At 38.9% G+C, this 288,358-nt stretch overlaps 1 protein-coding gene and 1 long non-coding RNA gene across 2 annotated transcripts; both read left to right on the forward strand.

The window, feature by feature from the left end:
- Window positions 1-7,615: 7,615 nt before the first annotated feature.
- ESRRG (estrogen related receptor gamma) lies at window positions 7,616-235,206 on the forward strand. The gene is given in 7 exon segments (XM_039249901.1): window positions 7,616-7,671; window positions 54,620-55,035; window positions 82,209-82,325; window positions 173,472-173,582; window positions 177,225-177,386; window positions 222,188-222,457; window positions 234,802-235,206. Coding segments are annotated over 7 exon segments (1,377 nt in total). The 3' UTR covers window positions 235,047-235,206.
- A 13,028-nt stretch (window positions 235,207-248,234) lies between these two features.
- On the forward strand, window positions 248,235-262,532 carry LOC120243663. Its single transcript, XR_005531368.1, has 3 exons — window positions 248,235-248,394; window positions 259,478-259,669; window positions 262,124-262,532. It is a non-coding gene; the product is annotated as an uncharacterized LOC120243663 (long non-coding RNA).
- Window positions 262,533-288,358: the final 25,826 nt, after the last annotated feature.

Here is a 288,358-nt window from a genome sequence, read left to right on the forward strand (position 1 = left end):
ATCGAGTACTTAGTATGAATATCTGGAAAACAGAAAGAGAAAACAAGGATGAACATGATCTCTCGGAAGACTAATTCGGGGAGGACAGGAGCACCATATATATATATATATAAGTCTTTTAAATTTTTCTATTATATTGCTCTACTAATTTAACCAAATTATAATCTTTGTATTTTCTATTATATTGCTCTACTAATTTAACCAAATTATAATCTTTGTATTTGGCAGCAGTAAACCAAGTAACAACATTCCTCATTCATTCTCACTCACTCATTCGAGACATCCTCAGGTGTTACTGAGTCCCCTTGCTGGCCCTTGGCGGGGGGGAGGGGGGGGTGTCCCTTAGAGTGCTGCAGCTTCACACCTGACAGCTGGGGAGGGGTTAAGGTGGGAAAGGAGTGGCCGTTTAATAAAACCTGGGTCCCTAAAGGAAGCATAGGCCAAATGGGTTCAGGAAAGGACTAGTAAATAACCTGGGGAGAAAAGAGAGATTTTATCTCTACCAGTTCATCCCCAAGGCTTTAAATATGTGACTATTTTGTCTTTCTAAGCTTTTGGAGAAAGTGAAAGACAATTTAGTACACACTTGGGTATGTATCTCTGGGGATGTGATGTCCCTTGGCTCTTACTTTGGACCTTTGTCACCCGAGGGCTCCTGTCTCAGCTGGAGTCCCTTGTACTGGTGTGTTGTCCATGACTATGAGGTGAATATTAGGAGCTTGTTATTAAGTATGCACTGGAAAGGGGAGACATGTAATCCTTTCTAATATGAGCTTTTCTACTACCTGGGTGTGCAACCTGGATTAAGACTCTTAGCCACTCTGGGCCTTATTTGTCTCATCTGTGAGGTAGCCAGGTTGCACTCAGAGTCCTTGCGTCTTCCCCTGCCTGTAAATCCCTGTTGCCCAGACTGTGTTCTGCCACAGATTAGTGGCCGTTCAGTGTAACAAGAGCAAAGCCTTGTGAAGAAATTGAGTTCTTGGGGTATCTGATCAAAGGAGCTCCTAGGTGAATGAGCTTGTGCTTGGGCTTGTAATAAAATCAACAGCATTATTGACTGATCTGCTAGGGTCGAGGGATGTGGAAGAATGTCTTAAAGGAAGAGAAGAGGAGGAGGCGCTTTCTGTCTCCCCTTCTTTCTGGGAAACGATGCACAACTGAACGCTGTGGCGAGTCAGCGGAATCACTTACCTTTCCCAAATCTGTCTTCTTCACACACATGCACAAAACACAGCAGTTAGCTTGAAGGGGGGCATGTTTCATCCCTCCTCGTTGTACTGCGCCGATCTTTGTGGGTACGCTAGCAAGCACTCATACCGTCTTATGGCAAACGTTACTGCTCTTTTCACTGTGGGAAAACTTTTCCTATTAAGCACCTTGAACTCCTAGGCAAGGATGGAGGCCACATGAGCTGACATTGGCATTTCTTTAGATCTCTTCTTTTACTTAGAGAGACTTAAAAATAACATGGCTAACATTTATGGGAGGCTCACTATGTGTAGGATGACAGTAAAAGTTACTCTCCAAACTGAGGCACTTCTGAGAGTGTAGGGAGGGAGTACTGTACGTTATTAAGCGAAGGCAGCTGGCACAAGTCACAGTGTCTTGGCCCATCGGGTCATATGGTCCCTCCCAAAGAGGACCAGACATGGTGCTCAATTACTTTAAACTCTGTTAATCCCCATAACAGTTTTACAAGATTGTTTTCAATGTTATTCCCATTTAATAGTGGAGGAAACTGAAAGTCAGATGGGTGGCATGACCCTAGGTCAAAGCCTCATCCCTCATATTTGGAATCCAAGCCCCAGGCCTGCCTTCAGAGTGGGCGCTGAAGCCGTCCACGGTCTCCAGACTTCTGCCAGAGATGACAGACACACACCCCTAATTAATTTGCCTTGCTTGGGGGAAGCAGATTTTTATCAAATGTGTTCATTAATAAAACAGAGCCTTAAAGAGTGTGTCAGACAGTTCTAACATCAAAGAAAGAAGGAAGGAAGGAAGGAAGGAAGGAAGGAAGGAAGGAAGGAAGGAAGGAAGGAAGGAAGGAAGGAAGGAAACCATAACTTAATAGCCTCTAAGCGTATTTATATGGATACCAGATGCTATATAGCTCACTTTTTTTTTCTTAGTGGTCGTTTGAAAATTTGGACAAAGGAGTTAAAGGAAGCAATAGGAAAGGAGAACTCTCACATAGTGTTGAACAGTCTTATTATAAGTCAGGAAAAAAATACTTTGTGCTTTTTTGATGTTTCATGGCTGTATACATTTTTAACTTCGAATAGATGTTGAATGGGGTGGTTAAGATAATTTGATCATTTTACTGGTATCAAAGCAAGTATTGCTTTATTCTAAAATCTGTCATAATTGTTCCACTTCTGCTTTGCTCTTGGTCTCCATGACTCCCCCTCCCCCCCTTCCTCTCAGAGTTAAGCTACCCTTTATTTTGGACAACACTATCACACACATGATTGAGTCAACAATTTATGGCTTTTAAAAATAGGGATTTTGTCCTCTCTTAGGTTTATTGTTTATCATAATCATCTTTCAAGTGAAAAGGCTAATTTACTCTTTCTATAGGAATATTTTAAGCTTGATTATCATAATATTACAGCCGCCTGAAAAGGTCTAAAACGGGACATTGACCTTGAATGTTTTCTGCATTTAGCTCATGGTGCTTAACATTCAGGAAAGAATATAACTGCAACTCATTTATTAATGTATAATCTGAAAATGTTAACTATTGCTCTGTAAATACATGCCGTGCAGATTACAGACGGCTCATAGAATACTATAAAATGCATTTGGTATTTTACCAGGGTACGTATGTTGGCAATACAGCCTAACTAAAGTCACTTTTCCTGTTGGAGCTACTGTACATTATAATTTAATTTTTCCTGATATTTTACCATGTATATTATGAGCTTGTCAAAATAAAAGTAAAATAATCCCAAATTAATTAAACAGCAACCAAATTGCCTCTATTAGTTTCTCTTCCTTTGATTCTTTTTTTTTTTTCTTTTCCCACTTTCACAAACACTGGGAAGAGTTTGGTGTGTTATGGAGGTGAGGTCATTGCTCCCCAGAGAATGGGCTTTTTACATGGACTTGGTAATTTGGGAAGGGGATGGATTTATAGGACAAGAGGTTTGTCAAAAGGAAAGATTTGTATTAGTGCTTCTGTGGAAGTGATCACTTTCCGTAGAAATGATTGCTTCTTGCCAATCGAGACAATAATTTAAATATCAAAGCCTGTGCCCTAGAAATGAAAGGCAACAGAAAATGAGGTATGATGAGTTGATAGCGGTGGGGCGGTGATATAGAGTAAAGTAGTCATGCTGACTCCGAAAAGGAGTCTTCTTGGGGGGGGGGGGGGGGGTAGGGGTGTACTGAAGCAGGCTTGCAGCATAAAAGAATTCCCAAAAGCACAGATGAGGAAACGAGGGAGAGACAAATGAGGTGGACCCGCTCAAGGCCACTCAAGTCCGGTGAGGGGCGGAAGGGATCCTTCCGTCTAAGCCTCATGCTTGTCCATCAGCGCTCTTTTCCTAGGCATGTTCGCTGTGAGTTTTCCTTTAGAGTTAAAGATAGCAGTTTTTAATAGTCTTGGCTTGCTTTTTGCAGGATGGTACATTATCCTATACATAGTCTATCAAAGACAGCAGGGAAGAGGGTTCAAAAAGTTAAGCAGCTCTTTAAAGGTTTTATGGTCTTGAGGAAAGATCCACAAAGGTAGATTGTAAGGCCATTTGCAAATCTAAATTTGTTAGGCCTTGTTTAGTTTTAAATGTTTGACAGATGACCAATGTTCAATCTAAAAGAAAATTTGCTTCAAAAATAGTGTGACAACTAGAGACGTTTTAATCCAGATTGGTCCTGTTACTTTTTGCAAAAGGAAGATGGGAACTAAAAATAGCTATTAATGTGCAATAATGGCAAGATTAAACATTTCTCCTCATCTTTTAGCAACATAAGGATTCATTCTTGGAATGTTTTAGGAAATGATTCTGACTAAAGCACGGTAAAGTTTCCAGTGTAGAAAACAGGAAGTTACCTTTGTTTGCAGCTGAGTTTTGCTTGTTGCCATTCTGGTGTTTTTTTTTTTTTTGAAATGGAAATGAAGTATATTTTCTGCTGGTGCCTGTGCAAGAGTTGGGGCCTAAGGATGAAGTTGTTTGGATATTTGTGACTGCACTGTTTAAGGAAAAAGAGATTGAAACTCTGCATGGACCCAGGGCCTGAGCAGAATAGATGGATGTTAACTAATTTATTAATACTCTGTGAAATAGTCCTAAGAGGTCCTTTTATTTAGTTCCATTTATCCTGCTTTGGGTGGACTCCTTGTGGTAAGATTGTGAAGTGTATTGCCTGATGAGCAATATGTGTTTATTCTAGGCTGTTTATCTATTTGTTTGTTTCATTTTTTCCTCATATCCTTTGTAGTTGAGATTCTAAAAGGTTTATGCTCGGTATTGCTTATGATGTGTTTGTTTCCTGTGATTATCCACTGTTTCCTCCCTCAAGGTGAGAAAATGGTGGCTAGGGAAGGTTCTTGAGATGACTAAGCTGTGTGTTTATAAAATATTCTGGAAGCCGTCTCACAAGTTTAGTGCAGTAGATATCATTTTAAATTTTAAATTGGTTAAACTGGAGTTAAGACAGTAGGTGTAATCTTAGGTCCTTGACTTGTAAAGGTGACACTTTATTCCCAAAGGGAAGTATACAAATCTGTGTGTGTATATATACCAGTATACTTCTGGTGATTCAGAAAGCAGCTAGCTCAGTGGACACTGTACCTTGCATTGATGAAATACAGATAGTGAAAGATCATTGGGGACTATACACTGTATGTTTGTACATGTTTCTCTGTGAGCACAGAAAAGACCTACACATGGAAGAGTCTAAATATGTTTAAAATATATACCAATCAAATCAAATGGTTCATAATGGGGCAAATAAGTACACAAAGGGAAATAAGAAAATTACAGGAAGTACAAGATGACTCCTATGAAATGTGGTGACTTTAGGGTCCATCAGTAAATAATCGACTACAAATCTTGTCTTTAAAAAGCCATTTCAAAGGAGTAATAAGTAGGTTCTCTCACAGCATGATAATGCAAAGAAACCAAACACAGTACAGGATTCTGCACAGGTGCAAAATCTGAATGTGTTAAGTATTTTAAGATGGGTTGAGTACATTAAATAACATTAAATAATCTTTATTAAAATAAAGTCTTCAGAGAAAATATGAGACTCTTTTCTTTGGGTATATATATATATATATATATATATAGTTTAAAAATGTGTACAATTGGATCTGTTAATTACCCTGGGAATTTTAGTTTGTTCAGAAATGAAGATCGTAATCTTTGAACCAAAGATGTTTTTCTTCCTTTCTAATGCAGCTTCCATATTTCTTTTATTGTATTTTAGAAAAATCATGTTTCTAGTTCAGATGGCTTTTTATTTATTTTTTTTAATTATAAAATGATTACATGTCTCATTTTAGATTGAATAGACAAATCTTTTTTTCTTTTTTTTTTTTTCCTCGGGTGTCTGCAGAATGCTTGGATTTTCTTCTACATCTGAAAGCTCTTTTAATTCACTGCTCACAACCAAATTTACATCTTAATTGCAGAGTTCACATTTAACAATATAGACAGCATAATGCTACTGGTAATTAAGCTTTTACTACCTGCTTTTATACAGTATTCTCAGCCACAGTTTTTGCTATGTGAGTTCTCATCTAAAAACTTGTATGAATTTAGACCACGAATGAAAGGAATCAGACCCATATCTTAGATATGGCTAAATGCATGGCAGGGAAATTGCTTTCTTCCGTGGGGGGACCAAATCATGTCTGTCATTTTTACATTCTGAATTTTAATGTGGCTGTTCTATTTTAGTGTTTTGTTTTTTTAAAGACGTAGAAAATTTGAAAAGGTTGAGAGAGAGTTGAGTTTTGATTTAGTGACTTCAACACACACTGAATATCTGGACTAATTTATATTTTGATCTCAAAGATTATACTATTTATATCATGCAGCACTTAAGATGCAAAAGGTTGGTAGCAGTAGAGCTGAATTTTATCAAAATTGTGGCCCTCCTATCTCCATAAGGCAGCAGTTTGTCATAAATAGCTGGTATCTATTCCAAAACATTTGCTAGTATAAAAGAGCCTGTAGTTTAAAATAGGACCGAAGAAAACTCTTTGTTATATAGAAACTAAAACACCTTACACCTTATTGAAGGAAAAATACCTTTCTCTTCTTATACTGCATTAAAAAAAAAAAAGAAAACAACACTTTTGATTGAGAATTCTTAGTTTCCTAAATTATTATCTGTAATGGCCAGACTGTGATGATTTACAAAATGTTTCTGGGTTGATTTTTTAAAGCCTTGAGAGTGTGTTCTGTATAGATACAAATATGTACACTGCATTTTATTTGGAAACTGATGTTTTGGGGTAAAATCATATATTTGTATATGCTTCCCAGTTTGGAAGCTTGTATTGAAATAAGTATAAGATTAAGAACACTTTTAGTGCACTGTGTAGTAATGCTCACCATACCCCGCCCCCCCCCCCCGCCCCCATGCAGTCTCTATTTTGTAAAACGCAGAGATGGATTTAATGTACTATTTCCCCTCCATCCCTGAGACCCTCACCCCTGGAACTGAAGAAGCCAATTTGTCCTGCAGTTGAAAAGCTCTGCATTGTGTATCTATATGTAGGGAGAGAGAGGTAAAGAAATGTTTACACTTATAATCTGCATGAGCGTTCCCTCAAATTCTGTTGATGCACTATCTCCTCTTCTGTAGTCGGGCAAAACTGCATCCCGCCTCAGACATGACGATCCCGGGGGTTCACATGCCCGAACCATTTAGAAGAAATGTCTTGGATTTTTAAAATGCCCAGTATGTATCAGGAAGCCGGGAAAAGACGCGATGACGGATAAATGGGCAAGTACGGCACTCAAGGAGAAGCCGCCCCCAGGGCTTGAAAACACAGACAACGGGCCGGACAAACTTAATTCTCTACCTTCCGCGGAATCCTTCCCCAAATTAACTGAGAGTGTGCGGGAGTCCTTCTTCTCACGGCAAAACAGGTCTTAGGCTAGAAACCAAAACAAATCCCTCCAGTGCTTAGAGAGTTAAGTTAGTTCTGTCTCTTTTGTCGCTTCCCAGAAAAAGAAAGACAGACGGACAGAAAGGAACAGGCACAGTTCTCTGCCGGGAGCGTCTGGATCGCTGGCGTCCCCGCCCGCGGTCGCCCGCCCACCGCCGGCTCCCAGGCCCCGCGGTTCTCTGCACGCTTCCTACCTGCCTGGCTCCGCTCGCGACGTGCAGCCTCCCGTCGCCTCCCTCCTGATTGGGCAGAGGCCCCCCAATCGGCTGCGCGGCTGGGCCGGTGGGACTGCATATGTAAAGCCCTACTTCATATTAATAAGCTCCAATCGGGGCTTTAAGTCCTTGATTAGGAGAGTGTGAGAGCTTTGGTCCCAACTGGCTGTGCCTATAGGCTTGTCACTAGGAGAACATTTGTGTTAATTGCACTGTGCTCTGTCAAGGAAACTTTGATTTATAGCTGGGGTGCACAAATAATGGTTGCCGGTCGCACATGGATTCGGTAGAACTTTGCCTTCCTGAATCTTTTTCCCTGCACTACGAGGAAGAGTAGGTACCTTTTTCTTTCCTTTTTTTAAACTCGTCGTGGGGGTGCGCGTGGGGGGTGGGGTGGGGGACGGAATGTATCTTTGCACACTGGTTCAGGTAATGCCCTGGGTATTTTGTGTGCACGAGTGCTTGTTTGTGTCTGTCTTGTGCCTTTTGTGTTGAGGGTGATCTCCTAATTCAGTAAGTCGAGAATTGTTCTCTGACTACAATGTTACCTTTGAGGCAAAGCTCAGTGACTGTCAGTAAAACAGCTGTGTGACAGTCACTTCTTATTCAGGTGCTAAGAATAGGCACTTGGCACAAATGCTTAGTGAACTGTTAAAATGCATCTTTTACTAGGACCCATTTTCCCAAGGAGAGATGTTTTAAAATACAATATTCAAAATGATTTATACTATTGAGTGCCTCTTATGTGTTTGCAGTTTGACAGATATTTGCAGCTCCCTGTCATTTCTTACGGCGCAGAGTTAGAGGCAAAATTGCACATTTACTAATTCTCCTTCAGAGAACAATTTAAAAACTAGCCCTATGCAATTCAGGGCTAGAATAATGTTATTTGCATGGTTAGCGTTAAGTCGGCACTTAACTGACAAATCAGTCCATTAAGTAACATGAGATTTTCACACATTATAAATATTTAAGGGGAGAAAAAACTAAAGAAGAAACACTAGTGACTTTTAAAATTTCCCCTTGAATAGACGATGTTGAGATTGTGGATTTGTGTCGTGCATCATGTCCAGAAAATATACAAAAGTACTTTTGTTCTTACATGCAGTTTAATTCGTATTTATGAATATCTTTATGCATATGGATATATATGTATGTATGTATGTATTTGGAACCTTAAAGGTGGGGGAGAAGCGAATGGGGGTAGGACAAGTAAATTAGGCATTCTTGTGTAAATGAGTAGGTCATAAACTTAATTTCAACCCACTGTTAAGATAAAATATTAGTATACCCCGGGAGCTGTCACTGGATCATCTTTCTGTTGAGTCAGTTATATTGCTTCGCTTTCACATTACAGTAATACCAACTGTTATAATTCTGAAAAGAGTGCTCTTGGCAAACATCTCTATAGATTGTGAAGAAAATATAAAACTCTCGAAGAGGAGGTAGTGCATTATAGGTAGATGTCCACTAGCTGTCCTTAGTGACTGCATATTGCATTGCTTTGTAATTAAGTAGGAGATGAAAAGTGACTTGCAGTCTCGGTGCCTGCTCATTACTGTAGGAGTGTGACTGTGTGCATAGATGTGTATGCACACTCGCACGTGCATGTACACACACACACACACACACACACTCACAGACACACTCGCGCAAGGTATATTCTCCAAGAGATGGACGTAGGGAGGACCTGAAAGATTTCAGGGTTGTGCCTGCTACAGTTTGAAACACGCGAAGCAAGAAACAACCTTAAATTGTGTGAAAAGAAAAATGAAAAACAAACAAAGGTAGGAATGCTCACTCAAGTGTAGTTTGAAGGTTAGTGCACCTGGGGCTGTAGAATCCGAGAGTCTGAATGTCTTCATGTCTGGAAGGAGGCGGTATCCAAGCTCACCCAGATTCTGAACTTTGTCCCGTAAATAAATAAACAAAACAAACTTTAAAAATCCCCCAGAGGCTCCTTTTTAAAGTAGTTTTCTTGAATTTAACTTCTTATAGCTAATTTGAATAATTAGTTTAGATAAGCCTCTTAAAGCAGATGCATTTAAATGAAATCAGGGCACATGTCCTTTTGGCTTTGGCGCAAGATTCAAACTAGCTTTCTTTTTGGCTCAATTAAAAGTCATCTTTAAAAAATACAGATTTATTGTCTGGATGCAGTTCTGATGGTTACGTGGTTCACTGGACAGACAGAAAGATCTAATGCTAAGCAACGCATCTGCCTCTCTGTCTCAATTAATAAACCACAGAATTTATACATGCTATTAATATTCATAGTAATTGTACTGGGTTAAACCCTAGTACACGTGTGTGTATACACAGAAATGAAACCAGAGTTATGCAGTTTCGGAGGAAAATATTAGACAATTTCTGTTTTGGAGGCTATTAAAAAGATTCATACAATTTATTGACCACCATTAGGAGAGCCTAAAATGTTAACCTATAACTATGTGTTTTTTATTTTAGGAATTGTGCCAGCACATTAAAGAGCATAATACTTGAAAGCTTGTTTCACATTTAATAGCAGTAATAACTGATAGCATAAATAGATGAAAATAATATATCTGCTCATTTTGACATATGTGTCGGTCTAATCATTCTAAATGAGTGTGCTCATCACACGAATCCCTTTCAACCTCTGATTAAAATGTAACATTGACTACAGGATTATAGAGCGGACTTAATTTTACTGACTGTTTTAACAGTTGTCACAGCTGTTGGAAGAAGGAAAGGCAATTGAAACACTCGAAAACAGGCAAGGCGAGGAGGGAACTGTTTAGTGAATTCAGCTTGATCATTGAAATCCAGGCATTGCAAATGAAACAGATTTGTGTTTTGAAATACCTGTTTGGAGCTATACAAGTTTTATTTTGTATGGTGCACTCTTTCTGTGTCTGGGTTTTGATTTTTTTTTTTCTCGGCCTCTTTTCTCCTTGTTAAAAGCTAATGTAGATTGAAACACAACTATCCAAAAGTAATACTCGCATGTCAAAATATAGGAGTTAAAAATAGGCAGGAAGGAAAAATGTATACAGTAACAACAACAACAAAAATCTGAAATCAGAGTGGGTACAATTTTTTTTTTTTTTTTAGAAAGAGGAGCTAGCCTAAGTCACTTTAGATATGGTATTATTTGAGAACTATATGAACACATACTTTATTTTTCTGAGAAAGAATACTTAAACTCCAGACTTGGAGCTCAAATGACTGTTCTTCCCGTTTCTATTCTGTAAATCTGTTGAAGACACCTGCATCCTTAAAGGTAGGTGGTATAGGTGGGGTTTTCAGATGATTTCTTTGTAAATTGCTGGGAAGTGACAACTAGCTTACACTTAGGGGTGAGTGTTCTTGAGCTGCAAGAGTCTTGTAACCTTGCCTATCACAGCACTAAAGAGAACAGATTTAATTCTATTTTTCTGAAAATATAATCACCACTGTACATGTCCCAGACTATATCCAGACAGTGGGTATTATGTAACATAGGATTTTTCTCCTTGGAATAAGCAAAAATAAGTGTTCCCGAGTTAATGGAATAAATATTGAATGGGAGTGGTGAGTAAATGATGGGCACCCCATGTTTCACCAGCCCTTTGTGTCAGTGCATTTATGTGTTACCTTATGTACATTTGGTGGTAAGTTTAGAAATCCTCCTTTTACGGAAAGGGCTGGAAAACAGCTTTCCCTTTCCTGGGCAGAGGCAAGGGTGATAGTGTTGGCTGATTCTTACAGTGATGGTTTCTCATCTTAATGTGTTTATGGCGCTGCTGCTTTATTTACTGAGCCTAGTGTGTTGCAGCGGTAATTAACCCATGTTATTAGCAAAGCCCTTGTGGATATCCATTAATTCTCTTGCATGGATGATCATTTTTCCAGTGTTTTCCCCCCAATAAGGTATCATTGTTCTTTTTTTTTAAATTCTAAATTGACGGCCTTTGATATATTTCTTTGATTTAATCTGACCTGTAATATATATTGACCATCTTTTAAAAAAGGATATTGTAACTCAGCTTTTAAAAATGCTAATAGAAGCTGAAGAAGAGATTTTTTTTTTTTTTTGGTTTTCTTTTCAAAGTGAAAAAGAAAAGAAATTAAGGTTTTAAAAGGAAATAATATAGGAAATCCAGCTTCCCTCCAGATTTTCCAGGTTTTAGAATTTACGATAATTTGTGTCTTTGAGGTCTTTTAATCAGATTTTTACTTAGTTAATAACACTTTAGGCATTTTTATAAAATATGGAGCCAGCAGAAAAATACTTGTGCTTCCTTTGCTGAGAAAAGATAAGGACCATCTCATTAGCTGGGCCATACTTTTGCAATTAATTTTAGATACATGGTGCTATTCATCAAAGAGGGCAGGTAACTTCTCTATGAGTCTATTTAACAATACTTTCACAATACCTTACTCCTCCTGCAAGAACTACAAAGAAGATACCCTTCTTTGGGAAGGTAGGCATGATTCCCAGGCTCAAGTCCGTATCACTCGTGACAAATTCCTCAACATTTGTTTTAGCCTAGTGACTAAAGAAAATATTTCTTTGTTTTACTTTTAAAGTGCTATGCAGCCCTGAAGGTTTTGCTTATATGATTTCGTAAAACAGATCAAGATCTGTGTTTGTGGTCGATACTTTGTCATACTAGTGGAAATTAACAGCAGTGATTTCTTTTAAACCGATGAATAGCAAATAAACTTTTTAGAACCACCTATTAAGCACTGAGATATAAGAGGAGAGCATTTGAGGTGTTCAGACAGAACTTTAAAGTCATTGCAGAATATGAGCTTAGCTTGAAATTTTCCTTCATAGCAAATTCATGGAAGAGAGAAACAATACAACGTTGATCTGTTATAAGTGCATATGAGCTCCGGCCCTAGCCAGCTCTCTGGAGAAAATCTTTGATTACACTGGCCCAGTGTTCAGTTTTTATCTCTTTTACATCCACTGGCCTTGTATTAAATTGTCATTGTCCTAAAGCACAGGAGATAGAAATGAATTGCTGTTCTCTACATTCTCTGACAGTGAAATATTTAGGTTCTCTTTCTCCAATCATACTTATGTGTATATTTGATAGTGCAGGGGTGACACTAGACATCTCTGCCGCTTGACATTCTTCTCATTGCCTTTTATGTGTTTTGCTATGGATTATTTTCATAGCCATGTGTGTATGCGTGTACATGGTCTATTCCATTAGAAATACACAAATACACATATGGGTCTTTAAAACCCAAAGCAGTCAGCATACACACACGTGTGTGTTTGCATGTATGGTACGCATGTGAAATACGTACCTTAATGGGAAGAGGTATATGTGTAGAATATAGCTGTGCTGCTAAGAGTGTGTCCATAATACATTTACATGATAAAGTGAATCTCAAGTATTTTTCTCACCAGTTAGTTGCCAGTTAAATTTTCCAGGCATGATTTTAACCTGGAGTTAGTATTTCAGGTATTTGCCCGGTCTGATTTTAAACTGAATTGGTTTAACCGTATAGAAACACAGGTAACAGGTAACCTAATAAGTAAATTTGTTTCTGATTTCATGAATTTTTAACAAGTATCATTCCTAAATTCAATGTCTAGTAATGATAAATAATTTGTGAAATAGGAAATAAGCTACTAATATTAAATGCATAATTTAATGGCGTGGGCCCATATCCAAGAAATAGTTTTGAATCAGCTCTTGGCTGCATTCTTTTTTTATACAAAGGCCTGACAAATATATCTGAATGTAAACATGATAGCTCTCAAATAAATGCAAAATAGAAAGTTTATTTATCTGCATTACATAAATATGTCACCTTCTTATTTTTTTCTTGCTGCAAGCGACTATAGAAAACTATTAAGCTTTAAATTTCTCTAAAGCACACCACAGATTTTAGCATTTTTAAATTTTACTCTAAGGGATAAGTTTAGAGGTCTGTGATTTTGCTTAGTAAATCAGAATGAGTGTTGAGAGAGAACACGTACCTAACTGCACTTTCTATTCTAATTCTTGTTCTTATTTATTATATTCTTGTTTAAATTCCTAGATTCATTTTCTACCTTTAGTTGTATGTCTAACCCTTGAGCACATTTAATGTTTGGTTGTTTTTATTTATTTATTGTTTAAATCTTGCTGTTTCTTTATGCCAATCCATCAGATCCAAGTTAGCTCCTTTATTATCTCAGGGTGATAAGTGGCAGGCTTTGCCTTTGCAAGGATATACCTGGCATCTTATTCTTGTTTCCAGTTCATTTTACACTTCTACTTTCTAAGATCCAGGAAACCTCAGCTGCTAAAAATAATTTCCATTCAGAGTTTTAGCAAACACATCTTTCGTCTCTAGTTTTTCTTTACAGAAGTCCCAGGTGTTTCTTTTGCCCTGATTTGGACAATATTTCTCAGTATTTTTCCAGATTCTAATCAATTATACAAAACCATCAAATTGAAAGGATTTTGATTTTGTGGTGTGTGTGTGTGTGTGTGTGTGTGTGTAAGTGGGGCACATGCATGTATCCATTCCCCTTTTTAATTAAAAATTTCTTTAAATGTTTGGAGGAAATGTGCTTTTTATGTTTTGATTCCTTCAAATGTTATGCCATCATAATTTATGGCAAAGAATGTGTATTTGGAAGATAGCTCACTAGGGCAAAGCATTAAAAGGTACAGTTTTAAAGAAATTGACTTCTCACTGGTCAATCAAAGTCCATTTCAATATCCTGGCATAGATGTATCTGTGCATTTGAACATAGATATGTAACATTCAGCATTGACCATTAGAAATGCAATGTATTGCCGTGTCTTTGGCACTTAAAAATCTGTTTAATACTTAACAGTGTTAAACTCATGGACAGCCTACCTAAGGTTAGATTACATTGTAAAAAAAAAAAAATGAACTTGAAAGTAAATTTATATTTTAATTATAAAAGGCGTTCTTTGTCATATACATTCTTCTGTGCATTCTCTTATTTCTTTGAGTGAAACAAAACTGCATATATACTTTTCATCATTTTGGTTGGAAGTACACATTATGTGTAATATGCTTTGGCAGAACTTACCTAGCCAAAGGAAACAAATTAATACTGGGCATACTGAAGGCTGTCAGGCATATCACAAACGTGTCCATTTAACTTTGCCTCCTCATACACCTTCTCTGCAAACAATTGGTTAAGATGGTACTAAATAAAAGGGCAGCTACCGATAAATTCTCATATATATCAGAGATTGATGGCTAATACAAGTGTATTGGAAACCAGTTTGCTTGCTTACTTCTCTTTGAAACTCTATAGGAATGCAGATAGCACTGATAATAGTGAGTTTTGCATACACACACACAAAAGGAGTATAACTTAAACTTGTTCGGATCTTTCTACTTTTGTGGAAGTAACAAAGGGATTTATTTTTTAAAAGTCTGAAGTGGCGGACCTCAGTTGCTCCTATGTGTGGAGTAAATAAAGACTTTAAGAAGTGGAGAATCAGAAGGAGCATGGGCAATCCATCTTTAACAAGGGACATCTCTTTTTGTTGCACTTTGCATACATTTTCTGAGAAAAAAAAAAATCTTGTGCTTTCTTTTCTTATGGCTAATCCAAAATGCAAAAAGTGAAATTTTAAAAAGAACTTACTCACAGAAAATAGAAGCATATTATTTTTTTTCTCCTCCATGACCAGAATATTTCCCTTATACATGAAAATTCCTTTTTCATTAATTCTAGGAAGAATTTTACTTATTGATAATGGATTTTGAGAATGTAAATAGAAGACACTTTAAATAAATATGTTTGCTTTCAATACAATGTGAGTTTAAATGTTTTAAAAGTTTTTATTTTCAAAGCAGTTATGATACTGTTGCATTTTATATTTATAAGAATTTATTTTGCTTTGAAAAGAGTGTCAAAAATTATATCTGGAGTTACCAGAAATAGCGAGTAATATGAAAAATTACAGAGACCAACGTACGTATTTAGAAAAAAATTCAAATGTGAGGTTGTTCAGTCAATCGCCTTTTGCCCTCTGTAATTCCAAATTATCATAGAACTTTAACTTCTCCAGAAATGTAAGGTAGCCCTGTTAAATTATGTTCATTTTCCCATAAGTGAAGGAATACTCTGACAATGCTTTCTTCATCATCACTAATCTATTAAACCAGATCAGATATTTTGAGGGGGAATATTATACCTGTAACCAACTGTTTATGGCCATAGAAAGGGAAAGATGAGAATTGCGTCTTTTTCCTATGAGAAAGTGACTGTATACAGTTGGTGCTGGGTCCAGTAAATGACAGAAGCATCCCTTTATCCATAGACTTAAATGAGACCTGCCTCATCAGTCATGGGATCATAGTGTCACAGATGGAAAAGCAACCATCAGCTGAATTGTACTGAACTACACACTTGGCTAATTCATCTTATTGCTCTACACGTCTAAGGAAAGGCTCATTCTATTCTTGGAGTCTAGACAGAATCAGGAGTTGGGCTCAGGTGGGAGCATGTGGCCACCTTTTTCTGTTCTTTCCTGGCCATTCAGCTAAGGGAGGTGAGGAACAAACGGACAATTTATGCACAGAAGCCCAAGCAGAGTTTCCTTCCCAGGGTCAGAAATTCATTATTCAGTTGTTCAAGTACCTTTTAGATTTCTCTTATGTTCTGTAAATGTCATTGTTGTCTTTCATGCTCCAAAGAACTACCCATAAATGATTAGGTATATCTCTCAGTTCGTATGAACCATGAACTGGTATAAGCATTTTTTAATAGATAGAAATGGAGAGCGGATCATCTCCTTATGTTAGCCTGGATGATGATTCCTTCCTCGTACCTTTATATGGAACTGTTCAGTTGGTTAAGTAAGTCTGAAGAATGAGAAAAATACTAAGAGGTTAAACACTCAAATTGTATTTTTTTTTTATTTTTTTATTTCCTTATAGTGAACAAAACTTTAATGTCTAGAGCATTTATGAGGGTTTTAATGGTTGGAAAATCTGTCCTGAGAATGTGGTCACCATATGTGACAGCCTTGCTTTCTATCTTGTCTCCAGTTTATGGGGTAAGTTTGGTGATATTGTCTATTGTCTTACTTTGCTTACATGATGGAACCTCTCTGCCTTCACACTGAGTTAACTAAACATGTGGGGGAAATGCCAGCTTAGTTCCAAAAAACTTCCCTCAACCCCCTCACTTGCAGCAATATTTTCTTTTGAAAATTTCTGTTTCTATTCATCTGTTGTGCTAGAGGGTCATTTACTTTGATAAAAGGTAAGTATATGATATTCATCCATATCTGCCTACACAGTATGTTTAACCCCCTCTCGAGTCCCAAAGAGATTGCCTCCAACTTTTCATATTTGTTTTCCTTCTATTTCTGTTTGTTGTACATTCTAGTTGAGTGCTTTTATGGTGTTTTCTTGATTGTTGTCAGTTTGGGGTGCTCACTGCTGACATTTTTGTTAAGTTAATGTCCCAGCACAAAAATCCATGGCACACTGGGATCTGGCTACAGGGCTTGGAAGACACAACTTATGTGTGATTGTGTGTAAATACAGTTAGTTAGTTGGGGGTTTATCAGATAGCTTGGAGAGGAGCAGTACAAACTGTTTCCAGTAACTGTGCTGTTCATACACCTGATAAGATTGAGAGAGCTTTTCGAAATGCTGATAGGCTTTGAATAAGAAAAGAATAATCACTGCCACTGGCACCAGCTTATCGGGAATGAAGTAAAATGCCAACACTTTTACATTAGCGAAAGTAAATGTTTTAGACGCTCCTTGCCTTTTTTCATTCAAGTTAAATAGTAGGGGTGCTTTTGAATGTGCTATAATGAATAGAAGGATTTATTACCTTGACTAAATTACAGGTGAATATGTTGATAAAGGAACCTTCAGCATCAACAGCAGCTTCTTTGATAAGCAGGTGCATCTATGCGCTTCATTCTCTGGAGAAATTAAGTATTCCTTTTTCCACTCCAATTCTATTAAACATCATTTCTGATGTTCGAAGATGCAGTTATGGCCTGTGTCAGTCGAGTCCCCTTGTTTTCCAGCAGATGGGAGACAGGCATTTGAAACTTAGCTTATCAGACTTGTAAAATGCTAGTGGGCTGCCATTCAATGAGTTGGGGCGTGTGTAAGTTTATGCCACTTGTGCGCAAACGGCAAAGCCCTGTGTAAGAAATCTTACATTTTCTCAGAAACGGAATGAGATTAATTATAGATTTAGGATGCTTTAATGAGAAGATAAATGCATTTGTCCAAGCCACAGCCCATTTAAAGCACCTCTCCTTAAAAAGAGAGAGGTATTGGTTTTGCTCTTAATAGAAACCATTAACTTGCCCAGCTCAACCATCTTCTCTTCTTTGTAATTTGACGCCTACAAATAATTTGGTGTATTCAGATTTGATAAATGATAGTGCAAGAGCAGATTGATTGATTTTGGATTACTATTGATTACTCTCAATGAGATCACTGTGACACACTCGAATCAATAGTATTCGATTAAGCAAGGCACCACCGTTCTATACATTCAGCAGCAGTGGGGAATTCAGGGACAGAATGTTCACAAGCTGATAAATTGACAAAGCGTTCAGCTTTAAATAGCCCTTTGTTCAGCACTAGTTCCTTAAAATATATTTCACTGGAAAGTTCGTTTTTGCAACTCTGGGCCTTTCTGCGGAAGAAAGGTCATCAGTTTAAGGTTTATTAAATTTTAACTAAAAACAACTGGGCTCCATTTAGGTGTAAAATAATTTAAGTACTTACTGCGGGCAACCTTCATGCTTTTGAGCTGTTGCTCAAAGGTTTCATTCTTTTAGGAAGATGTCAATTGTAAACATAAAAATGCATCACTGGAAATGTAATGGTTTAAGATTCAAGCCGAAATAAAAATCCCTGCCTGAGGAAAGCACTCTAATCAAAATAAGGTGGTCTTCCCGTGGCTCCGAAGTGGGCGTGCTCAGGAGCAGCGCTGCGAGGAGGCCGCAGCAGGTAGAGCCCCTTGATCAAGCCCACGGCTGCTCTGCCTTCTTAGCTGGGCGGATTCATCACGTCGCCAACACTACATGCAAAACACTGAACATCATTTGATCTGAGAGCCGCCGCTACTGCGGGTGCACTGGAATCTTTCTGTCCTGAGCAAACTTGCAAAGTTGCTGGGGAAAACAAAACAAAACAAAACAAAAACACTCATCCAAGGTTCAAGTACTCTGGTGAAGGCTCAAGACGAGATCTTCCATCATATTCCATTGGGGCACGCACGGTCTTGGCCCTTTGGGGCAAAGCATGTGTTCTTCCGTTTTAGGGGATCGCCTCTCAAAAGAGCAGAGCGGTCCACATTCCACTGCGTACGTGAACCCTCCTATGTGCTAAACTGGGTTTCCTGTGAACTTTGAGCCACTCCGGCCTGAGGACCCCAAATCCTAACAGGTTCAGGTTAAAAATATACTTAGGTAAACAGTCCCATTTGGTAATAAAACAGAACAAAAACAAAACTAGATGTAGCATTCTGAGGGCAAATCAGTAGAAAAGTCAAGTTTGGAATTGTGAAATTCCCCTGATGGAATTTCAGCCTCTTTTTGCACGAAAGTGAGGTAATGGGGTTCTAATTCTGTTGGGTGAAACCACATGAAGTTGCCTTTTTTTTAGGTCAAAAAATGGTCAAATATCAGCATTTTCATGTGATTCAGCATAATAATTGAATTTATTCCTATGCTGCTCATATTATGTAGACAAATTGAAAGCGACAACTGTTAGGTTTTTATTTTATTTTGTGATGCGCTGTGTCAGGTAACAGGAGACACATGAATTGTGTCTACAGTTATGGCGAGTATACTACAGTATCATTTTTAACAACTATTTTTTTTCTTTAACACTATCAGAGAGTTCCCAAGTCTACAGTATTATACACACTGAAAAAGTATGCATTTATCTGGCTTCTCACCTGTTGTTGCTAACCTGCCTCCGAGAATCCATGCGACTTTTTCCTCTGCCGAGGAAGAGCATGGTACCAACAAGGGAGGAGATTCCAGAACCGATCCTCCAAAAAGAGCATATTGCCAAGGGTCAATAGGAAGCAAATTGGGGAAAAGATGCCAACACTTCAAATATTTCATCCTCACTTTCATTCATTAACAGAACCTTGCTATGCTAATTAGCACTTTGCACGCACCACTGTGGGTTAGGCAGCCGCAGAGCTCCCTGAGCTGGCCGGGGAGCCCATGATGCTCTATGGGCTGTTGCAGGTAGAAAAGGGGCTTCGGCAGATGTGACAGAGTGGCCCCAGAGTCCCCATTTGACGCCACCAGAGGTGCAGCGCTATTGGAGCTGTGCGGTGCTGACCGGTCGGGGCTTTCTGTGCCCACCTGTGAGCAGAGTCTGGCTCCCAGGGAGGAGGGAGATGGGCTCTGTCCACGGGCAGGAGAGAGAGGGGTTCCAGGGCCGCCGCTGGGAATGTCAGCACAAAGTGGGGTCACATCAGGACCCGGTAAGTTTTTCTCCCTCTGGGCAAGCGGACGACAGCTTACATCTTGTTTCAGAGCAAAGGAGGGTGGGCATCGTTTACCAGAACTTGATTGAGCGAATGCCTCCAACTGGTCGTACTGTCAGCCTCAGAGTTTTCCTCCATAGTGCATTCCCCCTGCCCCCGTCTGTGGCACTGAATTTGATTTATCGCTGGTACTAAGATCAAAAAAGAAGTCATTCCTTTTGATGTTTGCTATTAGGCACACGCAGTGCGGGGTGGGAGGCTGGTGGCGAGCGGTGCTAGCATCCAAGTTACTGTCCTGGTCACACGGTGGCCCCTGATGGCAGAACATATATTTCAGATCTCTGTTCATTTTGAATGTAAAATTCTGTGAATAGAGAGGTTAGCTATAGGGCATTTAAAATTCATATTGAGGTTTGCGTCAAGTACAGATCGTTTCGGTCAGGACACAAAGAGTGGCTGGCATGTATACCTGATTAGAACACCCTTTTCATTTTAACTGTACTGGCATTGATTTTCACCAAAAGTCATACAAAGCTGAGGACCGTAAATAAGCCAATGGGGTTCATTCTTTCTTTCAAAAAGGAGCAATCGGTTGCATGTACTGTTGGGTGGTAAACTTGGGACATCGAGCCTTATTTGCAAATGAGAGGACAGATTCGTGGGGTCTGTGCGTCCTGTATTCTGGCCCCTGACCAGGCTTTGTTTGCTGCTCTGTACAAGTAGCTTTTGTCCAGCTTCTCAGTTAGTGCGATTTCTCTGAGCAGCGTGAGCCCCAGCCCATCAGCAGGCTGCTAGTCAGCAGCAGGTGTGAACAACATAAAACAGGATTAACACTGAACCAAAGTGTGTACTAAAAACAGAACCCCTGCCTTGCTTTTAAAAGGAAGGCAGGACTAGAAGATAGAAGCCACTGTGGTCCCCTACACTTCGTGTTTACTAAACAGTGTTCAATGAACTATGCAAATGGCCCTGTTTAGGTGCCCGCCTGCAAGGGATCATGCTCTCTCTCTCTTTAAACTATGAACTCAAAACTTATGTAGAAAATTCTTAGACCTTCAGAGGGGAAAAGCCAAAGAGAACAAAAGTAATCTGGATAAATCTTGAGTAACAGCTAAATATTACAAAGGTACTGTGCTTACTTAGTAATTCAGGTAATTCCTTGTGCTGTTATCTAGCCTTTAAAAGATAGTATTGGATAATATTTATCATAGTATTGGATAGTATTGGTTTATCCTTAGATTTTGTGTGTGTGTGTTTAATTATGTAACTTAATTTATATTTTTCACCTGGGTAGGTAAACTACAAAGAAGTAAAATAAGTGATTTCCTGAGAGATTGAACACGCTCCCCCCCGAAATTCTTTTTTTTTTTTTCAATCAGTGATGCCTATGTGTGAAGAAGAAAGCCAGCCAGCCCACACAAAAAATTCATAGTTAATGTAGGAGGCTGCATTTGTCTAAGAAATTGAGCATTGCATCAAATGTATGGTGTTTGAGTCACTTTGTCAGTATTTGTTTAGGAAAGAGGAAAGTGGCATTTAAAAATATATTTCTGTTTTTAAATTATGCTAATTATAGTAACTTTACATTTTGATAAAATTAAAAAGTTTTTAAATTTGGATATCTGTGTTTTATTAGGTTTAGACTAACTTGTAGAACATTAAGAGTTGGTCACATCAGAAAGGGGTCTGAAATAGGGAAATAATTCAGCCAATTAGAGAAAATGTGTTAGATACACACACACACACACACACACACACACACACGCATGAACTATTCTTTCAACACATGCAAAACAAATGTAGGGGTTTTTTTGCACGTATATGATATGTCATTACCCTGATTTCTGATTCTGCAAAACTATGTTTAACTGTGGATATTTATATCAGATGGATCTGTTTGAGAATGTCATATATACTTCACTAAAGAATAATTTTGAAATGTGAAAAATCACAATTATTATCGTTTCCTCTCAGTTACATTTGATAACATATATTACCTTTATTATTTTTTATATTCAGGCTTTAAATTGTAATTACCTATTTATTCCTTTACCCATTGCCTAAACTTCTGTTTTTTATTTTTAAAATGGCAATTTTTTTTTTAGTTGAGACTTTCCTGCTTTTTATTTTAGAAGGAATATTGCCTGCTGGTTTAATTGTGGCAGTCTTAACACACATTGAATACACTGAAAATATCCAAATAATTATGAAATGTATAGATTCTAAAATTATGTTTAATTCCACAGTTACTATCTTTAAGTGTTAACTTAGAACCATTTACCTTACAATGGGTTTCTTTCTAAGAAATGTCCATTCCCTTCTGTTTAGTGTTATTAAGTACCCTCAGTAGTGTACATTAATTAGGTTGTGGGCAAATAGTTTACTGATAGCTAATGAAATCAAGTTGAAAAGAGATCTGGTTAACATTGATTTTGGAAGTGTATTTTTCATAACCAGCTCTCTGGGGTCAAATTGATTGCTCACAGTAACTTTTCATGTTGCATCAAAAAGATAACATGCATTGTTTTGCAATTTTTTAAATCATTAAAGTAGTCAATTTAGTGCATTAAATTACATTTTCTTGATCATTCATTCAAAAATATTTGACTGTGTACAGGCACTGCCCTGGGCACGAAGATCTTGAAATAAATGATAAAAAATATAAAATGACCTTGAGTATATAAAAAACACTTAAAAAATGTGGCTTTTTATACCTACACCTCCAATTCAAACTCGAGTCAGTCTTCAGAAAATGATTTCAGGAATTTAGGTAGCAAGAATTTTAAAACTTAAGCACATGGAGGCATCCATCCTAATTTCCGAGTTTGGGCTTTTTTAGGACTGATCTGAAGCTAGCACCATGGACACAATTAGGAATTATACATTCAGATCCTGAATTTCTCAAGAGTGTGATTGGGAGTCTTGGAGCAGTCCAGTCTGGTCTGGCCAGTGGTCTCTCAAAAAGCCATTCTGACACTGCTTCCTTATGAAGCCTTTGAAGATTTGATCACCAAAGTTACCTTTACATCTTAAAGCGCTCTCAATTACTTATATATGGTTTGTTTCTCAGACTAGAAATGAAAGGAGAATAAATGCTTTAAAAGATCACGTAAGAAAAAAAAAATGTCCGGGGCGCCCGGGTGGCCTAGTCGGTTAAGCGTCCGACTTTCACTCAGGTCATGATCTCGCGGTTCGTGGGTTCGAGCCCCGCGTCGGGCTCTGTGCTGACTGCCAGCTCAGAGCCTGGAGCCTGTTTCAGAGTCTGTGTCTCCCTCTCTCTCTGACCCTCCCCTGCTCACGCTGTCTCTCTCTCTCCTAGAAATAAATAAAACATTAAAAAAAAAGAAAAAGAAAAAGAAAAAAAAAATGTCCTAGATCCCAAGGAAAACAGGGGGATATATTTGGACTCTGGAAGGTTTATATGTGGTTTGACTTTGAAGGAAACGTTTGACTTAGTAGACTCATTCTAATCAAAGTAAGTGACTCTTAAGGTAGTTTTTGTAAGAAACCCCTGCCCTTAATCTTGAGGTGATTTCACAGCTACCGTCTGTCCAGAATTTCTGCAAACCTGCCCCACAGGGTTCCCCAAAGCCTAGGATTTCGATTCGCCTGTCTCCACAGCATCAAGATGCGTTTCTATTAAAATGTTTTATTTATGTATGTATTTATTTTGAAGATACAGATTGGTTCACTTCAGGTCATTAAAATTGTTGTGGTTCGCATTTTTAGGTGTTTATAATTAGATGATTAGTGAGGTTAGGTAATAAGATTTATATTGGCATCAGTTAAGTTTATAGAAGGATTAAAATCATGGTATCCTGGTGCCATTGCCAGTCGGAATATGCCAGAAATATCTCCGGAGAATTTTTGTCAAGTGTTTATGCTCAATTAAAATTTATACTTCATGTTACCGAGTGACTGCCTCATGATCTTGGCATCGTGATGTTGCAGCCTTCTGACTGCAAGTGATAGGCAAGGCGATTTTTTGTGTGTTCTCGAACTATAAAGTTACAAACTTGGAGGGGAAATGCCACACATTTGGAAATGGCAGGGGAAATAGAAGACCGAGGGTTGTCCCCATGTGGGGATAGCTAGCATTTTCTGTAATGGCAAAAAGCTATAAAAATGTGGTTTTTCTCTCCTCCCCTCAATATATGCAAACGGCAGCTTACCTTTCTGTGAGACACTGCAGACGTGAGCTGAGTCATCACCTCACCTAGGTTTTCGCCTCATGTGTGGTTTTTGCAAAATATTTGTGAAAATACACATTCTCCCCCACAGTCTTCTTGACTTTTCCGCTGTCACTCTCTCTAATCCTTCTTTTTTTTTTTTCTAATTAAGCTGAGGTACAATTTTGAAATGGATGCGTCCTTCCTTACGCAGTGTGCCAAAATGCATTGCGGATCCTTCACCGTAGTCTTAAAAAAAATAAACAAGCAACAAAACCAAAAATCGCAACCCACTAACAAAGCAACAGCGTAAACCATCGGGGGTTGCCGGGGCTGGGGGGGGGGTGGGGGGCGGGGAGGAAGAGGGCAGCTGGTAATTTATGATTCCTCTAGTATTGCATGTAAAGGATTTGCCAGCGCCCCACTTCCACCACCCCCCCCCCCAAACTACACAGCGCTCAGTGTTCGGATGATGATAATGTACCTGGAAGGGAAACGCAGGCCATGCCGAAGCAAGCAGCATCAGACGGGGCGCTTTGCCATCTGCCCCACCTGCTGCTTTTCCGAGTCCATCTGGTGACTGCAATAGCTCATTGTAGGCCTCTTCTGAGGAACATTCGGGCTGAAAAGCAGGCAGTGTGAATTATTTAGGTAGCTAGGATAAATAAATAGAGGGAAAGGCGAAGAGTAACAGGGGAAGGGGTGGAAAGGGCCTCTCCCTCCTGCTCCCTTAGCTCTGGGTGATGTGGAATGCTCGAATGCACGAAAGCATTTGATTTGCATATAGATTTAGATGTATAGATCATCGTGCAGATTACAAACCAATGAGTCTTATCTAGATTTAGATAGCGCGAAGCCTGCTTTGCACTTAAAATATGGCCAGCTTCAGGTAGGGAACCTTTGGGGACGTTCAGCATAAGTGAAACTGATGAAATATAATATTTTTAGGCATTGATTCAGCAGCTATAAAACAACCGGGTGTCCTTTCTGAAACAGACGATTGTTTTTTGTATGTGTGGGGAAAGCACTTTTGACTTCTTAGTGAATTTTGATTTATAGATTTTGTAGCCTCTTTTTTTTTTTTTTTTCCTACCGGAAAGCAAAATCTAGAGTCTCTATGTTAATTTTGATTTGCATATGTGGCCAGTCAAAAATACTTTAGTTAGCTATTATCTACAAAACACGCTTGCTTACCAAATTCAACATACACATGAGTAGATGCTAAATATAAAATGAAAGACTTCTATCATAGAAAAATGTGTATGAATTTGTATTTTGGGGTCTGGATAAACCACATGGATAGGAATCACTTGATTAATGCAAAATGAACTACTTACGTTGTGAACTGGGGTCAAATAAGTCATTTATACTGAAATACAGTCTTTACTAAAGTAAGGAAAGTTTATCATTTGTATCTAACAAGATGGATCTTTAAAGCTGCCTGGGTGGCTCAGTCGGTTAAGCGTCCGACTTCGGCTTAGGTCATGATCTCACGGTTTGTAGGTTCGAGCCCCGTGTCGGGCTCTGTGCTGACAGCTAACTCAGAGCCTGGAGCCTGTCTTTGGATTCTGTGTCTCCCTCTCTCTCTGACCCTCCCCTGCTCACGCTGTCTCTCCTCTCTCTTAAAAATAAATTAAAAACATTAAAAAAAAAAAAAAAAAGGCTGTACTTGTCACTGAAGTCTAAGAATATCTAGTTTATAAAAAAAAATTCTAAGTTGTGGGGTGCCTGGCTGGCTCACTCGGTTGAGCATGCTACTCTTGGTCCCAGGGTTGTGAATTCAAACCCCACATTCGGCATAGATGACCTTAAAAAAAAAGAAAGAAAAGGAGTACACTTATTGTCATGAGCACTGTGTAACGTATAGAAGTGTTGAATCACTGTATTGTACGCCTGAAAGTAATATAATGCCGTATGTTAATTTTACTGGAATTAAAATTTAAAAAAATCCTCTAAATTGTAAATGAAGGTTTAGAACTATGAATGGAATTAGTAGTATCCAGACTTGAAACAAACTCTTCCTGTTTTCTTTCCTAAGACTCATTGAGAGGTTGATATAAATGTGGGAATGTGGACTTCACCTAAAGTAATTCATGATTCTTTATCCACATTTTTTCTTTTTTACTTTATAGATTAATACAGACATATGGATAAGGTGATGGGTGATATCTAGCCTGTTAATTTCTTAACTTCAAGTCTCAAAAGAGGCTTGATAGGGCATGAAAAAGAGAATGTTTTTGTGAATATTTTCTCCGGTTCTATTTGTATGGAAAGGAGTGTGACGTCTTGTGTTCTAGAATAGAGTCTTTAGGGTTTGTTCAGTCCGTCCCACTTGAATCAGTTCAACTGCAGAGTAGAGTTAATGGATCTGCTTTTTTGAGCCAGTAAAGCTCTAGCCTTCACTTAAATAAGCAACATCTATCTGGAGCAAAATATGCATGAAAATGAATCATAGTGTTAATTCAAAATAGAACCAGTAACCCACTTCATATTTGTTCAAGTAAAGTACTTTTTATTCAAGGAAATGTATTTATAACGTCTCTTTTCAAAAAGTATTTGCGAAGTCTCCTTTTTGTCTGCATCTGAGACCATTTTCGGATGCCAGATAAAATGAGCTATTTGTCTTAAGCCAAGTAACTCCGTAAAATTTAAGGGCATTAAATAAAATTCAGCAATGTGAGGCAACAGCTAGTTCAGTTGTTCTTCTCTGGCCTAACATTTCCTCCTTTGACCTCCTAGCTTTCTCTCTCCTCCACTGAATCACATGACCCCCTCCCCCGAGCTTTGAAAACATGCCCTTATAAAAATACTTCCCCCCCCCCCCCCCCCCGCCGGGGCACCTGGGTGGCTTAGTCAGTTAAGCGTCCGACTTTCGCTTAGGTCACGATCTCGCGGTTCGTGGGTTCGAGCCCCGCGTCGGGCTCTGTGCTGACTGCCAGCTCAGAGCCTGGAGCCTGTTTCAGTCTGTGACTCCCTCTCTCTCTGACCCTCCCCTGCTCACTCTGTCTCTCTCTCTCCTAGAAATAAATAAAAACACTTAAAAAAAAATACCCCCCCCAAGATCGTATTTTTCCACACTTAACAACAAGGACCTTTCCTTATTCTTCTTAAATTACGTTTTCCTGAAAAACAGTCTATTCCTCCTAGAGTCACTTGGAGACTGTTTGCTGCTGATTGAATGCCTACTCTTACCAGGCAGAGGACAAAGTTGACAGACACATGAATTAATTAGAAATAACACGTATGTGTTAGTGGTGGTGGTTAACTACAGGAATAGGAGTTGGCTCAGCATTTAGTGGGTAACTTCAGAGAACACCTACAGGTATTTTGAGCTCCATAAATGTACAAAGTAATGAAATGTTTTAGAAAAGATTTTAAACATATCTGTGCGAGCACACAAATTTTTTTGTTAAAGTGTGGGCTTAATTGCTGTTATTCACTGTGACTTGTAGTGCCCATTTTTAAAATGTTGCTTTTATTTAAGACTTACAGGCAAGAGTCCTCCTGAGCACTGTTTTATCTTTTTTTTTTTTTTTTTAATTCTGACAGTAGGTATAACAACATCTCTCTCATCTAATCTGGACAGGACTAGCTTTTTACTATCTTTGAATAACTCCCATGCATATAATTTTCAGATATATGCTCATGTCCGCTTTGCCTGGAACATGTGAAAACTTACTTTACCCTAAGATCATGATAAAAAAAAAAAAGTATATTCATTATGAGAAGAAGAGTTTAGAGTATGTTTATTTCCATAAATAACAGTGGAAACTTAGTATATGAACATGTATTGGCACTTTGTACTTGCTATAAGCATCACTTTTTAGCATTTTACAGATTCTTCTTTCATACTCTCTCATAAGACCAGAAAATCCATAATATGGATGTTTTTAAAAGAATTTTTTTTAATGTTTTATTTGTTTCTGAGAGAGAGATAGCATGAGCAGGGGATGGTCAGAGAGAGAGGGAGATGCAGCATCTGAAACAGGCTTCAGGCTCTGAGCTAGCGGCCAGGACAGAACCCGACGCGGGGCTCGAACCCACGAACCATGAGATCATGACCTGAGTCGAAGTCGGACACTTAAGTGACTGAGCCACCAGGCTCCCCATTATGGATGTTAATATTACTTTTATTTGCATGGCATTTTCATTGAAGTTGTTACTTAAAGATCTGAATATCAACTTTTAGAGAAAGCATTGTGCCCAAATCTTTGCAAGGAATTTTAAAAGAGAAATTTCATGAGCTATCAAGGAAATACCCAGAAGGAAATTAATTAATATTACTACCTGCTTTTTAAGAATGTTGACTTTATAATTATGTAGTTGGTTGATACGTCCAATGATTTCATTGGAACCAGAGAATAAATAAATAAAATAAATGTTAATAAAAGCCTTTGTGTAACATAGTATCTATTTCAAGAGTAAATGTCCTTTTTAGTGGTTCTTCTTGAAATCTGCCATTGACAGTTTAGTCAAATCAGCTGTATTTATGGAAGGCTAGCGGCTCTAACTACTGCACTCTAATAACAGTTATGGTGTTATTAATTATATGGGATAAGTAGCAAATAGTAACATCCATGTTGCTCCGTAATAGCCTCCCATAAAGAACTTCATTACCCCATTCATAGGGGAGAAGAGGATGTAATAATAAATCATGGGTATTTTTATGGGCTTGTAAGTGGGGAGGTAAGGTGACTACTTGGGATTTCCCCAAAGCAAGGCTAATAACAGAATAGTATTTACTTTCGCACAGAAGGCAGTCATCTTGACCTGGCCATCTTTTGTTTTGGGGTGCCACAAATGGCCCAAGCATGATGCCGGATTTCTTTGGTTAAAGTGTGCAGACTAAAACTTGGTTGTATTTGAAGGGACAGAGCCCAGGAGAAGAAAGGAGACAGGCCTGTTGATGAGTGCAAACAGAAGGAGCAGCATTGTGCACACACAGGGATAAAGCATTTAGGAGAAATCTCTCTCCGGGCCTTTCCGCTAGCATTTCCTGTCAAGACCTGGCAGAATGGCCTACTGTTAATATCAGGGTGATGGTTTGAGAATCATATTGGGTCCAGGTTGTAAAGATAATGCACCTTCTTTTGGGATGCAGGGTACTGTGGTACAAACCATGCATTTGGAAGCCAGAACAATTTATGCTGTTACTTAAAATATGTTAACTTTCCTGATGTAATAAAATAGCATGCAAAAATGGCGTGGCGAGAGTGGGCACTCAATAAATATTTGAAAACCCTCCTGCTTTGCTCTTAATAATGGGGTTGTTAGTAGCACTAGAAGGAAAGTACCAAACTGAGATTTCACTTCTCAAGGCCAAATTAGCTTCTTACCTCAACCGACAAATTCTGAAGTTGAAATGAGTCATAATAAGGATTAGTCAGGGAAGCTTGAATTGAACCTATTTCTCGTGCATGTGTGAGTCCTTATCAGTCTCCCACTACTTATAATTGCTGGATTCACTTTCTGAAATTAGCAAAGGGGAAAGCAAAGTAAAGACAGAAACCTAGCCACTTGCAATTTTCTTCCCTGCCTAGAACATTAGGGTAAGAATAGGACTATAAAAATATAAATACTTAATTATTATGATTAGAGACATGTGGAAATAAAACTATGAAGGAGAAAGTATAGAGTCTAGCAGAGTAGAAAATGTTCTCTTGTTTTCAGTTTCAGCTATCTTTATTACTTTTCAGCTGTATTTATTTAAATAATGTCTATACCAAATGTGGGGCTTGAACTCACAACTCCGAAGATCAAGAGTCCTGTGCTTTTCTGACTGAGCCAGCCAGGCACCTCCAGTCTCTCCTGTCTTTAAAAAGCATAGACATACCTCTCTTGTATACTAACCTAGTAAATATAGCAATCTGGTTTCTGAAGTTAGAAGTCCCTGTAAGCTTTCTTACCAGTAGAATGAGTGCCCAGTTCATATTTTTAAGAGTGTGAATGAGTGAGTGAGTGAGTGAGTGAGTGAGGGTGTGTGTGAGAGAGAGACACATAGACAGACAGACAGAGACAGAGGTAGAGAGAGAGGTGGTCCTAAATCTGTTTCTGGTGAATTTCCTGAAGGAAGGGTTAAATCAACTGGTTGAGCTGATTTTACTCTCCAGTGGTGATATTTTATTTATATGATAAAATGCTTGGAAAGTGATTAATTTGTCAGGGGAACATCTTGTTACTGTAAATTTGCTGAATATGTAATAAAATTGCCATAACATAGATAGGAAAATGAAGATTTTTAGAAACGGAAATAGCCAAAGGGTCTTCTGTATTCCCCTCAGTTTATTTTTACTCTCATACCTCCCTTTAAAAACAACAGCCTCGAAAGACCCCTAGGTTGCAGTTGAGGGCGGCTTTGGTGCCGGTGATGTAGGAAAGAGGGGAGTGTAATGGAAGAAGCAGAGATGGGTGGTAGATGTTGGTGCCTCGTTCTCTCTCCCCGGACCAACGATGACTGATACATCCATTAAATTTCAGCCCAGGCTGATTGACTGAGTGGATTTATATAAATTAAAAAATACAGGTCATATACCTTTTCTGATAGACTGTAAATGAGAAATAGGAATTCCTTTAAGCCTCAAAGGAGGAAGTCCATAGGCGAGGCTTTCTAGTCAATAAAGCACTATCGCATCAATGCTTCTTGCTGTGTTTGTACTATAAGTTTTAGTTAATGGACAAATATTATACCAGCCTTTGCCTGACTCTTTCTAGCAAGAGGTAATTTGTAAATGAATTCACCCAGTGTTGAAGATTTCCCAGCTTTGGTTGCAATTTGAACTTGTGCTTTCCAGACATGAAGGAGGCAGAAATCATTCCCTGCTCCATTTTTTTAGTGTAACAAGTGAAAATGGCATTAGTTAGGGAACAATGACTTTTATTCACACTCTTTCTCTCAGCTCCATGTCCATTTGTCCATTGGAATGAGCCACTTATCATGTTTCCAGGTTTTCCCTCTTTCAACATCAAGAGTTATGAAAGGAAAATTCCATTTTTTCCTGGCCCTCCATGACAGGCAGACTGAAGATTGTGGTCATTTGGATTAAAAACATATCCATCACCACCAGCCGGCAGGTTATTATGATGTCTTCTTTGAATATATGAATTTCATACAGTGCATGTTAGAAGTCTAAGAATGCCAACTTTTTAGATAAATAATTATCCCATTGGTGATGTACAGCATACTGTTGCCATATTTTCTCACTTTTACAGCATTCTTGCCCTTATCACCCATAACATAAATCTTTTGCTTTCATATTTAATAAAACTACGAGGGTAACAACCCCTTGTACTCAGTATAGTCAACCAATCACACACCATCATTTGACTATCATTATTTGTTTTCTTGCAACAGATATTTTAGTAGATCGTCTAGTTTAGACTTGACAGCATATTTGATACAGCAATGCAAGTAAATAAGTGGATGACCTTATTTATGTGCCGGCTGTGACCTCAGCATGCAGCCCTCAGCTTCGCGAGGTGCCGTGGATAGAAAGATGGATGAATGAATAAAGTTCCCAGCATCAGTCAGCATTATTATCTGAGCCTGCTTATCTGTCAGCTGAGTTTTGGAGAATAGGAAGAAATATGTACATATGGGGGAAGACTGGGACAGAAGTGACCATTTCTCAAGAGATTCATATTTTCAAAACATCCATTTCCTGACTCACAGCATCTTTGGTTTCTGAGGCATGGGAGAGAGGCGTCCCTCCATCTCTCACAGGGAGTTTCTGAAATAATGAAAGCAAACTCCTTATGCCATTTCCCGGTCCTTGCTCTGATCTGCCCCCCACCCCCTGCCCAAGTTTACTTCTCACCGTGGACCTTAGTGTCCTTATCTGTGAAATTCACTGTCTATACATGACCATCACTTACTGTGAGTTCTGTGATTCTTCGTTAAACAAACATTTATGTTTGCATGAGGACATTTATGCCCCAGAAGGAGCCCGAAATCTTACATATCTAACTAGTTAGCTACCGTGTAACATTGGTCAAGTGTTGAATGAGATAGATTGCACTAACTTTTCCCTTTTTCTGTTTTCCCTCAATATTCCCTCCTGGACTCTGGATAAGAACAAGAAGTATTCCTGCCCTGTCTGTTTGCCTTCTGGAAAACGGACAGATTGACTGTCACAGAAGAGCCTGGCACGGGGGGCAAGTGGAGGAGGCGGGGACGGAGGTCTCCGAGTGTGTGTGACCCAGCAGGTGCTGAGGCTGAGAACCATTATAACTAATACTGTGCCTTGTTGGAGTAACCAGTTTTCCATGCTTCTCGCATGAAGACTCTGCCTCCAGCCCAAGGAGTCACTTTTCCTCCACCCCCGGAAGTGGTAATAGGTTTATGCACACTGTCTTGTCTTGTTCCCCATGTGGTTAGTGGCTGAGATGGTTGAATGTAGTTAAGCGGTTTCAGAAGTTATCTCAAACTGTACTCCCCCAACCCCACCCCTGGACAGTGTTAAAGTAATTGTTATCCACAGGGAATGGGATGGAGGGCTCTAACCTCATCAGCTTCTTGCGTGACTCCCAGGCCACCTTAATTCTTGGCATGGAAATTTTGACCTTCTCTAGAACTCCCCACATTTTCCTTTGGTAAAAGATCCCATTATTCGTCACAGCCAGCACTCTTTCTTGCACTTAGTAGACACTCACTAAAAATTTGTGAACTGCTTTTAAAGCTCTACTAAAAACAACCTCTTAATCTCAGGTACTAAGAAGTGAAGGCACTCATTTTTTGTGACGTTGTGAGCTACTGTTGGTGAAAAATCAGTAAAATTCAGAATGTATTATCAAAGTATTTAAACAAATATAATTCACAAAAAATCTCAAGGTTGACCAATTTTTTGTGAGAACCCCAGGTAAGTATGGGTTTGAATTTCGAGACTAGGTGCAGATTTACTTTCAGATTTAATTATTACAGAGATTAAAAATTTTTGTCCTGCAAATTTACAGTAACACTTTAGATTTACATAACGCTTTAAGTTTTTCAAAGTTACATATTTGTTTCTCCCCTTTAAAAAAATATTTAATGTTTATTTATTTTTAAGAAAGAGAGAGCACAGGTGGGTGAGGGGCCGAAAGGGAGACACAGAATTCGAAGCAGGCTCCAGTCTGTGAGCATAGAGCCCGATGTGGGGCTTAAACCCACAAATTATGAGATCATGACCTGAGCCTGAGTCAGGTGCCCAATCGGACTCAGCCACCCAGGTGCCCCTGTTTTCACTTTTGAGCCTCAAAATTCCTGAGAAGTAAATAGTATAGGCATTAATTAATGCCCCCATTTTAATTAACAGATCATTGAGGCTTGGTGAGATAATTAATATACATTCACTGCACGTATTAATAGTTAATTAACTACAACAACTCATTGGCCAGGAAGTTCTACCTAATATCTCACCCTGGTTTTCCATGCTGTGAAATAAGTCTGCTTCTCCTATATTGAAAGGCTGTAATCCTGTAGCAATTAAATAATATTCATACTTTAGCCTTCTCCTTTCTATAATATAAATAATACAGTATATTCTAAGTTGCTCGGACATTTAAAATTTTTTATAATGTTTATTTATTTTGAAAGAAAGAGCAAGGGAGAGAGAGAGAGAGCAAGCAGCGGTGCAGAGAGAGAGGGGGAGAGAGTGACTCCCAAACAGGCTCAACACTTTCAGCGCAGAGCCTGACACAGGGCTTGATCTCAGTGATGTTGGGATTATGACCTGAGTCGAAATCAAGAGTCAGACAGTTAACCAACTGAGCCACCCAGGCACCCCGGTTGCTCAGTCCTTTGGACTTTTTAATACTATTATTCTTTGTTCTTGGTCATTTAAGAATGAAACTACTTTTTTTTTGTTTGTTTGATTTTGGTAACCTTGTTATTGTGGCTTCTAATAGTCATCGCAGATACATCGTAGTACTTTTTGAGTATACAGTTGACTAGGAAAATTAAAGCACTGAGAAACAAAATCTTGAGAAGATTAAAGTGTTATTGATTATAGATACGGCTACAATTGACATATTTAGTTGGCTCTTATAAAGCATGAAATCTTTGTGATGCAGCATTTTGTAATTTCGAGTACAGAATTTAGACGTAGAAAATTCAGGTTCAAGTTCTGGCTCTATCATGGTCTTCTTTCCTCATCTCTAAAGTGGAGATAAAATTTGTTCTACAAGGTTGTCTTGAGAACCAGTATGTGACTGTAACTTTTTTTTCTAATCGTTAAAGAGAAAATGAAAAAAAAAGTGTTTGCACATATCTTCCTGGAGCATGTGAAACCATGTCAATATTAATTAGCATTATCTTGAGAATTCACTATGCTCTTTGAGAAGTAGCAGAATAGAGGACCATCTGTACCATCATCTTCATGACCTTGACTAACAGGTATCTAGAATCATTGATCAAATGATTGTTTATTTTATTTTTGAGAGACAGTCTGACGAGCAGGTGGTAACAAAAAGAGAAGGGGACAGAGGATCTGAAGCGGGCTCTGCACTGACAACAGAGAGTGCGATGCGGGGCTCGAGCTTATGAACCGTGAGATCACGACCTCAGCCGAAGTCAAATGCTCAACCGACTGAACCACCCAGGCACCTCTTTCTGTCTTTCTTTTTCTTTTTTTCCTTTCTTTTCTTTTCTTTTCTTTTCTTTTCTTTTCTTTTCTTTTCTTTTCTTTTCTTTTCTTCCTTCTTTCCTTCCTTCCTTCCTTCCTTCCTTCCTTCCTTCCTTCCTTCCTTCCTTCTTTCCTTCCTTCCTTTCTTCCTTTCTTCCTTTCTTTATAATTTGAGAGAGAGAGAGCATGCAAGAAGGGGGAAAAGGGTGGAGGGAGAGAGAGAGAGAGAAAAAAAGAGAGAAAAACTTAAGCATGCTCCACTCTCAGCATGGAGCCTAACACTGGGCTCAATTTCATGACCCTGAGATCATGACGTGAGCTGAAATCAAGAGGTAGATGCTCAACTGACTGAGCCACCCAGGCGTCCCATAGTTTTGTTATGTAAGTAATGTCATAATGACATATGAACCAGACAAAGAAACCAATGTGATCAAGTTTATAGCAACATTAGTAAAAAATGATGATGCCTTAAATTGACATAATATCTTGGAGTTTATTTACTTATGCCTCCAACAAAAATCTATTACGTGACAAATTTTTTAGGTAACTCGTATTAATTCAGCATAATACAAAATGCTCAAGGTACAGCGTCCAATAAATAGGTGACTGTAGTCCATGCTTCCAAGGAGAATGTTAATTTAAAAAAGTATCTTTTGAGATTACTGTAGCCACATACAGTTGTATGAAATCTCCACACCCTTACCCCAGATTCCTTCAGTGGTAACATCTTGAACAATTATAGTGCATTGTCACAACCAGGAGACTGACACTGATACAGTCCGCAGACCTTACTCAGATTTTAGCAGTTTCACATGCGTGCCTATGTGTGCATGCACACGCATTTAGTTCTGTGTAATTTCATTGTATATGTAGATTCCTGTGACCATCACCACAGTCAAGATTAAGAACTGTTTCACCACATGGTTGTAATTTGCTTTTACATTATTGTTTATAAAAACATTCTAGTTTGTCAAAGAGATTTTGGCGTGATTGATACTACTTGTGGATCACTAAGAGTGCAAAAACCTCTTTTGATGACGCTTATAACATTTGTGTCCTTGTTTTCATTCCCTTTGCCACGATCTTCATTCAGGATTTCCTCATCATTTATCTGGATAGATATAATAGCTCCCTAATTGGGCTTTAAACACTGTGAGTAAAGAGATCTAGTCTATTTGTTTTATCAGGTTATATGCCTACAGTGTAACAGGGATAAATGAATGAATACAGGCATAGCGCTACAGCCACAACTGTGTTTAATAAAAAGGCAAATTGTCTGTTTTCTTCTTAGAATTCTTAAGCATCTTTCTAGCACCTGCAAAATGTCATCTGCTCTGCACAGAGGAGTATTTTGAACCTTGCACAGTCTGGTTGTAACCTACACTCTGAACCCCCAGCTGATTCTGGATCCCTGTCGTTATTCTTCAGAACCGTGGCCTCCTTCATTCTCTGAGCCTACTCTGTGCTCTCCCACTTCTGGGTCATCCTTCTTCATCCTAAGATGCTTCTCCTTTTTGCTTACTGATATCCTTCAAACTTCAGTGCTGCCTGTGAAAATAATTTTCATTTGATCTTCCCGTACACTCACTGTGAGATATACTTCCCATTAACTGATTCAGCGAATGAGGTTTGTAGATAACATGTCACAGCCCATGTGAATAGAGGACAGTGTTCATGAACTCAAAGTCAGGTCTTATAATTAAAAATCTTATAATCATTTACTACTCTGCCCTGCAGGAATTTTTGTTTTGTTTTGTTTCTTTGTTATGTTTTAAATCAAATCTCTTGACAGGTTTACTGTGACCTAAGGAGATATAAAAATAAAGCTTTTCTATACTTAATGCTTTATCTCACAGACTTTTTAAAATTTTTATTAATCTTTATTTGTTTTTGAGAAAGATAAAGACAGAGTGCGAGCAAGGGAGGGGTAGACGGAGAGGGAGACATAGAATCTGAAGCAGGCTCCAGGCTCTGGGCTGTCAGAACAGAGCCCGATGTGGGGCTTGAGCTCACGAGATGCGACTTCATGACCTGAGCTCAAGTCTGACGCTTAACTGACTGAGCCCCTCAGGTGCCCCTAACTCACAGATTCTTGAGATTATATGACCAACATCTTAGTTTAAGAAATGTGTGCTCTAAACTTCAAAGTTCACCACTTTTAGTGTGTATGTGAATTCATGATTTGTTCATTCATTCAACAAGCCAGCCACAGAGTGAAATTTTCGAGAAAATAATTGTAAAAGTTTTTAATGTTTATTTTTGAGAGAGAGAGCACGAGCAGGGGTAGAGCAGAGAAAGAAGGGGACAGAAGATCTGAAGCAGGCTCTATGCTGACAGCAGAGACCCTGACATGGGGCTTGAGCTCATGAACTGTGAGATCATAACCTGAGCTGAAGTTGGACACTTAACCAACAGAGCCACCCAGGCGCCCCTTTATAAAAAAAAAAAAAATTAACATATAGCCCTCCACGAGTGGAGAGACAGAAATGTAAGTATGTACCTTTGATCCTTGAACAACACAGGATTAGCAGCAGCAACACCCTGTGCAGGTGAAAATCTGCGTGTAACTTTTGACTCCCCTCAAAGCTTAACTGCTAACAGCCTACTGTTGACTGGAAGCCTTACAGACAACATCAACAGTCAATTAACACATATTTTATATGTTATATGTATGGTGTACTATATTCTTACAATAAAGTAAGCTAGAGAAAAGAAATGTTAAGACAAGAAAAGCATACTGTAGGGGAGCCTGAGTGACTCAGTTGATTAAGAGTTTGTCTCTTTGTTTTGGCTCAGGTCATGATTTCACAGTTTTGTGAATTCACATCCCTTGTCAGGCTTTGTGCTGGCAGCGCAGAGCTTGCTTGGGATTCTCTCTCTTCCTCTCTCTTTCTCTGCCCCTCCCCATCTCATGCTGTCTCTCTCTCTCTCTCTCTCTCTCAAATAAATAACTTAAAAAAAATTGGGGCGACTGGGTGGCTCAGTCTGTTGAATGTCCGACTTCAGCTCAAGTCATGATCTCACTGTTTGTGAGTTTGAACCCTGCATCGGGCTCCATGCTCACAGTCCAGAGCCTGGAACCTGTTTGGATTCAGTGTCTCCCTCTTTCTCTGCCCCTCCCCTGCTTGTGCTCTGTCTCTATCAAAATAAATAAACATTAAAAAATTAAAAAAAAAAAACAACAAAAAAGAAAAGCATAGAGACAGTACATTTAAAGTACTGTACTATAAAAAAAACCTTCATATAAGTGCATATGCACCATCTGAACCCCTGTTGTTCAAGGATCACCAGTACATTAAAAAGAGAGTGTGAAGTGCATATGCCAAAATAGGCTCATGGAATTCTGGGAACATCAGAGGGGAGGAGTGTCAAGAAAGACTTGTGGAGACTTAATAACTCAGTTGAATTTTTACTAATGAATAGGTGCTAGCCAGATGATAGGGCAAGAGACGAAGGAGTGGCATTCCAGAAAGAAGGGAAAGCTGGTTGGCATGGAAAATTACATGTTGTTAGGCACAACAACATTTGTAGGAAGTACAAGGTGGACAGAGGTGAGATTTGGGGCTGAAGAGGAAGGCTGGCCAGAGAAGGCAAGATCTAGACTCCCTGGTGGTAAAGATTGGCTGTCAACATGTAGAGAGCGTAGAGCCATTGGAAGGGATAGATCGTAAGCGTGTCCAGAATTGTCTTTAGGAATACACACCAATGTATTATTCTGCAGAATCCTCCTTTCAGCAAAATATGTATTAGCTATATAATCACATTGCTTTCCCTTGCTAGTACTAAATACTATAGCCTGTGTGTATGAAAGTTAAAAAGGGAAGAAATGCACTCTGTGATTTGTTTCCTTCTCTGCTAAGGAAAGTCATCCAGACAGTTTTACTTGGGAAGCATGTGGTAAATCTGTAAGGTTTCTTTCCTGGCAGCTTAGAAATCTCTTTTGAAATGCATAATTTTACCTACTCAGGTTTTATAGATTGTACCTTCTCCCCTAAGACTTTTTATTTTGTTTATACTTCTATCCAAACCATATTTTTAAAAAATCAGATGAAGCTCCTTCTTCTTATTTCCACTTCTTAAATTCTCATTTTTTCCCTTTATTTCATCTCCCATAACACCTGCTTCCTTGTTGCAAACACAAAACCAAACCAAAAGAACATTTTTTTCAAAGCCCACCTTGACTGACTTAACAAGGACATGTTAGCACATTAGCGCTCCTATATTGCATACTTGCTAAGGCCCTTTTATCACGAGCCATGTTTTGGGGGAAGACACCGAGGAATGAAGTCAGGTGTGTGACCTCATGAATGCACGGAATTATTTTGTGTTTACAGTGACAAATATTTTGCAAGCTTTTATTTATTTGGATTTTATTAAAAAAAAATTTTTTTTAACATTTGTTTATTTTTGAGACAGAGAGAGACAGAGTACAAGCTGGGGAGGGGCAGAGAATGAGGGAGACACAGAATCTGAAACAGGCTCCAGGTTCTGAGCTGTCAGCACAGAGCCCGATGCGGGGCTTTAACCCATGAGCTGTGAGATCATGACCTGAGCCGAAGTTGGACACTTAACCGACTGAGCCACCCAGGTGCCCCTGGTTTTTATTTTTTTAAGTAAGCTCTAGGCCCAACATAGAGCTTGGCCTCATGATCCCAAGATCAAGAGTCACATGTTGAACCAGTCACGCACCCCCAAATATTTTATAAGCTTTTAAAAACAGAATACAGGAAGGTGTCTGTAATTCTGATCATTAGAATAGTTTTCACTTTGGGTCGGATTTTGATTTCATCTTTAGCCTTATTGGAAAGTTAGAGAAAGATCTGGCCTAAGAGATAGAAATCTGGAATTTGGACTAGGTTCTATCTCTAACTTTGGGTGTCCTTGATTAAGTTACCTATCTCCCTTCCCTCATCCACTCTGTCCTTGTGTATAAATGAGAAATAGAACTAGGCATTGATGAAGAAATTTCTGGAGGTGGTGATTCAAGACCTGGTTTAGGACATGGGAATCAGTGGAAACTTCTGGAGTTACAAAGTTACCTAGTTTAATCTATCGTTTTAAATTTTTTTAGATTAGCTTTATAAGATAAAGCTTAACTACAACAGAATGGATATTTTCCATGCACAGTTAGATGAGTTTTGACAAATGTTACCCATCTAACACGTATGACCACTGGTTCCTTATGCCACCCTCCCATCAGTTATTCCCCATTCCTTTGCCCCAGATGAGCCTTGGTGGTTTCTGTCCTTCCAGATCAGTCCTGCCTAGAACTTCACACGAGCAAAATCTTAGATTGTATCCTGTTTTGTGTCTACCTTGATTTTGCTCACCAGGATGTCTTTCATATTTAGCCATGTTGCATTTATCATAGTTCATTTCTTTTTTTTTTTTAATTTTTTTAAATGTTTTATTTATTTCTAGGAGAGAGAGAGAGACAGTGTGAGCAGGGGAGGGTCAGAGAGAGAGGGAGTGACAGACTCTGAAATAGGCTCCAGGCTCTGAGCTGGCAGTCAGCACAGAGCCCGACGCGGGGCTCGAACCCACGAACCGCGAGATCATGACCTAAGCGAAAGTCGGCCGCTTGACCAACTAAGCCACCCAGGCGCCCCAGGTTGATCTTTAACCAAGTAACAATAAAATTTTATCTTATTAATTACTAAACTCTATCTATTCACTTAGATTTTTTGATATAACATGTATTTTCAAAAGGTACAGTTTTGACTCTACTGATTGATTTATCACTTATTCAACTATGCACTTACTTTGTCTCAAGGAGTTAACTATAATTTCTTGTATAATATTTTATCAGAATGATTCTAAGAAGCATTTTTGGTTTATTTTCCTGGAATCAGTGGTGATGTTAATATATTTTAGTAGGCTTTGACAAGTTCACTATATTCTTAAATAGCATTTACCTTTATTTTTAAATGTTTTTTATTTGTTTCTGAGAGAGAGGGTGAGAGAGAGAGAGAGAGAGAGAGAGAGACAGCGTGAGCAGAGGAGGGTCAGAGAGAGAGGGAGTCACAGACTCTGAAACAGCCTCCAGCCTCTGAGCTGGCAGTCAGCACAGAGCCCGACGCGGGGCTCGAACCCACGAACCACGAGATCATGACCTGAGCGAAAGTCGGACGCTTAACCGACTAAGCCACCCAGGCGCCCCAGTTCATTTCTTTTTTTACTGTTGAGCAGGATTCGGTTGCTTCTATCCTATTACAGTTTGCTTATCTATTCATCAATGACAGACATTTGATTTGTTTTCAACTCAGGGCCATAATGAATAAAGCTGTGATTACACATTCATGTGCAGTTCATTTTTGTGGACATATGTTTTCATTCTTAGCAAATATCTAGGAGTGAATTGTTGTGATATGGTGTCTGTTTAACTTCGTAAGAAACATCCAGATTTTTTTCCCCAAAAAAGTTGCACCATTTTATACCCTACCAGCAATGTGATGTGAGTTCCAATTACTCCACACCCTTCCGAGGTGGGAAGTTGGTGTCAGTTAGGAATTTTAGCCATTCTTGTGAGTGTGAAGAAAATAAAAATGCTTTTGTGAGTTATAGCTGTAATAATGTATAATTGTATAGCTTTAACTTATAGCTCTAAATCATACAATACAAATTGCTATGTATAACTTAGAAATATCAGAATTAGCATATTCTGTAATGAATATTGAGAACGTTAAAAGTGTTGTCTTATATTTTATCATCTTGGTAATCTTCAATCACTTATATTTGTTTATGACACATATTCATGTTTTTATAGATGATGTGTATATATGTTCGTGGGTGTATAGGCATATTTATTGTAGTCTTAAGATTTTTTTGTTTATTACAATGGCGTGAACAGTTTATCTTCTTTCATAGTCTCCCATATTGCTTAAAAATCAGGCTTTGCTTGTGGCTAGTGGTTGAAAATATCTGTATACCTAGTTAATTAGAAGATTCCATCAGTAAAATGAGAGATTCTTTCCTGAAAGTATTTATCTTTAAATAACAGACGTAGGATTTTTAAAAATTTATTTATTTGAGAGAGAGACAGAGACAGAGAGAGTGAGTGAGCAGAGAAGGGGCAGAGAGATTGGGAGAGAGAGAATCCCAAGCAGGCTCCACACTGTTGGCTCAGAGCCCGATGCAGGGCTTGAACTCAGAAACCCTGTGGTCATAGAGCTGAAACCAAGAATCCGACGCTTAAGTGACAAAGCCACCCAGGTGCCCCAAGCTTTTCTTAAATTAAGTATTAAGATAGTATCAGTTTAGTGGTTGACTTTACATATTAAAGTCTTCTCCATAAAATGTATTTATGGGTGATAATCAGGGCTATTATGAAAATAAATATTTTCATCACAGACTCTCCAGTTATTTATTAAACTGAGGAATTTGTATCATGGAACCTAGCTTGTGTTCCTACACTACTGACTTAGAGAACCAAAGGGTGTTTCTTGAAATGTTCATTGGAGTTAGGTAGTGAGCCAGTTGATTAAACGTGTAATCAAAACTTCTCACCCCGGTATTCAAACAATATCTCTTCTCATTTTGTAATGTTTGCCTGCGGATCTTTATGTACTATTGCCTTTAGAGATAACAAATTTTCATAGACTTAGAAAGCAATAAAATACATTTAACACTAAATCTTTACTGAGCATAGTTTAATCTTTCTCTGATGCAGAAAGCACTTTATAATTTTATAGCTCCACAACCTCATTATTGTGAATGCCAGTTATTATATTGGCTGAGAGTGAAAATGATGGTGAATCAAAAGTATGTGCTAATAGAATCTTAGATCGAGGGAGGTGAATGTGTATTTACCAACAGACATCTCTTTATTTTAAATTATATATGATTTTTTTTCCATTTCCATTTCTCGTAGGTGTTTCCCCTGCCCTGCTCTTCTCTTTCTGAATATATGTACATCACTCTCTCGAGTTTCCTTAACAAAAATACAATTTCAGGCTTTCTCTACGTGAAAACCATGACAAAGTGATTTTATAGCCAGTTCTGAAAGTGACTAAACTTGACAACAATTGTATTTTATGACAACCTCTGCTTTCATGTCCCCGGCCTACTTTTATATCAGCATTTTTTTTTACCCCAAATATGAACGATTTCATATCTCTGCATTGGCTGAAAACAAATCCCTTTACCAGGAATACATTTTAATGGAGAAGAGCATGCTTTGCTTAAGTCACTGGAGCCTTAACACCTTAACTCTATAATATTCAATTTCTCACTCACCAAGAACCAAAGCTTTTTTTTTTTTTTTTTTTAGTGGTTGTGTTCATAGGGGTTGGGGAAGAATTAGTATTATGGAACTAAACCAGATTAAGGGGGAATGTGAATTAGATTTGGTAACAGATGGTGCTGTGGAAATTAAAAGTTCTTTGCGAATGGAAGCGACAGCAGCTTGCCTCTGTTCTCTCTGTCTCTCCCGTTCGTGCACTTGATAGACGGGTATAAATCACAACAATCCTGTCTTGACAGCCAATTTCGAGAATTTGATCTGGTTAAAGACATGGCTTTCCTGCTCCACTCACCGAAACCTGCTTCTATTTTATTTTTACACAGCACCTTGTCATTTTTAGAAAAGCAGACTCACCTGCCTCCCCTTAATGAAAATTTTCTTAATTACAGTTTTAGCTCTTTAGTGTTAATTACTTTTCCATTCAGCCTGAATTTTCATAATATCTCTGAGGGATTTTTCTTGTTCTTTTTTTTTCCCCTACCCTAGTTACTCCTACGTATGCTTTTGTTGTTTCTAAAGATGCTTTTAATTGTCAGAAGTTGTTGTCAGAGGCACTATTTGAGAATCATAATTACATAAATCATTATTTTATTATTTTTAAGGGGAGAGGCTCTCATGTGCTAAAGTTACCAAATAAGAATAATTATAGAAATCATCAGAAGCAGTCACCAAAAATAGCAGTTATTTCAACAAAATTACATGAGAAGGTGGATGTCAACACTTTATTTTCTTTCTTTCTTTCTTTCTTTCTTTTTTTTTTTTGGTTAATAAAGGCTGTAGAAATTTCTGCTCCACCGGCTAAAATAAACCCCACCAAGTAAAAAGATGTGACCACAGTGTGGCAGAACAGGTATTGCTGTGTCTGTATTGACCTTGTGATGAGCTAGGAAATCAGAATTAAAATACAGACTCCAAATGAGAGACTAGAAATATTGAATAAATTGCACGGGCCCGTTCCATCCAGCTCCTCCCATCTCCAGCTCAGGAGACAAGTACTCAGGTTTTCCCTTAGAAATCCACGTGGCATTTGGGCTTACCGCATATCAAGGCAAAGAAAATCGAAGAGAGGGAAAAAATCACTCCAGAAATGAAGAGAAGATTCTTTGAGCTAGCAACTAACAGTTGGTAGAAATGAAGCTTCCTACTGGCAGTCAAATCAAATGTAGTAACAACTCTGCGGCGCCCTGCTGCTTGCTGACAGCGTGGTGTCACACACTGGGACAAACATTCACTTAAACACTGATTGCAGGGAATTGCCCCTTTCCGCCAACGCCTCCCACCAAAAATGTAATGAGCAAAAGAGAGAACCAATTCTGGGAAAAACCAAGAGTCCTGTTCCCCAGCTCCCCCCAAATTATCACCGCTCTATTTGACCTTTTAGAGCCCACTGGGAATGATTCCTCAGTTGAATGTTGCTGCTGCAGTTTCACTGTTATGTAGCAAGTTGTGTCTGGGATGATGGCTTCTCCTGCAACGCGCACGCGAGCCCACACGATGCCATGGCCTTGCGTGGCATCTGAGCGCAGCAGCGGCCAAAGAAAGGAAGTATAGGGAGCGTGCATTCGTTCGGTAGCCATCCTCTCAGCTCTAATCTGAGTTACGGGCCAGGGTGGTTTTTATTTGAGTAAAATACGAGTTTTACAAAATGGCGGAAGTTACTTAAGAAAACAGGTAGGCGAACACTCTTATTTAGCAAGTGAAGACACTGAAGGTCAGAGTGGAGCAGTGACTTGTCTCAGGTGACGCGGGTGCAGACCTGGAGCTGGAACCCAGGTTTCCTGCAGACGTCTTCAAGTGCCACATAAAGCACAGTTTCCTGAGAAAGGGGAAAGAAGACGCGCAAGCTGTGGGAACTCTGGTGTACTTTGAAAAAAAATGTTTAGAGGTGCCTGGGTGGCTCAGTTGGCTGAGCGTCCGACTTCAGCTAAGGTCATGATCTCAGGCTTGAGAGTTCGAGCCCCGCATCGGGCTCTGTGCTGACAGCTCGGAGCCTGCTTCGGATTCTGTGTCTCCCTCTCTCTCTGCCCCTCCTCCGCCCACACCCCGTCTCTCTGTCTCAAAAATGAATAAATGTTAAACAATTTTTAAAAAATTTTAAATCCATTTTTCAGAATTGCTAAGACAATTTAGGTATGTTTCTCTGCATGTTTGTATTTGGACCTGTGAATGACAGACACCCAGCAAGTCCTTCCTATCTGGGCTCTGGGCTTGCTGATAGATTTCCTCCGGCTTCGCCGAATGCCTCTCACTGCTGCATGATCCCTTTTTACAAAACCCATTCTGCCACAGAACAAAATCGGCATCATTTCCGTGGCTTGAATTAAATATATGTGTGTATGTATGTTATTGCCCCTTACCTGCGAACGGTGTCCTTGTTTTTAGCTTCACTGTCTCATCAAGCAGCTAGCTCATTGAAATGTTTAAAAAAGGAGGACCGAGGAAGATTTAGGATTAATAATTAGCGATTTCCGCGTCTCCCTGCCTCCCCCCACTCTCCCGCTTCAGCTAAACAACACCTGATACCAACGGAATATAATCACAACCTCTGCTGCTGTCATAGATTACCCAAGACCAGCTGCATTTGCATCCAGATGTTAACTCCTGTAGACTCAGCTGTTAAGTTAAAAGTATAAATATAGTTTAACCACTTGTCCAAGAGGGAATGGTGTAGTTTATTATCTCTGGTTGCGCTGTGAATCTCCCGCTAACGGAGACACGTTCATGGGCGCTCACAGCGACCTTTATTTCGACAATGATTCCTTCTCAGCATTTGAATTTTCTCACCATTGCGACTCACCCAGTTTTGGGTATGTTTTCGAGTTCCGCTGCAAGTGAACTGGCCTGTCTTCGTGGAGGCAGTGGGTTTATTGGTCATTGTAATTGCTTTTGCAAAACATTTTCGTAATGAGTAAATGATCTCAATATTTCTTGCATCAACTCCTGATAGCGTTCCTATTTCCTGTTTTAGTGTAGCAGAGAACAGCAAAGGGAAATTCAGTCAGGCTGAGCTTTCATTGACCTGGATTTGATTTGTGAACTCCATCACTGGAGTGTGTGTGTGTAAAGCATCTATATTCGATTGTAATTTGTAAACATCAGTGCATAGACTTTCTATGAGTTGAATGTCTGTTTATTTCTCCTCTAGTCGGGAGAAGGCCTCCATTTAGCTGTCAGTCCCCTCCTGTTTTGTCTGCTTTTTCTCTTCAGTGTGCTTCTTGACTGTTCGAAAACGGAATTGTCTGAACACAAGCAAACTTTATTGATCCATATTTCTGTTTGAAAGACCAGAGATTTGTAGAAGTAGGAGACTATTTCTTTCCTCTGGAAAGCTTACTGCAGAGGAGGTCTGCTCAGGGTGTAGTAAATCTCTAAGACCGAATAAATGTTATATTCAGCATATATCGTAAGCTTCATTTTGATGATTTATCTCATGTAGGTTTTACCCCATACTCACCTTTCTTTCTAGCAGTGGCCCTCACCTCCTGCCCAGAGCTCTTTCCCTGTGCCCTGGGATTAGTGACCTGGTCACCACTTGAGTGTTTGCTACCCAAGTGGGTTGACAGTAGGGGACACTATTCGAAGGCCCTTCTGGTCCTTAGGGCTTTTGGTCGCAGGAGTGTAAGTTGCGTAAGGTAAGGAGTATTCTCAGGGGTCCAAGTTGTCCTCGTTTGTGCTTCTGTTGTGCTTGTTGTACATTTGAATTTCTGACGAGGCATTTCTTGAGATTCTGTCTTAGCATCCATAGGTGGCGTGGAGTTGGGCAGTTGTGAGGATATAGTTAATTAAGCTGCATTAGGGTAAATATACACACTTGTTAAAACACTTAATTTGCCTCAATAATATTGATTACACGGCAGAAGTTTGTTTAAACTAAATGGTATTTTCCCCCTACGGTTACACTTCTTGAATGCAATCTGTATAATAGCTAATAGCCATCATCAGTTAAATATCATGTTAGTTATAAAGTAATGTCATAAGAATTGATTTGGACTTGGCAGTGGAGGAGAGCTCTCCCTTCAAAGCCGATGTAGATGATTAGCCTGAGTTTTAAGCAGAATCATGGTTCATATAAACTGTGTATATTTTATAGACTTATAGCTACTCTATATTACATGAGTGCCCATTATATTAAAGAAAAGCTCAGACAGTTAATTATGCAAAACATCATGTATGCAATTACCCAGCATTATTATGCATTTAACAGTTTTATTGATTTGCCTGTAGCTCACTTACTGTATTCAGAGCTATAAACAAGGGATGTTCACCCCTAGATTGAAATAGGTCCAAGAAAACAAGCTAAGGATAAATTACACTACTAAGCGCCTCTGCATCAGATCGAATCTTAAATACAGCAACTGTCAACAGTCATAATGTGCAACACATTGTGATATCACAGGACCATTTCTTTTCCCATTAATAAAGTTTATCAACCAGGAAGCACCAGAAATCACCTGGCAATACAAATTGAAGCTACTGCAATTTCCTACATCTAAAATAGTCCGGATAACTTAACAAGGTGATCTGCAGAGGCCTCCACCTTGCACGGGGCCCACTGAGATGGGATGCTGGTATATTTACAGTTATTTTCTAACACACGTGCCTACAACACCCCAGGCTTGTCAGGCTGCACACCCTTATTGGGGCATTTCCCTAACAGGCTTTCTCTGCCTTCATTGCTGAAGTTGAATTTTCTACATTTCCCTTCCCTTGTTTTCTGTAGAACACGGGTGGAGGTATAAGTTCTGTGGCCCTGTCTGACTGTGTGGCCAACCATCCTGGCTCACCTGGGACTGCGGGGTTCCCAGGATGTGGGGTGTCAGTGCTTAAACCAGGATGGCCAATCCAAGGTGATGTTACATCAAAATTGAATCAGAGAGGTCATGGAAGTCTAGCACCCCAAAAGCCAGTGGGATTTCAGTGAGATCCTTCTAGGTATTGGTTTTGTCACGAGGGATGCAGTTATTTTCACAGGCTTCTTTTTTCTTCTTTCCAAGATTTTATTTAATGGTGTGCTTTCTTTTCAATGAGTGTCCAGAAATGAATTAAAAGTCTCTCCTTTACTGTCTGAACCTCCGCCCCTTTTTTTCGTGGTGTTGTATACAGCCTTTTACAGAATTAGGAGGGCTTTCAGCTTCAAAGGAGGCCCTGATCGTATTTTAGGGAGCTGGCTTCCTGTCCCCACACTGCTCAGCCACACCTCTTATCAGTGTTTTAAGCACGGACTTCACAGTGAGCTATTTGCTTACTCTTGTTCTCGATGGAGTAAGTTCTTTCAGACTAAATGCACAAGTTATTTGTTCCAAGAATCACCATTACTAGATGATGTGATCCTGTTATGCAGAAATCTGTTTCATTAGATGGGTCTCAAGGTTTCTATTAAAGAAGGCCTAAAATTACAGAGGAGTGTGTGTGTGTGTGTGTGTGTGTGTGTGTGTGTGTTTTAATCTTTCTGAGGATTGTGGGTCAGGATTTACAATTCTTCCTTTCAGTTAATGATCTCTTTTCGTTAGGTTAACCAGGCGGACCTTAAGATATTTCTTATTAAAAGAAAAAATCCTTTCTTTTCCTTTCCCAACTAAGCCAGTGTACCTTAATGCAATGATGATATGTTAGACCCAGTAGTTGTCAAAGCATCGTATTACTGTGATGCCGTAATGACACCCTGTCTCTGTAAAGTAGTCATGTTTTCTCAAATCACACGTTGCACCGTTGATTTCTGACATGACACTTCATTCGCTTGCTTTCCCTTTCTTCAGCATCACCATTCTCTGACAATAGCAGCTGGTGCCCATTTTGTTACTAAGTGATTCACATTTTGCCACTTTACGAGAGTGCAATTAGTTGAAGCAGGAAAAGAAAAAATAAGCTCATTGTAAAGTAGGATGCTTGAAGTTGTAACTGGCTGCTAAGGGAGTTGCTGAGGTCATGAGCTCTGAAACTCAGGACTCTCGAGGAGGTTAGCAAAAGTCTTGGAAGTTTTCTTCTAAGTACATTAAAACAAAACAAAACAAAACAAAAAACATATAGTTTTATATTTTATTTTTTTAAATTTAAATAAAAATACTTAAATATTTAATCTGGTGTTTTCAGAAGGTAGAAAACTGACCAGTCCTCATAGATTCATGCCTATTTTGAATAGGTAGTGATTCGGTGTCAGGATTTGAAAACCTTCCTTTCCAACCCTGAAATTCTATGATTCAGTAAGAAAGCTCAGGACGCCATCTTATTTCTCTCTTGCATTTGTGAACTTGTATTGTGAGCTTGCTGGCTTCAGTGTGCTTACCTAAAATGTTTGGATATAAATTGATAAAGTGGACTTTATAATGAAGATGAGTACCTTTTGGGGCTCTTAAGGATGACGGGGAAGAAAATAAAATAGTGACTTCTTTAGTTGGCATTTATTCAGCTTATTAAAGTGTCTATCCTTGGTAGTGGTATAATAAAAGTTTTCCAAAAAATCTGGTCTTAGTATAACAGCCAGTAAATCCAGAGAAAACCTGCACAAAATATGTTCTTTATGAACACTTCACCCACCATTTTTATTTTAAAAAGTAAAATTTTTTAATGTTTTATTTATTTCTGAGAGAGAGAGAGAGGGGGACAGCGTGAGCAGGGGAGGTCAGAGAGAGAGAGAGATACAGAATCCGAAGCAGGCTCCAGTGTTTCAGCTAGCTGTCAGCACAGAGCCCGATGCGGGGCTTGAACCCACAAATTGTGAGATCATGACCTGAGCTGAAGTCAGACGCTTAACCGGCTGAGCCACCCAGGCGCCCCCCATTTTTTTTAAGTAGGGAAATAAATTATCAAATAATTCTGAGTTTGTGTAAAATTTAAAGGATGAAATACAGCTGTGTAAGAACTTATCTGTTGATGAAAGGTGTATATTGTATATGACTATGGGACATTATTGTTATACCAGCATGTAACAAAAGTATTCGCCAAGTTTCCGTGAATGCATGTGGAAATTCTAATTCATGGCAATTCACTCAAGGTTGCACATTTACCTGTATCTAGGTAGGATCTCTGAAAACAATTAAGCTCGATAATTATAATATAAATTGCATATTAACTTACAGATTATCTTCTTGTTTCCCCCTACAGCAACCAGTTTAATTGATTCTTTTTCTTTCTCTCTATACATGCACACATCTAACACAGTTAATTAACTTTCAAAAATTGCACTTTGAAATAGTCCAGCAAATAAGAAATTGCACTTGTCTGATCATTAGTATCTAGCACCAAAGGTAAATGGTACCCTTGCTGATTCTTGGGTATGGTGTGGCAGCAAGGTCCTTTTGGAGGAGTGTTCATCAGAATTATCGAGACTAGCGCCGCCTGGGTGGGTCAGTCTGTTAAGCATCCCACTCTTGATTTCAGCTCAGGTCATTATCTCACCGTTTGTGGGATCGAGCCCTGTGTCAGGCTCTGCACTAACAAGACAGAGCCTGCTTGGGATTCTCTCTTCCTCTCTCTCTGCCCCTCCCCTGCTTGCTCTCTCTCTCTTTTTCTCAAAATAAATAAATAAATAAACTAAAAAAATAAAAAAGAATTATTGAGACTATATCTCAAACCGTATTAAAAATGCCTTATAAAGGACTGGAATTACCCAGGCATCAGGAAGATTGTTAAATCTCTCAAATTTTAGTTTCTTACACAGAAACACAATGTTAGTCTTGACATAGCTATTTCTCCCTCCAGTTTATTCTCAGGGAATAAACTGGAAGCCTTTTGGAAAATCTCGTCTCGCTCCCTTGTGCTTCGCATCGTCTCTCTTAAAATAATAAAATAAAAGCAACTGCACTGAGGCTTTAAAATAAATATTTCCCACATTTTTCTATGCATGTTATTTCTATTCATAATTCTTAACTAAATTTAGATTTTTATTAATCCAATGTGACCTAAAATTCCTGCATTAACAGCACAGTGTGGAATTGGGCTTATTCTCTTTGGTTACAGATAAAGCCATCATCTTGAAAATGGCTCTTTCTGACAAAAAGGTGTTCTTTTGAAATAAAGTCTTATTCACTACTTTCCTCTTAGAGTTAATGTGAATTTTAGTGCCTCTAATTTTAGATTGAAGTCAAGTCTAGAATAAAACCCACCAGCTGACAATTGAATTTATAGATAGTTGTGAATATTTCAGGCTTGAATAATAGAGCTGTAGAATTTCAGAGACAGAGAGGAAGAGAATTAAGACCCGCTGTAGTTTTAGGGTATAATGTAATGGTGTCTAGGAAGCGTTTGGTGTAATGAGCTAAGTAGTAATTAGGAGACAACTGTGTTCTTTCAGAGATTCTGTTGAGGTGTCACTCCCAACACTGGAGATTGTGACTCGACTATGGCAGGCCTGCAGCTGGTGGGGTGGCCATCACAGCCGCATCCCCTCCTAGGTGAGCTGTGGGCATAGTAGGTCTCCATGTGCGCCACTTCCTACCCCTGCTTGCTTGGCTTTAAAAAAAAAAAAAATCAATGAACACCTTGAAGAATTACTCTCTGTTGGCTTTAAGACATTTCTTTGTCTTTATTTTTGTTCTTTATTTGTTAGAGAGGGACAGCAAGGGAGGGGCAGAGAGAGAGGGAGAGAAAGAATCTCAAGCAGCCTCCACGCTAAGCATGGAGCCCGATACAGGGCTTGATCCCACAACTCTGGGATCATGACCTGAGCCAAAATCAGAAGTCAGATGCTCAACCCAATGAGCCATCCAGTCTCCCCAACTTCAAGACATTTTTGCACTGAACTTTGGCATCAGACCAGAGTTCAAATCCTAGAATTTCTATTTCCTGGCTTCTGACTTTCAGGAAATTGTGTGGTATCGGAGGCTGTTTCCTGAAGATGTATATCTCCCTCATAAGGTTGTCCTGAGGCTTAAATGAGGTGATATTAGTAAGGTGCTTGGGCCAGTGCCTGCCACATAATAAGCACTTGATAAATGGCAGCTCTGACTTCCACTGGGCAAAAGGTATTAATTAAGGAAGGAGCTCATTGTCTGAAAAGAAACAGACCCAACCTAAGGCACAAATCCAGTTTGCTCAGTTTCATTCACAGCTGCAGTAGCCAGACGTTATGTGGGAGAAGATATTGCCACTGTCCAGAGACTTCCCTGGCAACTTAACTTCCTAATCTCCTTGCTTCCGCGCAGGTAATTGCAAAGTTATGGATTGAGATTTTGGACCAGACAGCTGGCTGGAGACTCCCTATTTTTCAGGGGCTTTAACAACATGCATTTGACACATAAACATTTGATGACGTAGCAAATAACTGTTCCATAAATGGGAAAGCAGTTCCTGGCCTTGTTTTTTTTTTTTTCTTCTTTTTTTTCCCTTAATGTTTGTTTATTTTTGAGAGAGAGAGGGCGCGCTCAACCTCGAGTGGGGAAGGGGCAGAGAGAGACGGAGAGAGGATCTAAACCAGGCTCTGTGCTGACGGCAGCAAGCCCGATGTGGGGCTCAAACTCACAAACTGTGAGATAATTACCTGAGCTGAGATCAGACGCTTAACTGGCTGAGCCACCCAGGTGCCTCTGGCCTTGTTTCTTAATCAAGCGTCTGCAGATTTCAGAAGTCCATGAGAAAGAGCCTGAGGGAAAGAAAATTGGGGTGAAATTAACCATAGGTGATACAAGAAAAAAGACCAAAAAGAGGGCCTGGAGAAGACTTGGTATATTCTGTAATCAAACTGCTCTCCTCTGGAAAACGGATGGGGGGAAGAGGGGGAGAAAAGAAATGGTGCCCTAAGGGCAGATGGTGAAAGAGTTAATTGTCATAGCTGTGAGAAATTCAGTGCCAGAGAGAGGAAAGGGGAGCAACCACGTTTTAGTACCCTAATAACTTCTAACTCTCGTCCCAGATCATAATGTATGTGCGAGCAGTCCAGTAATTATAAGGTAATAAGTGAAGTGGTGGGGTAAGTGCTCTAAATTAAAAGGAATTCACAGGGCTGCTGTAAGTCAGTGCCGACCCGCTTTCTTTCAAACGTTGACTCCAGGAAAAGCGCTTAGCCCAGAGTGCAAGCAGGGAGACAAGGAGAGCGATCAGTTAATTACAGCGCTCATTAACAGTGACGGGTACAAAGCAACAGATGCTGAAGGTAGAGGATGCCGTAGTTCAGGCTGGCGAGGGGGGTATTTTTTCTCTCGCTAGCTCTTGAGGAAAGGACAACACAGGTGGGTGGGCGAAAGCGAGAAGATATTTTTGTGGATTTCTTCTTCCTGTTTGCTTTCTTCACCTCCTGATACCGTTTTCCTTTAGAAAGCAGAACAGAATTTCCAGCGTGCAATGTACTTAAGAGGCAAATGTTTGCTCTTAATGCTCTGCTCTAAAAACTGACCTCTAGGAGCAGTGAAGATTTCCCGATAGGAGATTTTATATTTTTCTCTATTTTAAAGTAACACAACTGTGGGGGAAGGGGGGCCCAGAGAAGAACATGAAATTTAGGCAGTGATGAGATATCATTAGATTTATAGTGGAGGAGGTAATTGCATCCCTTTGGTTATACTGTGACTACTCCCCCAAATTCCAGTGAATGACCATTACCCTGTGGGATTCCTATAAATCAACTTTCCACTGGGAAGCAATTAGCTTAGTCCCTTCTCAACTGTCACCTCTTCTTTCTATAGCAGGCTCTCAAAACGTTCTTAGCGACTTTGCTAAAAGGGGTTTTGCACTATGGCTAATCGGAATGAAAATAGGACCAATTATATCTTCTCATCTAATTACCTTTTCAGAAATGTAATCCTTTATGGGTCCAACAAAGAACGAGGGGAAGTATCTTTCCTCTAGATAAGAGAGAGAATTTATCAGATTAGATGCCTCACCATATTTTCTTTTAGGAGATATGATGTTAAAAGACCAAAAGAAGGGGGTGGGGTGGGGAAGGGAACATCCCAAATCTCATTTTTCATGACAAAATTTGATACATTCCTAGTTTGCTGAATATAATACAAAGTATCAGATTTGTGGACTCACAGGTGTCCTGAAGGCTCAAATGGCTTTTCTTGATTCATCTTAAACAGTGGCAAATCGCACACAGAAACACCTGCACATATTTATTAATCCGTGTTGGTGATCATTTCACCAAGTTTTCTGGCCTCCAGGAAATCATCCTCACATCTTGGCTAGAATTTTATACTTGATGTCTTTCTCTCTTGCTAAATGGCTATGAAATAGAGCGATTTAAATAAAGAAGCAAAGTGATTGAGGATATATTCCCTATGTGTCTTAGATCAATAAAAAACACAGTTATGCTTATGGAAGCATGTTGACAAATTGTAATTACGGAGCTGAGGAATCATCTGTTCGGTCTTGAAAATAAAAGTTTGATTCTGCTCATAATAAAATGATTGCAGCATGGGAACATGGAAGCGAAAAGTAGAGTGAGGATAAATCCAATTTTGGAAATGATACAGACTTTTAAATCACTCCTCTTCCACAGCAAATTTAGAATCTAGAGTATTGACAGTGGTTCTCCAGGAGAAAGGTAAAATAAAAGGACTCGGACCCGTTAGAGGTTTTGTTTATGGCCTGTCTGGGCACTTTGATGTAACCCTGTCATGCCCTTATGCTGATTACCTGCTTGTAGAACAAGAGATATTGACTAGGGAATGAATGATGTGTAGTCCCAGCTCGTAGGCAGTGCTCTCAAAGAGCAATGTCTTTAACATATGAATTCTTCTATTTTTTTTCCTCCTTTCATCCTTCCCTTTTACTTTGTCTCTGTATTTTTTCATCTTCTCTTAGTTTCTACCTCTTATGGTTCCTGTGTTTAACATTCTCTTCTTTTTTTTCTCTCTCTCTCTCTCTCCATTTGTATCTCCCTACATCTCAGGCTTCTCTGCAGAATGTCAAACAAAGATCGACACATTGATTCCAGCTGTTCGTCCTTCATCAAGACGGAACCCTCCAGCCCGGCCTCCCTGACGGACAGCGTCAACCACCACAGCCCAGGTGGCTCCTCCGACGCCAGCGGGAGCTACAGTTCAACCATGAATGGCCATCAGAACGGACTTGACTCGCCACCTCTCTACCCCTCTGCTCCTATCCTTGGAGGTAGTGGGCCTGTCCGGAAACTGTATGATGACTGCTCCAGCACCATTGTTGAAGATCCCCAGACCAAGTGTGAATACATGCTCAACTCGATGCCCAAGAGACTGTGTTTAGTGTGTGGCGACATTGCTTCTGGGTACCACTACGGGGTAGCATCATGTGAAGCCTGCAAGGCGTTCTTCAAGAGGACGATTCAAGGTTAGTGTTGCACCTGGGAACACCCTACTCTCTTCCAGCCTCACGTGATGGTTGGTTGGCTGGTTTTTCTTAGTTCTTATCCTTATTAATCAAGTTTTACAGTCTCAATTCTGTCCTGAGTACAAAATAGAAATAGATTACAGTAGCTTGTGGAGGGTTCATAGAATAAACTCCCCCGAATAGGCCCCCTAAAAGTTCACTATTAAACTCTAATGATGGAATGATATTAAGCTATGGGTTGGGTTAAAAAGCATGGCTATTATCAGGGCAATGTGGGTCTGTGTAGCAAGTAAATAAGTACATCGTGGATCAGCAGTGTTTTTACCTCCTCGGTTCTTTCCCCGGATGGAAATAATAAAACTTGAGTATGCATAAAATCGCCTTGAGATTTTGTTAAAATGCCGATCACCAGTCCTACCCTCAGAATTTCTGACTAGTTACATCTGGAGTAGAAGCCCAAGAATTTCTATTTCATATTTTAAAAAAATTTTTAATGTTTTATTTATTTCTGAGAGAGAGAGAGAGAGAGAGAGATACAGCATGAGCAGGGGAGGGTCAGAGAGAGAGGGAGACACAGAATCTGAAGCAGGCTCCAGGCTCTAAGCTGGCAGTCAGCCCAGAGCCCGACGTGGGGCTTGAACCCATGAACCATGAGATCATGACCTGAGCCAAAGTCGGATGCTTAACCGACTGAGCCCCCCAGGCTCCTCCCAAGAATTTATATTTCTAACAAATTCCCAGGTGCTGCAGATGCTGCTGGTCCAGGATCCAGGCTTTGAGAACCACTAGTCTACACAAATTTGACTGTCTACTACCTTCCTTCTTTCCCTTTGGTTGGATATACTTTCCTTACCTTTTTAAGGAATTTGTAGACAAGTCTTCCAAATTATACCTAATTATAAAAGACACCTCCAACATATGTAAGAAACACCCAAACCGTCATAGATTTTTCAGGTTTATAAATAACAACATAATTGTAGGAAAATACGGCTGGAATTTGTATGTGCTCATTTAAACCAGTAATCCACAAATACAGAGCTCCACTCATGTTAAAAGCTATAGATATATATTCTTACAGGAAATTAGAATTTTCACTTTTTTAGGTCCACTTATGAAGAAAATAGGGGAAAGAAAGAATAATTGTTTTTTTTTTATTTTTTTAAATGTTTTATTTATTTTTGAGAGAGATAGAGAGTGCCTGAGCAGGGGAGGGTCAGCGAGAGAGGGAGACACAGAATCTGAAGCAGGCTCCAGGCTCTGAGCTAGCTGTCGGCACAGAGCCTGACACGGGGCTCGAACCCAAGAACTGTGAGATCATGACCTGAGCCGAAGTCGGACGCTTAACCGACTGAGCCACCCAGGCACCCCAAGAAAGAATAATTGTTGAGGATCCTTAGCTCATCAGTAATTCTATTCTCAGTGGTTTACAAAATATTTTATTTTTTAAATGTTTATTTATTTATTTTGAGAGAGAGAGAGAGAGAACAAGAGTGGGGAGGGGCACAGAGGAGGGAGAGAGAGAATCCCAAATAGGCCTCATGCTGTCAGCATGGAGCCCAGCACAGCTCTCAATCTCAGAAACTGTGAGATGGTGACCTGAGATGAAATCAGGAGTCAGATGCTTAACTGATCAAGCCACCCGGGTGCCCCCAAAATGTTAACAACCATTTTTTGGATATGTGTATGTTTTCCCATGTATCAGTGGTTCTCATCTTTGCCAGCTCACTGGAATCATCTGGAGACTGAAATCATATTGATGCCAGGGCTCATATCCCCAAATTCTGAATTAACTGACGTTGGGTGTGGCCAGGGCAAAGGAAGAATTTCTGAAAGTTTCCTACTTAATGTTTAAGTAAAGCCAGGGTTAGAAATCATTGCCCTCTCCTGCGCTGTGTTCTATAAATGAATGGTTTCTCAGAGCACAGCCAGTGGACCAGTGATATCACCACCTGGGAATTTATTTAAAAAGCTTTACCCTGGGGCGCCTGGGTGGCTCAGTTGGTTGGGCGTCCGACTTCGGCTCAGGTCATGATCTCACAGTTTGCGGGTTCGAGCCCCGCGTCGGGCTCTGTGCTGACTGCCAGCTCAGAGCCTGGAGGCTGCTTCAGATTCTGTGTCTCCCTCTCTCTCTGACTCTCCCCTGCTCACGCTGTCTCTCTCTCTCAGAAATGAATGAAACATTAAAAAAGAAAAAAGAAAGCTTTATCCCAGATTACCTCAATCGGAATCTCTGAGGGCGAGCCCAGGAATCTGCCAGGTGATTCTGATGCTCACCCGAGTTTAAGAACCACCGCTGTATACCATGTTGCTGCCGATTTGCCACCCATGACTGACCATTGTCTGTTAAGGGCCCTTTCTTGGACATAGGTGATACCTGTTTAGTAACTTTGTTATGTACTGATTTTTAAATTGCAAATGAGATTATATTTGTTAAATTCTAATCCTTCTAAATATTTTAACAAGAGGTGATCATAAAACCCTTTATGTGTACATAATCTCCCACCTTTTCTTTCTTTCTTTTTCTTTTTTTTTCCTCCTCGAGCAGCTGGGAGGGCAATCTTCTCTGTTAGTTGCTCTGAAGATTTCCATAAAGGTCCTTAGTGGGAAGGGTTGTACAACCTCCCTTACCTCTGTGTTGTCTGTTACATGGCTTCTTTAATTTCTGGCTGTTTGCAATTTTTCAAAACACCATAACTCTTAGATAATAGAGTAGATATTTAAGCCTAACTTTTTCATAACCTTTTATAGTTATAACTGAAGAACACAAGCCAGGTTAGTATGGAGTACATATGGATTACCTAAATAGTTTTTTTTTTTTTTAGATCAGGCATTTACAGTTTTAAAAATATTTATTTATTTTTGAGAGAAAGACAGAGAGTGAGTGGATGAGGAACAGAGGGAGAGGAAGACGCAGAATCTGAAGCAAGCTCCAGGTGCTGAGCCTTGAGCACGGAGCCCCACTCGGGGCTCAAACTCCTGATCTTCGAGATCACGACCTGAGCCGAAGTTGGAAGCTTAACCAGCCGAGCCATGCAGGCACCCTAAATTACCTAAATATTTTAATGGCTGTGTCTTCATATTTTAGGGGTCAACATTGCCATATCATATTAGCGTTTTCTTATAGAAATCCTTCACCGGATCTTTCTTTTCTTTTTTCACATCTATAAATTGAAGGCATTAATACCTACCTCATGGAATGTTTAAGGATAAAATGAAATGTGAAACCATAGGTAAAGTGAGGAAGTAAAAACAATGGTTTGCTTTCCACTTGGGCATCTGAAAAATATCTTCAACTAACTTACTAACATTATAAAACTTGAGAATGAAAACCCATTTCAAATCTTTAGGTTCTTATTAGCCATTGTCCAAAGGTGTTAGAATATTTATGTTACAGACTATCTAAAAATTCAAACTGGTAGTGATTTGATTTTGTTTATTCAGTTCATATAGCTCTGGAATCAACTACACAAAGATAAGCAAATATTTTGGGATAAATTAACAATGCTGTGTATGCTTCTATAAGCAAGAGGTTCTCACTATGAAAACCACTCCCCTTTACTCAACAAATATTTACTGAGAACCTACTGTGAGCAGGACACTAGCAAGCTGTCTGGAGTTTCATCTTATCAACGTTTTACTAAGCCTTAGTTCTCAAACATTTGTACCTTGAGGTGAATTCCTCTACAAATGTCTCCTGCCTGGAGGGAATAAGATATTCTTTAGGATGGGCTGGGGGAGGGGGTGGTGAGAGGCAGGTAGTGGTTAAACTCCTTGGTCCTTAGTATGTTTTCAAAAGATGAAACAACTATGAAACAATTTCCTGACAGTTGTTGTTGTTGTTGTTTTAATCATATAGCTTAAATATTAGTAGCTCTGCATTAGTTATTTACTGAGCAATAACTGGAATAGAGCACTCGGAATTCCATGCCTGATGATTCCTTAGGACGCTGAAATGCTACCAAAAGCTTAACAGAGCAAAGCACAGGGTGATTCTTGGCATTGATGTATAGTGCTCAGTTTTACTCCATATTGGAGAGAGCAACTTTCCAAGGATTTTGAGCAGAAGACAGAGATGTCACTGTCCAGATTAGCACTCTGGACTTGCCCACCTGGCTGTGTTTGTAGCTGGCAGCTGGGCGGCCCTCAGTAAGGCTACCCTGCTAGCTTCATCGGCAGGCATCTCACTGTGGTGCTGACTTAGCCCCACAAAGGCAGTGAGGCAAGTAAAGGGATTAAATTGTGAAAGTATAATGTAATAATTAGGGTGGTAATGGTAACAAGACTGGAACAGCCCCTCCTTTCTGTGGCCAAATAGTGAGAGCAGTTGAACTCCAAAGATATTGAAAGGGGCCCAATCTGTTGTTATTGTCACAGATTCTTGTTCTGATGCTGAAAGGGCCAAGAATCTATTCTCATGCCTTGAGGCAGCACTGCAGCCAAGTTCTCCTGCAGATAGTAGTCTTTCCCTTCCCTCCCCTGCAGCTCTTCAAGGAATGTGAAGAGATTATGCAACACTTAAGAGCAAGTCTTTCTACTGCTCACAACCCTTAAGATCAGAACATTTTGTAAGTGTGGCTTCTGCCTCACCAGCCCTTTCTGGTGCTCTTGTTACTTGACTAGGTGACAGGCTCACCCAAAGGCATATTCGTGGCGAATATGGTCTCTTTAGAATTTTTATTTCCTCTTATAATAACTTATTCTTAAGATTGGTTATACGATAGGTAATAAATATCAATTATAAAAGTTGGGGAAAATACTTCTTAAATTTAGAGCCAAGAGGACATATATCCAGAGCAGATCTTAAGAAAAGTAAAAAGGAGCTCCTGGGTGATTCAGTCGGTTAAGTGTCCAGCTTCAGTTCAGGTCATGATCTGATGGCTCATGAGTTCGAGCCCCTCATTGGGCTTCGTGCCGACAGCTAGGAGGCTGGAGCCTGCTTTGGATTTTATGTCTCCCTCTCTCTCTGCCCCTGCCCTACTCATGCTCTGACTCTCTCTCAAAAATAAATAAACATTAAAATATTTTTTGATTAAAAAATAATGAGAACTGTTCTTTTCAGAGATGAAGTTGGTATTCCAATTGTGAAAGGTAATTAATCATATATTTCAGGGAATGCCAGTCAGAAAAGCATATTTTATTTATTGACTATTTCCAAGTTATCATTGGAAAGCTATTGAATTAGGTCAGCACTTAGGGAAAAGTCAAGGTGTTTTTGTTTTGGTTTTGTTTTGTTTTCTGCTGACCAAAAAACCTTTTTAGAAGACTTTGACAGTCCTATCACCTGACCAGGTTAGGGCAGTAGTGATCTCATTGCCATTTTCTGGGCTCACTAGTGTGTGTGTGCTATCATTATTCTGATTTCTTTCCAATTCCAGTGTTAGTCCCAATTCATAAATCAGTGGGAAATGTGTATGTGTGTACCTTCCTGTTAAGAGTCTTCTGTGGACTCTAGTCAAGGAAGCAAGAGAAGAAAAATATCTTCATATGCCCCCAAAATGTCAATACATAGTTCATCATTGAACATACAAAGTTCTAATTCCCTCTTTGTTTCTCTATAAGAATATGGAAGATAAGATACATATATTTTTATATATATTTATATGGTTAATAAGGCCATTTCAGCTGCTCATTTCTGGGATAGGGATAAGACATTTTGTTTTCCCTACACTTTTATGAAGAGGAAATTTTATACTTAAAAATCAGGTTTTGGGTTGTTTTTTTTTTTTTTAAATATTCATTATAGCATAGGTCTTGGGTTCATATAAAACCAGGCCTAAGTCTTAGTCACTTAGTCCTGAGAGACCTTAATAGCACTGAGCCTCTGTTTCCCAGGTAGGAAGGGTTACAGGAAAGAATGTCTGTCAATTACCTGGCCCATACTAAGTGCTCAATAAATTATTAACTTTGATTGATACTGGCAGTGTGATTGGGATACTCAGAGACTGGCTGGTTCAGAGAGTCCAGCCCAGAGGTATCCTTGATGCTGAACTGGGATGTGCAGGCTTCTACCATATGCAGTGATAATAAGCCCTCTCTCCCTACAGCCGTTCTTCACAATGGTGCCCTTTTTCACCAGGAGTATTTGGGTGTGCTGACTGGAAATTCGATGAGTTTTATGGTAATCAATTCCACCCCCCCCCCCCCCCCCCCCCCCGCCCCGTGGCTATGGATGGGAAACTGGGTAAATTAGAACACGAGCCTGAGTCCTGGGACCTGTGTGAAATATCACATTCCCACTTAAACTTTGCATATGGGATTCAGGAATAAAGCAGTATGTCCTTGGAGCATGAGATGTAGGAGTGACTGTGATAAGAACTGAGTTCCCTCTGTTTGTGGGGCCTGAGGCAGAAGTACAGTGGCCAGGCACATAATGTATGTGTAAATGTTTAGAAGTTTAGAAATCAAGATAACAAACTGCTAAGTAATGTATGTTCTATTCTTCTATTGGACAGACATACCTTCATAATGGCCTGGGAGGCCAGCTTTGCATTTTGAATTCCTAGACTCATAAGAATTTTGGGTCAGAAAGAGGTTGTAGAAGGAGGGTCGGTCCTTAGCCTACAACCCACCCCATTTCTCTCTCCCTCTCTACCTCCCATTATGTCCTATGCACAGCGTGGACACCCTTGCTCGCATGTCCAAGGCATATTGACCCCTTCCAAACAGCTACCCCTTGACGGTGTATGGACATCATAATGTGCATGCCAACAGTCCAGTCCAGGTCACCTTCCAGAGAATGGACCCAGGGTAGTGGCCCATGCAGGCCCTGGAATGGGGGTTGTGGCAGTTTAGCCACAGAATTTGAGGGTACCAGGTCCTGGGGATCATGGGATACCAGGGGGTCGGCTCCAGCTGGTCTTGTCCTCTTTGCCTGTTGAAGGGCCTCTTGCACTGTAAAGTCTTCTAAAGCCCAGGTCGGGGGTTGTTTTTTGTCTGGGTCTACAGGTGACATGGTAAGAGCCTAAATACCACCTTAAACATGAGGCATTAAAGATCAGGCGTTTGCCTGCTAGCCATCTGCTAAATTGTGGACACAGCCTGTGGATCTGATGTGCTGACTTCTCTTCCACACGGAAATGCTGACTCTTTCCCGAAGCAGGCGGCGTAGTCCTTGAGGATCTTTCCTGGGTGTCATGTTTTCTTCGCCATTTGTGCTAATTTTGGTCTTAAAATAGAATATTTACAACACTGGAGGAAGAAGAAACTTACAAATTGAGTGTCTGAAAATCATCTGCACCTTACAAAAGAAAATAATAAAATACTATTTAACTTAAATAGTATTTAGAAAAAATAATTACCCCAGTTTATAAATGGCTGCTTTTTTTTTTATGGATTATAGATCTTTTTTTTTTTTTTTTTACAAATAGTTTATTGTCAAATTAGTTTCCACATAACACTCAGTGCTCATCCCCACAAGTGCCCTCCTCCATGCCCATCCCCCCCTCCCCCCCACATCCATCAGTCCTCAGTTTTTGTCAGCATTCAAGAGTCTCTCATGGTTTGCCTCTCTCCCTTTCCCCCACCATTTCCGCCCTTCTTCTCCCCCTTGTTCCTCCGTCAAGTTCCTCCTAATCCTCCTATACGTGCAAACATATGATATTTGTCCTTCTCTGCCTGACTTATTTCGCTCAGCATAACACCCTCAAGGTCCATCCATGTTGCTACACATGGCCAGATTTCATTGTTTCTCATTGCCATGTAGTATTCCATGGTATAGATAAACCACATCTTCTTGATCCATTCATCTGTTGATGGACACTTAGGCTCTTTCCATGTTTTAGCTATTGTGGAGAGTGCTGCTATGAACATTGGGGTACATGTGCTCCTATGCCTCAGCATTTCTGTATCCCTTGGGTAAATTCCTAGCAGTGCTATTGCTGGGTCATAAGGGAGTTCTATTGTTAGTTTCCTGAGGAACCTCCACACTGTTTTCCAGAGGGGCTGTACCAGTTTACATTCCCACCAACAGTGTAGGAGGGTGCCCGTTTCTCCACATCCTCGCCAGCATCTAGAGTTCTCTGATTTGCTCATTTTAGCCACTCTGACTGGCGTGAGGTGGTATCTCAGTGTGGTTTTGATTTGTATTTCCCTGATGAGGAGGGATGCTGAGCATCGTTTCATGTGTCTGTTGGCCATCTGGATGTCCTCTTTGGAGAAGTGTCTGTTCATGTCTTCTGCCCATTTCTTCACTGGGTTGTTTGTTTTTTGGGCGTGTAGTTTGGTGAGTTCCTTATAGATTCTGGATATTAACCCTTTATCTGATATGTCATTTGCAACTATCTTTTCCCATATAAATGGCTGCTTTAAAACTGTAACATGTTCTACGATTAAAACTCAAAATAATATAGAAATGTTAATTTGACTTGAAGAATCTCAGGGGTTGTCAGTTTGAATGTTGTATTAAATTAAATATTGATACTAATATTGCAAAAGCAATATTGTGTACAGTTCGTTTGCTTTAATTCAGTTTGCTTGTGTTAAAGTTCAGTTGACTTTTCCATCTTTTCTAGCATTTGATGCCAATTTTGTCTGGTTTTTGGAAATGCATTAATGTTGCCAAATTATAAATGAGAGGTATGATTATACTCCGGCTATTTTAATTATAACTTTCAGTGTTTATTTTAATAGTTGCAATTTATATTGCAAACTTTCTGTGTTGGTAGAGACTATGGATTATATGAATGGATCTTTTAAGAAAAAGCATAATTAACGGATTCATCTCTCTTAGTTTTGACTTAATGAACCCACTTCTTGGGAGAAATGAGTAGTGATTTCTTTTCTGTGGTTTGTTCTGACTTTTAGGGAAGGACCTAAATTGTCATCACTTCTCAAGTTGTTGTAGAGCCAGAGAGTAAATATTTTAAGATCTGTGGGTCACATGCCTTCTCTGCGTGGCTTTGTTTTATTTTTTAAGCTGTTTAAGAATATAAAAACCACTCTGAATTTGGGGCCATACAAAAACATGCCTAGGGCTCGATTTGACTGCCAGGTAACTGCCAGAATAAATCACCACAATTTATCTTCTTGTAGGCAACAGAGACTACCAGGATTTTCAACCCAGAGGACTACTTTAGGCAACTTTACATACATATTATTTGTTTAAACTGAAAGCAAGTTCTCTATCATGATGATCTTTAAGTGTACTCTCTCAGTTTTCAGAATGTTTTTATTTTTTTCAGGGGATCACTGTGCAGTATATCATATTCATGTGTGTTAGCAAATCGGAAAACAAAATCAATGTAAGTTAAAACAGTAACAGAGTGACTGACAAAAAGTTGGATCTTAAGTTGTATAAAATAAGACTGATCATTTTCAGAGATTAAATTACATGGTTGATCTTTGATCAAAAAAAAAGAAAATAGAAGACAATTTTACTATCCTTACTGTATTTTTGCCCTTCGGATATTAGGAACTCAAATTTGTGACACGACAATCTCTGGTGTCATTTACATGGTTTTTAAACACTTCTGTAGTTTGTGGAAGTCATTTAAAATTGACATATCATTTTAGCTGTTGATTCATAGGGGATGTTTACCGGTTGAGTGATAGTGGCTAAGAACCTGTGGAGGAAATGAATTTTTAGTGAAACTTTTTATGACATGGTCAAATGTCCAACTATAGTTTATTGTCAAATTAGTGAAATTTGTTAATTAGTCAAATTAGGCAGGCAAAATTCGCTTTCATAGCAATATATTTGCAAAATGAGTGATACTCTTTCCTACCATCTATGTAATTGCAGTGGTTGGGAAGTGATATAGTATGCATTTTATGTTCCTTTAGTAAGTTACATTATATTTATTTTTATTCATTTAAGAAAATTTGTAATAATAGTATCATTAATTTTTAAAAGTACAATAATTACAATTTATAGAAGGACAAACATTTTAGTAATTTTTAAAATTTAGCTGTATCTTCTGGGGTGCCTGGGTAGCTTAGTTAAGTGTCTGACTCTCGATCTCAGCTCAGGTCTTCATCACTGGGTTGTGAGTTCAGGCCCCGCATTGGGCTGCACGCTGGACTTGAAAGCCTACTTAAAAACAAACAAACAAACAAATAAATAAACAAAAGCTTAGCTCTGTCTTCATACTTTGAAGTGTGCTGATGTATCTGTAATATTAGTATATTCTCCATTGATTCTACTTGACATGGCCTAAATGATAGACTCAGAAAAAATAAGGAGGTAATTCTGGATTATCTCTGCATGTACATGCATACATAAGAGGCCATGGTCTCCTTTATTTATTTTTCTAAACTTCTTTTTTCTTGACTGAAGCCCTCTGCTCTCAGGTAATACGATCAATTTCCCATGGTTCACCTGGGCTGGGGTCCTTGGTAGGGAGGGTGCTGGCTGTGGCCTGAGACTTGGTGCTGTCTCCGGTGCCAGCGTGGTGATGTCTCACACGGCAGCCCACCTGGGCCACCCTAACCTGCTCCTGATTCAGTCCCTCTCGGGGACAGGAAGCATGTGCATTGCCATTTCTTCTAGGCATTCTGTTGGTGAGTAATTTTCTTTTCTTAGCCTGCTCCAGCCTACCACTTGTCAACTCTAAAACGCCTCCGGCACTCCACACCAGCGCTCCTCTAGGCAAGTCGTGGCTGAGAAGGACTTTGTGTAGTTTACACACTCAGACCTGAGGCACTTCAAGAATCAGTTCCAATTAATTCTTTAAAACTGCCATTCGCTCTCCTGTCTTTTAGCCTGGTCAAATTTTACACTTGTGATGGACTTCGTAGGAAGTGGGGTGTGGCTGATCCTTTGCCAATAGACCAATGGGCAAAGATTGGTCTTTCTTCTGAAAGATCTGCCACTCTAGAATTATCTGGTGACTATTTTGATGAAGGGCTGGAGGCTGTTTTTTGATTACTTTCAAAGATCTTTCTTCTGAAAGATCTGCCACTCTAGAATCATCTGGTGACTATTTTGGTGAAGGGCTGGAGGCTGTGTTTTGATTACTAGATGAACTGCCCAGCAAAGCTATCAGCACTTTGCTTTCTATGCTAATAGCTTTCATTGTTCCATTCTTGTTCTCCCTTGACCCAGAACCAAAGCCCTGACAATAAGGCTGTTTTATTCAGAGAAACAGCTGATAAGTTAAGTTGTTAGAATAGCCTCAGTAGCTATAGTAGGAATGATACCTGTGTTTGATATTTTCAAAATTCATGCTTTAATGCATATGTTAAAGTAATTACATGATACGACCTTTCTGCCCATAAACTCAAAGTTAGTTCCAGCTAACTCTAGTATATTACAATGTTCACCTTAGAGGTAGGAAGGTAAACAAAGAATGAGCGAAGATAGTTCTATGGTCTCAGGTTCCTATTGATGTGAATGTGGTTCATTTTGGTAATTAGTTGTAGGAGTATATGTCACAGAATGATTTGCTGGGTCCTGAGGAAGGGAAACATCAGTAACTTGTTAAATTCATGTCTTTGAAGCTATGAGTGGGATGTAAGGAATAGCGAGTGGGGTAGGGTTTCATGGCATGGGTCAGAACTTCTTTCTTTATTGTTAACAAGCCCAGGGCAGTGGTTCATTTTTCTGAGATAGTACTTGAAAAACTTAGATAATATCTCAGATGCGGTAAAGCATACCCACTGCTTTAGTTCACTTCTTTTTTTTTTTTTAATGTTTTATTTATTTCTAGGAGAGAGAGAGAGACAGCATGAGCAGGGGAGGGTCAGAGAGAGAGGGAGTAACAGACTGAAACAGGCTCCAGGCTCTGAGCTGGCAGTCAGCACAGAGCCCGACGCGGGGCCCGAACCCACGAACCGCGAGATCATGACCTGAGTGAAAGTCGGACGTTTAACCGACTAAGCCACCCGGGCGCCCCTAGTTCACTTCTTTTGAAGTTGTTGATTCAATAATGTGAAGGCCTAGTCGTGGCAGCTCACTTACACAATTTTAAAAGTGTTTATATTTAAATGATATTTAAGCATTTATTTATTTATTTTTACTGTGGGAAAAATCACATAACAAAAAATGCATGTAACATAAAAATCACAGAACATAAAAATTGCCATCTTAACCATTTTTAGGTGTACAGTGTATTGGTTAACTGCACATTATTGTGCAACAGATCTTTAAATGTTTTTATGCTGCCAAACTGAAACCCTACACTGGTTAAACAATTGCCCATTCTTCTTGCCCATCACCTCCCCTCCCCCCAATCCCTGGAAACCACTTTTGTGGTTTCTGTGAATTTGATTACTTTGACCTCCCATATTCTAATCATGGGTATTTGTCTTTTTGTGATTGCCTTATCTCAGTGAGCAAAATGTCCTCCGCTTATCCGTGTCGTCATATATGACAGGATTTCCTTCTTTTTTTTGTTGTTGTTTAAAATTCTTTTTTGCTTTTTTATTTTATTTCTTTTTTTTTTTTTTTTACAAATAGTTTATTGTCAAATTAGTTTCCACATAACACTCAGTGCTCATCCCCAAGGATTTCCTTCTTTTTTAAGGCTGTATAATATTCCATCATAGGTCTATACCACTCTTGCTTTATCCATTCACCCATCAAAAGACAATAGGTTCTTTCTTTTTTTTTTTTTTTAATTTTTTTTTTTTATTTATTTCTAGGAGAGAGAGAGAGAGACAGCATGAGCAGGGGAGGGGAGGGTCAGAGAGAGAGGGAGTCACAGACTGAAACAGGCTCCAGGCTCTGAGCTGGCAGTCAGCACAGAGCCCGACGCGGGGCTCGAACCCACGAACCACGAGATCATGACCTAAGCGAAAGTCGGACGCTTAACCGACTAAGCCACCCAGGCGCCCCAACAATAGGTTCTTTCTGACTCTTGGCTGTTGTGAAAAGTGCTACAATGAACCCTGGGTGGAGAAATATCTCTTTGAGACCCTGTTTCCAGTGTCTTGGAGAGATGCCCAGAAGTGGGATTTCTGGATCATATGGTAATTCTACTTTTAATATTTTGATGAACCTTTGTACTGATTGGTTTTCCATAATGGCTCCACCATTTTACTTTCCCACTGACAGTAAACACGGTTTCAGTTTCTCTGCATCCTTCCTGGCATTTTCCTTCCTTCCTTCCTTCCTTCCTTCCTTCCTTCCTTCCTTCCTTCCTTCCCTTTCTTTTCCCTTTCGCTTTCCAATCGTGGCCATCCTAATGAGTGTGAGGGAATGTTTAAACATTTTTGAGGGGTTTCAGATACTCCCTGAATTTGAAGTTCTAATCTTTTACCTCCTTAGGCTGTACATAAATAATTACATATGTGGACAGTGTAAACCGTTCTTTTGTGCCTCTTGAATTGCACACAATGTCTTTACCACTAATAATAGATGAAGAATTCGTTAGTCTGTCATCATATCAGTTTTTACAATGTGCCACACATTGTTCTCTGTGATTTACACTAACTGTTGTAGTAATTCTTACCTTATCCCCAGGAGGCAGATACTACTGTTATATTATTATACACTCATGTTTATGTATGTGGAACTTGAGGCACAGAGAAGTAATGGCCCAAAAACAACTGGATTTCATCGTGAGCCAGGAGCCTGTGCTCCTTACCACTCGTTACCCCACCTTGAATATTTTTTAAGCTTTTATTTAAAAATTTTTTTAAAACTTTTATTTATTTTTGAGAGACAGAGCATGAATGGGGGAGGAACAGAGAGAGATGGAGATAGAGAATCTGATTCAGGGTCCAGACTCTGAGCTGTCAGCACAGAGCCTGATGCAGGGCTCAAACCCACGGACTGTGAGATTATGACCTGAGCTGAAGTCAGATGCTTAACTGACTGAGCCACCCAGGTGCCCTTTTTTTATGCTTTTAAAACATCAAATAATTTTAGACTGAATTCTTCTTAAGAGATTTTAGTCCATGGGCAAAAGATTCTATTATGTTGATAAAATAAAATAAAAATGGGTAATTAAGACCATTTCCGAAGTTATGATTAGATAATATTAAAGCCTTGTAATAGTAAAGGTTTTTTAAAAAGGAGACAGTCAGAAATATGTCCTAAAAAGATCTGGTTTTTTATAATTCACTTTTAGAAACTCCCTATATATGAAGTTTGAGGATCCAATTCTTTTATCATATCAGTTTTCTGTCTCAGTTCCCTAATCGTTATCTGTTGATATTCATTTTGCTACTCTGGATTTTTTTAAAATTATGTTTTTAATGTTTATTTTTGAGAAAGAGAGAGAATGCATGCACGCATTTGGGGGAGGGGCAGAGAGAGAGAGAGACAGAATCCGAAGCAGGCTCCAGGCTATGAGCTGTCAGCACAGAGCCAGACTCAGGGCTTGAACTCACGAACCACAAGATCATGACCTGAGCTGAATTCAGACGCCCAAACGACTGATCCACCCAGGTGCCCCTGCTACTCGGGAGTCTTAGTTGTTAGTTTTAGGTTGATCCTAAAAATATACCTCCACACCCACCACTGATAACACTTCCCAGGCTCTCTAATTCTTTATTTCAGAAGGAAAGAGGCTTATTTCTTTTCTTGTTTTGATGTCAAAATGATTGCTTGTATAAACTTTCTGACTACAACAGAGGACAACTCTTTTTTTATTGTGATGAATACTGGTCAGAAGTAGGGAGAAAATGTGATTCTATGAATGAGTCTGTATTTTTAAAGAAAAAATTATATTCTTTGGGATTACATCTTGTTTTATTTTGGTTTGAATAAGCTTAAAGAGACCACTGTATTCTAATATACTTTTTCATAAAGGCATAGCTGAGTAATAATACAAAAAAAAGAAGAGGATTTAGAGCTTGAAATCTGAATGTACCTTTGGAGTGAATCTGAAAGCATAGCCAAGTCTACATTCTGATATCCATTTTTCACTGCAAACTATTCACATAGTTTTCATTTGAAGAAGATCAGAGACAAATACAAGAATCTTCAAAGGAATGAATCTAGCCCAAGATTTTGTCCTTGATTGCACCTTTTTTTTTTTTTTCCCTTTTGCCTCCAAAGCATCTTCACTACTCCCAAGGCACCTCCCTTGCTTCCGGAACGATTTCACTGTCCCCCAGAGTATTCAGACTATGTTTTATATGGAGAACAATTTCAAATTTTATAGATTTATAAGGCAAAAGCCCTCCAACTTCTTCTGTCATTTGTTCTTCTGAGATATTATCCGATTATTAAGACTTCTTTTGTAATGTCTGCACCTAACTTGTAGGAAGCTACTTTACAGAGCTATAAGTAAGAAAGGAAATCATGGGTAATAGACATTGTGTGTGTGTGTGTGTGTGTGTGTGTGTGATTTTTTTAGACTAGAGATCAGTAAACCAAGGTCTGAGGCCAAACAAATCTTGCTAAAGGAAGTTTTATTGGAACACAGCCACATCCATTCTTGTGTTGTTAGTGGCTGTTTTTGTGCTTCTACCAGCTTGCTGGGGTGTCAGAGTAGAGACAGAATGACCTTCAAGGCTGAAATATTTACTGTCTGGGCCTTTAAGAAAAAACACTTGTTGACCCCTACTGTTATATAAAGGAGCGAGAGCTGAACAGGTATCTTCAGCCTTCCCTGCCCTGTCTCCCCTGGACCATCACCACACGGGAAGCCCCCCTGCTTCACTGCTAACTTTTCCCCTGTACTCCTTCCAGAAGAAATTCCTGGCACTTTTCTGCAATTCCTATCATAGTGGACAGTTTTAGTACACAGGGTTTATTTCAGAGAGGAAAATCTTTAGGTAACAAACATGACACATTGGGAAACTTGCATGGTTCTCCCTTGGGCTTTCCTTGCTTTACTTCGAATCCACTTAGCAGCCCTATGTCTGTTCCCTGACCCTTGGGGTAATTAGTGATTACTGTGTGTGTGTGTGTGTGTTTTGGAGCTTATTTGTTTATTTTGAGAGAGAGAGAGACAGCATGAGTACAAGCAGGGGGAGGGGCAGAGAAAGAGGAGAGAGAGAATCCCAAGCAGGTCCCAAGCTTTCACCCCAATGTGGGGCTCCATCTCTCACCAACTATGAGATCATGATCTAAGCTGAAATTAAGAGTCAGGTGCTTAACTGATGGAGCCACCAGGCAACACGTATACTGTCTTTTGAATATTTGTTTGCTTGTGTTTCTCATAACATGCTTGTGATTTGGATACCAGGTCTATGCCTTTGGCTTTCTTGCACCAGGCCAGAAGAAGTTCTCTCCCAAGCGTTCCCTTCTTCTTCACTGAGAACCAGCCCCTGGCCACTTGTAGAGCCCCCTTAGCCCTTCTGTGTCCTGAATCCCTCCCCTGAGTATAATTACAATGTTGTCATTACTGTTGAGAATTGGTGCTCATTCTGGTTCAGGCACTTGAGTAGACGATCTCACTGATTTCCATAGCAACACCATGAAGGTGTCCATTGGTATGATCTATCTTTCACTTCTGAAGAAGGTAACTTGAAATTTAAAAGCTTTCCTTGACTCGTAGAGAAAATCGTAGAACCAGCACTCGAACCCAGTTTGACTCCTATCTTACCTTGGGATCATGGTTATACTGCCTCCTACAGTTTAAGGACCCATCAGTTACCATCACTGGGTCCAGCAGGATTTTCCCAAGTCTGTACCAACTTTGGAGGACACAGATAATCATTGAATACATCAGCTTGATCTTGAAAGAAGTAAGTCTCTAATACCAATATCTCTTTTCTGACCAAGTTCTTGGCACATTGATGGCACTCAAGAACAGAAGCAGTTAGGGACAGTACTAGGAAAAGATGTGCCTACGTTTACTTGTTGAAGGTACAAGGAAAATCTCAGGATTGGTATGAACTCAAATTCCTATTTAAGAGTCAGTTGCGGGGCGCCTGGGTGGCTCAGTCACTTAAGCGTCTGACTTTAGCTCAGGTCATGATCTCACGGTTTGTGGGTTCGAGCCCCGCGCCGGACTCTGTGCTGACAGCTCGGAGCCTGGAGCCTACTTCACATTCTGTATCTCCTTCTCTCTTTGACCCTCCCCTGCTCACACTGTCTCTCTCTCAGAAATAAATAAACGTTAAAAAATATTTTAAAAAAAAAAAAAGAGTCATTTGCTTTGGGGGCACCTGCTGGTCAGTCTTTGGGAGTGTGAGTTCGAGCTCCACACTGGGTAGAGGGATTACTTATTTTTTTTTTAAATAGTAAAAAAAAGAGTCAGTTGCTTTGTCACATAGGCTATGACTCTAATGCCTCCATGCTTGTCATTTAGACTTCTTGTGCCATCTGATAACTGCCACTGTAAAGTGTGCCTTTCTATTAAAAACTAGTGGATGCATTAGATTTTATTAGTATTTCTTTCACTTAAAGTCTTTTGCTAAACTGCTTTTTTGTCATATGTTTTAAAAAAAGATAAGCAAATTCATCAAAGTTTAAAATATGTAGGTAAAGAAAGCACATGTATGAGTTGCTGTTGAATACTGGACACAGCAGATTCGGGGGTTATGGTTGCCTCAGATCTATCATCTTTCTTATGGCAGTGGTCATCTCTGAGCTCTTTTATAAATACTTCTGTGACACCATCCCTACTCTATAGGAGCTTAAAAACTGAGATGCAGCGGCCATACACATCACATACGGCATGCATTCTACAGTATGGAAGAACAGTGGCCTTTTCCAAGAAGATGTCATCACATCAAAGCCAAAAAAAACCATTCAATTTCTGGTTACCTTGGATGAGGGAGATTTGTATTCTCCATCATCTTCATCAGTGAGCGTGTTTTTATTACACAGTTGTTATTCCTTTTTTTTAAATGCATCTCAGAACACACCCTCCTGAGTATGGATTACTTTTCTCTCCTACCGTGAACAAGAGCATTATTTTGGGATCTTTAAAATGCATCGTTTACAACCTGACACCTGTTGCTTTGGTGACACGGTCTGTTTGGTTTCTGTGGAATTAAACTGGCCACAAACCATAGTGGTTCAGAGGCAAGTTGAGGGATTTCTTTTTGAGGTGTTGAGAGATTCCATTCCCCAAAAGCAACCCTATCCTCTCCCACAGCTGCCCTTGTACCATAAGTCTGACAATAGCAAAGGACAATGCCAAGATCCACCCTTATCTTATGACTCCACGGCATCAAAATTTCATTTCCAACCAGCAAACAATAGCAACAACAACTACACACAGCACCTTCTTAGAAGATAGGAATTTCACTTTTTATTTCTATTCGAACAATACCCAATTAATTACTTTTCAAAGATCGGAGTCAGGCAGCATTGCATCATAGTTAAGAGCACGGGCTTTCTTTCAGTGCCTTCATTCTCTCATCTGCCAAATGAGGTTCATATCTATAAAACACATAAAATAGTGCCTGACACTCTTAGTGTTTATTATAGGTATTGATATGCAGATTTTAATGGGTGAATTTAAAGAGCATTGGACTAGATGTCAGGATATTTGAGTTTTAGTCTATTTTTTTTTTGCAATTAATTAGTCCATATCCTTGTCAATAAAGTCCAGCGATCAGAAATTAATCAGTACAGGGGCGCCTGGGTGGCTTAGTCGGTTAAGCGTCTGACTTTCGCTTAGGTCATGATCTCGCGGTTCGTGGGTTTGAGCCCCGCGTCGGGCTCTGTGCTGACTGCCAGCTCAGAGCCTGGAGCCTGTTTCAGTCTGTGACTCCCTCTCTCTCTGACCCTCCCCTGCTCACGCTGTCTCTCTCTCTCTCCTAGAAATAAATAAAAATATTAAAAAAAAAAAAGAAATTAATCAGTACATACTTACCTGTCTGTGGTCTCTAAAACAAGGAGACTGAGTCAACTAGACATTGGGTTCTTCTGAAAGTTTAATATCCGTTAACTTTGTGTTGCTTAGTGCCAAATGATATATTATTAGCAGATTCCTATTAGTTTTATTCTGTCTCTTTGACTGTACTTAGTTTTTTTTTTTTTTTTAAAGAATAATTTGGGGCTAAATATTAAAATGAGGGAATCACTAAAAATCAAGTCAACAGGTAATGAGTGGCTTCCTGTGGGTCATTGAGTTGACTACACATTCTTTTTTGGACACAAGGGATTCCAAGGGGTATAATAAGTCCCTGTCCTTAAGGAATCTACAGTTGGAACAGGAGGTGCCTGATCCAGTAGGCATAAATGATAAAGTATGTTGAGTTCTTTTTTTATTTTTATTTTTATTTTTTTAGTTTATTTTTTGAGAGAGAGAGAATGAGCAGGGGAGGGGCAGAAAGAGAGAAGAATCTAAGCAGACTCCATACCACCAGTGCAGAGCCTGATGCGGGCCTCAAACTCATGAAACGTGAGATCATGACTTGAGCTGAAATCAAGAGGCAGGTGCTTAGGCAGCTGAACCACTCCGGTGCCCCAAAGTATGTTGGGTTCTAAGAGAATGATCCACATGAAGACAAATGTAAGATGAACTAGTTATACCCATAAGGACTCAGTCTTGTGGGCTCTGGGAAAGCTTCATCGAAGACATGATTAAAGAGCACATGAAGACGACCAGCAGAAAAGTTAACGCTCTTTCTAGGAATTTGGACTAATTCAGCGTACATGTCAGACAAGGGTGGGCTTGGGATAGGGATAGAAATTGACCTGGACTGTGGGAAGGGATAAGGCTGGGGTGGGATTTGGAAGAGCTTTGTAAATCCTTTACCCTTGATTATAATCAGATTACACCCAGTGATGTGCAGTTCATGAGCCCCGCACACTGACAGGAAGTGCTCACAAGATGTGGTTGGTATCTCAGAATTTCACTTCTTAGACACGTTCGTGCCTTAAAAAAATGACTTGAGTTCTTTTTCTTCTTCCTCTTCTCCTATTATTGTAAAATATAGCCATGTACACTAGAGCTGTTGGCAAGACAAGGTTTTCTTCAAACTTCTCTGGGTGAATGGTATATTCATATTTACACTTTTGCATAAATCTGAGGAAGGTTGTTTTATAATATTTCCAAGTTCAAGATTTAGGTCTTAAGAGTGAAAGTACTTAGTAATTGATGAAATCCTCCAATGTCTCTCCCTTTTGTTCTCAGAAGGGTGAGCAACATGATCTGTGGTTTTAATACCTCTATTACGTGTAATTCTTACAGTGTTATGAAGTGCATGTGATTATTTATCTTCTATATTTTAGTAATCTGAGAGGAGTAAAGGTAAAGTAACTAGTTAAAGTTCACACAGCTAGTAGATGGCAGAGCTAATTTGGACTTTCATCTGCCATTTCTTTTCTTCCTCTTCTCCTCTGCTTTCACTCATTTATTTTCAGATGTCTTTCTAAACCCTATGCAGGGTAGTATACTAAGGACTGACATGAAATGGGCATACAGTAGTTTTTCCCCTTTTTCTTTGAGATGAGTATGCATAGAGCCCCGTGTTTAGTCAATAATTGCGGAATTTAAGCAATAAAGGAATGTCCGTGTTGACGGATTTGGGAGAAACGGAGGTAGGCTATATTTTGTTTAACTTGGAAAGAAAAGCAAGGGTAAATAATTTCCCCCCATTTGACAACAATGTTTTCCTGCCAATCTATTTCTTATTTAATTCAACAGGTCAGTACAATCTTGTGGTTTGCTACATCACACAGGGAGATGGAGGATAGGTTCAGTGGCCCACCCAGCATGGTTCTCCGGAAGATGAAACCGGAGTGTGTGGTCTTGGTCTCCAGTCAGTCGACATTGCTCAGAGTTTATGAGCCTGCCTGCTTTTATGGGCTTCTTTCTGACCTTTTTTTCCTTAAAGACAAACCATCATCTATTCTCAAGTGGGAGCTAGGCCTGAGCTGCATGTGAACATGCAGCAGTCTATGCCCGAATATGGCTCTTGTATACCATGTTTGTGATTATTGGAATTTAATCCTGTAGAATCTGAGAGAGCCAAATATCAAAAGGCCTTTGCTATACCTGCTTGTCTTCCACCTCATGGTTTTTTAAAAGGATAGAGGGGCAAAGAATGTGAGACTTTGGCATAGCCCTGTATACGAAATTCCTTTGATAAGAGCCGGACGTGACTGTTAACCGGATGTGACGTCCTTTCCTCTTTCCTCAGTATGCCACAGCCTCCATCTCCCAGGTGCTCTGCCGACCCTTTGGGAACCTGACACTGTCTTTCCTTGTAATACCATTGGGCATCCTCTTTAGAGCTTAAGGCAGATTCTTTTTTTTTTTTTTTTAAATGTTTTATTTATTTTTAGGAGAGAGAGAGAGAGAGCGTGAGCAGGGGAGGGTCAGAGAGAGAGGGAATCACAGACTGAAACAGGCTCCAGGCTCTGAGCTGGCTGTCAGCACAGAGCCCGACGCGGGGCTCGAACCCACGAACCGCGAGATCATGACCCAAGCGAAAGTCGGACGCTTAACCGACTAAGCCACCCAGGCGCCCCAAGGCAGATTCTTAAAACACCATCAGTGATCTGGAGGTCCTTGAGATTTGAAGGTGAATTTTAAAATTTAATAAGGGACCGATATCATTTGCCATCATGTTTTGTGATAAAGAAGGTGGCCAGATGTTTTGGGTGAATATGGATGAAATGTAATTTGACTGCCTTCCCCGCCCCCTCCCCCCCATAGTTTATAAAGTGACTTTGGTGGCATTTCTAAAGGGAGCTTCAAAAGTATTCAGAACAATCCCTTGGGAACAGGTATAGTGTTTCCAGGTAACTTACTTTTAACTCTAATTTGGGATTCTTTGAAAAGATTTAAAAAGTATGTACATTGATGGAACTACGACTTTCTGCTACAGATATATAATAAATTATTATTCCATATTATATAATCCCAGTTGTAGATAATATTTCAATTTCAAGTGGAATGGGCAGAAAGTAGTTAGGGAGAAAGCAGCACTGAAAACAAGAAAGAGAAGAAAAAAAGAGAAAGGGAAGCTGTATCGCTGTATGGAAAAACTTTTACTATTATACAGTAGAAGGTTTTCTTTCTTTTTTAAATGTTTTTAGGTATTTAAAACAAAAATACTACCGATTGTTGGCTGCATGTTTTTAATGCTCTGTGATTGTGTACTAAGGCAAATCGCATTATTTTAAAATCACTTAATGTTGGAAAACAATTGGATAAACCGCACTTGGAGCGCCCTGCGGGTCATCTCAAGCCATTTGGTTCTGTTAATAAAATTAAAACAATTGGGAGAAATATACAGATGCTTCCAAATTGGCTTTACAATTATGATGTCTGTATGTATGAAAAAGAGGACGACTCTTAGGAACTACATGAAGCCAAATGCATCGTTACTGTGCTTGAGTGATGTGGGTTGGGAGTAAGGATTTGACATATATTTTTATTTTGAGATGCCATGCTAATTTACATCATTCAGCCCTTTCGCTGCCAAACTGTAAAAGTCCATTAAGCGACTGAAAGGAATATACAAATTATCCACTGGCACTCCAGGCTGGAGCTTTACATACACCCTGTTATTCTATCCGCCAGCTAGCTGCAAGATTCTATTAAGCAGTAAGTGAGAAAATTATATTGCCTACAAACTAATTGTACAAAAGACTCTGAAATAAGTAATCAGAGCCCAGGACTCTCTGAAAAGCTGCCAGAAGATATTATAAATTGCTCTATCATTCTTGTCAGCCGAGTTCAAAAACCCAAAGCTCACATGTTGATTTGGTTCCCTCTGCAACGAAGCTCACTTCCCCAGCTATTGACAAAACTGGGAAAATTCCAGTCGTGTCCTCAGTCGGTGCCCAATTCAGTCCCCGGTGCCATCTAACAAATGTGTCCCAGAAAACAGCAAGCTATAATCCAAGAAAACTCTGTGTCTGAAATGAGAATCCTGGCTTGTGAACAATAACTTCTGCATCCTCCTGAAGGCTTGTCTAGTGTTAACATTCCAGGTGCCCAGGTTGCTATCGGAAATATTTTTATCTAGTTTCCACTTTTCGTGAATCCAAGGAAAACAAGTGCCCCATAGAGGTCATGTAGACTATTGGGAGTAATGTCTTTGAGCCATTACCAAAATAGAAGTAACATTATTACCTAGGCGCTTGGGGCAGCACATTTTTAGGGTAAAATGCCTTTTTTTTTTAAAACATCAAAAAAGCACCAGTAAAGGTATTTCAAGGACAGAATCTGTATAGACGCTAACGCGGATCAAAGATTGTTGGCCGGGTGATCATAGCCAACAATAATGAACTAAGTAACTCAATGGGTGGGCTTTGAAATTAGACAGGTTTCCCTCCAGCACATAAGTTCTTTAGAATAATGTTGATTTGTTTTTCAAGATATAAACTGGTGTTACTTAGTGAAATCAAGGTTATCACTCGTATATGTCAAGACTAATTTATTGAGATTTGGCTGAAGGATACCTGATTCAACGTAAACAATTTCTGTACACTTAAACTGAAAATACAGCATTTGGGAAACCTTCAGGACCCCTATATTTTCTATCCATCCACAGTGAAAGTTTTTACAAAAATGTGTTGTTGCCTATAGATTTGGGGAAGATTTTTCTACTACAATGTAGTTATTTATTCATTTTTCACAGCGTAGTTCAGTCATTTACTCCCAGGTTGAGGAATCATTGACTTTCTTAGGCGTAATCTTTGCATTTTTGGGAGTGCATGTATTTGCACGTGCGTGCTTGTACCGAATCCAGAACCATTGCTCCCCACACTAAATTGTAATGTTATTTGCTTACAAGTCTTATCTCTTCTGTAAGACCGTGGACTTCTCATGAGGAGAAGCTACCTCTTTCTGATCCAGCCCATCACATGATACAAAATTGCAGACTCATTGATAAGCACTAAGGACCCAAGAATGAATAAGACTTATCTTCTCCCTCAAAGTTCATCCTAAGGCACTATTAAAGTTTTCTCTGCCTTTATATTTCCTTTTGTCATTGAGGAATTATGCAATGTGGTGGTTAGAAAGGAAACTAGAGTACTTCTTTATATATGTTCTCAAATTCTCATGTGGTAATTTTGTATTTTCCTTCTGCTTTTTGAAGAAACTTAAAAATCTTCACACAATCATTCTTAGAAGCACCATTCATAGTTTTAGCTACTCTTGTTGAATCACTCCTAAATATTTTCTCCAATGTGGCTCCAATAAGTACTATAACAAGATAAAAATTAACCCTTTTAGTGTCATCTATCGATATATGTTTTATTTTCCTTGTATTCTTATTCTATTCATATCAAGATGCTCTTTTATTTCCTTTAAAGCCTCTTATAGTTTTTTTTTTTTCTTTTCTTTTCACACTTTGTTCCCTAGCAGCCTTTGTATATTTTGGGTTTTCCCCTCAATGATCTTTTCCTGTTTTGCCTTGCATTTCCATTTTTCTCAAAGCTACTTTTCACGGTTTTAAAAAATTAACTAGGTTTCCTAATACTATTTTTTGATTTGTGGAATGGTTCTCCTAGTGTTCTTGATACTGCCTCCTGACGAGACATCTAGCTTACTTGACCTTGTGGACATTACTACATTACAGCACTGTAATTGGTGTTCATAGCAGTGACCCTGAGATACCAAGAAAATATAAGCTTTCTAAGCATATTATTTTACTTATTTACTAATTTCTGGTGGAAGACTTTTCTACTGCATAAGAAATGGTCCTTGCCTCCAGGATCTTACCATCTAATGGGTAATATGCATTCAAAAAAGATATGACAAATTATGGCATGTCTGTATGTGATGAGAGTACGTGAAAAGATATGATGACGAAGAAGTCATTTTCTGCTGTGATGGTCTGAGAGGTTTTCATGAAAGATTTGAATGGAATTTGAGTTGAACATTGAGCCTTGGAAGTAATTTTAAGAAGAAAAGGGGGGCAAAGATAAATCATTCTCAGAGGGAAGTCTGAAGGACACAGGGAAAAAATGAGTAAATTGAAATGGCTGCATCAGAAAGTTCACATAAGGTAATAATTGTAATATTGCTGGAGACATAGATGGGAATTTTATTGGAGTGGGGATTTTGTTTGCCAGTCTAATATTTTATATTTAATTCAAGAGGCTGTAGAAATCTAGTGATTTTTTTTTTAAATTAGGGTACTGACATACCCCAAGAAGTCCTAGGAAGAGATACGCAGCATGGATTCCAGGGGGACAGCGTAGAGGCAAAATGCCCAGTTAGAAGATAAGTCCCAGAGTCCAAGTGTGAGCTCACATGTGCCTGATTTAGGTTCCTGTCTGAAATGCATTCCTTTGGAGGATGAAGATAGCATTCTCAGATGAGGAGGGACTAGTTTGAAAGGAAAGATGATTTTTTTTGTGGGGGTGGGGGAAGGGGCTGGTGGGTCATCCTGCTGGGAGCTTCCAGTGTTGGGTTAAAAGTGTGGATCTTGCTTTGATACTGGAAAGTGAGCAAAGTTACAACTTCATACTGAATCTTTAGGCAAAAAGGGGCAAGAAATGCGGTTTGGAAACCATTTTTCATTCCTAATAGTTACTGTTCAGTTCTTTCTAAGAAAGCAAAAACTGGGTTTCTTTTTAAAATATGTATAGGAAGAGGTATGTAGAGTGGAAGAATCTGGTAGTAGAATACTAATATTCTAGTATTAGACATAATACTAGGACATAACTAGCAATAATCCCCAGATGCAAAATAAATTTCCAGTGATGGTTAAAGAAGCACAGCAGTGAAAAATGGTTCATCTAAAGTTCAGACCCTAAATCCTTTTATTCTCAGCCATGACCCAGCTAGTTCCTTTGACTTATCCTCAGTTTTCTGGATATTAGCAATAGCTCTTGAGAAGATGATGGCGTGTGCCTCTGTTGATGCAACTACTATTACCCTTATTATTTAATCTCATGTTAAAAAGTAGTTGCTTTTATTATTATAAGTGCCCTGAGTTAGAATGCTAATTTAGTCAAACAGTTTTGATAGGCTTACCTCAAGTTATAATGCACGGCTTTTAAAAAATTTTTAGTCTTGCATGCTTAACCAATTTTGAGTAGTTATAAGTGGTTAGGTGTTACTTCCTGTTGAATTAGCAGTTGCTGAGTAGTTGAGTCTTTGTACAGTCCTGCAATCCACTAATGTGATATTTAATGAGGAGACATCAGTCTGGAGAAAGGTAGTCAATATAAATCAGTGTTTACAAAGTGTGATTAACTCTGAAATATTTCATCAATGCTGTGGTCCCAGGCAGACTCTATGCTAATTACTAGAATCTGCGCATGTTTCAGGGGACTTGGACGGACCCTGAGTATTGCAAACACAGAGCAGCAAAATTGCAATTATGCTCGGACCATCTCTGATGACAATTTATGCATTTGGTGTGATGACCTCCCCCTTCCCAAGAGGGCAATAAACAGAATGCATTTTCATTAAGATACTAATGCACTTAATCACAAGGGGAAAGGGTTAGGAAGTAGGAAAGACCTTCAAGCACTATGTGACAGAGCTGATACAGGAGAGAGGCTTTACTTTAAAGGCAGATTCTTTACAAAGCTGTAGGCAGCCCTACAGCACATCCCACACGCTGTCATTGGTATTAATTGAAAAAAATTCAGGTTAAAGTTTGGATCTTCTTCTGGCTACGTATTTATCACTTCCAGCGTGTAAGTACGACCACAAACAATGTCAACTCTGATATTAAAAATACAGTTTTGTAGCAGGTTAGTTTTTATTTATAACACTTCCGTGGAGCTTGTGTGTTTGGAATTCATTATGCATATAATGTAACAAACATGATGATGATGATGATGACCGTTATCATCATCATCATCATCATCATCATCATTAGCCTCTTCCTCCTCCTCAACAAGCATTTATGAAGCAGAGAACTGTGTTCTAAGGCCCTGGGAAGAGCCATGTCATTTCAGTCCCTACCCTCTAGGAGCGTATTGTAAGGCCCCAGGTTCGAGTGCTGATCATTTTTCGCAGTGAGTTTTATGCTGTTTAGTGTCAGAAAGACAATAAGCCTGATGCATTGGAGCATTAGGAACCAAAAGAAATCTGGAGTGGATGGTATGAGAATACGATTTTGATGTTTGTGCTTTTATGGAAATAATCTAGTTTGAAAATTCATTTGGATCCTAAGATTCTGGAAGACTTCTTTTGCATGGGTAGACTAAACATGGTGTTTTAAAGGCTAATGTTAACCTTAAGCATCTGAGTCCCTTTACCATGTATCTTCCAGTTACTCAGCGCATCTCAAGTGGTTGCTACCGAGCAGACAGCTTGGTGGCATTTGTGACACACTCAGGAATCTCCTGTGACTTTTCTGAGGGGAGGGGCAGGATGAAGAGAGTAGACATTGCCTTTGGGATGCTCACGTTTTTTGGGTGTTGCAGATCTAACTGCTTTTCTTCAAACTCTGTGTTTCAGGTAATATAGAATATAGCTGCCCTGCCACGAATGAATGTGAAATCACAAAGCGCAGACGTAAGTCATGCCAGGCGTGCCGCTTCATGAAGTGTTTAAAAGTGGGCATGCTGAAAGAAGGTAAGGCGCGTGGCCGGGGGCCCTGTGCTTCAGGTTGGGAGTGGGGGACGGGCCTGTGCAGGGGAGTACAGAAATGCTAGAGAAATCAGGAAAAGAGGGGGGTCACAGTAAGCACCCTGAATCTGATGACAGAATACTTCTTTACGCCTGAGTTTTCTGATAAGTCCTGGCTGACTGCTTGACATCGACAGGAAGGGACAAGGTGGGAAACATCAGATGTGCGGCTAAACCCACCAGGTATGCTTGGTAGTTCTGGTTCTTTCTATCTTTACAGTTTGCAGAAGGTGAAGGACGAAGGACACGAAGAGGCTAGTCATTGTCTTTTTGTGTTTCTTCTCATTTCTAAATTTGCAGAGATTTTTTTCCTTCCACCGTTAATTGAGATATAATTGGCAAATAAAAATCGTATATATTTAAAGTGTGTGATTTGATGTTTTGGTGTGCATGTGTACCTTAAAATAATTGCCACAGTCAAGCTAATTAACATAATTAACATGGCCATCATTTCATATTGTTACCACTTTTTTAAAAAATTAATTTTAGATGTAAAACACTCTTTTTTCCAGTCTTCTTTTCTGGACTTACGTTCTATTATTAAGAACTTGTAATAATAATACTAAAATTGTGCTTTCACTTAGGGATAAGCACAGAATAATAAACACAGAATAATGACGTTGAGCAAGTATTCAGTATGGCCTGAGCTCACACAGCTAGCAAGTGGTTGAGCCCAGAACTGAACACAGAGTCAGATTCTAGAATTCATTCACTTCTTCCACCCGAATCCGAGGTCCTGAAATTTTTGTATATCTCAGTATGGCCTGTGAAACTAACATTTTAGCTCGGAGCTTCGAAAGAAATTATTCTTTTCTTTGGGAGGCCTGGGTATGTTTTTGTTTTTCAATACATCTCTGTCCATGTGTGTGTTTTTATAGATGTGCATTTTTTATTGCATTTACGTTTTACTATTTCTTTCCCTTCAGAAAATTTGTCAGAGTTTAAAAATATAATAATTTTATAAAGTAACAAAATGAAAATGAGGTAATCCAAGTTTGAAAGAAAGTTAGGTAAATTACATTTAAATGTATTATTTCTGTTGAATCATAACGTATACTTTGTTCATGGAGTTGGCCCTATTACTTTGTACATTTTGTTGTTACTGGAGATCCTTTTTTGTTTTAACTTCTAAATCCAAATAGATCCAAGTGTTTATTCCCCAAGAACAAATGAGAGCTTCAGTTCGGTATGGCATTCGTAGATCTCATAATCCTTCCTGGTTTGTTCTTTTTTAAAATTTTTTAATGTTTTAAACTATTATTATTGTTTTCAATGTTTAATGTTTATTTATTTTTGAGAGAGTGAGTGAGGCAGAAGATGCGTGGGGGAGGGCCAGAGAGAGGGAGACCCAGAATCTGAAGCAGGCTCCAGGCTCTGAGCTGTCAGCACAGAGCCCAACACAGGGCCTGAACCCACAGACCATGAGATCATGACCTGAACCAAAGTTGGATGTTCAACCGACTGAGCCATCCAGGTGCCCCTTTAATAATTATTTTTGAGAGAGAGAAGAAGAGAGAGAGAGGGAAGAGGGGCAGAGAGGATGGGAGACACAGAATCCCAAGCAGGCTCCAGGGCCTGAGCTGTTAGCATAGAGACTGACGTGGGGCTTGAAACCCTAAACTGCAGGATCATGACTTGAGCCAAAGTTGGACACTTAACCAGGTGTGCCTCCTGGTTTGTTCTTAATACAAGATTTTTACTGTGAACAATGTCCTGGGAAGATGAGTTGGTCAGTTATATTTGGGTATGTGGAATTCAGGTCTTATTTCTCAAGCCTTTACTAGATCACTAAGAACTAACCCCTCATTTGACTAGGAACAAAGAAGACTCTCCAGTTCTTCTCATCTTGACTCTCTTCTTTCTCTGTGGGGGGGGTGGGGGGCAGGGAGATCGGGAAAGCGATAAACAAAGAGTATATAACTGTATAATTAAAGCCTTATGAAAAGGTGACAGGAAATATATTGTCAAGTAAAACAAGAGAAAGCACAAATTCCCTAGTAGTAGGATTCACTGTATATATGAGTGTATTTTTGTATAAGGATATATATTTATATTAAATAAAAATTATAAAAATTTTATCTTAATGATTCATATGACAGTATCTGGAGAGAGAGAGAAAGGAGAAAGAATGGTAGAAGGGAAATGTGCTTTTTGGTAGGGCGCATATGGAGAAGTAGAAGAAAGGACAAATTAAGATTGCGGAGAGTGTGACGCTATGAATCCAGTGAGGAGGGGGTACTTACCTTTTCATGATATAGCCTTTGGCACTATTATGATTTTTCACAGTTGATATATTTTACATTTATAATGCCCTTTCCAAATATTTATTAAGTTTCTACAGTGTACCGGGTGCCATTCTATACTCCAGTGGTGCAGTAGTGAGCAAGTCAGATATGATTGCTTTTTCTAGAGAAAACTTATGTGGAAATGCCAATGGGACAGTTTTGACCAAGAAAAACATGAATAAAAGCCCACCCGTAATGACCCATCCCATAGGACAAAGAATCGCCCTTGCCCTTTTAGTTAGGATGATGGTAATAGCTTACTTCTCTGGAGGTTGAAAGCTTTATCTTAGCAATGGCCTTAAATTCTGTAAAAGACTGACAAACAAAACCTACTTCACAATAAAATAAGTAATTGATGGTCGATTTTTTTGGTCTTTATATTGCCACTTAGTTGAGCTGTAGAGAGACTCTCACAAAACTTATGCTCATTCAAAAGGGGTAAATCAAGAGTTGGGAGTTGAGGAATCATTTTGAAAGAGCAAATCCATTTCTTGAAAGTGTTATAAAACTAATATATCAATTAGCACCTTGAATTGCTGTGTCCTAGATATGGCTTTTATTTTCAGAAACGAAAGTACATGGAGATCCGTCTCCATTTCCAGGTTGGTAAATTTTTTTTTTTTAATGTTTTATTTATTTCTGAGAGTGAGAGAGAGAGAGAGAGAGATCCGAGGAGGGTCAGAGAGAGAGGGAGATACAGAATCTGAAGCAGGCTCCAGGCTCTGAGCTGTCAGCACAGAGCCCAACTCGGGGATCGAACTGGTGAACCGTGAGATCATGACCTGAGCCGAAGTCAGATGCTTAACCGACTAAGCCACCCAGGCGCCCCCAAGTTGGTAGAATTTTTTGGCTAGTTTCACTTTATTACTCTGATTTACTACTCTACTACTCTTTGCACTTCCAGGTTTATGGAGGAAGTAAAACAATAATCATAAATTTTCCTTTAAAGAATTTCCCCCATTGTGGGTTTTAAGCACGAGCAGTCTTGAAGGGTGGTTAGAGTGACGAGGAGGTGTGAACTGTGCTTAATTAAACCTTGTTGGTGAAAAGAAATGGGTCAGTGCTTATCTGTACTTCACACCTCTTCAGTTGCCCTTATCAAGCCTTTAGAGGGTCTGTTTTCAAGGGAATTGCTGCTGTGGCTGATACACTCAAATAATAATTTATTTTCCTTTACATCCTCATGCCCACTTTGATGGGAAAATACCAGTTCTCTAAGCCCCTCCCACCTAAAGGATGGCTGTGAGTAAATATGGAATATTCCTTTTCCTTTGTACTTAAAAATGCAGTGAAATATTGCATTACACCCTGCATATAAATGCACAATTATGTTTGGCTGTCTCCTTTGCTCAAGACTGGCCTCCTCAGCCTGGATAGAATGATACTGTCTTAAATGTATCTTTATGGATGGAGAGGGATTTCAGCCCCATGCAGTATGTCAGAGATCATGATGTAGTAAATCTATTCAAATGTAAACCTGTTCAATTCAATTACCAGTCCATAATAAAATTTGCTGCTACAGCCCCCGTGTTGACCACAGCAGTCCATACAGGCTGATGCCACAGCAGGTCTGGAAATTGACCGACAAAAATCTATTTAAACAAAAAACAACATTAGTTCTAGAATCTGAAATGAAATCAGATTTCAACAGCTTTGATGGGAACCTTCTTTCTTTACCAGGTATTTTTATTCAACTAGCCAAATACATCTTAGATAAAGTGCTGCCTGGGGGAAATAAAGAAGTTTTCATTAAAAAGGTGGTTTAGAGAAAAATGAAACTTTCACTCTCATAAACACAATAATCCCCAGTTTTATTGACTGATATTTCTGCTAATGATGTAGGGTGCCGATGAGAAGTGATGGCTTAGTGGGTAAACAACCCCAATTGCATCACATTGTGCACAATTAAATTCTTAGAAGCTATGCCTTCTCATTAGCCAGCACCAGAATTATGTCTGAATGAACCACGTTTGATTTTAATGTTAGAAGTTTTGAGTCAAAACACTGTTATCATTTGAAACAAATTATTTGTTGTGTGGAGCAAATAACAAAATGCCAGAACATAAAAAAAAAAGAAAAAAAAACACCAAAACTTCAAGAAGTCCAGTTACAAAACGAGAGTTTGTTCAAATCCAAATGGTTGTATCAATCCACCTCCTGAAAACTCTCCTTTCCTTTTCCTGGCCTCTGCTTGGCTGGCAAGCCTCCCGAATGATGGGCCAGCATTATTTTGTCAGCATTACAGTGTACTGTATGTCAGAGAAAACCTATCTATTTCAAGATATCGGGTCCCAACATTCCCTTTTCATTTTTTTCAGGTATTGCTTATTTGAAGGAAGAAAACACAAGAGCTAGTCTAGGCGTACCCATAAATCTGGTCAAGATTTATTTTTATTTTGACCTCTTTCCTTGGTTATTTAAAGGCTATTGCAGGACATAGTGGTTCAGTTTAGTCTCTGTCAGTGGCCAACAGAGGCATTTTATGAAAGCAATAATTATTTTATTTAGGTACAACATTCACTGATCGAAGAATTAAAGGCCTTCTGCTATTTATTGGAATGATGGGTTTCACCTTGGCAACTCAAGTTTTTTTCTTTGACTCGCACAAGAGAGCAAGGCACCCACAACTATACACTGCATTGTATCCCCCAGCCAGGCCAGCGTGCGTGCCGAAGTATAGATGAGTCACAGGAGCGTGGAGGACCAGTTTAGCTATTTCATGCCAAAAAATGTATTTCACTTTGACTTAATAAAAAAAAAATGGGATACTTAAACCTTTCTAATCTTCCGCTTCATCATCTGTAAAATGATGGTAGTAATAGCAGTATTTGCGAATAAAATGGTGTGAATATCCAGTAGGAAACTACAGGTTAAATCCTCGCATACCACATGGTAGAGAATGAGGATGAGATCAGTAGTAGCTCTTGTTGCTGGAAACAGTAAGGGTCAAGCTTCAGGGTCAGGTGGATCTAGATTCAAGCCCTGGCTCTACCACCTTCTAGACCTTAACAAGTTAACTAATGTCTAAGAACTGCTTCAGCCCGTTTATTTGTGAGCATGGGACTGAAGATAGAACTTATCTTGTGAGGTTTTTTGTTAAACCAAGAGAGCTGATTTAGATGCAGGGTACGTGGTTGGTGGGTGACACTATGAGCTAGAATCTGGATATAAGATATTATACTGACCTGCTGGACTACTACTAATTCATATGAATTTTGTTATTTTTAAGCAACATCAATTATCTTAGGGGTCCTTTCTGGCTTTTTATAGAAACACATGAGGTGAAAATTTGTTCTGAAATTTCATAAGGAAATTTAGTTTTAAATATTTACCCTTTGCTCAAGCAAAGAAAGACAACAGCCTAAAAAGGAAAAAAAAAAAAAAAGGGACTTCAACACAGCAGAAGTTTTCATCACCAACAACATAAGTGAAGTGGTTGAGATGGAAAAGGAGAGCTCATTCCTCTATCAGAGAACATGGACAAATAACACACATTTTAAAATGTGCATGAAGAAATATAAGAATTCTACTAACCTCACAGGTACATTAAATTTTACCAAGGGAATTTTGGTAAGAGAGCATCGTGGAAAAATTCAGGGGACAGAAATACGTTTTAGTATACCTCCATAAATGTTAACTGACCTTCTCCCATCTGTCTGGCAAAATACCACACGTTAGCTTTTAATTGTTATTTTTCCACTATCTGGCATTATGATTTTGGGGAAGTCCATTCAAGTCCGTCTCCATTTCCATATGCCCAAGGGAATAGTGAGATTTCGTTCTTTCTCATCCCTTCTATTCTAATGTAAGTTGTATTTAGAAAATGATATAATGGGGGCACGTGGGTGGTTCCATTGGTTAAGCATCCGACTCTTGATCCCAGCTCAGGTCTTGATCTCTCAGGGTTGTGAGTTCAAGCCCCACACTGGGCTCTGCGCTGGGGGGTGAAGCCAACTTGAGAAAAAGAAAAAGAAAATGATATCATGTCTATAGAATCACAAAGGTATTTATAATTATTATGATGGTGTTGACAGTATCTGTGAGGCTACTAGGAACTATGATTTGTAAACTTGGCTACTGAGTTGTGCCATTTTATACATTTGGTCTTAACTGGATAATTCTTTGGATGCTTTTCATTTTTTCCGAGAAAGAGGAAGTATGTTACTTTTGCCCCAGTTAGTAGAAGTAAGAGTGGAAGGAACCACGGAGCAATCAATAGATATTTAAATACTTAGGATCTGAAGTCTTGTTTATGCATTTTTGCCTGTGTTTGAAAACCTTTTCCTCTGTTTTCTCACAGCCCTACTATCTCTTGTTAATATATTAAAGTATAGTCAGGGGCGCCTGGGTGGCTTAGTCGGTTGGGCGTCCGACTTTCGCTTGGGTCATGATCTCGCGATTCGTGGGTTCGGGCCCCGCGTCGGGCTCTGTGCTGACTGCCAGCTCAGAGCCTGGAGCCTGTTTCAGAGTCTGTGTCTCCCTCTCTCTCTGACCCTCCCCTGCTCACGTTGTCTCTCTCTCTCTCTCTCTCCTAGAAATAAATAAAATATTTTAAAAAAATGTTAAAATAAAAATATTGACACAAACAGAAGAGGAGAAGAGCAAGTTTTATAATTTTAGATACTTTCTAAATACTTCCTTGTGGGGAAAATGAGTCATTAAAATTAACGAAACCAGTAACATGCTTCTGTGTTTTATGGGTAAGCACATTTGCTTTTCATATTTGATTTGACATTTTTAAAGAAAGTTTCTGTTGCAGAAGTGCTTAATATTTCCCCCACTTCTTAAAACCTACCAAATACAAAGCATCAAGAGTCCAGGTAGGCACTTTAAAGGATGTGCTTGAATTGTGAGTCTCTCTCTGTAGGATAAAGTCAAAGCAGAGGATGGGAACCTGTATTTGGAGTAAGCCACCAATGTGGAATGGGCACAGGGTATTAAGGTTCCATTATCACCTTAAAGCCTCACCCAGCAGGACCCTGAGCGTGAGGTTCTCATTAATCAGATAAGGAATCCAAGGCTCACAGAGTTGCAGTGACTTACTCAATGACCCATTGCAGATGGAGTAGGAATGGGATTAAAAGTCAGGTACCTTTCAGGCTCTGTATCTCTGTCAAGCTTTGTGGCAGTCTTGGCCAAACAGGGGGTGTTTACTGCTCCAGCCTCGGGTTGATTGCCCACAATCCCAGCACAGGGGGCTGGTAGTGGTGCAAAATCTTCATTTGGGGGTAGAAGAAATGGGGAAGAGTCCTGGTGCTTCCAGGAAGTTGCAGAGCTTGTGGGTTTAACAAGGGGTTTGTGCCTAAAAAGTATAAGCGACATTGACAAATTAGATGGGACGTTTCCTTAGGATTCTGATCTTAGGAAACCAAGCTTTCCTCACTTGGGGTTTGATGAGGCCACCGAAGACAGAGATGGTGGTAAGGATCGGTCCAGGAGAGGTCTTTACAGAATCCTGAGCAGCTGGAGTGTTGGGCTGATTGTGAGTTGGACGAAACACTGTGTCTCAGAAGCTGTGGAGGTCAGAACGTCACAGTTTAAGACCCTGTGCAGAACGACATGTCTAGGTCCATTTGTTTTGGTTAGGCTGAGTTAATGCATGTCTCTGGATACGAGGTCCCCAGGGAAAGCAGTTAACCTCAAAACATATGAAGATCTAGAAGTATCTTTCAGGTTCACTCCTGGCTGGATCTTAAGAGGGTCCTATCATCTATACCCTGCGTAAATATTGACTTGACATATGATTGCCAGTCTAGAAGGGAAGGCCCTCACCTTTCCTCTGACTCAAGAATTAATATGGCTGACCTAATGTTAGGCAGTCTGTGTGTGGAAGAAATGGTACCAGCTTCTCTTCTTCTCCATTAGAAGATTCTTTATCCAAAGGCTTTGTTAATTCTGAGGTATCTCATCACAATCCGTAGGGCATACTTCCTATTTCTACCTAATAGTTTGGAGAAGGCAGTGTGTGTGTGTGTGTGTGTGTGTGTGTGTGTACACATATATGCATGTATAAGAGACAGAACACAAATTACATAGGTATTCATTTAGCTGCCATGATAGCTGTTCAGTCAGTTGTCTTGAGCCCCCAGGATATAAAGAAAAATTATCCCAGAACTGTTTTGCTGCAACTACAGCTTGGTCTTGATTTATATATAGCAGTCGGAGCTCTGAGAATCTTCTGGGTTTACCGTATCAGCAGGATAGCAAAGAGCAACTTACTTGTCTAATTACCCTTCTGCTTCATATCCTCCGTTTTAAGAACATGTTCATTTAAAGGGTGTTGCGTTTTCCAGGTAAGTTCTCTTTAAAAAACTGAAAGCTACTCAGGTCATTTAGTAACAAGCTGATTTGTTTTTGCTTACTTAAAGAGCCTGCTTAGTGTAATTTATCCTAACAAAATATCTTTTGTAAAAACCCTCTGAAGAAGACATTGCCAAGGTGATTTTTTTTTTTTTCCTCAAGTCTAATATCATTATGCTGCCAAGTCGAAAACAGGAATTATTGGTAGGGAAATTTGGGTTCCTACTGCCTTCAAAAAGCAGAACAAAGAGAAGGAGAAAGCTTTAATGGTATTCAAGGAAAATATTTCTGTGTTAGATGACAGTTAATAGAACTGCATTGACCTCCCTGGTATTTTGTGCACTCTCTGTTGTAATATTATCCTAAGAAGCTCCCTCATTAATGCAGAGTATTGAACAAAACTCCCAAGTTATAATATAAGCAATAGTGAAGAGCACCTTCTTTGTGAGCTTTGTCCTGACATGAAGCCATTTGGGAATATATTTAAATACCACAAAAAGTTATTTCATGTACAGATAGTGCATTACCAGATGGTGATTTTTTTGGTCTATGCTTTGTTGATATGAAGCTTGAACAGTCTGTCTCAAAATGAATAGCAAAGATTTTGCAGGTAAGAGTAATAATATGATTCTTGAGAGCTTAGTATGCATTAGGCTATGTGCTGTGAGCCTTAGTTGGCTTTTCTTTCTTTCTTTTTTTTTTTTTTACTGTTCCTTCCAGTGACCTTCAGAGGTGGGTATGTTCCCATTTTGCAGAGGAATGAAAGCTGAGAGAGAGATTATGTTACTTGCCAAAGTTCTCACAATGTGCGATGAGAGACTGGATTTTATGGCAGCCATTTGACTCTACTGCCTGTGCTCTGTATTTGTTTCATATAGTTTGTCTTTGTGAACCATAGGAACATTCAAGTATATATTTAGCTTGGGATTCTTCAGAGGCTATGGGTATTAGGAGATACTGAGACCTTAAATGATTACTTAAGTCAACTATTAAAAACAAAAAATGAGGACTCATTTCATTGCTTTGAGTGCTTCACTTAATGTCCAGAAATAGAATGAACTGTGTTGGAAGGCAGTAAGTTTCCCATCTCTGTGAGAGATGTGAAGAACAAGTTCAAGTATCGTGTGGGGTTTAGGCTAGAATATCTTTTATGGTCACTTCCCATTCTGAGATTCTTGAGATCCCACCATAAACTTTGGTTTAACCTGCCAAACATTGTAAAAGGCATGAGGAAACTTAACAACACTCAAGCTGTCAGTCCTCGGAAACCCTATTTCAGGGGTCTGTGTATTCGTCAAACAATGTATGACATCTTATATAAATCCAAGTTGGAGCGTGGAGGAATATTTTGGCATAGGTTTACTTTCTGGCTCCAAGTTTTAGAACTTCAGAGCCAAATCCCTTATAAGTTTTGCCTTTGTAGAAAGAAGTGAATTTGATTTACTGACTTTGAACAACATCTGCCTCAGTTGTTTTGAGGATATGGCCATTGAGGACTACTGGAGTATTACAACCTTATCTGTTTTATTCCTGGGGAAAATTGAAGCACTGATGTTTTAAAGATTTGTCCATGTGGACTTTAGGCCCACATTCTCCCTGGGTGGGTCTGGGTCTCTGGAATAATCTTGTATTTATTTATTTTTGAAAAATAACAATTACATTAGAAATGGAGTAGATAGATTCTGCGGACTTACCAAACGTAGCACCGAGAATCGTTTGAACTGAATAAATCTATCCTTCCTGCATTGGTGTTAGAAAGGACAGAAAGATTGAAATGGCTAAGAAAAGGTTCTTTTAGCTCCCTTCCGCCTGCTCTAATTGGAATACTATTAAAAGTTAATCATTTATTTGATTGTCCCCATTTGTCATTTCCACTTGTGAACTTGACATAGGAAGCCAGCATTTGTCTAATATGCTACCAATTTCTATTCCCTTTAGATTGTAAAAAATTCCCAGTGGATTTCACCCTGGGGGGGAGGTAGAGAGGGGCAAGCCTGCTTCTACTTTTGCTCATATAGTGAACGTACAATGACAGCACTGTGAGCAGTGATGGAAGGGGGAGGGGAGGCCCCAGCCAGGTAGGACTCTGATGTGGAATTTTTTCCCACCAGCCTCCAGACTACGGATTCTTACGTCTTTCCACCAATGTGTGTACGTGGCATTGATGTTCATGGCACCGTGCTTAAGCTTAACATGCAGGAACCCTGGCATACATTTCAATAAGGCCCATTTCATTTGGGCACCATTCCTGATTTGTTGGTTCCCTTTCTGCTTTCTAGTTAAGGCTATTCAGAGTGCAACCCCATCTCTCTTCTCTCAATCATCATACGTGATTTTGTTCATTCCTGCGTCTCCCTCAAATGAAAGTGAGCGCTGGTCATTTCTTGAAAGATTGTTCTGTAGTTCTGCCTCTCTCTCGCTTAGTAGGTAGAGCCACCAACCAGCTTCCCTAAGGCAAGCTGTCTGCAAAGGAACAAGCCAGCTGGCTTGGCCAAGGTTGATCAATGATGAGAGGCAGGCTGGGTTCCAGGTTCACAAAAGCCACTCAGTGGAGAGTAGGTCAGCGGCTTCCCCAAAGCCAATTAGCTGGCAGAAGTCTGAGGTGCCTGGCGCTCGCCAAATTCCCTGAGCCTGATGGTGCTGGTGGGGAGTCCATCCTTGGGCTTCCTGGCAAACCAGACTTAAGTGAATGGCAGATTGTGCTGTTTGAGAGCCAGTGTGGCTTTATGGCTACTAGAACAAATATCAGGGACCCGCCACTCCCACTCAGCCTCGCCCCCACCTACGGCACAGCTCCGGCACCAGAACCGGTCCTCAGGTGCAATGTATTTAGCTGATTATCTGCATCATAAATTTATTTTTACCCGACTTAGCCGTTTAACGTTGACCTGAATAGGAATCGTGCCATTAAAGGAGATTAACATGGAACTGATTGGGGAAGTAAAATGCATTACAGAGACTTTTGAAAGGAGTATTAGAATTTCTGCTATTTTAAAGCCCCAATTGTAGCAGCTGCTTCTTTTATACACAACTGTTGTGATAAGATGAGACCTACGACAAGATCAGGAGGGAGGGCTTCCGAGCAATTGCCCTTTGATTAACCTATTTCTCTCAAGATCGTGTGTACGTGGGATCATAATCACGTCCCTACTTTTTCTCAATGATTACATGTTTAGCTATCAAGTCTTTTATTTTCTTTTTTAAAATGTATTTATTTCTTTTGAGAGAGAGGGAGAGCACGAGTCAGGGAGGAACAGAAAGAGGGGGGAGAGAAAATCCCAAGCAGGCTCCACACGGTCCGCGTCGAGCCCAACGTGGGGCTTGATCCCGTGAACCACGAGATCATGACCTGAGCCAAAATCAAGAGTCATATGCTTAACCGGCTGAGCCACCCAGGTACCCATCAAGGTTTGGTTTTGTTTTTTTAATTTTTAAAATTTTTAAAAATTTGTTTAAATGTTTGTTTATTTTTGAGAGGGGGAGAGAGACAGAACACGAGCAGAGGAGGGGCAGAGAGAGACGGAGACACAGAATCCGAAGCAGGCTCCAGGCTCTGAGTTGTCAGTACAGAGCTTCATGTGGGACTCGAACCCACGAACTGTGACATCATGACCTGAGCCAAAGTCAGATGTTTAACTGACTAAACCACCCAGGTACCCCTCAAGTCTTTTCTGCATAGGCTGCATAAGCATAATCTTAAGATGCTTAGACTGTTTAGAGTTTTTAGATCCATTGGGGATGTGGAGAACTTTTTTTTTAAATTTTTTATTTTTTTTAATTTTGTTTTTTAATGTTTTATTTATTTCTAGGAGAGAGAGAGAGAGACAGCGTGAGCAGGGGAGGGTCAGAGAGAGAGGGAGTCACAGACTGAAACAGGCTCCAGGCTCCGAGCTGGCAGTCAGCACAGAGCCCGACGCGGGGCTCGAACCCACGAACCGCGAGATCATGACCTGAGCGAAAGTCGGATGCTTAACCGACTAAGCCACCCAGGCACCCTGGGGATGTGGAGAACTTAATGAGATCATTTACATTACCTGGTTTAACTTAGCATGCATTTCTCCTCAGAGCTGCACCAATTTTTGGTTCTATCTGTCAGCTCCAGCCAGCATGTTACCCCCATAGGAAGTCAAGTCCATTTTGCACCCCCTTCCCTTTTCCTTCTTAGCTGTTTGAGTGTTTTCTTTGAGGCCCCCTAGGCCCCTGTTTAGTGGGCCTTTTCTCTGGACTGTCCAATTAACTTCCCTCAACTAAACTTTTCCCTCACACGTAACTTTTCGGGTCATACAACTTCCTCCTCCTCCCCTACTCTGAAAAAAGAATTACTTTTATTCTACAATTTCCTCTAAAACCAAAGTGTCTTCACAGTTGTCATGAGTTGCTGTTTGGTGATTCCCAAGCTGGTGACCACCATAATTATTTCCTCCCAACCCCCACCTCCCATGGATTTACCTCTCTGCTCTCCCAGACGTTTATCTCCAGGCCTTATTAAGTCTTTTTAGTATCAACATTATCATAATCATTAGTATATTTGAAGCCAATTAAATGGCAATTACTCTGACCTTAGCCAGTCTTAGGTTATTATCAATTCATGGGTAATTTGGAAATATTTGGAAGGGAAGTGGATTCTTGCTTTATGGTCTAAAATATGTAAATATTTCTATCTGCTATGTGAGAAATACACTCTGTTCTTTATAACATCTAGCATTGGGGTCAGGTTATTTCTCCAGCAGCTGTTTTCTAGATCGAAATGATCCACAATTGTCAGGCGTATCTTCAAATGTCTAATCAGCCATCTTTTATCTTTATCCACTTGTTCAGTGAATGTGTGGGTTTTTTTTTTAATGTTTTATTTATTTCTTTTCTTTTTTTTTATATTTTTATTTATTTCTAGGAGAGAGAGAGAGAGACAGCGTGAGCAGGGGAGGGTCAGAGAGAGAGGGAGATACAGACTCTGAAATAGGCTCCAGGCTCTGAGCTGGCAGTCAGCACAGATCCCGACGCGGGGCTCGAACCCACGAACCGCAAGATCATGACCTAAGCGAAAGTCGGACGCTTAACCGACTAAGCCACCCAGGCGCCCCATGTTTTATTTATTTCTGGGAGAGAGAGAGAGAGAGACGGTATGAGCAGGGGAGGGTCAGAGAGAGAGAGAGGGAGATACAGAATCTGAAGCAGGCTCCAGGCTCTGAGCTAGCTGTCATCACAGAGCCCAACATGGGGCTTGAACCCACGCACCGTGAGATGACCTGAGCTGAAGTCAGACGCTTAACTGACTGAGCCACCCAGGCGCCCCAGTGAATGTGTTTTTGAGGTGTGGCTTCACACGACTCATTTTAATTAAGGGCCAGGGATTCAAAGTGAACATGGCAGAAGAATTTCTGCCCTCATGGAGTTTATGATCCATCACACATCTGATTACTTACAATTATATAACTTCTCCCCTTTCTGAATTTCACTACTATTTATATTCTGTTTCCTACCACTTAGCATTTTAACACCATGTTTTCCACAGAGGAAAGTAGAATGTAAAGATCAAAAGCTTGGTCTCTTGGATCAGCTGGAATCTGTGAGTATTGACTGAGCCCTTGAAATGTGTCTAATGAAACTGAAGAATTGAATTTTTTATTTTAGTTACTTTTACTTCAGTTAACTAGTGCCCCCGCCCCCCATGGCGGGTGACTATCATATCAGACAGAGCAGAGAATCTGGGTTCAATCCAAAATTTACTACTTACTAGCAGTATTATCTCAAGTAAGTTAGTTACTTTACCCTTTTTTTGTTTTTTTAATTTTTATTTCAAGAGCAAGAGCAGGGATGGGGGTAGCAGAGAGAGAGGGAGACAGAAAATCCCAAGCAGGCTCCGCACTGTTAGCACAGAGCCTGATGTGGGGCTTGAACTCACAAACTGTGAGATCATGACCTGAGCTGAAATCAAGAGTTGGATGCCATCCAGGCGCCCCAATTACTTTACCCTTTTTAAACCTTATCTGTAAAGTGGGGGTTGTCATTGTAACAGCATCAGAGGGTTATTTTGAGGTCTACATGAGGTAATAGATATAATATTCTTGGCACGGTGCAAACATCAAGCACTCAAAATATTGTTAGTATTCATTTTCACTATTCTGTCAGTCACCTAGTAGGTCTCAGAGAGAAGCATAAACAACTTTAGGACAGGACTGTATTGTTTATATTTTAGTCCTCCATAGCACCTAGCATAGTAATGGCCAGATAGTAGTGCTCAATAAATTATAGCTACATATTTTTTCTTTAAAAAATTTTTTAATGTTTATTTTTGAGAGAGAGAGACAGAGCATGATCAGGGAAAGGGCAGAGAGAGAGGGAGACACAGAATCTGAAGCAGACTCTAGGCTCTGAGCAGTCAGCACAGAGCCTCACACAGGGCTCGAACTCAGGAATTGTGAGATCATCTCTTGAGCCTAAGTTGGATGCTTAATAACTGAGCCACTCAGGTGCCCCCTTTTTTTTTAAGCCTACTTTGCTGGGTGAAGGTTACATTATTAAAATTTGAGTGCAGAAACAATTTTGTCATAAATAAAGGAAATAATTTGTGAGCTATCATCATATATAAATTACTTCCACATTTTCCTTTGTATGTACATGTCCATGGCAGAATTATAGTTCAGAAGTTAGATTGTATTGAATTTATATTGAATACCCTGATGATATAGCAATTGTTATATCATGAAAGCAGGTAGGAAGGAAGGAAGGAAGGAAGGAAGGAAGGTTGAAAGAAAATTTCTTTTCATCTGTCTTTCCAATAGACATTAGATAAGTTGGTGAATATAAATGGAAATCTAAGGCCGATTTTAAATAACTTGTGTAAATAACTTGCATAAAATCAGACAAGTAGTAAATGGTACAGTCAGGGTTCTGTCTGGATTTCTCAGACTCTGAAGCTCATATGCTATACTGATATTCCTAATGAAGTCTTTGGTTCACTTAATTAATCTTAGCAAGTGTCAAGAGGTGAAATATTATTTCCCTCACACGGAGGCTTCTGGTCTCTGTTATTACTTCCTTTTGTGAGCAAGGAGACCTTTATTTCAGGGAATGGTTTTGACTCCAGAGCTGCTAAAATTTTGGAATTGCGCCTTGTTGTACATAATCCAAAACCAGGGGTCTGTGTCAGAACTGGAACGTTTTCTAGTTCCTGCAAATATTGCTCTGTGCCAAATCACAATAGTATTTCTTGAAGTTTCTCTGTAGAATATTTCTACCTTTTTTTTTTTTTTTTCAGAAATGTTGGAGCCACTCATATTTCTGAATAGCACCCGTTCTATGTAGACTCTCATAGGCTATTGTTTCGAGGATGAGCTTGCCAGCGCCGAGCGTCTGTCCCCAAGAGGCAGCCCAGGTCATTGTCTGATGATTTCATTTTCCATTTGTAGCAGAAAATTTCATGCTCTGTAGTCAACAGGTCCAAATTTGCAGTCTGTGAAGAAACGTATTTCTCAGCGATTCAGTATATGTCGGTAGGTCTCCCCGGAAGTCATTAATTAGGATCTGGACAGGAATCGTGTGGAAAAATAAGGCTTCCCTAACGGTGACAAAGTAGAAATAACAGAAATTCAATTCAAATGCTCTGTGCCCAAGAAACGTGAGAGGATCCCCTGGTTGTCTCACAAATTTTTAGCCGTTTGGTTATGCGCTCCAGCAAAGAAAATCTATCAAAAGTTTTGTAAAGGTAGAAAAGAACAAAATCCCCCAGCTTTGACACGTAATTATACTTCTATTTTAATGCCACTCGGGAACTGGCCTCTTTGAAAGTTCTCAAGCTTAGAAAGCTACCAATTCTTTTCTTGCTCACCGTTCTTAACTTGCATTTATAGAATGTAACTAGCATCCTCGGTTAGTGCATTGATTTTAACTGAAAGCCCAGAAGGACACAGTGCCGTAGTCAGCTGAACTCTTAAACGGTCCTGGGAGACCAGAGTCATTTGCACATCGGAAAACAGCTAATGGGCCGGGGAAGCAGGGGTTAGTTGCAAGGCCATTCCTCCGGTCTCCTTTCCATCAGAGTGAGAGAGATCACTGATAAAAAGTCTTCTAACGTGAAGTGCTAAGGCGCCTATATCTTAGTTGTTGTTGCTGTTTTTCACTTTCTTTCTTTTTTTTTTTTTTCCCATCGCTGGATATTTTAGACAAGTTCAGAGTTAAGGGAAGTGGAGAGCAAAATTGCAAATTGTTAGTTTCTTCTCACATTGCAAAATTCCATTAACAGTGGGGTATTTTATGAAGGCACGGGTGTAATAGATTTGCAAAATAAAGATAATACTTTCGGAATTGTATTATAAACCCATCATTCTACACAGTGCATTATTAAGTACTCCATATTTAGGGTATGGGGCTTGCTAATAGACAACCCAGAGTTGCTGTGGTCAATTTCTAACGTGTTTCTTAATGCCTCTAGTCTCAATTTCTCCATCTGTGAAACAGTGGTGATGATGGTGATGAATATCCTGCAGAGTTTGCCGTGAGGGTTAAATAAGATAATGTATTTAATTGTCAGCACAATATCTGACCAATATATGTCCTTGGTGAATGTTAGCTCTTATTATTATTATTGGCATCATATTCCCTGTTATTTTGTGGTCCACGTGTTTAAGGTACTGCCTAGCTAAGCCAAAAACCGATCAGCTCTGCTGCTTCTCAGGTGTCATCTTCCTAGAATTTTTTTTCCCTCCAAAATGAGCAAGTGCTGTGTTTACAGCAGGCCGGGGTTGTCTTCCCACTGCTGCTCTCCATGGCTCCCTGGGGTCAGAGGTCCCCGATAATGCTCTGTGTGACTCCAGCCCCAGCCCCTGGCCTGTGTGCAGGAGATCTGAAGGTGACAGGCAGGGTCAGCAGAACCTGCCAGAATTACGGAGACCCCTCCGTGGATTGTGGGGGGACGGCAGGAAAGTCTGTCACGGACCAGAAACAAATGACCTTGAATTCATGGAATCACTGCTCATCCAGATCATTGCTAACTTTTTCCAAAGTCGAATTTATGGCATCTACGGTTACATTTGTACATGCTAATGTGTTCATTCAGTTCTGGCTTTTCAGGATAAAGAGCGTATGAGCCTTTGATGAAGAAAGGGCTTTTATCTCCCACCTGAACTTCTATTCTTTTTCTTTTCTTATTTTTTTAAGTTCATTTATTTATTTTGAGAGAGAAAGAGAAGCCGAGTGTGTGCAAGCACATGGTGTGCACAAGTCGGGAAGTGGCAGGGAGAGAGGATCCCAGAGGCCTCGCACTGTCCGTATGGAGCCCAGCGCGAGGCTCGAGATCTCATGAACGCTGAGATCATGGCCTGAGCGGAAATCAGGAGGAGTCGGATGCTTAACCGACTGAGCTACCTAGACAACCGTCCACCTCGAACTGTTAACAAAAATGGTTTTGTTTTAGGACTGTGGCTTTTGTGTGTTCAAATCTCTAAATGACTTAAGTATAAAATGGCAAGCCACTTGGGACCTGTGAATTCTTCCCCTGTCTTCTCAAGTGCTGCCTCAAAGCCAATATTCCAGCCAGGGAGGTAGAGAGCGTAAATTCTCCTGCATGGGAATCGTTCTCCCCGGTTCTCCCCTCCTTCCCCTTTCCCCCCACCTCCTTCCATCCTCCACTTGACTTTAGAACATGAAATGAATGGCAGCATCTTGGAGTTCTCTGTGGTACCTGTAGGCGCCGACGCTGCTGGTTTTGGACGTTACTGCAGTGCTCATGGCAGTGGTATCAGTCTCAAAGCTTGGGAGTTGGAAAGTTTGGCCCAGAGAGAGAGAGAGAGAGAGAGAGAGACAAAGAGACAGAGATAGAGGAAAGAGGAAAAAGGAGGGAGGAGAGAGAAAGTAGGTGAAACAAAGGAAAAATCGCCATGCATTGTGCAGATGACAGTTCTCTGCTTCTCTTAAAAGCGTGCTTTTTTAAAACATATTTTCTCTCCTTTCTCTGTACGTACAATGGGAAACTGGCAGAGTACTGATGAGGCCAGAATGATGTTGGAATCTCTCTCTGTAGCCCACCCCCCAGCCCCCCAGTTTGCCCTTTTACTGAGTCACCCCGTTGAGCAAGAGACTCTCCCCCTGGCCAGTCTGGTTACTAGGTGGACGCACTGCCTGTCGAGCTATTCCTGCAAAGGCTTGTCTCTAATTAAAGTACTTGCTATGAACGATTTTTAAACACTGGAGCTTAATGAAGTTAGAAAAAGGATTTGGATGCAGTTTGTGAAGACTTCAAATTGTTTGAGTTTTTTCTCTGGGGAGAACTGTAAAGTCTGGAGGCGTTTTGAATTACTTACAGTGTATTCCATTTTGTTCTTTAAAAAATTTCTTTTTTAGTGGTGCATAGCTGAAAAAAAGCCCACCTTCCCCCCTCCACGTTCCCCTCCCCCCCCTCCCCCCCGCAGGAAAACACTGTAACTCATGCTTTGCAAAGTGGCTTCTTGGGAATTTACACAAGTCTTTGAATTCTGTTATCTAATTAAAGGGATGCCTGTGTCTTTAATTGTCATTGGCAGCCCTCCCTTTGACCCTGAAGAATCTAGGAGTTGAAAGTAAAGTCCCATTCATCCAAGATAACCTGAAACTTGGACATGTGGAGGCTTATCCTTTCACTGATGCCTGAAACTCTGTGCCTCAGAGATACGGGACTGAGCAGGAACCCAGGAACATGGAGATCTATACAGTCCTGTGTGGATCTATGGAGTGAATTTCTCGGTCCATTGGTGGTTTACTGCTGACCAGTCAAATGCTGGCTAATACCTTGTGCTGGAGATCGGAGTAGCAGTAATGTGTCGTCAATAGCCGTAATTAGGTTTATCTACCCTTTTCACCAATACCATAATCTTCACCAGATTGTTATTGTGTGGGGCCATTGAGGGAAATTCTGAAAAACTATTTAAAAGATTGATTTCAAAGCTGCTCAACCCTTTAGGGATCCTTCCTTTCATCCATCCCTGATTCATTTTCCTCGCAAATATTCAAATGCCTTTTTGGAATAAAATGTCATGAAAGCATGTCATGTATCCGAAAAATAATTAATATAATTGACAGGAATGTCAGTTTTCTGCTGAGGTGTGTTTTTCCTAATCCCGCTGTGCAATCTTTACTATCGATCCAGTTGTTCAGAGATGTTGTCACTCCGCTTACCATACCTGGGCTACGTATTTTCAAGACTGAAGATCCTTGCACTACATTATACTTAAATCTGTATCACAATACTCATTTGACAAAAATGGGTTTCCTTTTCCTGACGTTGCTGGGGTAACATCTATGTGTGCAAGGGGTATATGCGCCATGGATAGAGCGCTTGCCTGGAGTCGACAGTTTATTCACTGTGTATGTTGCGTACAATGTTGCAAATGGCACATCAGAGTGTTGGAATCCAGGCAATAGGAGTTCAGCACTTAAAGTGTCCAGGTTGCACCTGAACTAGCTGGAGCCTGCCAGCCCCTGCAAGCCCACTGAGAGCATCTGTCTCGCCACCGCCTCGCTCATGCTGTCTCCTCTGCAGGCCCTCGGATTCTTCTGACTATGAGCATAAATCATCCACCTGTCAGGAGCTCTTGCCGCCTGGATTATGCAACGTGCCTGCCTTCATTTGGAGGTGGTGTGAGCAGGAGATTGCCGCAAATGGTTTGCATTCATTTTAATGCCATCCCAGCATTTCTGTAGCTTTAATGAGAGGATTAGAGTGGTGACAATGACTTTCAGAGACAATGAAAGTCTTCAAGATCCTGGAATTTGCTTTGTATGTTGGGAATAGCTTCGTTTGAGATTTCATTTTTTTTAAATCCCAAATAAATCAATGGTTTAAACATTTAGGCAAAGGAGCGGGGTATTGCACAAAGCCAGCTGTCTACAGCTCTATTTATTGGCTTTATAATAGTTCCCTCCAGCTGACGAACTTAAAATCAGTCAAATTTATTGCTGATCCTTAATTAGTCACTTTTATCTTCTTTCAGGGTTTGCATTTACACATAGGGGGAGGCATTCTCCTCCACACCCCACCCTGCTTTTTACCCTTTGCTTCCTTTCCTTTCTGTGGAATTAAAAAATTAGAAACTCTTCAATAATTTCGGCTTCACTGGTTAACTAGTAAAGGTGGACCATGCTTTTAAAAACACCTCTTTCATGTTTTTAATTTAATCTTCCTTGGTATGTTTAGAATAATCTCTATTTCAAAGATTAAGGGCTCTCTTCTCTCCTACCCCCCCCACCCCCAAATGAATTAATTTTTAATTAGGAAAACTCTGTAGTCATGTCAGCTTTATGTATGCGGTACACACAAAAACATGAAATTATCATTTTCTTTAGCTTTCAGGCCCTTTTGGCATAGCCAGACCTCAACCAAAATGATACCTAACAAGCCCTGGGTTTGTTTGAAATCGAGAGAATGAGAATTCTGGCGATTTCCCTGCATTTGAACAGTGAAAGGATTTCTCAAACGCTATTACCACATGTAGATATAGAAGTTGCTGTACAATCGGAATAGTAAAGAAAATATTGCTTGAAAAACAGGACTTATACATGAACCATCAGCCAGACCCAGGCTACAGAGACACAAAGTTGTACAGCTGCGTCGTATCTTTTAAAGATGTTTGGATATAGTTTAATATAGAAATTTTAATGAATTAAGTCATGTGGTCACACACTGGACAGAGTATGTGTGCTTCCTAACACACGAGGGTCTTTTATTGCCACAGAGGCTGAGATAAAGTAGGCATTGGATTCACATTTCTACATAGGCTTTCTTTCTTAGAAGCGTCTGGGACCTCCTACATGCGTTTTATTTGCTAAAGGTGGTGTTCAGGGCACCTCAGGAGGGAGAGAATGACAGTTCTCTGCTGGCTTCTTGTCCGCCGGCTTCTTCATCGCAGCCTTCTTTCCACTTCTTCCGCTACCGTGCCAGAGAGCTTCCCTGTTTTCTGTGTGTCCAGGTGTGTGTGAATTTTATTAAAACCCGAGATGCTAACATCCACGAAGGGGAACACTTTGACATTCTTTGCACTGTGCACGTGTATATATATATGTATTGTGCACGTACATAGGTATTGTATGAGTGGATATATCACACATACGCCCACACATATATTGTAACTGTGTTATATACACAGAATACACATGCACAGTACATGTATGTATATAGATTTATAATACGTACATGCACAGCATCTATTTGTATTTTATACACACACACACACACATAGACAGATACACACACATCATCCTTTCTGAAGAACTACCTACGTTAGGTTTTTGTATTAATGCCGAACACATGGAGATTTTATCCACATTGATGAGGGGTGGGGAGCGGAAATTTAAACAGTGCTGAAGAGAAGGTGAGCTTTTTATAAAAGAACTCTTCATAACTGAAGAAAAACTAATTTTTCCCCTCAGCAATAGTAATTTTGAACATCTTAGTTACACACAAAATACTTTAATGTGTTTGAAGTGTGGTGAGAACACACTCTTCAGTCGTCAGCAGAGCAACACAATTTCCCAAAGTAGCATAAACCTCCAGTCTTGAGGCAGACACTTTTCTCCACTGTTAACAGTCACAGACTCTCCTGTGCATGGAGGACGCGCCTGTGTGGAGACGCGAACTGTGGGTATTTGGGGGAAGCCGTTGGCCTCAGAGAGTGAAACATGCAGACTTCGAGTCCCAAGTTTACCTTCCACTCTTGTTGCCAGTTTTTAACGTGATAGAAAAAGCATCAGGGTTTTTTTTCCCCCTCCCTTTCCCCCCTTCTCTCTCTGTAGTAACGTGATGGGCTCAGTTTCCTAAAACTGAAAACGTGTTTCATCATCATTTTTTCCCCGTCACTGACAAATCTAAATTCATGTATATTTTTAAAAAAAGAAAACAGGAACATTTGAAGAGATAAATGCAACAACACAACACTGACAAAATCTGATGAAAAATCTCACTCTTTTATCTATGGAGAAATTAGGTTTATCATCAGGAAAGCATTCTCTTTTCATTTTCTGAAAGGTGCTTTTTGACAGACCCTTTGCAGTGGACGTCACACTCACAAAACTTGCTGTCACAGGGCTATTTGAATATGGTGACAGGCTCATTATCATGTTGAAGACTCCTGACAACACTGTGCAGGAGAAATGGTCAGGGCTGCCAATCAGCTGTTGAAAAGACTGTGGTTGAAATAGGGTTTTTTGTTCCGAGAACAGTAGTACAAATTGACTGCATTAATTCTTTTTATTATAGCCGTGCACACTGTAGTTAAGGGCTCGGAAGGGTTTCCATTATCAACCCCTATTTTCAGCAGGTTTATTAGCTGGCCATAAAAATTTGTTCCCAGCTGAAATTTAGCAGAGGGAGAAGCCTTTTCCTATAAGATTTCAGTGTGTGTGTGTGTGTGTGTGTGTGTGTGTGTGTGTGTTAGTTTTATTAACTGTTAAAAAAAAAAAATCGCCAAAATGAAGTTTGATGAGCAGGTAGACAGGACTTCCAAAGTCTTGCTGTAATTCAATGAGCATACTGTGTCGGAAGGGAGAAATAATTCAAGCCAATCATCTGATTGTGACTTAGGGCATCAAAGGCTCTCTGATCACAGAGAACGAAGGAACCTGATGATTTACAAACCAAAATTCAGAGGAATGGCTGTTGTTCAGCAAATAGTTTGCCCAAACGTTCTTCTTATTTGTTATCTAATTCTGACTTCATGGTGAAAAGCAATATATATGTGCTCAAAAGTCAAGTTATTTCCGCAGTGTGTCTGGTGACTTCACTACTTCACTAGGATGTTGCTTGTAATGGTGGTTTCAGAGTTTTTGCTTTTGTGAGTGTGTGTGGCCTTTATTTTTAGTTTTTATTTTTCGCAAGGGAAGAATTAACTCTCTATAGCATCTAAGATAACATTGTTCAAATAGTGTCTGAAGCCAACAGTAGGCAACCACAGGAATTGTAAGCTGGCATTATTTTCCCCCTAACTTGGAGGCCTGTGAATGTGCATGGGTAAGAAAGAGTTGGCATTGTACCTAAGTCTCCACTTCAAGGGCACCTAGAAAGAGATCATCAAATACTAACCTTCACATAGAGCAAGGGTATTTCTCTTCATAAGTTTTGCATAACTGTTTCTAATGATTTCTGTTCTGTTCAGTGCCTAAGTTACTTCCTGGTGATAGGACGCGTCAGGAGCTCACAAGAGGAACATTAATTCTCCTCTGCCATTTGGTGTATTGCAGCATTTATACACTTGATTAGACTCTGCTCTGGTGAGAAAAAGTTAGCATTCTTATATAAGAGCCAAAATCTCCCCAGGGAGTGACTTGGATATTGGAGCTAATAAGTCCAATAGGGAGATTTTACTTACTTCCAGAGTTATTCCATTCTGCCTTAACTCACTAACTATGTCTTAGATTGGCTTCCCATGGTGCTATCTCATATCTACACACACCCAGTGAGCAAAATTATTTGGCATCCAAACATTATGTTTGGGGAAAAAAGTATCTTTCTGTTCTGTATTTATGTTGAATAAAACTGAAGTCTGAAACGTTCACGTCAGCTCCTTGGTTTATGTGCGGGTGCTCCCCCTGGCCTCTCCATTTCATCCCTTCATTTGTTCATTGACTCGCTCAACCAAAGTGTGTTGACTGCATCTTCTGTTCCAAACACTGTTTTTGGTGATGAGGATGAACCGTACCAGTCGGTGGTGGGAGGTGGGGGTAGTGGCAGCCAGGTGCCATGCACATAGGGAAGGCATCGCCCCAGTGGAAGGTTTTTAAAGAAAACGATGTATGCAGGGATACCAGAAGAATGAGCACCTAGTGACTTGGTGAGGAGTTTTGAAGGCTTTGTTCTTTCTTGTTTTGGATAAGACTAGATTTATGTTTTGAGAAGAGTACCTTAGCCACAGCTTGGGGAGTGCATGAATGAAGGAGCCAGTAGTATTGGCCCGAGAGTGGAGTATTCCTAGATCTGCTGTCATTTTCAGGAACAGTTGTATTCCTTTTCTTTCCAGGTCATTTCTGTGCTCTTTCTTTCCCCAGTCAAATGAAAAAACAACACTTTTTATTTGTATGATGGTAATAATCAGGACCAGGTTTATTCATGTGCTACTCTGCTCCAGAAGTGACACCAGAGGGGAACCTCCTCCAGATTGGATTTAGCTTGAATCCGTAAGGTTTGATCCAGTCAAACTCAACAGAGTTACTTGTATTCACAAATCGTGTTGACCATGAATGTAGAAAGGGCAAAAAAGTAGATGCTAAGACTCTTTCCAACTTATACACACCCATTACTATAGTCCTGAGGATATTATCAGAGTATATCTGAAGAAAGTATCCCATCCGGCTCTAGGGTAATGGTACAGTTCATTTTCGATGAACATTGTAAATAGCTGTCCTCATAGAGAAGTATGTAATGTTTCCTAGGGAACCATGCCCATGTTTTGGGGTGAAACTAAATTTCATAATTCCATGCACACCTCATTTTCTGTATAAAGTAACACAACAACAACAACAACAACAACAACAACAACAAAAGGAGCTTGGATAGCCGAGTCAGTTAAGCATCCTACTCTTGATTTCAGCTCAGGTCATGATCTCATGGTTCACGAGTTCAAGCCCCACATTGGGCTCTGCACTGAAAATGAGGAGCCTGCTTGGGATTCTCGCTCTCGTGCTCTCTCTCAAAATAAATAAATAAATAAACAAACAAACTTATAAAAACACAAAGCACAGGAGTATTTTCCATTTTCTAATATTGTAAATTTTATCACCCAGCAGAAGGGTCAAATAATAACTTATACTTAACAGTACCACACTAACAAACCTTCCATAAGAGAGAAAATAATAACCATTCGCCCATTTTTAATTTCTTGACAGAAGAGCCCTTATAGAGCCCTTATTCTGTTATTGGACTGAACACGTTTCCACTTTCTTCAAATAAGTATGCTGTCAGAGTTCTAGATTTCTGTCTGGGTATTTGGGAAATGGGACCTAAGTTATCTCACCGGAGTAAAAGTTTTTTACAGCTTTTTATATAGATACTATTTATATAGATACTATTTCCTACATTTATTTTTTAACCCATCATAGCAAAGCAGAATATGACTTTTTCTTAAGCTGGCACCGTGCTGTAAAAAAATGTATTCCACTAGATGGAGCAGAGTGGAAATAGAACAAAGCAGGAGTGGGATGTGTTGACAAGCTGAGTTGGCATCTGAGAACGTAAGAACCAGACACCGTGTGACCAAAAAGAAGAGGAAGGTAATTCAAGGGTGGGATGCATTGGAAGGTAGAAGTAAAGGGAAATGGTGAGACAGGAAGGATTACGAATGATCAGGAGATTTGTGGATAGAAAGAGAATGGCACCTGGGAAGAGAGGGATTTCCAAGTTTACAGATGACACTTAAAACTTCATAGCCACAAACTAGTTATTTTCGTGTGGATTAGAGACATTTTAGTTGTTATTTGCATTCACAGGGAAGAAAGTTTTCTGTATTAAACTATACCATCATAACCATATGTAATATTTATTTCAGATCTGGAAACCAGAGCCTTGAAAATGGGTCAGAAAATGTACTTTGAGGATTTCCTTGCTCTTCATATACATTAATGGCCACAGACCCCAGAGCTACTGCTTTTGTTATGCAAATGTCTTTTACAGGCTGCCAGACCCACTGAGCCCAAAGATATAGCGCAAGAAATCTTAGCTCCATGGAATAAACTTATATACAGCATTGCTACTTTAACTCCAACTTATTTGTCTATCCTTACCCTGGCTTATCTCAACATAAATAACTCTTCCACTGCCTCTCTTGAGCTTCAGCTGATTATCTTTTTGAATCACATAGGAGTTTGTACTTCCATGAATATCAAAGTGCTTTAAAAATCAGAATCTGCTTACTTTTCCCTCCTATACCCTTTTCTAGGGTAAGTGTCTCTAATTTACTAATTTAAAGAATTACTTTAAGGCCTCCTATCAATCTGCTTGTCTTCCTTTCATTAGTTTTTACTTAATATGTTCTTCTTAAAAATATGGTTCTCAGACTTACACAAAAGGAGGCTGATGTTTTATGACTAAATATTGCCCACCAGATCTGTTTGCTTCCCTTTTTTTCCCCCATGAATCATTATCTGGTTTCACTTCTTTTAGCCTTTACTTACCTTAGTGATTTCAACATAATCTAGAATTTTACATTTAGCCATATTAGGTTTTTTTGAATCTCTTCAATTGGGTCCTATAAACTCACTTTGTCATCCTATATAAGCTAAATGCTTCTTTGACTCACCTGTAAATATTATGTTTGCAGTCTTTGTCTTCAAGTCATTGTAACCAATGTTGAGCAGGACATACCGTAAAAATTCCTAATTCATCTCTGGAGTTCATCTTCTCTGCAAACTGACATCAGCTCATTAATACACATAATCTGAGTAGGATCATACACCAGCTTTGAGTTGACCTGACTCGAATGTCATTTGGCCTCAAATTCTTCTAAATTTACTGTCATCTACTTCACGTGTTTGTGTCTTGTCCACAGGATTTTCGTGGAGATTTTGTTATGTCCCTGTGAAAAGCACTGTCAGGATGTCTGTGGTATTCCGCTTGTATGAGGAGAATAACCCGATCAAAATGGGGTGTAAGGATTTTCATGATATTATGTGATTTGACTTTTAAATTTGTTTTCTTCTATTTTAAAAGGATAAACTGTCCATTATAGAAAATAAATGTGGAAAATACAGAATATGAGAAAGAAGAAAACTTTACTACCAAAAGTCAACTACTGTTTATTTTGTGTGTTTGAGTGAACACATGTTTGCTCATAGGGCACTGAGCCTAATTTATTCCAAAATTTAGTAGGGGATTGAGGTACCCGGGTGGCTCAGTTGATTAAGCATCTGACTTTTGATTTTGGCTTGGGTCATAATCTTACAGTTTGTGAGTTCGAGCCTTGCATCGGGCTCCCCACTGACAGCACAGAGCCTGCTTGGGATTCTCTCTCTCCCTCTCTCCCTGCCCCTCCCCTGCTCGTGTTCTCCCTCTCTCTCTCAAAATAAATAAACTTAAACTAATTTTCAGTAGGGGATACACCTCAGGATCTGTAGTTCTAAAAATCCGCTATATTTATCTTCCTGGAGAGGCTAGACATGTTGGCATCTATCAGTGAGATTCTTCCATGCTCTTGGTTTCTCAAAGATTAAAGAAAGTGCAGCTTTAAATTTCATAGGTACATTATCCTAGGAGATATGTGACCTCATTGGGCCTAGAAATTTGACATCTGTTAAAATGTGTAAGTGTTCTCTTATTATTTTATTTTATGGCATATACTATGCTTTCTTCAGAGGATCATTTTGTTTGATGGGGGAAATGGGGAAGGAGGAAGTGGAGATGTAGGAGGAAGGGAGACAACAGCAAAATTCAGCAGCACTTGCTCACTTGTTCTTGTGCGTTCTTTTCCCAGCTAGGGCTCTTGGTTGCCATCAACAGAAATCAACTTTAGTTTACCTAGACAGAAAAGGAACATAAATGGGCAGGAAAGTTGGTAGCTCGATGGGACTACTGAGAAACAGGCTCAGGAAAAGGGCAAGGCTGCAGGAAGCCAAAGGGCCGGACCACCTCCAAGTTTACGCCCAGGAATGTCCTCTAAAGGACACTGCTGTGGCCACCACAGGAGCTGCTGCCGCTGAACACTGGAAGGTGCCCCTCAGCGAGTTCTCAGTGCTCCTCCTGTGACTCATGTCCCCTTCGCGTAGATCAGGTGGGGGCTCTGACTCTCAGACAGGTACCCACTGTCTGCTGCTGGCATTCAGGTCAGCAAGTGTCTCGAGTTTTCGTTGTCATGTGACGGGAGGCAGGACTCTCCTCTTCCCCCAGATTCACACACTGGTGGATGCCCAGAGTACAGGAGGCAGGTGCCAGCCATTGGTAAGTCAGTACACTCGTACTGTAACCATCTTTCCTAAGCCAGTGAAAATCAGAGCAGTTAAAATGGACTAAAAGATACTTGTTTGGACATCTTATAAGCCTTGGCTAATTGGGGAATATGTATTTCTTATTTATAATTTTTTTCCTTCCTTTAGAATTCTGAATTGTTTTCATTTTTCTCTCATTTCCTCCTCTTTTCTCTCTCTCTCTCTCTCCATCTCTCTCTCTCTCTCTCTCTCTCTCTCTCTCTTTGTTGTTAAATTTCAAATCTGTGAAAGATTGTCCTGCAGTGGGTACAGTGGGATGTTGCATTAGAAAGGTTCTAGGCCAGAACCAAGGTGTACTTGGATTTGACTTTTTGCCTGTACCATTAATAGCTTTGAGCCTTGAATAAGCCAGTTAGCTTCTCTGCAACTCAAATTCTTCATCTATAAAATGGAAATAATAGTAGCTACTTTGTAATGTAATTATATGAACTAAGGAAATGTTTCAGAGAACCTAGTCCATAATAGATGTTCAATAAGTGATGGCTTTACATTACCATTAGCCACTTTGGGTTCTAGAAACTGTGTTCATGTCCCTTTGCAATTGTTAGCAAGTTAATAATTAGATTTAAAAACTAATTAGATATCTAAAAACTGACTTCCCTTGGAGTCATGCTGTGTTCTTGATCTTTCAGTTTTTCCACTTTGAAAGCAGATTTACAGCAAATACAATTTTTATTTTATTTTTCTATGATCCCTTTATTCATGCATGTATTTTATAGTTGTGATGCTAGCATATACATGGTTTCTTACATATACTTTTGTATTTTTCTTAAATGCTATGCCATTAAAAATTAATGTCATAATTTACCTAACTGTTTGCTTCCTGGGGATCATTTGTTGTTTCCATTATAAATATGATCATCCTACATACCATACCCTTTTTGAATCATTTCTTTAGGATAACTTCATAAGAGAGGGTAAACTGGGTCGAGTTGTATGGGCAGTTCTATAGTTCTCGATATAACATAAACACCACTGAATGTTTTTACAGCTATATCTATACACGTGTCTTGTAGTCTCTACCTGTCTTAGAGTAGGTACATGTTTGCACCTTGCCACCATCATCTCTTTCATTATTGTAAACTGCAAGATTATACTGTCACTTAGTCTTGAGAATTTTTTACTTCCACACTCACCGATATGCTTACCAACAGTGCGTCCTTATTGGGGAGACTGGCTCTGTTTATTTGCTTGATATTATATCTGTCTCCTGAGGCATACATTATCAAGAAAGCTAATCATGGTTTTAAGCATTTTTGACCAAAAATGTTATGACGGTGCCTATATGCATTGGGAACTGCACCTGGGTTTGTTCATTCATTCATTCCTTCAGTGCATATCGATCAGTTACTACATACCTATGACTCTATTGGATTCCATGGATAAGATAATAAGGCATGCATCCTGTCCCTTTAGAGTTCAGTCTGCAAGAGGGGTAGAAGTGAGTCTAAGAAACCAAGAATTGCAATGTTATGGTATGCAGCAGATGCAACTGAAATGCAAGGATAGCCTGATTCAATCTTGGAAAGTCAAGGCAGGCTTATTGCAGAGATGACATCCAAATGTGACCCTCAAGTAGGAGTCGGAGAAGCAGAGAAGGGTGGGTGATGTCAGAGAATTCCAAGCAGGATCTATGCAGGAAATGTAGGCAGTCCAGATTAGATCCGAGAGGGTGAATGATGAGAGATGAGGCTGGCTTCATGAACAGGGTTCTGCTGAAGACCATCCCTCAAGTTTGCATTTTATCTGAGCAGAAGTAGGTGACACGGTGAAGGGTTCAACCTGGGGGCTGATATGATTAGATCCCCAGTTTTAGAAAACAAGACTGCAGTGTGGTCCAAGGACAAGGCAGCCTGTGAGGGCAGTTGTGAAGTCAGGATCCTACCGCAGGAGTCCAGGGTAGAAACAATGACAGACTGAAATCAGATCTCAGCTCTGTACTGAGAGAAGTGAATGGTCAGGTTAACAGAACGGGGACAGGGACATACACAGGCATGCCTGACTTTGACCACGGGGTCAGTAATGCCACATTCTGCTGCTCTAGGGAATCCAAGATGAGGAGCAGGATTTGGGGGTAAAGAAGAGGAGAGGGGATGCGTGTAGCATTTGACATGCTGATTTGAGGTAAGATTTGAGGTGGTTTGACACATAAGGAGAAGAGTGCATTCGGGAGAGCATCCTGGGATTGCTGGTGTTAAGTCAAGGGTAGGGGCGAGGATTCTATAGGACATTAAGAAGATGGAAGAGGTGAGAGGAAGTCCCAGACAATGGGCTATCACAGAAGCCAAGGAAATGAGAGACTTAAGGAGAGCATGGCTTTAAAAAATGCATAGAGTGGCCAATTAAAAGAACTAAAAAGTACCTTTGGTCTTGGCAACAAGTAGGTCAAGTCTGATTTTGGCAAGGACAGTTTCATTAGGGTCATGTGGGTAGAAATCAGGTAGTGACACTTTGGGGGTTGCATGTGTTGGATGAAGTAGAAGTAATGAACGTAGACAAGTATTCCCGCAGTCTTGGCAGTGAGGGGATTGAGGGAAGGAGGAGAGAGAGGGAGATGATGAAGGTGAATAGTGGCTACAAGAAACATAATAATAACTAGAAGTAATTGAGTTATTAAGCTTGCCATCTACTCTTTTAAGCACTTTCTATGTATATGTGTCTGCATATAGGTACATATGTCTGCATATGCCCATTTGATTCTTACAGCCTTACAAAGTAGACATTATTTTCATCCCACACATTAGAATACTGAGACACAGAAGTTAAAAGACTTGCCTGAGTTCACATAACTTTTAAGAGCCGGAGCTGAGATTTGAACCCATGTCTACTTTAGAGTTTGGGTCTTAATCACTGTATATGTTGCCTCTTATAAATACCATCTCTTAGCAACCTGGAATGATCTCTTTGTTTAGAGATCAGGTGAAAAAAAAGAAGCAAGGCACCTCATACAGAGAACAAATGTTAATATAGAGATTTTTTTCCCCTCAATAGAACAATGGTAAAGAGTTTAAGTGTACTTGGGAGAAAAGCAATCAAGGGGGCTGTGGAGAAGTTCCCTCTGTGATAAAGATCAATAGGCAGGCTTGACTTAGCTCAGAGAGACACCTAAAGACAGCTGTGGTAGTTTAGAGTTAACGTAGCAAACAGTTGGGAGCCTGTCTGGGTCTTGAAGAAAGGAGCGAAGCTGTTCTTATGAGTCCTAATCCTGTAGAAGTAGATTAGATGAAAGAAGAATGGAGATCACTGGTAGTTGTGTTAAGCTGCCAGACTCTGCCATTAGCCCAAGTATAAGGTGATCAGCCTCTGATTGAGTTTGCATCTTTCAAAATGGTAATTCTGACAGAGCTTGTGAAGAAAGAACTGAGCGTTTTGATGGGTATTTGAATGATGCACCCTAGGGCAGGGTGAGGGATGAGGAAGAGAACAAATTAATAAGACTCAGTATTTCAAAGAAGCAAAGTAGGAAACCAATGGCCAGAAACATAATTGGGGCGGTGAGAGTGGAAACTGGTATCAGAAGAAATAATTCACTGAAAACATACTTGTTGTGTGGTCTCTCTGTCTTATGAGCCCAGCGCCCTGATAAGTAGTGAACATGGATTTGGCACGAGTTTATTTGGCTGAGGTGTGCCAGGTTTCAGGTAATACTGGCGTTCCTAAATCAAAATGAATCACAGCAATTAAAAATATGACACTGGAATCTGGGTAAGCATTTCAGGATTGGAGATATTAATTTGAGAGCAATAGCACAGAGATGAGAAGTGGGTCATATATCAATTCAAGAATAGCCTAAACTGAAAAAGAATGTCGTGTGTGTGTGTGTGTGTGTGTGTGTGTGTGTGTGCATGTGTGTGTTTGTGTGTGTCTGTGTGACTTTCCATGTGGTGTTGAAGGCAGGTATGCTGAATATTCATTTCAGAATAGATTATCTGGTCCAGATAGGGCGCAAAAATGATGTCTTGATCACCTGTCATCAAATTTCCCATGGCACATTTTTAGAGTTAGCACTTGGACCCTGGGGTCATGGCCACAGTCTACTGTAGGTCATTGTTTCTTACCTCTGGGAAATTTTGACAGGTTTCTTAGAGGTCTGGAATTATTTCTGTTCTAAGCTGTCTCCTATTATTAGACACTGTTAAGTATCTGAATGCTTTTTCATCTTTGCAGTGATAAGTGAACATAGTAACAGAAACTCACAGTATTGCTGGAAGTGAGCAAAGGCAAGTTTCTGTCCATGGTTCTAGGAATTTATTCCTCTTCAGATTCTTAGTGTTCAACACCCAACTGCCTCTGATTTACAGAAGAAAGACACCAAGGCTAGCATTTGGTGGTTACTCATGGTTCGTTCTTTCTTTCTTTCTTTCTTTCTTTTCTTTCTTTTTTTTTTTTTTTTTTTTTGTGACTCTCTGTGCTTTTTCCTAAATTGTAGTGGAAATGGTATTGGCCTAGCATAGTTTTGGGTAATGGACAGTGTTTCAGATCCTTTCCAAATAATATTGGTCTGAGAATATGAACATGAGTAGTAGAGTCTGAGTCATGAATGATGATCCCGATAGAACAGTAGCACTTGAACCACATGGATATACACCCTTGAGCAAAATAAATATTTCCTCTCTCTGTAAACCTGCCTTGTTCTATATTTGTGCTTCTGTGCATTTGGCTGTACATGCACATAGAGCCAACTTATTTATGCTCATCCCAGCTTGCATGTAATACTAGCAAATCCTCAATCTATTTCTAATATTTAGTTACTATTGACTTTCACATCATACAGAGGGTAAGGTGCCCTAGAAAGGTCATTAGTTTAATGTACATGAGGCATTAGTTTAATGTACATGAGTACATTTTCAGTGGCACATAGTTCAGTTATCTTTGTCCATATTTGTGAACATCTGATTTGTTTTAAGATGCCTTTCTTCTTTTCCTAAACCTTCAGAAGCTGATAAAGTAACTCAGTTGCCTAAGTGACTCAATAACAGAGCTTTGTCACTGGCATTTTTCCTGCTTTGCCTGAAGAGCAGGGTGGGGAATTCTTTACATAAGTACTCTCTGGACCTGTGGGTATATCATTTATAGGATGCAGGAATTGAGCTAGATGCAATGATGGCACCTGCGTGGGTAATGCTAATCTATATAATGCTGCAAACAAGTTCTTAAAAGGTAGAGTTTAATGATTTTGATTGCTGCCACATTTAGTCATAAATTGCACTGAACTATGACTGTAGAGGTAAATATTTTGAACTCTTAGGGGAAAAAAAGAATATTGTTGAAATGATATCTTCTATGGGAAGCATTTAGATTAGTTCACATGACTGTATCTCCTTGATTTCCATTTCTTTAAAAAATGCCACTCTCATCTAGAAATATGGAAATTCCTTTCAAATACACCACCAGTTTATTTATTTTGGAACTTCAAAAGACTCAAATCAATGTAGAATATTTTGAAACAAGAAACTTGTAACCAGAGTGATTTGTATGCATCTTAATTTGTTCTTCAGGAAAATTCTGACCTTATAAATTGGGCTTATAAGAAATAAAACACTGATAAAAAGCATGGCCCACTAATGAAATGATTATGTGCACTAGTTTGTGAAAGAAAAAAAATACATAATTATATGTACATATATAATATTATATAATTATATATTTTTTCCTTTGTTTTCCATTGGAGCTATTTTATAAAAGGGAGAAACACACATTTCTCTTAATGCCGTAGTGAACACATTTTGCATTATGCATTGGTCACTCTAATACGTGCAGAGAATTTCAAGTGTAGAGTCTGTGCTTCTAAAGGGCTGATGATGTAGTCGAGAAAGATCAAAGAACACCTAAAAGAAAACAAATGATTCATAAGAGCACAGAAGAGGTCCCATGTATATATGGCAGACACTGGCTATCAGAGTTCAGTTCCTGAGCTGATTAAAGATGACCAAAGTGTTTTAAGAAGTCCTTTAGAAGTGGACCTTCTACTATTCTCAAAGGAATGCTAGCTTTTAGAAGAGCAGAGGTCAAGAGTTGATACTTTCCTCGTATAGTGGTAATTGTGGTCAGCAAAGTCAGGCAGGTATAACTTAAACCACAGGTGTAACTTAAGTGGTGTTTTCAGGGTGTGTTAAGTATCATTCTGGCTGAAGTGAAGTTTTCATGAAAGGCACAATTTGGAGATAAGGATGAGAAGTAGATAAGTCCCAGGTGCATGGAAGGTACTGTTGAATTCCAGATCAACTATGTGCCCTTTATCCTGTAACATCCAGTTAGGTAGACATCCAGTTAAGGGGTTTGTGCCTTTAGGGAAGTCATAGGTGCACATGTACTCATGGTGGGAGAATGGAGAAAGGGACAGGCATGGGAGTCTATTGGGGACATCACTGTGGATTATTTAAAGTGTCAAACATTGAGAGTCCATGTGAGAGTGGTGGCAGTAGAACCAGAAAGAAAAAGATGAGCTAAGAAACATTTCAAAGGCAGAATTAACCTGTCCCAATGTTTAACTGGATTTGGAAATATTGGAAGGAGCAATAATTATTTCATCAGAAAAATCAGTGGAGCTGTCTATTATAATAGATGAACCCCTGCATGCCATCAATCTGTAGTCTGAACAACAAAGCCAAGATGACTTGGGAGAGTGGAATTTTGTCTTCTGTGGTTGATGACCTCACCCCACATGACTTATTTTTGTTATTATTCTGTTATATAACAGAATTATGGGATATTCTGTTCCCTTCAGATGACAAATGTTGGAATGGCATTATTGAGAACTTCAGATGTTGACTAGGGAATCCTTTCTTCTAAGGGGTGTGACTTTATCATCACATATCCTGAACATGTGGGCTAAGATCCCTCTCCATCTCCTTTTTCCTCATCTGCAACAAGGCTGGAACCAACAGCTATCTTCTGATTGCATATGTGGATTTGACAAAAATAATTACCATGTGTGACCCTCCATATTGTGCCTCTTTGTCAAAAGTCTTTTAGGCACATATCACTGGGATGTTTCTTTTAGTAGTACCATGAGATAGGCATAATTTTCCAATAAAACACAAAGAAAAGAAAATTCTTTAAATTGGATAATAAATTGGATTTTTGCCCATCTGGATAGGGTAGGTCAAGGTTAGTGCTTTGAGTGCTTTAGCCTAGAATAAGTAAGCAAAATTTTATACATAAATATCACTTATATGCCACTTACATTAAATTTGTGCTGTGGATACATATCAAGGGCTGCTTTCAGGGTCTTATCCATATTCATTGGCTGATGTAACAGCAAAATGGGATGGGAGTCTTCACTGGAAAACACCCCACATGTTGATGTCTGGTGTCCAAAGTTGATGTCGGTATTAATATTATCTCAAGGGATAGCAGATTTCAGATTGGTGAACCAAACATGTTTAGAAATCAGTCTCCCTTTTCTACATCAAAGTACTGCTCTGCCTTCAACTATTTTCTGAGAATGGAGACTAAGTAGATAGGTGCTCCAAATGATAACTATAAACACAGATCAAAGATCAAACATGGATGAAGGGGATTACCATCTTATAGGACTGTACATTGTTGTAAATATTTATGTACTTGTTTTTCTCGAGGTCAAATAAAATACACCTTAAACATTTTCCTGGGTCCACATATAAGTGATTAAACACCTTATTCATTTTGTACTCACAGTATAATGTGAATGAATTAGAATTAGTGAAGAGAAGATTGGCTTATATAATTCAGATAATTACTGCAGCCCAGTAAAATGCATGCTTATTGTCAATATTAGGCCTTATTAATTCTTTTTATTGGTTTGCCATTCCTTTAGTGGTGTGTCCTTCTCCAAACTCTTCTCAAGAACACGAATATTGAATAAATGAGTGAATAAAAGACTGAATTGGTAAATAGGATTCTCTGGGGACAGCACAGCTTTTAAACTAGCAAATTGGTTCTGTGATGGACTGATCTAAAATGTATTAGATAATAATTATGGTTTACAATTAAAGATTTACATGCATTAGTTTATCTTCAGAACCACACTGTGGGTTAGGTGTTATTTTTAACCCATTTTGTAGATTAGAAAGTTGGGGGAAAAGGTAGTAAACATCTGGTTCAGAATAAGACAGTAGATAAGCTACAGAGCTGTGATTCAAAGCCAGAAATTGACTTATGACCCCAGACTCTTAGAAATTACGCTATACTATCCCCAATTATGGAGTGGAGGACTCCTACATTATATAAAAATTTTAGTTCCGTATGTGTTGAGAGCTTTTTGATATCCAAAGGGATTACTCTTTAATTTTTGAAATACTTGGAAGGGCCATGAGTGGAAAAGTTGTGTGCTTTGGATCTTCTTGAGTCGTTGTATACTCAGGGCTTTTCTAAGTTACACCGAATGAGCATTTCAGCTTAAAAACTTTTTAAAGGGGCGCCTGGGTGGCTCAGTCGGTTGAGGGTTCGACCTCGGCTCAGGTCATGATCTCACGGTTTGTGGGTTCAAGCCCTGCATCGGGCTCTATGCTGACAGCTAGCTCAGAACCTGGAGCCTATTTCAGATTCTGTGTCTCCCTCTCTCTCTGACCCTCCCCTGCTCACACTGCCTCTCTCTCTCTCTCTGTGTCAGAAATAAATAAAACATTAAAAAAATAAAAACATTTTAAAGCATTTTGCTGACTAGGTATTTCTAGGTAAATCAGACTCCCTGCTAGCTATACACATTGGGTGTACTCTGGATTTATTCAGTTATGAAGTCAGTTTTCCGGGTATCTATTACCTTTTCAACTAAACAAAGCATTCTATGTCATGAGACATGTAATCAGACTTCGATATGAACCTCAACAATATGATTGGGAAACTAAACATATTTCAGGAAGAAGGGCCCATAATACATTGCAAGTTACTGTTTGAGAGATTTATTTCTCTTCCATTACCATTGCATATATGTCAGAACATAGTAGAGTTTCTAGCTGAGGGTTAGCTTCAGTTTTGCAGAAAAACAGTTAACGTCATAACTGTGAGGCTGAACATCGCTACCATATAAGTTGTTGCTCTGTCTTACTCATTTCGCATCCAGTGAAAGTGAGAGACCTTAATTCTTCTTTCTTTGAAGAAGGGAAGCAGGAAAAAATGGTGATTATGTGCTTTTTGATGGATCTGTGAGCAACCATAGAATGAAGATAGGCCTAGATACTTCTGATGGTATCTTGTCTTTGTTTGTTAGAGGTAGTACTTCTGAAAACTTCATTTGACATTTGGTATTTAACTTTTCTATTTTCCAATTACAGTAATTTCTGTGGTTTCTGTAATTATCTCTCTCATACACATGAGCATGTATATACGTATAGATACACACAACCAAGACTGTATGATATTAGAAATGTTTCACTTCTCTGGCTCCATAGTGTTAGGTGATGTTTCATAGTGTAAATGCATCCAAGAAGAAAAGAGCTAAGGACTCACATACTGGTAGAAGGCATATTTATTCCTCACCAGGCTGGGGGGACACTGCATGTCTTGCCAAATGAGTTTGCCATCCATGAGCCTCAGATTCTGCCAGAGGCTAGGGTTCTACTGGATGCGTTTGCCGGTAAATCACTCATTTCAAGGAGTCCAAAGTGACCTGCATCAATGGCATGGCCGCTCTCAGAAGGCTTGGTTGTTGACCCCAGGCCACCTGTCTTCCCTCAGTACCTCCATATATGTCTCTTTGAGAATTTCTAGTGGCCACCATGTACTCAAGTTCATTGAATTTACAGTGATCACTGTTAGCCTTAAACATATAAGGGAAAGAAAACAAATCCCACCATTTTATGTTCTACACTGTATTTGTGTACAAAATGTAAGGGTCACAATTTTGGGAATTATTTTCTTTGGCATACTAAAATGTTGTGGAAAGTGAACTAACTATTCTATATATCAAAATGCGTAAGGACTAGAGCTTTCACGATTACTGTAAAATATTTTAAATGACAGTAAGCCACCTGTACATATGTAGGAATAGCCAGGTACACATTACTGATTTCTATATATGTAAAATTAGGTGTTATACATGAGTAAGCGTGTAGCTGAGCAAAAGAGGACATGGTACAAAGTGAGGCTAAGGTTGCAGACTTGACTCCTATATAGCCTGTTTGGTTAATTCAGTTCTTAATCCATAAATTGAACCCCTGACCCTTGGTCATAGCTTGTGAAATATTGCAGCTGGTCCAGAAAGGCAAAGCAAATGAATTAGGGCAACACACCCCACTATTGAGAAAACAAGCAAATTTATCAGGGTAGATCCATAATGTATCTGTTCTTTTGAGGGCAAGTTTAATTTTACTCTCAAATTCAGTGTGATTTTGATATTACTATGTAAGTCTTGTTAAAATATGTAAATAGGGCATTTACTAAACTGTCTTTATTTAGTGTTCTTTTAAGTGATCATAAAATTTTAATGACTATTATTACTGATACTCTAATAAGTACTTCAATGAATTTTTTGATGGTTAAATATAATTTGTATGTTACTCCAGAATCTCAATGTGGGGATTTTAATATTGAAACATTACCATAAAATATTCATGCCATCAGCTTTCCATATTGCTCTACCATAGAATAAATGCATGTTGATTTGAACTTAAATCTTTCTGACATTCAGTGGTTTGGGTATCACAAAATCTTGTAATGCATTAGTCATTCAGCTGAAGGAAAGTGACTTGCATTTTCAGAGTATTTATAAATTGATGTTAAAAACCATTTTATTCTAGCCAAGAAGGCTTCTGCTTTAGAGTCTAATTTTGGACATATATGTGGGTTACTTAAATAGAAAGATAACATTAATCTTTCAGGAGCAACAAGTGCTGGGTGAGGTTAAGGCTAAGAGTTTAGCATTCCTGTTATCAAAATGCTATTGTTGGACTTAAGGACCACAATATATGATCATTACTGAATGTTTAAATAATGTGGATTCTTTTGAACTCTGCTACGTGATACTGTGTTTCCTCACACCTTAAATCCCCCCACCCCCAAACTTTTATTTATTTATTTTTTTAAGGCAGACCAGCCATTAGTGGGAAAGGTTTCATCTCCTGTGCCTGTGATTAGCTTGATGGCAAATGAAGCAGCTCCTGATACTGTGTTCATGCTGCTATTTATGTAGACATTAGGCACAGGATCAGGTTTTTAACAATATGACTGCTTGGGCTTTATGTTACACGTCATGAAACATTTTGCTGATGCTTTATAAATAGTGTTACCTATTTATAACCTTCAGCCACTATTCTTTTAGTGGCATTCTCAAGTGGCTTTTGCTTTGGTTAACATCAGCCACTCATAGGCACTTCTGGTCCATTGCTCGAAAAATTACATGGGAATATGTGACTTTTAGTGGGCCAAATCTTAATGCAACTCTGGGAAATCATTAGAAGTAAGGAAGTTAGGATGTAATTGACGGCGGATAACAAACACCGAAAATGTTGAAAAGAAACAGATCGGGTGAGTTGTAGCTTATGAAAATGTCATTCGACAGATGCAGAATGGTAGCATTATTTGAAAAGATCTCTCCATACACTGGGAGTCTTATATTCCATTAAAAGCAGAAAAAGAAGGAAAAAGGGTGCCTGGGTGGCTTAGTCAGTTAAGCGTCCAACTTTCACTTAGGTCATGATCTCGCCGTTCGTGGGTTTGAGCCCCGCGTAGGGCTCTGTGCTGACTGCCGGCTCAGAGCCTGGAGCCTATTTCAGAGTCTGTGCCTCCCTCTCTCTCTGACCCTCCCCTGCTCACGCTGTCTCTCTCTCTCTCTCCTAGAAATAAATAAAAATATTTAAAAAAAAAAAGAAAGAAAAGAAAAAGAAGGAAAAAACCTGAGGTGACAGGAGATTCCTATGGGGGAAGAGCTGTCTGTGCGTATCTCAGGGAATCTTTGGGGGACATTTATTCTCATCTTGGAGGTAGAGGGAAGATTTTAAAGTTAATAATATTTCTGCCTCCTTACCCCTTCCTTCCCTCGTGCTTACAGGCAAAAGCGAAAACGTGCCCCATACCCCACGTATCTAATAGAGAATCTACATCAAAACCAGAAAAGGTAGAGAAAAGCAAGCCAAGTGAGGGAAAGAGATCAGCCCCATATTTTGGGGCAGCTTGTAAAATCAGGAAAGGCCTTTGCGGACCCAAGAGCCGGACAGAACCCCCCGCCAGCCCCAGGTGCCCCATTCACGAATGCAGCCCCACGAGGCTGCTGTTTCTCATCACAGTCCCTACAGAACAACAAAGGATTCCAACAGATTTGTATTAATAAATAAGGTAGAGAAAGAGCAAGATGAAATGAAGGGGAAAAAAATTAACCTTCCTAAATTTTTTTTTTTTGGTTGGCACTTTTTGACCTGGGAGGGACTCTTGTGAAGAGAACATTTCCAAGCCTGCATTATCTGTGTTCTATTCCCCTCCCCGACTGGTTCAGAGCAGAGCACGCACTTTCCATTCAGTTCCAACCTCCCTGCAGGCTTTCAGTGACAGCAGAAGACACTCACAGGTGAGGGCAGCTCTGTGGTGGGTACATTTCAGATATCCATAGGCACACGGTGGCCAAGCCAAAACCCAGTAGACCTTCTTCTGGGAGCGTCCACTACATCCTTCTAGGCAACTTCTGACAAAATGGAGCTGTGGCCATAGGCTTGAATCCCTCTTACGGTGATCAGAAGCCTTTTCCTAACCACAGAAAGCAAACGCATGACTTCTAGGATATGTTCACATTAAGGAGGGGACCTGCCTTTAATAGGCAAAGTCTGCAGGCCTTGTGCATCATATCCGTCCTATAGTAGGATGATGCCAGGCATTAAAGCTTGGGGAGGATGTAAAAGTCGAGCATAGTAAGACTAGATTAGCGTATATCACAGTGCACCGTACCAAAAATGGAGGTGGCTTTTCCATCCCAGTTGATTACTTAGAAACGCCACACACTGAGGTCTACCCTGTGGCCAGCTGGATTTCCGCAGCAAAGTCACTAAGAGGGGTTGTACATCATGAGGGATGGTTACTTTAAAATGCAGGCAAGCAAGCCCAGAGTTAAGGAAATAAGCCAGGAGGAGCGGAATAACTTGAGCATACCCACTTAGGTGGGTCACAGAATGAGCTACATGGTAGAAAATCATTTTATGCCCAGGAACCTTAAAGAATAACCCTAAAAAGAGAGTGCTCAAAGAGTCTAGATATACTTTTGTTCCTTGTAAACAGTTATTTCAGAGTGATTTCCCTGAAGGTTAGCAGTGACCTGCCTAAAGGTTTGTGGTCAACAAAAGTCTTTTGGGAAAGATCTTTAGCCACTTTGAAGTTGAAAGTCAATGCCTGCTCTGAATTGTGACAGGCCAGTAAACCCCAAACAGGTCTGAATGGAGTGGAGGTATGAGAGAATCAATTCTCCCTGCCATGCTCGTAGGCAAAAATGTTAAAAACTATGCTCAGCCTCTTGAATCTTTTATTTTCTTCCTTTAATGCCAAGCCATGTATAATAATCCAGCAGATTATACAATTAAAGCCCACTGAGAGGTCTGTTCATTTATCTCGGCTGTGGCTTCTATCAAGCATTCCTCAATTATTTCCCATAGTCAGTATTTAAAAAAAAAACAAAAAACAAAAAAACCTGGCAACGATGTCAACTTCAGTAAGTTAAGATGCTCTGCTTCTTTTGCTGTTTATGCTTCAGTGCCTTATTAAATGCACCAGCTAAACAGAAAATGCAGTATAAATATGTTTCATGAGTCATTTAAGGATTCAGCCAAGAGACATTGCAATTGACTTTTGAGTCCATTTTTAGAACAAACTCTTTCAAGACCCTTCTCAACAGGAACACTTCCCCTGCACTAGAACTGACATGACTGTATGCATTACTTTATTTTGATACTGACATTTAAACAATAAAATAAAGCCATTTAAAACAAATAGTAGTGCTTTAAGTGTCTGGGCTGTCAAGATATCAAATTATATAACTTGGAAAAAATCAGAATTCATTGTTAATGGTATGCACTTAACACAAAGGGTCGCTGGAGTACTCACCAGATATATATTCAGCTACCATGTTGGAGCTAACAGGCTGTATTCCTTTAGATAGAATTGAGTATATTCACTTAAATGGGCTTGACTCTAGTACAATCACTGTATTCAAATGTCAAAAAAAAAAAGAGAGAGAGAGAAAGAGGATGTCACAGAGGGTCACAAATTATGTTGGATTTTGACAGATTGTAGCCTTGCTTTACAAGAGCAGTAACATCTCATTTGTCACCGTTTGATCTGTAAGTGCGGGAATGAGAGCGGAAGGCCCTCCATCTCCGCCACAATTTAATCGCTCTGAGGCCGCCAGTGGTGGTGAGAGCCACCTGCCCAGGCACCGCACTGCTGATCTGTTTTAATTTAATCGTCCGTCAGCTGGATGAAAGCATAAATCGTCTGCCTTTGATCTGCAAATGGTGTGTTTTTGTAAAAGCGGGGTGTGGGATCAGGGAGAAGGGGCTTCGAATTCTCGGTGCAGCCTGGACGAGGGTGGCCCTACCGACACACCCAGAGTGGCGTTTGACTTCCCAGGAGTTGCAGACCAAGAAAAGACTCTGGTGAAACACAGGGCAAAACAGGAAAGTAGCGAAAGGAAACCGATTTGTGCTAAAAGGTTAACAATGGAATAAAACCTTCCAGGCGTAATAAGATACTGTTCTCAGAGGACGAAAAACAGTTACCCATTCATATCCACTCATCTTTTAAATACATTCTGTTGCTGTTCGCGTTTGTATTTTGGCTGCAGGAGAAACAACAGAAGAGAATGTAAAAAGGTTTTTTGTTGTTGTTGTTGATGTTTTTAAACACGTGTCCTGTGAATGGCGAGCATTGTGAATATTACCTAAGTTTTCTAAGGAGGGCATACGCGGTCAAAGATGGTTTTGTTAAAGTTGGGAGGTGTGGAGAAGCATACACGTTTAAATAAAATAAATGACATGAAGATTGAACACAGTAAGTGGTACATCAGCATAATTATGAGCATTTAAGTGGTGTCATAGACAAACATTTTAAGGTGCTTTCCACATCATTCCTTAGTCTATTTCTCAGAATCGCAAATAATATATTTTTATGAATAAAAGGGAAACACTTTATAGCACTTCTGCCAAAAACAAATTGGGAAAGAAGAATAGTCAAAAACACATTCCATGTTTTATAGTTTTTAAAAGAATGACTCTTTAGTACAGAGATTAAAGAAATAGTACCAGGTTTTATAGCCATCAGTAGAAATACTTCCACCATTAGAAGATGTTACCTTCTTGATAGTTGTTTTTTTTTTTTTTTAATGACTCCTGTAAACAGGAACTTGGGGGCATGCTATACATTTTGACACACAAAAAAGTCCAGTGCATATATTTAGTAACCAAAATATTTCTAAGGAAGAATTCATTTCGGGAAAAATCCCCAAGAGTAAACTAGAAATTTCCAAAAGACTTCCCCCAGCCTACAGGGAGTTGCTCCGTAAACCAAAGAAAAATTCCCCCTGAAATTCCTTTAGGATACCATGGAAAGCAGAAACAATTTACAGTTCAATTCCAAAAGCTAAAACTTTCTCCACTTGGTAATGGTTCTAATAAAATTACCAGCAGAGGGGGAGGCCCCCAAAGACCAGTTGAGTCATCCTGTTTATTCTGGGCCATGTATTTAGTTTGGCGTTCACCTTCCATAATTTCCATTAATGGCTTTTCTAAGCAGTATTTGCATAGGAAACATAAAGGTGTCTCTGCCACTTCCATTTATTAAGTTATTCCACTGCACTGCCGCTGGCTCAGAGGTAAACATCGCTGAGCTTTTAGGTGAAATCAAGTCCCACAAAGCAGTTTGGAAAAACTTGAATTTTGATAAGGGACTCTGAGGAATAGAAATAGCAGTTGTGCCACTTTCATTTGTGTGAGTGAAAGGGGAGAGCGGAGGATCCGGATTCTTCCTACCTTGTAGGGCTAAGCTCCGCTCATGTGCTTGGACCCAGGACAGATCACAAAGAGGGAAGGGATACAGGAAAGGAGGGAGAGGAGATCGAAGGAAGAAGAGTGGAGAAAGGAAATGTAAAGTGTGTTATGTATGTATGTGTGTGTTATGTATGTTATGTCATACATAACACACTTTTTTTTCTTTGGAAGTGATGCAGGGCCCCTAGTAAGCTCCTTTACGTGCCCTTCGCTGTAACCCAGGATCCTACTATTCTACTGCAATTTTTTGACACCTTGGAATTAAAACAATTATTTTCCTGTCTTTTCCTCCAAGACAAATTCATTCATTTGTTCCTTCCTTCTTTTCTTCCTTCCTCCCTCTCTCTTCCTTCCTTCTTCCTTTGTTTCTTTCTTTTTGAACAAGAGTCAATCTTAAGAGTATCGAGTATATCATCTACTATCATTGGACACATGCAGGGATTCATCCTTTTCCTGACCTCTTACATCTTTTCAGTTACTAAGCCTAGTAGATTCCACCTACAGAAGATCCTTTGATCTTTTTCTATGCATCCCCTTTGCCACTGCTTTAGTATAGGTCACTCTCTTTTATCATATGCGTGACTGAATTTGTCCTCACTGGCCCACATGTCTTCAGCACCACCTATGCCCATCATCTTTTGCACCACGTAGGATGAATTCCAAATGTCCGAGCCATCATATAGGGAGCTATTTACAATTAGAACCAAACTTATCTCCCTGGCCTTCTTCAGGTACCTTAGGTTTTAGCCCCCTTGCTCATGATTGCCTGCACATAGCATATCCTCATTCCTACATATCTCTGCTTGTTCAGTCTCTCCATCTGGCATGCCCTTCTCATCCTCATTTTTGCCTGGAGAAGTCAACACATCTAGAAGAAATGACTTTGTTTTGTGAAGACTTCCTGAATCCTCAGGCAGGATTGATTGGTTTTTGCTCTACACTCCCATAGAATTTTTTACATACCTCCAGTATAGCACAAAATATATTACAATGAATTATTAAAGAGTCCCCCAGTGGATTCTGGGTCCTTGAGGGCAGACAGTAAGTTTCATTCTTGTCTGACCTTCTCGCCTCTTGCCCCTAAACCTAGCATAGTGTTTGTGACCTGAGTCAATAGTGTTCCATCAGTATTGATGATAAACTCATTGGCAGTGATATACTAGGAGCATTCTTTGAAGGTTCACTTGACTTGTGTATGTGTGTGTGTAATCATGCTTGTATGAGTGTGTGCATGTTTATATGTGTGTTATATTTATCAGTAGGCTTAATTTTTACGTACTCTTTTATAAGACTTTGTATCTAATGACTCAATGCTAGCATCTGTTGTGCCAATTGAATTAGTCCTCCAGGCTACTCTAAGAAAATCTGGCTATTAAATTATATGAAAAGGAATCACAAACAATAGAGAGAGATAAAGAGAGACAAGAACCAGCCATTTATCTTGAGTATATACTGGTTGCCAAATTCTGTCCTTAGATGCTTTTTATGATCTTAGTCATACTTCTCAGAGGCCGTAAAATAGCTGGACCCCAGGTCTGCCATTTTTGGTAGAGTGAACTTGGGCAGTTACTTAGCCACTGCGTGCTTCTGTTTCTTTTGCTATTTTTCTCATAGGTTACTGTAAGGAATAAATGAGTTAATACATGTAAAGCACTTATGACATTGCTTTGCACATACTAAGTGCTCAATATTGTCATATATATATATGTAGTAGCACCTACCTATATATATATAATATATATATATATAATATATAATATATATATATAATAGCACCTACAATCCTTATGTCCTTACAGATAAAGAGGCTGAGGCTTAGAGAGTGTTTAGGTATCCTGGCCAAAGTCACATGGCTAGGAAGTAGCAGAGCCAGGGCTAGGGGGTTGGGGGTGGGGGAATCCCATTCAGTGCCTTAGGCACTTCCGTTTTTCCTCCTCGGCAACATGCGTCCCTCTCCAGAATCCCCTATCAGAACCTGTCCAAAGCATTCAAAATAATTCAAAAGAAAGAAGTGTTTTTTTAATTAAATGATCACACTGAAGCTATGTCAAATGGGGAAAAAATATTCCTCCAAATATTCTTTTAATGACTTCAATCCCTGTAAGCTGAGTTGACATCACCTATTACAGAGATGGGGAAATCAGGCAAGGATAAAGTTGGTTGAGGGGGATAGTGAAAGTCTGTATTTTTCTAAACTCAATGTTAAATCCTGCCAACAATAGGAGTTCTGGTTTGGGAAATGGCAGCTACTTTAGGATCATTTTGGAACCTGGAGCCAAAGAAAATACACACACTGAATTTTGTACAATTATCTAGACTTTACTCTAAGGGCACTTCATGGTTTTAAAGATTTCAAGTCTATTTTAATAACTTATATTTCTGTTGCTAAATGTGTGACCTCTAAATTGAAGGCACACCTGCTATTGTACACACTGCTCTGTACCAAATACTGTATAGGGAAATAAATGAGGGCTAGGCTCTTCTGTGACAATGAACTTCACTTTCGTGGAGACTGATCACTCTTGAGAGGTGATAAATGCCAGTGGAAAGGTACAGTAAGCCATCATATATTAAATATGGAAGAGTACTTTTAAATAATACTGAAACATGCAAAATACAAGCTGACAGCTCCCACCAAATGAATTGTAAGCCAAGATTTTGTTTGACAGAATTAACAACTAATGAAGATTTTGACAAGAAATGCCAACCTACACAACATATATGTTAGCTACAATAATGCTGTTTTTATATGTGTCTCCTGTCTCTTTTGGGGTTATTTTTAAGAGAGTTTAAGATTATTTTCAGAAGAAAGAAGACTGTTTTCTAAAGTGGTTTTTAACTACGATTAATTATTGCATCCCAGAGGATTCTATCTTCTTGAATCTGATTGAAATAGTTAGGGATCTTATTGTTTGTATTTTTTCAGAGAACAGATACTGCCACAACACGAAGCCTGGATTATTGCTTTTGTTGTTTGTGGTTAGAAGTAGGAATGTAGGCGTATTAGAGACTGTGGCCACTTGGGGGTTCCGAGCTCTGTTGCAGAAGCCGTTGGCAAGGATGAAGTGGGCTCTCCAGGGTAGATGAAGGTGTGACTCCATCAAAGGCTCTCTCGAGACAAGTACAGAAGAAGTGTTGGCTTCTTTGCGAAAAGGTCTGTGTTCCCTTCATTTGATGTTTGTGTGCCAGCCATTGTGCTAGGCTTTAAGTATACACTCGTAAACAAAAGCCGATGCGATCCATGTTCTAGAAAAGTTGATTATGTCATGTGTAATAATCTCCTGAATAAATGTAACAGTGAAAGTACTTAATGTAGCAGAGGTAGGTGGTGCCATGATGTACTTGTAATAGCTTAACAGGCACCGCTAGTATGAACATCTTGTGTTGTACACAGTACAAACACCCATTTGTGGTAGATTTGTTACAGAGAGGTAGCATTCACTGGAGATTGCACAGTGCAAAAGAGAAGGTGAAAGGAAATTCAAAACTCATAACTAAGAAAGATGTGCCTGTACCGGAGATTCCTCTGAGCAATACAGAAGGTATCTAGGTCATTTCTTTGTGTACCTTTCGGAAGAAATGATCCCTCCTTTTTTTTTTTTTTTGGTTTCTAGATTATTTTGGTTACATTAATTTCAGAAGTGTTTTGTGGACCAGGGGAGATTGGCAAAGGTGTTTTTAGAACAAGTTTCAGTCTGATTGCTTCATTAGATTTTAATAATATGCTTGGTGATTCCTGACTATTTTGAATGAGCTCCGGTCAGTAAGAACCATCGGGCTTGGGAAACTGTGCACGTGTGCCCTGAGTTGGGGAGACAGGTTAAGCTAGCTGTGGCAGCTCATCAGTTGTAGAGCCAAAAATAGATCACTGGCTTCTGAGTTCAGTGTCTGGGCACTGGAATATCCCACAACACGCCATGCACAAGAGCCCAGTAATGTGGTCCGACCCCATCGTTTCTGTGAATTGGATACTGGGAGCTCCAAGGAGGATTAGGTTATGATTTGGTGAATCTATGATTCCCTACGAAGGTCTTAGGATGTCTAAAAATACCTTCCTTTTTTCTCTTGACACTTAGAGGAAATCTACTTCGTGGTCCCCTCAGAAAGAGGGCTGAAATGAATTTATAACTTGAATGCCTATATTAAATATTTGCCCTAAAAGCAATGAGACCAGGGCAACTGTGCATATATGAAATAGGCATTGTTTCGGGAGAACGTTTTCAGAGTCTGCAGTCATGACAAAAGTAATAAAGGAGGATAATATTTAAGTTGATAAAAGATGCAAACATGGCTTTATTGGGTTTCTAAATTCAAATTAAAAGAATAAATATTTCAACAGTGATACTAATTAAAGATTGGTCAAAGATTTGTCTGTGTCTCATATAGCAAATACCAATCAGAACTGATTAAGAGAAGTAACATTTATTGGACTGCTCAGTTTTAGAAGGAAATGATTACTATGAAGTCCATTTTACTGAGTAATGGTTATTTGATTATAACTTGATTTTCAAATGACATTAGTGCTTCTTGATATCATGCCCCTCTGTTCTTTCCATGGAGTAGAATTTTGATCTGGGGATGGAGGAGAATAATGCTTTGGACTGACTAATTATATACATTTTGTGTATTAGTGGTATTGTGTGCTTTAGTGTTTTTCCTTAGCGCCATCCTTGCTTTTTAAAAAAGCCAATTAAAGAGTTGATTGAAAGGACTGTGAGGTTCAGGCCTTCTCATCTGGATCAACATAGTCACATGTTTCTTTTCTGTTTTGTTTAAGTATTCATATGTCTTATTAGATACAAAATTCTCACAAAAACCGTTTGTGTATTCAGTAAAAATAGCAACTGAGGAAAGAGTGTTAATGCTGACATTATTTCAGTGTTAACGGTGGTATGAAGACCATTGTCCCCGGCCTGGGTCCGCTGGTGTATAAGACTGGGCTGTTTTGTAGTAGGTCCAGGGGCCGAAATCTCAGAAGCAGGTGTGAGTATGTACACACAGAGTTCTGGGTGCAACATCTTTCTGTCCAGTTCCATTCTTTGGATTTTGAGGCGTGTGTGAAGTTCCATGCAGGCGCCCACTCGGCGCACCTTTCTTTCTGAACCATGGTGTTTGCTCTGGATTCCCTTAGTTTTATTTTATAAGTTAGGCTGATGCAAACGGATTTTTGCTGGTCTACCTAATAAATGTAAACGGGTGAATCAGAGGTCACCATGGTCTAGCCTGTACTGATGTCAGCCTTAGTCGTCAGTTGTTTTTTTGTTTTTTGTTTTTTGTTTTTTTCTTTTTTCCACACGGAACTCCATCCACCTTTCTCAAAGAAGTGGTCATGGAGGTGTGGGGATGAGGTCAGCATTCAGATGGAATTGTCTTTAACCCTCTCAGGAGTCTGAATGTGATCAGAACAGACTATAGATTCCTTTTATACTTTTCAAGTAACATGCGCTCATGAATGTAGAAATTCTTCATGGTTTCCTAAGGACAACAAAAGCATTATGGATTCACTTGCTGTTATACAGGGAGAGTTCTCTGTGAACAGCCTCTTTCAAAGACGATCTACAGATCAATCTGCGGATTTATCTAAAGATAAATTACCTTTCTCTCTTAACCAGATGAAAAGTACTAGAGCATCGTGACATCTTTCCCTTTCCTTCTCCACGGTTACACCGCACGCTTATGTAGACACATGTCGGCTTGCAGCTGGTTTTGTGAGCAAATATATGAAACAATGAAGAGTTAAAATAATTCTCAGACTGACCTATGCATGCTGCTCCCACACTGTCTTTCTGTATGTGTGTGTTACATACCAGGTACATTAAAATTCACATTTAAATTTCAAATGAGTTAAATACACCATTGCTTTCAAATAAGTGACTGATTTTTGTTCCTCTCATGTTATATTAATATTAATATTATGGAATCCTGTACCCTTGCATTCTTTGCTGACTATCTGATAATTGGGTTGCGGGGGGTTGGAGTACGGAGGGTCATCTTGTTTAGCTTATCTCCGCAAGAGGAAGAGTGGCCAATAATAAGGGAAAGCGGCAATAAAATGGTAACAAAAAATTGAAAAGAAGATTTAATCTCTGGCCAATTTGAAACATATCCCAGGGAATCCATAGAGAAAAAGATAAAGTGTGACTATGAGTAAGTTAACTAAACACATTACACTGTGTGAGAGCAAATGGAGTTAGTCCATTGTACATGTTTAATTTCTTATTAGTCTCTGGCGTTTACTACCACGTCTGAGTTGGGGCATCTGTAAATTCAGTTAAATACAGTGCATTGTCTAAACATATCACAGCTCCAATCAGTCACCCCAGCTGCTGATAAGAAGCCTCTTGTATTATTGAAGCTACAATGGGGAGGCTCTGCAGACACCAAGATAACAGCTAGGTATTTCACTTTTAAGTATGGAGAGGGGAAAAAATAATAATAATAAAAAAGGAACCTAGCCGCTGCCGCTCCCTTTACAGCTCTGACATTTATTATTGCATCCAGGTTTGCTTTATACTAGCGATGTGATTTTGTTTTGGGATGTGTTATGTCTTTCTTTGGTTTTAACTTAAACTCTGTGAATCAAAGAGCTAGGAGAGCAAGGGCAGCAAAAGTGCTGCAAACAAAGAAAGAAATCAGCTTTCCTGTTACTATGAAGGTAGCAACAGCTTCTTCAGGAGTATTTTTTTATTTTGTTTTAATTTAAGCTCTCTTTTTTGATTTTGCTTTTCTTTCCTGGATGCATAGGGATGAAACCTAGCCTTTGGTTCACTTTTCTCTTTCATAGTTTCACTGAAATTTTTATTAAAGATCTTTTTTTTTTAATTTTTTCAATCTTTATTTACTTTTGAGAGAGAGGGGGACATAGTGGGAGTGGGGAAGGAACAGAGAGAGAGGAAGACACAGAATCAGAAGCAGGCTCCAGAGTTCGAGCTGTCAGCACAGAGTCGGACATGGGGCCTGAACTCATAAACCATGAGTTCATGACCTGAGCCAAAGTCAGACGCCCAACCAACTGAGCCACCCAGATGCCACCCGGATGGTTATTAGAGATCTTCTAATGATCAATCTCAGGAAGCAAATCACTTTGACTCTAACGCACTACAGGGCAGGTCCTTGTGTGATGTGGTGTCTTTCCCAAGTTCCACCTACAATCTTTCTTTCCTCTTGTAATTACTAATTTACGTAGCCTTGTATAATTATATTCCACCATTCTGCTATTGGCGACAGTGTAGACACACACAGTTATTTTTAGATAAATATATAAACCTGTTTTTTATTTTAAAAATTTCCTTTACAAGGAAGATGTTAATAACTACTCTCATTCCCAAGAAATAGTCACATACCATTTCCTGAAATCGTGTTCAGATACTGGCTCTCATGTTGTATGAAGAGCATAATGTTACCTGTTTCGCACTTTGTTTTTTAATAGAATGATTGATCATCTTTTGCGAACTGCTCCATATGTCTCACATTCACATATTTGTGAAAGTACAGATCACATTGCCTTCATTTAATTTTATGAGTTTATATTTCCTCTTTCCCAAACAGATGTTTTACTACAGCTGCTATTTGTTTAGTAAATTGGTTCACAGGCCATGATTCTGTTTTCATATAACATTAAGGAACTGACCAAAAACACTAATGCTAAAAGAAAATAAATAAATAAAAGCCGTGTAACTCCTTTGTCAAGTTGTGGTTTGAGCTGTGTCTTGGTTACATATTTTTGGCCTAGTTTTTGTGCTGTGCTTCTCTTTACAATCGCAGCCTCATTGTACACACATACTCATCCGCCCCTCACATACAGGCATCTCCCCCTCCCCTTCCATCCACCTGTCCACCTGGTCACAAGCCAAAGCAGCCCCAAGGCCACAGGGCTAGGGTTTCAATATATTCCAAAGATGTATTCATCCTGCATAAAAATACTACTGTGTATTTGGCGACAAACAATTACATAATTTGTCTTTATAAGGTTAAAAGGTCAAGAACAAGCTTTTAGAACAAGGAACAACAGAAAAATATTTTAGGTGACACAGGCCATGGAAAAGAATGTACAACGTGGGAGTTTCGGGGGGTAAACACGAGGTATTAACAACAGATTATTGGCTCATGAAAGTGACCCAATGCCTTTCTAATGCCATAGGATGCACTTTTATAGAAAGGTTACTGTTTCTTAGAGATGAAGTTGACGACCCAGTTGTGAAAGCCCTCTTAAGCTTCGTGCCCTTTATCAAGCTATTGTTTCTCAGCTCTAAACCCACCCTTTTTGCAATGCGGGGGCTGGGACTCCAGGCAGGAGGAGGGAGAAGAAATTTGATCTTTATGTTGGCTTCCTGTTGACTTGTTTCTGACAGTGCCACCCCATCAGAGACCCTTTGCCCTGGCATTGGCAGTTGGCATGGTTTCTAGCTCTCTCTGGCACTCCAGATCAAGCCCAATAGTGCCCCTTGGAAAACCCAGCGCTAGCCAGTAGCTTCGGCTGCTCACAGGCCTGAGTCTCAGCCAGAAGGGCTCTCTTCACTGGGCTTCCAGATTTTCAAAACCCAGGACCCTTTCTTTTGTTCCCACAACTTCTAGAGGTCTCAGTTGGAGTTACTGCCCCTGTTTCCTTTTTGTTCCTGTAGTTCTCCCACACCCTTTGAACCAGTTTCTCATATTAAATTCTCCCTGTTGAGAGGCCTGGGGTGGTTTCCATTTTCCTGTCTGGACTCTGACAAAGGTGAAACAACAATCTCCATAATTTTATAAACATTGCCTTGCCATGTGCCAGAATGTGTGGCGAGGGTGTTATGGCATAAATTTCAACAGGTTTTCTGTTTTCTTTACTGGAAGTACCGGAGCTTTATAGAATCAATTCGAATACCGAGATCAATGAGCCTCTGTGCTTTCTGCTTTTTTTTTTTTTTTTTCTTTCGTATGTCTGTTACTAAGCTGGTTTGCAGTGGACGGTCTGTTGTGAAATATTCACAGGCTCCTTAGCATTCAATAGTGTCTTTTTATGGTGAGGATTAAATAGAAATCTATCTTCATCCAGCTAGTAGTCAAACCGTATAAAGTAGGTAGGTAAATAAAGTTATAGCAAATATTTGCATGCTACTTCAGTGACATTAGGGTCGATTCATGGATCGTGTCAGTCTGGTGGAGAAGAGTTGAATGAAATGAATTTTGAAAAACTTTGGGTGGAATGTGGGTTTTGAGTTTATATGTTAAAGTAAGCAAAAGATTTAGTGTTAAAAAGGAACAAGAGGAAAATAATGAAAATTAAATGATATTTAAGGACTACATAGATTTCCTTTAAAACATCACTCAGCACATTTAATGATTAAAATGGGGTTTTAAGTAATGTAAAAGCAAGAAAATTAATGTGGTTATTGTGATCAATATAAAGAGCAGCTAAACTTCAGTTATTCAACTAAAAAGACAATGCTTTGAAATCTTTATTATCAGATTTTGCTGTCTGTAGCCAGCAAATAGTATTTTCACCTATAATTTCCTTTCTGCTGCATAGATATTGTTTACACTAAGTTATTGTACAGCTGAACAATTACTTTGTCATATAGGCAATGAAAACAATGTTGGATTATTGATCAGGTATTAATTTAAAGACTAAATTAATTTATAGTAAATTTATGTTTATTTCCTGAACCTTGAACACGAGGAAAATCATTTTGTTGTTCTGTTAAGCTGTGAAGATGTTTGTCTAGGTAGTTCACTGAATCCCACTTTTTAAAAACTTGATTCATCTAGATTATATGTCAGAGAAGTTCTTAGGCAATTGTAGAATAATCCCTACAGACTTTCTCTCCAGTACATGGAGTCAGCAATCCACTTGGGAACATTGAGCCTGGAATAGATAATCCAGGGAGTCTTGGCATTAAAATGGCCAAAGTGTTCCAGGTCAGACTAGGGATTATACCAATACAGTGATTCATGGAAAAATTTTATTAGCACCTGTTACAGTTGGCACTAGTTCGGATTTTCTTATCCCAGCCTTATTGTTTGAAAAGTACAAAGAACCAGATTGTATTATTGAAGAATATTTGCTTTCACCGGCAAAATTTTATTTTTTGCGTTACATTTCACATCAGAAGCTTATAGTATCTGAAATGGTCACAAAGTCTTGTCAGGCTCATGACAGGGTCTATGGGGATGTAGCCTCCTTGGGTAAATGTGATGGGAGAGGAATTACATGTCCAGCAGTGCCAGTCTCTCTCATTCTCGCCACTAATCATTACCAAATCCCTGCAGACGTCAAAGGCTCATTCAGGCCAGCGCTTTTCTGTGCTAATGTGGATAATAGCCTTAACTGTGTGTTAAACAATTACTATATTTGAAAGCACCAGGAGTTTAAGCAGGACATTGAAAGTCTAGGATTTATTCAGATTTTCCTGTATATATTTGTCTTACTAGCTATGTGGCCTTAGACAAGTCATTCTACCATTTTGAACCTTCATTGATGTATTTGTTAAATGGACGCATTTTAATCAGTCTCCCCAAAACTCACTCCAGTTGTAAAGGCATTGAATGGACTTGTTTTTAAAGTAATACAAGGTACTCTAGAACAAGTCATGATTTTATGAAGTATGCTATAGAAACCCTGGCAGACTAATACTAGTTAAAGAGCAATATAACATGATGCTTTCATTGTTTGTTTTGATTTGATGCAAGTCATCTCTCTGTGTGTCTTTAGTTTCCTTTGTAAATTGTAGATAATCATGTCTGCCTCCTGTCGTGGTGACTGATGAAATGTCCTCCACCTGTGGGCAAGCAGCGTATGGGCACAACAGTTATGACAAGGGATGTGGGAAACAAGCCACTGAAGAGAAACCAACTGAGGAAAGCTGATGTGCACCAAACATGGAGGTCCCAGCCTCCTCACATCCTTGCCCTGAATAAAGATGCACCCCCTTGCTGCTTCACTTTGAAGCTGTGTTTCTCTGGCAGACCCAAATGACTCCTTAGTAATACTGCATAGTAAATGCTGTGTGTGTGTATATATATGTGTATCCCAGTTGTTTTCCTGTAACACACAAGAGGTGTTGCTTACAGTGTCTAGTTTTCAGAGCCTCCCTCCTTAGAGCCTCCCTCCTTCCCCATGGCAGGTGTCCTGCGTTTCCCCTGCCGTTGGCTCTCGGCTGCACACCACCCCTGGGGCGGGGGGCTCTGAGGCAGTCCGGGGGAGCCCCCCAGCGAAGCCCCCGAGCTCTGGCTGCAAGCCGGCCACCTTTGCTGGGACTTCTGCCCCCACGCAGCCGCCCCCATGGGGCCCGGCTGGAGCTGGGCTGAGCGGGCCATGCCCTCCACTCTGGCAGCTGCAATGTTGGGGTCTCCGGGGTCTGTGCAAGGCCCCTAGCAGCCTGGGCCCGGGAGAAACGCACCCCAGAGAAGAACTGGGGAGAAACGCACAAGCCCCTTTTGTGCCCCCATAATTGGAGATTCTGTTTTATCTTGAACAGTCTTGCCCTGGAAGGAAAGCTTGGGGTGAATCAGTCTATGGAGGAAACGGGACGCGGCCTGTGTGCAAAGTCTCTGTTACGCTGCGACTTATAAGGCCCGTCGTTCCGAATCCGCTGGTATAAAAAATGGAACCAAGTAGGAGATGTAGTGGAAAACTAGATCCTTTATTCTAAATTTCTTCCACAGGATTTGGGGTGAATGCAGAAATCACGTTAACCTCAAAAGTGGGGTGGGGGGTGGGAAGGATTTTTTTTTCTTTTTAACTGACTATCTATTTATTTATTTATAAAGTTTATTTATTTTGAGAGAGACTGAGAGAGTGTGGGAATGGCAGAGACAGAGAGAGAATACCAGACTGGCTCTGCCCTATCAGCTAAGAGACCTCCCTGGGGCTGGAACACACACGGGATAATCATGACCGCCTGGAGATCATGACCTGAGCCGAAACCAAGGGTCGCTGCTTAACCCAGCCACCTCTTTGAAAAGTGATTTTAGATTCATAGCTAAACTGAGCGGAAAGCACAGAGTTCCCATATACCGCCCCCCCCCACCCCAACACACACACCCTCCCCTACTTTCAACGGCCTGCACCCTGGTGATACATTTGTTACCACGGGTCCTACATCGACTCAGCATTATCACCCAAAGTTCCTGGTTTACACTGACGTTCACCATAGATGTTCTATGGGTCCTGACAAATGTGTAAGTAACCATGTGTACCATTACTGCATCGTACCGCATAGTTTCACTGCCCTGAGCGTCCCCTGTGCCTTGCCTGTTCATCCCTCCCAACCCCCACACCTTAGCCAGAAGCAGATTTTTTGAAAATAAAATCAGGAAAAAAGTTCCTCCCTAATTGGTTGCTTGCTTTCTTTATGGACTGCTTCTGCCTCATAGAAAAGACATGGTAGCCCGAAGCAGTATTTCATGCGTTAGGTTTTGTTCACAGGGGCTATTAGTACGTGTGTGACTTCAAATCTCTCTTCTGCGGAGGGGTGCCTCCATCCCTAACAGGTTTAATTAACAGGGAAATGCTCGTATTATTTTGGCACACTGATTGCAGGGAAAGCCGAAGTAGAAGTCAGTTTGGTATCCCAAGAGATTTTAGTGTTAAAAAATGCATAGGGTACCCTTTTCTTTTCTTTCTCTCTTTCTTTTTTCCTTTTTTTTTTTTCCTTTAATTCTCCTCCATGAACTCAGATAAGCAGCAGGCCCGAGCCAGATTTCATTACTATCACGCACTCTTCATGGTCATCTTTTAATATTTGAAAGGATCATTTGTTAACTGGAAATGGTCAATTTTTTTTTCTTTGGCTTTTGAAATATAATTTTCAATTTTTAATTTGATTCATTTAGATGAAATCATTAATCAGGGTTGAAACTGAGTTAATTTTCTGGAAAATAAATGAGGTTGTTAGAGTGAACATTATTAAGTGGGCTCTTTGTAAGAAAGGGATAATAGCTGAAAATATGGAATAGTTGGAGAACTGTAACATGTGGGTAAAAATCAAAAGGATTTTTTTCTTGTTAAGTGGAATAAATTCATTTTAAAAATTAGTTAGATTGGAGGATTTTCAGCATTATAAACACCCCATTAATTATATTAGAAATTGTAAATAGCAGAGTTTTAAGAAATTATAAGGCAAGTACAATGTGTAAAGTTCTCTTTCTTGTGAGATGTTAGTACATGTAATTTTTCCAATGTGCTTTTTACTCTCTTTCTTTCAAGTCAACTTATGAACCAGTCCTAGCTTTAGTATATTTTATCTCTTATTTCTCTTTTTAGATTTTTAAGACCTTTAATTATGGTTTTATTATAAAATAAATCAGAAAGAATTCATTGGGACCCATTATAAATATCCAAACTTAAAATATGATTAGTTCGTCAGTACTTCTTTTATAACCTGATTTATAATTATTAGTCTTAAAAATAAAATAACCAGTTACTGTATCAGCAAAATGTGTCTATTTGGGAATAGCAGAGGAATTGCAATTCAGGACATGCAGACTGTGGTGAACCATAGGTAAGTCCAGAAAAACAGAGGAGGGTAACATTCTTTTATAAAGAAAGGGAGGATTTGGGAGTTGCTGTTTAAAATGAAAGTCCATTGGAGAACAAAAATTCAAGGTGGTGACAGCTTTTCATTGGCTGAGTGTGGCAGTTTGTCATTGGCTGAGCTGTTACTCAGCTAAGGAGAAAATCTTTCTTCCTCCTGCTAGGGCATGTAAAGGGTAAGCTTCTCCTTGGAGAAATGAGGTACATTTCCTCCTGGGAAAGCCTGCAAGAGGTGCTGAGTGGGAGTACAGGAGAGCTCCCCCTTCAGGGCTTCCAGACTCAATTTTAAGTGAAATTCCCTTTATAAGTTTTCACATTTCCCCTTTAGATCAAGATCTTTCCTCAAAAGCGTTGCCAATCAAGATCTAGGTTTTCTGCCTTTAGTGATTTTGTTCATCAGCACCAGGAACGACCTTCCCTGGCTGTCATATCCTATGTCATGGGGAAGGTGGACAGATTGGAAACTGCTGAAGCCATATTTGAGTAAAAAGGAAGGGTAAGAGGGAGGACTCCTGAGCATTTTTCATCTAAAGCCTATATCTTATGGGGTGCCTGGGTGGCTCTGTTGGTTAACCTTCAAACTTTTAATTTCAGCTCAAGTCATGATCTCACAGTTGTGAGATCGTGCCCCACATGGGGCTCTGTGCTGGATGTGGAGCCTGCTTGGGATTCTCTCTCCCTCTCATTCCCTTTGTCCTCTGCTTGTGCAAGCATGCACTCTTTCTCTCTGTCTCTCTCTGTCTCTGTCTGTCTGTCTGCCTGTCTCTCTCTCAAAAACGTCTATATCTTATCAAGATTGTAAGCACTGGAGATCATCTTGAAGTTCAGTGTTAGCATCATCCGATTGGGTATGCCATTTCCACAAAGGTTTGACAGGCAGCAGATATAAGACCTAAAAAATAATTATGCAAAGTAGAATTAAAAGTAACATGGCAAATCCAGTCTGTTTTATGGTTCTGAACCAGGAGCCTAAACCTGAAGCTATCCAGGTATATAGGGCAAATGACCAGGGTCCTTAGCTGAAATTTGTCATAACCAATGGGCTTGTATGCTGTTATTGTATAATTGAACTTCCCCCTCTCCAGATGCATTTTCCCATATGCAACAAGTGATATTTGCTCTTGCACAAATGCCTCCTTATTCAGCAAGTAGGTAATCAAGGGCTATGTAATTGACCAAAACTACTTGGCCCAATGAATCAAGTGATCGTTGTTGGGCTGCTACAACTTTGCCTGAGGAAATCAGCTAGCTTTCCCTATGGAGCCAAACCCAGGTCTGGTTATTGGTGGGTCCATTAACTGGAATTTCCATATTGATGTCTTCAAGTCAGGCATCAGAGGAATTGGGATGACATTCTAAAGGAGTCTATCCCATCCTGAAGGGGCTTTTCCTTAAAAGCATTGCAAAGAAGAATTAGCCCCTTTGTATTTCTGTGGAGTGCAGGGGAGCAGATCATATTTGGATAGGGAAAAGAACGTGTAGAGGGAAGGCGAAGGTTGTTCACTTGTCAAAGCTAGAGGTGTTCAGCTGAACATGTATGAGTTACGGTTGGAGGAAGGTTGAAGCGAGGTATGGGAACTCGTGGCTCTAACAGCCTAACCTGACAAGTAACACCCATAAAGTTGCAGATATAATCAATGGTGGCATTTGAGACTAAAGAGAAATTGGTTACAGGTGAGACCAGGGGATTTCCAGCATCATGAATAGAGTGGAGATTTTGGCGACAGATTCAACAGTCAGAAAGGTTTTTCCCTTTGTAAGGGATTGAGAAACGCAGATTAGACCATGTATTTCCAAGAGAAAGAGGGAGAGATGAGAGAAGGTAAGAAGCAGTAGCAAGAAACGATACATAGGCTGGTCTGGACATCTTGGCAAAGCTTTCTCCTTCCAGTGTCACCTGTTTCGATTCCTAGAAATCTTTACTTTTATTTTTTATTTTGCTTTTTAAAAGATTTTCTTTTTAAGTAATCTCTATACCCATTGTGGGGCTTGCACTCACAACCCCAAGATCAAGAGTTGCATGCTGTACCAACTGAACCAGCCAGGCACCCTAGAAATATTTTCTTTTAGGTCACCTGGTTGGTATGTGGGTCCAGTCTGTGTTTGGTGGTTTGGGTATTTTTAAATGTAAGATTTGACCACACAAGGGTTGGTTAACAGTACCTGATAGGAACTTTTCCAACAGGGTTGAAGAAACAGCTTTTCTTGGATACCTCCTTGGAGATATCTTTTCTAATAGATGAAATCTCTGGGCTGTAGATTATGACATCTGATGCTTTCATCTCCCAGGAGTGCATTGTGGAAGATTGTCCTACCAAAGTATGATTATTCTCTATGGATTTCATTAGGCTTTTGCAAAATGAAGTATATCCCTTTCTATCAGCTGTGAATCAAAGGAAGCAGGGGCTAGGTGCATTGGGCGACCTACCACAAGGAGAACATATTTTCATTGAACTTATGCAAATACACGTATTGTCATGGAAAATAAGAATATTTAATAAGAGTTTCAGAATTCTGGAGGGATCAGCTATGGAGAAGACAAATGCTTCACCCTTTGTTGTAAAGATATACTTTACCGAATTGCTATAAGTTACAGATACCTTAAAGGAGAAGAGAAAAAGAGATTCTTTAAATCTGGGAAAACAGAACATTAAAGCAATCTGTTTTCTATTAGTTTTAGAAATTCTTACCCAGTTCCATGTTCTGAACTTAAATTTATCAAAACCTCTATTTTTAGAGTACTTGTCAAAGTCTTTTTCATGAATCTCTTTGAACATGAAGCACTTAAAATAATAAATGATAAATGTTCATAAATGGTAAGCATCTTAAAAATAGCATTGGTTATGGATCTGATGAAAGTTCATTATGATATCATTGACAAGTGAATTTGGTTATTTTAAAATTATACCAGGACATAGCAGAATTTTAGAGATTTCACATAATTTTTGGAACATTTTCATTAATGTACATCTATACATATACAGTGTAAAGATGGCTTAGTCTTCTTATTTGACGATGCTACCCATGTAATTCAGCATATCCAATAAGCCTAATGAGTGTAACATCTCTTCTTTAAGGAGAGAAAGCAAATCTTTTTAAATATTCCAGGTACCTTCTGGCAATTTTCATAGCTGCCTTGAGACAAAAGACTTCATTTAAAATTTTACTGGGGGAAGTTTCTTAAAAATGTCAAAGGTTTGGACACTTGGCTAAATAGGATCACGAAAACTACGAAACAATACTTAATTACCTACTTAACCAAAGCAATATTTAATTACCTACTTAACCAAAGTGACAAAAACATTTCAAGGACATGTATAGAAGATTCCATGGCCGTGAAAATTTTGGCTCCTTTTGAATAAAGAAGTCTTAGCCTTTCTAAGTAATCAAAGACAAATCACAGAGTGTTTGTTTCTGGGCAGATTACTTAAAAGGTGAAGAAACTCTTTTTTTTTTTTTTTTTACAATTTCTTATTAAGATCAGACCCGCACACTAAGAAAATGTTGTCCTTTCAACAGAAAAAAACAAGTTCTAATTTTGTGCCAGTGCAGTTTTGATACTTAAACTTATTTTAAAATAAGCTCATCCTAACCATAGCCAGCTTGATTACATATAAAATCAATGTCCCTCAAACGTACAACTTCCTGTGTCCACTTTAGTTTATCCTTTTTCTCTTTCTGATATAACCAGCTTTACTCTAAGGAAAAAGTCACCTTCATTTTCCTCAACAAAATACATTTTCAGGCCTCATACCATTTTTTTTAACAACGACACCAAGAAAAACACCACAAATTCTGTTTTCCTTGCATACTTACCATATCCAATGATTTTCTTTGAATCTTATTATTTTTAGTATTTTTATTTTATGTATATTAATCAGAATTCTTAACGCTTAGAATCCTTAATTGCCAGCAAAAACTAGTAAGCAAGCAATTGTGGACTGGGAAATTTATAAATACATTTTATAATTTCTAAAAATATGTCCTTTCTCATAGAACATTTTCCCAGTGTGACACAAGACATATTTGCTAATAGACATAAATACCTTTACTTTCTCCCTAATGAGAAACCAAAAGTGGATAAACTTATGCTCAGAAATTAATGATTTAGTATTTTATCTTGTTTAGAAAATGATACAGATATTCAGTGAAATTCCATCCTTTAGTTTAACTTGCCAAAATTCTAAAGTTGTGAGTCACCAAAAAAGATTTAGGTAAACTATTTTTTTAAATCACACCTACCATAAAACATGCTCTTAAAAACTATCCCATTTTCATTCATCTCTCTAAATAATTTTGTTCCGAACAATTATGTTTAGATTACTCATACAAAGTTTATGAGAAGTTAGAGAAAGTCAGCCATCATCACAAGTGAATGTTTTTGCTGACAGATTTTACCATAGAGATAACATGAACGTATTTGACTAATAAACCCACGCAGAATAAAAGTGGCATGTTTGCATTCTGTTCAACGTTGATAACTCTAAGACATGCCTGTCTTAAACCAACAAACTTAAACTAGTTTTTAATTATCATAGATTATCCCAGATCACATGAACTTGAAAAACATTTGGGTTAGTTTACTTAGTTTATATAAGCACTTATTTTTTCTTTAAGCCAATTAAATAGAGCTCTTAAAGAAATTAATTTTGACAATACCTTCTGGAGGTAGAAAAATGTCATAGACATACATAAACAGACAAAAATCTTAGAGCTGTAGTTAAAAAAAAATTTTTTTAGCCATCTTCAGGTACAAAATTCAAAAGAATAGTTGAATCCAAATTATGTTTCTGGAAGATGGGCTAAATTATGGTCACCTGCTCACATGGACACAGTAATTTGCTAAAGATTTTTATTTTCATGCTATAAGAATCCTTTTAGAGCTGATTTTGAAGTCATTTTTGTATTTGAAGCTTCTGCATAAAATAAAAAATAGTATTCTCTTGCCTCTGAGATGTTTGGGATCCTCTCTTGTAAGGTGTTTCTTGAGATAGATTTTTATAGGTCAGAGCTTCCCTAGAATGGCCATTAGAGTTACAAATTATTCAGAAGTTCACCCAGTGTTCCAGAACAGCACAAGAGCTTGTTCTAAGGACTAAGTGGAATCTATCTGATTCCCTAAAACATCTTAAATATGAGGGACCCTGTTTTCCAAAAGCTGTTCTGAAACACCAGGAATCAGGTGTTTCCCTCATTTTGAACAGGATGATGTGTGGCTTACCAAGAAGCTTCTAAAAACAAAAGCAGATGCAGATAAAGTTGGTGAGCTCAACCAAAGGAAGGGGAGGTATCCAAGAGGAGATCTACCAAACCGAAAGAAAAAAGAGAACTCAAGGAAACAGAGTGCAGTGAGCTTATGTGGATACTGCACTGGAGTCCATGGGTCATTGGTTCCTCAGGGGTTCATTTATTTTGGATCCCATTTCTGACATCTTGTAATGTTAACCTTAAAAATAAAATGGCCAGTTATTTTATCAGCAAAATGAATTTATTCAGGGAGGGCAAAGGGCAGTTCAGGAAATGCAGACTATGGTGAACCATAGACAAGTCCAGAAAATGTAGGAGAGGAGCATTTCTTAGTAGAGAAAACGGGGGAGTTGGGAGGGGCTGTTTAGAATGTGAATCCAGTAGAGAAGAACAGGCATTCAAGGTGGTGGTGGCTTCGCATTGGCTGAGTGTGGCAGTTTGTCATAGTGGCTGGGCTGTTGCTGGGCAAGGAGGAAATCTTTCTTCCTCTTACTTAGGGTACGTAGGGTAAGCTTATTGCAGTTGCAGCTTGTGAATGGTGGCAGGTAGTGGTGTGAGAGGGCCACCACTTCGGGTATTCCCAGCTAGATTTTAAGCTAGGTTTCCTTTACAGATTTTCACAACCAGTCTCTCAGGTAGTCTTCCTTTCTGAACCCCATATCATTATGTTCATCCTTTATCCTAAATCCTCAATGCTCTGTAGCACTCAAGGATTCAGTTGAAAACATATTATTTTAAATATTGGCTATTTGTTGCTTTTAAACATTTGTCATATTATTTTCTGTATGTATATGTTGTCTCTTTTAACTAGATATTTAAAACTTTGAATGTCATAATTAGGAGTTTCTCTTCCTGCCATGAGCTTTCCACTGTACACGGTAGGCGTTCTGTTAGTTCTTTTCTGGATGATCCACTCATGTGAATTACAAGAAAGTGATAAAGACTTAGTCTAGTTTGGAAGGAGTCTCAGGCTCCAGACCATATCAGGCCTCTATGTTTTGTTCTTTCAAAACCTGGACCAAATTTTGGCCATTAAGGAAGAAAACATATTTCACTAGCTTACTATGAGGCACAGTGTGACTTTAAGTGATTAGGATGGCAAGTAAAATACCGTACCCAAGAAAATAAAGAAAGCTGAGATTTGGCCAGACACCCAGCCACCTCAATTCACCATTTAAGTGAAATGCAGGTCACTGGAGAATTCACTGCCCCTGCTTGCTTATAATTGTTGCCTCCCTTTCTTACAGTTTCACACTGTGGGTTTTCAACATGAACAGTTTCCATCAGGGCTTGCAGTTGAGTGCTACAGGTAGAGAAGTTCCTCTTAACACAACTCAAGAGATTTTTATTGGCACTTCCATGAATGCCATATTATCTATTTGCAGATGCGTGTAGCAAGCACAGTCAACAATCAACTCAGCCCTAAGTTCCGAGATAGGCTGTTTAAGGCTGAGGTTTGGTTGGCAGGATGAATTGCATCATCGAGTCAACCTGTCTGTGTGTTTCTCTGTAATTATTTCTATTCACAGTTCTTTTATTTCTAGTTCCATAAAACAATGTAAGTGAAGGATTAAATGGAAATACTGGCGTGTAGACATCAACATGTTTTTCTAAGATCTCCTTTTATCTCATCATCTTTATGCATTAATACATGGACAGCATTTGAGGCAGTACCTGGTTCACAAGAAATATTAATAAGTGTTAATCATCATCATCATCATCATTATTGTGCTTGTTACTTAAGATAGAAGTGGAAAAAAGCATATACAGTTGGTAGACGTGTATGTGGAATATCACTGTGTGAGTGTGTGTGAGTGTGCATATGTGTGAAATTCTTCAGTGAAATTCTTTTAAAACACAAGTCTCATCAAGTCACTTGTTTCCTCTTTTCCTCTACCCACACTCCTGACTCTGCCACTTAAATTCATGTGTGGCTTCTTAAATATTGTAAGCCAATGCCTCCATTTCTTTGAGTGGTTTCTCAGGATCTAGAGGACCAGGTCCCTTCATGCATTTCAAACCCCATAGCTTGTCCCTCCTCAAAAGTCTGCGACCCTGAGTCAGCACTGCCCAGTAGAATTTTCTGTAGTGATGGGAATGTTCTGTAACTGCATTGTCCAGTAAGGTAGCCACCAGCGATACAGGACTATGGACCATTTGAAATACAGCTAGTAAAACTGGAAAAAAAAACACCCTGAATTTTAGATTTTAATTAGTTTACACTGAAATTTAAATAGCCATATGTTGGGCAGCATTGCTCCAAATCCCGTTTTTGCTTGCTTCTCTGGCACAGCTATTTTGTGTGACTAAAATGTCCTATATTTCCACCTTCTTCCTCTACATACGTACTTCTGTGGTGCAACTCAGTGGTGCACCAACCGGTACCTTCTTTGACTACCAGGAAATTTAAATACTTTTTTCTTTATGTTCCTTCTAGGGCCTGACTCATGTTTTTATTAGAAAGCAAGATTTACACCACTGTAATTATTTTTCTATATGTCCTCCTCTCTGACCCCCGCCCCCGCCCCCCGACTATGAACCTGAAAGGAATCCTCTCTTATTGCCCCATACCTACCACAGTGCCTGGCACATAGTAAGCACTCCATATGTGTTTAAATATTGGACTGGGTGCATATAATCAGGCCAACAAATAAAACCAATCCCTTTAAGATGCGATAGAAAATTAAATGTGTAACACTTATTTGTCACTACTGCTATCATCATCATCATCGTCATTATCATTATGTCATGGGGCAGGTTTAAACCTATTAGAAAAATAACAGAGAAGATCGTCTACCTGGTCAGCCACTCTTACCTTTACCACAAACATGGTAGCTATCCAAGAGACCAAAAAAGCAATGTATATCTTTTATTAGTTAACCTGTCCCCCCTCCTCACCCCCTCGGTATTTGCAATACGTGTACCAGTAGGAATTGTATAGCCTTAGTACTCAGGATGCCATGGCCAGATCAGATTTGGCCCAAGTCTTATTGTAAGCAGATGCAAACATATGCCACTGATTGCAAAAAAATTAAATTTAGTTACTGTTTGGACGGGGAAGCCTAAGCTGCAATTCACTTATTTCAGAATTGAGTCCATTGTGATGGGTTAGCCATCTGTCCCACATGTGAGATGTTCAGCTCACATATACTTGTGGCTTTGATATTGGCTGGTAGAGTTGGCCAAAGCCAAAGTGAATGCAAATGTTTGATGTTCACAAACAGAAATTGATTTAGAGGTAGCTACTCTGTCTTCCGTCCAGCCCTCCCTGGCCTGCCTCCTTCCCTCCCAATTCTTCAGGCTTTGCAAAATAAAAGTGAGACCAGTAGAGTGCAATGGCTCAGCTTTCACTTCCTTATTCCGAGGGAAGCTCCCCAGGTCAGTTTCAGTCCCTTTCACACATCCTCCTCTGACTTTGAAAACAGAGCACCACCTCCTCTATCTCTGAAGCTGGGCAATGGCCCTTTTTTTGTTTTCATGCACTGAAAATAAAGTGTTCACATGAGCTCATTTACTGAGAGTGGAGTTGGCAGTCTTATCAGGAGAAGAGAAAGGAGCTCTGAAGATGAAAAGCTCTTGCGGTGACAGAAGTCTTTATTACTTTGGGCAGTAATGGAATGTGGTGTACAGAGAGTAAAGTGACGGCTACCTAGAGCATTTAGGGAAAACTAGAGCAGTAATCGTGTTTTATGTTGTTCCTCATCTGACTTTCTCAGGAAGCCGGTTGACCCCAGGGATGGGCTCATATAGGTTGGAAGCAATGTAAGAATGCGTGTTCTTCTCCAGAGAAAATGGAGCTGCGGGTAATCCCCGATTGCGCTCTGAATTGACTTTGGGGCAGCACACGTCAACATAATGCATATGAAACATGGCAATAAGCCCTTGCCTTTCCGCTTACGCAACTGAAACATCCAACTTGTTGCAGATTTTTACTTTGAACGTGCTACCATTTTCTACCAAAATTATGCAGAGAAGAAATTCTATTAATGTTTTGTAGAAGTATTTTCATAATCTAGTGTTGTAGAAAATAAAATCTTCTCTTGATCCCGAGGGCTTTGAGGCAGCTTAAGCAGAAATTCAGCATTCAAAATAGTCAGAAGTTGGGGGAAAATAGGCAAGAATGCCCTTAGCTTTTTCTCTGAGTTGTACTTGAATAGACAGCTAATTAGGCTCTCTCAGAATTTATTTGTCTCCAGAAATAGAGGAAAGGTGCTAAAAGCATAATAGAAATGAAATCCGTGCTGCACCCTTTCCAGGAAATTGACATTTTCTGCACTTGACATTTGACACTTGATACTAGCAGTTTATTTTTTAAACTATTTGAAGTTTAATTTTCTGAAATAATTTAAACAAGTTCTTATTGTGCATGCTTCTTAATGCATTTCAAGGATTACATTTTATCAAATGGAAAACTAAATAAGCTCAATTGCAGTTGATTATGTTAGACCAAAGCAGTTGTGCCACATCAGTTTCCTGTTTCTCTATGGATCTGTCATTTTTGAGTGAACCCGAGTTCTTAAAGTAATAAGAACTGAATGCTATGAGGACTAAAGAATTTTAGATGCCAGGTAAGCCTACCCAGGTACTAATATTAATCCTGAAAAAAAAAAAAAAAGCCATGTGTTCTATTAAACATTGTTTAATGTGCTATATAATGTTTTAAGCATATTAGTTTCTCTTTTCAAATATGTATTTCAAATATTTCTCTAGTAAGCAGCATCCTTTATCTTTCTTAGAAGGAGGGGAAATAGATTTCCATCTCACACGAGTACTTGCAGGATTTTTCCTAGAGGAGTTGATGGGAACATCACCTCTCCCCGCAGTCTCCTCTCTGCGGGATGGATTAGGTGATTGCCAGTTGTGATGTGACAGATTAGAAATATCCCAGGTCTCAAAATATCTTCTCTACCAAGATACTGCTGAGTCCAGAAATTCAACCCAGAAAGACTTATTTTTCTTTGCATTGCCGTGGTTTCCTTTACATGGTCATCCTTCCTGGAAAGGAGTAACATGAAGGCCAGTAGAGAATTAACTTTTACTGAGCGTCTCTTGTGTGCCAGGTACGGTGCTAGGCTTGTTAGAAATGTTTTTCTGATTCCTCACCCTAACTCTACAGGATAGGAGAATGCTCTTCAGAGGTGTTAATGAGTTGTGCAAAAGTTACACACAGCAAGAAAGTGTTAGACCTGTGTGCTTCCAGCAAAATCCAATCATTTTTTTCCCATTTCACTTTACTGTGGTCTGAGGGATCCGATTTCATTAGGTGGTTCCAGAATGCACAGTAATCTAGTTAGCTGACAGGATGGAGATAGGGGACCCACTTTGAAAGATGGGAGGGACAGAAGACAGTTTGCTAAAGGTTTTCCTTCTGGTTTGGATGGCTGGCCACAAAATAGGGCTGATGGAACCATTGACCGAATAAATACCTGTGGACATTTTGCTATCCATGGAATATTCTAACTTGAAATAGTTTTCAAAGAGATATAAATAATTGTCTTTAAATAGACAGGGTAGAAATTTGAAAAACTAAAACAAAGTCTAACACGTGGTAAAGTGTATAAGAAATGCAAATGTAAATATGAATAATAACTAGCATTTTTTGGTAATAGAGACAAATTATCTCATTTGTCATTGCATGTCTGGGAGGCGCATACCGTTACTATGGCCATTTTATAAAAAAGCAAGCTAAGGCCCAACAAGAGGAAAATCACACATCTGGGAAATGATGGAGCAAGGATTTGATCCTGTCTTATAAATTTAAAGTCACTATGCCTCTCTTATGTGCTTCCTTACCCCAGTTACATAAGGTTTCCCTGTGTTTCAGGATTCATACTACTATTAAGTTTCAGTCTGTGTGAGTGAAATAAATCCTAGAATTATTCACTGGGAATCTATTCAGGCATATATATATAGTTCCTTTTGATTTCAAATCTGTTAACTCCATCAAATTACTTTAAACTAGATAACTATCCAAACTTTATGAAAGCATACAAAGTGGTCGACTTGTAATTAGTTGGGTTTTTAAAGGAATAATTAGAATGCAGGTAGTTATTTACAGTTGGCCATTATCAGAATACAATCTTCTCTATAGTGGTTGGCCCAGTTGACATGGATGTTCCAGTTTAAGAAGGCAGAGCTGGAGTCTGAAGAAGGGCCAGTGTCAGCATTAGAATTGTCTTTTTAATGTCCAGAAACAATGGGTCTATATTTCCATTTAATTAAAACTCTAACATTGTGCCTCAAATATATGGAATTCACCAACAACTACAATTGATTTTGTTCATTTTCTTTTTTTCTTTCCTTTTTTAAAAAGAAAACCACAATTAAACAATAAAGAACTGTCCATTTTAGTTACAAAGCTAAGCAGCAATGGAAGAGAAGATAGATTACTGCATCCTTCCATGCATTTACTGAGATGGCATGGGGACCGTTACTCACTCACATTGAACAACCTGCACAATACCAACTCATTTCAGTGGAGACTCTTTGTCTGATTGATTTCCTCAATGTTAAAATGTTCAAATGCAGTAGTCCTTTGGATATGTGATGCCGATGTCAGAGTGCTCTCTTTAATTCACAATGGATTGAATTTGCCTCAGTTTCTTCATTTGTAAAATGGGAAATATAGCAATACCTGTCTCTCAGAGTGGAATTGAGAATCAAAAGAGGTAAGCTAGGCGAAGTGCTTCAGCCAAAAAGCAATAAGCAGTCTTCAAATTATTACCTCTGACAGCTTTTTCCAAGGTGGAAGAACCTTCTTGATATCACACCTACTCCGATGTCATTAAAATCCACTGAAAATATAGGTTCAGGAGATAGAAAAAGAACATGGAAATCTATTGGAGGATAAATATTGCTTCCTGGTAGCACTAACCTTTTAGAGTCTGGGGAAAGGAGAGATAAGGAAAAAGAGGGTAGGACAGAAGAGAGAGTGACCCATGTTGAAGAAACTAAAAATTAAAAAAAAAATTAAACTCAAGAAATTACTGAAAACTCCAAGAGCAATATATTTCCATTGGCAAGAATGATGGTTTATACATAAGTTTGTATTATTTCCTTGACTATCATAACTAGGAATGTTGAAGATTTTGGGCCAGTTATTTTGTAGAATCTTCTTCAAGTTGGGTTATTATGTTTTGTCATGATTAGATTCAGGTTATTCATCTTTGACAGGTATATCACAGAAGTGATATCATGATTTCACTGCATCATATCGGGTGGCAGATGATTTCCCCTTGTCTCATTGGTGATGACATTCGCTTGGCCACTTGTTGAAGGTATCCACCAGGCTTCTCCACTATGAAGTTGTCCTTTTCCCTTTTGAGAGTAATAAGAACTTTGTGAGGTGATAATTTGATACTATATAGATCTTCCTTTCTTCCTCCAACGTGCATATTATTCATTTATTTATTTATGTCAGCATGGATTCATGGGTTCTTATTTCATTCAGTGAGTTATTCCCCACTGCTGTCATTATTTATGTGATATTCAAACTGTCCCAGATTTATCCAGGGGGGGTGGAGGAGATGCTCTTCAAGCTGGTTTCTTGTGAGTTACTGATATGTCTCTGTCATTCTTGGTTCACTTTTTTTTTTTCTTTTTTTCTTTTTTTCTTTTTTTGCTTTTCTAGCCCAAAAGGACAATCCAGGTTTATTTTCTACTTTCTGTGTCATGGACTTAGAGTCAGCCATTTCTCCAAGAAGCTTTAGTACTTTGTGGTGTAGAATGGTACTAAGAAACCAAGATCTAGACACTATTGCTCTTGGGTTTTCTAACACCAAGAACCAGTTTTCTGATTCTACAGACACCACCTGGGTGTCCAGCAATTCAGTTCAGTTCTGCTACCATCTTTGGAGTTAGCATCAGATTTGACATGTTAAGGGCCCAATCCCACAAAACTACTTTACTTCATATGCATGGAAGTCACAACTTCCATGCTACCCGTACTCTTGACCGACTATCTACAAATGGAACCTTCCCACACCCCTGTTCCTTAGGTTTTATAATTTGCTAGAATGGCTCACAGAACTCAGAAGAAACTTCACTTATTCTCACTGATTATTATAAAGGACATACTTGAAGAATCATCAAAGGAATATATATACAGGGCAGGGTATGGGGGAGGTGCTTGCTCTTTCTGGGAACACCCCCCGACTTCAGTGTGTTCACCAACTTCGGAAACTTGGTGGTTCAGTGAATCTTCAGTCCATGTCCCCTTCCCGGAGATTGAGGGTTGGAGTTGAAAGTTCCAAGCTTCTAATAAAGGCTTGGTCTTTCTGGTGACCAACCCTAATCCTAAAGCTAATCTGGGCTTGCCAAGTGTTTCCTTATTAGAACTAAAGAAGCTCCTATCACTATTATTTATCACTCAGTCAATTCCAAGAGTTTTAGGAGCTGTGTGCCAAGAATAAGAACAAAGAGTAAATATCTTTGTATGATACCACCATTATTGTTTGATTGTTTGTATAAGTGGAACATCATCTTACCACAGGGTAATGGTCATGTGTCAGTAAAGCTTAAGCTTTAGAAGGTCATGTGTCAATAAAGCATAAGCTTTAGGAGACAATAGAAAGGACATATATTTAGTCTTTAGTTACTGAATATGAGTCTGTCTAGCTGAGATGCTGTCTTGTGGCTCATACTCTCGTGAGAAATGAGGTTGGGTTTGTAGTTCTCATGTTACATTTTCATGCTCTGTAATAAGATGTCAGGCTTTACTGTGTATATTTAAAAACTTGAAATCACAAAATAATATTCAGTCTTTTGTTTAGAAATTGGTTCCCTCTTCCAAGTTTCCCCATTTCACCACGAGCACTGTTTTTCTTTAAGATCTAAATTTTGGCACTTCCTTTGAACTTTGTCTTTTCTTCTCCCACATACTCAGTTGTGAGTCTAATAGATTGCTGCCTTTCACTTTGTTCCCATTGACTGAATGTCCTGGGGGTGGGGAGGACAGGAAGGTGGGGGAGGTCAATGAGTGAGTTATCTGCTTTCCTTTCATTTATTCTTTTTCTATTTTTTCTTCTTTAAAAAAATTTTTTTAGACTTTTGGAAAGTATATGCTATCTATGTATTATACATATAAACACACACAGACACACACACACATACAGATACACACACACACAAACACACACACACACACAAACAAGTCACTTGGAATTACAAAACCAAATCCAAGATCTTGGTTACAAGTTGCTTAGCGCTGAGCCTACAAACCGGAGATAGTAATCCTATACCCATAGCACTGAGTTATAAGAATTAAGTGAGATGATCTACATGAAAGTGCTTGGTAAACATTAATAATTCCCTTGGGTGCTTTTACTTACTGTATTCCAAAGTCTTGGAAATAGAGGTGATTGTGTTTGCTTCAACAGCACATATACTGAAATAGAGGTGATTTATATATTTGAAATGTCTGGAACTTAAAGACATTGAAATTCTAGTTACTTATTCTTGTTTTATATAAGGCAATGCCAGAGTTAATTCATAATAATAGATTTATTAAGAGAAACACTCCCTGTTGCCTTGTTTTTTGTTTTTGTTTCTTGTTTTGTCGTGTGTTTGTTTTTGGTGGTGTTGTTTAATGTAGTCGTTCCTAACTCTCGGGTCTTCACATATGAAAGGTATGGAAGGAACAGTACAATGTAGAAAAGAATTAACAGCAGTATCTTTGCAAGTTTGCTTAACTTAAATAGTACTGATTTCATGTGCTGAAATCCCTAATGATCCATGGGCATCCATCAGATTAAACCACTAGATTGTAACAAAGGTGACATCACAGGTGTAATGCATTTATTTACTGATATTCGTTCAAATTAATTGATGATTGAGCATTAGCCAGGGTGAGCCCATGTTAATGTACCATGCCCATGAGATACGGAGAAATTCACACAACTATCTGTGATATATTTGATACTTGTTTCAGATTTATACTGTTGCTGCTAAAATGGCATTTTACTCTGTTCAGAGCTCATACAGTTTCAAAAGATGTTTAATGTAAAATTAGAATTAATGGCTCAATGTAACCTTTCTAAATAGAGTCATGCTTAGGAAATGAATACACCTCAGCAATAACATACTGCTTGCATGAACACTATGTCTCATGTATTATCTCCAGAGCAAGCCTGTAGGCTATCCCTGCTTTAAAAAGGTTTATTACTAAAGGGGGGGGGGGGGGACGACTATATGTGTTTCTTGCTGTGCAGTGCTTTCCTCGAAGATTCCTTTTCTTTTGAAATAGTTTTATTTAAAAAAATGAATTCTTTTGTGAAATTCTAAACATAAATGCTTTTGTAAGTGGGAAGGGAGGCAAGCCTTCTCTTGTGACAATTATTGTCCTTATTTTTTTTATTTATTCAGTTTTGGGTTAATTTAGTCTGGCTAAAATTACATACATATTCATGTTTCTTAATAAGAACAAGGCTTTACTCTTGGTTATTTTCCATAAATTTGTCCTCATAAGCAATTTGATAGACATGTACTTTAACTACCCGAATACAAGTTCACAGTGAATCCATAGAACTTGGTTTCAGATCTGTAATTCATTAACTCCATCCCCAAAGGTCCAAATGCTTCTTTATCAGATTATAATAAAATTGCTACTCCTTTCTTTTTAAGTTTCAGAGTGGGCATATATTGTAATTGAGGCATAGCTTGTCTCTAACTAAATGTGTTAGGATTCTGAATGTCATTTCATTTTGGCCCAAAACATTGATTTGCAACAAAATTAAGGATGGTGAAATAAGTTATAATTGTTTAGAAATTATTTTCTTACTTGGAATTCTATGGAATGTACATCTACCTGTTTTATATTAAATATACCATTATTTTACTTCCATTGCCAGTTTATCTCATATGTGTGTATATATATATATATATACACATATACATATGAGATTTATAATACCCATTCATATTGAAGTTTTAATAATGTGATACTTTTTATTAAGCATTCAATTATCATACAGGATTGATTGGACATCAGAGACAGGAGATTTAATTAGGACAAAACATTTAAGTATTATGGAGGTGCTAATAAAGGAAGATTTTGGAAACCCAAAAGTTAACTAAGGCTATCAGCTTCTTGGACAAGCAGAACTTGACCTAAAATTTGCTGTGATTTCACTTAATCGTTTTATGATTATTATATTTATTTATTACATAAATAATCTATCATATTTATAATATATAATTATAATTATTTATTATACACATATTTATTTACATTATATTATTATATATTACATTTTAAAAATAATTAACACATCCTTCTAATGACCAAAATTAGTGCACCTTTTAACTTTGCCACTAATTTACTTTAAAAGAAAACATTAACTGTTGGTTTTCAAAATGTAGTTGTTTCATCTATGGCAAAAATATCTTTGGGAGTCCTTGTTTTAAAATATTTTAAAAATAATTTTTATTCTGGAGGCTTGGAAAGATTGTGCCAAACTTTTTGGTGAGGAAGCTGAAACACAAGTAGCTTCAGAAGCTAGCCTTATACCAAACAGGAAACTAGAAAAGTTGTAACGATTTCAGTTTTTAATTCAAAAAATTGTTACTCTGGTTGTGAATTATCATTTGTATATAGACACATTTCCTTATAGGAAAACTACGGTATTGGTACTGTGATTTCTTTAAAAAGTAAAAGGACTTTCTAAATATTAAAGAGGTTGCTTGATTTTTATATATTTTCATTGGATTCAATTATGGGGATTGAGAGAGCTTACGTAATTGGTCCTATATTTCTATTCATGTTGCATTATTCAATAGCAACATGTTATTTGAAAGCAATGTTACTTACACACCACTGTGTAGACATTTCTTGACATTATTTGAAATAATTAACATTCTACTTTTGAAAGGTTCTTTTTTCTCAAATATCAGATGTCTTCCCTCATTTATTTATTCAGTGAATATTTTAGGATTTATTTACTTCCTTATTTGGTACCTAACTTGATTTCAAGAGGAATTTTACAATTATGTATCTAAACACAGATCTGGCCCTCTCTACTACGAAGGCAACACATGATTCAAGTTGGTATATACAATATTTGATGTAATCTGATGCTGAATACTTTACATGAAAATTCAGAACATGTTAGCAGTTTATTAAATGTGATTATATAGATTTACAGAGCTTGTGCCATATTCTTTATTTTCCCATGTTCTTTAAGTGTATTTCAATCTTGAAAAAGAAGATCCATAACAAACACCAGGGAAACATTAAAAATACCAAGTAGTATTTTGGGTAGTTTTTTGTTTTTGTTTTGCCTTAATACCAGGCCCTATCATATCTTATTTAAGTTTTTTTTTAATTTGTCTCAGTTTTGGGCTGAATATGGCTGATAGATTAATTGAATTCTCATTTTATTATAACCAATACTTAAAATAATGAAAATATTTTTATTTTCATCCTTATAACAATAGACTTTTACTGAACATTTTTTGTGCCATGAGATCTGGAGCATTTTAACATGGTTCAGTATTTAACACACACTGATCTTCAAACAACATCATCAAGAATATGTTGATATTCTTGAGTCATGCCCTCAACAATAAAAAAAAAATCATATTATGGAGCGATATGTAGAGAATTAGAGAGCTGAGTTATATTTTCCCCATCTTAATACTTTTATTTCTTCTTTTATTTTTGTGTAAGTAGCAACTAAAATATATGTAGTAGCTATGTGAACATTTTAAAAAGATATGCAATTTTTTCATGATGGCTGGGAAATTATTTGGAATCTGTGAAATAATTTGAATAGTGGCTATGCACAGAATTTTCTTGAGTTTACTGATGTATTTATATTTTCTCAACCATAACTTAAAAGTTTTTAAAAGCAAAGTACACTGATTTACAAAAACAATAATTTAATTGGGGCACCTGGGTGGCTCATATAGTTGACCAACTTTTGCTCAGGTCATGATCTCATGGTTTGTGGGTTCAATCCCCACGTCAGGCTCTGTGCTGACAGCTCGGAGCCTGGAGCTTGCTTCGGATTCTATCTCCTTCTCTCTCTGACCCTCTCCCCACCTTCTTTCAAACTTATAGGTTTTATTTTTTAAACACTCAAGTCTTTACAAATTAAAATTCTTTCTCCTTCTCACAATGTCTTTGATAGACAGTCTGACTATCTTGACCATCTCCCCCCCAACACCAGTTTTCTATCCTGGCAGCATCTTCTGATCCTCTGTACTCTGTCATCTACTAACCCAGGGAAAGCACTGCTACAACCAAATTTCTTCTAGGACTGTTCCAAAAAGCTTTCAGCATCATCTTACCCCTTTGCCACTTCAAAGACCTTCTCTTCCATATCATGCAAGAAGTTGGGGGAGAAAGGATTCAGGCCAACAGGAAAGTGATTCGCTGTCAGCTCATTACCAAAGATGATTCAGTTGGTGTAATCATAGTGACAGTGGAAATGTGCCAATTGTATTATAAGAATTGTAGTTTCCAAAAGATTTCACAAGGCAGAAAGATGTTCCTTCAAAAAGTGAAAACATTTATTAAACATAATGGGTAAATTTAAAGAAAGCCTTTGCTGCAATTTACAGTAAATTATCCTGGACATCTGTGCCTAATAAGAGATTCTTGAAGAGGACTTACGTGAAACAAAAGTCAGTATTCCTGATAGGTACTATACATGGGCATAGAAGGTTAAGTTTTTACTCTTGTTTGAACTATTTCCTATGAAACACCCCTTCTATTTTAGACATTATTATTATTGTTATACTTGAAACCCTGCCAAATAGAATTTCAATACATAGCCTGTAGAATAAGGAGTTAGGCAATTTAACTTATGCTCATGCAATGAGGGCATAAATAAAATAAAAAGATAATTTCTAAATAGCTACCAACTTGTAATATGATCACTTTAACCGGCCAATTGTCAGACTTGGCCTCTATCAGGCTACTTCTAACAGTTGGCCCCTGTGGGAAGGACAGTAGACCAAAGCTATAAACTGGAAGTTCGAGGACCGACAGTTAGCTACAGATTTTGTGTGAACATTTAAATAGTGGGTGATTTCCTATATAGATCCAGGTTGCTGGTTTCTTTTGGAAATGGGAACTCTGATAACATCAGACTGCTCCCCACTTGCCCAGCCACTCATGAGGAAGTGTCACATCCGCGCTGGCAGAGGCTGTGTGCCTCTGAGGGATGAGGACTCTTTCGTTCCCTGCAGTACATACAGACCCTTCATTTTTTTTAAAATAACACATAGCCCATTTCACTCCATGTGGTTGTTTGAATTTTCAACTCCTGATATAAATATCCACATAAACTCACATAATATGAGTTCCCTTTGGGTGGAAAAAACTTGCAAACATAAAAAATTCTCACAGGGGTACCTAGGTGGCTCAGTTGGTTGAGTGTCTGACTCTTGATGTTGGCTTCGGTCGTGATCCCAGGGTCATGGGATTGAACTTCTGCATCGGGCTCCACGCTGATCATGAGCTTGCTTAAGATTCTCTCTCCCTCTCCCCCTGACCCCCTACATCTATTTTTTTAAGTTTATTTATATTTGAGAGAGAGGGTGCAAGTGGGGGAGGAGCAGAGAGAGAGGGAGAGAGAGAATTTGTCAGTGCAGAGCCCGACATGGGGCTCAGACTCATGAACTATGAGATCATGACCTGAACCAAGATCAAGAGTTGGACGCTTAACTGACTGAGCCACCCAGGTGCCCCTCCCTACCTCTAAAATAAAAAGTAAATAAATTTTAAAAATTCAAAAACCAATTTGCACAGAATCATTTTACTAGCCAAATCATTATCAGGAAAATAATGAAATTGAACTATATCTTACAATATCATATTTAATATGATTTAATATCATGTTTAATATGAACAATAGCATATTTAAAATGATATGTGTGTATCTTTCTCTGTACCAACTATATTTTTATGTACATGCATATATATATATATATATATATAAAGTGTGTACACACACACTGTAATTTCTGAAACATGGATGGCTATAGAAGTGGAGATGGAACATTACCCACTGTGATATATTTACAGAAATCTGATCATACTTAGTCAAATGCCTTTTTATTTTTAAGCTCCAGATGAGATTTAGTTAAATAACACAGTAGCCATTAACTACTCATTGGTTGCTTTCAAAATATCCATTATTAGGGCATATTCCTCTCTCCTTAGCATAATGTGGTGTATACATTGTAAAATGCACACAAATCTGAAGCTGTTTATGATTTTCCATACTTCATTCTCCACAATGATGTACAACAGGCATTGATCTTTTCCTAATGCAGTAATAAGCTAGAAGCATTTTTCAAACATGGGCACTTTATTTGCTTTATTATTGTCAAGAACAAAAGGAAATGCATTTGGCCAAGGTCAGTGTGAGGGGAATGCTAAGACCTGGACCAGAAAGCCTACTGCTCTTCGGGTTCATTAATGCTCTCCATTTGGCTCCGGTCTTCCCTGACTTAAGATATGAAGTATGTTGATGGTTCCAGCTGCCAAGCAGTTGTCGTACTCTGAATCTGCGGGTCAATTCCATCTTTTTAAATACACCCATTTCATTCACAGAATCTTAGAACTGGAAAAGGGCTTCCCACGTGATCAGACTCATTCATCTGCTTCCAGGCAGGATGGCAATAAAAACGTCTCGGAAAGAGAATGGTTTTCTTCCTTTGTCAGGTTTCCCAACTATAGGGATCTATGGTCTTTCTTGCTCAATATTCAGGATCTAAATGTAATTCTCATTAGTAAGTTTCCTTATTACCTGTCTGAGTTTTTCCCAGCAAACCAAATGCTGTTTTTGTTTTTTTTCTCATATTGTCCAGGATGAACATAGAAAAATTTAATTCTGATGTCTTACCATTCTGAAACTCCTTTTTTCAGTGCTCCATGCTATTATGTTTAAATTTCCTATCCCTTTCTAAAGTTATTATAGATAGTACATTGAGAAAAACACAACCAACAAGAACTATTGAGACAATTGTCTTGAGATTCGTATCTCTCTGTGTGTCCATTCAGGGTTTCGAAGTATCAAAAAGAAATGAAAAGATGAGAAAAAAACTAATTATTACATAGCAATAAAGCATATTGTAAATTTAATTCTTTATTTAAAAGGTTTTTTTTTTTAATTTTTATTTTTGAGGGATAGAGAGAGCAAGTGGGGAAGGGGCAGAGCGGGGGTGGGAGGGTAGAGGATCCAAAGCGGGTTCCATGCTGATGGCAGAGAGCCCAATGCAGGGCTTGAACTCATGAACTGCGAGATCGTGACCTGAGCCAAAGTGGAACACTTAACTGACTGACCCACCCAGGCATCCCTACATATTGTAACTTTATTTATTGGTTTATTCACTTCCATGGTACTTTTGAATGCCTACTCTGTGACAGGCACGTGATATATATACTTCATGTGCTTGAAGCTACTTGGTTTAGAATATCATTTCTCTGTTTAAAAAAAAAAATGGGGCACCTGGGTAGCTTAGTCGGTTAAGCGTCTGACTTTCGCTTAGGTCATGATCTTGCGGCTCGTGGGTTCGAGCCCCGCGTCGGGCTCTGTGCTGACTGCCAGCTCAGAGCCTGGAGCCTATTTCAGTCTGTGACTCCCTCTCTCTCTGACCCTCCCCTGCTCATGCTGTCTCTCTCTCTCTCTCTCCTAGAAATAAATNAAAAAAAAAAAAAAAAAAAGAATACCATTTCTCACCATACCCTCTCCCCTCAATTTTTTGTGGAATTAAGCTGGATACAGATAATAAATATTTTGAAGTTTGAGGTTAGCCCAGACTTTTTGGGCTTTCTCTTTTTAGATTTTGTATTTCAAAAAAAATAGAGCTGGTTGACAGGGAAGACTAAGAAAATGTAATTTGGAAAACTGCACACTTTTCATGGGAAATTCTGCCTCCTTCTCCATAAGGTAGGGACTCTGGAGTCTTTATCCCCAAAATCTAGTCTTGAGCTGCCTTTTGACTGGAAAAGTCTTTTCTTGGCACACTTTGGGATTTAAAGATGCCTCCTAATATTGAAGACCATTTGAGTATGGTGAGTATGGGGCAGAACACTCCCAACTGACTCCTCATGTAACATCTCTACACAGGAAGTCGATCAGAAAATCCACCACCTCGTGCACGTACAGGCTTTCTTCTGCCAGAACCCAATATATTTGGCCTCTGGAAATATCACTAGTGTTTTCTCTATTCTTTCCCGCACTCTTTAACATGTCCTAATTTGAGAATAAAAGTATAGACTGTGGCCTACACCTGTGAGAACTCTTTAAATGTATAGTGTTCTTGGTTCTTGTTAGCCCTCAAAGTATGCACTTCCTCATTCGTTATTCCCTTGACAGAAAAATTTGATGTGTTTATATTATGTGTATCTCTCCCCCAAATCTTCAATACTGTTTATCAAGCATGAATCTGGAGTAGCTCTTTATTAAAACCTAGGTTCTTGGAGTAGTAAAATGAATATGTCATTGAACATATGTCTTAAACTGGATGTAAATTTTTAAAATTTTTATGTGCATGTTGTCTCCAGAAAATCAAACTGAATTGATAGTCATCTTGCTGAAACCAGGTAGAACTGAGATTTTGAAAATATTTAAGAGATAAAAAGATGATAAAAGAAAATTAATTGTACAAGAAACATACTTAGCATGTCTGTTATTGATAGATATTTTAATAAGTTTTTTTAATTAAAAATTTTGTAAATGTTTACTTATTTTTGAGACAGAGAGGGACAGAGCACGAGCTGGGGAGGGACAGAGAGAGAGGAAGACACAGAATCCAAAACAGGCTCCAGGCTCTGAGCTGTCAGCACAGAGCCCAATGCAGGGCTCGAACGCATGGACCACAAGATCATGACCTAAGCCAAAGTCGGACGCTTAACCAACTGAGTCACCCAGGCATCCCTAAAAGACTTTTTTTAAAAGTAATCTCTATACGCAACATGGAGCTTGTACTCACAACTGTGAGATCAAGAGTCACATGTTCCACTGACCGAGGCAGCCAGATGCCCTGTTCTTGATAGTCTTTTAATATTTGTCTTTAATTAATTTTAGTCAGTGTGTCACTTACATAAAGGTGCTTTCTGGGGTGCCTGGGTGGCTCAGTAGGTGAGGCGTCCAAGTCTTGATTTCAGCTCAGGTCATGATCTCACAGTTTGTGAGGTCGAGCCCTGCATGGGGCTCTGTGCTGTCAGTGTGGAGCCTGCTTGGGATTCTCTCTCCCTCTCTTTCTGCCCATTCCCCCCCCAAATAATAAATAAACAACAAAAAAATGAAGGAGCGTTCTTATTATCACTGCCAGTCATGATTCTCCTACCCCAGTGTTTCTTATGAGGTCTGAAATTCCTCAACAATCGAATTTGCCAACTTTGAAGGAGAAAAATTTTAGCTCGAAAATGTACCCACAATGGCCACATCCTATTGTGAACATCTCAGCATCAAAGTCAACTGGGAATGTACTCTGATCCTTCCGTGCTTGTTTTCTCGACTTCTGCATTTCTACAAGGCTCATGCTATCTTTCATACTCCCTCTTGTTTTTCCTTCTCTCCATTAACTTTCCTCACAAATATTTAACAGCGCAATTAGCGGGTGAATAGGGTTACATGATGGAATACAGAGTTAGTTGAGAAGAGAGGAAAACCATTGCGTTTTCTTTATTTCATATCAGACCCTGAATCAACCCAGTGTAGATTCTCTCTCCAAATGCATTTTTATGTTACTTCCTTTCTTGTCTTAGTCCATTTGGGCTGCTATAACAGAATTCTGTAAACTGAGTGGTTTACAAACAACAGAAATTTACTTCTCACAGTTCTAGAGGCTGAGAAATCCAAGATGGAAGAGCTGGCAGACTTACTGTGCAGTGAGGGCTTTCTGGTTCATAGACGGCCCTCTTCTCTCTGACCTCCCATGGTGGAAGGGGCGGGGGAGCTCTCTGAGTTCTCTTTCATAAGGGCCCAAACCCCACCATAACAGTTGCACCTTCATGACATAGTCACCTCCCAAAGGCCCCACCCCCTCCAAACACCATCACATTGGGGGTTAGGTTTCAACATATGAATTTTGGTGGGGTACAAACATTCAGTCCATGGCACTTCTCTTGACTCCACTAAAGATTTACAGTGGAGCCGTTAGACTCCACTCTTTTTTCCTCTCCAATGAATGAAATAAAGTGACCATGGCTTTCATCCCAGCCACTTGAAAACTAGCTTGTTTAATTTCATATTTAATTCATTTTTACAGGGCACTGAATTCTGCATAAATAGTGCTTGTGCTTTTGTTTACACAGAGCATCCCTGTGGAGTGCTGTGCATACTGTTATTACTATTATTACTGTATTAAACTTATTGCTGCCAGTATCACAAGAAATCAGTGTCTCAGTACCAAAAGAAAATTTTTCACTGGCATGAGATTAGCACATGTTGGCATTAATATTATATTAACATTTAATCTCTATTGAACTGATTTTTTCCCTACATATTTTATGTGCTAGGTATAATTATTATTTTTGCATGACCTGGATGTGTGTGTGTGTGTGTGTGCGTGTGTGTAATGTTTCTTTGTACTAGATTTACTTTATTTTGAACCTCAATTTTTGCCAAATCACAATCACCAGAAAAATATTATTAAACATCATGTGTCATTTTGGTATCTTATCATTGGCTCTCAGCATCTCTGCTTGAGTCTGATAGTGCATTTATATTATCTTTGGCGACTTTCTAACAAATTGGCCAGGACTTACAGTTTTCTTCTGCTAAAATGACCATATGCTTCTCTTTGAAGCGTCCAAACACTTTTCGGGTGCCTATCTGATTAAGAGTCAAACATAGTGAAAACAAATGACCCCCCAACTCACTACCACCTTTCCCTGTCAGCTACTGTTCCCCCCCCCCCCTCCCAATTCCTGTCCATTGAATGAAGCAAAGTCACTCTGGCTTTCAACCCAGCAACTTGTACACCAGCTTGGTTGATTTCATATTTAATTCATTTTTACAGGGCATTGAATTTTGCATAAATAATATTTGTGCTTCTGTTTACACAGAGCATCCCATGGGGTGTTGTGCACTGTTATTACTGTTATTATTGTGTTAAACTTATTGCTGCCAGTGTCACATTTAATTGTAAATTAGTAGAATCACTTTTCCTGATGTTGATGTGCAACCACATTTCATGTCTTTACCCACTAACTCATAACTTTATTCATATGAGAAGGCAATTTTGAAAAGGATAAAGGGAAGAGTCACCAGTATTAAATAGTAACAAGACGAAATAGAATTTAGATAGGCATAAGTCACAGCAATATCTCTTTCAATAGTTTATGCGATTTTTTTAACAGGCAAAAAGAAGGAAAGGGAAAATCTTCTTTTTTTCTTTAAAGGTTGTCTCTATGTTTAGCCAGTGCAGGCCAAGCATGCTCTCCCTTTCTCTCTCTCTCTCTTTCTCTGACATCAAGCAAAGTAAGAAATAGTGCCTTTTGAATAGGAGATTTCCTTTAATTACATTGGGGAAGTGATAATGGTAGGTATTGCATGTTTAATGTAATGCTCTGGGTGCCCCTTTTTCTTTTCTTTTTTTTTTTTTTTTCCTTCACAGCCACCTCATCTTGAGCAGAAATAAAAGGTTCAAGGCTTGTCAGCATCAGTTTATAGATAGCTGTTTAAAAATAATGAGATATTGGGTATTGTAAGGCTCAGGGCCGTCTTGCCAGACTCATTTATTTCCATTCACCTTTTGTCAGAATTGCAGACAGAAGACATTCAATTAAAACTTGTCACCTGTTGCAGATGACCTAATTTGTACTGGTGTGTGTCATAGATTAGGGCTGCATGCTTCAGATGAAGCAACTTTACTCCTGATGGAATAACATTTCCCCTGCAAAATATTTTGTCTCTGGTATTTCAAATTTCTATCACTTTGATTTCAGCTCATATCCAGATTATAAATTTAGCACATACCTCTGAAGCAGCCGAGCAAGAACAGTGAATCACACCTTGAAAAAACGAAGGAGGAACTTCTTTATAGAGTTATGTCCTATGCACAGAAATCTACAAATGTATTTTGGATGCACCTTGAATCTGAAACCAAGGGAAGCCTTTGTAATTTCCTATGCAAGCCTCACATGTTTAATAGTCCAGATAGCTATCAGGAGACCAAAAGGAAAGACTTCCCCTTGCTAATTGTTAATTAATCTGTAGAGCAAGGAAGCTTTAATGTGAGTCATGGCTTTTATCTCTTTTAGTGACTGAGGACTCAGTTTAAAAAAAAAAAAAAAAAAAGCCCACCTAATGGATATGCATTTTCTCTCCCTGTGTGATTTTCCTCTTTTATTTCAGCAGAACTTACAGTGTTTCCACAGGCAGCCAGTCAATTTCTAAAGTTCCTGAATTGTTGCCATGATATTCCAGCAGAAGTAAATGTAACCTTTGGCCAGAGGTGTCTGGGAGAAAAAGCCCCTATGTGGACCTCCCTCCTGAGCTCAAAATTCAGGAAGAGTATTGCTCTGCCTGTGAAACGGGCTTGTCTAATTTGCAATAACATTTTAAGGAAGAACAAGGAGCAAAGAAATTAATTTCTTTGGGCCCCTGCCTCAATGGAAAAACAGAGTAACTGAATCTTTTGATCACTTTGAGTTTGTCTACAGCCTCATTGCTGTGAACTTTTTAGAGTCAAATCACCCTTTCTGCAATGATAGAAGCAAAATCACTAGCCCTTCAGTTGAGTAAAACTATTCATTCTTCCCTCTGCTAGTCTGTTGTTCTGCCCACGTCTATACACGCACCCACATATCTTGATGCGAGTGTTGTTTACCATGATAACCGCATTTTATCTGCCTGCAGTTCTAGCTTTTGGAGTAAATACCAACTGCTCTTTTCCCAAAATAGAATTTGATGGCAGGGAAGCGGTGTCAACATAACGCTTAAGAATGTGGGTTCTACAAGCCATTCTCCCAGTTCCCAGCCCTGGCTCTGCCTCTCGCTGGCTCCAGTTTTCTCATTTTGTAAAATGGGATAATAATAGCACCCACCTCATAGGATTGCTGTAAGGCTTCAATGTGTTCATATATATAAAACAATTAACCCACTGCCTAGAAAGTAATAAGCTCATGACAACCAATGGCTGCTAGTAACTGGCTGAGATTTTGGTTTATTCCAAGACACTTCATGCAGAGATTGACTCATTCAATTAATAATGAAGACCTGGCTTGGGAGGAAAATGTAGGTATGAGGAGTCAAAGAACTGCTGAATCAGGAAGAGGGACTAAACCATGAAGCCAGGTTTAACAATATCACTGTCTATTTTGAGAAGAGGCTGCGGCAGTTGAAGATATCTAGGGGTCGGTGTGGTTTTTTTTCTCATGTGATCCTCAAGAATCTAATACGATCAGATTCTCCCTGGAGTATATGTGTGAACACACAAATAATTTTCACTCATCCCCTTAAGAGAAACCTATAAATATGCACAAGCACCCCAGGTTAAACTGGTACACTCTTTTAGGACATTGTCCCGAAGGAGGACCCCATCAGAGGCTGCCACTAAAATTACGCGCTGCTGTGTGTGTGATACTGCTAATCTGCCTTAGCTTCTTTCCCTACAGCTCCTCAAAGAGATTTTCTCTATCCTCTGTTTATGATGGTTCCCTCACAGGAATCTCTGGAGAATTCGAGGGCCCTGCTGGTACCTCTCTTCCCAAAGGGAAGGAGTGTGGTTTTGTTCTTCAGCAAAGGGAATTGCAGGATCGGGAAGACAGAGTGGAAGGGAAGACCCCCACCTCTTCACTTCTTGTTTCATTTTTTTTTTCCACTTCTTGTTTCAGAAGTCTTGCTTTTCTAGTCTGATCTCAAAACTCAATGACAAGCTGTGTTTGGTAGCATTTATTTATTACAGCCATTTATTTAGCATTCATTAAATTAACTGATCTTTTAAAAAATTCAGTCTTTAAAAAAATATTATCACTTTACTGTGACTGTTTGCATTTTTCTTACCTATTCCAGGAGTCTGTGTCATTAATATTTGTAGCACACCTTTGTTTGGGAGCAACATTGTAAAAGGCTGGTCTTTAATTTAGGAAAGTAGGCGAGGGTATCCTTGTATAATTCTCTGAAGGGGAGATCTTTTATTATCCTCTGGAATGTCTCTGACTTTGTGCTATTAAAAATGTGAAAAATACTTTTGACTTTGGACTATATAATATTATAAAAATTTGCATTTAGACATAAAATGTAGACTTAAAATGAGCTGACCTAAGAGGACCTTGTGTTGAACTGTTTTACTTCTTTTGGCGTTTATTTGCCTCACAGCGTATTTTTTTTCCTTCTTGCCCTATTCTCGCTTTCTCAATTTTGTAAATTCTGACAATGTAGAAGATTTGTAATTCCCTCGTGGCAATGTAGGCACATGCAGTATTTGAAAGAAGAAGCAGTGTGAAGCATTCTACTTGGTAGGTAATGCCAACTATTAAAATCTTTTATTTTTTCAAAAAAAGCAGTCTCCACATGAAGAGAAAATCCAATTGCTTTAATTAACTTCAAATCCTGTCAACCCTGAACATTGTGGGTATCTTATTTCCTGGGAGAAATCTTACTTTTCAACTTTTTCTAAAGTGGATACAAGTGAAGTCCAGACAGATTTTTTTTCTTTTTGTGTTTAAGGTACTAAAAAAGTAAATAGTCACGCTTTGTCACCTTCAGTGGAAATATTTCGATTAGATTGATGTTTTGCTCTGGCAAGTCTGGATTTCCCAGGTCCTGGTCATACATAGTGTTGTTTTTCGTTGTTTTTGCTAAATGATTTGGAGGGCCCCTGTGTAGCTCAGCCAGTTAAGCATCTGACTTTGGCTCAGGTCATGATTTCACAGTTCCTGGGTTCAAGCCCTGTGTTGGGCTCTGTGCTGACAGCTCAGAGCCTGGAGCCTGCTTCGGATTCTGTGTCTCCCTTTCTCTCTGCCCTTTCCCTCCTCTCTCTCTTTCTCCCTCTCTGTCTCAAAAATAAATAAACATTAAAACAATAAACTATTTGGAGACTTTTAAATGCATTAGGTTAATTGGATAATTATCAATGGTCTACCTTGTATTGTGTGCTTATAGCTGAACTCAGGGATAGCATCCTTATTTTTTATAGAATTTGGATTAGCTTCTGTATCTAGTCTAAAATAATTGCATACCTAAATGATATTATTAATGACAAGGATGAACAGTAAATAGAATGGGATACCAAATATTTCTATAAATCTCTTCAACATCAAATGAGTATCATTATTTGGCTTGTATCCTTTGAATTATCTTGCCACTCCATCATGCCTCAATCTGTTTCCCTCAGAATTGAGTCAATGTAGACTCCAAAGGAATAGACTTTTAATAAATGATCATGATGCAAAATATATTTCAATAGTGTAAGATAGCAATATTTCAACAACAAAACAATGAGACAATGACAACTTGCTTATTTTCCTTGGCATTTTAAAGTTTATAAAACATTTTAATAATGCCTATGTATAATATCCAAACATATTAATACGTCATATAAATATAATATTGGATCATTACAGAAAGACAGCAGGAAGGATATTGTCTTTATATCTATCTTATCTTTGGAAAAACAGACAGGTTAAGGAAGTCATCAAAGTTTACAAAGCCAGTTAATGAAAGAGCCAGAAAAAAACTCGACTATTCTGACTTGCAAACTGTGCATTATTTTATTTTTTTACATGTAATTATTTATTTTGTGAGACAGAGAAAGAGCATGTGTGCCTGGGGAAGGGGCAGAGAGAAAGAATCCCAAGCAAGCTCCACTCTGGAGCCCCGTGGGGCTCAAACTCACTAACTGTGAGATCATGATCTGAGCCATAATCAAGAGTCAGACATTCAACTGACTGAGCCACCCAGGCACCCCTGCTTTATTTTTTAAAACATACTTTTCTTATAATACTTAGGAATAAATTACTGTGTCATTATACGTGGGAACATTAAAACGGGAGGGGATTTTCACAATATCATTATTATAGACAATGGACTAGCTAATAGGGATATAGAAATTGATGATACATACTGCTTTTTGATAGATGCAAGGCAAAAAATTTTAGACTATATGATCCAAGAAATTTCCTATAAAATAGAGGTAGTTAGAACAATTATATTAAATTAGTCTTATTTGGTGATTTTTGATATCTTTATTTTTTCCCTGAACCATCTTCATTTTTTCCCTGAACCATCTTCATTTTTTTATAGATACCTGTTTCTTTTTTAACACTACGTATCATTTGTGTGCTTTCCTACTAGTGAGAAATTGTGGTTTAAACCTATGTGCCCTCAAGTGCAATAGAGGTAGACTCTGTATAGTGTTTGATTTATTTTAGCTTTACTGTTTATTTTAAACTTTAGTACCTGTACATTTGGATTCAGTATTTCTGTTCTTTGTACTCTACCATTTATCTCTACAAAATCAGCATCCTAATGGGAAGAAGTGTAGTATCCCAGTTCTGCATTTTTTTTTCATCTACCCTTTACCCTCGAGATTAGATGAATAAGGGAACAGAACTCTACTGTAGGCAGAAAGTACTTTAAAGGCACCAGTAGGGAGGGGCGCCTGGATTGCTCAGTTGGTTAAGCCTCCGACTCTTGGTTTTGGCTCAGGTCATGATCTCACAATTTCTGGGTTCAAACCCTGCGTCAGGCTGTGTTGACAAATGTGGAGCCTTCTCAGGATTCTCTGTCTCTCTCTGCCCCTACCCTGCTCACTCACGCTCTCCCTCTCTCTCAAAGTAAATAAATAAACATTTTTTAAAAAAAAGCAACAAACTGAGGACTGATGGATGTGGGGGGGAGGGGGTAGATGGGCATGGAGGAGGGCACTTCTGGGGATGAGCACTGGGTGTTATATGGAAACCAACTTGACAATAATCTATTTGTAAAAAAAAAAAAAATGCTCTCCACTACATGTTGGGGTTTCTTCACTGGCCCAAATATTATTTTGTAAAGTTTTAAGTTTTCTCTTTCATATTTTCTGTATGATTGAACATTTTATTTTGTTATTCCTAATTTTATGATTTATTCTCTGGATATTTGGAATATAACATTGTAACTTACATTATATCATGTAGTCCAGAACATGGTCAAATTTTGTTTAAAAATACACTTGGACAAAAAAGAAAAAAAAAGAAAAAAAGAAAAAAAATAAAATTAAAATAAAAAGCAGCAGTAAGGAAATACAGCTTCTTTGTAACTCACATGCTACTGTTTTCAGTAAGTACTTAGACACCGTACTAATTTCTTTGTTTTGTGAATTTTGCTGTGGAAACCTACTTAATTGCTTCTGAAGTTGGCTCCTGATTTCCTTTAAACTCTGCTTTGATATTCCAGTATGACATTTCAGGCTTTATCTAGAACCAAGCATATGTTTCTGTGTTTCGCGAAAAGATAATCAACTTATAAAGTAGTATTATTAAGCTAATAGGAAAAATTGTGTTTTACTTTATCTCATGGTTGAATTAAGTAATCCTGAACGTTCAAGTGTATGTATTCACTTCAGCTTCACGTAGAGCTGTATCAGCCTTTCCCAAATGGTTTCGTATAACTCAGAGAACCCACCATTCACATGTTACATATGATGTTAATAAATATTCCAAAAACAGGATCTTTGGTTAAATTGATTTGCAGAACATCGCATAGGCTGTATCTCCTTCTGAGAGTTTTACAGAGGTCATTTGCATATTAAAGGCTCTGAGAGGTCTTTCAGTAAAATAATAATGCTGACGATGCTGTTAAACAGAATCTGGTTTTCTAAACATTTTGAGTAATGCCAAAACATGTACAATGAATTACTTGCTCGGATTTATTAACAGATCATGTTATACCATTTTATCAATTAAGGTGCAGCCTAATATCAGAGTGGGTCTCTCTACTTTTCTCTTATTCCCAAGTAACTTGTTCATTTGATAAAGGTTTATGCCGTCTGGTCCTAAACTTCATAATTACAGATTGGAAACGAAATTATTAATAAGATCAGCTCACCACTCCCCCATAGAAATGAAACTTTTATTTTTAAATCCTTTCTTAACCGTTTCCCTCTTTCCTCAGTCTTTTAAATCCAGTACCAGCAAAAACTCTCTGAATCTTGACCCAACTCATCACTCTTTGGGGAAAAAAAAAGTTTTACTACATGCCAGTCTACTTCACCTGCTTTTCCAGCTTCACCTCTCAGCTTTGCATCACTAACATAACATCCTTTGCCATCTAAGCCTTCTGAGTTCTTTCAGGAAGCTCCTTCCTCTGTCCTGTGTGCGGTACAAACTTACTCCTGGTTTTCTCTCATCTGGAAGAAAATACAAACATTTACCAAAATATAAATGGCGTTCTCCTCTGAGACACGTTGACGTTATAGTATGGAACAATTTTTGCATCTCCCCTGGCAGAGTGTCATCCTGGCTTCCCACAGCACGCAGGTGCTTTCAGTTCAGTTCGATTCCACGGGGCCATATTGAGCCTTCTGGTAGACCAGGGACAGTAGGATAGCTCTTCCATATTGAGCTTCCACTGGGGACTGATAATGAGGACCAGCTTGCCACTGTCTTAGATTTGAGAGACTAGGCTGGTACCAAGTAAGTTTCATTGTATTAATCCCCCTGGAAATGTGCCTTTTCGTTGGTGTGTAAATGGGATTTTGATGGCCTTGCATCACATATTTTTCAGATCCGTTACTCTCTGCCAGATATGGTTTCCAATTACTGGGAATTTTGGGTTAGCCACCCCTTCTTTACATTCCTCCAATTCGTCTGGACCATTCTGGGTTCTAGTTCTACTGTCTGTCTCTGTAGCACCCATGGGTGATACTCTATGTATTTGGTTGGTCTCATTGATGGATACCTCAGCAGTAAGTTGGTGCCTGTCTTTGCCCACAGGGGTGCGTCTTGACAGAGTACGTGGAGGTCGGCAGAAGTACAAGCGCAGAATAGATGCGGAGAACAGCCCCTAACTGAACCCCCAGCTGGTTCAGCCAGCCAAAAAGCCATGTAAGTACAGCAGACACGTCCGGCTTTCCGACACACGGAACCCTCCAAGTTGGCTCTCTGTATGTCAGCTTTGGCATGCCCGTCCCTACTGACTCCAAGGAGACTGGTCTTTGTTGGGGGGCCGTGGCTCTGTTCCCAAGAATTGCCTTTTAGGAGCAACAGCAACTCAGCTAATTATCTTTTTTTTTCCCTATGGTTTTCTCTCCCCTACCTTTTTTTCACATAGTCATTTTGTAGAAGCATAAGCATATTAAGGCATGGCTTATATAGTGAGAATTTTACCTTTACCGGTTATCTTTATTTTCAGAGGTACATAAAATGGATCATACTGTAATCATTAGTTCATTGGAGCTGCTCTAGTTTCAGATTTCACAAGAAAGTGATTTTTGTAGTTTTCACTAACTAAATGAGTTTGACTGCTCAACCTCCCAATGAAAATACATTAGGAGCCTCATTAATTTGGAGCTCTGGAAGGTTAACACACTAGCTAGCAATAGATTAAAACAAGAATAGGCCCTACTAATAACAAGCATAGGTTGTCGCTCCATCTCAGATGCCCTTATGGGCCTTATGAATTGTTTTTAAAGAGTCCATGGTTTTATAATGCCAGATTGCAGTTTGAAAGGATGATGGGTACATTGCTAAAACGCAAGCCCCATTCTCTTTGTCATTAACTAAAGAGAGCTGGAATGGAGATTGAGGCAATCACCGCATCCCGTTTTCTGAAAAATCAGTTCATAGCCCTAGTACAACAGCACCAGCCTCCTAAGATGTTTATGTGGAGAGTTCGTACTAGGCCCTGAGATGGTGCTTTGATGGAAACGGTTCTCACATTTAGCGGTCTTTGTCCCAGAAGACACAACCAGCTCTTAACCAGAGGAACCTGCATTCAGAGCAGTTGTGGGAGATCACACGGGTAATTTTTGATGTGATTTCAAGGGAACAGAAAAGTGTCCACTTCTAATTCAGATTCTCCAGGAGGGGTCGCTGCTGTGCATCATACATGAGAGCATATGGGGATCTGTTAAATAAATAAAACAGACCCTGAACTGTAAATGAAAGGACATTTTAGCTATGTCAAAGGAAAAACAACCAGTTTTACATAAAATTAAAGCTTAAGTGAACATATGGCATGGTTTCCTTTTGCCTTTCCAAAAAACATTATGTTGATTATACCTTCAATTGTCCAATCTGGCATCTTCTCCTCAGCCTGCATAAGCTGTTTGGCATTGTGCAAATACAATCTAGGCCTGCATTAAGCAGATTTTGCACATTATAATAAAAAACTTTTTGATAATACAATAAAATGCAATAAACACTAATGCTTAATTTCATTAGGGGTTAGTTTCCTAGACTCAATATTACACAGCCCGCCCATTTCTCATTCATTTTGCACAAACGTTGTCTGAAACCATTGATAATTTCCTCTTCTGAGAGAAAAATGAGCACCAGCCCATTTGTAAGCCCACCTGGAAGAGGAACATCTATGGTTTTCGACGTAAACCTGAGAAATTGGGAAGTGGCTTGTCAAGTACCTTTAAGAAGATTATAGCAATTTCAGTGAGCTCCATTTGTCTGAGATAAAGAGAACTCCTAATAAATCATTACTCATTATCTCAAGGCCTCTGTGTTAATTTTCCTTAGTCCATCCAATTAGCATGTTTTTGTAACAAACATTTATAAAACTTAATTTTCAGATCCTGTCAGATAAGTCAAGAGGCTGTGCCTGGGCTTTGCTGAGAAAGTGGCTCCGGGAGATTTCTGTACCCTGACTGATTGTGTGTCTGCTACAAAAGCCCGAGAATGAAAATTGGGTTCTATTGATTCTAATTAGGGAAACATTAAATAAGATTTACCTAGAAACAGTGCTGTCGGCTATTTCATGTTCAGAATGGTGGGAATTTCTTATCTTCAGCCAAATTTCCCTAATCCTTCTGGTCAACCCCTCTGACTTGGGTAAAACAGGTACCATCTTCCCAGTACTGAAAGAACTAGAATCAGGATTTTCCTTGGGTACATTTCTGTGCCCTTCTTAAATATTGCATTTCCTTCTAATCCTGAGAAACCAGTGGTTGCTGACAGGTTTTGTTGCATTGTCAGAGCAATGAAACTTTTCCAAGCGTAACTAAAAATACAGGGTGTTGTTTCCATAGCACGTACAGGAAACAAATGCCATTCTTCACAGATCCTACAAACTTAAAAAAAAAAAAGAAGAATCTGTATTTAATTTTATTTTTTTCCCTACAAAATACGGTGTTTGGGAATATTTCCTCCCAAATCTGCATTTTCAATTTGGTGATAATTGAAAATTTCTGCCAATGAATGGTTATCTGTTGATTATTTGCAATAAATGTAATTCATATAGCAGCCATAATAATAAAATTTTTAAAGGTTAGAAAAATTGCTAATTATAGTTTGGATAATTTCCTTGTCATTTCATTAAAGAAGACCAAAAGGCATGCTATGTTTTCAATTCTTAGGAATATGCAGTCTTTTCATTTAGAGCTAAAAAGTTAATGATGGGTTAAATAGTTAATAATGAAAGGAAAATGAATTAGTAAACACAGAGGAAACTTTGACTTTACTCACAAAAGTTCCATTTAATGACCTGGTTTTCTAGAGTAATAATACATAGAACATAGAAGTATTTGGGTTTATTCTTACCCATTTGTATCTCTTCATTTAAGAGAAAGTATAAAATCTAAAGCTACACATAGAAATTGAAAATAAGGCCAACAAGAAAAATCATTCCGTTAGCAAGGCTTTACAGCCCTTCCATAAACTCTCACACATGCCCCTAAGCAATAAAACACATTTGATGTGATGCTTTCCATTTGTCTCTAGTGTTTATTTTATGAAGGATTTTAAAAACATATATCACAAATTTCAGACAGATAAATCTGAACCAGAGAATGAGCTAAAGACAACAGATAAAAATAGTGGATTAAAGAATTAGACGCTCCAAAGAGAAAATATTGTCACCTTTAAGTAGGAGTATTTTTCTGAAAACTGATATTGGCTATATTTGAGAGATTGGCTGGGTGTGTGGGGAGGGAGAGAAAGGAGAGAAATCCCTATTTAATGCATCCCACAGAGATAGAGTTATATAGTCAGTAATTCACCCAGGCAGAAGGGCTCTGACCTTTGCTCTTCTTTAAAGGAATTAAGACAATTAATGACTTTCATGCCCATTACGACTATGGGCATTGGTAGTTCTTTGCCTTCCACATTATATTCTACAGCTCAGTGGCCTACTGTGGATTTTTATTTTAAAGATGTTGTGTACTATTTAATCTGCTTCCCCAAATCCCACTTAAGAATCAAAGAGCAAACCCAGAAAGCATCTAACTTCTCTTATCTGTTTGCTATAAAAAATTTCATTACAGGACGGATGCTTCATTCTAGCAAAGGCAGGTAGAGCAAAGAAAAAAGGAATACATCCTGTCACAACTGCAGTGGCTTACTTCTTGCTATGAGTTTTCCCAAACACTGTTTGCTGTACATATACTGAACTGTAAATAGAATATTTGGGGTTTATTGTAGGCAATTTGAATTACTTTTCAAAACGCAGCATACTTTAGGGTTTGTGAAACAGGGGTGAGGCTACTTGTGACCTTGTAGTGCTCTGGTCTGATCCTGCAGATAACAAGATCGTCTCACATTTGTTGGTGGCTGAACCAGAGAAGATCTATGCCATGCCTGACCCTACTGTCCCTGACAGTGACATCAAAGCCCTCACTACACTGTGTGACTTGGCGGACCGAGAGTTGGTGGTCATCATTGGATGGGCGAAGCATATTCCAGGTACATTTTCTGAAAAGAAAAAAAAAATGAAACAGAAAAGCTGGCTTTTTTTCCCCTAGGTTGCGTGTGTAGATTTAGACAAATTCAAAATTTTCTCATTAGTATATTTTTTAACCTCTACATTTGTCTTTATAATGCTTACTTAAGAGCTTTGCTGATCCTAGTAGAATCATCAACCTTTCTATGTTTGTAGCACCTTGAACACTTGTTATTTTATTCATATGCAAAGATGCTATTGCCAACATAAGATTAAGAGAATATATCTTTTAAAAAATATGTCTTTATTCCTCTTCAAGTTCTGAGCTTTGTCCTCAGGAAATATTTCTATGTTTTCTTTTCACTTAAAATGTGAAAATGTCTTTGTCAGCAGTCACCTAATGTACCTTTATTCTTTTAAGAAGAACTCATTTTGTTGTTCATGGTGGCTATTTACACTGCATTGCTATTTGTATTAATAAACTCTGCTTTGGTTGACAATTACTATTCCCCATGGATTTGTACACAAATTCTAAAAATAAATATTAAATTGGCATCATATAATTTCTAATAAATTTAATTTATAAATTAAAAGTAATTTAAAAGTAGTATTTTAAAGTATCCTATTACTTTTCTTTCCTGGCGCATCCTATACTATCCATAAACATAAAGCTGGTCACAAGTTTTGAGAATTTTAGTCGTCTACCTGAATTATTTTTTATTTGTTTGTTTGAACTTTGATCTTCAGGTAGTTGAGAAACAAGTTTTTGGATGATGAGCCCTGTTTTTCTGGCACAGTTAACTTATTTCTGTCTCCTTAAACTAGTTTGTCTTTATGCTTTGAATGCTACAGTAATTTCTTTAATCAAATTGATGGAAGTCCCTTTCCCAGCCCACACTGAAACCAATTTCTTGGTCATGATACGCCAGCTATGTTGCTAACAGTCGTAACGAACTGTCAGGCGATATCGCAGTGAAGCTAATTTGAAGTCATTAGGTGTGCAGCGTTCAGGCGACAATTTGTTACAGTGGTTAGGAACACAGCTGACATTTCTGAATGGCTTTGTTCGGTGCAGTTCTAGATGAGGCCAAGCAAATTGTAAACTAATTTAAACATCACTCTGTATTATACTAGCTACTTTGTCTTACACTGTTTGCTAATAAAGCACCCCAAATTAAGTCAAAACTAGTTAAATAGGTGAGCTTGAGCCTGTTCTTTAGAAGATACCTATACAAGGGTTTTGTAGGTAAAAGGAGGAGCATTTGATCATATGGATAGCTGATATTGCACTTAGATTGTAATCACACTCCTGTGACTTCTAGAAAAAGGAATGAAGGCTATGCCAAAAGATGTTGAGACGTTTGGGAATTGTAGGATTAGGAAATGTCAGAATTCACTTAAACAATCTGTGAAGATTTATCTGGATGAAGTGTTTTGAAGGGTTTTAGAGTGAAAAGAAACAAAACTAACATTTGTTGAAGTATCCACAGACACTTTGTAAGATAATCCAAATATATCATTTGTATTTATATATTTTATTATTTTATATAAATAAAGACACATACACACATATATACTCACATATTTATTTTATTTTTAAATTAAAAAGTTTTTAATGTTTATTTTTTTGAGAGAGAGACAGAGTGCGAACAGGGAAGGGGCAGAGGGAGAGAGACACAGAATCCAAAGTAGGCTCCAGGCTCCAAACTGTCAGCACAGAGCCTGATGAGGACCTCAAACTCATGAACCGTGAGATCATGACCTGAGCCAAAGTCAGACACTCAACTGACTGAGCCACCCAGGTGCCCCATTATTATTTTTTTAGAATTTTGTCATTTTTAAAATGTTTTTATTTATTTTTGAGAGACAGACAGAGACAGCGTGAGCAGGGGAGGTTCACAGAGAGAGGGAGACACAGAATCTGAAGCAGGCTCCAGGCTCTGAGCTAGCTGTCAGCACAGAGCCTGATGCGGGGCTCAAACCCATGAGCTGTGAGATCATGACCTAAGCTGAAGTTGGACGCCTAACTGAGTTGACGTGTTGGACTGAGCCACCCAGGCGCCCCTCATTATTTTTAAAATTTTTAAAAAAGGTTTTATCTTTAAGTGATCTCTACACCCAATGTGGGGCTCCAGCCCACAACCCTGAGATCAAGAGTCACACCCCCTACCTACTGAGCCAGCCAAGCACCCCTATACGCACATATTTAAAATATCATTATTCTAACCCAGTACTTCTCATCTGTGACACTATTGGCATTTGGAACCAATTATCCTTTGTTGTGGGGACTGTCCAGCTTGTGGGAGGGTAGTTAGCAGCTTCCTTGGTTTCCACCGCTAGTGTCCTTGAGTTGTGACAAAAATGTCCTTAGGCACAAACATACGTCCTCTGGCAAGCAAAACTGTGCCCCTGTTTCCCAACTGGGAACTGTTAATCTCACCTGGGAATCAAGTATTATTATCTGGGATTCATCGATAGGGACATTTGAGGGCTAAAGAGGTAAGAACACTAACACAAACTCACAAATGTGTCTGGTGCTGTGAAAGTGTATATTCAGGATTGCTTCCTGGAGTAGAGTCAGGAGACCTGGTTGACCGCATTGGACAGAACCATTTCAAAATAAGAATGACAATAGTGTTAATGTTATTGATCACAACAGCATGAAAGATCATGTAACTGTGACTGCAGAGTACCCATTATTTCCGAGAACTCTGCCCAAGTCCTCCTTGAATTAAGAGACATGTTAAACCAATACTTTAATATTGTTCAGATGTCCCATAATAAAGACCAATAAAAGTCAACAACTCCTTACAATGCTCTCTGGTAAGGGAAAGTCAGTGATAAATGTGTGGGTCCAGTTGTGCATCTAAGTAGAAATGTCAGCTTACAAAGGAACTTGTCACAGTAAAGGGGCTCTAGTGACTTTTGTGAAGACAGTAACTTTAAATAACTATGAGTAACAGCATTTCCAGTGGTGGAAACAATTACTATACGATTATGTGTTCAGTCTTAAGCTGAGGCTTAGAATTGGTGGGGACTGACGTTATTCTCCCTCCATAGCAAATGCCAGAGGAGGTCACTGCGGAGTGATGATTCACAGCTCTGGTGTTCCACAGCGCTGGTGTTCCTGATACCCTCAGGGTGTTTTAAATGATTGCAAGGAGTGGCTTGGCTTTTCAGAAAAGGATTAGCCAAACAAGAATTAACTGAAATTCTTTTAAAATGTTAAAGAATGAGTGTGCCTGACAGTGCTTTGAGGTAGAGGAAGAGGAGGCTCTGTTCTTAGAGTGCTGGTATACCCCCAGTTCGGGGAGGTTGGGTACAGCACCAGTGTGAAGTCTGGGATGGGGAGGGGAGAGCGACAAAGAGAATATAAAGATTAAGGTCACATTTCTGCCTTGATAGAAATAAAATCGTGTTCTTGATAACATGACCCAGTCTTCATAACTGGGGTCAGAGCCTGAATTAAAGCCAAATCAGAATAGAAATTCCACCTGTCTTTGTCTTAAGCATTTTAAAGTTACGTTAAAATTAAAATGAAATAGTTTTAATACTAGAATTTAAGCCTCTGCTCTCTTTATGCTGCTCTCAGTTTGTATAATCACACACACACACACACACACACAGTTCAAAAATTAAGTTTAGCATCTAAGATACGATCAGTAGCCCTTCTACACTGCTGGGAATGAACTCTTCTATCCTTGCTTTTGCTACATAAAAAAGTGAAGAATTCAACAAAAGAAAATATTGAAGAAAAATACATATGGAGTGGTTTTTTTTTTTATCAGTAAATCGAATTAGTTGACTTACTTTAATAAATCATATAAATGGAAAAGTGTGTTCTTACGAAACATGACCATACTTTATCTGTAGAAGAAAAAAGATCACAAGGGCTTTAGAAAATGCTTGACTTTACTTGGAGGAGCGTAAGGGCACAAGAACAGATGATGGTGCCCTAATAGCCCTTTTTAAGAATGACAGGGCCCCGCCATTAGCATCCTTTTATATCCTTGGAAATTGCTCATGCCTCGCTTTTCTGGTTCCTATCTGCCTGACTCTTTTTTATTTCTCTTTCAATTTCGTCCGCGCTCGGATAAGCGCATGCTAACACAATATGATTGAGCTGTAAAATGGAACGCTGTCGCCTCTAATCTCTTTTATGTAGATACGGACTTACTGCACACTCCACTTCATTCTCTCCCCATTGTTGGCCTTTTTTTAGAATGGGCTGCCAAGTAATGGAGGCTCCGTCAAATATTAGAGCTAGGTTTCACAGGGTGTGATAAGACGATTATCAGCCCAACAGTCAGATCTATTATTGTTCTTTGTGGTTGATTAAAATATTATTATGTACCGTTACTTTGTTAGCAAAATGCAGAATGTGCTTAGTCAGATGGTGCTTAAAAAAGCATAACCCATATTAGCTGACCTATATAAGTGGCTTAAATATATTATGGGCCTCATCTGACAGTTCACTTGAAAAGAATGGAAAGGTATTTGAACAATTAAGTGAATGAATACATTTTAGAACATTTTTTTCTTCTATCCTATATGGCAAGTTTATTTCTTTTTTTTTTTTTTTACAAATAGTTTATTGTCAAATTAGTTTCTACATAACACTCAGTGCTCATCCCCAAAGTGCCCTCCTCCATGCCCATCCCCCATGGCAAGTTTATTTCTAACATGACAAATTAAACAGTTGTCCTACTACAGAAGAGGACTCTGTGTAAGTTCAGGGCCTCCTAGTCACATTTATAAAATGGTATCCATTGTAATGATATCAAACAAACAAACAAAAAACTACAATTTTTATTCGTATTCAGTGAAGGCAGGAAATATTAAGCTCTGAAGGAAAACCACACTAGGAAGATAATGTGATTAAAACAGTCTTTACGGGTAGTTTATTCATGTAAGAGACAAAAATCTAAAGATTAGAAGCCAGTATTTTTCATTTACACTGAAATGTTTTTTGTAAAAGCAGTCTATTAGAAGAATGTATCAAAAATTGCTCATTGAGTTTGGGATTTTATATTTTTCTCAACAGAAGTATTGAGACTTTTCTAGAAATGACAAATCTCTAAAGAAGATGTATAGCTATTTCTACATTAGGTTGTAAATTTTGTGGGCAAATACCCAAGAATATTTTGAACATTTATTGCTAATGATGCTGTTTAAAGATCTGTCTATTGTTCTAATGTATTTTACATAGAGACCAATTTTTAAGATTATTATTATTGACTAACCAAAGTTGTGGAAATATTTATTTTTTTAATTTTTAAAAATATTTTTAAAGTGTATTCATTTATTTATTTTGAGAGAGAGACAGAGAGAGGGAGGGAGGGAGGCAGGGAGAACCAGAGAGAGGAGGGGAGAGAGAATCCCAAGCAGGTTCTGCGCTGTCAGCACAGAGTCCAACACAGGGCTTGGCTTAATCCCAGGAACCATGAGATCATGACCTAAACTGAAATCAGGAACTGGTTGCTCAACTGACTGAGCCACCCAGGCACCCCTAAAGTTGTGGAGGTCTTTAAAATGCCCACTACTTACCTAAAACTGGTAGCACCATTAAGTGATGATGATATGGGCAAAAAGCACCAAAAAAAAAAAAAAGTGGTAGAAATAATTACCGTAAGATTATGTTTCCATCTGTAACACGAAGTATGTTTCCATGTGTATACATATGTGTGTGACTATGGTTTGATGTGCAGGTCAAAGGCATGGTTGAGTAAGAGAGAGTTATATCATATATAAGTCGCACCTAATACTCCATTCTGTATCTATATCACTGGCATTTGATAAATATTTTATTGATTAGTTGATTTAAAATATGCATACCTCAAAACCGTTCATTGGCCCTGAGGCTCTACTCTCTACCCCATTCCATAACGAAATTGAGATGTAGTTGTAATTTCTACTTTGCTGTGAACGAATTGAAGTGATGATAGCTTCTTTTCTCAGGATTCATTTTTCTTTTGTGTATGTAACTTGGTGATTTCAAAACTAAGAAGTAATTGGGTCTTCTATTTAAGTAGAGACAATGTAAATTTAAGACCCAAAGTCTTGGCTTAATAATACTATTAAGTATTACCAAACATTTGGAAGTTATATTTCATGTACCCGGTAGTTATGTACCTGTGTATCTATAGTTGTGGTTTATATGGGCGCAATGAACCTGAAAGTAAAATCAGACAGCCTAAGCTGTAGTTGAATAATTTTTTGTAAGTTGTTTAATTGCTCTAGCCATTAGTTATATTGTGAAAATCAAATGAGGGAAAGAATACGCATGCAGATTAAACACATATGTATAATTAAGTTGCAAATTGTAAAGCATGATCTAAATGTAAAATATTCAGTGTTCATTTGAGTTTCTAAGATACTGCACATAGATTGTCATTTTATTGCAATTAAAACCAAGTGATCTAAAAAGTCAGTTTAATAAAAATCCATTTCAAAAAATATTCACGGTGAACCTCAGTTGTGATGCAAAGGTAGGATGGTAGCTTTTTATCCAGAAGGATCTTTGTATGGATACTGTCATCATTCTATCTTAGGTGGGAGGGTCATTAGCATCTAAATATCTAGTTCATCCTTCTTGGCCAAACCTAAAATAACTGAATGTTTATCAGTTTCTGAGATCACAACTGTGATATGGAAATAAGAACCAGTAAGTTGAAAACTATGTTATGAAAAAAAAATAATCTGAAAGGTCACCTAAAGTCTTTCATTTTCTGCAGCTACCCTTGCTAGAAGTAAATATATATATATATATATATATAGAGAGAGAGAGAGAGAGAGAGACCAATAAAGAAGTCACAAGTTTTCCTAGACCAAGATGGAAAGATCCTAGGCCACCAAAACATTGCTACAGTTGCTTATAGAGACTTATTACTGCCACCACTCAGTGCCACTGTTTGTGACCTAATGCGTGTTCTGTAACCATGCTGAATTGCCTGTGCTCCCGTGATCTCTATGCCAGCATTACTTCCTCTCCATTACTAGGTGCCCCTAAATTATATTTGCCATCCGTACATAGCCATGCTGTTGCATACCTCTAGTCAAAGAGGAATCATAATTTCATAGTACTCATTGAGTACAATTTAAATATTTGAAAAGCTGCTATGTACCCAATACTATGCTAGGTACCTTGGGAAATATAAAAGATTAACATGACATGATCTCTAACCCGAATCATGTATCTCTGTCTACACGGATATACATGCATATGTGTGTACATATGTATTGATGATCTCTTTTTACTGAGATTAAGCTTTCAATACAAAAACAATTGACATCTATATAGTGATTTATTGTTTACAAAGCAGTTTCACAAACATTTATTTGTTACTCATAACAATTCTGTTGTTCTTCTCTGGGTAGGTTTTATTTTTAGTATCCCCACTTTATATATAAACAAACTGGAGAGTCAGAAGTTTGACTCACACTATTAATGTTACTTGGACTCATAGAAAATTCAATGTACATGATTTTTTTACCAGTAGCTTCATTTTGTCTTTCTTCCTCATCCTTAGCGCCACCCCCCCCACACACACACCCCAATGTACTATGTTACTTATTCCAGATTACCTATCTACCTGTCATAACAAATTTAGGTGGATGTAACATATTTGCCCTATCTTTAAATTCTGTCTATACATTCACAAAATACAAGATTAAAGGAAAGGAGGATGAATAAAAGAGGAAATGTGTGACACATCTTCAATCAGCGAAAATCAAGGTGTTTAACTAGTAGTGTACCCTAGATATGCCTGATCACAAATTTTGATGAAACAAGGCAATTGCTGTTTAACTACTCACCTGGATAGTTGAAGAATTCCTTAAATGATTGGTTGCTAAAATTGGATGCTCCCCGTCCCTTACTCCTGTTTGGATTCACTGGCCATTGAATTTGATTGAGAGCTATAGGTAAACTGGAGCAGAAGTGAGTCAAGTGACTTTCAACCACACCAAATATCAAAACATTAGCTCCACCGCTTAACCTTGTATCCATTTCTTCCTTCCTCCCTCCCTCCTTCTTTTCCTTCCTTCCTTCCTTCCTTCCTTCCTTCCTTCCTTCCTTCCTTCCTTCCTTCCTTCCTTCCTTTCCTTCCTTCTTTTCCTTCCTTCCTTCCTTCCTTCCTTCCTTCCTTCCTTCCTTCCTTCCTTCCTTCCTTCCTTCCTACCATGAAGCATTTAGTGAGCTCTGTGTCAGGCAGTGTGCACAAAGGATACACACATGAGTACAAATACATCACAAGTTCTGCTTTTACGACCCTCCCAAGGTAGTGGGTGATTCAGAAAGATGAACTGACAGCTGTAACCCCGCAATGTGGGCTGTGGTGCTGCTCTCTCTCTCACAGAGTCACAAGAAAGCATAGAAGGAGCAACAGGGGGCTAGAGAGGTAAGCAAGGACCCATTATGAAGAATCTTGACTTTCATGCTAAGGAAATAACATTTTATACTAAGACAATAGACACGATTAAAATGTTTAATTGAGCCAACTTACATAGGGAAAGATTACTAAGTATACTTTGGACAATAACAGTGTTAAATTTCTGAATGTTAAGGATTTCTATATGTACTGTGTCCTAAAATATGATATCATTTTCAGGCAAGTTCTTGGTAATTGTTAAAGTCTTTGGATGATGAGGTGACAGGATGATGCCAATCATTTGGATCTCTATCTATCATAATCTTTCAGAAGCCTGAAATAGCTTGAAATCTACCTGAGGATTAGCAGACTATTGACTTCCTATAGACCTGGCCCAACTCTTTTTGTTCTGGAATTCTGTTTGTTAATGGAGCTGTTACTTCTGACTTCTAGGTTCTTCTCAAGGCTACTTGATGAGTTAAAGACAGAAAGACTTTTGTGTCTTGCAAGGAAATTGTTATATGAAAGCAGCTATAATGAGTATAATTCATGTATGCTTAAATGCTTAATCAAAATATCTTTTTCTGTCTCTGAATGAAGAATTTGAGGGAGAAGAGCCGAACATGACACTGGCATGTTTTGTTTCTCTCTGCTCCTTTTTGACCCTCCCTCCCAACCTAACCCCACCTCCCTTCTGGGGCTGGTTGCACTTTTTCCCCTGTGTCCCCCTTTATCTGCCTCAGCCAATCTCCAAATGAATGCATGTCTATCCTGGCCTTGGCTTTGACACTCTGGATATATTGATTAATAGTTGCCCTAAGCTCCTTTTAGCAAATCAAATTTTCACTTTTAGCAAGGATTTCGCCTCTGATTTATTCAGCAAAGTGAAATGCACTAAATTGACTTTGACATTCGGGGAAAATGGCTGAAAAACAAAGAGCAGAAGAAAGAGATATAAATTGTATGGCAGCTGGAGACTTCAAGCATCAGAGAAACAGTTTTCTATAGAATACAGAGTAATTTAAAAGCACTTTTTAAACACGGAGAGAAGTAATGTCTTCAAAAAATTTAACTGCTGAGTTTTCTTTTTGCAAGAGGGTATAAGTATTACTCAGCTGAATTCAGAATTTCTGGTACAAGACATTATATTTTGTAGATAAAAATAGCTTTGTAATCCAGGATTGTATGTATCAAAATTAGTTTATGCAGGCTAGGAAGGAACCTAATTACTTTGAAAAAGAAATATTCAAGAATAATCCTATACAAAATAGAATAGTTAACTTGAAGGTCTAGTGCTTTATATCTGTGTGTGTTCAGGGGAGAGTGCAGGGGTGGGCAGTAACGAATGGAAATACTTTATCACCTCAAGGAGAATTTGAAATAATTTTGGATCACAATCAGTATAGAAAAGCCATGCAACTTTGCTCTTCTGTATTCCTTTTTCCCCAAGAATGTCAGCCTTGACTGTGTTCTTTTATGTAACTAAGCCAGCCTACTTCCTTGTTAGACCAAGGTTCAGTGAGTAAGTAACCATCAGGTTCAAGATACAGTGTGTAGTTTTGATGTGTGAAAAGATATATAGTACTGGTCTGTGGTGAGGCAAAGGAAGGAAAGTTGAACTCACTAGGGGCACGTGGGGAGGAATTAAAAGATGTCAGAAGTATCAGGGAATATTTTTTGATATCGAGATCTCAAAAAAGCATTGCTTCTGTTGAGGGATTATCAGAATGGAGAAAGAAGGGGAAAGTGAATTTTACAGTTGGAATTTGGTTCATTTCCCTCTTTCCTGATCAGTATGATTTTTCCTTATTAACCAAAGTCAGGGTCCCCATAGTCAGTACACTCTCCCTTTAGCTCTATACATTTATTATTCTCTTTCCTTTAATTTTCAATAAATCTAATTTATTTTAAATAAATCCAAAGTGACCCATTTTGGCATTTTACTCATCAGTTCTCTTTGAACACTATACCTGATCTGTCTGTATGCATATGATTTTCCTAAAATCAAGCTGCTTTCTCCACAATTCAGGCCACTTTCAACCACCATAAATGACTCTTAATTAGAAGAATCTAATTAAAAGAACCTATTTAACTTGCCGAAATCACTTTAAGTGACCAAAACTGTAAGAAGTTTATGCTATATGATAAACAGACATAACACCTCCATTTGTTTATAAATACCTTGATATTTTTCTTGTTTCTTAAGTTTATTTATTTACTTATTTATTTATTTTTTTTATTTTGAGGGAGAGAGAGCAAGCATGAGTGTGGGGGGGAGGGGCAGCAGGAAGGGAAGAGAGAATTTTAAGCAGTCTCTGTGCTGAGTGTGTGGCTCAGTGGGACTTGACTCAGGGCTCCATCTCACCATGAGATCATGATCTGAGCCAAAATCAAGAGTAAGACAGACGCTTAACTGACTGAGCAACCCAGGCACTCCAGCCTTAAGAAAATGCTTCTTTTTGGGGTTCTTTCTCTCTCCCTTTCTCTCTGGCCCTCCCCCACTTGTACTCACTCTCTCTCTCTCTGTCTCTCTGTTTCTCTTTCTCTATCAAAATAAGTAAATAAACTTAAAAAAATTTTTAAAGAAAATTTTTCTTTTTTCCCCAGAAAAGAAACAAATACTTTTCTCTAAATATATTTCTCTAAAATATTTTCTCTAAAAACCAAAAAGTTTTTTTCTTTATTTTTGCCAAGTTTCTTGTTTCCCTCTAGCAAAAGTCAGGAATCAAGTACAAAATACACAAACTCCATGTGAAAGGAACATTCAGCTTACGTTTTATATTTGGATCTCTTATTGTACACTCAGTATTATTGTTATAGGAACTAAAAAGCACTAACACACTGTGATGTAAAGAGGAAAATATATTGGAGAAATACCACCCCTTGATGATTCTGAGCGTGATAGCCCATTCACCTTAGTTAATCCCCAAATTTTACCGGTCTCCATTAATCACATTATTTTGCTTCCAGTAAGAAAATTCTACTTTCATTGCCAAAATGGGCATTAAGCCATAACTGCAAATTATTAATATAAAATCAAAAAGGGGAAAGGACCAATTTCTTCAACGGGATTCAGATGAAGCCAGCGGATAACTGGGTGTCCAGGTCAGCAGCGTAGCCTATTTGGATTTAGAGAGTTATCGGAGCCCAATTAATAAATACAATCACTGCAGGGGTGTCTCTGAAGAGTAGCTCCCTCCTCTCTGTGTGAAGGAGGCTTCACACCTGCTTAACCTACATTAGGAAAGGATTAATTACCTGAAGTGCCGGCCCCTCAGCTAGTCAGCACGTTTGTGCCAGGGCACATGGTGGCCTCAGCTGAGGAGGGAGAGGGGGAGAAAGAGCAGCTGGAAGATCACCGAAAGAGTGGCTCCTCCCGATGTGGTCAGCACTTTAGGAGGGAAGAAAAGGTCCAGCTGTACTTATTCTTGTGATTTTTCTGTGTCTGGCGGAGCCGGGTGGCAGAGTATCTTCAACCCAGATCTGGATGCCTGAAAGAGGAGTACTCTCCCCAAGGTGGTTCTCCTGTGGGTGTTAACTCAGATTAACCCTTTGTGGGAAAACGGGGACCAACTATTGATAGCATTTCAGATTTATTTCTGTGAGTTGCTGTTATTCTGAAGTAAAGTGTTTTATGATGGATTTTCACCAGAGTTTTAGAAATATGCTTGCTTACTCAGAAACATGCCTAGAGAAAACTTTGTGACACTTTTTTTTTTAATAAGTGAAATAATATCAAAGAGAGACCTTGTTCCCGAAAAATTAGTAATGGGATGACAGAACCCAAATGGACCTCAGAGATCATTTTCCAGAACTTGGCATTTTAAGGGGAGGTTCTATAGTGTAGTGGACATTGTACCATCTTTGGAGAACTTGAAACAAATTCTGATATTGCTACATACCATGAATGTAGTGTGTTTATACATAAGATGGAATAATAATGCATACTTTATAGGTTGTTTGGACAGTTCTGTGGGTTAGGTAATGTATATAAAGTGCTCAATCCAATCTTTGGCTTTTAATTGTAAGTGTTCAATAAATATTAAATGGCTTTTATTATTTGCAAATTCACTTATGGATAAAGACCTTTAAGACCAAGAAAACTGAATGACTTACCCAAAGTAACAAGCAAGTGAGAGAGAGAGTTGAAATTAAAACTCAGTCTTCATTCTCAGTTGGGCGTTAGTGGTATTTGTCATTGTCACTACCGGTTTTTCAGAAAAAAAGTATGCATCCTTCTGCATAGCATTAAATATTAGCAACTTAATATCTTAACTTTATATCCATTCTACATTATACTACTTTATATTACATTACATAATAAACATACATGTACTTTTGTGGACATATATTTCTTGAAGATAAACTAGAAGTGAACATGTTATACAAGAGTTTTTGTGGTATATTTTTGAAAAGTGTATACTGCAAATTATAAGCAATAAACCCATCTTTCTTTTTGGTTATTCTTTGCTATAGCCTGGGTAGCATATCTGGATATATGAGCTCAAACTCCTTTCTGAAGGATTATTAGTCTACAGGTATGGCTCCGAATACTACTGTGTCATACAGGGGGATATGGTAGAGAAAAATCCCTGACTGAGGCTTCAAGTGGGAAAACATGGCCAACAGGCCAAAATGGCCACAGGTTGCTCAGTGGAGGATCTTGATTCAGAACCAAGTGTCTAAATAGCATAAAATAAAGTAACATGAATGCATGAGGTGTGCCTTATTTATAAAGCATCTCTGAACATACTTGGTATGTAAACGCTGATGCTATCTTTGAAAACAATGTCTCTGGCACATCAGTATATAATGTTTGGTTAAAATTAGCTTGTGAATAATCCACGAATGTTAATTAACCTGGTTAGTTATCTGACCTGTTACATTCCGTGAGGGTTTTGAAACTTTAACTCAAGCTTCCAAGGCAATTTTATATATTTAGAATAGAATTATTTATTACTTAATTTGAACCTGACCATACTAGAATTGTATGGTTGAATAAATTTTATATGGTCTGGGAATGGGTGATATGTTATTTTTAAAATATCAACTATGATAATATTTGAGATAATCTGATTACAGTATTAATCTCTGTAAATTCAGTTCAACATTTACCTAAGCTGTTTGTAATATTCAATTCCCCAACAAAAATACCATGTGTAAAATATTTTTTCTAGGTAACTATTCATTCCTGCACTGAATAAAATAAATATTGAAGGCCTCCTTAGTACATGATAGGCCTGATACCATAGTTGCTGCTCTTGGGAGACTTTCTTTGTCATTATTATGTGGCTATGAGGCATAGTTGATCTCTTATCAAAATATATTTTGGCGGCGCCCGGTGGCTCAGTCAGTTGGGCATCTGACTTCGGCTCAGGTCATGATCTCACAGTTCGTGGGTTTGAGCCCACAAGCTGACGGCCCAGAGCCTGGAGCATGCTGCAAATTCTGTGTCTTCTTCTCTGTTTGCCTCTCCCCACTTGTACTGTGTCTCACTGTCTCTAAAAAATAAACAAACGTTAAATTTTTTTAATATATTTTGAATTTTTATTTCAAGAGTGTTGCTTCGCAACTCATTCAGGACCACGGTTTTCATTTTTCTGTCACACATCTTCAGGAGTCTTGAAGAAATGTTTTGAGAGTGATCTAAGCCAGATGTCAGCCATGCCTCCTGGCCCAGTATTTCAGCGTTGATCCCTCCACAGAGCCTTATCCCTGGGTTCTGTATATCAGTGGCATTCTGTGGGCGAAACAGTGCCAGCAGCTGCCTGAAAGGATTTTTATGCTGTTTTCAAACTATATATATGTGGTTGTTTTGAACCCATTGGGATTTTAAATGATTAAACTACCTCAGAAATGGAGTCTCTTTATGAAGAGATGCCTGCTTACTGCATTCAGAAGGTTGGCAGTGTTTTTACTTTAAGAAAAGGTTCTTCACCTCCCTTGCCACAATATGGGAATATAGAGCTGAGTCCAGCCGTAGCTTTTCTCAAGATTATTAAGGTCGTGGTACATCTCCCATGGTTAACTTTTGTTCTCGTCTACAGCAGCACAGTTCAGAGGTGTGGGCTCCATGTTGCATCCATACTTGGCGTGTTATCCTCTTATCAAGCTCTTAGCATCCCTTTGTTTATTTGAGGCGACAGGAAGACTGTGTAAAGGCTGCTTAGTCAGGGATATCAGCCTTGTTGGCAGGGGAGTGATTGCCAGTTGAAAAACAAGGCATTATTGCTCATTTTTTCCCTCTTATTAGTTTGATTACATTTGCAAATCAAATCAATCCATCAGACATGATCAGGCCTCGTCCGCATTTTAAGGAATAGTAATCTCCGTCTAATAAGATGCAAATGTGTCACATCGGTAAGTAACCAATAAATCATCGTCTTGTCTTTGGCAATCATTAAATATCAGAACCAACAGTCAATTTTTAGTATTTTCAATTTGCGATATGCCGCTGGAATATAAAGATAGATGGACGTAATTACACAAACCAAACACTATTTCAGTTCATTCCAGACAGCAAATTTAGTGGAAGGTATAACTGGCTTGTCATCACACTACATTATTCCTAGCAGTTCATGCAAAGTTCACAGACGAGCTTCAAATGGACATTGCTTTTTTTCAACTTCTAACAACGTCCCTACAATGGCAAGCAAACTTTGATGTAAGGACTTGAACTGACTTCCGCGCGGCTGTTGCAGTCAGATGCCAACATGACAGGAAACATATGCTCTCTCCCATCAGAAACTGCTGGCAGTGCCAGCTTCAATCTTCTATATTCTCTATTAAAAAGAAAATGAACTCACAAATATAAAAATTTAAAAAAAAAACAGCCAAGAACTCTTTAGATGATGTATACCATCTTCATCTATTTTGACATAAAAATTTCCCTCGGGGCAAGAAGTGGACAAAAACTTTTCATTTTCCTGAGTTTCACAGTTTTGGGCAACATATTCCTTTCGCCTAAGCCACTCTCTGTAAAGTTGTGTGTGTAGGCAGCGCCCTGATATAGCCAAGGGAGAGAGCGAGTGTTAATTTTTGGCACAATACTGAAATGTTGACATATGAAAATGTTACAATTCCAAGGATAAGAAATAAATTGTTTGGATGGCATATCTGATCTGAATGCCTTTTTCCAAATTATGCTTGGCAACTCAGTATGTTCTGATGAACTGTGACGATTGCCTATTCATTCATCCATCCATCTTTCCATTCATTCATTCATTCACTCACTCACAGGAATTGACTTCTCACAAATGGAGGGTCTTCCCTAATCTCTCTTGGCTCTATTTATCTCAATACCATCAACATTAATACTTTTCTACACTTTTTCAATAATTTCTCTTGTCTCTTTTTTTCTTAGTTCTAATATAAAAAGCTCCTTTAAATCATTGGTCTGATGGTATTTAAAATTTACAGCATTTCTCTCTTTGATTTTTGTTTTTCACCTTAGCCTCACCCAGTTACTGACATCACTTTTGTTCTTTCGCTCTCTTCTCTGCAAAAGTTACTTGCCTTCTCCAGTGTAAGTCGCTAAATAGGATGTGAAGAACATATTTATATGACCTTGGTGCACCTGCTACTTTATTTTGGTGGCACTCCCAATCATCATTGACTGATTCCAGTTTGCTTGACAGATTTATCATATTCTTTATAGTTAAAGCTTAGAGCTTAAGATTTGGCAAAGCCAACCCTTTGGCTTATTAGAGTCCTTTATTTTCAGTGACAAAAGCAAACTCTTTGGAATGGTATTGAATAAAATCTGGTATATAAAGTTGATAAAATTACATTTCTGTCTGCATTACTTATTTATTTTTTAATGTACTGGGTACCTTTACCCTAATCACTCTGCTAGGAGGAGAGATAAAAAAGTACGCAATGTAGATATGGTTCACAGTCTGCTGAGGGATAAAAACAAACAAAGAAAAGATTATTACATGATGTTGTATGTATATTGATGGGGTAACACAGCATACTAGGGGTACACCATGGTAGGAACTCTCAGGAATCGGAGAAGGCTTCCTGAAGGCTTTTTGTGTAGAAATCCAGTGAAGATAAATTTATAGAGGGGTGTCAAGATGCTTCAGTTAAGCATTAGCCTCCTTCTGCTAATAAAACCAATAGTGTAGGTTACCCAAGCCCTTTTTCAGTACCTCTGTCCCACTTGTTAGCAGGACTGAGGAATATCATTCATTGAAAAAGGAAGAACATTTTTTCAAAATTTAAGAAATTACAATAGAGAAGTTGGTTGAGATGCTGGTTAAAAGCAGGCCAGCAGGTTTCAGATGTAGACCATGAAAACATTCAGTAACTGGGGGTAGTGGTCAAAACAGCTTTTGAATCAGCATAATTAGCTTCGTAAATGTCTCATGTGTGCCTGCTGGACACCCTCTACGTGCCATACACGTGCGCAGACAAAATGCACCTTCACTCTGTGAACAGTTTTAAGCTGCTTCTGTACCTCTTCCCATCACCGTATCCTATCAAAGTTAGGAGATTCCCAGCATTCTTTTCCTTTCTCCGAAACTGTTGTGTGAATGTTTTAAATACAGCCCTGGTCTTTCCAGGTGATTGTTCTGCCAGCCAGCCCATGTAGCTCAAAGAACCCCATACATAGCAGCAATTGCCAGGCACCCCTATGAGTTACAGCTGATGAAAGCCATAGAGCGCATGCCTTTGAAGCTTTGTACCAGAACCTTATGCTCTCTCTAACCGATTTACATACCACCATGGTATGTTTAATTTGCTTTTTCATCAAATCAATAATGGGTCTAATTGAAAAAATTGGCAGTGCTACGTGCAACCTAACTACTGATCTCAATGTTTGCCGGCTAAAGGGAATGTCGCGCAGCCCTGTGTCAGACACCTGTGTTATTGGTGTGCTCCTGCTCCTAATGTGTACAAAAACAAACATTAATACAGGTGGAGCATCTGCACCAATTGATCACTATGCTATGAGAATTAATCACCTGGCTTTCAGCTTGAAGAATAAAATTTACATCTTTAATGTATGAAATGTATTAACACACACGCTTGCACCATCGACTTGGGGTGATGTCAGTAGTCAGGCACGTGCAGCGCCATTCATATGTGTTCCTCTGGACACTTGGACCTGGCTATGTAAATTCAGGGCCAGGTCTAAAGCACTTGATTGCAGTTTTAAAATTTAGATTTGGCACTTTTCCAATAGTGATTGGAAAATATTGGGCAAGTATCATTCAGCATAAGGGACCGACTCTTTGAACTCTATAAATCTTCCGTCAAAAACTTGTATGAAAAATTTTGAGGCTGGGTTTTATTCTCTTCCCAACCCAAAATGGATTTTGGCAACATTGTCATTATGGAACTACGTTCGTTGAGCCCTTACTAGCAGCCAAGCCCAGCGCTAATTATTTTATATGCATTATCTCAGTTATTCTTCAGGCAACCCTATAATTGAGGATTCACCTCTGACGTCACTTTATAACTGAGAAAATTAAAGCATAGAGAAGTCAAGCAACTTGACTGAGCTCCCAAAGCCCATATGGTAGAAGACGTGATATTTGATTTCAAATCTATTGGATTCCACTGCAAAGCCAAATTCCTGGTATAAACTAGTTCATTACTTTTTAAGTTCCAACCTGATTTTTATTTTTGTTTAGCGCAAAGGAATCTTAACATCTTTTGCTGGACAAAACATAGATTTCATTGTTGCATCCCAATATTGTTGATCTGACAGTTATTGCAGGAGATAATTGACGGAGCCCAGTGCAAACTGAAAATGCCAAACCCATTGTTAAAAAATTATTAAGAATTTCAAGATGGCAAAAAAAAAAGAGCATGAAACCACATCTGGCTCCCTATACGCCTCACACACCCAAGAAATCGGCCTGGTATTGCCATGAGAGATGGAAATTTTGCTTGGGGACACATTTAACAAATAGAGGAATCCTTCTTCAGGCCTATGTATGATTAGGTCTGGGGAAGATGCTACTTAGGCCAAGACCAGCTGTTTTTGATACCATCATTCTCAATAACTACTCATTCATTTAGGAAGGAAAAAATGTTTTCCAATGCCCCTAACCACTGTTTCCCACCCAGGGTCTAATTTTGGCTCACAGAGAACATTTGGCAATGGCTGGGGACATTTTGATTGTCATAGTCAGGAAGGCAGAAGGGAAGAAGGAGCCTCTAGTGGGTCAAGGGCAGGGATGCTGCTATGTAATTCTAGAATTCATAGCACAGTCCCTTACCCCTCACTCCCCAGCAAAGACTTATTAAGCCTAAAATGTCAGCAGGGCTGAGAAATCTGTCAAAAACTATTATACTCATAAGGCTTGTGAGTTTAGGGTTCAGGTTTGCAAATCTTATGAATGAATAGATAAAGAAATATGGTAGCTTTATTATCAATAAGAAGGCCTCACTTCACAAGAAGCCACCTTCATCGACAAGATCAATATATATTTATTGGGCAGCCAAGGTGCATTTGCTCCAGCACTTTGTGGCCAAGCTGCAATTTTTATCTTTGGTATTTACAAATAAAACAGAAAGGTTAATGAACTCTGAAAAGTGACTATGGCACATTTGAATTAAGAGCTTTCTTGGAAATTTCACAGGAGATATTTATTATGTGACTAATTATATATTCACATATAATGGAGAGAAAGGAGCCATTCTAGCACATCCAGTAAGCAATATGCATTTTAACAGATATATAAATATGTATTTATTCATCAAACAGAAACATTTTCTTAGTTATTTGGATGTAAATAATGTTTATAAAAATTTATAAACATTAAGTGATAAATGTTCTAAGCACTCAGGTAGATGCTATGTATATTTAAAGACATTTGAATTTTTGACAGAGATCTTTTATGTGAACTTATACAAATAACATCAGAATAATTCTAAAGATGTTCATATTAATCTGAACATGCTTAGAATCGGTGAACTGGGATGGATATGCTATAAGCTTGTCAAGGAGTTGTATAAAGTTTATATACAGCTATTATATATAAAAAGATATTACTATATTACATACTTTGTTAATTGCTTGTACACATGTATTAGGTTCTATAATTCAATGCTTATTGGAATTTTCTAATTCTTAAACTGTTTTTCTAATCATGTAAGAGGAAAACCAGGGTGCCTGGGTGGCTCAGTTGGTTAAGCGTCCAACTTCTGCTCAGGTCATGATCTGAGTCCACGAGTTTGAGCCCCACGTTGGGCTCAGTGCTGACAGCTCAGAGCCTGGAGCCTGCTTCAGATTCTTTGTTCCCATCTCTCTCTACCCTTCCCCCGCTCATGCTCTGTCTCTGTCTCTCTCAAAAATAGATAAAATACATTAAAAAATTTAAAGAGAGAGAAAAACCAATAAACCATAATAACCATATTTTTACACAGAAACCTTTGTTTCAGGAAATTTTATGTCACTTTCAACTTAGTTTCTCTCCATTTTAGGGATAATATGTCAAATTTCGAGCAGCCTAACTCCCTAGCATAATTGGGGATAAAAAATGGAAAAAATGTTCTAGGTAGCCTTCAAATGTATTGTAATTGTGAAGTCCCTCAGCCCCTCACTTCTGGGCTATTTAAACTCTTTCTTTGAACCATTCCAACTAGCTTGCTCTTCTAGTACACAACTCTTCTCAGGATAGATTGATGTCAAAGGGAATCCCATGGACAGCAATAGAAAGTATGAGTCTGCATGCAAAAAGATAAAAGATGAGAAGCCTAGCACTGCAGGCTGTGTGATGTGGGTTTGGGTACTACTCTTCCGCAGTGACCAGTCAGGGCAACTCAGTGCAGTTTGGAAGATCTGACATTTCCTAGCATGCTTATTCTGAGTCTTTAGGAAAATTAAATATGTATTTAATAGACTTAGTTTGAGAAGATTGAGAAATAGGTAATCAATTTGAAGGACTCGATCCAAGATGACTAAAATCTTTAGAAATGTTTTGGAGTTTCATAATGAAGTTCACTTATGTGAGATGCCTCCTTCCTTTACAAGTCTGAATCACTATTACTATGAATGAAACCGTAATAATGACAGTGATTGTCATTTGCATAGTGATGCTTAGATTACAAAATGATTCCAAATAAATTTGATCCTTACTTGCATTTGATACCTACAACATCCCTATGAGATTGTTAGATTCACCTCCTTATTTTGTTCAGATAAGGAAACTGAGACCTGAAGATGAAGTGATTTTCTCAAGTCATAGTTGACTCTGTAGCACACATATCTTCTGAATAGTATCCCTTAGGTAATTACTGTTCCCATTTTACAAGATATGTAAATTCAAATTATCAAGTTTCTGTTGAGATTTAAAACAATTTTCTAAGGTTTTTTTTTTATGTTCACATGTACTGAACATAAACACAAAAGTGGTAAGTTTCTATAATCTTTCTATTTTTGTAATGGTTCTAACTCTTAGAAAGATGTGTACATAACTATACTTGTTACTATGATGTTATGTATAGATGGAGATGCTGTAGGTTTGGGAATGGTGTAAAAATACCATTCGACTGATGGTAAGCACTATATTTTTGTTCATTGAACTGAGAGATGGCACTGCAAATGTAATCATAGTTTTGATAGTGAGTCAGTGGAGAGAAATAAAATAAGGGTAATAATACATGTTGAAATGCAGTGTTATTTCCAACCCCAAATTTTGTTAGCACGTCTCCAAGAGGCAACAATTATACATTAATATTGAGATAATAAGACAAAATTAGAAGCTTGTTAGAATCTTCTTGTGATACCATCCTGGGATGCCAAGTGGTCTTGCAGCCTTGGGCTTCAAGAAAATCCATCTCTTACAGATTAGAGCTGCCAGGGAATAGTAGAGTTCCAGAAATATCCTGGGTGTTGGTGCTGAAGAAAAAAATATGCTGTAATCCCTAACATTTTTCTTCAAGGTGATAGGGAATTCAAAACCTCCAGATAAAAGAATGCGGAATGATATTCTAGAAGGCAGATTTGGAAACAGTACTACCACCTGAAACATTGTGTGCATTCATGGATTTGGGATGGATGGCTGTCACGGTGCTGTGGGAAATTTTAGAACACAGTTTCTCATCAGTGACATAGTGATGTGAAGACTGTCTGGTGTACATTATTGCACACAGCAACTAAGCAGTCCATTTCTGGTTTTATTTGTTCAGTGCAGTTAACTCACAGCATTTTTTGGTGTCATGCTATGGTAATTTTGAGCAGGAAGTTATTTACTTTTGCAGAACTTTTAGTATTCTTTGTTTCTCCCACTAAAAGTCTCAGTTAAAAAATAACCTTAGTTCTCAGGCGCCTGGGTGAGCATCCAACCTCAGGTCATGATCTCGCAGTCCATGGGTTTAAGCCCTACATCGAGCTCTGTGCTGACAGCTCAGACCCTGATGCCTGCTTCAGATTATGTGTCTCCCTCTTTCACTGCCCCTCCTCAGCCCACACTCTGTCTCTCTCAAAAATAAACAGTAAAATCAATAAATCAATAAGTGAATGAATGAATGAATGAATAAATTCCATAGTTCTAACCACCGTTTCGTGAGGGGAGGTGAGCAGAGTGGGTAGTACCATCGGCTGAGAAGAATTTTGGTAGAGAGAACACTGAATTCACACTGATACAAATTATAATGGGCTTTTTTGTGCATGCCACATGTAAGACTATAGGAGCCATACAAAAGTGTGGACCTGGGACTGTATTGGTAAATGAATAGATAAATAAGTAGACAGAAAAAAAACATCATTATTGAAGGTTTTGTTTTGTTTTTTTTTTTTGTATGCAATGCACTGTTTTTAAAATGTCAACCCAGTGATTATGTCTATTTGTGAAAACAGTATAAAATGTGAGAGTTTGAAAACAACAGAGATTTCGGGGATAATTTAAGATACATGTACAATAAACGTTGCACTGTGTCCTGACTTAGGATGGGAAGACAGTAGCTGGAAGGTTGTGGAAGTGTGAGCTTCTTGAGGGCATTCCACGTCTTCGCTCGCGTTGGTTACTGACACAGAACTGCACGTGGCTCTGCACGTGGTGTGTCGTGTACTTGGTGCCTCACTTATATGTGTAGTAAGAGCTCTAGCTAATTTTTAAAGGTTACTTCCTAAGAAATCAAAATGAAGTGCATCATTGTATTCCTTCAGTAGAGCAAAAAGCTTGAATCTTGCTGAGGTGATTAAAAAGTCTCACCTCTGTGATGGAGATAGAAAAAAGTTCAAGAGAGAGGAAAACATGGAGATCAGCAGGTTGTGAGCATTCAAAGGGATTTCCTTTGCAAGCAGCGTAGGAAGGGTAAGAATTGATCAACCAGGATTAGTAGTAGATTCAGAAACCTCCCTGCCCCCACCCTCACAACACAACACACAGTACAGTCACGGGACGTAGTACAGTGTATCCGATTCTTGAAGACTCACCAAAGAGCATGTGTTAGGTTAATTTTTTACCAGGAAGCTGGCCTGGGTTAGGCTCACACAGCTGTGGATGGAAAGAAAAAAACCCAAACCATAGTGGTTGACAGTCCCAGGAAACTGCTCTGTAATCATGCTCAGGAATCACAAGAAGGTTTGGTGTGATGGGGCTTTAAGGATATACTGAGGATAAAGGTAAATGCACTACTTGAGGAAAACTACAGGTTAGCTGAGAGATTCTGGCAGAATTTAGGTCTAAAATTGATTACAGGGGTGCCAGGGTAGCTCACTCGGTTAATTGTCCAACTTTCCCCCCCCCCCCCCTCAGGTCATGTTCTCACAGTTTATGAGATCGAGTCCTGAGTCGAACTCTGTGCTGACAGCACAAAGCCTGCTTGGGATTCCCTCTCTCTCCCTCTCTCTCTCTGCCCCTCCCCTGCTCACTCGCTCTCTCTCTCAAAATAGGGACATAATTATTTAAAAATAAATAAAACTGATTATAGACATAGAATAAAGTTGAAGTTAAGAAACACTGGAATCCATATCCTCACTTGGTTTAAGAGACAGGAAACCTCAGGGTTTATCATATAGTCTCTGAACTTATTCTCAGTGCCAGGGCGTATAGGGTGGCTGTTCATAAAAATAACCAACAGACTCTGAGCAAGCCTCCTTTACCTAAATACGATTATTTCCCAAACTTATGATTAAACAGAGGTTCACACTCCATAACGTGTAACGACATACAGGAGATGATAATGCCACTGGCGAAGAGATAACACTTAGCTCTCAACCCTTCTGTGATCCTATTGAATTTGCCTGTTAAATTCTTGGTGTAATTAAAGCAGATAGGAGCATTCATACATTTTGTTGCAAATTGATATGATCTCCTTTGTCTGTGATCTAAATGAGATTGCCCTGTAGTTTTTAATTTAGCAGGTTAAGAAGCACAATTAAAATATCATGAAAAAGATCATAATCAGAAACCGTCTTTTGGGTTGTCCCTGCCAAGTTGATAAAGGGATCGGTGTATTTAATAATTACCTCCTTTGCTGTACATTTGTTCTATTTGTGGACTGAAGTGTTAATAAATACCTTGCCATATTCCAGTGGGAAGGTAGGCTTGCCACCTAATTAATAAAACTTGGAAAAATACCTAGGACATTGAACCATATCTTTCTTATTAGTGCTGCCTGACTCAAAAGAGAATCCCTGTGTCCTCACCACATTAGTAAATGTCATCTTCCTGGGTTATAAAGAAACCTCTTGAAAAACTGCCAGTTTTCAACAGGAATGAAAACGCAAAGTCTTAGGTGGCTTTTTTTTCACCCCAGAAATAATTCAACCATTGAATTTTAAGTAGTGAAAAATCCTAATCAAGCACAACAGGACTTATTCTGTCTCAGGAACATACCTTAGTAAAAGCTCCAGAATAATATCTATATTGAGATATAATTGGCCTTGAATTAGTCTTTATTTCTAGCTATCGTTTGGCCTGTAGTTCAATTGCTCAAGTATTTTGTAGGCGTTGTCCTAGAAAGCTGAAGCAGAGGTTAGCATGTAGCGCCGTGGTATATACGTTTTACTGTTAATTTGGAAGCGCCAAGTTACTTGTGAATATTTTATTCTTGTTAAAATTGAATCGAGATATGAAAAGTTTGAAAACATGTTACTCCTTCAACCAGGTTATTGACTGAGATAGGCAATGTGCTCTTGCAAGTATATGCATTTCATGAATATTTATTTGAGTGCCTGGTGCTCTTTAGAGGGCAGATTGAAGAAATATTTTCATAACAAAAATTGTATGTATTTCTTACATCTCAAATTAAGTAATTGGTCTTCCTTTGCCCTGTAATGGGTAAAGAAACTAGTGCATATTGAGCACCTTCCATTAAAAATCTATACAATTCACAATATAATGCTAGTACTGAACATTTGGCATGCTTCTCTAAATATACTTCTTCAAGTATTTTATAGAGCACATACTCTGGGAGGCTCTGCTAAATACTGGTGATGTAGCAGTGATCACAAGTGACAAAAAAATCCCCAGCCCTGTGGAGTTTAAGCTGTAGTACAGGAGACAGAAAATGTACAGCAGAGATTGTATCTGCAAAGGTCCTGAGGTGGCAACGTGCTTGAATAGTCCAGAAGTAATAAGGATGCCCCCAACTGGTTGGAATAGAATGCACTGGGAATAGGGGAGGGTGGTAGAAAGTGGGCAAGAAAGAAGAAGGCCACTGACTCACATGGTTTCAAATGTATCATTTTATTTAATCATCTGTGCATTAATATCCTCAAAAATCAGCCCTATTAAAATTTTGTGTCTTCAAATGAAGTGAGGGACATGATCTCCTTATTAAAGGCTTGTGTATAATGTGTGAAACAAATTCATTAAATAGTCAGCAAACACACTTTAGCCTTTATCTCATATATGACATGGCTAAAAATGTCCCCTGTTGCCTACAACCTTTGCTATATCTGAGGAGTGATCCCTCCAGAGATTTAAAATTAGACTTTATTTCTGCAATTAACATGGTTATTCTCATTGCCTAGACTGTATTTGGAATGTTGGGCTCATATTGTAGGAAATGAGTACACACATGAAATCCGTTTCGAACATATATCGTGAGAACAAGCATTTGAGTCCCACTATTGTCGATTCGAGTAATTGCTGACGGACATGACGTGTCTAATGAAATGATGGAATCTGTCTTCCTAAGGGCTGTCAGCTTTCTCATCTTTTACATGAGCATCGTGACTAAGATGATTTTTAAAATTGCTTCCAGGCTTGTATCCTATGCTCTTATGGACCTCATTTAATAAACACCTGGTAGCATGATCATACTGTGGCATTTAGCTTTCCAAAGTTACCTTGAAACAGTTTTGCTGTTAATTGGGTGCCGGGCATGCTGAAGAATTAAACCCAGGAGCGTGGAGCAGCAGCGTGGTGTTAGGCTGGGGATATGATGATAGTTAAGGCCCTTTTAAAAGGTTTTAGCATGTGCTTTTTGGGTTGATGGATCCATTTGCTGCTTTTTCGCTCTCAAAATTGCCTGGCTTCTCAGGCTTCTCTGTGTTCCCCTTGAGGAATCACCTAGCTGCCTGAGCCATCTCTAACTGGGCGGCAGCAGTGGGAAATCTTCCCTGTGTTCTGATTTCCAGACTTTAAGGCAGAAATGGGACCAATGATGGTTGAGGAGCATAGGCGCCACAGACTCACTGTTGTAGCCCTTACCCAAGCTCTGACCACTTTCCCTTCTCAGGAGTCATTTCTTATTTTTTTTATTTCCTAAATGTGGATTAAGACCAGTAAGGTCCTTGACACCATGCACGCTGTGGGCGTACACATACAAAATATTTCAATTATACAGTGCTATTTATCACTTACCAAGGATGCGAAGATGAATGAGTGGTTTGACATCACAGAAGAGGTAGTGACTTCAGTTGTGCCAGTGCAGTGTGATCACAGAAAGAGGGTGAAGTGATAGGGGAGAAAGCGGTTGAGAAGGAGCGTCACTCTTCCTAAGGTCATTAAGAGGTGCTTATAGAAAAATATTTCAGGGCCAGATGGATGCTTTCCATGTGCCCTGCAGAAAGGAAGGGAAAAGGCATTCCATGCAAAGGTAAAGAAGTATCAAAAGCCCAGAAGTTCTCTACGGTCTGGCCTGTTTGGAGGAAGGGATAGATAATGGTTGGAACCTAGGAGGAAAACCATGCGGTATGGTGGTTCAATTACAGGTTCTGGACCCAAATGGCAAGGGCGCCAATCATAACGCGAATCCTTTTAGCACGTGACCTTCAGTGGTACCTCAGTCTCTTCGTGTATAAAATGGGGAAGAGATTAGTATATGCTCCATAAGGACTTAGTGAGAGTTAAATGCTTGCAATGGCTTCACTGCTGTCCTCTACCCAGTCATTTTAAAATGCAAGTCAGATTCTGCTTCCTCTCTGTTCAAGGCCCCCAGTGGCTTCTCATCTCACTCAAAGTAAATGCTGCAAAAGTTTGCAAAAAGTCACAAAGCCTGTGTGCCGTGCCCTTGCCATTAGATGCCACCGGCCCCATCTTCTCCTCTTCCTCTGAGCCAGGCTGGCCTCTGCAGTTCTCTGAACCATGCAGAAAAGGCCCCTTTCAGCAGCTGTATCTCTGCCTTGCCCTCTGCCAGGAACACCCTTCCACAGAGAGACGTGGTTTTGCGCTCTCCCCGCCTTCAGATCTCTGCTGCAAGTCCAGCATCAGAGAAGCTTTTCTGGATGGCCCTGCTGAAAATTATAGCTTCTTCCCCTCCTCTCTTCCTGGTGCCTGTTTTCTGCCTTAGTTTTGTTGCATTCTTATTTATTTGTTTTCTCCCCACTCCTCCCTGAATGTAACCCCCCAGCGGGCCAGTACTCGGTCCTTTGGGTCTCTCTAATGCTTGGCACATGATAAATGGAAGAGCTTAGCATGCTGCCTGGCACATATTAAGCCCTGAGTGAATTTTATAAATTGTTACCAGCACCATCGTTCTTAACAAGAAATAAAGGAGAATTGACCCCTGGCTGTGAAGGATTCAGGAAACCTCATACACTGAAGATCCATGCTTCATATAGGTCCATAAGGGGTCAGGTCCTCGTCAGTGAAACCATGAGTTGGGTTCACGTGGAAGATAACAGAGGGTTGAATTAGGCAGTGGGACTGGAAATAGGAGGTGAAACTAAAGGGTATTTCATAGAAGCAATTGGACATTGGAGAAGAGTTAAAGAGAACATCAAAATTTCAATTCTATCTTGCTGAGTCTGCAATGATGCTTTGGGGAATACATTGGAATATGTTTCTTGGGGGTTCAGAATGAGTTCAATTTTAAACATTTTGAGATGAGTTGTCTGTGATACATTTCATTGGGAATGGCCTTCAGGAAGCCAGAAATAAGGGTGCACTTGTAACTCAGGTTTGCTATATCCCTAGATGTGGGGGAGAGCAGCAGGGGGAGAAGGGAAACAGCCAGGACAGGATTAATGAAGGTATCACATGGAAAGGATTATCACAAAAAAGGGAAGAGAGACCAGGAGAAATGTGTGGTACAGTGCCAGTGGGGGTGGGGTGTAGGTGCTTCAGAGGGGAAGAGAGAAGAGCCAAGTGGGATTTGAAGGAGGACAGGCCATTGGATTTGGCAGTGAGGTGATTGTAGGTGATCACAGTATGACAGAGGGGCTAAAACATGATCGGGCTTCAGTGGACTGCAGACAAATGGTAGCAGCCAAGTGTGAGTGTGCTATTTGTGAGGAATTCCAACGGTAAGAGGGTGGGGGAAGTGGAGAGATACAGACAGACAGACAGACAGAGAGCTAGCTAGTGAGGAGGAACCAGTGTGGAGAGGAAATTTTATGAGAATAGAAGGATGAAGGAATGGAAACTCAGGAGGAGAGAGTAAAAGATACAAGAATAGAAGAGGGGTTGAGCGGGAAATGGATGGAGCGAATCTTCCAGGTGGCCGGAGTAGATGGGCTTGAGAACATAGTAAAGACCTTCCCTGGGAAGAAAGAGCAATCCTTTTTCTTTAGAGACAAGTGGGAGGTGTTAGGAATTGGTCCTACTATAGATGAGAAAGAGAAGTAGGTCAAGGATATTTATATCTATTATTCTTCATTTCCGAAAAGAAAAGGGAGGTGAGATCGCATTGGTAGAATAAAATACCATCAAGCCTAGAAAGAGATTCAGGCAGGGAGACCATCCATTTGTGTAGGAAAGGCATGTTTCATATCTATGCTTTCTCCTTGCCCAGAACAAAGAACACCAAAGATAACAGAAGGTTCAAACTGGACCATAGACTAGCACGTCCAGTCAAGCAACCTTGCTTGGTAGATAAGGAAATTGAACATTCCTGTGACTAGCTCAAGGTCACACAGCTAGTTAGTAGCCGACATTGTACTGAAACCAGTTTTTCTCACTCTTAATTTGTACTCCTAGTGAAGTGTTTCAAGCTGTGCTTTCCAGAGACTTAATGCCACTTAAACCAGTAATATATCTTTTTTTTATAGGCACCACCCCTTTATGCACACATACACCCTACCTCCCTGCCAGTCTTCAATCTTAAAATCAGCCTACATGCATCCTGCTACTTTTCTTTCTTGCCCTGCGTGGTCCACTGTCTCAGCTTGCAGCCTGAATTGGATTGACCCTCAGATGGGCTTTTTCTCCTGGATAAGCCATGTTGCAGACTGGCTGTCTGGTCATACTCATGAAATGAGCCAGCATGAGGCTGATGCCATCATAAGGACTGAGGGCATTAGCTCTGTGAATTGCCGCCGTGTCCCAAAGGCAGAGTTGAACTAGATGCTCCCTGGAGTGTAGCACTTACGGTTGTCAAATGAACCTCCTATGTGGCCCTTTTCCATTTAACTTGATATTTGAAAGGATCTACATAAATGCTTAATTTAAAAAAATAGATATTGTTGGAAACCTGTTAAGCAAACCCTAACGTTTTCAGTTCTTAGGCTACGTGAATTCTTACGTTCCAAAATGAAAATACTTGTGAGCTACAGATGTTTTAGTTGTAAATGAATATGATTTTATTTTCCTGTCTACATTGCAGCGTGGGTTTCTGTTCTTAGATTACAGATTATATTTTTAAATGTCAGGATCTATAAAAAAGATACCCATGAACTATAATGTCATTTGTTTCAGAGCACTTAATTGTGAATTGCTGTACTAGTGGTACATGTAGGCAGAAAAAATCCCAGATATCTAGCGGGGGTTTTTTCCCCCACCACTGAAATAGATGTTAGGATATCTGAGTAGTTTCTGCCCTTTAAATAATGCACTAAATACAATGCTCATGGACACACTCACACCCCTTCCTTCTCTCCTTTGATTTCGAGATAGAGAGAATAAATGAGACGTTCACTTGGGTTTCGCTGTCTTTTATGAAACCCAACCCATTCTGGAGTGAATGAGGGAGAGACTCAGGAGGCTGCCTTCGTGGGAGCCAACTGCCTTTCCCAAGTGTCTCATCCTCTCTCTGTCATCCCCAGGCAATGTGCCTGCATTTGTGTGTGTAGATTTATAGTTTATCTTTATCAATGGCTTCATCTGTAGGTAGCTATTATAGCTGCCTCGCCTGGATATTGTTTGGGCCTGATAGATCTGTCTGTAGTTCATCAAAGGGGAGCCGAGTGCCTAAAAGCCATCGGGTCCAGCTGAGGATGAAATACGAGCCATCAGCCTTGGTAATGGCTGTAAAATTTCATAATTACACGGCCTTTATTACATTGCATAATGATCCTGAAGCAGTATGGAACAATTAATTAAGATTTTCAACCGTGGCTCTTTCAGAAATTAAAAGGTGCTAGTAGCTGAAAAATGGGGATCTGCCTTGTCCTAAAAGCATTAGGGATGCTTAAGAAATAACTTTCCTAGGCATTTTTGTTGTTGTTGCTAAGAGAAGCATCTAGTTAGGGAACAAGCATTGGAATACATACCATGGCTGTTCTCAAGTTTTTATTCCAACTTCAAAACTGATATTTTAAAAGGCATGGGAGTGAGCGTGCTAAGGGTCTGTATAACTCCCCAACTTCCCTTTTCTCTTCTTTGAAAAATTCTATTCAGCCTCCTGCTGTAGCCATTTATCACATTTATGGTGGTTCATCTCTACACATTAAATAAATGCAGGCTCTGAGATAGGGGGTCAGTTAACTGCCGACTACAGTATACTAACCAAGGAGTTTCTCTCATACACTCTCTCATATCTCGAGGCATTAAAATTCTTTCAAGATCTCTACAGTTTTGACAGTCATCCCCAAAGGAAGACTTTACTGTTTTCATTTATTATCCTGTGAATCCAGCATGTCACATCTAATATATACCTTTTATTTTTTTTTCCATAATCTCATCTTCCCACCCCATAAAGAGTAATTAAATTTAGTGAGGGCCTGTAAGAGCTGGTAGGAGTTTCCTATTTCTAAATAATAACAGAAGCTAAAGAAAAATATATGGTATACATACACGTGTGTATGCATTTTACGCATGCAAATTCTGACCCATTCTTGACTCTGTTTTCCATGTCAAGGAAATTATGATTGAGACGGTTGCATACTATAAAACACTAATGACAGGATGGTGAAAACAAGCCAGCATTTTTATTATGCTGATTCCAACCTATATCCCAGGGTTTCATGCATGTATTTGATAGGAAGTAGACATGTTTCAAGGAAGCATTATCAATGGTACTGTCAATGTCGATGAGAAGAAAATTAAAGAAAGAAACCCCTAACATCATTGTGATTTACACGTAACTCCTGCATATTTGCTCACGTCAAGTATTATTGTTTTTAAATTGACAATCATCATATAACGCTTTACAGATCTAAATATTTCATGGGAGACTAAAACTTCCCTTGGGCATTCCCAATAATAAACTTTCCGCAGAAAATTTGGACGGGATTATGTGCCTCAAGGAGGAGCTACCGCTCAGAGTAAATTCTCTTGTTGAGGCATTTAGTCCCTTAATAGGAATTTTCTGATCTGCTGTCATTCTTGTTCACACACCGAGTGTCACTGCCTCTAAAACACTTGTCATTCTTTAATGGAAACAAAATAGTCATTGCAGCCAGAGCCACAATGTCATTCCACTACCCCTTGCTGCGTCGGCAATAGTGAAAATGACAGAGCGGCTCTCAGTAGGGGTAATTAAAATGTAAATATTGATATTTTATTATTTGAAATTACTTTCCAGTGCGGCATTTAATATCTCTCCATCTGTGCGGCTCTGTTTAGCGGTCACTTTAGTGCAGCTCTGGGATAGCGAGCAGCGGCTTGATTCCCGTTATGTCAAAATGCTTGTTGCTGCTTAATTTTGATATCTAATTAAGTGGAAAAGTACAGTCCACACTGTAATCCATGGCATCTTAACCAGCTGCTTGGGTATATTTAGAATTAATCTCCACTATGGAATCATCCTAATGTATGCAATTAAGAGTCTGCCGATGGCTAATTAGGTGTATTAGAATCAGGCAGCTTTTTTTTTTTCCTCCTTTTTCTCCCCCTTTCATTTTGGACTGTTGCAGACGTAAGAGTCTCTCCCTGCAGAGGTGGTCTTAATGCTACTCAAATTGAGTTAGGAAAGAGTGCAACTTCCAAATAGATTCACCCATGGACAGCAATATTTGTATTTTGCTAGGCTTATTTCCTTGAACCAACCTAATATAGGAATCTCCAAGATTTCCTGGATCTATTTGCAGGATCTCTGTGACATGAAAGGGACTGGTCACAGCACAGAGGAGAGGTGGGACACAAAGATAAATATACTTTCCAACAGATCAAAGCAGGGGGACTCCAGGGCAGCGCCCTGTGTGCCCTTGTTCACTTAAGGAGGAGAGGAATTGTAGCGTGAGAGCTTTTCACCGCAGCTCCATTGCCCTCCTCCATTCTACTTTTGAATGGAACACTGTCTGCGAAAGAGTTATTATGAGAGGCACAGGTTTGGTTTGTATATTATGTATCCGTGGTAAATACAGCAGGCAGCCTTTTACTACTGATAACGACTCTGCATTCATGTGGTCGGGGAATTCCAAGAGCTGTGCTGTTTCCTGTTTTTGTTTTTGTTTTAACTTGGCCAGTGATCCAAACTGGGGGCAGTGGAGGGAGGAAGCAGGTAAGACAGAGAGGAATCGAAGGGGTTGCCTCTATTGTCAATGAGATGATAACTGGTAGCCTCCCCAGTGGAACGTATGCCAAGCCGTAATGACTTAGCTCTGCTTGAGCCAGCAAACACCAGCCGTGAACTTGGGAGTAAATATTCGTAAACAGATCTTCATTAGCCACAGAGAAAAATAGTGTGGGAGCCTGACTTTAAACTGAACTCTTGGGGTTAGAAATTCAGAGAAGCTGTTTTCTCATGCTGTCCAGAGCGCAAATTATGCTCAGGTCTTTACGCTTAGATAGTGAGGATTTCGAACATTATTTAAATGTGGAGTTTCAGGGTCAGCATGCTATAATTTCATATCTGTGACATGCATCTCACGGATAACATATTTCTCCTATGTTCTTTCATGAATACACATGACACTTTTTTTTTTAATGGCCTGTGTTGTAAATCCTTTAACTTGTGTTTATGCGGAAGGACCTCCTGATTTTTTTTGTTCCTGCCTCTCTTCCTTCTAGGGTGTATGCTGGAGACTCCCTGACTCATAGTGTCTTTCTATTTTGAGAAAATCAAGAAAAGCACATATGAAGGATTTTTTTCTGCTTTTCCTGTAACTGGTAAAAGTGAGAGAAGAGGCGATATTAACATTAACTCCATAAATACCAATTCTTTAAAAATTAGTGTTCTTGTTAACATTTGTGCTTCTATATCAAGGGGCCAATTAGGAAAATCTGAAAAGATCTGAAGGCATGTTATCTAAAATTAATATAGAAATTATAAGTGATTTTCTCCTAGAGCTCTCATACAGAAATCAGCTCTTGGTCCTTTCACTGAAAGCACACAAGATGATCACAACTCTTTTTTTTTTTTTTTTTTTTTTTTTTTTTTTTTTTTTTTTTTTTTTTTTTTGGTAATTGGTAGCTGATACAACATTTTCAAATTTTAGATGAGCTCATGAAATCACCCAGCTTTTCATGATGCAAACATCGTTCTGTGTCTTAACATGTATGTAGCTGTTGCCTTCACAAATGGGAAAATAATAAAAAGAAAAGATACCCTGAGCTTTCATGTCTGCAACTCTGCCTTCATTAATGCAAGCAGATGCACTGGGAAAAACTTTGAACTCTCACCTTTTGTAGATAGGCAGCATTTAATCCAAAATCAGACTGGAGTGGATCAAACATTTCTCTCTTCCTTCTAATGTTCTCTTTTGTGCTCAATTAAAAATATATATATATATACCTCTTAATTTATCCAGTGTGTGAAATGTGCTTTTTAGATTCTTTAAAGCTTCAAAACCAGAATAGTATTTTGGGTCACATATAACAGAAATAAAGCAGCCATGGCCAACTTGCAATTCATAGGTTTCCTTTACAGTTGAAGGTTCCCAAGAGAAGTAGTTCATCTTTAAAAAAAAAAAAAAAGTTATTAAATGTTACATGCGGGCAAAAGAAAAATTCACAAAAATTCATTTTAACTTAAAGTATAATTTCGATGAGAGGCAGTAAAAACTCAAATATTAGATATTATGAAGGAAAGTAAACTGTGCCTAGAATTTGTTATTAAAAAAAAAAGTTAACCAGAAGTTGCATTTTATGGTTGTGTGTCCAGCTGTTATAAAGAGTATTAGAGGCACATCGATTTCTTGCTGAAGTCTGGCAAATGACATGCTTTATTAATAACTTGTTGGTCAGTTTATTAAAATGTTAGATGGTGAAAACACACGTATCTGGTCCTAAAATTTATGTTACCAAAATTCATCTTCTTGTGTTTCTCCCCATCTTTATTTTAACTGAAAATCTGTCACCTCCAACAGAGATGATCTGTTTGCCCATAGTCAAAATTCTCAGCTAAGTATGTACAAAAACTGGGGGGGGGGGGGAGGTGTTCATACCAAAATCATGAGAACCTACTACCTGACATACATATTAAAAATGTCTTTGACCCCCTGCTTGATTTCCTTAAGGCCCAACCTGGCTTCTTAGAGACTTAAATGGATCCCCCTTTACTTGCCTGGAATATTTGCATAGGACTGTCCCCAGCCATGCTTGTTCCTAAGGCAGGTGGAAATGGTTCCACTTCAAACTTATTACATAGGAGTGGATATACAAACCAGTTTGATAAACCTCAAACATGTCTAAGTGACATTTAAATTACGTTAACAGGTACATGTACAGGCACAGTTGAAAGGTCATGACCGACAAATACCATCTTCACTGTTTGTAAATGTCTAGTTTGCTGCTTTAAAATGGGAAGGCACCTTACTCCCTTGGTGCTGCTCAGTGGCTGTCGTATTGCAACTACTTCTAACAAGCGAGTATTTATTTAGTGAAAATCCATTGTTCTAACATGGACTGAGAGGGAGATTTCATATGAATGCATTTTTATTGCATTGTCTTCTCTTGGCTCTTTTTGATTCAGGGAAAGGGAACCCATCAAAAGAAAGCCCTAGACTTCTCAATCTGCCTGCCATTTTTTTAAGTGTGTAAAGTGCCTTTATTTGGGTTTTATGAAAACTAGTTTTGAAATCTCTGAAGAATTTATGTTAAAAAGTAGGCACACAGATTTTTTATTCCTGCAAGTAGAAAGAAGCACTGAGCATTTGTTTTCATTCCTGACTAACTAGGCGAGGATTTCAGAGGGTTAAAATTCTAGCTACAGAAGATAAATTTACACATTTTTAAGATTGCTAGACAAGTAAGATAAAGTAGAAAAATTAAAATTAAGTAGAGAAAGTACAGATACTTGTAAATAACAAAAGTCATTGTGACATTATCATGGAGTCTGTTGTGAATGGCTGTTTATAAATATAAGAGAAAGCAGTTAGGCCTTATGATTAAAAAGTAACTTTAATTATAAATTAAAAAGGAGGGACACCTGGATGGCTCAGTCTGTTAAGCACCCGACTTTGGCTCAGGTCATGATCTCACGGTTTGTGGGTTTGAGTTTTGCGTCGGGCTGTGTGCTGACAGCTGAGTCTGGAACCTGCTTCAGATCCTGTGTCTGCCCCTCTCACTGCACCTCCCCTGCTCATACTCTGTCTCTCTCTCTCTCAAAAGTAAATAAACACTGAAAAATTAAAAAAAAAAACAAAAAACAAAACCAAACTAGCTGAAGTTGAGAACAAGACTTTATCAGAGTTTAAGTGGCTCCAAAGAAAATCCTATATATTATTTGGCACTTTTAAGCAAAGTATTTTACGTATTTTCAGTGCCTTAATAAACACTTGTTGAATTATGAAAAATGATTACACTACTTTTTTTTTTGTTGCATATTCAGATTTTCCTTCTGGGAGAGGGGACTGATACCACAAATGCTGTCTTCACTTCTAGCGCCCCATTCTTTGTGAAAGCCAGTCAATGAGTTGTGATTCATTGGTTGATTTGGCACATATTTATTGAGCACCTGCTTCATGGCTGGCGCTGTTGCAGGTGCCAGGATTACAGCAAGGAACATGGAAAAGGAGGCCTCCACTATTAAGAGCTCAGAAAACATGGCAGCCCACTGGGAAAGATCTGTCTGTCAGGTGGCACGTCATCACATCCACTCCTTTCCTTGTTTATGGCCTTACCTGGAGCTTCACTTTCATATTTTACATCTGACAACTATGCCCATGGATTCTACAAGAGAACAAGAATTTAATAATAATAGCAGTAGAAATGGAAAGGAATGAATGTATCCACTTGATTTCAGAAATATGAAAGGGAAGACTTGGTGATAGACCATTGAAAGGCTGGGAGTGAGGCAGCAGCAGGCGGGTGGTGATGCTGTTAATCTGGGAAGTAGGGGAGCTACGGGGTGGGGAAAATGAGCTCACTTTTCAACATGCTAGGCCATCTACAGAGGAGTTGCCCAGAAGAGGAGTTTTCAGGAAATATGGCAGGAAATGGATAAAAGGGCCAAATAATGAAAGAAATTTTGTGCCAGAGGCGTTCAGTGTTTTGTCCATTGGAGAGGTAGAAGCCAAGAAAGCATCTTGGTCAATGGATGACAAGCTTAGAGTTCATATTTAAAATAAATTTTTAAATTTAAAATTAAAAATTTTAAATTAAAATTTTGAATAGTCATTGGTAGGATGGAAGAAGGAAATACCAGATACAAGGATTTTCCTATCCCTTTATCCCAAAAGAGATGATAGAAGTCTGAACCAAAACTGGGGAGTCAAGGAGGAGACCAGTTAATGGACACATTGAGAAGGATGTGTACGACCAAAACCAGTCTTTCCTCTTTACATATCCGTTCACTTTGATCATTTCTTAGGGTACCTACCTGCTTTTCCTCATTGTGTTCTAATATACTTTTACTGGACTGTAACATCTTAGAGGGCACGGTTTATATTGTACTCATTTTGTATATCCTAATGAGTCTGAGCATAGTGCTTCACTTTTAATAGATGCATTGAATGCCAGTTGGTTTTAATTTTGTTACATTGGAACCACTGGAAACTGAATAATGTATGGCTGGACCAAAGCTTTAGGGACTTTTTTCCCCTACTCTCTTACTTTACCAATGAAGAAGCAGGAACCAGAGAAGTGACTCATTCCCTAGAGTCACACAGTCATTTGGTGGGATACGTGGTACCTAGTGCTACACTTACTTACTCTCAGCCTAATGATCGTTATCTGAGGTGCTCCCAATTACCTATGCAGCCTTGTGCTTCAGGTCAGTAGTTCTTGCTGCATACTCTGAAATCACTCAGCATTATTACTGGAAGCTTCTTCAAAGATGTCTAGTCCACCTTTCACCTTTGACAGATGAGAAGTCATGGGTCTGGGGTCTGGATGAGTTTGCTGGGGCTGCTGTAATAAAGTCCCACAAATGAGATGGCTTCCAACAGAACTTCACTGTCACTCAGTTCTGAAGACTAGAGGTCTGAGGTCAAAGTGTGGGGAGGGTTAGTTCCTTCTGAGGCCAGTGAGGGGGAATTCCTCTCTCTCGGTTCCTGGGGGCCCCAAGCATCTGTTGGCTTGTTAATGGCATTCTCTCTGTGTACTTTCACATCATCTTCCTTCTGTTTGTGTCTGTCTGCCTCAGTTTCCCCCTTTGTAGTGAAACTACAGTCAGATTAGGACCCACCCTCATGACCTCATTTTAACTTGGCTGTCTACAAAGACCGATCTTTGTAGGTCACATTCACAGGTATGGAGAGTTAGGATTATAACCTCCTTTTTGGAGGGACACGGTTCAACCCACAACAGGGGTCAAGTTGGCACTATTGGTCGGAGTGTGATGAGAAGTAGAGCCCAGACCTCCAGACTTCAATGTCAGTGCCCCCCACACTAGCCTCTTCCGTCATGCATCACTCAATGGCCATAAACCTTTAGCTTTTGAGTATTTGATGTCACTTATTTCCCACAAATTCTGTAAAAGTCTTTGGAAATGTATGTCAGCCTACAGATCCTCAAAGTTCAGATAGAGTCAGCATGCATTTATTTTCAAGGCTTGATTTTTATTTTATTTTATTATTATTATTTTTTAATGTTTTATTTATTTCTAGGAGAGAGAGAGAGACAGCGTGAGCAGGGGAGGGTCAGAGAGAGAGGGAGTGACAGACTCTGAAATAGGCTCCAGGCTCTGGGCTGACAGCACAGAGCCTGACGCAGGGCTCGAACCCACGAACCGTGAGATCATGACCTAAGCGAAAGTCGGACGCTTAACCGACTAAGCCACCCAGGCGCCCCTCAAGGCTTGATTTTTAAATCAAGTATTAGACCAAATTTAATGAGGACTCGGAAATTTCCTGAAGACAGTTCTCGCACATCTGATGCCCAGGCTGGATTGATCTTCCTTGGACTACTGGTCAGGACCCTATAAGCACCTGACCAGCCACAGCAGGATTGGTTGGGTAGAGACAGTCAGATTCAGGCACTGGATCTTTTTCTTTCAAACCAGAAATGTGGCTTCTGAATGAGCTTTTTCCTATTCCATGTCCATCTACTCCTAAAGTAAGACTGAAAAAATACCCTTTTATAAGATTTTTTTTAGAGTCCTACAGTATATGGCACTGACTTCCTTTTTTCTCGATGGTCAAACAAATTCTAGTCACTTCAAAACAGGAGACTTTCCAGGCAGAGCTCTCTTGTTTTCAACTAGTGCAAAATAAAGGTTGTAGGAAAAGAAAGCCATTAGGTTTCCCTCCTTTAAAGCAGCTCAGCCTATACCTTTCTCTGTGCCTTCTGACAATTGTTCTTTCTTCTTGGGTTAGATGAAAGGAATGGAGAAGTAAAGTTGAGGTCAAGTAAAAGGGAGTTTGGGGAAAGCTAAAGGAACATTTTCAGGTCCTCTGTAATCATTCAGCAGTGGTGGGTAAGTGGGATTTCCAAAGAGGAACTGTACACTTCATCTAGATAGTCCCTGTATTCCTATTTTACATTCATTTGCCCCGTATCTAGTTTTTTTTTTGTTTTTTTTTGTTTTTTTGTTTTTTGTTTTTTTGAAAGCAGGTTGGCAGCTGTCACCCTCCCACACTCACAGAAACAAACAAAAAACTCTTGTTACCATTTTGAGGCTTTCCTGAGTAGCCCCTTGGGAATATCTTTCTTTCACTGCTATTATAATTTTAATTTTTCTTGCAAGCAGGATTTGGAAACAAGAAGCAATTACTAAAGAAGGCATTTCACCAGGGCCATGGGGGCATGGTTTTAATTTCTGTGCCCATGAGTGGGCTAATTGAAAATTCATTTGGCAGTTCCCACAATCAGCTTGAGTGGTCCGTGGCCAGTTGCACCTGTAAACTCAGTTAACAGTGATAATTCTGTCTTGGGCCAGTAGATAGTACCTTTATGATTCTATTTCTACCCTCCTTTAATTTATCACCACCACCCAGACCATCTACTAAGTTTTATGGGTGGTGGCCAAGTTTGCCACATAGAATTTTTCAATCTTGAATCTGTCTTGCAAGATTTCCACATTGTCCTGTGAAACCACTATTTGAAAATAATGGTTTCATAAAATCTCTGTGAATCCTACTTGAAGTATAAAAACAAAACTAAAGAAACAGATTTATTATGGTATCAACAAATGTTGAAAGATGATCAAATTATAAGAAAGGGAGCTATCCCATTTTTGTTAGGGACTCTTTTATTTTAACCAAACTAATTGAGATCGAGCCTGAATTAATGAAATCTGGTTTATGGTCCAACTAAAAGACAAAAGATTCAAAGAATAATATTGGGGGTATTGGATCTAATGCTTACTTAGGTACTCACATAAGAGATAATAATTATCATCTATTACAAAGAAAAATTTTTAAATAAAATGCTTCTTGTAGCACCAGGTAAAGAGTCCAGCTTTCACTTTGGCACATGGCCATCTGTAGTTGGCTTAACTCTAGCCCCCACTGAGTGCCAGCCCATAAAGTCCATTTCTATAAAAATCAAAATAGAAAAAAGATCTATATATATAAATCTATATATAATGTATTTATATATACATTATTTTTATATATTATATATATATCGACCCTGCAACCTTAGAGCTGTGTGTTTTGTGAATTACACAGCAAATTGTATGTCTGCTCACTTGTGAAAATAGTAACTGGCTTAAACGTGAAGTTTATCTCTAACAGGGTCTCCTGGTAGCCAAGACCAGATCTTAGTGCCACTGTGATTCTTGTCTCCCCTACTTCCTGTAAACAGTAGGCTTATTTGTATAAGGGAAAGAATCTAGCCTGTGCCATACTGCTCACTCACCTTCTCTCCGTGAATTTTGTTTGCCATCTCCGTGAGTCACTGTGGCATCGTGACAATTCTAGCATGATAGGCTATTCGCTGAAAACTGTCAATGTTATGCGGAACAGAGAAACTACAGTTCAAAAACTGTGAGCGGGCAAATCAATGCCATGATTAACTGATATTAACGGACACCCTGAAGATTTAAAACGCTTGCTCTCTGTTGCAAGGAAGCAGCCGAGAAGAAAATGCCTAGCAGGGGTTAAACCCAGATGCCTGCATTGCAGCCTATTTCTGTCAACACTCCATTCAGGAAATAAACATTTATGCTTTCTGAAATGAAAGTGTATTTTTGAAGACTAGCCGTCAGATATTTTTTGCCCTTCACACTTTCAACTGCTTAGCCTTTTCTGAAAGTTGACTGCAAAGTGCGTTGGTTTGCCAGGCTTCAAAAAAAGAAAAGTGCTTGACAAGTGCCCACGGCGCCGCTGCCATCCTCCGAAGTTTCTAGTAGAAGAAGGCAACAGGGCTGGCACAAAACATACTTTCTTCAAGCCTATTACTTCAGGGGTACCTGCCTCTTGAGAAGCTTTTCAATCCTTCCAGATGATGTTACTCCCGACTGTCATCGGGTTTATTTGGAGCACACTCTTCTGCAGATAAACATGCTATTTAACTGCGGGTCAAGGTAGAGAGTCATTCCGCTAGCAAAATGCCTGAGATACATTAAATGGCCCTGACTCCGGGATGGAGATGAAGAGAGATCAGAGTTGTCAGCGATAGGCATGGAATGGGCCACAGCCGGGGAAGAAAAAAAATGTGCCATGGTATCGGTGTATTTTAAAAAGCTGTAATACGGCTGAACATTTAAAACTATAAACTGTCACACACCAAAGATGAAGATCCCAGGACGTACAAAACATGAGGTTCAAAGAACACAACTGCAAAGCATATTTTATTTCACTTGGAAGAGAGGTTTCTCTTCAAACGTAGCTGAATCCTATAGGTGATGAGAAGCTCTAATTTGTAGCGCAGGAGCTATAAAACACCAGTAAATGCCAGGTGAAAGCACACACAAGTACTTATCGTTAGAATACAAGTGTGTGTGTGCCAACAGAGCAATAAGAGTGTTTTTTAAAAAAATTCCTTAAACTCAGTTTATTTAGATCTTGGCCATTTAGGTTTTGATACTTTGCTCAGGTCCACTGGTAAAAATATTATCCATATGTGCTTATAGATGTAATGTATCTTTAGCTAGCACTCCTAAGGGGCAGGTAGAAGAACTTTGTGGAATTAAAATGTAATGTCTGTGATGTATGCAGCCTCCTTAGTGAGCAGGTGAGCATGAACATCTCATAACAAGGCTGTTTCCCTGCCACTAAAGCATTTGGGCCGAAGGGATCTTTGCACCAGCTTCCAGATTGCAGAAGTGTGGTAGGAAAGGGTTAAAAGTGGTGCAATTCAGTTATTTCTAGAGCAGGAAGGGATAGAGCTGTAAAGCATGGATTGTCCTTTTTCCTATCATTTTGCAAAATTAACACCTCCTTAGTCAGCTGAAATAGATTTGAGGATATCAAGCAAGCAAACTTGTCAAGCCTTTGGTGCCATATTCGCCGTCCCCTCCTCCCTGAGCAAAAACAGTAAAACGAGAGAGGTAATCTTTCTCTTTAACCTTTTTCTTTTTATTTCATTACGAAGGGAAAGAGAAAAGTTAGGTTTACAGGAAAGATACACGCACGCGTACGCACACAGCCATCGACAGAGAGCAAACAAATTGCAGCATCAACTTTAAAAAATGAAATTTTATTGTTTTTTGCTTAATTAAACCCCAAAGAAACGTGTGAAACATTGTTATGGCTGAAAATTGTTAATTTGTAAATCACAGGGACAAAAGGGTCCCTGTGCAACTTTAAAGTTTCCGTGCACGTAAATGTCGATAGCGCGCCTTCTCCATCATCAGCACTAAATTCACATTGATGCCTCTTTTCTTCTCCGTATTGATCCTTCCATGAGAACGTAGATTTGTATCTGTTAATTAATGCGTCCTGAAACAGCGTTTGTATTAATCAGGCAGATAAGAAAAATTGGATGCCTGCATCCTCCTGACAACCGTAAAAGTGCTGGCCCTGATAAAATCGTGGATGGACCTCAATAAAAAAGTTCCTCCTTCCACTCAATAAACTAATCATCCTGCTTTTAATTATTCGGCAGAAAGATGTGTGGAGATTGGAGAATGTGTAAATCTATTTACTAACAGCAGTGTCTGGGAGGGAGAATCGGGCTGTCACAGGGAGGTGCTGCGGGCTACGCGCTCTGTCCATCTGCTGCTGCAGAAAAACTGCTGCTTGGGAGCCTTTTCAAACAAGAAAACTAAGGCAAAGGGAAAATACTCCTCCCTTTTGGCTCGTAACTTTCCGGATAATCATTTATTTCTCCATCTATTTCATGTACAAAAGAAATCCCTACTATCCCCTTTTCTTGAGTGAGATATTTGGATTTGCATTGCATCTTTTTCTTGGAGGGGGAGCAGAAGAAAAGAGCAATCCTGTTTGTTTGTTGTTAGTGTAACATTCTTAGGATCAAAAGCAAATGGAGCCTAATCTAGTTAGGCTAGACTGTTATTTTACAGTTTTGACTCTCTGTTTGAAATGTTACCAGTTGTTATATCTTTAATTCCAATAGGATATTTATTTTTAATAAATGTATTAATTATGCTGACCAAAAAAAAAAAGGAACAGAAAAAGAGAAAAAAAGATTGACACAGCCAGTTCAAAAGAAGATCTGTCATGTGATGTGTAAACAGCTTCACAAACAATGAAAGAAATGCTTTTTACACATCTGAAGACCATCCTTAACAAGCCCTGAATTAATCCCTCTTGATGATCTTGTTAAATGCTTCTAGTTAATGATGGCAAATGGCAAACCATTGGTTATCACCAACAGGCCAGGAAACCACTTCCTTTTCCTTATTGTGAGGTAGTTTCTAATATCACATGGGACACGAACAATCGGATATGAATAAAAATGGGACAACATTGATGACCAAAAGCAGGACCCTAAGAAGACTGGGCAGCAGTGATATTTATGAGTAAAAATAGACTTCATAGGTTGCAATATTAAAATTTTCTCCTTCTGTAGAATTATTGGAGGCAAGATCATAAATCATGGTGCTGTGTCCTCAAAACCCATAGGGGTGGTCGATCACTCTAGGGATTCCTGGGCATAATTTTGAAAGTGAAAGTGAAGATTTAAGAAATACATTTTTTTTCGGACTCTTGGAAAAAGTAGGTGGCTGATCATCAGGTATCTTCCACTAAGACTTCCTTTTATTTTTATTTATGTATTTATTTAATTTGAAAGGGGTTTCGTTTAGAAGCCAGACCTAGTCCCTCTGAGATATAAATAGACATTTTAACTCCGAACTACGTTTAATTGCACTCCTTCCTCTTTCCTTATTGAACCACATTTTCTTTTAAAATTTTTTCCATGGTTTTTTGTTTTTTTTTTAAGCTCAGAGGGAACTTTAAGCATGCATGTGTGCTGTGTGTGAATGCAGACCAGATCATTACTGAAGAACTGAAGCAGTCATCTAGGTGGTTCAGACAAAAGTAATAGTTAATATGGCTGCATTGATCAAACCCATGTTATAAATCGGTATTTTTCTGGGTTTTATTTGGTATTTCCCAAAAACAAAGTTAAGGTGCAAGTAAATTGTCTTGCTCATGGTGAAAGACCCAGTAGCTGACTGGGTCCAATATTTAAATTCAGGGTCTGGCTCTGCCTATACGCTATCCATGGGACCCCATTGCCTCCACAGTTAACTTTTTAAATAACTGGATCTTAATAAGAATAAATTCTGGCTTTTTTATTTGGTGAAGAGGCCAGACTGCTAAGTAGTCCACTGTCTCTCATTCTCTCTCTCGCTCTTTTTTTAAAGGAACGTTTTCTTTTTTCTTTTCGTTTTCTTTTTTTTTTTTTTTTAAGTTTATTTGTTTTGAAAGAATGAGAGTGAGTGCAGTAGCAGGGGACGGGCATGAGGGAGAGAGAGAATCTCAAGCAGCCTCCACACTGTCAGTGTAGATTCCCAAAGTGGGGCTCAAACTCAAGAACTGCGAGATCATAACCTAACCCAAAATCAAGAGTCAGATGCTCAGCTGAGCCACCCAGGTCCCCCTTCTACTCTCCTTTATACCAAAAGTCACTATTTTAAGAGGAATTTGTGTTAAATATCAGTGGGTGCAAAATATCCAGTTAAGAAGTCTCTCTTGGGTGTCAGAATCCTCATTATTCACTGAACGTCTATTAGAGAGGAATGTTTCCAAATTGCACTCTAGTGTGTGTGAGTCGAAACTATTTGTTTTCCTTTATTTTGGGGCTATTTCTTTTTTAAACTTTTATGTTGTTTATCAGCAGTAGTTTTTAGAGGTGAAGTAGATGAACATTTGACTTCCTGTGAGACATTTATAAAAAGTTCAGCCAGAAACTGAGTATATTTAATGACTACATATTATTTTCTCCTGAAATGAAAGAAACAAAACTACTTTTATGTTCTTTTCTCCTCAGCTGTGTCCATGAAACTTATAAAAAGCACCAACAAGTTGAACTGGTTTGTGACTTTTACTTTGCCATTCGCAAAATGATCAGGGAAAAATTTAAGAGCATCTAATCAAAGCTCAGCATAATTTTGAGCACTGATGCAGAAGCCGACTACCATATGAAACTAATGTTGCATTATGAAATTATGGCTTTAAAGTAACTTGATCTGCCCATCTTTCCATGCAGGCTTCTCCACGCTGTCCCTGGCGGACCAGATGAGCCTTCTGCAGAGTGCTTGGATGGAAATTTTGATCCTTGGTGTCGTATACCGATCTCTTTCATTTGAGGATGAACTTGTCTATGCAGATGATTATATAATGGATGAAGACCAGTCCAAATTAGCAGGCCTTCTTGACCTAAATAATGCTATCCTGCAGCTGGTAAAGAAATACAAGAGCATGAAGCTGGAGAAAGAAGAATTTGTCACCCTCAAAGCGATAGCCCTTGCTAATTCAGGTTGGCATATTGACATGATCATTGTTACATTTTTTTTAATATTTCAGTTTTACCCTTTTCTCACCTTCTTCAGGGATTTCCTAAACCTGGTTGTAAATTCTGTAGGAGACAGCAAAATTATAGTCATTACAGCTTTCTAGTGAAAAGTTAGATATAGGAAAAATCAACCTGAATTATTTTTATTGTATTTACTTACTAAAAGCAGTGAAACTTTTACAGCCTAATGAGTTTCCTCACTGGTGGTATAAACAGACACTCTCAGGACAAAATTACCTCCATCGCCTTGTAGGCACAAGTGAAACTAAGTGTGAATTATGGATATTCCGAAACCTTTTTTCCACTTCAAAAACGCACATTTTGCAATTGGAAAAACATAGTTGATGTTGTCTTTAGCTTTGGTTATCAAAGAATACTCTGTTTTCTTGTATTCTGGAATTCTCTAGAAATCTAGTTTTCCTGGAGTATTTCTCTGAAAGGTACCACCTCTACAGTAAGGGTTAAGAATTATGGGAATAAATGGTCTTTACATTTGAACTGAAATGTACTAAAATAGCAACCTCTGATAAGTAAAAATCGTTGCTGCTTTGTTGTTTTTTTCCCTTTGTGCCTCTCCTGATGCTTTATTGTGGTCTTAAGTCTCTTTTAGCATTTGCATAAAGTTCAGGATAGATCCCTCCTTAATGACGTGCTGATCATTAGATACCTGCGTGTCAATAACATGCTCTGATGCTATGTACCATTGACAGTCACACCGTGCCCCTCCATCTGCTTTTGTTTTGACCCTATCTTTGAACTTTATCTTGGTTGCTGGCCAGTAGTTTTCCCTTTAATTACAAGAAGGAAACTGTCAATAAAATCTGTTAAATGGGATGCAATGAGTGGCTTGAATGGGCGGACGGCTATTTGTTCAAATTCTGCAGCATTCAAGGTATTGACAGTTTGTTTTCTGGGGCCATATGTGACGATCAATCTCAGGCTGGGCTCAGCCGCGCTGAAAAATGAAAAACCAGATTGCTTTTGCTTACTTGTGGATGACAACTTTGTGATTTGGCGCGGTCCTAGTGAGATGAGACCTTCTGCCCAAATTGCCCTCATGAGAGCTGGGGACGCGTGACTGTTTTTTAGAAATAATTTTTAATTGATTTTGTAATTAACAGTTCATCTACAATATTGATGCACGAATCGTTGGACTGATAGGAGGGAAATTGTTTTCAACAATGAAGTTGTACTTTCCTATTTGTCTTCATAATGGAGTTTAGCATCACATACTTTTAATTGCGAATGTAGCCTCTTGCTTACCACACCATTCACCTCTTTTTTTTACTGCTCCCCAACGAAACTGTAGAATATGATTCTTTATGACAAGTGGCAGTGGTGATGCAAACTCTCAGATACCCCTTCTCTGACTCTCCAGAAGAGAGTCAAAGTGGGAGACGGGAGAACAAATTTTCCCAGAATTCGTTAGTTTGCATGGACTTCACATAATAGCATCTCTCATAATTAGATGAAAACTTTTGCAGCAGTCGTTTTGGGAAGAATTTGTGTTTGCTAGTCATACAGTGATTCTTATTTAAAACATATACTTGGTTAATTTTTTTTAAAATACAGCGAACATGTTTTGTATCTTTTATATCACCTACTGCTTTTTAAAATTGTTAATCATAAATGCAGATAAGTGCTAAAACCTTATCAAAATTGCTAAAATCTTATAATTTTAGATGCTAGCTATATACTTTCTGGCTGTGGATTATAATTTAGAGTACCTGAATTAATTAGGAGCAGCATTTCTGTCTGTTGTTTAGAAGCGTAATCATTAATGTTTTGATATGTAAATATTCGAATCCCACAGACCCTGCTGTAGGGAGGAGGAAGTGACCTACTTTAGTGCAATGACTGGTGATTATAAAGTCTTTAAAGAACTCGTTAGTTTGCTTTTCTTGTCTAAAGCCAGACATAGTGAACAGGCCCTCTCTCTTTTTCTCTTGTACTGGTAGTGAGTAACACTCAGAAAATTTCTCCATGTCACAAAGTTTTTCTGGAAGTGATTGTAACTTTTTTTTTTTTAGTTTCTCAATACCAAAAAAATCAACTGAACCAGAGTCCATGAAAAGGAGACATGATTAAGTACTTTAAGGACTATGTTGATGTCTAAATTGTGCCACCGCTCTTCTGGCATATGAATATGGCCTTTCCTCATGTGTCAAGCCCACACGCCCCACCCACCACTTTAGCATGGGACGAACCACTCAGAAAATCTTTTTTTTTCCTCTCATACTGTCCGTATGATGCTATTTTATTCCATTTTTTGGCCAGTATTTTGTTGACAACAAAAAAGTTATAGATCCAATTTTGCTTAGATCCAGTGATTGTTAAACTGCTTGAAAACACATCAGTATGAAAAATGTTTTAATACTTTTGAGAGACACCCTAAAAAGCTCATAGATTTGCTTTTGTATTCAGAAATTGCAGATTAGCATCAGTGAGCTTTGGTGCAAAAGAAAATGCTATTTTAGTATTATTTATATAGATATCTTAGCATCCTCTGAACGGCTGTAGGTGTTAACAACTGTTGTCTCATTAATCTAAATTTCAGCATATTTTAAACATCCATCTTTATTCAATAATTATAAATATTGCACTTATGCTTGGGAAGCAGGGACTGGTCTTCTTGATCATAGCTGTCACATATTTTTATAGCTCTGTGTCTGGCATGTGTGAATTCAGGAATTCTTACAGCACCAAGAACATCATCAGAAGTACTTTCTGTATCTTGAGGTATATGGACAAAAAATAAAATGCAACATATTATAAACTAATACTGTAATTCTCATATTCAAATATTAAAAACCCTAAATAATTGTTCCAGTTGGTTTTGAAAGTAAGAAACTCGCAGACTCACTTAAATTCTAAAGTTCTTACTTTTGAGTGCCCACTGCCTCTCAGCCAATTATTGCCTCCCTGATAGACCTGTGTGCAATCGAGTTTTAAAAGAAAAATCTAGGCCACAGTTTCACCATTGTTATTGTTAGGTCACAGTTCTCTCCTCCATACACCAAGAAGTTAGTCTGATCTCTAGAATTCTTTCCATATGGAGAATTTTATGATTCTATAATTAATGTTATGTCTTCAGTGGAAAATTTAGTGAAATATTACAACACACATTTTGGTTAAGATTATACCATGTAATTCTATTCTCTCTGTTTGGTTCTACCAATTCTTTTTTTTTTTTTTTTTCTTAATGTTTATTTCTGAGAGAGAGAGAAAAACAGTGTGAACAGGGGAGGCTCAGAGAGAGGGAAGCACAGAATCCGAAGCAGGCTCCAGGCTCTGAGCTAGCCAGCAGCACAGAGCCGGACACGGCGCTCGAACCCACGAACCGTGAGATCATGACCTGAGCCGAAGTCGGACGCTTAACCGACTGAGCCACCCAGGTGCCCCAGTTCTACCGATTCTTATGCCTAAGAATTTGATGCTATTCTCACTGCCCCCAAGAGAATATATTCATTTTTATATAGTGGGAGACCAAGCAGCTTCAGAGGAAGAATTAACTTTTAGTTTGGTCATTCTGTTTTGCTCACATCACAAGTGACAGCTTCATTGCTGCCCCCACACTTCAAGTTGTGTCACCCAGCCCTGCCCCCATCCTGGAGCCCTCTGAGCCCAGCCCGTTCAAGAATAAGCAGAATCATGGTGTCTGGGTGGCTCAGTCCACTGAGTGTCCGAATCTTGATTTCAGCTCAGGTCATGATCCCAGGGTCGTAGGATCAAGCCCTAGGTTGGGCTCTGCGCAGAGCATGGTGCCTGCTTAAGAGTTTCTCTCTCTCTCTCTCTCTGTCCCTCTGCCCCCATCCCCACTCCCTTTCTCTCTCTCTTTCTCTCTCTCTCTCTCTCTCAAAAACAAAAAAAGAAAAGAAAAAGAAAAAAAGAACTAAAAAAAATAAAAGGATAAACAGAATCTACAGGCTGAATGCTGAATTTTTATTTATATATCATACTTCTAGAATAATAGTATCTGTTAATATAAAACAGTTAGTAATATTTTGGTCATCAATTTCAAATCCTAAGTAATTATAACCACATCCTGATAGTATTTTGTTTATGAGAACAAATGTTTGCTGTGTAGAATGGTGATATAATTTCAAAGGATAGAAAGATTGTAGGGGACTGGAATGAGGGCCATATTTAATCACAACATTTGTGATAAAACATAAATTTGGCCAAGTGTTTCTTGGTCTTTTTTCATTATCACTGCCTTAGGGTAGCCTTTTTAGATATTTTTTCTTAATAAGTCCCTAGTGAAATGTTAACATCACAAATATATTATGTATCTGTTTGTATAATGTATATACATGTGTGTGTGTGTGTGTGTGTGTATGCATTTTACCTTTTAAAAAGAGATTTTTCCCCCACTTTCCAATTTCAGATTTTGCTTCCTTTGAGAATGCATGCTTTAGTCACATAACTTTTCTTGTCTGTAAAATGAGGCAGGTGATTTAAGTAATGTCTCATATCTCCTAACTGGCTGAAAATTTTTATGTGAGTTACTTTTAAGTGAGAGCAGTGAGTTTGGTCATATATTTTGTGTACGGTATGTGTCTATATATGCTGAGTTTGTAATATAGAAATATTAACATCTTCATGACTCTGAACAATTAGTATAAAAGTGAAAAACCTCTTCAGTCCCTTTGTATCTCCTGGGCCCTGAGATATAATTTTATTCAGATTTTGACTAAATTTGCTGATTTGATATTCTAGGTGTAGCTTTTAGATATTGATCAAGAGATTATCCATTTTTTAGAATCTCTCAGTAGACTTTTTTTTTAATTATTATTTTTTTTAGCTTTTGCTGGGGAATCTCATTAGATTTCCATAACATGCCTGTGAAGTAGACCTGTCCAATATCATTTTACAGGCTGAAGCGAGCCGATAAAGATGTGTGGCCACTGTGAGATGGAAGCCTGGGCCCCCTCTCTCTTGCTATCAATAAGCTATTTCTAGTCCACCAATAAGTATATAGCATGTCTTTAAAAGAGTCAACGCAGAAGATTAGCAATTGCAATTTCACATCTGCCAACCTAAATTAGTAGTTTTAATGTAGTTTAAACTTTTGCATCCACTTTATCTTCTTGTCTTCTTGGAATTACATTACGATAAAACACCCTGGAAAGTGACAAAAAAGAATTGGGGACAAGTGTTTACTACATTTATAGCATTTTATAAGAAATGATTATGGGTAGGTCTTTTGTGGCAGGTAGATATTTATTCTTCACTTTCACCCAGGCCAAACTGAAATTAGTACTCTCTGAGAAATCAAAATTATGACTTTATATCTTCTATTTTTCTTTGACTTTTGTTCAATCTTCCATCACTGTTTGATTTTTTTAATGTTTATTCATTTTTGAGAGAGAGAGAGAGAGAGAGCAATTGTGCACTCAAGTGGGAGAGAGACAGCAAGAGAGGGGACAGAGGATCTGAAGCAGCTCTGTGCTGACAGCAGACAGCTCAATGCGGGGCTCAAACTCATGAACCAAGAGATCATGACCTGAGCTGATGTCTGACACTTAACCAACTGAGCCACCCAGACACCCCTAATTTTGTTTAAGATGATATATTTGATTCGAAGTGGGTGGCGAATTTATTTAATGTAACCTTTTAATTTCATCCATATTGTGATATTTCAAGTTTTTATGTGAAAAGTAAAAGTAAAACATTTTGAAATGTTTCTTATCACATTCGGTGATTCCTGTGCCCTGACATAGTGTGAGAAATATTTGCTGCAAGTGTCTCTGTGCTTCCAGCTGGGGAATAAGCACATAAACACTCTGCAATTGCCCTCCTTCTAGGGAATGACATAATGTAACTTTATTTCATTTATGGCTGTTAATATAATGATTACTCCCTTACAAAAAGGTCACTAGCGTGGTGCAGATCATTTATGATATTGTGGAATGTTGAAATATTTACCACCCAAGTTGCTATCAACATTCACTATGGAGTATAATTGTCTTTATCACTTATAGTAAAAGGAGTTAGAAAGCGCCTGGCTAAGTGTTAGATACTGGAGGGAGACAGAAGGCCTTAAGTAGTTGTAGGGAAATAAGACAGGCCTAGTAGGGAAATCTAACTGCAAGGTAAATAGAATAATGGTAATAATAATTTGGGATTTATGAGAGGGGAGCTTGGAGGAAAGCAACTATGGACTATGGATCTGTAGTTTAACATTTGATATAAATGCAGTATAGGAGTGATTTGTGTGGCTGGTATAAGTGTCAAAGTGTGGTTTGATAGAGCAAGAAATGAAGAAAACAGCCCTTCTCCCAAAATACATATGTCCCAGTGGAAAGCTGTAAAATCAATTCTGTTCTTCTCACCATGGATAAGCACAAAGAATTGTTATTACTATTTCCAGCATTAGAATTATAACCTTTCTGCATTAGGAAAGACCTAAACAGGTTTTGATCTAACCTCCTACTTGGTATGTGAACAGCTTCGTTGGCATTTCTGCCACGTGTCTCTACAATCTTGCTCAGAATATTGCTTCACTCACTAGTTTCTAGAAGGGACCATTCCATCAGAAGTTTCTCATTATCCCTCTCTCTGTCTCTTATCATTTTAATGTAAAATAAAACACAGAATTTAACACACATACACATACACATGCACACACAACCAAATGTATAATGTAATGGGTATATTCATTTTCTATGGCTGCTCTAACAAATTACCCCAATTTGGTGACTTTCCACAGTACATATATATTCTCTTTCTGTTCTGGAGGTCAGAAGGCCACCATCATGTTTACTAGGTTAAAACAAGATGTAGACAGGGTAGCAATCGGGCTGGAGGCTCTAGGGGAGGGCCTGTTTCCTTGCCTTTTTCAGCTTCTAGAGTAACATTCCTTGCATTGCTTGATGCATGGCACCTGCCTCCATCTTCAAAGCCAGCAGTGTAGAATCATGAGTCAGTGGTAATATTGCCTTCTTCCTTTGCCTCTTTTTTATAAAGACATTTTTTATTTCATTGAAGACCTTCCTGGATAATCTAGAATAATCTCCCAAAGTGGATCCTTAACGGCAGCTGCAAAGTCTCCTTTCCCATATCAGGTAACATTCAGGTTCCCGTGATGGACTATCTGGATATCTTTGAAGCCATTTTGCAGTCCGTCACAATGGCTATATGAGCAAGGATGAGAAACAAAACTTTGCAAGATATCCCAGAAACCCCTTCATGTGTCTCATCCCCATCCCACCCCCCTCCTTTCCCACAAACGTAACCACTATCCTGTTCTGTTTTTTTTTTTATCATTTCCTTATGTTTCATTATAGCCTTATTGCTAACTCTGTATCCTCAGACACAATAGTGTAGTCTTGCCCATTTTGAAAAAAAGAAGAAATTAATGGATTTTTTAAAACTCTCCTCTAATCTGAATGTTCATCTTTCATTTTCATTTTATTACAATTTTTTTTCCGTTGAAGAAGCCAGGGCATTTGACTTGTGGAGTTTCCCACAGCCAGGGCTTTACAGATTGCATACTCTGGGAGCAATTCACTATGTTTCTCTGCCCTTTGCATTTTGTGCAAGTTGGCAGCTGGATCCAGAGACTTAACCAGACTCAGGTACAATCCCTGTAGCACCTGTAGGGGGCATGCTGCTCATTTGGGAGGCATGTAATGTCTGGTTGTCTCAATGGGATGATAGCAGCTGCTGATGCTCTTTACCTAAATCATTCATCACTGGGGGTTGCAAAATGATGATTAATAAGTTTTTCATCTCTTGTTTTCTTCCAGCCATTGGGATAGATACATAAAATGATGCTTTAGTTCATCTGTTATTTGATTACCAATGATGCAGTTTATATAGGAGCTTGCTTCTTTCCCGTCATTCACCAGTTTTCAAATAAAAATTGATGGCCTGTCTTTTTGACATATCATTATAACCAAATGTATTTAAACATACTCAGTGGATTTGAATCAATTGCAATTTTCATCCTTTTCGAAGCTCAAATTGCCCTCTTTTGGGTCAGCAGGAATCTCTTCAGGTTGGCGTCTGGAAACTTTCTGAATGACTTAGTGATTGCAGATAGTGTCCTTTCTATCTAGCTTCAGGTGTTCTGTACACGCCTTAAATATTCCCTGGCTGAAGCCTGGAATCTAATTATAATCTGGGTGCCAGGTTGCTCATTGTTTGTTACTACTTTCCTGGCTTGGCCATCCTTCCTAGGTCTCTTCAGGGGACAGAGCTAGGAACACACACCATCCTGATTCTGTGTGTGTGTGTGTGTGTGTGTGTGTGTGTGTATTTTGGGGATACCTTGTCACTTAGTTTTGTTTGTAAGTGTTGTCTACGGGTTTTTAGTTTGGCCATCTAGTTCTGTTTTATTTTATGAGCAGATTTGGAGAGATTAACAAATTTTACTGCCACCAATGCCACCTTCCTAGAGTTCAGTGTGCCTATTTTTAATGAAAAGTTTATGATTGGCACCATTTTTGAAAATTTAGGGTCTCATTGGCTCACCTCTCATTTCCCCTATTCACATAGGCAATTTACAAACACTAAAGAAATCAACACTTGGATTCCACAGAAAAGGTTCCTGTGAGTGTTGATTTATCGGAGATACTAGACTTGACTCTGAATATGCTGTGTCTATTTTTAATATTCATTCCCATCCTCAAAATAAGGTTTGGCATCATGAGAAAGTATTGCCAAGAAAATATTGGCAAGAAAGTATTTTCTCAAAGACAGCTTCCAGATAGGATTTAAGGATTTGGGCATTCTGGAGTAGCTATGTCCATGCCCACAATAGTTTTTTGTTTGTTTGTTTGCTTTTTGGTTTTTTAACCATAGAGAAAGGCAGTGTTTTATTCCAGGTGAAACACAAAAATAAAATCTTCTTTTGCAATGGCTCTAAGTCTCACTGAATTTTGCAGTTGTAGGTGTGAGGATATCTAGCTCTCTTCCCAAAATAAATGGTCAGAACTAACATGTTCCTTTAGGATCCCCCTTCACAGAGTAAAATATTGGCACTTAATGAAAGGGTTCTATCTTATTACTAAGTGTTAAAATTTAATATATGGGTGACAGTGTACATATAATTTGAATGCTGGTTATCTTTTGACACCTAGATTCTTTTAGAACAGCACACTGGCTTTGTAGTTCAATAACCCTGGCTTGGCCATTGGAAGCACCTAGATGTTTAAAACCACCGATGATGCCTTGGATCTAGCTCTGATTTTCTAATTGATAGGTCTGGGCTTGGACCCAGACATCCTAGTTTTTTTAACCATTGACCCAGTGTTTTTAATGTACAGACTCATCCTGTCTAGTTAGTTCATGAGCCTGTGATTCCCTTTATTAAGTTTTGCTGCTTTTCATTAGCACAAATACTGGGACCATTTCCTTTAAAATATAAAGTTGAAAAGAAACCAGCACCAACAACCAAAGCTAAACAATTACATAAATTAATGCCAGTTCTACTGAGCCTGGCATAAATGTATAAATGTAGCCAAAAGAACAAAACAGATTAAAAGCCACAGAACCAGAACTTGAACTAGGATCCTAATGGAGATTAATATTTTCTTCAGCAGTCTGCCGGCTGAATCATAGTCTAATTAAATAGTTCAGATTTAGTGAGTTTGCATTTAAAGTATTAGCAGATCCGAGAATGGGTAAAGCTAGAATGAGTTAGAATCTTTTCTGTAAATGGGAAGTTAAATTATCATAGTAATTTGATTAAATCATTTTTAAATCTCTCAAGCTAAATCACAGCCTTTAAAGAATAGTTTGAAGTCTTAATTGCTGTTTGTGAGCATATCTCTCTGCTATTTGTTCTCGCCTCATTTCCTGTGACATCCTATAATATATCTCCTGCCGGGCAAGGCTAGTGGGGAAGGCAAGGCTTGGGGCGGGGGCTGAGGTGACTGTAGCTCACTTCCAGCATTTAGAGTATCTGCTGTGGAGAAGAAGGGCACTTACTCTGTATCATCGCAATATTTAGAACCAGGACCAAAGGATGTAAGTTGTAGACACATTTGGGAAAACCTGAGGAGGACATTTTTAATAATCGGTGCTGTCCCTTATAAAATAGAATGCTCTGCATACTTCTAGAAATGTCTTCATTAAACATGTTGTAGAGAGAAGATTCTTGGTGAAGATGGAAAGTTGAATAATAGGAACTCAGGGGAGAATTATAACTCATTTAAGAAAAAAAAAAAAGGAAATGCCATGTGCAGAATCGTGAATTCTGGTGGCATAATGTGATTCAAAGAAACCTGAGTCAACCCTAACTCTGGCACAACCGGTGCCACCTGACTTCCAGGCAGCTGGGAGGTGAAATGAGGCAGTGTTCATAAAGTGCTTATCACAGGCCTCACCCCAAACAGGAATTTAACGTACGGTATATTTATTATATTTATTCTGCTTTTTTTTTTTTTTCTGGTCCAATGGGAAATAGTTATTTTGTGAATTTGCCTGTAAGGATGCAATTCCTCTCCTCCCCATCCATTTATTCCCATGTTCACTTAGAGTGCTTTGAGTCACGGGACAGACTGGGTAAGTCCACCATATCTCCCTTCCCTTATGTGCAAGGTGGGCTTTTTGGTATGTGTGGTTTTTTATTTGTTTTTGTTTTGTCCCTGGACACTCTCCATTAGTGTATGTCCATGCCCACCATTTTCCCTTCAGACAGCATTTAAGAGTAAAAATAGAGAAGAAAAATTAGTCCATGTTGTCATCTGCATAACAGTCTTTCCCTCAGTAACATTACCGTTACACATCTTTGGAAATATGTGTCCTGTTGCTATGAGAAGGCACATAAGAAGTGGATGGGATTCTCATTGCTAAAAGGGTCTAGAGTGAAGAGAAGCCTAGGTAGAAACAATCCATGGAGGCACAGGCTAGGTCAAATACCAGGGTGTTCGGAGCTCCACTCCACAGCACCGCTATCAGTATTAACAGAGTGGAAGAATTCCTTCTCTTCCACCAGGCAGGAGTTGAGTCTTGAGAGGTAAACGCTGATAAGCCACTGTATTCCAATGCAAAACTCTTTTAGAGAAAGGTGTCACTAATCACCGAATGTAAATAGTGGTCAGTTTACCAACGATGTGATAAAACAATTTCAAAATGACGGCGTAACAGAAAAAAAGCAACAAAATACAAGCGAGTTTTTAAAACGTATTCCTGGTTACAGCTGCCAACGTTTTAATTACTTTGCCATAATTTTTTTCTATCATATGTTTTTAGCCACTTGATTTTAAATTACATTTCCTCTCTCTTTTTGTGCATGTGACCTGATATTTGAATTATATGAGAGATTAGGCTAACTCCATATATCTTAGAGCTCTGCATTCTCAGAGAACGAGAATTATTAAACATGAAGAATCCCCCAGACTCCATTATGTGTAATTAACAGATAAACTGTCATCAGAATCAATAAAACGTGCTAAATGATTCAAACTTGTATATAATTAAGTGTCTGTTTTAGAGCTAGAGCAGTAACTTTTCTTTCTCCTTGCATCTCACATTTCTCAAAAGAATAATTGTGGCAACCCTGTTAACCCTTTCCTTGCTTGATTGAATTAGATTTTTAAATTAGTCACTTAAAGACAAAGTTCACCTTCACAAATGTGAAAAATATTTCAGGACTCATTAATCTAAAGAATTCATTTGTTTTTCACTAGAAGTGGACTATGGAAGGATGCTTTAAAGAACTGTTAACAGGACATTGAAAATCTTAAACAGATAGCAATTTGCTGTGATTACTGTATATTCTAAAACTGAACACAGCGTCAGATTCAGTGCATTTACGTGGAGTTCTTAAAACCTTTCTCATCTTTTCTTTTCTTTTTTTTTTTTTTACTTTTGGGAAATATGGGCTTTTTGAGGGCAAGATCCTAATTTTAGACAATGTTACCTCCACAGCACTTAGAATAATACTTTTAATAGATTGCCTTTGATAATTGTTGAATGAGTGACTAAATGCATGGATGAGATAATGAATAAAGTAATCAAAATTGTAATCTCTTAAAAGAAATTCTTCTCTGCTTGCTCAGTTTTAGGAGAAAACACACACGCGCACACAAGCGCGCACACACACACATACACACTTTTAAATAATGGATTTTTTGCAGTAATGTTTGTGTTCTAGGTCCATACTGGAAATCATCTACAGTAGAGGAATCTAGGGGGGAAAATATAGAGATTTTTGAAATGTAAAATTCCCTGAGCAAATCACAGCGTAGAGTTTCAAGAAGTTCAAGGATAATATTTAACTTCCATAACCCAAATCTCCACATCAGGGCTGTTACTGTTATTGATATCATTCCTCTGTGTTTTGCTTTCTTGCGCAGACTCCATGCACATAGAAGACGTCGAAGCTGTTCAGAAGCTTCAGGACGTCTTACACGAGGCCCTGCAGGATTACGAGGCTGGCCAGCACATGGAGGATCCGCGCAGGGCTGGCAAGATGCTCATGACGCTGCCGCTCCTGAGGCAGACCTCCACCAAGGCCGTGCAGCACTTCTACAACATCAAACTGGAAGGCAAAGTCCCCATGCACAAACTTTTTTTGGAAATGCTGGAGGCCAAGGTCTGACTAAAAGCTTCCGGGGCCTTCCTATCCTGCACGCCGAAAAAGGGAAAATAAACCCAAGAGTGATGTCGAAGAAACTTAGAGTTTAGTTAACAACATCAAAAATCAACGGACTGCACTGATAATTAAGCAGCAAGACTATGAAGCAGCTTTCAGATTCCTCCGTATCTTCCTGATGAGTTTCTTTCTCCCTTATCTCGTTTTCTTTCTCCCCTTCTTCTCTCATTTCTTTTGCTCTTTTTTTTTTTTTTCCTCCTTCCCTTATTCCTCTTCTCCCTCATCTCTCGGCTTTCTTCATTGCTGGTTCCCTTTTGCCTTCATTTCCTTCCTTCTGTCCTTCCTTCCTCCTCCTGCTAAACCTCCTTTTCTTTTCTCATCCTTCCCCTTTCTCCTAAATTTCAAATATGTCTAGTTGTAAGGAAATTGTCTTGTTCCTTTCCTTTCCTTTCCTTTCCTTTCCTTTCCTTTCCTTTCCTTTCCTTTCCTTTCATTTCCTCCCCTCCCTCCCCCTCCCCCCTTCCCCTTTCCTCCCGCTGCTGAACTTTTAAAAGAGGTCTCTAACTGAAGAGAGATGGAAGCCAGCCCTGCCAAAGGATGGAAATCCATAATATGGATACCAGTGAGCTTGTTGTGAACCATAACGTCCCCAATGACTAAGGAATCAAAGAGAGAGAACCAGCGTACCTAAAAGTACAGTGCAACACAAACAAATTGACTGAGTGCAGTATTAGATTTCACGGGAGCAGCCTCTAATTAGACAACTTAAGCAACGTTGCATGGCTGCTCCTTATCATTGCTTTTCCATCTAGATCAGTTTCAGCCATTTGATTCCTTAATTGTTTTTTCAAGTCTTCCAGGTATTTGTTAGTTTAGCTACTATGTAACTTTTTCAGGGAATAGTTTAAGCTTTATTCATTCATGCAATACTAAAGAGAAATAAGAATACTGCAATTTTGTGCTGGCTTTGAACAATTATGAACAATAATGAAGGACAAATGAATCCTGAAGGAAGATTTTTAAAAATGTTTTGTTTCTTCTTACAAATGGAGATTTTTTTGTACCAGCTTTACCACTTTTCAGCCATTTATTAATATGGGAATTTAACTTACTCAAGCAATAGTTGAAGGGAAGGTGCATATTATCACGGATGCAATTTATGTTGTGTGCCAGTCTGGTCCCAAACATCAATTTCTTAACACGAGCTCCAGTTTACCTAAATGTTCACTGACACAAAGGATTAGATTACACCTGCAGTGACTCCGAGTAGTCACGTGTCTAACGCACTGCACGTGGGGTACAGATGCGTAGAAGTATCAGGAGTGCACCTCTCTACCTGGGGGGCACGTTGCCATATGATCGCTAGCTGCCATGGTGGTTAGGAATGAGATACTGCCTGTTTGCAAAGTTACAGACCTTGTCTCAGAAGGAGCTGTGAGCCAGTATTCATTTAAGACGCAATAAGGCAAATGCCAGGATTTGAGGGAAAAAAAAATCATCAAAGACAGCAGACGCCTGACCAAATTCTAAAACCTAATCTTTGTGGGTTAATTCATTTAGGAATGTTTGTTTCAATTAATCTGCAGTTTTTACCAAGAGCTAAGCCAATACATGTGCTTTTCAACCAGTATTGTCACAGCAAGAAAGTCAGTCAGGTTCCAGACTGTTAAGAGGTGTAATCTAATGAAGAAATCAATTAGATGCCCCCGAAATCTACAGTCGCTGAATAACCAATAAACAGTAACCTCCATCAAATGCTATACCAATGGACCAGTGTTAGTAGCTGCTCCCTGTACTATGTGAACAGTCTTATTCTATGTACACAGATGTAATTAAAATTGTAATCCTAACAAACAAAAGAAATGTAGTTCAGCTTTTCAATGTTTCATGTTTGCTGTGCTTTTCTGAATTTTATGTTGCATTCAAAGACTGTTGTCTTGTTCTTCTTGTGGTGTTTGGATTCTTGTGGTGTGTGCTTTTAGACACAGGGTAGAATTAGAGACAATATTGGATGTACAATTCCTCAGGAGATTACAGTAGTATATTCTATTCCTTACCAGTAATAAGGTTCTTCCTAATAATAATTAAGAGATTGAAACTCCAAACCAAGTACTCATTATGAACAGATACACATCAAAATCATAATAATATTTTCAAAACAAGGAATAATTTCTCTAATGGTTTATTATAGAATACCAATGTATAGCTTAGAAATAAAACTTTGACTATTTCAAGAATATAGATAAGTCTAATTTTTAAATGCTGTATATATGGCTTTCACTCAATCATCTCTCAGATGTTGTTATTAACTAGCTCTGTGTTGTTGCAAAACTTTTTGGTGCGGACACGTTTCCAAAACTATTGCTACTTTGTGTGCTTTAAACAAAATACCTTGGGCTGATGTCTCATCAGCCTAGTGCTAGGAATACTGTGTATCTATCATTAGCTATATGGGACTATATCGTAGATTGTGGTTTCTCAGTAGAGAAGTGACTGTAGTGTGACTCTAGATAAATCATCATTAGCAATTCATTCAGATGGTCAATAACTTGAAATTTATAGCTGTGATAGGAGTTCAGAAATTGGCACATCCCTTTAAAAATAACAACAGAAAAATACAACTCCTGGGAACAAAAGGTGCTGATTCTATAAGATTATTTATATATGTAAGTATTTAAAAAGATTATTTTCCAGAAAGTTGGTGCAGGGTTTAAGTTGCTACTATTCAACCACACTATATAGAAGTAAAATATATGCGATATACACATTGTTTTCACTGTATCACATTAAAGTACTTGGGCTTCAGAGGTCAGAGCCAACCAACTGAAAACAGGAGATGGAGATGTGCGAAAAGAATGAGGTACAAATCTTAGTTTTCAGTTTAAGTGACTCTCGGGATTTCAGAGAACAAGAATCTCACATGTAGGAGACACAACTTAAAAGGCAGATCTAGAAGAACTGCACGGGCTTTAGGGTAAATGCTCATCTTAAACCTCGCTCGAGGTAAGTTTTTTCAAGTTTCAAGCAAGACCATTTACTTAATGTGAAGTTTTGGAAAGGTATAAAAGTGTATGTTTTTGCCATATGATTTAAACTTTTATTTCGCTTCTTTTAGGTTTGTTCTTATTTAAAGCAATATGATTGTGTGGCTACCTGTAGTTACACTTGTGTTTCAATCAGATCAGATTGTTGTATTTATTCCACTATTTTGCATTTAAATGATAACATAAAAGATATGAAATATTTAAAACTGCTATTTTTCTTATAGAAGAGAAAATGGGTGTTGGTGATTGTATTTTAATTATTTAAGCGTCTCTGTTTACCTGCCTAGGAAAACATTTTATGGCAGTCTTATGTGCAAAGATCGTAAAAAGACAAAAAATTTAAACTGCTTATCATAATCCAGGAGTTGCATTATAGCCAGTAGTAAAAAGAATAATAATAATAATAAAACCATGTCTATAGCTGTAGATGGGCTTCACATCTGTAAAGCAATCAATTGTATATTTTTGTGATGTGTACCATACCGTGTGCTCCAGCAAATGTCCATTTGTGTAAATGTATTTATTTTATATTGTATATATTGTTAAATGCAAAAAGGAGATATGATTCTGTAACTCCAATCAGTTCAGATGTGTAACTCAAATTATTATGCCTTTCAGGATGATGGTAGAGCAATATTAAACAAGCTTCCACTTTTGATTGCTCTTTTGTATTGTGTTTCTTTTTTGTTCCCCCCACTGAGGAACCAAGTCAATAAACACTGTCCTTTGTTGCCTCGATTCAAAGAGGATCTCTGAGTACCTATTCCCTAAAAATAAAGTAGGAGTTTAAATAAGAGCTATATAAAGGCTTGTCAGAATGAATTCTAGGGTGCCAAGAGACATTTTGCATATTTAAGAGTATGCAAAGTGTCTCATGGCACATTAGAATTCATTCTGACAAGCCTTTATATAGCTCTTATTTAATCTTAAAGCATCTCCACATCATCCTGCGTTACTCAAAATCATCGCCTCTATGTCAATGTCATAACAGAAAACTTTCCCCCTATTTTAAGATCATATTAAAACCTGCCAGAGATACCTATTATTTCCCTGCATCCACAATTAAATCGTGCGCCTGCACGGAGCTCGAGCCGCGGGCCCTGGCGCAGCGGCGGAGCTGCCGGCCAGACTCCCTGGCGGGGGAACCCGCGGCGGACCTCGCGGACCCGGGCGCGCGAGCAGGGGGAGCTGTCTCCGAATTCAAGCGGGGTAAACGGCGCTGCTGACAGCCATCGGCCTCCCCCTTGCTTGCTTTCCCTCGGAGAGGTCACGGCCCTGGTTGCTCCGGGTCAAGCTGCACTTCCACGGGACGCTCCTGGAGCCATCACCGAGGTGCTAATCTGTGCTTTCGTGGCTTCTCTGCCTATCTTGAGAGTGTTTTGTCCTGGTGTTTGGCCACCGTCTTTCTCACCTTCAGAGGTGGCCGGGTCTCCAGCGCAAGCTGATGACACAGAGGCCCCCCCGGCCACCATCCGATTTAGGAGCGAGGGATTAGCTAATCACCCAGATGCCCTAGCTAGCAGCGCCACTCGGTTGGCTCTGCCTGTTGGAATGTCCTTTGAGGGGCAACGGAGTAACATCGACTGTGGTCTTTTAGTTTTGGAATTTTCAAAGTACTTGGGGGGGGGGGGGGGACTGAGACCATGCAGAATAAGAGTGCCCGTGATCTTGCAGTGAGGTCCTCATTTAAACATAGGGAAGTCACAGGCACTCGCTATTAAGAAAAGCATCAGACTACTCTTGCTGGTTTTGGAACTCTGAATTAGTACGGAACTCGGAATATACTTTTCTGGTATGGACAGATTTATCAGATGCCTCAGGTGTAAAAGAAAATGAAAAAGGAGTTGGACATTTTCACATGTTTATTTCTTGATATACAGTGAATACCTCTGACAAATGGCTTGCATACGTGTGTCAAGGGATTATTTTTATTTTCACCTGTTGTTTATAAGTGACTTTTTGTTTAAGACTGATGGTTCCGAAACACGGCCACGTATTGGAATCACCCAAAGGGTGGTCAGCCTTCCTGGTGTTCATGCCCCACCCACAGAAGGTAGGGGCTTAATTGTGGCCCAGGCTTTTGAGCAGTTAAGAAATCATCTCCAGGTGATTCAAATGTGCTGCTGCGAAAACGTAGGAAGAAAACATAAACTTTTTTACATTCCTCAAATAGGCCGGGGACATCCTAAAAAATAAGTTTCTCGTACATTGGCTCTGAATTTTTGTGAGGGTTTTAGACTTTTTAAAAATATCATGACGAAAGGATTCAGCCTTGTTTTTAATCACAAAGCCAATGAGGTGCACTTGGATTGTTGTGACCACCACTTCTCCCCAACATCCCACCTCACGTACACACTGCCTGGTCCTCTCTTCCCATCCATCCTTCCCCAGACACATAGGGGACACATGCTGTCTGATGACTCCCAGGCCACATCTTCTGGTTATGTCCCACATAAAAGCAGAAGTACCTGCTCAAAAGCTTGTGCAGAATATCTCACAATCGCCTTTAAAACAAACCAACCAACCAACAAAACCCCTCCTCATTTGACCCTTCCATGTGCTTTAAAATGAATTTAGGTGAGGTTCAAATACCTGGTTTTCACACACACACACAGACACACACACAAACAGAAGCAAAATTAGAACAAAATTTATTTCTCAGAATGACCTGCCCTATGTTTTCCAAGTTGCAGATTTAGGTAAGTGAGAGGCAGAAAATGGTAATGAAAATAGAGACTTTCACTCTTGGACCTACTCAAAAACTTTAGGTACATTTTGCTTTTTGCAAAATTTAATTTGCGATTCAACTGTAAAAGAAAAGAGATCTGTTTAAGATTCTTGTTTCATCCATGATCAGTTTACATACTGAATGGATTCCTCAGTAGTCTAGTACATACCAAAGTGGTTAAGTCAGGGTTTCAGGCCCCTTGGAATCTGGAAGTCCAGCTTGTCGGGCCCCTTGGTGGGTGTGGAAAGAACAAAATGAAACAAGTAGCCGCAGATTGATTGCCCACCTCATCTTATTATGAAACAAAACAGAAAAGAAAAGAATTTCAAAATATAATTCCCCTTTCCCAGGAGTATTTATCTTGTTCTCCATGAAGTTAAAGGTCTGAAATAATGTGCCCATCAGGGGCTCAATGTTGCATGTCCATGCCAGTTGGTCCAAGGGCTTGTTATGATGGTAATGACCTACTGAAACGTGAGCTTGGATTGCAACAATACAATTGCTACCAGCTCACCCGCTGGGAGAAATATTTTATTATTGTCAAATGTCCTCCATAGAGATTTGTTTTGCCTGTTCCTGTTTAAATTAAATTCAAAGCCGAAGTGCATTACTATTTCTCTGGAGTATATTTGAGATAAACAACTAGTCTCAAAATTTAGGATGCCTGGCTAGTTGAAATTTGTTTATTAGCAGAAAAATTACAATAGGTGACACCATAGCTGCAGGAATATTATGATTGCAGCCTCACAGGAGATTTATGTACTAAGTCCATGACCTAAAAAAACAAAAACAAAACAAAAAAAAACCTCCCTTTTTCATTACAGAAGCCAGTCAGATTAATAATTAACTATTCCATCAATTGCACAACCTTAGAAAAGATGTCCCAATATACTCATGCATTGATGTAGCATGCCACAGAATTTTGGCCATGAGAAAATTTGCCCCAAGTAGGAAGTGTTTTAAATTTAAAGTCGTAAATCAAGAGTGTGTGTGTAAAAATATTTTTAAACAGCAGCATGGTATAAACAGCACAGAAGCCCAAAGCATGAATTAAAAGGCTCTTTGAAAATATACCTTTTCCAGCATTATTTTTTTAAAAAAAAAAAAAAGAGAATTAAGTGTCCTACAATATGTGGAATTACTTGGATCATTCAGCCACAGGCCCTGTAATGCAGCTTTGGCAAAGGATTCTGCAAGGGTGAAGCTTCAGTCAGTACAAATTTTTGTTACATGCAGTCAAATTAGAACGGGACCTGACTCTACCCAAATGATGCCTGTTAGCTCTGTGACAAAATCAGAGAGGCCTGTGTGTTCCATAATGGGCCGAACTTGGGAGAGCTGCTTTTGAGAAATGGAAACAAGCTGTTTAGAGGGGTGACCAAGGACCTAACAGGAACACATTTCAGACTAGCGGGAGCATTAAATCGCGGTATTCACACTCGAATTCCATCCGCCATGCTCAGTCAAATTTCACAGTTTTGTGGGGAAGTGAGGAACCGTCTGCTATTAAAAAAAAAAAAAAAATAACAGCACAGAGCACTAACGTCAGAAGAGCGTTTTCTAAAAATGAGGTCTAGGAATGTATGCAATGATTGGCTTTTTTTTCCTTTTAAACATGTGGTTTCATGTCATGACAAATGAAAAATACTAAACATTAGTGCAAAAAAAAAAAAAAAAAAAAACGCCTCCAGATCCTTTTGTATTAATGTGTCTGAGACTTTTATCTCCACTAGACTTGTATTTTGCCTCGGCCTTCTTCCTTTAGTGAACAAAATTAATTGACGAGCCCTAAAGTATCAAGTCTATGTTTACAAGTCAAAATAGATATATAGCCTATATTTTTAAGGGTGTATATGGAAAAAAAGTCCCTTCCTCCACAGAAATAAATATGTAGTTGAGAATCATTTCCAGGCTGGATAAGAAGTAAACTGATGTTTAGATATGATGATGTTTTTACACATAAGGAATTCTATACCACATGACTTCCTTGTTCTGGTTGAGTAAGATTTGGTTGTGCTGGAGTAGACTGGGGAAAGCAGTGAAGAGAAGCAGCATGTCTTACTAGTTTCATGCTTGGACTTTGAGTCAGTTGTACATGGGTTCAAATCCCAGCTGTGTCACAAACAGCAATGTGAACTTGCTACTAAAGTCTATTCAACTTCAGTAAATGGGGATATGGATGCTATCAAGACATTATTATTAGAACTTAGGTAATTTAAGAAAACATCTTGTACCTAATAAAAAAAAAGTTCATTATGGTGAAAATTATTGTTTTTCCCTTACCCCAAGAGAGACTAGCTAAGATTCCAGGATAATCTAATTGAGACTGGGAGAAAAAGTCATTAAGGGTGGGGGTGGGGGTGGGGGTGGGGGAGAGGTGGAAAGTAGAGCATAGGTGTTTTACATCCAGTTGTATGGTACCTGCTTTGCAGAGTTTCTCTTGAATGGGTAACACTGAAGTAGTTCAAAGTCAGCATCAGTGTGGCTATGCACATGCAGGTCTGCCTGGAAAGCAATCATGAACCTATGTGCTAGATAGACATCATGCTGGTTCTTTTAATGCATTAGAAAATTTAATATTAAGTACTGCTAATATCCCCAACTCATGGATGAAACAAAGGAGGCTCCAAGAAGTCAAATAACTTGGGGGCTCCTGGGTGGCTCAGTGGGTTAAGCGTCCGACTTTAGCTCAGGTCATGATCTCAAGGTTCGTGGGTTCGAGCCCCGCATCGGGCTCTGTGCTGGCAGCCAGCTCAGAGCCTGGAGACTATTTCGAATTCTGTGTCTCCCTCTCTCTCTGCCCCTCCCCTGCTCATGCTGTCTCTCTCTCAGAAATAAATAAAACATAAAAAGATAATAACTTGTATAAGGGCCATCTAGTTAGTACATAGTCTAACTAAATTTGAATCCAATTCATCTAAATCCCAAGACTAGTATCTTAACACATTAACTCTGTATTTAACAATTTCTCAATATTGAATAATAGATAGTATATCTTATTTTCTTATTTGGACATATGGGACACAAGGTTGGGTTAATCCTATTGCTTTCATCAAAGAATACCATATTCATCCTCTGTCATCACGTTCATTCCCTTCCCCCACCATAAAACTTTTTGTGAATCCTTGGAAAATACATACTGTTGGTCTGTGTGTAGAAGAATTTTTATATACAGGAATTGTGCTATGTCGACTATCTTATTCTATTTCTTATTTTTTTATTCTGCACTAGGTTTTTAAGACTTATCCATGTTTTGAGAGAAAATCTGCTGCATAGTAAACCATACACGTTTTATCTATTCCTTTTGTGATGGATGATAAGGTTGCTTTTTATTCCTTAATACAATCAATAATGCAATGAACATCTTGGGGTGTTTTTCCTTACGGACCAATGTAATTATTTTTCGAAGTTATATGCCCAGGAGGGGGTTACTGAGTTATTGACCATTTATATGTTTATTTTCACTGCAGAAATTATTCTACAGAATTAGAGCAGTTTAAACTCCCAGCAGCACTGTGTTTAGATTTTATTTTCCTTCAGCAGCATGTGATACTATTTTGTTCTTAAATTTTTACTAATTTGATTATGTAAAAAATAACATATTGGTTTGACTTAAACTTCTCTGAACATCTTATTCTTGGACCAGACCAGGCTTTCTTTTCTGTGAACTGCCTATTTATAACCTGTTTATAAAGAGCAAACTCTTTTGTCTGTTAGGTTCTTACCATTTTCTTGTTCATTTGCAGGAGTTCTTTGTATATTCTAGATATTGATCCCTGTCAGTTTCAGGTTTTGTGAATGCCTTCTAATCGGTCATGCATCTAGTAACTTTGACCTTTGTTCACTAGAAATTATTAATTTTTTAAATGTTTTATTTATTTCTGAGAGAGAGAGACAGCATGATCAGGGGAGGGCCAGCGAGAGAGGGAGACACAGAATCCAAAACAGGCTCCAGGCTCTGAGCTAGCTGATAGCACAGAGCCTGACGTGGGGCTCAAACCCACTAACCATGAGATCATGACCTGAGCTGCAGTCGGAGGCTTACCCAACTGAGCCACCCAGGCACCCCTAGAAATTATTAATTTTGATAAAGTCATACTCATCAGTTTCTTTCTCATGTCTTCAGAGTTAAAAATATATGTTTTTATTTTTATTTTTTGCAATTACTTCTATAATTTTACATTTAGGTCTTTTATAATCCACTTTGGATATTTTTAATGTGATCTAAGTTTTTTCTTGTTCCCTACCAATGTATAATGTCACATCTATATTATACGAAATTACTGCATATTAAAAAGTCCATTTCTTGATTTTTTTTAAGTTTGTTTATTGGAGAGAGACAGAGACAGTGCAAGTGGGGGAGGGACAGAGAGAGCGGGAGAGAAAGAATCTCAAGCAGGCTCTACACTGTCAGCACAGAGCCTGATGCAGAGCTCGAACTAACCAACTGTGAGATCATGACTTGACCTGACACTAAGAGCCAGATGCTTAATGGGATGAGCCACCCAGGTGCCCTTCTTCATTTTTTTTATTCTTGTTTTTGGACAATCTCTATATTATTGACATAACAGTATATTTTATTATTACTATATTTTACTATACTATTACTATATATATTACTACATTTTATTAGTAGTATATTTTAATTCTATGTTTTATTATTTTATTTCTACAGTTTTGTAGTTTGCCTTAATACTGAGCAAATGCATCTTTCACTCACCCACGCACACTTGTCTTATCTTTCAAAATCTTCCTCTTTTGGAAAATTTTATTCTTTCTCACAAATTTCAAATTTTCGTCGGCGGTGAGATGCCTGGGTGGCTCAGTTGGTTGAGTGTCCTACTTCTGTTCAGGTCATGATCTCACAGCTTGTGGGTTCAAGCCCTGCATCTGGCTCTGCACTGACAGCTCAGAGCCTGGAGCCTGCTTCAAATTCTGTATCTCCCTCTCTCTCTGTCCCCTCCCCTGCTTGCACTCTGTCTCTCTCTCTCTCTCAAAATCAATAAATGTTAAAAAATATTAAAAATTTCAAAATGCTTTTTCAAGTTTTCAAAATGATTGTTCTATAAATTTTAGAAGAATTTTTAACATACAAGTTAACTTGAAAAAGTTAACGTTTTTATAAATCAAATTTAATGAACATATTGTCTCCATTTTTCTATATTTTCTTTCTTTTTTTTTTTTTAAATGTTTTATTTATTTCTAGGAGAGAGAGAGACAGTGTGAGCAGGGGAGGGTCAGAGAAAGAGGGAGTCACAGACTGAAACAGGCTCCAGGCTCTGAGCTGGCAGTCAGCACAGAGCCCGAAGCGGGGCTCGAACCCACGAACCGCGAGATCATGACCTAAGCGAAAGTTGGACGCTTAACCGACTAAGCCACCCAGGTGCCCCTCTTTCATTTCTTTAGTAGAGAGATTTTTAAATTACCTACTTAAAGCCTTATGGACTTTTTTTTTTTTTGAAGATTGTTTATTTTGAGAGAGAGAGTGTATGTGTGTGAGAGAGAAGGAAGGGCAAAGAGAGAGGGAGAGAGAGAATGCCAAGCAGGCTCTGTGCTGTGAGAGTCAGACAGAAGTGGGGCTCGAACCCATGAGCCCTGACCTAACCTGAGCCAAAATCAAGAGCTGGACACTTAACTGACTGAACTACTCAGCCTCCCCAAAGGCTTTTTTTTTTTTTTTTTTTAAATCAAATCCTGGATGTTTTATGGATTTATAGCTATTGCCGATTACAACAACTTCTTTTCTATTGTATTAGTGAGTTGTTTGTTTTTGAATAAAAGAATGTTACTGCATTTTGCATATGGATCTAATACTTGGGAATTTGCTGAACGTCCTTGTTAGTTGTAATCATTTGTTTACAGACCTGGATTTTCTACAGAAATTATCTACATTCCCTCTAAAAGTAGACTGCAAACTGATTGGTTTATTTCTGAATCCCTCTCTTTCTCATTGCGCCTTATTACAGGCAGTTAAGAGCAGTCAACTCACGCTTTTAGGATTCTGACGATAAAAACAATCCTTCCCAAACCCATAAATCTGTTAGATTCATTTTCTTTCTTCCAAGTTACTGAAGGCAAAACTTTTACAAATGGGTTGCCAGTATATAACATGAATTGCCATTTTTCAACCTTCAATAACATTTTTCAGCTTTCTATGAAAGTTTTTTTCTGCCTTTGTCCTGAAGCTACTCACACATATTTTAGGTTTTCATTATGGCAGCAGCTCCATTTCTAGGTACTGATTTTTCTACCCATCAGTTTTTGTTGTGTAACAACCACACTGTTGTGAAACCCCAATGTGAGATAAAACAGGTACTTATTTCTTGGAGTTGGTTGGGCTGCCTAGATAGGGCTTGACTGAGTGGCTCTCCTTTGACCTGTGGCTCTGGCTGGCTCAGGCCTGCCCCTCCTATCTCACTCTGGGGTCTGGGCTGAGGGGCCAGCAAACTAGTTCAGAATTTGCTGTTACCATGATGGTCACAGAGGGCACAAGAAAGCAAGTCCCAAGGCATAAGCACATTTCAAGCTTTTACTTGTCTCATATCTATTCACCTCCCATTGGCTGAAGTGAAGTATGTAGCCGAGTCCAAAGTCAAAGAACAGGGCAATATGCTGTGCAATTTTGTGGAAGAAACTTCAAATATATATGGCAAGGGATGTAGATAAAAGCAGGAATAAAGAAATAGAAGCCATAATTCAATATACCATAAATGCTTTGATAATCTTTTCAATTTTTAATTTTTTAATGACCGTTTTCAAGCTACCCATTTTCCACTAAATACTACTTATTCCACAAAATGCGATATGCAGTGTTTTGCTGGCATTCAGTTCTAAGTATTCTACAATTTTTCTCATTATTTTTCTCTCTAATTGAGGGCTTTTTACCAGCATGCTATGTTTGTATATATATTTTCCAGAATGTGTTTTAAAATATTTTTAAAATATGTCCTGTTATTGATTTCTAATTATATTTTGTTGCTAACAGAGAATACAGTCTATATGAAGTTGAAACATGGAATTTACCAGATTGCTCTGCAGCTAAGTTAGGATCTAGTCTCTGAGAACATTCACTTGTGTTCAGAAAGAATGTGAATACTCTGAGTGGTAGGTAAAATTTTCATTTTAGCACATTATTGATGTTATTTAATACTTCATCACTGTTTATTCTTGTCTATTAATTTATGTTTTGTCTATTAATTTATGTTTGATATTAGAGTTTCTTAGAGGTATGTGTTAAAATCTCCACTTATAATTATTGATTTATTTGTATCTTTGTCAGTTAAGACTTTATATGTTGAGCCTATATCATCATGAAGATAATTATCTTTGTGATAGTAAATATATATGTAACATTATCTCTATCTTAATTGATCATTCTCTTTTTCTTTTAGAAATTTCTCATAAAATATTTTTAAACATAGGAAGGACATGAAGCATAGATATTCCTTAAAGAATTCTCATCAAGTTAATGCCCACAAAAGTATCAGCTGGCTAAAGAATGAAAACATTGTGAATTTCAAAAACAACACATCGATGCCCTGTCCTTAAAACAGATTACAATGATCTACTTTTTCTTCTAATGGTACATCTCTAAACAGCATAGTAGAAATTTGTCTGCTTGTGACATTTATATAAATTGAATTATACACTATATAGAATTTTGGGACTGGGTTCTTTCAGTCAGAATTACTTTTTAAAAATTTTTTTGATGTTTTATTTATTTCTGAGAGAGAGAGAGACAGCATGAGCAGCGGGGGGTGGGGGTGAGGGTCAGAGAGAGAGGGAGATACAGAATCTGAAGCAGATTCCAGGCTCTGAGCTGGCTGTCACCACAGAGCCGGACACGGGGCTCGAACCCACGAATGGTGAGATCATGACCTGAGCCGAAGTCGGATGCTTAACCGACTGAGCCACCCAAGCGTCCCTAGAATTACTTTTTTGTCTAATGTTTATTTTTTGAGAAAGAGAGAGGGAGAGAAGGAGTGGGGGAGGGGCAGAGAGAGAGAGAAGGAGAGAATCCCAGGTAGGCTCTGTGTCGCACCGAGCCCGAAGCTGGCTGGAACTCATGAACCCATGAACCCACGAACTGTGAGATTGTGACCTGAGCTGAAATCAAGAGTTGGACACTTAACCAACTGAGCCACCCAGGTGCCCTTCAATCAACATTACTTTTGAGAAATTCATCCATATTGTGATTAATGGTAGTTTGTTTATCTTCAGCACTGTATACTACTGTTTATTTTTCCAAATGATGGACGTTTGAGTTAGATAATTTTTGCTAGTACAAATGATGCTTCTGTAAATGTACATTTGCCACACCACCTGGCTTATATGTACATGCATTTGTTACTATACTCTAAGGAGTATTGCTATATCATAAAGCCAGAATATATTCAACTTAGTTACTCCTAAGCTATTTTCTGAAGTGGTTGAACCAATATACTTTCCCACTAACAAATTGGGGGAAAGTTCTAAACATCTGAATGTTATTGCATACTTTTAAGTTTTAGTCATTTTCATGCTACGCAGTAGTATTTTATAATGGCTTTCATTTTCATTTCCCTGATGACTGGTAATATCAAGTACTTTTTAAATACTTTTACTAGCCATTTGGATATCCTTTTATGAAGGTTCTGTTCCAGTTAATTGCCTCAATCCACATTTTTGGTGATCTGTACTTACTGATTTGTAGGTGTTTTTTTTGTTTTTTTTTTAAATATTTTGTAGGTAAGAAGCATTTGTGAGTTATATGTGTAGCCAATAACCTACAGTTCTGTGGCTTGCATCTTCATTCTCAGAATGCTACCTTTTGATGAAGATGTTCTTACTTTTAATATGATCCAAATTATCAATCTTTTTCTATAACTCGTGCTTTTAGTGCTGTATTTTTTAAATGTTTTGCTTCTTTGAGGTTATGAAGACACTTCCAAATACTATCTTCCAAAAATTATTATCGTTCTACCTTTCTCTTTTAAGTCTTCAAATTTTCTGGAACTGATTTGTGTGCATGATATAAAGTGGAGATCAAGTTTCCTATCTTTTTGTTTTCCTATATGGACATCCAGTTGTGTAAATATCTTTTATTAAGAAGACTGACCTTTGTCTATAGCTCTACGGTGTCCCCTTTGATACATATGGGTCTGTTTCTGGGTCCCCTCTTCTATTCATTCATTCGTCAATCTTTGTGCCAATCCTGCACATTCTTAATTACTTCCTAAAATACTTATAAGACTTGATCATTGACAGAGCAATTCTACTCCACTATTGTATTTTTTCTAAGTATCTTGTCTTTTAGCATTTCTATAGAAAATATAGCATCATCTTGCTAATTTATGTTCATATGCACACACACACTCATTAAACATTTTATTGAGGGATGCTTTGGTGGCTCAGTTGGTTGACCGTCCAACTTTAGCTCAGGTCATGTTCTTGGGTGTGAGGTTTCCAGTGGGGGCAGAGCCCACTGTGGGTCCTCTGTCTCCCTCTCTCTCTGACCTTCCCCCACGCATGCTCTCTCTCTCAAAAAGAAATAAACAGTAAACTCTTCAAAAAATTTCATTGATGGGGCACCTACGTGGCTCAGTCTGTTAAACGTCTGAGTTCGATTCAGGTCATGATCTTGCGATCACGTTTGTGAGTTTGAGTCCCACATCCGGCTCTGTGCTGACAACCTGATTCAGATTCTGTGTCTCTTTCTTTCTCTGCTCCGCCCCCACTTGAGCTCTGTCACTCTCTCTCTCAGTAATAAGTAAATGCTTAAATTTTTTTAAAATTTTCATTGAGATGGTATTGATTCTATAGATCAATATGTAGAAAAATCTGTGTTACAATGAGACTTCCAATTCAAGAGTATGTTATAAGCCTCATTTTTTATTTTTCTTGAGCTTTTTTATGCTTTTAATAAAACAGCATCTTTAAAACAGTTCTTGGGGCACCTGGGTGGCTTAGTTGGTTGAGTGTCTGACTTCGGCTCAAGTCATGATCTCATGGTTCGAGTCCCACATGACAGGCTGCTGCTATCAGTGCAGAGACTTCTTGGCGATTCTCTGTTCCCCTTGCTCTCTGCTGCTTCCCCCGCTTAGGCTCTCTCTCTCAAAAGTAAATAAAGCTTTAAAAAAATGAAACAGTTTTTATAGCATACACATTATAAGTATATGAATCATTTTGCTACTTTTGTAAAGGATATCTGTCTATAGTTTTTAAATTTTTATGTTGTTTTTTGCTAAAATATAAAATTAAAATTGACTTTGTATATTTATTTTGCATTTATGAACCTGCATAAACTTACCTATTAATTCTAATAATTATCTGTTAGATAAATATTAGGTAAATTATTATCCAATAATTTATAATTTTCACATACCCAAACATATCTTTCATACCTACCTACTACCTACTATTTTAGTTCTTCCTTCTCAATCCTTATATCTTTAACTTGTTGTCTTTGGTTGCACTGGTAACGTCCATCATTCCTTGTTGAATAAAACCGGTGAATAAGAACTTTGCTTATTGCCTATCTCAAAGAAATAGGGTTCAACTTTCAGCCTTGATTTTGATGTAGGTTTCTTCTAGATAGCCTTTAATAGACATTAAGGATGTTTCCTTCTTTTCCACTTATTGCTAAGAGGTTTTATAATGCATGGACTTTGCATCTTATCTAATATCTATTCTTACATCTACTGAGATATTCTGTGATTTTTCTCCTCTCTTCTAGTGATGTGGTAATATAAATTGGTTGCTATTTTCCTGTAAAACTGATTTTGTATCCCTAAAATAAACTTAATTTGGGACACCTGGGTGGCTCAGTCAGTTAAGCCTCCAACTTCAGCTCAGGTCATGATCTCAGGGTTAATGATCTCGCAGTTAATGAGTTCAAGCCCCGCATCATGCTCTATGCTGACAGCTCTGAGCCTAGAGCCTCCATCAGATTCTGTGCCTCCCTCTCTCTCTGCCTCTCCCCAACTTGTGCTCTGTCTCTCTCTCAAAAATAAAAATAAACACTAAAATAAATAAATCAAGAAAATAAACTTAACTTGATCATAGTAGATCAATCTAAGTATTGTTGGATTTGGTTTGGTTATATTTTGTTTATATATTTTTCCATCTCTGTTTATGAACAAGGAAGTCTAAAACTTTCTTTTTTCATAATATAATTCTCATGTTATGATATAAAGGTTATCATAAAATAAGCTGGAATAATTGTAACTTTTTTATTTTCTCTGGGACAATTTGTATGAAAATCGATCTGATTTATGGTGTTCTTTCTTTGTTAAACTCATGGGAGACTCTGCCAGTGAAACCATAAGGGCCTGGCATTTTCCCTAGATCAAACAATTATAGCACCATTCAAATTTTTAAATCTCATCTTGGATCTTGTTTGTTAGTTTGCACTTTCATAGGAAAGTATACATTTCATCTGTTTTTTTAATTTATTGGCATAAAGTTGCACACAGTTTTCCCTTATTAATGTTTTAGTGACTTGAAAGTCTAGAGGAGAGAGGCTGTATTAATTTCCTGTGGCTACTCTAACAAATTGCCACAAACTTGCTGGCTTAACAACAGACATTTATTCTCAGGCCAAAAGTCTGAAATCAGCTTCACTGGTCCCCAAATCAAGGTGTCAATAGGGCTGCGTTCCTTCCAGAAACCTTAGAGGATCATCCATTCTTTGCCTCTTCCAGTTATGGGGGGCTGCTAACACACCTTGCCTCGTGGCCATATTAGTCCAATCATCAAATCTCTTTCTGGTCCATCTTCACATGGCCTTCTCTCTTAGTAGGTTATCTCCTTCTACCTCTCCCTTATAAAGATATTTGTGATGGCATTTAGGACCCACCAGGATAATCTAGTATAATCTCCCCATCTCAAGATCCTTAACTTAATCACATCTGTACAAACCCTTTTTCCAAATAAGGTAACATTTACAAGTTCCAGGGATTAAGACCTGCTATCTTTGGGGCGTATTACCTAGCCTGCTATGATGGCATTTCCTTTCCCACTAGAAATTCCTTTAACATTGAGTAGCTGTATACTCTTATTTCTTAATCAGTCTCTCCAAAGTTTATAAATTTTTTTCAAGGAACAAACTTGGATTTTTTTCCCCTTCTAAGATGGCTGATATGTCAATTTCCATTCTCAAATCTATCTTTTATTATCTGCTCTTTAGATCATGTGCCTTATTTTTTTTTTAAACTTCTTGAGGTACATGCTTACTCATGTAGTTTTTGTCTTTTCTAATGTTATGGAATTTCCTGTTTTGCTCGACCAGTAACTATTTTGTTAACAGTAAATTCAAAAGGATTTCTAGTATCTCAATCTCTTTCTGCTTGATCATAATTTATATATAATTTATATAGGAGCATATTTCTTGATTTCTTCGGTTTTAATTTCTATCTTCATTCCACTATGGATAGACAACATTCTATACAAATGCAATCCTTTGAAATTTGTTGAAACTTACGTTGCGACTCCGCATATGGCCAGTGTTTGTAACCGTTCATATTTGTTTGAAAAGAATGCAAATTCTTCAGTTGTCAGCCCCAGCATTATATATATTTTTATTAGGTAAACATTACTGATCAAATCTTCTACAATTATTATATTCTGAAATTCTGCTGATATTTTGTCTCCTTATTCTACCAGTTTCTAAGAGAAGTATAGTTAACTATCCCAATAGGATGATGCATGTGTTTATTTCTCATTGTAGATTTCTCCATTTTTAACCTTTTTGTGGCTGTATAAATTTAACTTCTTCTCTGGTTTTGGCAAATGACATCTTTACCATTATGAGCATCCTTGTTTACCTCTAGAATCCATTTTCCCCTTAAAGTCGATTTTTTTCCTCACAGTTCCGCTCGTGTTATTTCTCTTTTCATGATACATGTTCTTCCTCCCTCTTTTGGCTCCACTCACTTCTCTGGCCCCACAGCGACAAATCGGATGCGGTGCAGGGGACAAAGGGTCCCAACAAGAAAACCCTTCCTCGCCTTTCCCACCTCTCCTGTGTTTTGTCTGTTCCTCTTCACCTCTTCGTGTGGCTTTCCTCCCACATGGTACCCCATGTCTTTCTCACAGCAGGTTGTTTTTTCTTAATACTTCAAAAGTCCATCTAATTTTTGTGGCATCTTCAGTGTTGAGTGTAGAGGGCAATAGAAGCAGTTCATGCTCATTAATACTCTTGATGCCTTTAAAGGAAAAAACGAGTCAGAGATCTCCAAGATTTACTTATTTTTTATAAAAATGTTACTTAAATAATTATATATGCAAAATCTGGTGCACTCCGAATGCCATTATACAACAAATTCTACAAGGTCAATATAAAACAGATGAATAAATTAAGTGATCGACGATGCTATTTTCTTAAAACCAGGTTATCTGGCACAATTTCAGTGTGGCGCCAACCATAAAACCCAGGCCCTGTGGCCTTTGGCATTTATGTGCTACTGTGACTGCAGGTGGGGGGAAGGTTGCGTGGGCAGGCACCTCATGAGCCATGTCATGGGGGTCTGGGAGGGACTGCCTTTGCCTGGCCAGTATCCCTGCACTCAAGGGACTAAGGTATTAAATAGTTCCATGCTGATAAAATCACCATGACAACTCAAGAGAGAATCCATGTGGAAACAGAAGTGCATTTTCACTCTGCTTTTTCTGAGCCAAGGGCCCCACATTTTCATATCGTACTATTTCCCCAAAATTATAGGGTCAGCCCTGTTTGTGAATTGGAGGCTACTACTTTACTCTGTATGAGCGATTCTGAAACCTCTGCTCTAAAGCATGTTGTGTTATCTTTTAGCATGCATTTGGTGCCCAGACAGCACCATATAAACACATATGTATTTTAATTTAAATCCAACTTAGTTACGTATAGTGTAATAATGGTTTAAGGAGTAGTATTTAGTGATTCATCACTTCTTTTTTTTTTTTAATTTTTTTAAATTTGTTTCTAGGAGAGAGAGAGACAGCGTGAGCAGGGGAGGGTCAGAGAGAGAGGGAGACACAGACTCCGAAACAGGCTCCAGGCTCCGAGCTGGCAGTCAGCACAGAGCCTGATGCGGGGCTCGAACCCACGAACCGCGAGACCATGACCTAAGCGAAAGTCGGACGCCCAACCGACTAAGCCACCCAGGCGCCCCAGTGATTCATCACTTCCATATAACACCCAGTGCTCATCCCAGTAAGTGTCCTCCTTTTTAATGTCCATCATCCATTTAGCCCGTCCCCGCACCCAATACCCTGCCATCAACTTCAGTTTGTTCTCTGTATTTAAGAGTCTTATGGTTTGCCTCCCTCTCTCTTTTTATCTTATTTTTCCTTCCCTTCCCCTATGTTCATCTGTTTTGTTTCTTAGGTTCCACATATGAGTGAAATCATATGATATTTATCTTTCTCTGACTGACTTATTTCGCTTAGCATAATACATTCTAGTTCCATCCACATTGTTGCAAATGGCAAGATTTCATTATTTCTGATCGCCGAGTAATATTCTATATATATGGAATATTACATACCACATCGTCTTTATCCATTCATCAGCCGAAGGATATTTGGGTTCTTTCCATAATTTGGCTATTGTTGATAGTGCTGCTGTGAACATTGGGGTGCATGCGACCCTTCGAATCAGCATTTTTGTATCCTTTGGATAAATACCTACTAGTGCAATTGCTGGATCATAGGGTAGCTCTATTTTTAATTTTTTGAAGAACTTCCATATTGTTCTCCAGAGTGGTTATACCAGTTTGCATTCCCACCAACAGTGCAAAAGGGTTCCCTTTTCTTTGCGCTCTCTCCAACATCTCTTATTTCCTGAGTTGTTAATTTTAGCCATTCTGACAGGTGTAAGGTGGACAGCATTATATATTAACTATACCTCTATACTTTTCTCATGGTCCTGAAACAATTTGATGCCAAAGTAATTGTGAAAACACACATAGACAGGCAACACTTGGTGGGAAACCAGATGTACTGAAGCATGCTTAGTTTAAATATATTTGGACAAAATTAATTTTAAGATTTCTTAGGCAGCGTTCTTTTACCCTACAATGTGAGAACACCAAAATAGAATGAAACCATTAATTTAGCACATGAATCCAAAATAACCATCTATGAATATTCAAACTGAGTTAAAGGTAGGTCCCTTACATTAAAATCTTAATAAATTTTTAGTTTACTTACCTATCAAGAACTTTTGCCTGACATCTCTTCACACTGTAGGTAAGTTGGTCCGTTACCAGGCCAAAGTTTTGCCAAACGTGAATTAAGCTTAAGTCAATGTAGCTGAGAGAAAGGAAAATAGAAAATTCTTGATTCCAAGGGATGGTATTGCCTGTATGTGGCTTTTTTTTTTTTTTTTTTCAAATGACCTATGGCTCTTCCAGTCTGTATTTGCCTCATTTTGTGGTTTCATACATGGGAAGTGTGGGGTTTGCAGATTTGCCCATGGTAGTAACCCTCTTCTTTTCCCTATCTGCTTTGGTTATCCTCTCATAATGGCCATAGAATAAACTAAACTAGTTCTGACAGCTCACATTGTTTCACACATGTGAATTTTTATATTTTTCAAAGTGATTTGAATGTGAATTTCAGAAGACTCTTGGAGACTTTCTAAGTGAAGCTTCCAATGAATATTTCAGCATACTGGTCTAAGTATACCCACAGTAGCTAACAATAGGATCATGGGAAGAGGGACTATTGGAGCCCAATTAATATAAAATACAGATAGCTCTCTTTATATTATCCTTTGATAGTAGAAACAGAGTCAGAGTATATTACAGCTGGAACTGACTGCATGGGTTATCGGGCCCATTCATTCTGGTGCAGATGAAAGAACAGACAGAGGGTTTGGGTCTTGCCCAGCAGCCTGTAGTTAGCTACTTGCTTCTCCATCTCTCCCCTATTTGGTGCCATGCCCTCATCATTCCATGCTTCAAATGTCGCTGTCATACACTAATTGACTCACTTTTCCTCTCTCCTCCTTTTCCATCTATCTTGGGTTTCAGATTAATCATCATCAAATCTGCTAGTTAATACAGTTGCGTGTCACATCAGGCACAAAGTTTCTTTCTTCTGGCACTAAGCACTCTCTATCTCTGACCCACCCTGACAAGCCAGCCTTATCCGAAAGTCCCAGAAATCAAATCCTCCCCTGTGTCTCCAGTTTGTTTCTCCTTTCCTACGTTGGCTTATACCGGTGCCCCTCCCCCGCCTTCTCTTCTCCAGGAACTTGTCCCCAGCTGGTGTTCGCCCTTACTTTCCTTGACTTCTTGCTAATCTGTGTCACATGATCTAGTTTTTCTTTTAGATTTTGTATTTCAAACTAGAAAGCAAGAAGCTCCAAGCCAGAGATCCTTTCTCAGATTTTCACGTGTACCATTTCTAACCTACCATAGTCCTACTGGGCAAGGAGTTTGGAACCAGCCCAATGATGGAGGCCCTAGACCAGCAACTGTGCTCTTTCTCCCTTCCTCTCCTTTGCTGTTTTTTTTTTTCAACCAGTAAACACCATTTTGACAGATATACTTGCTCCCTCACCTTCTTCAGATCATTATTCAAACCTCCATGACATCATCACTTACTTACAACTGAAAGCCCCCTCCCCACCCTCACCATCACCTTTTCCTGCTTACTTTTTCTCCAAAGCAATCATCACCTTCAAACATTCTTCTAGAGAATGCCCTGCTTATTTGCTTATTGCCTGTCTCCCCTCATAGAAGCCAAGCTCCACAAAGCAGGATTCGTGTCTGTTTTGTTCCCAGCCACGTGACATGTGCATAGAACAACATCTGTTACACAGGCCGAGAGCCCATCATGCACTGGTTACTGTGGTATCAGGAGAAGAGTGTGAGAAACAAGACCTAGCCTCTGCATTCCTACAGTTGGGGTGAGAGAGTGGAAAGGCTTTGAATGAATAATTGAAAGTGTAGGGAGTCCATACAAGAAGGAAATACTGGCTCCTAAGAAGTGTGAAGTGAAATCTCTAATCCAGCTTCTCTGGGTTGATGAGCCCCTCTTGGAATAAGAAATGTTTCACTGAAAATAACCAACTGTTAGCTCCCCTGAGGAGAGAGTGGAAGGGAGGGGGAATAAATGGATTCAGGGGATCTTTTTTTTTCCTTTCAAAAGTTATTTAAATTCTAGCTAGTTAACATACAGTGCAATATATTGGTTTCAGAAGAAGAACTCAGATACAACACCCAGTGCTCATCACAGTAAGTCCCCTCCTTAGTGCCCATCGCCCATCTAGTCCATCCCCCCCCAAACTTCCCTCCATCAACCCTCAGTTTTCTCTCTACAGTTAAGAGTGGTTCAGAGGATCTTAAACGAAGCCATGCACCAAATGCATGCTGGATGATAGTAATTAGGAGTGAGTTGTTGATCTCCCAGTTGTACTGTAAACCACATTTGATAGTGTGCAAATCAATATTTGGGTGCCTGGACCTTTGCCTTTCTGGTTGCTTCTTTCAACCCTCAGCAATACTGACACACTGCCAACATGATTTCCCAAATTAAGACTCCCATATACCTTATATGACATTTCAAAGGAAAGCATAGACATAAATTAATAAGTACTAGGTCTTATAAAATAATCATTAATAGAATATTGACTAAATTCTGGGGTGCCTGGGTAGCTCATTTGGTTAAGTGTCTGACTCTTACTTTCAGCTCAGGTCATGATCTAACAATTTTGTGAGCTCAAACCCTGCATTGGGCTCTGTACCTCTCTCTCTGCCCCTCCACAACTTGCACTGTGTCTGTCTCTCAAACTAAATAAATACATTTAAAAAAAAAGAATATTGACTAAATTCTAATTCTCTTCCTCTACCCAGCCACAAATATTTTCTTTTGTGGTTATTTTTAAGACTGTATTTTGTGTTTCCTCACATGCAATCTGTATGACATTTCTGTCCATAGAGCCTCCCCTTGGCTTGTGTCCGAGCTGGGCATCATCTGGACTCGATACCATTTTCCTGGTGCTTTTATGGATGAGGAATGTGTTCTCATCTTTTTCACCCATTCTCCTCCCTTCAGTGGAGGGTTTCTATTCATTTCGGTCAGGTTTAAAGTAGAGGTATTTTTCTTGAAAATAATTTTGTCGTCATCTAGCTTTCTGTAGAAACCCCACACCTGCCTCCTCTGACCCCCAATGAAACTGGTCAGCCGTTAAGTTACTACTTCAGACCAGTTTTCATAAAGTTATATAAAAAGCAGTTTTCAAATTTTAACATCTTTGTTTTCAAACCGATACGTGTGATCTATAAAACTTTACACACCAAATCCATGCTCTTTGGCCTTCCTCAAAAGGAGGTAGGGTAGGGGCGCCTGGGTGGCTCAGTAGGTTAAGCGTTCAACTTTGGCTCAGGTCATGATCTCACGATTTGTGGGTTCAAGCCCCATGTCGGGCTCTGTGCTGACAGCCAGCTCAGAGCCTGGAGCCTGTTTCAGATTCTGTGTCTCCCTCTCTGACCCTCCCCTGCTCACGCTGTCTCTCTCTCTCTCTCTCTCACTCTCTCTCTCTCTCACTCTCTCTCTCTCTCACTCTCAGAAATGAATAAAACATTAAAAAAAAAAGGGAGGTAGGGTTAAAGATGAATCTCACGAAAGGAGCCTATAAAAAAGAAGTTTTTTAAAGAGACAAAGGGGGTAATTGTTATTTCGGTCTATATTTCCAGTACCCTGGGGGATCTTTAGGTAAGAGAGCAAGAAAGAGAGAAAGATCACCTGGAAAACAAGAAAGAGAATAAGGCTTGCATCCAAGTGTATATGTCTCTAAAGTCTATGCCTTATCCATCCTGCCAAGCGGCCTCCAAGAACAAATGTGTGAATCAGGCAAGATGAAAATAACAGAAATTAGAAACAAAAGGGTAAAATAGTTTCTTTCTTTCATATGAAGCTTTCATTCAACAATTGCAGGTCATGAAGTAGCTTGTTCTGTGCTTGCTTGATTTAGGAATCAGTGTTTGATTTCTGAGCATAACTATGCTGGATATTATAGATCCTTTAAATTTACCTAAAATTTACCTAAAATTACCTTTAAACTTACCTAAAAAATTAAATAAGGATACAATGGAATCTTCTTTAAACCAAATAATGTGTCTCAATATTTATACCATGGGCTGTGAAGACACTTCTACTGAGAACAGTTGACAGTGACGAAAAAGACAAACAACAGGATATTGTCATGTATTAAATTATAACCAGTTAGGGTTTAATTTAAAAGAGGAAGAGCCAAAACTCAAAATCTCCTGCCTTTTGCTTTACTTTTCAGAAATCAGAAGCAGTGCCTAGTGTGCCTTCATGTCACCCTGGGAGGTGCTGTCCCACAAACAAAGAAAGAAGGACTGTCCTGTGACTGGAGATCAGTTGGGGGATGCCGAGTATGACTCTGCCGGCAGCTAGAATCCCTCCATCCAGGGACTTAGAGCCCAGGAAGGAGGATTTAATGCCACGTACTTGGAACTATGAGAGGTCAAAAGAGAACATAATCTTTACCAGGACTGTTCAGAAAAGTTGTCAGAGAAGGTCCTTTGAGTTGGCGTGACAACACATAAAATCAGGGAGCAGGGAGGAGCCCTTCAGTAACCCTTGTCTGTAAATAGGCACCAGTAAGGGAATCCATCTAGTTTGGAGTCTTCAGTTTTTAGAAAATATCAGAGAACCTGGAAAATGCCAATTATGTGTCATAAAAAGTGTCTTTGATAGTATAATCAAAAACAGTAAGTAGAAGAACTCGTATCAGCAGACAAAGACAGGAGAGGATGAGTTAGCTTCAAGTTCAGTGAGTTTTACCTGGTATCCTAGGTGTCTGGGGAGCCACGGCTTTGGTGCCGACATGGCCAAGTCCGAGAACCACACTACGTATGACCAATCTCCATAATGGCACAGAAACAACATCAAAAAATCTTGATAACGAAGATATGAATCTCTGAAATGAACTGATCCCAAGTTCCTAAGGAACATGTTCTTTGCCAAGAAGCTCAATAAGAAGGATCAGAAAATGCAGACCAACAATGCCAAGGCCATGAGTGCATGTGCTGAGGCCAGCAAGACTCATGTAAAGCCCAAAGAGATCAAGCTCACGGTCCCCGAAGGGTAGCAGTTGCATGCTCAGGCACCTTGCCTACATTGCCCATCCCAAGCTCAAAAAATGTGCTCTGCTCCTATTGCCAAGGCTCTCAGGCTCTGCCTGCCAAAGGCCAAGGCCAAGGTTCAAACCAAGACTCAGGTGGCATCTGTGGCTCCGTGCCCCAGAGGTGCCCAGGTCCCCACAAAGTCTGTAGCATAGAGACTTCTGTCTGCTGATATGAGGACGTAAGGACTGGAGTGACCCTTGGGCTTCTGTCTGCCTGGGGCTAGTGTCCTCCTGGGCTATTTGTACAAAAAAAACAAAAGTATCTGTTAAAGAAAAAAAAAAAAGCACTACCTGAAAGGAACACTGATAGACGCCCAGAATTATCTGGAGTCTTGATGATTATACCTGCAACATCACACAAGTCATGTCATCTTTTAACACTTACTTCCATCATCCAGAAACAAGGGAGTTGCATTAAATTATATATGAGGTCTTTCTCAGCTGTAATTTCTAGATATGTGAAGAACATGTCTATAAGACAGGAGCTGGGAAACCATTCATAACATTCAAAGGAGACAATCAGGACAAGCAGTGGGTTTAAATAAACGGAAAAAGAAAGCATGAGATTAAAAATATTCTCATTTCCTTAACTTCTACATTAGGTCCCCTGAGATATTATGAAATGATGACAGACAACCATTTACTAAGGACAATTTTGTTATAATAGCTATCATTTATTTGGGGCTTCCAGTGGATCAAAGTGCTATATTTAGCACTTCAGATATTATATTTCGTTTAATACCTAAGACCTGTGAGGTAGGTGCCATGATTGCTCACACTTTGACGATGAGATTAAAGCTTGCAGAGCGGAAATATCTTTCCTTAGGTCACATGCATCCTAAGCAGCAGAGCTGGGATTGGATCTCAGTCTGTCCTACTGCAAAAAGCACTTGCTTTTAACCTTGACACCCCACTGTCTTAGATCAAGAATGGACCAGATCAGTTTGTGAGATCCCTTCTTTAATTTTGTGATCATCCAACAGCTGATAAAGTTTTAAGTACAACTTTTCTTTTTCAGATGTTACCTATCGAAAACAAATATCTAGTGCTTACAGAAAGAAAAGTTCTATTACATTTCTTCATGTCAGAGTATACAGAGGGTTTATGTGCATCTGTGGGAAGAAAAGGAAATACAGCTGTTTTGCAGGTAATAACAGTTTATTTTATGTCCTATTTTCTTTAACAGTGATTGCTCTTACTTGGAAACTTTCCTGGCATTTTGTAGAAAATGAAAACGTAAGAAGAATGCTCTTTGCAGAGAGTTTCACAAGCCTGGCCCCCAGTTCATAATCTGTGGCAGAAGGCAGGTGCACCCTGATTCCGGAGTCGTTTATCAACGTAGCCAATCAAAACATAGGCCCCAGGGCCACAACCCTGATGCGCTTCATGCCTCCAGTCAAATCCTCCATCACTGGAAACTCCAACACCATTGTCAGAAAACAAACAAATAAACACACATGCCAATATGAGAGAATGCTGAGGAAAATGTTTCACACAAGAAAGAAACAGAAATGGAAAGGACTATTCCAAAATAAAATGTGTAATTTGATGTTAATAACACTTCATTGCTCTCTGATTAAAGATCTTCATCCAGACTCAGGGCTCGTCCAGAGCAATGGAAACTGTGTTTGATGCCTCAGAAAACTCCTTTTGAGCGTCCTTGCCTCCCCTTCTGTCAGCTCCTGCTCTCCCGATCTCTTTAAGGTCCCATTCCTGGTGGCCCTCAGGGTATAAGTTTTGTTCTCTGAACCTTCTCTGCTCTCCATTCAGGTCTCTTTGGGCTTTACTTACTACTAGCGAATTGATCTGGGTGAATGGGTATAGGCACTGCTGAAGTTTTGCCTTTTTAATTTTAATTTTTGAAAATTAAAGCATCTACTTAAATACTAGTATTCTGGGGCGCTGGGGTGGCTCAGCCGGCTGAGCATCTGACTTCAGCTCAGGTCATGATTTCACGATTTGTGGGTTCAAGCCCTGCATTGGACTCGGTGATGACACCCCAGAGCCTGGAGCCTGTTTCAGATTCTGTGTCTCCCCTCTCTCTCTCTGCCTCCCCTCCTCTCATGCTGTGTCTCTGTTTCGCTCTCTTTATCTCTCAAAAATAAATGAAAACATCAAAAAAAAATCACTATTCTGAACCTAAGCATGGTGCTAGGTGACCTATGTAAATAAGCCTTGAACCTTCAAGAGCCTTGCGAGAGCCATATTTATGGAAGAGGAATGGGAGGCCTGGAGACGTGAAGGGACTTGCCCAAGTCCTATGCAGATCGCGTGGGAGATGGTCGTAGCAAACTTGTGCTTTCCTCACTGTTCCGCATTTCCTCCCCATGATGTTTTAGTCAGGCCATTGGAGACGATGCTAAAATTATAGGCGCCTCGGGCTTCAGGCATGTGCATGTGTACAAGTGAGAAAGGAGGAGTGCTTGGCAGACCCATTAATCCTCAGCTGAATCCGCTCTGGAATATTCTATCATTCTTGTTCATTTTCTGGCTGCCTACAAACATCTAATAGAATAATTAATAACAATAATAATACCTTATCTATGATTCTCTCTTTCATTTGTATAACAACTTTGAAGTATTGTTTCAGCTAAATCAAGAATGAGGTCTCAGTTCCAGGAGTGCTTATCTTCCTCAGCTGTTCCTCGGAGCGGCAACACTGCATCCTGGACATGTTGAATTTGTAGGGCTTCACTGAAAGGCACAGTGGAAACTTGGGATAATTTTATGCTTGTTATTATTGTATCCCATTGCTAAGGACTTTGAGGAAACATTATGAGTGTGAACGGTTGACATTTGTTTGTTTTAATGGCAATGGCTGATCTGGAAGAAAGGGATTGAGAAAATCTCATGACGTAATACTGTGTATTGATATTGATGTTAGCACATCCATGCGGAAACAGTTGAACAAAGTATCTTGCCATTTATAATGACACTCTCGATTCAACTGATGACCTGAAGGATAATGCTGGCTCGTGGTTCTGACAGTAGGACCTCTTGAATGAGCTGGAAAGCAAACACATTTCAGCAGGTTTTAAAGATCACTTGGCAGCTCAGATGGCCAGTCAGTCCACAAGCAACAGCAATGGGTGCATAGTGTAGTATCTGGTCGCTGATCAGAGCAGGTGCTGCAGGGAATGCCCTTAGGGAAAGAGGGGATGAGTCCTAACCACTCCTACAGGTGAGCAAGCTGAAGAAGAGCTTTAGAAACATTTGCTCAGACGCAAGCTCTTGGGAGAGAAATACAACAGTATTTAAGCATTCACAGGTGATACCAGTGCTGGAGGTGAGCTGAACTTTTTCCCTGCTTTTGCACACTGGAAAAAAATATGGATTGCAACAGGACCTAAAAATATGGACAACAATGTTTGGGAGAAATCAGGTATCTCACACAATTTCAGAATGAGCTTCATTACCATGAACTATATGGATTTTTCACTCTTAGAACATGACGAATGTGAACGGTTTTTATACCCAGAAAAGGAGGATTGATTCTTTCCCTTGCTCAGAGATTTTGTTCTAAAGAACTGTTTTCATTTTCCTCTTACAGAAGGGTTACTTAAGAAGTTACATAACCAATTCCTAATAAAAGGTCTCTGAAATATCAGCAATGTTGCTAGAAGTTCAGTGGTTTGGTTTTGCTTTTGTTTGTTTTTTTTTTTAGTTTTTGAAGCCTCTGAGATGATTCTGCAGATTTGGCTCTTATTACATTACTTTAATATTTCTAGTAAATAGGGGGTTATCTCATGCAGACAAGGTGGTTTTTATTGACCTTTCAGCCACCAAGTCAGAGTCTTACAGTATTTCTTGCATAATAATTGACGTACATTTACAATAATAGATGACTTACATGTGGCTATTAAAAGACATTAAGAAAAAGCCTATCCAATATGGATACACATGTTAACTAGCTATGTAATGTTTTCACGATCATTTCAAGTTTAACACTACTTCACACAACCCCTGGGACATAGGCTTAATTATTGCGTAAGTAAACTAATGAGCACAGAACTGGTAATACTGACATATTTAAGGAAAAGTCATATCCGATACACTCGTTTCAGTGAATAGGCTGATTGTCTAGGTAGCCTCAATACAGCATTGAAAGCTTAAAATAAATAAATAAAATGCTCTCGATAAGCTACTATAAATGTACTTAGTAGTTTGATTGATATGTGTGTGTGCCAGGTACTAAACTGAGAGCTGAAAACAATGGATAAAAAGGCAAAGTCCTGTTTTTAAAGGGGGTTTGATGGGTACTCACATACAAGTGTGGAATGTATATATCATATATACTTATATTGTATATAGACTACATACGTATGTAAACTTGCATGTGACTTCTATCTGATACCCAGAAACGTCTGAGACTGGGATGGGATGGGAACTGCCATTCACTAAGCATCTGCTATGGAAAATAGCATGATATGTACATAGGACAGTTACTCACCATAAATCTGATGATCTGCATGCTAATCCTCTCAGACACCGCTACTAAGGTTGAGAAGAGAAGAACGGTTTGTCTAAGGTCATGCATCTTAAAGGTAGATTGAACAGAAAAGTTGTGGCTCCAAAGCTCTTATTCCCAGATGCCACCTTATCTCCCATCTCCTCCTGTCTCCACTGTGCCACACAGCATCATATACTGCACAGACTTTTAATTTATTTGTTGTGTTTTACCTTGATAATGCAGTACACATGATCTTTCTTCCACCATTATGCTTGTTCTTGCTGAGTGTGTAGGAGCAAAGGAAATGAGAGTTAGCCCAGAAGTTGAGAGTCTATTGCATGACTGGCTACTAAAAAATGCATAATTCACAAAATAAATCCATTATTATCTGTTCAAAATATAATATAGAAACTGGAAAGGACCTTAGAGGGCTCCTCCTTCATTTTACAAATGAAGAAACTGAATCCCATCGTGACATAGTTAGTTCTAATCCATTAGTCAATCACTTATTAAACAGGGCAGCAGAGAATTTTATTTGAGCATTATTCAAGCAATGACTTGTAGAAAAAGACCTCTAAATTGTCACTTGGATTCTTGGCACTGTTTTTAAACCATGTTTGCTAGAATAGAGAGACATCTTCGGAACAAATAGATTATTGGTATGTTCTTTTTGCCTGGGATTATGAGTTTCCTAAGGGTTGGAAAGAATCAAACTATAAGGAAAAAACTAGGGGGAACTAATCTTTGCAGATTAATTTGCTTCTCCCACCCCAGTTTATGAGGCGGCAATCTTGCCATGCTTATTGATTATCAGACAAGACTACTAATCCCCTTAAGGTCATTAGTGTACTTAATTAAAGAGCAGTTAGCAAGCTTCTCTTTACTAAAGTAATGTGGCTGTTAAAAGTGATTTGTACTTTACCAATACGGTAGCCTATTAATCTGAAGGTCAATTTGTCATTTATATTTTTCCAAACAAATATATTTGGTAGGTCAAGCGAGCACTGATATTTATCATATGCCCATTTGATGCACTGTATCTCTAATTATCAATTAAGAAAGAAAGCTTCTAACCGCCCTGTCTGAATGTGTCATTTCTATCTTTTTGAACATCATGCCCAACTATCGTTTGCTTAACAGTCTGGTAACTCTCCCGTCTTACTAAGGGTATTGAATGGAATAATGTTGATTGAAAAAAAAATTTTTTTTCTATGTAAACTGCTGGGTTCTAAAAAGAATTTGAATAAGAATGAAAGAAACACATATATATCACATTATGAAATGGTTCCAGAGACAGATTAGAAGAATAAAAACCGAATTCAAAAAATTCACAGTTGGGAAGCATAGGTTGCTGCATTTATCATATATAATTTCACGGGGTAATTGTAGAAAGATGCAGATGGTAGAATTCATCGGCTGGCGCCTCACAGCCTTCTCCATTCGGACCTATTCTCTTTGTTTCAGTATTGCACCTGCAAAATAGTAAATGCTCAATCACATTGTATCCGAGGACAGTCATGGGGATGATTAGGTATTAGGGAGTTCCTAATGAAAAGGAAGAGAAATCCCATGAACCATTGCTGGCTTTTCTGGATGTGGCTGACAGTGCAACTAGAGTTCCTACAGGAAAGACTGGAGAAGTTTCCAGAACTCAGAGAAGTGATGGCAGACCTAAGTGTTAGCAACCGGATTTCATGTTAGATGATCTCCCTGCCTTTCTCAATCTTCTAGATTCCATTTCTATTTTCTAGTTGGAAAATGAACTCATAAGGACAGCTATCTCCTTTGGGAACACACATGAAAGCATTCAGCTCCCTGGAGAAAAACAAAACAAAACAAGCCAACAAGGTTTTATTAACTGAGGTTATTTTGGCCTGTTCCTCCAAATTAAAGTTCAAAAGGTTAGACCATGATAAATGAGGAGAGAAGAGACTGTTGAGTTTTGGTGAGGTAAGTGGTGAGGGGAAAATATAAGTATCACGTCATTAAACGACAGGTAGAAAGTTTTGCCCTTTCTGATTCTAGATCACTTTTAAGCCCCAGCAATCATATTCCAGTGATATCCACCTTCAGAGTGAAACCAAATGTGTAAAACCTAAAAACGCAGTGGCCAATACAGGCTCCCACCGACTAACTTGAGTCAGACTTCCCTTCCGGCTCTTGGGTATCAGAGTTATGGCACTGAGATTGTCTGGTGATTCTACTTTTTCGCTTGGGATGGAAACAAATGTTTTGAGGTGATTACTTGGTTCTTTGGGACTATCTGTGACATATTTCTCTCTCATATTTCTAACTGCAATTAATCTAACATACATATTTCAGATGCACTGTTATAGTACCAGAAGAACAATGTAAAGAACCATGGTTCACATTGGGAGGTTCACAGAGAGTCACCAGCATGGGGTTGAACCATGGGACTGCAGCCAGTTAGCAGACTTTAGGAACTAAAGTGTAGTATGAGGTGTAGAACGACAATCATCGTTTTTTAAGCTTCTTGGTTCAATCAGGCACACAATTACCTTTTTTATACGAACACCCATGAGGTAATATTATCAGCTCCAGCTTACAAATTGGGGTGTTGAGGCTTAGGAAGATCCCATACCTAGTAATCTGCTTCCAGGGTGAAATCCTTCTCCATTATACTAACACTTCAAGAAGAGAGAAGGACAGATGAATGAGCACATAAGAGGGGTAGCCAGGATCGTCCCAAACCTTACCCACCAACACTCAAATATTGAAGGACAAACAATGCTCATTCATTAATGATCATGACACTCACAGACAGGTTGAGTGGTAGGTAAGAAGGCTGGTAGCTTCAGGTATGGTGTGTTACAAAAAGTTTCGTAAGCCCGCTCCAGTCCCGTGGAAGTGCTGACTCCTAACGTAAAACTAACCGAATGTGTGTAGTATTAGGATGTTGTAATTATGCTTTAAAAGCGTACTGCACTGTTCAACATTTTTATTAGTCTGAGGATTGATGTATCTGAAGCAGCAGAAACCCAAGACTTAACTAAATTAACCAAATTCTTAACTTCACCCTGTGATTTGTTTTCCTAGATGTCATTCTGTGCTTTTCTTTAACTTTCTTTGTACGTGTTCATGTTTGCCAATGTCATAGCCATATCCAGGACATCTCTTTAATATTCCTTCAGTGACTATTAAATTTGATTTAAAAATACATTCATTTGGATATTTTCAAGCTGCTTAACAGTTAGCCGTATTTTTAATGTCCTATTTATCTAATACAGTTGCTTGTGCTGTTTTCATAATCAGATAACGGTCATTAAACCATTTTTGAGATTAAATAGCACAAAACCATTTTTTTCTGTTTATGTGCCCCATTAATATTGGAGCTTATGCTTACTATGGCTTAATGTTTCAATTTTTAAATATCATTTATGTTAATATGGAAAGGCTGTATTATCTAATTGTGAGGATTATTTCCATTACCTCCCAGCATAATCTTTGCAAATATTGGCCTCCATATTTCTTTGAACTGACACATTTTTAACCTTGGACATTTCTCAGGACATCATTCAAAGTACTGTTATTAACTCTTTTCGTATAGTTTTTTTTTCAAAACTTGATTTTTTAGAGTAGTTTTCGGTTTACATCAAAATTGAGAGGAATAACATATATAGGGATTTCCCGTATGCTCTCTGGCACTACACATCCATAACCTCTCCGTTACCCACCTAACTTACCAGAATGATGTTTGTTTTGTTTGTCTGTTTGTCTACCGAGGATGAACCTGCATTGACACATTAGATTGAGCCAAAGTTCATGTGTTTACATGACGGTTCACTTTTGATGTTGTGTGTTCTATGGGTGTGGACAGATGTATAATGGCATGTGTCCACCATTGTAATAGTAAACACAGTATTTTCACTGCCCTGAAAATCCTCTCTGCTCTGCTTATTCGTGTTGCTTCCCCTAATCCCCACCAACACTGGCAACCCCTCATCTTTTTGTTGTCGCCAAAGTTTTGTCTTTTCCAAAATGTCACGTAGTTGGCAGTAGGTGGTCTTTCAGATTGGCTTCTTTCACTTAATAATATGCATTTACAATTCCTCCGTGTCTTTTCATGGCTTAGAAGCTCATTTCTTTTTAGCACCGAATAATATCCCATTGTCTGGGTGGATCACAATTTATTTGTCTGTTCACCTACTGAAGAAAATCTCGGTCTCTTCCACCTTTGGCAACTCTGCATAGAGTTGCAATAACCTCTGTATGCAAATTTTTGTGCGGACGTTAGGCTTTCAGTTCATTTGGGTAAATAACTAAGGACACAATTTCTGAGTCATATGGTAAGCATCATTTTGTTTTTAAGAAACCACTCATCTTCCAAGGTGGCCAAACCACTTTGCATTCTCACCAGCAAGGGATGAGAGTTCCCGTTGTTCCACATCCTCACTAGCATTTGGTATTGTCAGTGTTCTGGATTTTGGCCGTTCTAATAGGTGTGTAATGGTACCTCGTTGTTGTTGTTACAATTTTTTTGTTTATTTTTAAGAGAGAGATACAGTCACACAGAATGTAAGCTGGGGGAGGGGCAGAGAGAAAGGGAGACACAGAATTGGAAGCAGACTCCAGGCTCTGAGCCTTCAGTACAGAGTCTGATGTAGGACTCGAACTCGTGAGATCATGACCTAAGCCAAAGTCAGACACTTAACTAACTGAGCCACCCAGGTGGCTCTCTCGTTGTTTTAAGGTGCATTTCCCTGATGATGTATGATGTGGGGCACCTTTTTATATGCTTATTTACCTGTATATCTTCTTTGTTGAGGTGTCTGGTAAGGTCCTATTAATAGCTAAAACATAAGGTCATCGTAAATTTTATCCAACTTTGGTTAAAATGATTAGAGAGATCTTCCACGCCAAGACTACCAAGGTATCTCTCTGTTTAGCCCTTCAGTCCACAGTAGGGGGTTGCTTTGTGCACCATGTACCTCTTGTACAGTGGGTCCTCCTTCAGTGACTCTGCAGGTTTGGATGGATCTCTTCCATCCTGACCTGTGACCACTTCTTCCTGTGTACCCTGTTCATTCCCTATTCTGATGCCAGTGTCAGCATTGATTTACAGTCTCTACATAGACGATGTCTCTGGATAAACTAGTATTAGCTCCACTTACCTTTATTTATGTTTCCCTATCATGTCAAGTGAAGCTTTTGAATACAAATCTTGTGGCAACAGCTCTGAATCTGAATTCAGGAGCCTGGGGTTCCAATCCCATTCTTTCATTCACTAGAGATGTTACTTAATCTCTTCAAACCTCAGTACTCTTTCTTAACAATGGTGGTCAATGTCATCTCCTTCTCGGTGGCTCTGATGAAGATTAAAAAAGGTAAGTGTGCATAGATATGATTTTTAAGTTATAAAATACCATATTGTTTAGATGTCACCAAACATACTACCAGTGGCAATATATGTAAATACAAACACCTTAACAGCACCTACTATGTGTCAGACTCTGTTCCAAGTGCTTCATTATATCATACCTCTTTCAATTCTCTTAACATTCCTGAGAAGGGGATACAGTGAATATCTCCATTTTACAAATTGGTAAACTTGGAGGTTAAGCAACTCGCTGCAGAGTCTCATAGCTAGCCAGTGAATGAACTAGAATTTGACTTCAGAGTGCATTTTCATAACCACATACAATACTTCATCCTAAATAACAGAAAATAATGAAAATAATGATACTAATTACATCAAAATTCTATAAATACGTATTTTCTTATGGATCAGAAGGTTAGACTTTTTCTAATCTTCGTGTACTCCTTAATCATTGACCCAGCTCCTGAGTAAATATTTCTGGTAAAGTAAAGGAATGACTCAGTGTGCAGAAATTTAAAATACATGTCCTAATACTGTAGGTCAACATCTCATTTTCCTGCCTGGTGACAGTGTTGTTAGGAACAGTGAAATTTAAATAGTAATATAATATTTTCATTTGATATAAAATATTAATAATGATTTTAAACTATATTTTCAAGGAAATTATTGGTCACATCTGTGTCTACAGTGTATTTTGCAGCCTCCTTTACTTTAGCTGCCTTCAATTTAGGTAAAATGCATTAAACTTGTATTTATCTCTTCTCAGGTATTCATGACACTTTAAAGATTGTTTAGTTACACTTATGCTTGTCATCCTCAGCATGTAGCTTGCCAAATGGAGTTACAATATATGCTAATCGATGTGAATGCTTCCTAGCTGTGCTGTGGAACTTTGTCCATCAAACCGCACATCGCTTTATTGAGTCCTCGTTCCACCTGATGGCTGAACAGGGTTTAGCCAGTTCTGGATTTTCTCAGTCATTCCAGATTTTAGTTCAGTTAATTAAAGCTTTTCCTTCTTTATTCTACCCCCATGAGTACCATTTAATTCCCGGGGCTCCCATAGCATCATGGCGGCATGGAGAAGTGTCTGGCCATGACCCCATTGGCTGAAATGGCCACAGTCCTGCACGGTGTCAGATCTTCAGTCACGAGTGTAGTAGCTTCTTTGTCCCTATGGCAAGACCTTCTTTATTTATGTTGACCAAATCTCAGCATCTGCACAATTCTTTTGGGGACATGGGAAGTCTGGGGGAATTATCTTGTGTTCTCTGTGCTTCTGGAGAGTTGTGGGGTAGAGCTAGGGGGATTGAAAGGAATATTGTCCCCTGTCTTCTCTGCTGCACCTGCCCTGCTTGTCGCTCCTGACTAATATTGCTGCTTTTGCATTCTGGTGAAGGATCTCATTTATTTCCTTGGGCTTCCTATGAGGCTTTCCCACACTTGGGTAGTCAAACCTCACCAGGTGTTCTGTGCCCTCATTAACTCTGCTCCCTCTTTTGCCAACTTGGAGTGAGAAAGGGGGGTTGAATACAGGAGAAGAACAACGCAAAACTGGTTCCATAGGATTGCACATTCTTACACACCATTCCTTATAGGAAAGGTATTTACACCTGGACTTAGCATTTTGAAGTGAAAATCAAGATGATGATGGTTTTGTCCAGTGATCCCAGTGTATGTATTTCCCTAGCTTTGGAAGCTCCTGAAATGAGAAAGGGTCAAGGTAGACAGAATATGGGACTGGATAGGAGGTGTGTATCCTGTTTGTGTCATGTCACCGCATATGTTTACTTGTATTTTCCAAATCAAGTCAGTGCAATTGGCAGTGAAGCAACTATCCACTTTCTCTTCATTTCCTCCTGTTCCTTTTAAAGACAAATGTGAGAAAGTTTTTGTTGCTGGAGAAGGAATGGTCACAGTTCGAATTTTCTGCCCCAAAGAGGTCCTTCCATTACACTGACTGAATGTTGCAGGCCACTAGATCTCTCTCTCTCTGTGTGAAGTTAGACTATATTCTGTTCTTCTATTTATTTTTAAAAAAATTTTTTAGTGTTTTTTATTTATTTCTGAGAGAGAGAGAGAGAGAGGGAGAGAGAGAGAGAGAGAGAGCATGAACAGGGGAGGGTCAGAGAGAGAGGGAGATACAGAATCCGAAACAGGCTCCAGACTCTGAGCTAGCTGTCAGCACAGAGCCTGACACTGGGCTAGAACCCACAAACCACGAGATCATGACCTGAGCCAAAGTTGGACGCTCAACCGACTGAGCCACCCAGGAGCACCACTGTTCTTCTATTTAAATTTAAGTTTGATTTCTTACATTTGCTTTGTTGTCAATTGGATGTTTAATTCCAACATTTTCTTAGCTATGCACATTTTAGCAAATATGAATATATAAATGAAGACTGAGATATCTAAGCAATTTACTTATTGTTTATTTTTAGCTTATTATTCAAACATAGATGTGTCCATGTAATTCTTTGTACCATCCTCATTTCTGACAATGGACCCCAGGGAGGGGGATCCATGTAGCAGTAGACAAAGCAGATAACAATGTTCACTTTCATGGAGTCTGTAGCCTCTCTTAGAAGGGGATTATTGGGCACTAACAAAAAAAGACTGAGAGTCCAGTGAAGGTAGAATGAGAGATGTGCCACAGTTTCCCAAAACTCCATGTGTTATAAAAATAGAAGAAAAGAGTCATCTTATGTACCTGGGATCAAGCTGAAGCTGAATCATTCCACGACTCTTCCCTGTGACTCAGAAGTAGGTATGGGGGTGGGAATGTGCAGGCAGATTCACCATTACTTTAGAGTATTATAATTAAGTATAAATTTGATGCTTCCTGCATGTTAAAGAGATAATCACTGACTAAATAAAAGCATCTGATGAAAATAGCTTCTTTTATTATATAAGAAATATAAAATATATATAAATAAAGATACTTCATTATTTTATTTCAACACCAAACATTATAGGTATAGAACGTGATGCTGATGAGTTTGACACAAAGAGTCTGGAATGACATCCAGCACATTCATCCACAAAAATAGCCCTAACTACATTGGAATTCTTTGTTAAAAATAAGCCAGCTTGGGAATATGACTCACTCATAATCAACTAAAAGGTTTTTGTTAGGAACACTGCACCAATGCAGCAAACAAACATTTGCAAATAGTTGTATCTTATGGTGGAGTTTGTATTGATGTTTTTGAAACAATTACGAGAAATTTGATTGGTTTTTGTAGTCGGCAACCAGAAATAAGAACCACATCTCAGGAGTCCTCATCCCAAATTGTATTTGGTTTTATAACACTTGTTTCTTTTCACCTCCAGTACTTTTTTTTAAAACAAAGATTTCCTTTCACCAGAATTGTGCCTGTAATGCATAGTCCTATCTCTATGAACAGTGCCTGCCCTATGTATAGCAGATGAATATGCAATTTGCATGTTGCTGATTTAAATGAGAGTCTCTATGCGTATATGAATGTCTGGTCACATTTAAAAAAAAAAATCTCAAAAGCTGACAAAATACCTTCCCCCCTTTCTATACAATCCAACAGCCTTGGGTTCTTGTATACCCACTAAGCCTTACGCCATATCTTTTTAACAAAGAATGAGCCCATGTATAAAAAGCAGCCAGGAAGACTTTGGCTTTATGGATCTGCAAGAAACAAATGCCCCATGGGAGCCTCCTCCTGCTCCTCCACTCCTCTGTTTCACAATCCCTGGCTGCTGGTCTTTGAATGATGTAGCAATAGGTGCTCATGGGATTTCCCCCCGGCAGCAAGGAGAAGCCCAGTTTTAGATCATAATAGACCAGCTACTGGTGAAGAATACAGAACGTTATCAGTTAGTTTTTACATTGGTGACTTGGAAAGGGATGGGGTGGGTGTGGGAAGCAAAGGAGAAATTGGATAGGAGAATATACTATAGCCTGTCAATTTCCTGAGTTACACCAGGGGACCATGGGAACATTTATTTTCAACTATGTGAATTGTAGCCACTGGTCAAAACTAATGTTCTTTAAAGAAGTGACAGGTTGAGAATAAGACAGCTACTGCTGATATGGTCAAAGGAGGTCATTTTGCATATTTATATCTTAAAGTGTAATTAGAGAAGTGCTCGCAAAATCCTTAACTTTTGAGAGTAAATTATATGGAAGCACATGCTTTTCCTTGAACATCTCAAAGCTGCCCATGTGAGAAAAACACCTTGTCTTCACGTTCTGAAGCCAATCAGTATGTTCACCTACATCAGATTTTTCATTTAGGTCATTCATTTACCTTCAAACTCAGTCATGAAAATAATAACAATAGTTAAAATTGTCAAAAGGCAATTTTTTTCCTTTTATCCAGAAAAGCTGGGAGTAGGGTTTATTTTAAATTCATTTGTCTTGCCTCCACCACTAGAATTAAATAATTTCTTTTTACCAAATTAGTTTGCTTTTTACATTTATGAAGTGGAACTAGAAAAAAAAATTTTACACAACAAACATTTAATGGTTGAAAGGCATTATTTGAGGTGCTGGGAATTGAAAAATAGAAAACAGCAGTCAATCATACAGCACTTAGCTACTGGCTATGTTTTAGATGTTGAATAAAGTTTATTTAATTGAAGGGTGGCGATGTTAGGAATAAAGCCCTACTGATAGTTCTAAATGAGTAGCTCATCCTCTCTAGGATAGCCTGGGAGTATTTCTAAGAGGAGGTGACACTTGACTTTGATCTTCAGCTATAATTGGGAACTTGCAATTCAGAGGAAAACAAAGGAGAAGTTCATTTTAATGGAGAGCCTTGGATGTGTGAAAGACATGGAGGTGGAAAGAACAGAGCTTATTCAGGAAACTCTGAGAAATTTGGTATGAATGAAGTATAGGGTACAAATATAATAGGGAGAGAGGAGGGGGATGAGGCTAGAAGGTAGATTAGGGGTCATTGTTCAGAGAATGCATAGTCTTGTGTTCTACTCCCCGTTGCATGTTCAGTACAGTGACTGGTTTTTAGGAAGGGATGAATGAATATGAAATAGAATACTCATCTATTTAGATGAATGCATAGACAGACGGAGGAATGAATATTGTGATGAGGCCATTCATCTTCTCTTATCAACAGGGAGAGGTCATTGAAATCTTTTAAGCAGAACGGTGACATCAGATGGAAGGGCTTGTGGGCTGGAAGACAGAGAGGCTTGGTTAAGGAGATCACCTGAAGTAGAAAGGAGTTATTTACCAATTGGTTTCCAAGGGGACTTTTGTCTACAGTAAAATAGTACTGAGAGAAAGAGCTAGATATAAAGCAGAATTCATAGATATTGTTGACCCATTGGATGTTGGGGGTAGAACATGGAGGGTGGCTGACTGAGCAATTCGTGCAGACTGGTGGCCCTTGAGAGAGCTGCACAGGTTTAGATAGAAATCTCCTGTGGGTTCTTAGACACACAGGTATGAAACTCACCTGTAAAAGGTAAAGGTGCAGCAGAGGTAGTCATTAGACTATAGAGAAAATTTTAAAACACAAAAAATGTGAGGGTGGAATTTTGAGGATCATTAAGAGAGTCTGAAGAGGAGGTAAAAAGGACACTGAGAGTCAGGAGACTCAAAACAATAGACAGAGTAAGAGAGGACCAGAAAGAATTGAGACTACCTAGTTTTTTTTTTTTTAATGTAATTTATTATCAAGTTAGTTAACATACAGTGTACACAATGTGTTCTTGGTTTTGGGGGGTAGATTACTGTGATTCATCACTTACATACAACACCCAGTGCTTATCTCAACAAGTGCCCTCCTCAATGCCCATCACCTATTTACCCCTCTCCCTTACTGCCCCCCACCCCATCAACCCTCATTTCTCTGTATTTAAGAATCTCTTTTGGTTTGCCTCCCTCTCTGTTTGAAACTCTTATTTTTCACCTTCCCTTTCCCCATGGTCTTCTGTAAAGTTTCTCACTCATTTGAGTGAAAACATGATATGTCTTCCTCTGACTTATTTCACTTAGCATAATACCCTTCAGTTCCATCCGCGTTGCTGCAAATGGCAAGACTTCATTCTTTCTCATTGCCAAGTAGTGTTCCATTGTGTGTATAAACCACAACTTCTTTATCCACTCATCAGTTGTTGGATATTTGGGCTCTTATTTGTTCATTGAAACACTTTAAGCAATTTCATGTATTAGAGTTACTGAATGTAATTTTTTTTCAGTGTTTGAAATTTTCACTTATCCTAATGCACACTCACTCACTATTGATGCCTCATTTAATGTGATTATGCCATTTAACTTGGCTAAATGAAGATTTAGGATACCATGGGGTCTTGTGATATTTTCCAGAAAGAGCCTTCATTATTATCTTATGTTAAGATCATCTTTATTTTTACTTATTAATACCAAGGGAATGCTTTGGCCCCTATTCTAACTTTCAAAGTAATACTGGCACATGTATTCTGTTAAAATCAGGCACAAATGTGGGAAAAAAGTGAACACACGTAGGTTAGAACATAAGATTATTTTCCCAAAAGAAGTGGAAGGAGGAGTCGAGGTAAGGGAGCATCCACACATCCTGAGAGATTAGAAAATTTCAAGTTTCCTTTTCTTTATTTGAAAACTGTTTCCTCTACTGGGATTTATCTGTTACTCAGGGAAACCAGGTGAGTTAAGCTTACTCCCAAGTGGGCATTTGTCTGGAGCCCCAAATTTGATACAATTTAGCACAAATTGTCCGTCTTTGCTGAGAATAGCTGGGCTTGCTTTTCAGCCATTCTGCAGTTCACTTGACAGAGCTTTGAGGGGAAATCACAGCACTTACGGGCAAGAAGCCATTAGTCAGCATTTCAGTCACTACTGGCTCCCTGTGCCTTTCAGGACTGAGAACGCTTCTGTTGCCCCTTCAAGAAAATCAGAGAAAAGTGTGGAGCAAAAGAGAAATCAATTAATTTTACAAATAATAACATATACTAATAAGGTAAATGGGATCATGGGAGCAAATTGAGAAAGGCATTGCAGTTTCTTTTTTCCTTACCACACAAATTGGTTTTCATAAATGAGGACATTAATGTATATATAAATCTGGTTACTGCTTACACCATTAATTTATTATCTCCTTCCGAGGCAAATGATCGCTAAGTAGATTCTATTAAAAGCATTAGTTGAATTTTGAGCTTGTTTATGAAATGAGGGCTGAGTGTTCATCCTTGTGTAACTGTTCTGTATTTTTCTTCATAATTTATTTGCTGATTAAAAGCTGACTTTACTGTTATATATGTATATGTATATTCAGTATATATATATATATATACTGAGAATAGCTGGGCCTGCTTTTCAGCCATACTACAGTTTATTTGACAGAGCTCTGAGGGGATATCACAGCACTTACTCATGTATATATGAGTGAGAACAAGAAAAAGAGAGAGAGAGCACGTGGGGTAGAGACAGAGAGAGAGGGAGAGAAAGAATCCCAAGCAGGCTCCATGCCCAGCCCAGAGCCCGACACGGAGCACAATCTCTCAGCTGTGAGATCATGACCTGAGCCAAAATCAAGAGCCAGATGCTTAACTGGCTGAGCCATCCAGGTGCCCCTTTACTAGTATCTTTAAATCAGAATATCTATTACCTTATTCATAAATGTAGAGTTAATACATTGAAATATGGAAGGAAAAATCAGTGGATGGTTGGGGTATAGAGTTGTAATCCCGGCTTGGTTTACCATGGGAACTTGAGGCATTCTGGTTTACAGAACTCTGAGTGACCCTTAATGGAAAGATGACCTGCATTCATAGTTTTTAGATAAAACTCATGAGGGGTTTTTTTCCCTATATTTCTGAAACATAGAGCAGATTCCTTACTGGTCGAAGCAAAAGAGCACATAATACAGTACAAAATAGACTCTTCTTTAACAATCATTGGATAAATCGTGAAAACAGAGGTAAAGAGAGCAAGGAAAGAGACATGCTGTTTGAAGAGTTTGGAGTTTGGATTTCACAATCTGCTATGTGAACTCAACACAAAGCAACTATAATTGGGTGACCATAATTATTTATTTATACCAGGCAGAATTTTTTAAAAAAAATTATTTACTCTCTTCCATTCTTCTACTCATCCATTCCACAGAATATTTGCTATAATACACACACACATGCACACACACATTTTTACAGAACTAGAAGCAGATAACTGATGCTGTTGAAGGAAAAGAAACATAAGGGCAGTAGAATAACAAAAAGGCAAGGGACAAAATTGCACACAGAAAGTGTGCCATTTGGGTTCACGCAATTAGTTACTAGAAATATTCAGAAAAACTGTTCTCTAAGCTTCCCAGAACTCAAAGCAAAGAGGAAAGCAGAGTCATTTACAAGGTTCAATGGCCCAAAGATAAGGCACTATTTCAATGATGCCATCTGTAGTCACCATTTATTGGGCACTTATATTTCTCAATTGATTCTCCCCCCAAAACCGGACAGAAAGGTGAATGCACTTGCTCCAAGATCCACAGGGAGTAAATGGTAGGGCAGAGGTCAGAAGTCAAGGTTGTTGGATTTCTGAGTCTGACCCTCTTGTGACCTGGCCTATCGTCCTTTCCCCTGGCCTGGTCCCCAGGTGATCTGCTATATTGCCTTCTCTAGTGCTTATTGTCTCACAAGACCCATGGGGGGAGACTGTGCTCAGGGTCACTATAAGGCTCTATCTTAGAAGCATTTTCCAAATGCCATAGAAACATAGAGGAGGAAGTATTTCTGGCCGTATATGTGAGCACAGGCAGTAAGTTTATAGAAACATTGGCTTATACGTACTTTTAAGTAATTTGTCTGTTTTTAGAAGACAGTTTTTTCTAAATGTTTTATTTATTTCTGAGAGAGAGAGCCAGCGTGAGCAGGGGAGGGTCAGAGAGACAGGGAGACACGGAATCTGAAACAGGCAGTTTTTTATAGCCACTCGACTCCTTTCTGGTTGTTTTCTTCTAGATGTCCAACTATCATACATGACATTTTTTTTCTCCCTAAATCTTTTAATGATTCTAGAAGATATAATGTTGATTATTGATATTGGCTCACAAATCTCCTATTAAAAATAATCTACAATGCTCAGAAAATATTTAGAAACATGCCAAAATTTGGTTGTAATGTATCCTATTTCTTTAATCAATAGGCTAAAGATAAATGTGCTATTTCAGACCTGTGTTTGAAGGCGGGGAATCAGTAAAACAGTATTTTTTTATGAGTTGCATAAATGCTTTGTGGTGTTACTGAAATATCTTAATTGCTTTTATGAATGTATTTAATGAGTTCCATTTAACATGTGATGTTGTTTACCTTATGGGATTAAATGACTCACTCCATCCAGACACTGTGCAAACCCAAAGGAACATTGCTTTTTGCCTGCGGTTCAGGGTGAACCAGAAAGCTCTAAATCCAACTGTTAGTCGCTCTGCTCTGTCTGTGTGAGTTCTGTGCTGTACCCACAGGAGATCTGGTCTGGGGACTCTCCATCCAGGAGCCTCTGGTCTGGTATCCAGGCTTAATTGAATAACAGCAGGGGCTTCAGCTAGAAGAGATGAGATGGCCAGTCAAGATGGCTACAAGGTCAAGTAACAGCCTCAGAGGAAGCAATGTTTATGTCCCAGAGTCAGTGGAAGTTCACTTTCTGACAGTTAGTTAGTGTGTCACTGAGAAGAGTTTTGCTTTATTGTGGAAGGAGAATGAGTGAGGGCAAGAGGAACACCTACTTTGTTAGAACCCTGATCATTAGTGCAGCCCAGAGCAGAGGCTCTTATTGTTTCTTTTACGCCTTCTTTATTTTCTTCTCTTTTCCCCATGATTTTATACTTCATTTATTATACTTTGGTGTAAATAATAATAATAGCTAATTCTAATGAGCACCTACTATGTGCTATTCACAGTATTAAGCACTGTCATGTGATTATCTCACTTAGTCTTCCCGGCCAACTCTATGAGGTACATACTGCTATCATTATTATTCTGGTTTTATACATGAAGAAATAAAGGCTCAATGACTTTGCTTAAGGTTATGCAAGTATTGACTGCAAGAGGTAGGATTTATTTAACTATCTATCTATTTGTTTTTTCTGGAGAAAAGAGAATTTTACTTTAGAATCATTGAATAAAAGCAGTAAAAATTGACATTATGAGTTAAGTAGGGATTTGTGTTCACTAGGATGGTTGTGTTTTAGAGCCGGCAGAGGAATATGACTGCTCTTTGGTATTAAGGAAATCCACTCAGAGTTTAATATTATGCTTTAATCTAATGAGAAAGCAGTCAATGTTAGGGGTAGCCAAAGGATATTTTACTCCCAGATTGGGATTTTCTACTCCATTTTCATGAATTACCAGCAGGTATTACTCATTCTCATTCTCATTGTAAAATGGAAAAATCAGGGGTGCCTGGGTGGCTCCTAAGATTTCAGCTCCTGACTAAGATTTCAGCTCAGGCCATGATCCTAGGGTCATGGGATCAAGCCCCACCTCAGGCTGAGTGTGAGCCTGCTTAATATTCCTAGTATTCTCTCTCTCTCCCTCTGCCCCTCTCCCACTCATGCATTCTCTTTTTCTCACTTTCTAAAATAAGTAAATACAGTAAAATCTTAGATTGTAAGTAACTTGTTCTGTGAGCGTTCCCAAGATGAGCAAACATTTCTAATAAAATTTAACTTGATAAATTAGCAATGTCTTGCAATAGTAGTAATGACAGCAAATGTCACATGATCTCAACTGAGACAGTGGATTCTCTCTCTCTCTCTCTCTCTTTTACTGCAGGATTGTGGGTAATCCTCTCCCATGAGCAGATGCTTGGTCTCAGGCCATGGCGTTTGGCAGAAATCAGTTAATTTTCAGAATGTTGCAAGGTGCCCACAACTGTCACTAGTGTATTTTTTGTCACTTCAAAGCACCTATGGACAGCCCTTTGCTTTTCTGTACAACTGTAAGTATAAGAGTGCTTTGCTTCATTCTAGGTCATTGGATCAGTTCCCTGTTGAAGTCATAGGAAAGGGAAAAGAATCCATTGAGATAATAGATAGCAGTGATTCCATTAGTGATAGTGCAAGTTGTCCTACATAAAAACCCTCCTCTCTTGTCTCCCTTGCACCAGTCATGAAGGTTTTCAAAGGTACGTGCAGGTTAATTTGTTTATTTTTCTTTGTATTTTGAATTTTGTTTATTATTTTGTATTATAGTACAGTGCTGTAATCATTTTGATATGAATATTTTTGGGTTGTGGAACAAATCATCTGAGTTTCCATGATTTCTTACAGGGAAATTCAATTTGATACACAAGTGCTTTGGATTCCAAGCATGTTCTAGGAATGAATTTTGCTCACAAACCAAGGTTTTATTGTAAATAAACGATAAATAAAATTTAAAAAATCAATTGTATCCTCAAATCATTTTGGAATAATGGGATAAAATGATACTGTAATGAAAAAATCAATAAGATAATTATTTTATCATTCAAATGTTTAACCGTTAGCATTAAACTGGACTTGAGGGGTTCCAGTGACTCTCTCAAGTAAGTGTTAATCACTTATATTTGTAAAGAAGTGAAGAAATGTTACTTATTAGAGTTAGAATTCCTGTTGATAAGTTATTTGGAGGGAAGAAATCATGGGTGAGAAGGCTGAGAATAGAGGAGAGGAAGAGGGTTGTCAAGGGGGGGTAAGGTGCAGCATTCTTAGGGGAAGTGAGTGGCTGGTAAAAATTCCACTACGGTGAACATGGTAAAGTTTAACTTTTTAAATGTTTATTTATTTATTAAAAAAAAATTTTTTTTAACATTCATTTATTTTTTGAGAGACAGAGAGATGGAGTGTGATCAGGGGAGGGGCAGAGGGAGGAGAGACACAGAATCTGAAGCAGGCTCCAGGCTCTGAGCTGACTGCATACAGCCCGATGTGGGGCTCGAACCCACGAACCTGCGATCATGACCTGAGTTGAAGTCAGATGCTTAACCAACTGAGCCACCCAGGCACCTCAAACATGGTAAGAGTTTGGAGGCCTTCTCTGGGGTGAGGAGGAGAGGTGAATAGGCAGAGTACAGAGAATTTTCAGGGCAGTGAAAACACCCTAGATAATATTATAATGATGGATACATGATATGCTCATCCAAATCCATATTATGTAAACACCAAGAGTGAACTTTAATGTAACTATGAACTTCAGTTGATTATGAAGTGTCCATACAGGTTTAGGTGCCATTCAGGTAAGTGATGCTGATGGGGGCAGGCTATGCATGTGTGGGTGCAGAGAATATATCAGAAATGTCTGTACCTCCTTCTCAATTTTGATGTAAAACTAAAACTGCTTTTAAAAATAAAGTTTTGGGGGCACCTGGGTGTCTCAGTCAGTCCAGCTCTGACTCTTGGATTGGGCTAAGGTCATGATCACGGTTCGTGAGTTCGAGCCCTGCATTAGGCTCCACCCTGACAGTGCAGAGTCTGCTTGGGATTCTCTCTCTCTCCCTCTCTCTCTGCTCCTCCCCAAATTGTTCTCTTTGTCTTTCAAAATAAATAAAAATAAACAATTTTTTTAATTTATTAAAAATCAAGTTTTTTAAAAAAGTAAAGGAAAAACGGAAATAGTTAAAAATCAGATTGTCTTATTGATTGAAATAATTCTTTACAGAATCTACATATAAGTCCTCTGATTCAATAGTCATGTGTTTTTTTCTGCCTACCTCCTACCAAATAATTTACATTTATTAACTATTCCTTATTAGATACTTTGGTAGATCTAATAGTTTCTTCCTAAATTCATGTCCACCTGGCACAACAGAATGTGACATTATTTGGAAATAAGATCTTCACAGATGTAATTCATGAAAGATTTCGAGAGGAAACCAACTTCCATATAAGGTGGGCTTTAAATTCAATGACTAGTGTCCTGATAAAGAAGGTGAGGACACAGGAAGAAACACAGAGAAGACCATGTGAAGACAAAAGTGTTATGTTGCCAGAAGCCAAAAACACCAGGTACCACTAGAAGCTGGAAGAAGTCAAGAAGGACTCTTACCAGAGGCTTCAGAAGGTGCATAGCCTTGCTCACATCTTTTTTTTAAATTTTTATTTATTTTTGAAAGAGAGAGAGAGAGCATGAGCAAGGGAGGGACAGGGAGAGAGGGTGACAGAGGATCTGACGTGGGCTCTGCACTGACAGCAAGAAGCCAGGTGTAGGACTCGAACTTACAAACCGTGAGATCATGACCTGAGCTGAAGTTGGATGCTCAACCAACTGAGCCACTCAGAAACACTGACCCTGCTGATATCTTAATTTTAGACTTTTGGCTTCCCAAAATGAGAGAAGAAATTTCTGTTCTTTTAAGCCACCAAGTGTGTATTGATTTGTGTAGTTTCTCCAGGAAACTGATAGACACACTATTCTAGGAGACTGGCTACTACAATGAATAGTATATAGAACTTGTCTTAAAGAAGTTGAAAGAGTGGGGCACCTGTATAGGTCAGTTGGTGGAGCCTATGACTTCAGCTCAGGTTATGATCTCACGTTCATGAGTTCGAGCCCCATGTCAGGCTCTGTGCTAACAGCTCAGAGCCTGGAACCTGCTGTAGATTCTGTGTCTCCTTCTCTTTCTGCCCCTCCTCTGCTTTCTCTCTCTCTCTCTCTCTCACTCTCTCTCTCTCTGTCTCTGTGTCTCTCAAAAATAAATAAACATTAAAAAATTAAAGAAGTTGAAAGAGTGATGTTGCATAATAAACTGGTGCCTATTTGTTGAAAGCACCTGCAACATTTTTATAGAATTAGTAATAACTGAGCTTATTTTCAAAAGGATTGCCAGGCATTACCTGGTCAGATGGGGGAGGATCAGAAAGGCAAGATACAGTAGACGTAGCAGAGTTGTGGAACCATGAGGAAAACCTTGTAGGAAGAGAGAGTGTGAATCTCACCGAGGCCAGGGCCAAGAAGAAATGGGGTAGGAAATAAGGTTGGAGAGAGTGGGAGATGGAGATAATCTGAACGGCCTTGTGTGCTGTGCTGAAGAGTCTTTTGCTTTATTCCGTAGGCAATGTAGAACAAGCCAAGACCTTCAAGATGGAAAGCAATGTGATTAGGCACCAGGACATTGGAGGGATTAAAAACACATGTGCTTGGGCCCAAGCCCTGGCTCGGTTTCTCATTAGGCATGTAAACTTAGGCAAGTTTCTTATTATCTGACAATCATCTGTAAAACAGAGACAACATAGTTCCTTAGGCAAAGCACTAGGGTGAGGAGGGAGAGGAGTAAATGAATTAAATAGGTGTAATTTTTAGAACAATATCTGGCATGTGCTAGGCACTTAACTGAAGGTTAGTCATTATAATCTGCTATGCATTTTATCAATAGAAAGTTCATTCTGGCAGCAATGTGGATATACTGGGGCAGGGAAAACAGTTATAAGGTAAAAGCATTCATGTAAGCAAAAGCCTGAACAATGCAGTGAGAAGGAAGAAGAGGTCTATGGAGATTGTTTAAGTAGAGTCGAAGGGTTCTATCTAATGTAATGTAATGTTAAGGATTAGGAAAGAAAGATGTTGCGTCAAAGATTTCTGCCTTGATGCAGAGTAAACAGTGACACCATTAGCAGAGAGCAGGAATACAATACGAGCTATGGGGTTCAGGAGAGGTATAGCAAGGAACAGGGTAATAACTTTTATTTTAGACATGGTAAGTTTCAGGTGACTGTGACATCCAGTTAGGGAAACTTAGAAGGCAGTTTCGAAAGCATTATAAATGAAAGGGGATGGATGAACATTCTTAAAGTCGCATTACTTAAAGGGGGCCCCTTGAACAACACTTTATGAGAATCATCTGGTTCTCTCTTTAAAATTGCAAATTCATAGAACCCACTCAAATCCTACTGAATCAAAATACCTGACAAGAAGGCCTTGAAGGCTTGCATTTTAAGGACTCTTCCTAGGTGATGCTTAATGCATATAGGAATGATTAGCTTCTGGAAAACATATAAGCCTCCAGTTCTGGCTGTTCATAGACTCATCTTAGGAACTTCTAAAAATACTGATACCTGGGCTCTATCTCAAAGAGATTCTGATTTAATTGGTCTGTGATGGGGCCACAGCTTCAACTTGTTTAAAAAGTACCCCAAGTGATTCTTATTTTGCAGACAGGAAGTGATAGGAGAGAAAAAGAATATTCAAGAAGGCAGGAGAAAAGATCTGAAGATCATAAAAAGGATTCATAAAAGACAGAAATGAAGATATCTGGACATGAACTGTGGAAAGATTTTTTAAAAAATAGAAATAGGTAGCCTTACTACATTTGATAGATGTTGGCAGAAGAGAAAGAACTGAAAATAGGCTAGTGGATTTGACCAATAGGAGATCAGTGATGTAGAATTTAGGGAGGGGCTTTTAGTGGAGTGGGTAGAGACAAACCAGAGAAGGCCTTGAGGACACGGAGAGCAAGAACACAGACTACACGTTCACAAAGTTTGACGAGAGATGGAACACAACTTATAGTGAGAACTGTATCTCCCTGTCTCTTTTTTCTGTCTCTATATGAATGAGTTAAAATATTTAGAATATTTGCGGCTGAAAAAGAAAATACCAGAGGAAAGGATGAAGGTATCTTTAAAAGTATATTTCAAGGAGCAAAGTCTTAAAAAAAGAGAAGAGATTCAGAGTTTTGGATGTGGAAAGACACGGCACCGTGGAAAGACATTGTTCTGTCCCTGAAAATAAGGGGTAAGGATGAAAGAAGGGGTGACCCATGGGGATGGGAGTGTATTTACCATTATCTGCTGTGAAAGAATAGATTGGAAAATGTTGGAGGGCTTGAGGGAATGTGAATTGTTTGCATCAGGGATTCAGGAGGAAAAGGACTAGTGACCAATATGAACCCTACTGGACAGTATTTAAAAGGGCCCACTGGGATAGGAAGTCATAGATTTATAGTGGTAGCAAACCACATAACGTAGCAATTTCTCCAGCATCCCTTGGCCGTTCATACGTGGGAAATCCAAAGCTGCATCTGGGTTGAAACTGGCAGGGGTGGAATGAAAGAACACACTGATGATATTGTGAGAATGCCTTCAAGGGATTCCTATGAGGATTCTGCGGTGTGGGTAGGAATGGAGGGATGAAGAGGCTAGTCTGGATAATAAAGAAGGATGATGCAAGGGTTAGCGATCTTCATGAGGCTCTGCTGTAGCATTAATAAAAGTGAGGGAGGCGCGCCTGGGTGGCTTAGTCGGTTAAGCGGCCGACTCTCGCTTGGGTCATGATCTTGCGGTTCGTGGGTTCAAGCCCCGCGTCGGGCTCTGTGCTGACTGCCAGCTCAGAGCCTGGAGCCTGTTTCGGTCTGTGACTCCCTCTCCCTCTGACCCTCCCCTGCTCACACTGTCTCTCTCTCCTAGAGATAAATAAAAAAATATTTAAGAAAAAAGTGAGGGAATGACAAAGAGGTGGGAAAAAGAAAGGCTGTAAGTGGTGAGTGGGATTTCTTGACTTAAGATTTCAGGAAGATATTGGTGATCACAACAGCCTTGGTGTATGTAGTAAAGAATGTGGGTTGCTGGCTGTAGCACAAGAATGGTAAATGGGATAAGAGAGAGTGGGAGAGAGACCAGATGCCTGGGTTCTTCATGAACTTGCATGGTGATTTGGGTGAGATGAGAGTGATGAATTTGAGGTGTAGCCCAGGATTGTAGCTTCTGAAGAGAGACCATCCTGGGTTGGAATCCTAACTCTATCATTTACCACCAGTGTAATGATGGGCAGGTTATCTCTGTGATCCTCAACTTTTCCATTTACAGAAACAGACGACTTCTATCTCCTAGTGGATTTTATATTTCTATATCTTCTCTTACTCCTCCCTTTAGACAATAAGCAAAGCTTGGCTACTTGGGAAGGAGGGAATGTGAGGAAAAGTACATTTTGTAGAAAAGTAATTAATATTTTGGAAGGGCCCCCTCTATATGTGCATACATATATGTGGCCTATAAGTGCTCTTTCTGAAATCAGTACACTCTCAAATCTCTTACCTAAGCCATGCCTGAAAAATAAGTAGTGCAGAAAATTCTAGACCAAGTTGGTGGACCACTTTGTAATTGTAATTGAGGGGCTGGGACCTTAAAGAGAAAATGAGAGAAAAACATTGCTGGAATTAGCCTGATTACATAGCAGCCTATGTTGCTTAGTTCCTACATAGAATGCATAGCTTTTACAGCTTGTTGATTAGTGTGTATGTTTTTAGAGAGATTGTATAACACCACAAAGGTATCTATATGATATGGAAAGTCATCTCCTAGATTTTCTCATTGCTCATTTAAAAAGTTCTCCATTGTTTACTTTAAATGTTTCCTACTTTTAAAAAGCCTCAGAGAATCAATTGTCACAAATGGTTTTTAAAATTCAAGCATAAAGTGCTTAAGATCAAACTTGTTAAAATTCTTTCTAAATGTTCAGAACATTTTGTTAGACTAATTAATGATATGGAATGTAACTGAATATTTGACTGAATATTTCTCTACATTAACAAATCTCAGAAGAGAAAATATAATTCCTGTTTTTTATGCAAAATTTGCAAAGTACATCTCCTAGGGCCGCTGCATTGTATCAAACTGTGGGGGCACTATTCACATTGTGTTCTAGGTAAAGGGTACTCCTGAGGCATAGTTCTT

The sequence above is a fragment of the Hyaena hyaena genome, unplaced genomic scaffold, assembly GCF_003009895.1.
Source record: "Hyaena hyaena isolate Hyena2069 unplaced genomic scaffold, ASM300989v1 scaffold_349, whole genome shotgun sequence".
In the NCBI taxonomy this organism is placed as follows: domain Eukaryota; kingdom Metazoa; phylum Chordata; class Mammalia; order Carnivora; family Hyaenidae; genus Hyaena; species Hyaena hyaena.